The 288,358-nt window shown below is 37.0% G+C and overlaps 2 long non-coding RNA genes across 3 annotated transcripts; both read left to right on the plus strand.

Moving 5' to 3' along the window:
* Positions 1–73,873: 73,873 nt before the first annotated feature.
* On the plus strand, positions 73,874–210,880 carry LOC123570058 (uncharacterized). 2 transcript variants are annotated; one of them, XR_010582872.2, is made up of 4 exons: positions 73,874–73,941; positions 143,326–143,383; positions 148,851–148,966; positions 210,492–210,880. It is a non-coding gene; the product is annotated as an uncharacterized lncRNA (long non-coding RNA). The 2 variants fall into 2 exon arrangements; XR_012427386.1 differs by lacking the exon at positions 210,492–210,880 and adding an exon at positions 149,422–150,363.
* A 43,343-nt stretch (positions 210,881–254,223) lies between these two features.
* On the plus strand, positions 254,224–261,781 carry LOC141409074 (uncharacterized). The gene is made up of 2 exons (XR_012427387.1): positions 254,224–254,377; positions 258,236–261,781. It is a non-coding gene; the product is annotated as an uncharacterized lncRNA (long non-coding RNA).
* Positions 261,782–288,358: the final 26,577 nt, after the last annotated feature.

Below are 288,358 nucleotides of genomic sequence, written 5' to 3' on the forward strand. Positions count from 1 at the left end.
AGAAATAAACAGTTCATAATCATAAAACTGTACACCATTTGGAATAGCCCAGGATATGAATCTTCCCTTCGTCCAGTGTCTCCACTCTGTCTACCCTCCTGTCCATGAGTCACTTCATAGTAGTCTTGGTTTTCAGATCAACTGTCATGCTATTGCAGCACCTGTGTTCAAGTCACCCTTATTTTACTTAATAATGGTCCAAAAACACTAGTGTACTCTGCCTACTTTATAAATTAAACTTTTTGTAGGTACATATGTATAGGCAAAATCATAGCATATGCAGGGTTCAGTACTAACCACAGCTTCAGGCATTCACCAGAGGTCTTGAAATGTATCCCCCACAGATAACCTGGAGGATTAAAAAATGTGTCAGAGCTGAAATACCAGCTTAGTCTTACAGAGATGTTGCTTTAGGTAAAGTGTAAGAAGGAACAGACGTAAAAAGGTTAGTGTCACACATTCTTCTCTGCAGGACTTCTCCCCTTTCCAGAAAGCATTTAGTAAGAACAGGAGTCTGTGGAGTGTGGAGGGGAGTGAGGGGTCTGCAAGTATTGTACATTAGTCTGTTGAAAAGCAGGTTGGAGAAAATATTAAGGCACATGGCTTCAAATAGCAAAAGGACTGTCTCGTATAATAATTAACTTTGGTTTTCTTCAAAAAGTAGAATGAGAATGCAAAGAAACAGAGAATGAGTTCAATATTTTCTCAGAATAACTTTCTAATGAACTCCTCAAGACAGAGCAGGTATTAGGGGAATGTTGAGTCTCCTGAGATTTGCAGTATTCAAATGACTTTCATGTATGATCTCTTCACACAGAAGCTCTAGTGTGATCCTTGCCTCAGGTAGGGAAACCCTTATTCCAGACTTTGCAATGTAACTCTGTGCAGAACCCCAACGGTGCCCATGCTTACTGGTCATTCTGAAGGCCGTTCTTCATGACAGGAAAGACCAAAGCCAAGTCAGTTATTGTGAAATTCATCACTGTCATACACATAAAAGAATAGGAGTTTTAAAGCTCCCCACAAGATCTTCCCTTTCAAATTTAATGAAATAGAACAAAACAAGTCCAGTTACCCATATCATTTATTTGTGTTTCTCCATTCACCAAGGGCAGCCATGATTCTGATGCTTATATATCTGTGTGTGTCTCTGTCTGCCTATCTATCTATCTATCTATCCATCCATCCATCCATTCATCCATCCACCCATCCATCTATCCATCTATCCAGCCTCCTGTGTGCTTTTACATTTTGTCTTTGTCTATCAAATTTTCCATAAACAATGTACAGTACCATTTTGTCTGGCTGAAAAATGTACGTAAATTTTCAACTTCTTTTACACAGCATTGTTTTTAGATCTATTTATTTTAATACAAATTGATCTAGATCATTCATATACTGCTTCATTATAAGAATAATGTTAGCTATTTTTTCTTTACCAGACTGATAAGCAAAGCACACTCTCCCATGTATTTTTCAGTTTTCCACAGTGTTGCAATAAACATATTTGTATGAATCTCCATCAGCACATGTTCAAACAAATGTTTTCTAAGGTAAGATGCCAGAAATTGGAATATACATATCATAAACTATAGACAGTTTTGACTTCCCTGCATTTCATCCAATCACTCTGCAAAATGGTGGTACTAAAGTACAGTGACATTTGCAATTTATAAAAAGTTTTTACCAAACATGGTTATCAGATTTATGTAATTTTGTTCATCTGGTAGGTATGCAATTTTAGAGCTTTTGATTTAAATCTCTCTTATTATTAATAAAGTTAGGTGGTGTGGTTTTTGTTTTTTGTTTGCCGGTAGATTTCTTCTCTGAATTGCCTATTTAAGTCCTTTACTTATTTTAAAACACCTTTCTTAAGGGATTGTGAATAATTTTATATGTTCTAGATAATTTATATTAGTTCATTGGGTAGTCATGCGGGAACAACCCATTATCAGTTTATTGTAAACAAAAAATCAATTCTAACCTTTGTAATATATTATTTTAAAGTTTTATTTAAAACATAATCTCAAATTGTTATAAAGAAGATATTCTCATAGATTTTCTTTTAAAACTGTCCATTTTAAAAAATATTTTTACATTTTAATCAATTTGAATGGGAGTAGAATTTTCAATAAGGAAAGTAAATTGTCACTATCCAATTACTAAATTGGCTGTCATTTTCCTGCTTACTTGCAATGCTTCCTATGTCACATAAAACATTCCCATATTGTGCTCTATGTGTTAATGCTTTGGCACTCTCTCATTTGGTCTACTGTCTATGACCTACCATACTGTGTTAATAACTATTGTTTTAAAATAAATTTTTCTTGGCTTGGTCCCAATTATTAATTTTTCCAAAATAGTCTTGACTGTTTTTAGTGGTAACACTTTTCAAATAAATTATGTGATCAGTTTGTCAGATTGCAATGGAAAAATTGTTGGGAGATTTAATAAAATTGCATGCTCCTTATGGATACATTTATGAGAGAATTTTCATAATTGCTATAGTAAAAGCTCCCACTGATAGAGTCGGTGTATATCTCTCCAGTGATTTTGATACTATTACATTTTCTCAATACTTTTTCAAAATTGTTTTTTTAAACTATATATCTTTTGTTAGATTTATTTCTAGGTTCTTTGTAGATGCAATTATAAATTGCCATATTTTTAGAAATTAACATATCTAATCATTACTTGAGTGTGGAAATATTACCAATTTTTCTTTATATTGATCATTTTGATTTCAATAATTATACTGAAATATTCTATTAGTTAAGTGGACTGCTTGTATATTCTCTTCCCTTGGATATTTTTTGCCAACAATTATAGGATCTGTGAATAATGAATATGTTATTTTGTCCTTAAATTACTTAGAATTTTAATTTTACTTAGAGCTTCCTTTTAGTTCTGTCCAGTTCTCTACTGAAATGAAGAGCAGCATTACATTCTTCAGTCATTTCTATGAACTCAAAAATTGTTTTCTAAAAATCGTCTTTGTATTTACTAGTTATTTATGGTCTACCAACAAGTTCCTCAGAGAATTATATTTAAAACCCTCAAATAGAATTTTATAGTTTTCCATTTTCCTTTTATTTCTGTCCATTTCTTTTCTGGTCTTTTTGCTTTTTTTCTTTTTCTTTTTTTTTTTTATAGATGTGGTCTCACTCTGCCACCCAGGATGGAATGCAGTGGCATGATCACGGCCTACTGTAGCCTCTGCCTCCCCAAGCTCAGGTGATCCTTCCATCTCAGCCTCCCAGGTAGCCGGGACTACAGGCATGCCTCATCAAACACAACTAATTTCTGTACTTTTTGTAGAGACAGGGTTTCTCCATGTTGCCCAGGTTGGTCTCGAACACCTAGGTTCAAGTGTTCTGCCTGCCTCAGTCTCCCAAAGTGCTAGGATTACAAGGTTGAACCACCCTGCCCAGCGTCTATTTCTTTTGAGACTTTGTTTTTTAAGATTGTAATGTGTCCCTTGTGACTTAAATATTTTAGGGTTGTACAATCATCTTCTTTAATACTATTTTATTTTATTTTTCTTTTCTTACAGAAAGTTTTGGGTGATATTTAAAAAGTTCCTCTAGATTTCTTCTGGCTAGTCTTTGCCAATAGGTATCTTTTCAATCATTGTACTTCCAAACTTTTTCTTGGTTCTTCATGTTTTACATTTCACTCATATAAATAGCATGAAGAACATTTTTCCTTGGGTTGTAGCCTGCAGGTCCCAGTTTTATTTTAGAAAATCCCAATTCTTAGTTCTCATTTAGCTCAGGCCTATGGCATTGTCCCTTCTTTATGTAAGTAGATTAAAATCCAAGGCCTGAGCTGTTATTGGCCCCCTTATCTTCACTGCTTTCTCTTTGCTTTGGGAAAGTGGATATTTCTCTTTCTTTTGTACAAACTCAGCCATGTATTAAATATTTTTGGTCATATTTTATTTCATTTTATATAACATGCTGTAGTGGGAGAATGTCAGCACTATTTTAGTCCACCATTTTGCTAGAAACAGACCACTCCAGACCCAGTTCTATTTTGAAATTACCCACAGCCTCCTAAATCATACTTTCCATCTATAATTAGACTTATTGCCTGGTGATCAGACATTTGCGTTAACAAAGAACAGTTAAAAGCCTGAGGCTTGGCCAGGCATGGTGGTTCACACCTGTAATCCCAGCACTTTGAGAGGCTGAGGCAGGTGACATCAGGGGTTCAAGACCAGCATGACCAATATGGTGAAATCTCATCTCTACTAAAAATACAAAAATTAGTTTGGTGTGTTTGCACACCCCTGTAATCCAGCTACTTGGGGGGCTGAGGCATGAGAATTGCTCGAACCTGAAAGGTGAAGGTTGCAGTGAGCTGAGATTGTGCCACTGTACTCCAGCCTGGGTGACAGAGTGAGACTATTTTATCTTATGGCAATTTTATATTTTAGGGTCCTTTTCTTGTACATACTCAACTTGATGCTAGTAAGTAAAGCAGATACACACTATATTTGCTATTTTATGGATGGCAAAATGGAAACTTAAAGAGTAGAATGAAAAGATTGAGAGCGAAAGTCACAGTCTCTCCATCTCTCAGTCACAGACCTCTTCACTACACAGCACTTCCGGCATGCCATGACTCATTGCATTTAAGATTGAGTCAGAAGCTTGTCTATCCTAACATTGGAAGCCATGGGGAAATGGTGAGTAAAACTGGGAAATAGAAAACATCACAGTCCAGTGGGATGTCCCACTAACTTGGAAGTCTATTTTTCATTTTTGCATTTACAATATACTCAAATAAAGCTTAAGGTTTATTGAACCAAATTAAGATGATTTCATATTCATCTATTTGGGAGATTGTCAAAAAGATGTAGTTATGGTAGAGAAGATAGAAATATGTTTAACCTTTTTTTGTGAAACCCATTAAACCTCAATACTCTATTCATACTTGTTATTAACAAGAATTAGAAAATTTGTACTGTGAAAAATAAAAATTATAATTTATCATTGGTAACATGCTTTTTAACTTATCTTATAATTTTTATTTGAATTGTTTAATGTTGCAGTATAAATATCCTTGTCTAACAAGGATTGCTTAGTGACTGATTAAGGCAATCAGTCACTAAATCATGTCTCGTATGTTACTTGAGTGTTCACTCTGTTCAGGTTCTTGGTCTAAATACTGAGGAATGTACAAAGAAGAATCGAGCCTGATGCCTACCTTCCAGGCTCTTAAAACCCAACAAGATTAGTGGGCGCCTATAGTCCCAGCTACTCGGGAGGCTGAGGCAGGAGAATGGCGTAAACCCGGGAGGCGGAGCTTACAGTGAGCCCAGATGGCACCACTGCACTCCAGCCTGGGCGACAGAGCGAGGCTCCGAAAAAAAAAAAAAAAAAAAATCCAACAAGATAACTTATTTTATGGATATAATTTATATAATCATATTATTATATAAGTCTCTAGTTAAAAATCTACTTTAGGACAGATAAAACTAAAGTCACAAAAGTTCAATGGAAAGAAATAGTAATGCTATCCATGTGGAAATAAGGTTTCTATGAGAGATTAAAGTTCTCTCACAGAAATTCTTATATGGTTCTTTTTCTTAAGTGATGAGAAAATTGGTGATGCCCCAATATTAAATGGGTTATCAAAGATACAGAGACCATTAATGATGACTTGGACAAATCTCAAGTCTTCTGAATTGTCATCCAATACATCTACTAAAATTCTTGTTAATGTATTAATAAAGGATAAAATATATGGTATTTAACAAATTTCTAAGGAAACATGTACACGTAATTTAAAATGATATAGTTTAGCTATTATATTTCTGAGTTTTAAACACAGGCAGAAGAATCACCCTAATACGTCTTTGACTTTAAAACTTGAATAGAATTCCCCATATATGTCATTGAAATCACACCCTAACTGAGTCACCTTAACAACCAGTAATCCGTCTCAATTGTAATGAGAAGATGATGAGGTCCATGCCTTCAATGGCAGAAATGTAACTGAGACTGTTTGTGTGGTACTGAAGCTGCAGCCACTGGCTTTAGAGATCAGCTTGATAGCATTTTCTTCTCAACTCCACATTCAGTTATGTCACATAAAATCAGCTATGGTGGGAGTATTTACACCGTGGAAATTAGCAAAAGCTACAAATCAGGGATAATTTTTGTTTGTATTAGATCTGTTTGCTAAAAATTTACTAGCACATAATTTGCCTTTCTATTCCTTCAATAGAAGATGGAATCGAATTAAGTCGTTCTTTAAGACCAGCAGGATTAGAGCTCGAAGACCTATTTCCTCACCCTCGTTCTACTGTGGATGGACCAAACCACTGGAATAATCAAAAGCAGCAAACAAACACCATCAGAGGTTTTCCCATACCCAGCCAGGGTGAAAATGTAATTAGTAAAAAATGCTAGGCGAGAGCATTGTGTGACCAGAACTATTCAATCAGAAAGTGCTGATTGAACATATATAAGCACAATCAAAGCCTTTATTTAAATAGGGGTTACAGTCCTAATAAAACACAAAGGGAAGTAGGGGCATAGGCCTCCTCGACAGGTAATGAAAGAAAAAATTAAACTCATCCAATTACATCTGGGGAAAAATCCATTACCTATAACAGAGAGAGGACTGCCCCAGGAAAATTCAGATGCAAAACTAATAATGAAGGCACACTGTCCTTTCAACAGATTCTAAATGAGCTCTAATTTTCTTATATCCACCATTCCCAAACTATATAAATTTCAACTAAGCAGAAAAAAGTGACATGCTAGCACAATTGTTATTCCAAACAGGCCCAGTGCTTGCTCACGTTAATTAGACCTAATCCCAAAAGGGAGCCAATCTTTCCTTATTTTCTTCTATGAGCTCACCTGATTTCCCTCAACTTTTCTTTTCTAATAGATTTTGCTGTAACCTTTCAGCAACTGTCATTTTAGATACTCTCCCAGGAATCACAGTATTTCTGGTTCCTTGGCCAAACAGAACTTGAGCTCGTGAGGCACAGAAGAAGAGAAAATTGGGGTGCTGATCTGAAGGCAGAGAGTCTGTAGGAGAAGTTCAACTTAGTCACCCTCCTTTAAATCCCTTGCTATCTAGTGTGCATATGCGTACATATATTTCTGTTGATATTTGGAAATCTAGAATGACAGAATTAAATACATTTGAAATCATCTTGTCCTGCCCTCTATTGTATGACTTTTGAAATGGTTTTCAGATAAAATGGTGAAAATTTTTTCAGGGAACTGAGGTGGTCTTACAAGTTGAAAAGTAGTTAACCCCTTAAAAGCCTACAACCTGTGAAGGAATTCTGCTGCTGTCAGTGGTATTCAGTTTTGTTGGGCACTAAACTCTGTGAGAACGTAAGATATCTCCTAAAACCACTTTTATCTCTAATGTGACCAGTGCAAGCTGGAAGTGTTCCTTAAATGTCGTAAAGAGAATTTGGCTTCAAGTCATAGAAACAAAGTCCTATTTGATATTAGAGTTGGAAATGAATTTGGGTATGCTTCCAATGAAAGGAATTTATCCAAGGTATATTGTTTATACATCAACTCAGTAAATACTTACAGAACAACAGGGTGGACCAGTGGATGCTTTTGGTTTTATGAGCTGTGTATGAGTACAAAAACCCTTCTCTCTCTCGCTCAAAACAAACAAAAAAGTCATTTTGAAAGAAAAGATAGGACTTAATTTATCCACACAAAACAAAGTAGAAATTAGAAAATGTGGGCTGGGTGCGGTGACTCACGCCTATAATCACAGCACTTTGGGAGACCAAGGCAGGCGGATCATGAGGTCAGGGGCTCAAGACCAGCCTGACCAATATGGTGAAACCCAGTGTCTACTAAAAATACAAAAATTAGCCAGGCATGGTGTCACGCACCTGTAGTCCCGCTACTCGGGAGTCTGAGGCAGGAGAATCACTTGAACCTGAGAGGCAGAGGTTGCAGTGAGCCAAGATCACACCACTGCACTCCAGCCTGGGTGACAGAGCAAGACTCCGTCTCAAAAATAAAATAAAATAAAATAAAATAAAATAAATTAGAGAACATGTTGTCCACTATTCCATACATGGTAGAGAAGCATTGACCTAGAGAAATTCAGAGAAGGAGCAGCTGCCCATGGGCTGAGAAGACCACAGGATTTTTCATAGAGTAGGTAAAATTTAATCAAAACTTTGAAAGCTCAGTAATATTTAGAAAACATTTTGGAAAATATATAGACAAAGCACTGTTAGATAATCCAATAAAAACCTGAAAGCATATATATAAGCTTCGTGTGCTTCTAGAAGAGTGAAAGAAATTAACAAACTTTTTTTTCTGACCATGCAGTCTGCACTGATCTCTTAACTAAAAGCTGATAGTACTTATTGCTCATCTGATGTATATTCTTATATTGTCATTCAAATCTTGAATCTTTATTCCAACATTTCATGCATATATATCATGTCTTCTCAAATAGCAGCAAACTCCTGAGGGCAAGAGAAGCATATAATATTCTTTATGTTCCCACAAATGCATTATGCATTCCCATATCCCCTAATGTATTAGATAAGTAGAAATAGCAATATAATCTGCATTGATTAAAGGATGAACACAAGGAGATGAAGAAAAGAAGGAAAGAGAAGATACGGAGAAGGGGTAGAAAGGAAGAAAGGAGCACAGTTGTCCAAGTGGATGACATGAAATTGGAATGTACAACCCAGACACGGGAAAGGTTGCTTTCTTCTCCATCCCCAAATGCCTTTGCCTGCCCTCATCAGCTTGACAATAATGCTACTATGAGTTTGACTGAACAACACCTATTTTCAAAACACAGCCTGAGAAATTGGACACAAATAAGTGTTCACTAACTGAAAAAGGTACCATTTAAGAATAAATCCGGCAAGAACTGCCACCTCTCTATCCCCACACATTTTTAGTGGAAACCCCTGTATTTGTTCTCTGTTTGGTGAATTTGAGGAATGTCTTTATCAAGGAAAACAGCGAAGCCCAAACCAGATGCCTCCCAGCTAGTTATTTTTACAAAAGCAGTTACATTTGGGCAAATGCCTTCATTTCGGTTCCATTAACAAAGATCCTCAAAAACACTACCACGCATACTTCATTTTCATGTCTTTTTCTTTTTCTTTCTCATAGTGTCTCTTTTCTGAGCGTGCAGTAATAACATGCTGTAAGTGTCACCTCTACAAAAGCATAACTTCAGTTTGGGCAAGTGTAACTATTCCCAGAGTAAGTCGCCAGACAGGCATTCGCTCAAATTAGCTTTAAAAAAGTTGTCACATCTGTGTATGTGGGATGTCTTTGGAGTGTAGAAAGAAACAAAACAGAGAAATTTATTCTTTCAAAAATCTGCCACTGCAAATTCCTGCCATCCATTCTCATGCTTTTTGTTTTTTGTTTTTGTTTTTTAAAAAAGGCAGTTTGTGCTTATATGGGGGTGGAAAGAGCAGTTAAAGGAAAAGAGAGGGAGAGGCTGACAGATAGAAAGAGAGAGACTGGTATTTTCCTAAGATTCATCAGAAAAAAATACCCTGCTATCTGACAAAACAGAATAACAGAGCACTCCTCCCCCGAAGCACAAAAGGCTTTGGAAGGCAGATGCAGTGCTCTCAGAAAAAGACATCCAGTCACCAATTGGGAAGGAAGAGAGGTAGAAGCAACAGTTGAGACACTCATACATATTCATGACACTTGCAACTAGAGCTTCCTGATTTTAACCTAGCAAAAGAACATTCAGGACACAGCTCTACCATTTTCAAGATCATTACAAAGGCGTAACAACCTACTGATAATTCACTTCTTATCGCACATGATCAAGAAATAGAAGGTAGTAGAAAACTGATCAACTGGACAGCTGCTTTGTCAAGGATAATGGGTGTTACCTTCCCACTGTCATCCTGGGTACTCATCAACAGATGTGTAAATAGTTGGTCCTGTGCTAGATACAGTGATGGAAAGCATGGTCCCTATGCTTGAAATGCATTTAGTGTAGTTGAAAAGGCCAAGCACACTTGAAACAACAACTGCATATAACAAAACAATCCATAGCACATACTAAATTATCAAATCCAGAAGGAGGAAATCATCATCATCTCCACCAAGGGTTTTTATCACATTCCCTGTTCTCCCATACCTATGTTGAAAAACAAAAACCAGGAAATAAAAAAGAATACTGCTCTCAGAAGATTTCTTGCAGTCTGATAGTCCTGTCTTGAATTATTCAGAATGCAGGATTATGCAAAACCTATAAGAAGAATTGCTCTTTCAATAATCATTAAATGAGCACTTTTATCTTTTACGTGCTCATATATATATGAGCAAATATATATATTTCTCCATACATATATGGAGAAAGAGAGGGTGATGTCCCCCCACCCCCCTTCTTTCTTTTCACACTGGGCTAGAATGGACGTGTCTGAGAGGAAACCTGGGAAGTTAGGGTGAAATTGATTCTTGCCAACCACCCCACCCCACCTCACCCGTACCTATAATAAAACAGCACATTATCTCTCGCAATGGTAGAAGAGAATAACGCAATGGATCTTGAAAGGACCTCCCTTGATGAATAATTGAATTTTATTACTCCACTTCAATATCATTTTCTTATAAATGCTATCCTCTAGCCCCCAGACTTTATCATACACCTTTATAATTCACTTTTATCACACTGCATTTCTTCTTCATTATCTAAACTCTAATTAAATAATCAATAAAGTAATTATTTGTTGAAAGACCATGTGCCCTACTAGAATATAAACTCATTGAAGGAACAGACTTCATCTCCTTCATTTCCCTATTATTAGCACCACAAAGTGTGTTTGAGAATTCTACTTCCTTGACAAATATTTATTAATTGAATAGAAAGGCTAAGAAGGTTGTTTATATAATTAGTTTACCAATTTTTCGTAAGCCAGTAATTCTTAGCCATCTCAGCCACATTACCTCTGTTTTGTAAGCCAGTTATTCTAAAATTCCCCTTACCATGTGTTGCCATTCAATTTTTTTATCATTAATTACATTACACGTTAAGAAAAAATATATTCAAACTCTCATTTGAGGTATTCTTAAATACCACAAATTCTAATCAAGGGTTTCGTAAGTTTTCAGTATGCACTTTTTCAAACAGGCTGTGATCAAATGCCTCAGTGATTCCACTTCTATAGTCACATTTGTTCTACCGAATAGCTTGGATATTTTTCTTGAAAGAAAATTTAGCTTTTCTAAATCTCATATTTACAAATATGGGAATGAAGATTCTGAGACCATAAGTATTTTCCCAGTAGCAAAGACTGATAATGTATAATTACCTACAATGTGTCAGGCTGATTAATAAGCAAGTTGAAACCAAAACGTAAGCTTATGAATGTTTACAAATTTCTTGAATTCTCAGGCCCATGGTATTTCTCCAATCGTGTTTTTGTTTGTTTGTTTGTTTGTTTTTAAAGGGCGAATAAGGCCAAAAAAATGAAGAAAATCTTTGAGATGTCTTCCCTGAGAGCTAACTTGTGTTCCTGTTGTTTTCTCTTCCCAGTTTGTCTGATAGTTTATAGAGTTTCTTCTACCCTTAACCACTCCCTGCTTAAAATTTACAATGTTCCAGGGAAGAAGGGCTGCTATGACCATTCTAAATCAGAAAAATGGGGTAACCACCTTCAAGTAACCTCTGCCTAATCACAGAGAAATACTAACTCCTTGTATTATCCTGAGAAGTCAATTCAATCAAAATATTCAAGCCATTTGAAAATGAAGAGACAATGAGAAAAGAGAATTTATTTTCATCTTGTAATTGTCTATGTTTATTTTTAAATTATTTTCAAATGTTCTTTGAAAGGTTTTATTTTAAAATTGATTTTAAAATGGTGAATTTGTAGTCACTTAGATAAATTTTGGATTACTGAGAAGTCTTTGATTTTTGACTGTCTTATTTGTTAACAAAATAAATGACCTATGTATATGCAGTACTGGTCTCTGAAATTCAGCATTACATTCAGAGCTTAATGAAGACAAATCATGAAAGACAACCCATTTGATGTATTCATACACCATACAAAACTATTTAACATGATTGTTTTTATGTTTGTTACACGGTCACAAATAATATTTCAACCATAACTCATGAACTAGCAATCTTTGATGAAGTCAACAAATATTTAATGAGTATGCATCATATATACTGTGCATACACACTCTTTGTGTAAACCACAAGGAAACTTACAGACAAATCTGACAATGACCATTTCATGTTTACTTTATTTTCCCTTTGTACCAACTACCTTATTTTTTACATTATTTTTTAAAATTTAATTTTTTAATTGACACATAGTAACTATACATATTTACAAGGTGCATAGTGATGTTTCAATACATTAATGTATAGAGTTCAGATCATGGTAATTACCATTTTCATCACCTCAAGCATGTATCATTTCTTTGTATGGGGAACATTCAGTATTGTTCTTCTAGCTATTTGAGACTATACAGTATATTACTGTTAACTATAGTCATCCTTACAGTGCTAGAGAACACAAGAACATATTCCTCTATCTAGCTGTAATTTTGTGTCCTTTAATGTATCTCTTTCTATTTCCTGTTTTCTCTTATCTTTCCCAATTTCTAGTGTCCTCTCTTTTACTTTTTATTTCTATGAGATCAATTTTCTTATTATTCTTGTTTCTTTGTTAGTTACCTCAAATCTTTGGAAGAATCAGGGAAATATAATTTATAGATACATAAAATGCAATTGAGATTTTCTTGAGCCAATCCCAGTTTAAAATATTCTGCCTCTCTTTTGTCTCAAAAGGTATCAAATTATCTATGACTGTCCATTTTAAAAAATAAAAAATTAAATGAAGCATATCAGTAAACATAATAATTAAAATTTTGATTCATTTCTAAACTCAAAGGCCATAAAAAGATGGGGCGTTATGGGCCAAAGATATGCCAAATTTTCTCATGAAAATGGGGCCTTGCCAAAGTGTTTTATGTACATTCCTTGCGTTCAGAAACCTATCTACTTGATTTTGGAGTCGGGATCCTTTTATGTGACCTTTGGGATGGTCCACCATGGGCAGGAGAGACCTTAAGTATTGCTGGTCCGGCCAGACAACAACAGATGAAATACTTGTCCATACACACGTGTATCTGTATTTCTTCTAATATACACAAGTCATTAGAAGTCTGACTCTTAAAAGTGTATATGCTTAGAGGAATTTTAATGTCATTAGATTCACAAATTGTGAAAAAGAAATCCATACTGAAACCACACGTTCTGGTTTGGGGTTTCTAAAATATGGTCATTTCCTCCATTTATAAAGGCAAAAATGCAGACATTTTTACACAGTATGTTCTGGGGAAAAATCAAGTTTTCTAGAAGACAGAAACTGTAACAGAAAGAGAGCTAGAGAACTATGTAGATGGGCGAAAATTCAGAGAAACACACATAGATGTTTACATTCTTCTCTGCACCAAACTGCCAAAAGAAATAAGGAGTCTTTTTGTTTTGTTTTTTTTTTTTTCTACTTAAAAGGGAATATGAGAGTTATGATATTTAGTGGGCAAAATATTCACATAATCCAAAAAACTCAGGTGAACCTCTACCTCGCTCTTCAGTTTCATTTATGTTGTGCTTATGAAGTTTTTATACTTTTCTTTGTCTTTGTCTTAGTGATAGGAAGTCTTGTTTTCTTATTGTTTGCTTTGTTTGGTTTTTGTTTATGTTTTTCCAGATGTGACATTACACAGAACTTGGTTTTACGTTTCACAAAATCTTGCCAAGTTCACAGAGATGGCAAGTGGACAGAGAGAACAATATAAGCAAAATGTCCAAATATTAATGAAAAACAAAGTCTGGTAAACTTCTGTAAGACAAAGGCTAAAAAGCTATTGCATAATTTTTTTTAACCAAATGTTTTTCTTTTCTTCCTGAAGCAGGTAGTTTTTACTAAGCAAGAAAAAAAGATGGGAGCAAAAACCAGTATTTGTGCTTGCCTGCGTTTTGAAGGAGGCCTGCAGTTTTCAATTTGTATAAATTTCCAAACTTCAGTATTAGATGCAGCAGAAGCTAAAGCATCAATATGTCCAATGTACCCAACATGAAACACATCAGAAATCCCTAAAACCAACACAGTGTCAATTTTGTTTAAATTATCGCCCTTCAGCATTTGAAGTATCAGCTGTATTTAGTAGCACAGGATAGGGTAAGCTTTTTATTTTCCTGTGACTCAATGCAACTTTTATTTTGTGCAGTGTTCTCACATATCAAGTAAATTGTGTTAGCCATAGGGGGAAATTTCTGAGAATCAAAGAGAAATGCATGTTTCATAATCATTACTGGAGAATGAGAAGAAGCATTATGATGTTGAAGAGCTCTGCCTTTCCTGAGAGTTCATAAAATCAGGACTCTAATTCTAGTTCTCTAATAAACTAGGCACTGGGTTGACCTTGACCAAATCTCTTCACTGCTTGGAGACATCAGGGTTGTTATTAAAAAAATTAAGTTGGGGGTGCATGACTTACTGCCTGGGAGTTCCATTATGTAAATGCCTTTTAACTAAGAGGAAAAAAAGGAAGAAAACACCTTTGAGAAAGTTATTGTTTTTTCTTTTTTTCCAGTCTCCTCATTCAAAAATGATTTCTAACAAACCTAACATTTTAGATTATAGTTTACATTATTTATGGTATTTTGCTGTGATTTTTCCCCACAATGTAAAATATACATGTTTTGGGAACTGTCGTTTTACCTTATTTCATCATTTATACTTAGATGCATTAACAAGTACAGCACATCTGATGCAACTAATTAAATAAAAGCAAACTCATATAAGGTTTCATTATTATTATAATCGATTTGTAACAGAGTAATACAACCATATCTATTATTTTGTTGACAAAGTAAGTTAAAATCTTCCTTATTTTTATTGTATGCTTTATGGATAATTTCTCACTTCTTGGAAAAAGAATCTCAGTTATTTTGGCTTTCTGCATGGAGAAAGATTTTAAATTAATGCATTTAGGACCTTCTTTGTTTCTGTTGTGGTTAAATGTTTAATTGAAAAAGAATAATTTATAATGCCTAATTGCCTTTTTTGAGATGAATTATACCAAATTAATACTAGAAACGGACTGGAAAGTCACTACAGTGTCCTTCCAGACTAGGTCGCTTGATTCAAACAGTGCCTAGCAGGATATTTGGGTGGGGAGAGGGGTATGCTAATGGGCTAGGCAAGGGAGTTAGGAGGAGAATAACAGCCTTTCTGTCAGTCACTAGAATGAGCATCGCCTGGAGCACAGCAGCTAATGAAGTCAGGTAAGCTTCTCCATCCAATGTGTATACATAGCAGAGATAAAAGGCAGCTGGGGCAATTACCTTTGCTGAAGTTCATGGCCACAGACTCGGCCCAACTTTCTAGCAGCCGTCATGAACATTCAAGTGCCAAGTCATCAGGAATCTCACGAAAACATGTTGGGCACCAAGGCAGATCCACGGAGGCAGTGAGAATAAAGACATTGACTATGAAATCTGAAATTCAGGCTCTGATCCCTGTATTGCCTCCCTGTGTAATTTTGATTTAGAGTTCAATCAAAACTTAAATTTAGAACATAGCTTGCTTATTTTTCAAATCAGGAAATGATAGATGCTCAATAAATATTTGATTGTTGATTCTTATTTCATGCGTCCAAACAAACAAGCAAAAAACACAATCTCTTTTTTGTTTTCATTCTCTGTACTATTACAAGCATCTCTAGGACTCAGTTGTCCATGAAAACTGGGCCAGAGGATAAATCTCAATAAGGGAGACCCTGATGTTTTTCAAAATAACAGTTCCCAAACTCTGGCCCATTATGTGTGATTCAAACTGCATCTGAGTTCTGGAAATAACCAGACCTCGATAAATCTTAAGATGAATGTTTCGTACAAGAGGCCCCTTCTACAAATGGGCATTGTTTGTTCCAACTATCTTAAAGGATGAAGAACAATCCTTTTCAGTTTTAAATTCCATTTATCCAGTCTAACAGTAAAAAAAAAAAAAAAAAAAAAAAGTTTACATATATATGTAAAGGAATTTTGCACTTGAATAGGTTTTAGTATTAACAAATATATGAAAGTAATAATTGTTACCCTTCAAAAGTTAATAAGTTTAACAAACAATATTCATTTAAAGAAACAAAGTATATGAAAGACTATGTACTCTATGTTTAGTGGAAAATTATTTTTAAAACTATCTAACATGAATGAGACACGATCTCTCCCTTTGGAAGTAAAATCTTACAGTAAAGGCTGGGCGCGGTGGCTCACGCCTATAATCCCAGCACTTTGGGAGGCCGAAGTGGGCGGATCACGAGGTCAATAGATGGAAACCATCCTGGCCAACATGGTAAAACTCCATCTCTACTAAAAATACAAATATCAGCTGGGTGTTGTGGCACGTGCCTGTAGTCCCAGCTACTCGGGAGGCTGAGGCAGGAGAATCACTTGAACCCAGGAGGCAGAGCTTGCAGTGAGCCGAGATTGAGCCACTGTACTCCAGCCTGGTGACAGAGCGAGACTCTGTCTCTAAATAAATAAATAAATAAATAACTTAGAGTAAAATGTGGAATGCAAGGCTTAGATCATATACAAAGGTTAATGAAATGCTAAGAAATAACAATGTTGGGTATAGATTATATAATAAGATAGTGTATTAGTAATTAATAAATTTGTAGTTCTGACAACAAGTACTACATGGGTCATACAAAGATGAGATCACTGTGGGCTGAATTAATCAGGACAGATTCCAAGGAGATAATTTAACCAGTCCTTGAAGGAGATGTAGAATTTTAATGAGTAGATAGATTTGTTACAGAAAGTCATCTATGATTGAGGGAACAATATTAGCACAAAGGAGTGAAATATAGACACACTCCATGGACAGTAAAGATTTGAGTTGAGTATTCATTTATTTTGAAGGTAAACAGGAGAACTTTGGGGAAAGAAAATAAAAATTATTACCAGACCCCTTTGATTTTCTACTCTTTGGCATTTGAACTCTATGCTATTTGTGCAAACCCTTTAGATTGCTTGCTTAGCATCCCTGACCCATTTTTCTATATCAACCAAATCCCTAGTACTGTTCTACCGTCCACCTAACCAATGAGATTCAGGGAAAGCTGAGCACAGTCCGATCCCTCTTGTCAGTGATGGGTTCAGGCATCCAGGCTCCTGCCAACCAGTGCGTAGTGTGCACAGGCATGGCATTTTCCTCACAGTTATCAGTGATCCTGAGAGAAGACAGTTAAGCAAAGTTAAATCAAACTGAGTGAGAGTTTCTATTCCAGAATTAAAGGACAGCATTTTTTTTTTTTTGTCAATTTGATGAAGAGAACATTTCCCTAGTCCTGGTTTTGTATTTTTTTCCACATATATATGCATATAATGAAAGTAAGTTTCAGCCAAAAACGTACACAAAGATGCAATGGCACTGATGGTATCAAAGAAAAGAGAAACATGGTCCCTACTGAATCTTCAGTCTTTCAGTTACATGAGCAGCTTACATATCACATTATTTTTAAACCATTTTAAGTTGGGTTTTTTGTTGTTGTTGTTGTTATTTGCAGCCTAATACATTCCAGTTATGAAGATTCAGATATTTTCAGGAATTTAACAGGAACTAAAAATACCAGCACTAATTAAAACAGGTTGCAACCAAAATCTTATCACTATAGTTTAATAAGAATAGTAGGGAAGTGGGCAATACTTTTCCCAAGGAATTTTGCTAAGAAATTGTGAAAAACAACAAATTGAAACAGCCAGGAAATAAGAACTGATAGATTCTCACAGTTCATTGCATCGTATCCTTACTCTATGATAACTAAATTCTGACCACAGACTTCCTGCTTGACACAATCAACACAGGATTTATTCCTTTTCCTACCTTTTGTGTGAAAACCTACTCTTTACTTTATGTCCTTCCTTACTGGATCTATAGTTGACCTGATTCTCAATATGGGGATCAGAATAGCTAGCCCACTGGGGCAAGTAAGACACATTCCTGAACTTGTCACAAGTTGGATAAGTCTATTCCACTGATCAGTCAGTTTTATAAAATATACAATAGATAAACACATCTTTGAGTTAAACTAAGCATTCAACTGGTGACAAGTGTCACCTGCTCATTCAAATGATGGAGTATATTCATTAGCTGTATAAAATCTCAGTGGCTTTCAAGATCAAAGGTCTATTTCCTGCTCAAGTTGCATAGTAGGAGCAGACCTCTTGCTGCAGGTTGTTAAGAGGTCCTATGTGACTCTGAGGGCTTCTTCTTTTCAGGATTAAGATGGAAAATGAAACCTCACAATGTCTTCCAAAACTTCTGCTCAGGTGTGGTATATGCCATGTCCACATATTATTTACCAAAGCTAGATATATACAGACAAGGCTAGCATTAAAATTGCAGTATGGCAAGCAGAAATGCGTACTGCTGTTGCTTGAAGGCAGCAGGAAAAGTTCGAAACAATTGCACCGTAAGCTACAGCTAGTCAGTTATCCTTTTTATTACCATTGAGAGCTCCTGATGTTTCAATCAACATGTTAAGATTGGGAGTAAAGCTATAGGAAAGACTTGACTTCTTTTCTCAAGAGACTCAAAATCTAGCATTAAGATTTGCCAAATATCTTTAAAAAAATGATTGATTTAATACGTGATTTAACTTTAGTTGCCAATGTTGTATGTATGCAGTAGTTGATTATTACTCAAAAGTATATTAGTAACATTAAAAATTAAAGTTAGACACTTTAATTGCTATTATGAAAAAGTAAAAGGGAAGAGTCAGTAAAACAATTTTAAAAAATCCCTCTAGGCTTTTTCCTAGTCAAGTTTACCTTGTTTTCAATTATTGATAACTACTAGCTCAACAAGTGATTGACAAGTACAGTAACCTTCAGCAAGGTATAACTAAAAAAACTAAAGTGTACATTTTTAATATGGCAACTAACCTCAAGTGTCCTTGAAAATGCACAATTTACTACAAAATTAATAATAAACTAAAATATATGCAGACTGTAAACATTTCCACCCATTAGCTGTGTTCAGCAGTATCAGTGAAGTGTAGAATTTCCACATAACCTACACACATTCTCCCATATCATCTCTGGACCATTTATAATAGCTCTTTATATAATCTCTAGATGACTTAAAACACCTAACACAATGTAAACGCTATGTAAATAATTTTACCATGTTTTAAAATTTGTTTTGTATTGTTGTTTTGTTATTTTTTGTTTTGGTTTGGTTTATTTTGAATATTTTTATTCATTTTTTATTGAATCCATTGATGAGGAATCTGTGGATATGGAGGGTTGACTGTATAGCCACTAAATGAGATTATGAGATTTTTCAATTGTCCTAGTTGATACCTTAATCCATCCTAACAAGGGTTAGTGTATTCGAATTAATGAATTGAAGACACAGTTTATTAATTACACAGTACACTGGCTGAGTGACTAAGTCACAGACTTAGTGGGACTTAGTCACCCAGTAAACTAAAAAGCAGGATATCTCTTGGACTATTTCTTTAATCCATTGTGCTAACTCTTGGTATGTAGATAGAAAAAGACTTTGTTCCCAGACAGCTTGGCTGTCCTTGCCCTTTCTGCCAAGCCTGCCTACTGCAAACTTACCATCTGAATCCCCAGTTCAGCCCAATCTCTAAACTAATTAGAACTCAGCCTGACTATACTTTGTAGGCTTTTCTTCCCCGTTAGTGAGGGGCTTGGAAGGCAGTCTGCTATTTCTACTTCTGGGTTCTGGAGAGGGTGGGGTAAGCTACCTCCCATGGATGTCCAGGTGATCATTTGTCTGCATATTCTGCCTTCTCAGGAGCTTCTACCCATGACTCTAATGTCCAGCAATCTACAGCTGTCAAAGCCTGGCCCTGCAGCCAAGGCAGCATCTCCTGGACCTTGAAATAATCTGTGTTATTTCTCTTAATTCCTCATCTTTGGGACTGGACCTTAACTTGACTTTGGTATACTTCCCTCACACAGGGATTAGAAGTCTTTTCGATGTTGAGAACTGCCCAGAAGTTCTGGGCCTGGGCTTTCCACTATTGTCAAATTCTGCTGTCCTTGGCTTTCGATACTAGTCCAGAAAGATACCGTTTTCTTCCTTCTCCCACCAAAACCTGAGCACTACTTTATCATTTAGGTTGGATGAATCCTCTCTTCATTGTAGTGCTCTTCCTTCCTGTCCTATTTTATCCCAATGACCATTTATTATTCCTTCTTTAAAACCAGACTTCCAAGAATGCCTCAGTCCAGGACTGTACAGACACTGACACTCTACTTTTATGCAAACAATTTTATATGTTAAATGTTAGAGAAGAAAGAAATCAGGAACACTAATTATAGTGAGAATTGAGATTTCTCAGGTATAGAGAAGGCATAAATTTAGTTTGGTAGATATTACCAAACAATGTTCTAAAATATTTGATCACTTGACACTCACAAGAGTGTTATAAAAGATTTCTGCTTGATTGACATTCTTGGCAACCCTTGATGTTGTCTGTCTTTTTAATTTTAGCGCTTTGACCAGTGTATTCTTCAATTAGAGTCCCCTGATATCTTATTTCAGATAGTTATTAGACTTTTGAATATTTTCATTGTGACATGCCGGTTAATATATTTTGTCAATTTTTGTTTGAGTTGGTAGTCTTTATTAAAATGGATTTGAAGATTTCCACATAAATTCTGAATATTTGTTTTTTATTGGATGTATTGGATGTATATATTGTGATGATCTCCTCCTAGTCTGTGACTTACAGAAGTTAGCCTTTTGCAATGTGACTAAAGCTACATTTTTTTTAAAAAAAGAGACCACACATCTTGTTGAATAATATAGCAAAAGCATTATACTAATGTTAACTGTCATGTTTAATTTTATGTGTCAACATATTTGTTTTATGTATTTGGCCAAGGAGCCAATGGTTCAAAGCTATCCTCTGTGGAATTATGACTGATTGCCTCTAAATCAGAATCTTACCCAGGTGAAACAATAACTGTATCATGTTTGGTAGAATTATGACCTTGTTAGTGTCTTTGTTTGGAGATTAAATATGGTATAAAGAGGAGGGCATTAATGCCAGGTTTACAAGGGCTGGACTTGTGATGTTTCATTTTATGTGTCAACTTAATTGGGTGGAGATTTCAAGTAGTTGGTAAAACATTATTTCTGGGTATGTCTCTGAGGGTGTCTCTGGAAAAGATTCACATTTGGATCAGGTGACTGAGTAAAGAACAACCTCATCAATGCTGTTGGGCCTCACCTCATCCATTGAGGGCCTGAACAGAACAAAAAGGTAGAGGAAGGGTAATTTTTATCTGTCTGCTTGAGCTGGCGCATTCATCTTCTGCCCTCGGACAACAGCATCCCAAGTTCTTGGGCTTTCAGAACTTAAATCGTTGGTCCTCAGATTCTGAGGCCCTGGGATTTGGGCTGAATTACACCAATAGATTTCCTGATTCCCCAGTTTGTGGACAGCAGATCATGGAAATTCTCAACCTCTATGACCATGTAAGTCAATTCCTATACTTAATTTCTTCTTGTTAATTTTCCTATATATTTTATTGGTTCTGGTTCTCTGGAGAACCCTCACCAATACAAGATAATTCTGGCAAATGAAAACATTTTATTTTATATTTGTTATGATTATGAGGCTAAATCGGGAAAGTTTTAATTATTTTCCTTCCTGTCTCATTCACCTTCATGCTTTACGGGGAGAAATTCTTCAGTAAATAAATCCCTGACAATCAAGAGTTAAAGTTAATGAATGAAAACAGAGAGGCCAACAGAGGGATTCAATAAACCCTGGTTCCCTTGGACAAGTAATAAATTGAGAAGAACTCTACAGTGAGGAGAAGTACCCTCAGAGGCTCTAGGTGCATGACCAGTGGGCCTTTGGAGGGTTTGGAAGGAGACTAAGGTCACCATTAAGTTAAATAGAGAAAGAGGTGGGCTCATTTAAATAAAGTAAGAGATGTCTCTGCTGATTTCCAATCTAAAGGAGTTGTGGAGAGTCATATAGTCACACTAACTAAAGTAAGGTAAAGAATTTTTCTTGCTGGTGACTTCCTTCCTTCCTTCCTTCCTTCCTTTCATTAAATAAGTTGTATATTTTTCTGCCACCTACTTCTCCAATACTTTAGGAGATTAAGGAAATAGTAATGCACTACACATGAAATAACATCTGAACTACTTACTTATATGTTTAAAAAGATATTTCATTCTGGGGAGTATTAAGGACATGTCCACTATGCAATGTGGTGAAAACATTTAAAAAGTGATTATTTGCTTCCTGGAAGCTGCGATTTGGTGAGCATATGTGCATGTCTATCATGCTTATGATGTTTTCTGATACACAGTTCCAACGTGCATCACGTTGTCTAATGCGATGTTTTTAGTATGTCCTCCTCTTTTTCTTCTCTAAAATAGAACACAAAAAAGAGGAGGACAGATTCAAGGCAGGCACAACAAATGCTCTTTGGGTATGTGATTTTAGGAAAGCAAGCACCAGACAAAGAAAAAGACTATGACCAGATTAAGAGGCTTTGTCAGAGCACATTAAGGAACACTGGAGTTGCTAAACTCTCACAAAGAAAACAAATAGGGCAGGCATGCTATAGACTTCAACATCAGACTGTTAAGTGTCTTTCAAGTTATAAACATTCCAGCCTGATCATAAAAGTGTTCCTGCAATCAGGTAAGCCATCTATGCTGGTGAAGCAGGGCCCAGCACTTTTACATGCAAACGCACTCACATAGGCCATTCAAGTGGGTAAGAGGGGAAAGGAAAGCAAACAACAAAACTTGTTTATCGGATTCAAGTTGAACCATCTGTTGTTAATGATTAGATCTTCAGCTTCCAATTTTCCTTTGAATGTTATTGCTCATTTCTAGCAGGGCACGGCACTGCTGCTTTCCCCTGTGTGTGGATTCTAAATAAAATACAACTTAGATTGAAAGCCTGTTGGAGGAAGAAATCATGGTTAATGATGTCTGGCAGGTTTTCCTTTTGCCCTGAAGGAAAATTCAAGGACCTAGGTCAAGAAAGAAGTCAATTCTTGGCTCATGATGGTTTGATAGGTGTACTCTTTGAGGCTCAATTTGTCCAACTGAAAATGGATATTGTCATTTCTGACTTCCCATAGGCTGACGCTAGATAAAAATTAACGACTTTTTTCCATCCACTTTTGTCGAAAAAGTCAACTTTGATGCAAAGTTTATAAAACTCATTTCAAATTTCTTCTGTGGCAATAAACAGGTTGTTGGAATGTTTCTTTCCTGGAGGGTTTTATGTCTTTGTAATTGTGGTTTGCAGGAGTATCTCAAATCACCGTTTTTCATAGCTCCTATTCACCATTTGGAATTGGTTGTATCGATTGCAGGTAATTATAATTGTATTTGTCATGCTGCATCAACTACATATGGGAGACATGTGAGATTAAACAATCTCAAATCTTGAAAATAATATCTGACAGAATATGTTTTGTGCATGTATGTGTGTGTATGATATTGTGAGCAAATTCAACTTAAACGCCCCCAAATAATGATGTAATTCTCTCTCTTTCTGGCCTTTTATATGTATTAAGTAAACTGACACACACTTTCTGGTCTGAAGAATATATGCACATTCATGCACACACGCATATATAATAGGGAGGGGGCGAATAGTTTGGCAAATTTAGAGCATTCTTTTCATATTCAATATACATAATACAATAGATATTATATAAATCTATACACACATAAACTCATTATATATAAACACACACTTATTTACACAGGCATACCTTCAGATATTCAAGGTTCTGTTCCAGACCACCACAATAAAATGAGTCAAACAAATTTTGTGGTTGCCCAATGCACAGAAAACATATGGTTTTTCCATATTAGTTTACTCAGTGTGCAATAGCATGATTTCTAAAAAGAAGTCCGTACCTTAATTTAAAAATATTTTATAGCTAAAAATGCTAACGAACTTCTCAACCTTCAGTGAGCTGTAATATCTTTGCTAGTGAAAGGTTTTGTCTTGATGTTGAGGGCTGCTGACTGATCAGGGTGGTGGTTGGCTGTGACAATTTCATAAAATGAGACACAATGAAGTTTGCCACATTGATAGATTCTTCTTTTCAGGAAAAATTTATCTGTAGCCTGTGGTGCAGCTTACCAGCATTTTACCCGCAGTAGAACATCTTTCAAAATTGAAGTCAGTCCTCTCAAAATTTGCCGCTGTTTTATCAACTAAGTTTGTGTAATATTACAAATCCTTGGTTCTTATTTTTTTCTGAGCAGTAGATCTCAACAGTGGGCTTAAAATATTTACTTAACCATACTGCAAAAAGACATGTTAGCATCCAGGCTTTGTTGCTGCATTTATAGAGCATAGGAAGAGTAGATTTAACATTATTCTTAAGGGCCCTAGGATTTTCACGCATTAAATTAACATTAACTTCAACTTATTACCACCTGCATTGTCCCCCTAATAAGAGAGTTAACTTGTCCTTTAAAGTTTCGAAGCTAGGCATTGACGTTTCCTCTCTAGCTATGAAAGTCTTAAACAGCATTTTTTCCCAATAGAAGGAAGTTTCATCTATATGGAAAAATCTGTTGTTTAATGTAACCACCTTAATCAATGATATTAGTGAGATCTTCTGAATAACTTTCCGTACTTGCTGCTTCACAGTGTACTTTTTATGGTGATGGCATCTTTACTTAAACCTCATGAACCAATCTCTACTAGCTTCCAACGTTTCTTCTGAAGATTCCTCATCTCTCTTACCCTTCATACAACTGAAGGGAGGTAGGGGTTTTTTCTGAGTTGGGTTTTGGTTTCAAGAAATGTTGTGGCTGGTTTGATCTTCTATCCAGACCAGAGAAACTTTCTGCATATCAGCAATAAGATTTTGTTGTTTTCTTACTATTCATATGTTTGCTGGAGTAAAACATTTAATTTTTTTCAAGAACTTCTTTGCAGGTATAACTTGCCTGTTTGGCCTAGCTTTTCTCCTGTCTTGGCTTTCAACAATGCTTCCTTACTAAACTTCATCATTTCTACCTTTTGACTGAAAGTTAGAGACATGTCACACTTTCTTTCAGTTGAACATTTAGAGGTCATTGCAAAGGCCTGGGGCCACCTGATTGTCTGACACACAACAATATTGAAATTAGGCTCATTGTTAGGACCTAATTATGTCTAATTTCAATATTGTTGTGTGTCAGACAACATGGTGACCCTAGGAGAGGGAGTGAAACAGAAAATGGCCCTTTGGTGGAGCAGTCAGAACGCACACAATATTTATTGATAAAGTTTGCTATCTTACGTGTGTGTGGTTTGTGACATCCCAAAATAATTATAACAGTATAATCCAAGGTCACTCATCACAGATCATAACAGATATGATAATAATGAAAAAGCTTGAAAGAGTGTAAGAATTGAACCTGTGACACAGAGACACAAAATGATCACATGTTGTTGGAAATGTAGCATCAATATCCTTGCTCAAGCCACAGTTGCCACAACCTTCGATTTATAAAAAACTCAATATCTCTGCCAAGTACAATAAAATGGGTGCAGTAACACAAGGTATGCTTGGACACATTAGACATTATACACTATATGTATACATTTATATGTAATTATATATATTATACATACATGTGTTTGTGTATATATGAGTTATGTATATGCACACTCACATACCCCTACATACATTCAATATGAAATGATGCTCTGAATTTGCCATACTATCTATTTGCATCCTGCCTATATACTCGTTTTTAGTATGCATTTATGTACCTGTGTGTGTATAAATAAATATATATGTATATATAAACAGTCACATCGAGTGAGATTTAGAACACCCAAGAGAACTGAGGGTTTTGAAACTATTGACAGATTTTCCCAATAACTAGCCAACAGTAAAATTACCCTGACCCATTTTGGAACTATTTCTCTTAATCAATTCAGCCAAACAAGTCATAATAAAGAGCACATAAATGTTGAATACAGAACTTAGAGGTGAAATATCAACTGTAACTTTTGACGTTAAATTTTCAGATTCCATAATTTTAATGATCCTATAATTCAAATATTTGTACTTTTGTGTCAGGCATATCTATGAAGTTTGCAAGGATAAAAGTAGTAAAATACCGAGACTGACTGTTAAAAATTTGCTGACTCATTGGGCAGACAATAAAAGTGAATCTAAAACAAAACATGAAATGCTAACAGAAAACAATCATGAAAATGTTATGACATGGCTACAGTTTCCAGCCTATTAGCAAAGTTGTGTAATAACTATTCAGCTACTTGGAATAGTGATCAGAGGGTATGTGGAAAATCAGAGAAGACTACATAAAGGCAGTGAGAAGGGAGCTAGCCCTTAAAGATCAGATGGAATGGGCCAGGGCAGAAAACGTGACTGTACTGTCTCTTAGTTATTGAAACCCACTCTGGTGCAATTTTGAGAAACAGACCATGTCATATACCCATGACTGGGATGCTGACTCAGGCTGGTGCCCATGCAATGCTCCAGTAAACTTCTGCTTCCACTCTCTTCGAATGCCATTTGACAATTTCTTCAATCCCTTAAATCTTTTGCCTCCTGTCTATTTTTCTTGGTCTAAATGAATGACATTATTTCCGATTGTTTCATGTTTTTTGTTCCTGTAGTTAAATTCAGACTTTATATAAACATAGTTTTCTTAGAGTGAAGCAAAAGAGCCGGGCGCGGTGGCTCAAGCCTGTAATCCCAGCACTTTGGGAGGCCGAGACGGGCGGATCATGAGGTCAGGAGATGGAGACCATCCTGGCTAACACGGTGAAACCCCGTCTCTACTAAAAAATACAAAAAACTAGCCGGGCAAGGTGGCGGGCGCCTGTAGTCTCAACTACTCGGGAGGCTGAGGCAGGAGAATGGCGTGAACCCGGGAGGCGGAGCTTGCAGTGAGCTGAGATCCGGCCACTGCACTCCAGCCTGGGAGGGAGGCAGAGCGAGACTCGTCTCAAAAAAAAAAAAAAAAAAAGAGTGAAGCAAAAGAAATAAGACATTATTTGTTTAGTTGGACATAAGCTACATAATATATTGTTATGTAGTAAAAATTCGAATAGGATTATGGAAATGGCCTAAAGAATTGTAAAGAAAATTCACGAACATCGTCCGAAGGGAACACTTAGTATAGCTTTTGTCAGGTGTTTATTCCTAGACCAATCATACACATCTATGGAAAAAGAAAAAGCTTTAGATAAAATGAATGTAGCAGAATTTATGCTAAAAAAGAACAATTCGCTGGGCCCGGTGGCTCACACTTGTAATTCCAGTACTTTGGGAGACCAAAGTGGGTGGATCACCTGAGGTCGGGAGTTTGAGACCAGCCTGACCAACCAATATGAAGAAACCCCATCTCTACTAAAAATACAATATTAGCAGAGCATGGTGGCACATGCCTGTAATCCCAGCTACTCATGAGGCTGAGGCAGGAGAATCACTCGAACTCGGGAGGCAGAAGTTGCAGTGAGCTGAGATCACGCCATTGGACTCTAGTCTGGGTAACAAGAACAAAACTCTGTCTCAAAATAAAAACAAACAGAAAACAACAACAATAACAATTCATGAATCAGGCAACACTCAAAATTGCAAAAGGTTCAGAGAGCTTCCTTCCAGCAAGTTTTCACAGGCTGAATGCAGAAGTAATTACCTGGTTGGCTATAGCTAGGCATTTGTCTTATTTGGGTCTGGTCTGGTCAGATCAAAAGCACCGAATTTTATAACCAATTGGCTGTTTGAATGTTTGTTACTGGTGGAAACTCTTTTGTTTTGTTTCGAAGCTCTTTTGTTTTATTTCTGTAAGTCAATTACAGGAAATGACTCCAAGTTAAGTTTCAGTTTGCTTAACTAAGAGCTCCTATTACAAACTGTCTCGTGTAATCGCCTCCTTATTTGCTTTAACAGAATGTTATATGTTACAAAAGGATCCACCAGGAGCCTTTATGTTATAATCACGTGCATTGGGGTTGATTGAAGAAGTCCAAGAAAAGAATGCCTAAGAAGACAAACCTTTTGTGAACTTCACTTCCAAGAGGTTAACAAAATGCAGACCCTTTTCCACTATATTAGCAGTCTGCCTACCTCACCCCTGCTGAATCCTAGCAAAATGAGGCAATGATTGAGAATATTGCCAAGCCAAAGTGTGAGCTGTGGAGGAAAACCTCCAGCCTCTGCCTAGAAATGAGGCACAATTCAAAATGTCCTTCTGTAACTCTAAACTGCAGCTAATTTCACTGTAGAGCAGTGGATTTCAGCGCATAGTCCCAGGACAGGCAGCATCAGTATCAGTTGCATCACCTGAAATACATCACCTGAAATTCTCAGACCCTAACCCCAACCTACTGAATCAGAATCTCTAGGGCTGGGACCTACAACCTGAGCTTTAACAATCTCCCTAGAAGATTCTGAGATGAGAAGTCTTCTTCCAAAGATCGAAGGTTTTTCTCAATTGAAGGGTTTGTGGTCTCAACGGGCTTCAAGTAATGAAGCCCTGGACCGCAGTGGTGAATGTTAGAGCTCATTAGAGAAACGCACAGACCCAAAGAGTGTGCTGTGGCAAGATTTATTAAAGCAAAAGTGAAAGTAAAGCAAAAGCGAAAGTAAAGCTTCCATGCGGCGGAAGGGGACCCGGAAGGGTTGCCGTTTCTGGCTTGGGTGTCTCAGGCTTATATCCCCTTATGACTCCTCCCCTTTTCCTTTTTCTGTCCTATAGGATTAGTTTATTTTCTATCTGCTTGTGGGTTGGTGGGTCTGCTTAGTTAAAAACATCAGGCTGCAGCTAGAGCTTAAACTCCCTATATGATTGGTTGAAGTTTCAATCCCTTAGTTTGCAGCTGTGACTCATTCTGGCTTAGGGGAAAGCCCCCTTTGATTGGTTGAAATTTCAATCCCTTAGCTTGCAGCTATGACTCATTTTGGCTTAAGGGAAAGTCCCCTTGGGGGAAGTCCCTATTGACCCAGAAAGTCCAGCCAACTTAGCCACTTAGTCCCTCAATTCTGATATATGTCAAAGGTTGATACTACTCTTCTAGACTCTAGAATCTAGAATATTGTTATTTTTTCAACATGGTCCTGAAATACAAGTCGACTAAAGAAATTTGAATATTACCAATTTTAAAAAAATGGATTAAATGGATGTTCTAAACTTGTCGAATGAGTGTGCCTCTTATACAGGGCATCTGCAAAAGTTTGTACTATTTGCTGATTTAAGAAAATTGTTCAAACAATTCTGAATTTCTTCACTTCTCTGCACACATTTGGCTTTACTGCATACCAGGAGCTCAGATTGTCTGGGATGGGAAGATGATAGATTGGAGACTTAGCCTCAAGAAACGTTTAGTTTGATGTTGAGAGGCAGATGCTGAAGAGAGGAAGCAAAAGACCTAGACAATAATAATTAAATTACAGCAAAATGCCAGCAATAATGGAAATGCCATTAAGGGAGGAGGTGAGGAAAATAAAGCAGCTAATCCTGTTGAGAAGCAGTTCACAGAGGCTTCTCAGAAGAGTTGGCACCTGGTCAGTAAAGAATAGTAAGTAGAAGTCGAGTCAACAACACTGGGGGTGGGGAGTGGGGGTACATTTCAGAAACAGGGTAAGCAGAGGAATAAAATTTTAAAACTGGCATTTGAGAGGTAGAGGAAGTAATGTTTCCAGCGAGGAGGCCGCAGAACTTCATGGGCTGAAATAACAAAGGCTTTGCCCACCACACTTAGAAGATTATGCTGAACATGGCAAAAATACTTCCTTCTTGGACAGGACACTCTGTTGTTCTTATTCCCCTCCTGGGCATATGTCCTAACGTAATTTATTCAACACTACCCTTATTGGAGGTTAGCTGTGCATTGAAAGGTGACAGGTTTTTGTTGGCCCTGAGGATCCTTAGCAATTAGCAGAAGCTGGGTAATCTCAATTCCCCTTGAGTGTCTCTTGATTTCACAGACCAGGAAAGGGCTGAACTCTATTTTCTGTATTTCCATAAATGCTTTCTGCTGAGCTCCCTTCCAGGTGGTATTGTGGATGGAGTCTGAAGGAGAAGACAAGTTCCAGATAAACCCGACCTCATATTTTTAGAGAAGAGATGGGTGAAAAGAGATGGGCACAGAGGTGACTATCCAGACAAGCCCTATGCACTAATAAAAAAAATTTTCAACTAGCTCAGTTTATTCTTTTCTTATTGTTTTTGTAGGGTAGGCATTTAAAATTTTATCTTTGACATCATCTCACATCTTAACCTTCAGGAAAGGTAACAGAGTTTTTCACAAATTTGATTCCTTTGAACTACCAAGACAGACAAAAAAGTAATGACATGAAACACACAGTGTCAATGAGAATTGATGGAATATAAATGGGTGAGGACAAGCATGAATACTACTCTCCCTATCACACGCATACACATACACATGTCACTCCCCTCGAAAACAGTACTTGAAAGAATATGCTAAACATAAAAATTAAGTGACTTGACTCATATTTCTCCATTGAAATACTCATTAATAGCAATTGCAAACAATTGATTTATTGGTTTGCATAAACAGTCATCTAATAATTCATATAAATGCATTTTAATTGTGAATTTCACAATTGTCCCCTTCTTAAGATATTGTGGGCATCCTAAGTGTATCAAAGTGTGTATATTGACAGTGCATTTGTCTGCCCTATCTCTACTTTCAGCTAAAGATTGGGAGAAAGAAGGGGGTAATGAAATCTGTAAGAGAATCTTGAAGAGTGGAAACCTTTCCACCTTTTCCCCAAACCTGGAGAGAAAATCTGGATGACTTTAAGCCAACCTGAAGCTAACTCCTTCTCCCTCCTTGTGCCCCCACATCCACCCTAGAAGGTCACTTCAGTTTCCTTGCTTTCTAAGACTTAATATCACGCTGGTGAGATTCAAAATGTTTATGCTCCGAGCGAGGGAACCTTTTTCATTGTTTGCCAATCTGTGTCAGATTTAATCTAGGTCTGTAAACACCAGTGCATTTTCGATTCTGATGCAATTTCCTTTAATTGACCCTACAGAGGAGGCTTTTTGTTGTTGTTTTCTTTCCTTCCTTTTTCTTCCTTTTGGTAATCTAAGAGTAAAAAATCCCTGAACCAATTGGTCAATCGATTAACAAATTAACTGCTAAATAATGGATTGGGCTCTGTCTACATGGTGACAGGGTGCCCAGAATAAAATATGTCTCTACAATACTTCTTTGAACACATGCCTAACAAAGCAACACTTGCTTTTCCTAACTAGTTTACACAAATGCCTAGAAACCAAATAGAAGAACATGGACCGATAATATTTTATCATTCACACAAGCTGAACAGAAATGGGCATTGCATTGAGAAATGAACAAAACTCGTTTTCTCTCGAATTAAATTTTAATGTAGCAGAACTTTACATGATCCTTTGAACATAAATAAATGCAGGAAGACAACAAAATATTTTCTACTCCTAATTATACTATTTATACTGAATATGGTGTAAAAGTACATAAGAAATAATGTTACTAAATAGACAAAAATAATAGAGTGAAAGAAACTGGAGGAAGGAGGAGAGAATGACAGAACCATATAATGAAGTTTGTGTTATGTAAGAATTATCCTCCACAATTTTTCAAGTCTTGGGTATTTACTTAACGGCCTTTAGTCTGGAATAATGATGATATGAATAGTCATCTGAAGCCAAGGCTGTAGCTTAGAAACCTAGTCAGAAAGGATGTAAGGAAAAAAGAGGGAGCTGTATATTAAAAGGAGGATATTTAGGAATGCTCTTTACTGATAATATTCACATGACTTCTGAAAAGAACATCACAGCAAAGAACAGGTTTCTTTCCCCAACCCACATTCTCCATTCATTTTGGGTTGTTCAGACTGATGGTTTTGAGGCATGTATGTGGATGGATTTAGATTGGAAGCAATTCTGAAATAACCAGTTCGAAGGATTTGCACAAACTAGATTTTAAGTTGTATTTATACAATGCAAAAATCAGTTGAATGTTGGGGACCCAGGTTGATAGGCAGTTGGTTGGCTTGGATAACCAGAAATAACCTAAGAAAATATTTCCTTCTTTATTAAGTGTGATCCATTTTTATTCAGGAAGTGTTATTGATTAACTATATGCACAGCCCTGTTTTGAATGTGTGTTATTGGGGGCCGTTTGGGAGTCATCCTGGAAAACCACTCATAGAGTCATATAAAATATATTGGAAGATAAGATAAATGGATACAAATAAATGAGAAAAAATACCAAGGGAACGATCAAGCATTTGATTTTGGTATTGGTTTGATTGTGGTATTGGTAGACTGGGTTAGGGTGGAATGTAAACCATTTTTAGACTAAAACAAATTTGGAATTAAATATTAATTATCAATAATTATTTTTCAAGAGAATAACTGGATTACTTGACAATATTTTATTTTTGTGTGCTTGAAGGGAGTGGAGTTTAGAAAGTTCAGAGTTTCCAGGCTGAGAATGGGAGGCTGATATCCAGAGAGGACAACCTGGCATTGAGGGTGTCTCTCCTGCTAAGAGTATTTGCAAGTTCTGAAAGGTGAGAGGTAGAACTGAACTTTGACAGACTTTCAGGACTAAAGGCACAGGAAAAGTAGTGCATGTGTGTGTGTGTGTGTGTGTGTGTGGTGTGCGTGGGGCGTGTGTGGGGCATGCGTGTGTGTGTAAGAGAGAAGCTAATAAAAGCAATAAATACACTGATAGGTTGATAAAAAAAAGAAAGAAAAAGAGAGAGAAGGTATCAATGTTCATAAATAAAACAGAGAATATAAATACAGATTCGACAAACATTTAAATTATCTGAAGATAGATATTGCAAACACATTTTTGCTGATTTTAAAATTTAGATAAAATGGACAAAATTATAGAAAAAAAAATACCATCCACCCACATGGACACAAGAAGTACTTTAAGTAAATAAGTTGAATCAATATGTAAAATGAAAAACTTGTATGGTTTAATGATTTAATTTTATCAAGTACTTAATGAAGAAATAATGTCTGGAAAAGGTTGACAAATTTGGTCAAATGACATTATAAAAAGATTAAAAAGGCAAGCCACTGCATGGAAGTTGATATAATTGATGAAAATCTTGATTTTAGAATGCATTTAAAAATCTAAGCCATTCCACAATGTGTATATATTTTCAAACATCATGTTGCATATGATAAATGCATATAATTGTATGTCAAATTTAAAAATTAAAAAATATAAATTAAAAAACCTAGAATATTTCCTCCAAATCAATGAAACCAATGTTAACAAGCCAAAAGAAAGGTTACCTAGGGATTTAAATTGGTATTTCACAAGAGAAAATACAGAAATGAGAAAACAAAATTCAACCACATTAAAACTGAACGGAGGGTTAAAATCAAAATAAGACATTATTATATTGTCACATAATATCGAAAACTAAGAAGAATGACAATATAAAATAGTAGCATAGAAAAATGCTGCATATGGAACTCTCCTGTGGTGCTAGTAGAAATGTAAATTAGTACAAATCCTTTGTCAAACTGTTTGGCATCATTTAGTAAAGTTGGAGATACATATTTCCTGAAACCTGGCAATTTCACTAGTATAAACCCAGCAGAAATCTGTGAACATTTGCACTAAGACAAGTGTATTAAAAAACGTTTGAAGCATCATTTTCATAGTAGTCGAAAAACAGGAAACAACCCAAACATTCTTTAATGGCAGAATGGACGAGCAAGTTGTGATATGTCACACACAATGGAAGAGCCAGCAGCACAGGAAGTAAATGGACTATGGCTACATCCAAAAACATGGATAAGTTTCACGAATACAGTACTGAGTCAAAGATGCCAGACACAAAATAGCACGTGTTGTAAGATATGATTCATGTAAATGTTAAAACATAAACATGTGAAACTTAACTATAGTGTTTAGTAATCTATGCTTATCTGATAAAACAATAAAGAAAAGTGACTATGGAAGATCAGAATAATTATTACTTTGGGAGAGCAAGGTACCGTGGTTTGGAGGGGTGTGAGGGCTTTTGGAGTATGAGTTCTATTTCTTGATTTGACTATGTCATGTTATATAGAGGTTTATACTGTGATAAATCTATCATACTTATAAACAATTCATGTTTCATCTGTGTGTATTATAACACACACTTATGATTTAAAATATATATATATATAATTTTAGGTTTTAAAGTTCTATATGGTAGAAGGCTTTGTAAACCTTAGATTTTTTTCCTATATAAAATGGAGATAAGAACTTCTATCCACAGTTTCTAAGAGATGTGAATGAGACAAATTACCTGACACAGAGCATACACTCACATACTACGAATATACTTTTTCATAGAGGTGGATAATTCTTCATATATGTGAAAATTAAATGGGACAGCAGATAAGTTAAGGTCGATGCTAAAAGATATGATCTAGGTTTCCTGTGTTCAATTTTAAAAGCTGATTAATTCAGTCAAGCACATGCGTGGAGGAACATCTATCAAGCATGTGGGAATCATTTCTGTGTTGGGTAGAATTGTATCTGAAATATATCTAGAAATGTATCACGGTACTTCATATGGAAAAGAATGTTGACATGGAACATTAAAAGTTATCTGTATGCCAATTCTAAGAGCAGCCCAAAAGGAGAAAGATTTGGTCCAAGATCTTGATTCTTTATTTAGCACGTGTGGCAGGAAAAAAAAAAAAAAAAAAAGGCAAAAGTTGTGGATGCATGCAATTATCTTTGTCATCTCCTTTTTATCTCATTGCCCACACACAATCGCTCAAAAATTCTGCTGGCATTAACTTTAAAATATAACCAGGATCAGGCTGGGTTCTGTGGCTTATGCCTGTAATCCCAGCACTTTGAGAGGCTGAGGCAGGTGGATCACTTGAGGTCGAGAGTTTGAGACCAGCCTGGTCAAGATGGTGAAACCCCATTTTGTATTTTGCAAAAATACAAAAATTAGCCAGGCATGGTGGCAGCCACCTGTAATCCCAGATACTCGGGAGGCTGAGGCAGGAGAGTCACTAGAATGCTGGAAGCAGAGGTTGCAGTGAGCCAAAATCATACAGTGAGCCAAGATCGTGTGGCTGCACTCCAGTCTGGGTGACAGAGGGAGGCTCTGTCTCAAAAAATAAATAAATAAATAAATGAATAATATCAATATCTCTATCTATATTAGATATAGATATCTAATATCTATATCTCCAGGATTTCATCATTCTCACTATCTCCACTCTTTCCCAATGCCAGTTTTTTATACTTTTTATTTTAAAGCTTTCCCTAATTGCTCTCTGAACACTTTCCTTTGGCCCCTGCAGTTTACTCTTCATACAACAAAGTGACTATTAAAAAATAAAATAAAAACAGCTCAGAAACAGTCAAGCTGGTAAATTCTCCTCCTAAAACTGCCTAGAGGCAATGCCAAGGTCCTTACATGGTCTACCAGAACCTTGGTAATCTACCACAGCCTTTTGCCCACACCCTGGGCTAGGCCTTCTTGCTCTTCCTCAAGACAAGCTTAATACACTCTTCCCTCCAGGCCTTCTCACTGCTTTCTCTGAGATTTTCTTCCTCCAGATGTCTATGTGACTCTTTCCCTCACTTTCTTAGGTCTCCTCCCAAATGTCATCTTATTAGAGATGATCACCCTGACCACCCTCATCTAATGTGGCTGCACAAGTCACCTATGTCTCACTGTACACCCTTTGAACCTACCCATTCTCACTGCCAGACATTCTGTAAATTTATTTACTCACCTGTTCATTGTCTGTCTCCACAACTGCAGGGATTTTTTTTTCTGTTTTGTCCTCTGCACTATTGTGCTGAAACCTAAAATAATACTGAAATGTGGTATGTGTCCCCTAAAATGGGTTAAATTGTTAACTCTAGAGTGGATTTCAAGAAATCCACCAAGCTCTGCACAAGTACACTATTAACCATTTATTTGAAAACCCACCTTACCCTCAATTCAAACTCATTCTTGCATCAGCTGAACAATTCTGAATTTATTTCAACTAAAGTGACCTCATTTCTTCTCTTTACTTGTATCCACCCAGCCTCCCCTAAGCACACACAAACACACATGACAAACCTGTCTACCTAACTATGATATAGATTCCTACTGAAAATTTGTAAATTCCTAGCAAAGGTCTTCAAATGTAAATGGCATTTCAAGCAAGTACTGCTCTCTTAAGGAGTGACCACTTAATGAATCGCCACTGACCAAAGTGGTCAATGAGGCCAGTCTCAGATATGTCATGTTATTTTAACGCACTTGCAAACGAGCACATCAATATTAACTGGCAGATTGCACACCTTTCTATTTGTGTAAAACTGATTTGGGGAAACTACACAAGTGGGAAATGTTAGGAGAGTTTCCACAGCCTGTCTTTCCACAAATCAAGCCATTTTGGGGTTATTACTTACATGATGTTAGAACATCTGATTTTCAACTTTTCTCTCCCTGATAAAAAGAACTTTTATGAATAAAGCTATACTGACATTTTGCTTCAGGAAATTTAGTTGATAAGCAACTCCCAGGCTTAATTCAGAATCATTTCAGTAAATAGAAGGTACGGTTCTAGGAGGAGATTGCTGAAGTCACACCAACCTAGGTGTTTCTTACCCACTGCCTTGTCTGGAATTAGAAGATGTTGTATTTCTTAATTGAAATGGGTACTGTGAAGAAATCTCAGCATGCCCATTCAGGACACATCATGAGAAACTCTGTTGACAGTTTCACAGCTTAGAACATGAAGCATCCCCTGACCTCACATTCTGGTTCTCATTCTTGAAGCACCCCTTACTTCGGCTGAAAATGGCTTGGTCCTTTCCAAACACAGGTGTTTTTGAATGTATGACAGCAGCAGGCTCCGAGGAGTTCCTCTTAAATGAGCCTGCTATGCTTTCCTTCTTGCCATCTCATTTCCTTCCTTTCTTTCCTCTTGTTTTCATCCTCCCCTTTTTAAGACATCATTTCTTCCCTTTATTCCTTGCTCCTACACCTTCTCTTCTGTTCTTTTCTTTTATGTTTTACACTATGGCAGTAAAGAAATTTATACTAAAATGTATATTCGAAATAATAATGTATAATTTTTAAAAATCGGCTTCAGTGATAAGGGGAAGACAAAATATGAATTAAAACTTGCCTATCTAGTTGCCATGACTTGAGTTTTAAATTTGCTTTTGAGATTTCTTGAAACTGAGGTAAATAGTTGAATAATCATTTATAATTGTTGAAATAAGTTGAAAATCACTTATAATCTGAACATCAAAGAAGCACATTTTTAAAAAGTATTGGTATGTATTTTTCAATTGTGTAATGTTTAATTATGTCTAGTAGATAGGTTAATAGCTAAACTGTACATATTATTTTATATTCTAGCACTGAATTCTAAAAATAATTTTGACATTGGCTTTGTGTAGCCATGTGATGAATAATATCAATGACAATATACTTTTTTTTGGAGAATCCAGGCATGTTAACCATCTTTTCCTTTAGGGCCTTGGCTCTCATCTGGGGCACTCGTAAGAATAACATGGGTCGATCTTTGTAAAAAGATTGCAGGGCTCAAATCTAGGCCCTACTGAAATCACAACCGTCAGCAGAGGATCATGCTTATGAAATTTCCATTATCTTTCTGGACATTTTTGAAAACCTACTTTCCAATGAGGTAGTTATAAAAATGCTATTTCTTTCTGCCTTCGAGTTTAAACATTTAAAAACTCCATTGCATTTATGTTAAGAAAAGATGACATCATATTTGCATCTCAAAACTTTGATCTCCATTTTTGTGAGCACCCCCATCCATAAGAAAACTTGGCCTGTATGGCCTCATTTTATGTCTATTGAGGCTTCTTGGGGCAGCAACAATGGTATGTACAGTGAGTGAGGCACGCATAATCCTTGACCTGACCTTCTGCAGTGAACCAGGTTTGCTTTGAGAAACAGTCTATTCTCACTCAGACTCCTCAATTCACAGTTGAGAAAACTTCAGCCCTAGATATGCCATGACATGTCCAAAGTCAAAAGACTTGATAAGAGCAAGGCCTGGACAAAACCCTAGGAGACTGGATTCTCAGCACCATTTCCTTGTCATTGCTCCACATGGTCCCCGTGGCCCCTGAGCACCCTTGTTGCACTCAGTTCCTTTCAGCAGGGAGCCCTCCTCTTTCTGGAGGTGAGGTATCAGTTGGCTTCTATCACAGCCTCCCTGTGTCTCCTTTATTCTCCTGCTCTTTGAACACCCTGAGAGAAAATATGTATTTGTTCTCCTCATTTTGCATTTGTTTCTCTACTTCTTTCAACTCTGCCAGTGTGATTCCTGCTGCTATCTGTGAGGGGCTTTCTTTTCCCCAACATTTGAAATATCTTTGTATAACTCAGAGAGCCATGCAAAATTTCTCTATTGAAATTCAAAACCCAACCAGGCTGACCTCATTTCAAAATAAGACCAAATCTCAAACCAGCCAGTTTTAATCGAACCATTCTTTTATATATTTTTATTTATTTGTATGAAAAAAATATGTTTTTCCTGTGGACATTTTGTATCTGCATGAGGGATTTGGGAGTGTTAATGAGAAAGGGGTACCATAATGGCATACATTTGCATAGCCATTCACAGCCTCAACCCTTCTGCAAACATCATCATTCCTTCTAAAAAGTCCGATAAGGATGTTGGGCAAATTGTATGACACCCCCAACCTCCCCCGCACACACAACCCACCCCCCCGCACCCATAGATACATGCATACTTGGTAACTGACTCTTTCAACAACTGTGAAATGAGTTGCCCAAGATCTCTAGGTTGTTAAGTAACATATATACTTATACATACACAAATTGACATAAACTCAGTCAGTCTTATTTATTATGAAATCGAGACACCCAGTATAACATTATGAAGCTTGGGCTATCTTTTTTAAAAATTTATTTTCTTTTTTTTTTTTGAAATGGAGTCTCGCTGTGTCGCCCAGGCTGGAGTGCAGTGGCTGGATCTCAGCTCACTGCAAGCTCTGCCTCCCAGGTTCACGCCATTCTCCTGCCTCAGCCTCCAGAGTAGCTAGGACTACAGGCGCCCGCCACCTCGCCCGGCTAGTTTTTTGTATTTTTTAGTAGAGATGGGGTTTCACCATGTTAGCCAGGATGGTCTCGATCTCTTGACCTCGTGATCCACCCGTCTCGGCCTCCCAAAGTGCTGGGATTACAGGCTTGAGCCACTGCGCCCGGCAAAAAAATTATTTTCTTTTAATAAACATGTTGTACATATTGGTGGGATACAATTTGATCTTCCAATATATATCTATGTTGTAACTACTCCAATCCAACCAAAATAGTTAATGCATCCATCATCTTATGCATTTATTATTTTTTGTTGTGAGAACTTTCAAAAGCCCCTCTTCTAGCTCTTTTGTAGTATGCAATATTTTACTGTTAACTAAAATAGTATATTACATAGTCATCCTACTATGCAATAGAACACCAACATTTATTTCTTCTTATTGTGATCTTTCACTGTTATCCCCTTTCCCCTCCCCTCAGCAGTCTGTAGTAACTATTGTTCTACTTTCTGCTTCTATGATGTTAACTTTTTTCCCTTAGATTCCACATATGAGTGGGATTATGCAGTGTCTGTCTGTCTGTGTCTGGTTATTTCACTTAGCATGTCCTCCTGGTTCGTCTTTACATGTTGTTGTAAATGACAGGATTTCATTCTTTTTATGACTGAACAGTATTCCATTTTGTATATATGCCACCTTATCTTTATCCATTTATCTATTGTTTAACACTTAGGTCGATTTCATGTCTTGGCTATTGTAAATAATGATGCAATAAATACGTGAATGCAGAGATCTCTTTGACATACTGATTTCTTTTCCTTTGGATATATACCCCACAGTGGGACTGCTGTATCTTTTGGTAGTTATATTTTTAATTTTTTAGGAACCTCCATGATGTTTTCCATAATGGCTGTACTAGTTTACAATCCCACCAACAGTGAGTAAATGTTCCTCTTTCTCCACATCTTTGCCAACACTGGTTTTCTTTTGTCTTTTTGAAAATATTCATTCCAACCAATAGATTGAAATGGTATCTCGTTACGGTTTTGATTTGCATTTCACTGATGAGTAGTGATGTTGTACATTTGGGCTATCTTTTATTGGGCCAGCATCTATGGATCTCAGTTAATTTGGGGAATTCACTAAGTAGCACTTTGGTGTTAATTCCTCATAGGAGAGAAGTTAATGGCAGAATAACATAAGAAATAATAAATGTATTTTAAGATGCACATTCTTAACAGAATTCCAATGTTGTTTGTACTGACTCTTCTCTTAAATTAAGACAGGGAGCAAGTCCTCTTCCTCAGACTGGGAACATATTCTGACTTGTCAGCCAATAATCATACCTGGCGTGTTAATTGGGATTTCTATGGCAGTGGTGAGTTTAGAAAGGTGCTTCTGACCCACTTCTGATCTATGAGATCTTAGAGAAAAGCCAGTTAGGTGCTTTAGGCAAAGTTGTCATTGCTCCTAAAAATGTTACATGAAAGAGATGTTCCTTCTTCTTGTTGTTGATTCCAGATGTAAAACCTGGAATACAAAAAGCCATTTTACTATTTTCCTGAAGGAAGAATTAATATGCCACTGAAATTTCTGTCACTTGCAATCCAAACACCCTAGCTGATTTCTGTTAACTTTCCCTTTTCAGGGAGAATTTCAATCCAGATATCTTCTGCCATAACCAAGAGTCAGCACATCATAATCTAGCCACACTCAGACCCATGAACAGGATCATAAAGACACATTTTTAGAATTTAGAATTAAGAAAATCAGGAATTTAGAATTAAGAAAATCAAGAATTTAGAATTAAGAAAATCAGGATGCTCTGCTATGGGATTCATTTAAATATTATGTAAATTGGGACATAGAAGATCCAAGATAAACTGTCCCTGTTCAAACTAGAGTTATTTGAGAATTCAGGCTAGGAAAATCAAAGGTGATTGGCCAGAAGTGGGAGAGAGAGAAATGGCAAAGCTTGTGCACAGACAAAGAAACATGAGATAAAATACAGTACTTGGCACTTCTTAGGTACTCAATAAATATGTGTTGAGTTTTAATGTAGAACGTCAGTTTCTAGATACTTTCACATTTTTAAATTTATATTGCAAAAGTAAACTCTGCGATCATAAGACAGCTATTTCAAAAAATTAGATTTTTACATACCTTTCCTATCAAATATTTCTAAAATTAGTGTCTGGATTGGCAGCTTTCTTCTCGACCTTGCTCATAGAATCATAGCCAGTACAAGCTCCTCACACGAGGGCCAGAGCTGCATTTCTGTCTGCTGAGACTCTACTTCAGGGGACACACAAACAATTCTTGAAGGACAGTATCATTAGAAATTTTTTTATGTACACTGAAATAATATCATAAAGGATTTTATTCTCACAATACCAAAGACATTATAAATGAAGTGTATAGATAGAAAATGGGTATCAAAATATCTATATGATGACTAAAGACAGATGACCAGATAGTATCACATGTAGACAATATTTTTGTGATAAGATTAGACTTGTTAGAGAGGTAATAATCATACTCATTATGAAATGGGTTGAATATTAAAATGTAAAGTGTCAAAAGTGCATTTAGTTTTAAATGGATGCACATTCTTGGTTTAAAGACTCCTCTGTCTATGCAGAACCGTTCCCTCATTCCCTACATGGCCACCACCGACATATCTTTCTATTGCTTTTAAGCGTATCAAAAGAAAGGACAAATGGATTAAAAGTTCTAAAAACTGCCTAGCGATGTTCTTTTAAATTATGTAAACCTCATTTTATGTAATAGTGTCACTGAACAAATAATCAGTTGGCTGAGGAAGATTAGTGGCTGTAATTATTTATTCATTTTAAGGTTTGTTATTAAGCCTTCCTTTTGCTATTTGTGGCCATTATATGATGAAAGATCAATACAAAGAAGATGAGAAAGTACGGAGATGATGGTTAATTATCAGAAAGGAAAAAGGTAGGCAGATGCCTGGCTTCCTGCTGATAATCCCCTCTTCTTCTCACAAATGTTTCTCTGGTTAACATTTTCCTTGGCTTGAAACAACAGAAAGATAAGCAGCTGTCCTATTTCTCTACTATAGGTCAGCATCTTACACTGGAGTGGTTTTTATTAGGCGGTCTGTCTGTCCTATTGGCTGCTGAACTCCAATGCCCAGAATGTCACCTAGCACAAAATAGGCACTCAATACATATTTGCTGAATGAATAATAAATGAACAAGAAACACATTGAAATGCATCATATCCCATCTAGAAGACTCAAAATTCACATTAGCATTTTCAATGCCCTGAGAAGGCCTGCAGTAAAGGATCTTGCTTGGTTAGTTTCTCCTTGAGATCACCAAATAAATTTTTTTCTTGTTTATTTGTTACACTTCGGTGAAACACATTGAGAGATATTTTTGAGACTATTTTTCCAGTCATGATATAATATTATTATTTTGGTAGCCTAAAGATATGTTTTATAATCATATGTAAACATAATTTCCAATGAGAAAAATTACAGTACAAACTGGACTGATTAGGACATCACCAGTTGTCTTGCTTGTGAGTCTACAAAAATAGACCCTTTTCAAAGACTTCAAATGTTGCCTTCACTACGCATGTGGCTTTCTTCCTCTATTGACAGTAAAACCAGAGCTATGGTATAGCCTTTGTTCTGGGAAACGGCATACGTGGAGGAGAAGTCTTCAAAGATTAAAAATGTCTTCGGGGCCGGGCGAGGTGGCTGAAGCCTGTAATCCCAGCACTTTGGGAGGCCGAGACGGGCGGATCACGAGGTCAGGAGATCGAGACCATCCTGGCTAACATGGTGAAACCCCGTCTCTACTAAAAAAATACAAAAAACTAGCCGGGCGAGGTGGCGGGCGCCTGTAGTCCCAGCTACTCGGGAGGCTGAGGCGGGAGAATGGCGTGAACTCGGGAGGCGGAGCTTGCAGTGAGCTGAGATCCAGACACTACACTGCAGCCTGGGCGACACAGCGAGACTCCGTCTCAAAAAAAAAAAAAAAAAAGTCTTGGGACACACACAGATACACATGCATACAAAGAAGAAATTCATTTATCTTTTCCTATGATATCTGAATCACATTATTTTTATCAATCATAAGGTCAGAGATATTTCTGCTCATAGTTATTTGCTCATGTAGTTAGTTCTATTTTCAGTCCCACTACCCATTTATTGCCCTGTGTCCCTCATGGTAGCAGGCACCTTAGCCATCCTTGCTCTCTATAGTGACTTAGTGCTGATTATTTCTGGGCACATGGTTTATGACTACATTTTCTTTTATGTATTTTTGTTATATATTCCACAATTAACACACTGTTTTAAAATCATTTAAAAAACCCAAATGAATATTGTATATCTACTTTTATAATAATTTAAAGCTATAGATTTAGAGTTATCCACACATATTATATGGTCCCATTCCTAAAAGGAGGGTGCTACAAGGCTTTTCCTCAAGGCTTTGCATTCATCCCTCCTGAATAACCCCGCTGAAAAATCCCTAATATTGATCTAAAGAGAGGCCAGTACAATTGAAAATGGGCTGCTCCTTTATCAAACAAGCCAGATCTCCAGTCCTGGGCTAGCAGGAACAGAGAGGTTAAAGGAAGTTTTGAGGAACTTTAAAAGCCATATATTAGTTTTTAAAAGTCAATATATTTTAAAAATTAATATTAATTTTTAACATTATGAGGTCTTTGGGCAGCATCGAGGGCCTAGATAAGGTTGTCTGGTCACCGATTTATAGTGGTCTCAATCTGCCTTGATGTATAATTTTGATTTTACCCAGCAGCATTATTAGCTGCAGGGTTAAGAAGCAAAGATGTGTCATACATCATGAAGTAGGTTCAAAGGTATACGCCTTATGAAACAATACAAAAAGTCGTCATTTTAATGATTTACTCTTCAACAATGGAATTTATAAAGGCCTGTTTAGTTAGACAACAAAACAAGCCAATCACACTATCACTGTGTTTTTGGCTAGCCACTGAAATTTTTAGGGCCTCAGTTTCCTCCTCTATTACATGGAAACAACAGTACCCACTTCATACACTTTTTGTGAACATTAAATATTGTAACTTATGTAAATTTCTTAAAGGTGCATTGGTCATATACCAAGCATTCATTAGTATCACCTTTCAAAATTTTCTGCTTACATACAAATCACTGGCCATGTTATTCTCAGTGGTATAATGAAGATCATCATACTAATTAAACACTAAGAGATGAGAATGCCAGTCTAAATAATGAATCAAAACCAAGTGTATGTTCATTTGCAGCACTATTCACAATAGCAAAGACATGGAATCAACCCAAATGCCCATCAGTGATAGACTATACAATGAAAATGTGGCACATATACACTGTGGAATACTACACAGTCATAAAAAAGAACACGATCATGTCCTTTGCAGGGACATGGATAGAACTGGAAGCCATTATCTCCAGCAAACTAACACAGGAACAGAAAAACCAAATGCCACGTGTTCTCACTTATAAGTGGGAGCTGAACAATGAGAACACATGGACACAGGGAGCGGAACAACACACACCAGGGCCTATTGGGGAAGTGGGAAAGGGAGAGCATCAGGAAAAATAGCTAATGCATATGGAGTTTAACACCCAGGCAATGGGTTGATAGGTGCAGCAAACCACCATACACATGTTTACCTACGTAACAAGACTGCACATCCTGCATATGTATCCCGGAACTTAAAATACAATAAAAATTTTAATAAAATATTCAAAATATTCATTTCATTATAATGAAAATAAAAAATACAAATATATGCTTTACTGAATTGTGACATTTGCCTCCTTGCTGTACTCTGTTCAGGCTCTCAAGTTTCTGCTTCGTTTATCACTGTAAATGAATAGTCATATCACTTTGATGATCCCTTACTTTGCCTAATAAGCCCAACTGCCTAATAAATTCCAGATTGTTCAGATTATATAAGCATGGTTGTTTTTTGTGTTCCGTAATGTGTATTTTGATCTTAAAAACTGAACTAACCTTTTATTTGGAGTTTTTCTCTTTTTTCAGTGTTTCATGTTTGTGATTGTTGTATGTTGTTTTTAGCCCTTTTGTTTTAGGAGGTGAGTATACACATAAAGGCCTGACCTCAAAGCAGGAACAAAGAGAGTGCCTATTTTCTGTGGTCCGTGTTGTATATTTTTGTTTTTATTAAAGAACTGAAATATATAGCAAACAGAAATTACTCTGGAAGAGATGCACAGTGAAGACTCTATAAACTCTTTTTGTTACGTGTGTGTGTGTGTGTATACATACATATGTATATTATATATATATATATATATATATGTATTTTTTTTGAGATGGAGTCACACTCTGTCACCCAGGCTAGAGTACAGTGGCACAATTTCAGCTCACTGCAGCCTCCGCCTCTGGGGTTCAAGCTATTCTCCTGCCTTAGCCTCCCGAGTAGCTGGGATTACAGGTGCATACGAGCACGCTTGGCTAATTTTTGTATATTTAATAAAGACAGGTTTTCATCATGTTGGCTAGACTGGTCTCAAGCTCCCGACCTCAAGTGATCCACCCATCTTGGCCTCCCAAAGTTCTGAGATTACAGGTGTGAGCCACTGCGCCTGGCCATATTACATGTATATTTTTATTAAATAGCCAGAAAGCAGGTTTACTTTTTCCCAATCACTGCCTTTACCCAGACATTGTCAAATCTCCCTTTTCCATCATGCCCATGATATTTCTGGTCAATCTAATCACCTGCCAAACATTTAAGTTCTAAAAAGCCCCCTCTCATTTAGTGTCAAATTTAAATCTCATATGGAACTTAATTCTCCTTTCCTCTCACTCTCCGTGAGGTAGATGAGCTTGAGACCTAATGATTAGGAGCATAGAGGAGTCTGAGTCTAGGACATGATACCCTCCACTTTTTCTTCCTTTTGATCTCTATTCCCCAATTGTGAAGAAGAGGGAGAAGAGAGGCTGAAAATGGCCAAAATATGGTACACTGATTGCCTCAGTGTAGCAGGCATGCAGATGTCCGTTATACTGTATGACTTGAGTGTGAGTTCTTTGCAGAATCTTACTGGAACTCTTCACTGCATAGTTTCTGCTGCCAGTGATCCTCTGTGTTGTGACCTCACCAGAACTTCTCTGCTATAGGCCCTGTAAGTCTGCCCAAGAGCCACTTGTTGCTGGAATCTCCTTGTCCATTGGCCAACTCTTTTGGGTTGGGTACTGGCAAGATGGCTCAAACATGACTACCTTTCATACTTCCTCTTCAGCCAAGAGATATTCATATACTCGTGCCAAGCCAAATGGCAGGACTATAAGCCCTTCATTGAGGCCCCTTCTCTCCCGTCTGTCCTCTCCAATTTTCCCTGCATAAATAGTCACAGAAACCCAGCCCACACATATGTCCAACAAATTAAAAAAGAAAGAGATACCCCTTCTTCCTGCTATGTCTTCCTCTAAGTGAATCCCTTTGAGCCCTTTAGCACCATACTTTCAGTGAGGTAGAGGCAGAGCCTCCCATTTTCCCTTGACTTAAGGTAGCGACAGAAGAATCCCTGCACTCTTTTTCTTACTCACATCCTAAATAACGCCCCCCAACCTCTCTTTTTCCTTCATATAGGCTGAGGGAGGACAGTAGAGAATATGTGATGGGAGAGTAGCTAACCCTGCTCTTCTGTTTCTAAATACGATCTGCAAGGGTTTCTAACCCCCTAATAGTTACATGATGACTCTTTTTCTGTCTGTTTTTGGCCACTTGACAATTCTTGGACTACAGAAAAAGTCCTATTCAATATCCAGGTAATCACTAATTAAATAAACAAGCAAACATAATAATTACTGTATACCGATAGACATACACATATAAATGTACCTATTATCTATGCACATATACATACATATGTGTATATTTACATTTTTACAGAGGAAGAGTTCTCTGTTGAACATTATACTATTGAATTCGCCTTATAACTTTCAAATGGGAAGCACTAATGAAATCAAAGCCATAGGTTAGTATTTAGCATTTATATAACACTTGTATGTGCAAAGTACTTTAGAATAATTCAATCCTTAATCCCCATAACAGCTCTGGGAGGGAGGCCCAGTTATCATCTCCTTCATAAATGAGGAAAGGGAGACCTGGAAAGGTTGCATGACACGCTCTGAGGCTGATTGGTGGCAGCCACCAATTAAAGCACAAGGGTCTTGACTTAGAGGAATGCTGTTCATCCTCTGGGCCCTAAAGAATGAGATTTCTTAATAAACCCGTGAGTCATGGAGAAGAGGCACAGGCTGACTGCGATTTTACTAGGCTGTTTCCACTGCATCTCATTGATGGCTTAAATCATCTTAGTGCCACCGAACTCTTTTCAGCAATAAAATAAAAAGTGTATTAAGTGCTAAATTCTGCCCATAACTGGTATTTCTCATTGACTGCAAGTTTATGGAAGTTGTCAGCTTCAGAGACCAGCTTATATGAAGGCACTCCAGCCTCTGTAGGTAGATGAATTGAACTAGTCAGACATGATGAAGATAAAATTAACAAATTTACCAGGTTTTCGGAGCTGAGGCTACATTTGCCAGTTTTCATACTCCAAGACCATCACCCTAAGAAACCCCACACTCCACGGCAGGGGTATTCATCTTCTCACCTTCAGACACTGTTACCTACATATCTCAGTTCTAGTCACAAACTTGAGATCACTATAGCAACCAATTACTATTTATGTTGCTAAGACAGCATGCAGAGAAAGGGGGAAGCAGGATGTGCTTACTCATTTTTATGTGATCTCAGTGGAGGAAGGATAAAATGCTGATTCCAGTTTCCAGATTCCCATTGACTTCTTCCATCCTAATTTATATTCACATTTGTCTTCTCCACAGGTAATCTACTTGATGGCAAGGCACTTACAGTATCTATAATAAATTCTACAATTGTTAATAGTGCCAAAAAGAAGTAAAAAACAGGAGAAATAATTACATTTTCTGGCATGCTGGCTAATTTCAGGATTATTCCATTCTCAAATATCCCTGAGCTTCAACATTTGAGCCTTCATCTAACATTTTCTAAAGCACCTCAGGCTCACTGGAAATACTCTCTTCCTCTTTATCAAAATATAAACAGTGCCATCAATTTTTTGCTATTTATAGTTTGGTTGCCTTTTGATTTCCTTGTTTTGATTGTAAGTGACTCAAGAAACAGAAAGAGATCTCATCATAAAGTATGGATCAGAGTTGGGACCAAATTCCAGCTGTAGTACTAACCAACACAGGAGCCTCTGCTAAGTTTCTACCTTCCTTGGCTCCTTTTCTTTAAGACAAGCACAAGAATCCACGCCTAGAGCCAGAGTGAACATCTTGGGACCAGTATAGGGTAAGTGCTCATTAAACTTTAGATCTTTTCAAGTAAAGTATCTTTATATGTTTGTTTGCATGTCTTTGTGTGTATGTGTGTTTATGATCTACATTAAATATTTACTCCTTTACAAAACCCTAACTCTTAGAAATCTTTCTATACTAAAAAGTGTGGGAAGTGATGTCCAAACCTTTTCTAATATGATTGTGCAGCAAACACATCCAAGCATATGACACAGAGGTTTCACAATTGCATGGCCATGTGGATATCGTGGTATCAGCAGTCACTAGCAGGAAAACTTCTCCTCAGGTTAATCCTTGAAACAATTTAGCATCCTTTGGAATTAATGAAATAGACTAAGAAACTATTACTCTGAAAAGCTAAGTGTCTATGTAGTTTGGATAAATTGAGTAAAGAATCAAAATTTTCCTTCCATTCAATTTGTTGTAGACTGTTTTAATGGCAAATAAATGGTAAAAGCTCTGTTTGTGGACCATATAGGAAATGGAGCAATCTTCTTGGTCTGGTCTATTTGACTTCCCTATTTGATTTAACAAATCTAGTAAGGGAATTAGTCAAATGAATTGACAAATTACTTAAACGAAGTTCAGTTCATATCTTAGCTACTTCAAGTAGATATTCCCAGTGGACCACTGCCTGTATAATTCACATCAGAACATTGTTTCTTCATGAGTCATAAGAATACATGACTCTACCCTGTATGTCACCTCCCCAATCTGACTGTAAACTCTAAAGTCAGCTCCGAGTTCCCCATCTCCTGTATTCACTCTCTGCTTCCCTTCACCCTACTGTCTATAATAGCATTATTATAGATACTGATAAGGTGGAATATTTATTAAATAATTGGTAATGCCAAAACAATGCAATAACAAAAACAATAAAATAAAAGTAAGTTTACTCGGGCTAAGTTGATGGCGATAAACAACCTGTATTATCTTGCTAAGTAATTTCTTTGTCTGTTTTTCTTCCTTATGTAGAAATATAGGCTGGGCACTGTGGCTCACACCCGTAATCCCAGCACTTTGGGAGGCTGAGGTGGGTGGATCATTAGGTCAGGAGATTAAGACCATCCCTGGCCAACATGGTGAAACCCTGTCTCTATTAAAATACAAAAAATTTGCCAGGTGTGGTGGCACACACCTGTAGTCCCAGCCACTCTGGAGGCTGAGGCAGAGGAATTGCTTGAACCCAGGAGGCAGAGGTTACAGTGAGCTGAGATCGTACCACTGCATTCCAGCCTGGTGACAGAGCAAGACTCTGTCTCAAAAATATAAAATAAAATAAAATAAAATAGAAATATATTCTCAATATTTTGCCATTCAATATATAAACATGGTGATGTAATTTTTTTTTCTCCCTGGACAGGCAATTTCAAAGGTGGAATGATGGATAAAGCATTAAATATTTATTTCTGCCAACTACTTTATATAAGAAGTTGTTAAAAGGCTTTACAACTATTATTCTTAACAACATCTTGGACAGCTATAGACAAAAAGTAAAGATTTTTAAATGTGAGATTTTTCTTAGTTTTTTTTTTTTTTTTAATAGTAAGTAATCATCTATTTTAAATTGTGCCTTTCTCTTCTAAAGACCAACTATTTTGATTCTAGAACAATTTGCTCCCTCCAAATCTCCAGTGAAGAAAAATATGATGGAATTATGCAATTATACTCATAGAAGAATGAAAGGCATTATCTGCCTATGAAAATCCTCCTAGACCTATTATAAAATCAAATCCAGGCAAATTAATTCAATACAACCAAAAGTAACAAATTTATTTTAACACCTACAGTGCACAATGCCATGTGTGAGATTTGGTGAAATATACAAATATGAAAAGTACACAGCCCCTTCCATTAAGAACCAATAAATCCTTTGGGAGACAGCATCTAAATAGGTGAACAATTTAAATAGCTTTAAGAGATGAAAGTACCTATAGAAAATATATTGAAAGATGGCTAAATAGGAGCAGCTCCAGTCTGAAGCTCCCAGTGAGACCAATGTAGAAGGTGGGTGATTTCTGCATTTCCAACTGAGGTGCCTGGTTCATCTCACTGGGACTGGTTAGACAGTGGGTGCAGCCCATGGAGGGTGGACCAAAGCAGGCTGCGGCATCGCCTCACCCGGAAAGCGAAAGGGGCCCCTAGCCAAGGGAAGCCGTGAGGGACCATGCCATGAGGGAAGGTGCTATCCAGCCCGGATACTACACTTTTCCCATGGACTTCACAACCCAAAGACCAGAAGATTCCCTTGGGTGCCTACACCACAAGGGCCCTGAATTTCAAGCACAAAACTGGGCATACATTTGGGCAGACATCAAAATAGCTGCAGGAGTTTTTTCATACTCCAGTGGTGCCTGGAATGCCAGCAAGCCAGAAACATTCACTCCCATGGAAAGGGGACTGAAGCCAGGAAGCCAAGAGGTCTTGCTCAGCTGATCCCAACCCTACAGAGCCCAGCAAGCTAAGATCCACTGGTTTGAAATTCTCACTGCCAGCGCAGTAGTCTGAAATTGACCTGGGACACTAGAGCTCAGTGCGGGGTGAGGCATCTGCCATTACTGAGGTTTGAGTAGGCAGTTTTCCCCTCACAGTGTAAACAAAGCCTGGGAAGTTTGAACTGGGCAGAGTCCACCCAAGTACCACAAAGCCGCTGTAGCCAAATTGCCTCTCTAGATTCCTCCTCTCTGGGCAGGGCATCTCTGAAAGAAAGGCAGGAGCCCCAGTCAGGGGCTTATAGATAAAACTCCCATCTCCCTGGAACAGAGCACCTGTGGGCACAGCTTCAGCAGACTTAAAAGTTTGTGCCTGCCGGCTCTGAAGAGAGCAGTGGATCTCCCAGCACAGTGTTTGAGCTCTGCTAAGGGACAGACTGCCTCCTCAAGTGGGTCCCTGACCCCCATGCCTCCTGATATGGAACTCCTCCCAGCAGGGGTCAACAGGCACCTCATACAGGAGAACTCGGGCTGGAATCTGGTGGGTGCCCCTCTGGGACAAAGCTTCCAGAGGAAGGAGCAGGCAGCAATCTTTGCTGTTCTGAAGCCTCTGCTGGTGATACCCAGTCAAACAGGGTCTGGAGAGAATCCCCAGCAAACTCCAGCAGATCTGCAGAAGAGGGGCCTGACTGTTAGAAGGAAAACTAACAAACAGAAAGCAATAGCATCAACATCAACAAAAAGGATTACCACGCAAAAACTTCATCTGAAGGTCACCAACAGCAAAGACCAAAGGTAGATAAATCCACAAAGATGAGGTTAAACCAGCACAAAAAGGCTGAAAATTCCAAAAACCAGAGTGCCTCGTCTCCAAAGGATCACAACTCCTTGCCAGCAAAGGAAGAAAACTGGACGGAGAATGAGTTTGATGAATTGACAGAAATAGGCTTCAGAAGGTGGGTAATAACAAATCCTCTGAGCTAAAGGAGCATGTTCTAACCCAATTCAAGGTAACTAAGAACCTTGATAAAAGGTTAGAGGATTTGCTAACTAGAATAATCAGTTTTTAGAAGAATATAAATGGCCTGATGGAGCTGAAAAACACAGCATAAGAACTTCGTGAAGCATACACACATATCAACACCCAAATCAATCAAGCAGAAGAAAGGATATCAGAGATTAAAGATCAACTTAATAAAATAAAGTGTGAAGACAAGACTAGAAAAAAAAAGAATGAAAAGGAATAAACAAAACCTCCAAGAAATATGGGCCTATGTGAAAAGACCAAACCTATGTTTGACTGGTGTACCTGAAAGTGATGGGGAGAATGGAACCAAGTTGGAAAACACTTTTCAGAATATGATCCAGGAGAACTTACCCAACCTAGCAAGACAGACCAACATTCAAATTCAGGAAATACAGAAAGCACCACAAAGATACTCTTTGAGAAGAGCAACCCCAAGACACATAATCATCAGATTCACCAAGGTTGAAATGAAGGAAAAAATGTTAAGGGCAGCCAGAGAGAAAGGTCAGGTTACCCACAAAGGGAACCCTGTCAGACTAATTAATAGCAGATCTCTCTGCAGAAACTCTAGAAGCCAGAAAAGAGTGAGGTTTAAAGAAAAGAGTTTTCAACCAACAATTTCATATCCAGCCAAACTAAGCTTCATAAGTGAAGGAGAAATAAAATCCTTTACAGACAAGCAAATGCTGAGAGATTTTGTCACTACCAGACCTGCCTTACAAGAGCTCCTGAAAGAAGCACTAAATATGGAAAGGGAAAACCAGTACCAGCCACTACAAAAACAAACCAAGTTGTAAAGACCATTGACACTATGAAGAAACTGTATCAACTAACAGACAAAATAACAAGTTAGCATCATAATGACAAGATCAAATTCACACATAACATTATTAACCTTAAAGGTAAACCAGCTAAATGCCCCAATTAAAAGGCACAGACTGGGAAATTGGATAAAGCATCAACATCCATTGATGTGCTGTATTCAGGAGACCCATCTCACGTGCAAAGACACACACAGGCTCAAAATAAAGAAATAGAGCAATATTTATAAAGCAAATGGAAAGAAAAAAAAAAGCAGGTGTTGCAATCCTAGTCTCTGATAAAACAGACTTTAAACCAACAAAACTAAGAAGACAAAGAAGAGTATTACATAGTGGTAAAGGGATCAATGCAACAAGAAGAGCTAACTATCTTAAATACATATGCACCCAATATAGGAGCACCCAAATTCGTAAAGCAAGTTCTTAGACACATACAAAGAGACTTAGACTCCCACACAATAATAGTGGGAGATTTTAATGCCCCACTGTCAATATTAGACAAATCAACAAGAGAGAAAATTAACAAGGATATTCAGTACTTGAACTCAGCTCTGGACCAAGTGGCACTAATAGACATCTACAGAACTCTCCACCCCAAATCAACAGAGTATACATTCTTCTCAGCACCACATAGCACTTATTCTAAAATCAACCATATAATTGAAAGTAAAACATTCTTTAGCAAATGCAAGAGAACGGAAATCATAACAGTCTCTCAGACCACAGTGCAATCAAATTGGAACTCAGGATTAAGAAACTTACTCAAAACTGCACAACTACATGGAAACTGAACAACCTGCTCCTGAATGACTAATGGGTAAATAATGAAATTAAGGCAGAAATAAGAAAGTTATTTGAAACCAATGAGAAAAAAGACACAATGTATGAGAATCTCTGGGACAGAGCTAAAGCAGTGTTTAGAGGGAAATTTATAGCACTAAATCCTCACAGAAGAAAGGAGGAAAGACCTAAAATTGACACCCTAACATCACAATTAAAAGAGCTAGAGAAGCAAGAGCAAACAAATTCAAAAGATACCAGAAGACAAGAAATAACTAAGATCATAGCAGAACTGAAGGAGATAGAGACACAAAAAATCCTTAAAAAAATCAATGAATCCAGGAGCGGGTTTTTTGAAAAAATTAACAAAATAGATAGACTCCCAGCCAGATTAACAAAGAAGAAAAGAGAGAAGAATCAAATAGATACAATAAAAAATGATAAAGGGGAGATCACCACTGATCCCACAGAAATACAAACCACCATCAGGGAATAATATAAACAACTTTATGCAAATAAACTAGAAAATCTAGATGAAATAGATAAATTCCTGGACACATACACCCTCTCAAGACTAAACCAAGAAGAAGTCAAATCCCTGAATAGACCAATAACAAGTTCTGAATTTGCAGCAGTAATTAAGAGCCTACCAATCAAAAAACAAAAAAACAAACAAAACAAAACAAAAAAACGCCCAGGACGAAATAGATTCACAGCTGAATTTTACCAGAGGTAAAAATAGGAGCTGGTACCATTCTTTCTGAAACTATTCCAAACAATATAAAAAGAGGGAATCATCCCTAACTCATTTTATGAGGCTAGCACCATCCTGACACCAGAATCTGGCAGAGACACAACAAAAAAAGAAAATTTCAGGCCAATATCCTTGATGAACATCAGTGGGAAAATCTTGAATAAAATACTGACAAACTGAATCCAGCAGCACATCAAAAAGCTTATCCACTACAATCAAGTCAGCTTCATCTCTGGGATGCAAAGATGGTTCAAAATACACAAATCAATAAACGTAATCCATCACATAAACAGAACCAGTGATGAAAACATGATTATCTCAATAGATGCAGAGAAAGCCTTTGATAAAATTCAACACCCCCTCATGCTAAAAACACTGAATCAACTAGATACTGATGGAACATATCTCAAAGTAATAACAGCTATTTATGACAAACCCACAGCCAATATCATACTGAATGGGCAAAAGCTGGAAGCATTCCTTTTGAAAACCGGCACAAGACAAAGATGCCCTCTCTCACCACTTCTATTCCACTTAGTATTGGAAGTTCTGGCCAGGGCAATCAGTCAAGAGAATGAAATAAAGGACATTCAAATAGGAATAGAGGAAATCAGATTAACTCTGTTTGCAGATGACATGATTGTATATTTAGAAAACCCCATCGTCTCAGTCCAAAAACTCCTTAACCTGATAAGCAACTTCAGCAAAGTCTCAGCATATAAAATCAATGTGCAAAAATCACAAGGCTACCAGTAACCAAAACAGCATGATACTGGTACAAAAATAGATATATAAACCAAAGGAACAGAACAGAGGCCTCAGAAGTACCACCACAGATATACAACCATCTGATCTTTGACAAACCTGACAAAAATCAAGCAATGAGGAAAGGATTCCCTATTTAATAAATGGTGTGAAAACTGGCTAGCCATGTACAGAAAACTGAAACTGGACCCCTTCCTTACACCTTATACAAAAATTAACTCAAGATGGATTAAAGACTTAAACATAAGACCTAAAACCATAAAAACCCTAGAAGAAAACCTAGGCAATGCCATTCAGGATATAGGCATGGGCAAAGACTTCATGACTAAAACACCAAAAGCAATGGCAACAAAAGCCAAAATTGACAAATGGGATCTAATTCAACTAAAGAACTTCTGCACAGCAAGAGAAACGATCATCAGAGTGAACAGGCAACCTACAGAATGGGAGAAAATTTTTGCAATGCATCTGACAAAGGGCTAATATCCAGAATCTACAAGGAACTTAAATTTACAAGAAAAAAGAAACAAACAACTCCATCAAAAAGTGGGCAAAGGCTATGAACAGACACTTCTCAAAAGAAGACATTTATGCAGCCAAGAAATAGATGAACAAAAACTCATCATTACTGGTTATTAGAGAAATGCAAATCAAAACCACAATGAGATACCATCTCACGCCAGTTAGAATGGCGACCATTAAAAAGTCAGGAAACAATAGATGCTGGAGAGGATATAGAGAAATAGGAATGCTTTTACAGTGTGGGTGGGAGTGTAAATTAGTTCAACCATTGTGAAAGACAGTGTGGGGATTCCTCAAGGATCTAGCAGTAGAAATACCATTTGACCCAGAAATCCCATTACTGGGTATATACCCAAAGGATTATAAATCATTCTACTATAAAGACACATGCAAACATATGTTTATTGTAGCACTATTCACAATAGCAAATACTTGGGACCAACCCAAATGCCCATCAATGTTAGACTTGATAAAGAAAATGTGGCACATATTCACCATGGAATACTATGCAGCCGTAAAAAAGAATGAGTTCATGTCCTTTGCAGGGTCATGGTGAAGCTGGAAACCATCATTCTCGGCAAACTAACACAGGAACAGAAAACCAAACACCGCAAATTCTCACTCATAACTGGGAGCTGAATAGTGAGAACACATGGGCACAGGGAGGGGAACATCACACACCAGGGCCTGTTGTGGGGTGGGGGACAAGGGGAGGGATAGCATTAGTAGAAATACCTAATGTAGGTGATGGGTTTATGGGTGCAGCAAACTTCCATGGCACATGTATACCTATGTAACAAACCTGCACATTCTGCACACGTATCCCAGTATAATAAAAAAAATATAAAAGGAAATAATATTGAAAAGCGCAATGTGACTCTAAGGCCTGAAACAAGACAGTATGGACATTAAACAGATACAAGCTCAGACACGGGAAAAATCGTTTCAGATGGGGAGCGCTCAATTCAGTCATCCTTTACAAGCGTTTCTTAAAATTGCACCATGTACTCCCTCAGGGAGAACTCTGTGGAAGAGAGAGGATTAGAGCTTTGCTTTGTGGAACATGTACTGTACATACCAGTAGCTTGGAATTTATCACAGAATGCCATGTACTATTGCTCACGTTCTTAGAATTGTATCTAACACAACAGTGTCAATAACAATAGCTACAGTTTACAAAATCCAGACATTATGCAAAAGGTTCTATGTACATCATCTCATTTCGTTCTTACAATGACAGCTTGTGGTTAATATTTCTAAATCCTATTTATTAAATTTTGGCTTACTAAGAAAATGTAATGACCTCAACATAGCTTGATGGTAGTAGACCCATGAGTTCAGAAGCCTATGTGTATTGCCTCAAAGCCTATACTCTTAACCACTTAGCTTTAGAGCTTCCAGAACTAGATTATGCATCGTGTGATGGCAGAGTCAATGCATCTGGCATCTCAATAATCTTCCTAGTGATTGAGTTTGAATCTGACAGTTGACACATATTGTGTAGCACTGTTATTAGTTTATGCAGAAATAACTGAGACTTTGGGAGCTTTAAGAAACTATAATTCAAACATATCTAAATTAGATGAGTGGCTTCTTAATGTAAAGATGCCCTTTTATGAGTGACATATGGAAGACTTTGGCTCTATCTTAATCTGGCTATCAGCCCTTGGAAAAATATTTTACATATTCTATCCTGCAAGCTTTCATCTACAAAATGAAGATAATAATAATACCTACCTAATGATGTTGTTGTGAGGATTAAAAGATAAAATCTATGTCCAGTCCTTGGAACTCTGCCTAATGGGTAATAAGTGATCAAAAATATTAACTATTATAACTATTCTCTGGCCTTCGGAGACATTTATATACTTTCTGTAATGGAGAAATTTAAAGGTTGATCATTAGCTATTCCTCAATAACTTTTCCATGCAGAAGAAATGATCTGAAATGCAAGTCAAGGTTTGCAGAAAAATCGAGAAGTGAAAAAGCCAGACACAGAAAACAAAACAAAATTTTAAAAACAGTGCTGAACAGCATCTCAGAGTCCCTGCCTGGGGTCAACTACTACCCTTAATGAATCTGATATAAAGTTGGGAGATGAAAATGAATCCTTTCATTGCTGAACTTCCCAAGAGCATTTGAGAATGGAGTTCTTTTTAAAGTTTTTTTTTGTGTGTTTTAGAAAGGCTGTGTGTGTGTGCATACTATGTATTTTTGTGTGTGCGTACATGTGTGTTTAGCACTTGTTTTTGCTCTAGAATCTTAAAACATGGCTAGTATCTTTTCTTTAAAATTTGTTCTAAATTGTTTTTGAATCATTCTATGTTACTTAAGATGCAAAGGGAGGAAGTTGAAGTTGGCTTTTGTTTCAGTGGCCTTGTCATTCAGTCTCAAGACAGACATATTTTTGACATGGAAATCTTCAAATGAAAAATCAAGATGTATTCAGCATTCCATATCTTACCGAGACATTTTTAACCCATTCCAAAAGTGCATTTCACTACAAGGACTACAAAACTTCCTCAAACGAGTTTTTTTATACTCAATAATGAACCAAAATAACAGATTGAGAAAATGTATTGCTTTTTCAAGCCATAGAAATGCAGATTCATTTGTTTCTCAATATTAATCAATTAATCAACCAATCCTATATCAAAATGTTATATTGATGGCTTATTGAATTCATAACCTTGAACTTTGTTTTTTGAAAAAGGGCAGAGAGAAAAGAGGCTAAGAGTTGTTGATCACGAGAAAACTTGCTTATGAATAACTGTGCTCTATGGGCTGTCTATTCCCTAGAAGAGGGTTAAGATAAGACCAAGATAACATAAATCCGTTTTCTCTGGGTCTACCTCAATGTACAATCAGAAGAACTTCAAATCTCCTCTCTCACACTGCACTCTGTTATGTTTGAGAATCCCTGACAAGCAAAAAATGTGTTCTGAGGTGCCCAGTCTTCTGGGTTAGTACTTTGCTGTGGTTCATCCCGCTGTGTCCCCTTCAAGCTCTGGCTATGACCCTCTGGCCATAGCCTTCTGCCTTCTCAGTTTCCTTCTTTAATTACTTCTGAACACATCTTCACAATACTTCTGACCCTTTTAAGGATTTTCTCTCTACCAACACTAACACTAACAATCTCCTTCTTGTCATTACTTTTCTCTTGATCTGGTTTTTACAGTTTATACTCCTTGGTCTATCATTCCACCTCTTATCTGCCCAAAAAATCATATCAAAGACATTGATTCCTATTTTCAACATCTTCCTTAATTCCTAGCTTTCCCTCATGCCTGACATCCCACAGATCAGCTAGTCTTATCAGCTGTAACTTTAAAATATATCCGAATTATAATTATTTCCCCAAACTATCATTGTAGCATTTATATCCCGTCACCATTTTTCTATGTTTCGAACCATAGTAAAAGTCCCCAAATGAGCATCTCTCAATCTGATGACTGCAATAATTTTTAATAGATAGTTATACAATCTATTTTATCCACATGAAACATATACTACTTTTAAAAGACATAAATCTCATTATGCCATGCTTGTCTTTAGAGCTTTTAGTAATGCCCTGATTTTCTGAGGATACAGTTCATTGTTTTTCCCCTGCCTGCTCTTCCATCCTTATTTTTGTCATGTTAACATCACCCAATTTGGCTATGCTTAACTTCTTTGAGTTGTCTAGAGATGTTATGTTATCTCTTCATCTTGTACCGGTGAACATTCTCTCCTCTACCTAGAGTAGACTCCTTGTAGTCTGTCTCCTACCATCCTTAGGTTGCAACTTAAACTAAGTTATTCTAGAAAAGTGCCCCTGTGCCCACTGCCCACAACCAAGGCTGCATATGGTGTACCTCCTATGTGCTCACACAGTGCCCTGTACATTCCTTATCATTATACTCTACTATTATCAAATATTTGCTTGGTCTATTTTCCTCAACACTAAAATAATAAGGCAAGTGTCACTAACAACATCTGGCAAGTGACTGGCCTATGGAGGATGCCCAATTAATATCAGAAGAATGAATGAACATTGAAAAGTGAAGGCGTGTGCCTCTAAGGCTTCCAATGCCCTATCAGTGAAAATGATGCTCCTGTTGAGGACAATGATGCCACGACTGTCACCTGAGAACACTAATGCCCAGGGCTGAAAGTGTAGCACCTGCCGAGCACATGACACCACTGCTACCATTGTGGAGTCTGTGGACACAGACTGAGAATCTTCTCAGTTGTCTGGCACATGCAAAACCCTTCTCAAAATAAATTAAACAGATCTCTTTAGTTGTATCCCCCTCTTAGCTCATTCCTTTCTACTTCAGACATAATTCAATGAGACCTGGAAAAGAGAATAGCTGAGTGGCAGATGTTAAATAATTAATTGAAGATTATTTCCTATCTTGTTATCCTTTAACCTTTCTTGAACACCCCTTTTGTCTTCCTAAAATTAGTCCTTATGAGAATGATACCAATTGTCACATGGAAATAAATTCCCACCTTTTTAAACCAGCCATGCCCCTCTCCAATCCAATAAAGAAGTCTAAGGTTGGACACAGATCAAACTTAAGTTTCCTAGTATATATATTACAAATCTTGTGAGTCATATATTATAGTCTCCATCTTACTGATAGGGATAATAAAAGCTCTGAACATATTTCCACACCTTAGAATCATTCCTGCATTTTATACTACCTTCCTTCTGAGGCAAAACAGAGGCGTTTTAAGATATGAACTAATAGTTTATAGTAGGAGGGATCCATTAAGAAAGGTTCACGGATACATGGATACTACTTTTAGATCTGCTCCTAATTAGCTTTATGGCATTCAGCAAATCGAAGGTCTCAGTGAGCCTATTTCCCTCATTTGTAAAATAATCTGGTTCTATTATACAATTATTAAATCCTCTTTTTATATAAAACTTAATGAAATAGTGATCTCTTTCCTCTAAGATACAAAAATCTAGAGTGGTAAGGCTTAACAAAGAAACAACAATACATGATATAATTAAGAGTTCTTAAAGTTAAAACTACAAAGAGACCTGGGATAAGGGGAGTGATTAGAAAAGTAAATATTAGAGTTACAGCACATGAGTCTTGAGTCTGCCTTGAATAAAAGATAAACTATAAAGTCACAGAACTTATAATGATTTAGTAAGTGTCTAAAACACACCTACATATTAGCTTTTGGAGTCTAATTTTGCCAGTCACCCACCCCCAAAATAAAAGAGAGAGAGAGAGATGAACATAAATAACATCGATGTAGCTTGCAATCTATTAAAATCAAGGATTTTGCTTAAAGATTTAACATAAAGACAGTCTTTAAATTGGCAAACCTTCACCTATCAGGAAACTCAGCTATGCAGAATGACTTATGTCTGTGGACTCTGGATAGTTATGGCTTCACTGTAATAATGATAACCACAGTGCTGGCAAAGAAAAAGACAGATGCATCCAACTTCTAGGCCTTCCCATCTCTCCTCCTGATTACTCTTGCTTATTCTGAGCATCGACAAAATGGGGTGGCTGTTATCATAGATCTTTGCATAGCATTGATTCAACTGTGTGTTGAAACAAGCCTGCTTCTGTGTAATTCATTTATATCACTAGCTCATACCTGCCTCTTTCCCCTTCCTTCGATCTTACATATCTCCAAGATGAGCATTTATCTTACTTTGCTCTCCTGTTCCTCTTCTGTTGTCAGTCTAGCAGGTGTTCTTTTCAGATTACTTTCATTCTTCATTATTCATTTTGGGCCCCTTTCTACTTTTGTGGCCATTTTTATCCTTCTCTTCGTATATACCTCAGGCTTCAAAGCCATCCATTTGTCAAAAACGCTTGGTACTATTTGTTTGTGGTTATTTCCCCCTCAAACTAGGGCTTAGAAAATCCACCTGGTAAGCTCTTTCTTGTTTTCATAGGAAGAAAGACTCTCTATGCCTAGGAGAAGTTAGAAATCAGGACTGTCGTTTGTGTTCACACCTGCTCCAGGCTTGATCCGATCATTCTTCTTAGGTGGCCCATTTGGTTCTGAACGACATCACCAAATTTTTTCAACTGCAAGTCTACATGAATGCATTTCTATACACTGAAAATTTAAAATAATGTGTAAGCAAAACCTCATTTGATCCAGCAATGACTCCTTCATTTTGCTGGTGGGAGGTGGCGGGGGAGGGGAGAGGAAGGAGAAAACATAGTTTAGCAATAAATTCAATTGAAGTGTTTTTAAAACTGCATGGTCCCCAATTTTTCTGTTCCCCAAATTCAGAAGTTTCACTCACTTTAGGCTTGCATCTGGCAAGTTGTTAGTGTTGAGAATCACACAAAAGTAGTTAAGTGTGCAAATACACTTCTTTATGCATTTTAAATTGCTGCTCTTGGATAGACAGTCATGAGAGAGTCACCCTTATCCTTTCAAAGTGATTTAAAGCCCAGCAGCTGGCTCTGGCTTGGAGACAATCTAGTACAATGTGCTGTTGTAGCATCTTCAGGGCAGGAAGACGTGCCCCACCAGCATCAGCAGGTGGCCAGTGACACTACCCAGGCACAAGCGACACAAACGCTTCAGAATAAATAAAGGGCTCTTAATTAAACTTCAGTTCAAAACATGCCTTCCACATTTTAGGGACTCATTATATAGCACACTGCCAGAAGATGCAGAAAGCCCTATTTATTTTTTAAAGGAAAACTGATAGAGATCTTAGAGAAAATAATCAATTCAACTTTTCATGTCTTTCTATCCTTTGCACCTTACCTGTATTTGTATTTATGTTGTATCTTTTTCTGAACTATGACTATCAGAAGTTTGTGTTCCTTTGGCTCATTTGGATTCACTTTATCATTATGAAATTGTGAAAATTTAAAGGTTAGTCTTGTTAGAATCGAGAATAAGTTCTGTGACTTTCGTTTCTATGTGTATATACGTACATACACACATACATGTGTATATTTGTATATATTTCTAAATAGATAACAATTTCTTTTTACAAGCTGTAGAATTTAGAGGAATCAAAACCTTATAATACAAAATGTAGAATTACAAAAGGAAGACCTAAAAGAGTGGCAGTGTGCACCCAGCACGAATAGTGTGTATGCCACAGCATTTCCAAAGCCTGTCTGTCCTTAACATCATTTTCTAACTGAGCAGTTTGTTTTTCTTTTTCGTGAAATACGGTTGCAGTGTCCCGAGCTTATAGACTTTTTTACTTTCAGATCTGAATATATGCAGCAGCATGAACTAACTGACAACAAAATTCTTTCCATTTTAAAGTAAATATTTCCAATTTATTTTCTTCTGTAGTTGTAAGTAAACATTCTGAGGAGGAAAAAATAGTATATATTGTCTGATTCAGAAATAACTTTTCATCATTCAGGGATTTCTGCTGGGCATGTGTTATGTTATCTACACCTCTGAACACACTTCACCTCTTCATGTGTTTATTAGCAATTGGTTCTGTTGATTTTGTAAAATACATTTTCAAAAGACATTACTCTGTTTTATCCAATATTTCTATAGTTTCAACGTCACTATTCTATACTATGTTTTTACTTTGTCTTAGTTAAAGCAGCAGTTGCAATATCTACAACTCTTTGCAAAGGTGTCTAACTTAACATCATGAATAAGTAAACGTAAACTTTTTGGTAACGGCACAGACGTGTATCTATTGCTCTCTGTGAGAGTTTTTTCATACTTCTTGAAGAGTTCGTCAACAAAACAAAATGTTTTATCACTATCACTATTCAGCAGAACATCAGATAGTTTTGTAAAACTACATCAGATATTTGAATAAAAGTTCATTGCAAGCCGGGCGCGGTGGCTCACGCCTGTAATCCCAGAACTTTGGGAGGCTGAGGCGGGCGGATCACAAGGTCAGGAGATGGAGACCACGGTGAAACCCCGTCTCTACTAAAAATACAAAAAATCAGCCGGGCGTGGTGGAGGGCGCCTGTAGTCCCAGATACTCAGGAGGCTGAGGCAGGAGAATGGCGTGAACCCGGGAGGCGGAGCTTGCAGTCAGCCGAGATCGCGCCCCTGCACTCCAGCCTGGGGGACAGAGCGAGACTCCGTCTCAAAAAAAAAAAAAAGTTCATTGCAGTGTTATGGGATGTTCATTCTCTCCTTAGTAAGTAATATTTCTGTAAAAACCTTGTGAGGTGTTTGTCTCACTTTATACTTTCTTTTCTCTGCCCATTTCTTTATCCATCTTTCAAGACTACAGGGCACAGCACCTCACTGATTTTCTCTGCCCAGATTCCTTTGCCCATTCGTATTTTGTCTCTGAAAGTGCATTACCTACAGTATGTCAGATGGGAAGATGTTGAGAGCCCCGTAGAGTTATAGAAACTTCTGACCAGTTTCTATTTTAAGTCATTGATAATGATGTTCCGGAACCTATAGTGCTCAAAAGTTGGATGATATTTTTTCTTTTCATCTTTGAGTAGCATATTTTCTACAAGCAAAAACAATGAGCAACTATACCCACAGCCGATTAGATAATATACAACGGTTACAGGATGTTGATTTGATGGATCTTGGCACTGCTACAAAAGCAGTGTTAGAAATTGATATTTGGGTTTAAAAACAGGAGAGTTAGCTTTTCGAATTTTCTTCACACTTTTCACATTCCTAAATTATCTTAATAGCATTTTTTAAATTATAAATACAATATTCACTCAACAAAGCATCTAAACAATAGAGGAAAAGTAATCATCCAACATCCTGCTGAATCCCCGTGCACATTCTCATGCACCTTCTGTGGCCTCTGAGACATGTTTATGCACTTGCATTTTTCTATATAGAAATCGTATAGTGCATCATTGAGAAAATTTTCTTTTTCAATGTTCAGAATTGTTAGAAGATCATGAAAGTCTTTTGCTAACACATACAGAACTCTCTTCCTTCTGTTAAGTGGCCCTAGACTACTCATCCCCACTGAGGATGTGTTACACTGCAGCTTATCCTTCCGATACTGATGGATGCATAGGTTGCCTCCATTTCTGCATTGTTTCAAAATACGTGGAGTTGAACACTCTTAACCATTTTTGTAGATATTTATAAAGAATAGACAAATGAAAGTGGAATTATTTGCCTGAATCTTACTTGTATTTAAGGTTTTAATAGATACTGCAAATTGCTTTCAACAATGGATTGACAATTTACTAACTTGCCAATAATGTAGGAAACCTTGATTTGACAAAGTTAAATATTATTGCCCTTTTAATTTGTGCAAATGTAAAGAATTTAAAATGTTATATTATTATTGTCTTTAATTAGTGAGCATCTTAGCCGCATACTGAATGTGCATTTTTATTTTTTATTTGACATGCCTCTTCATATTATTGTTATTCTTGTAGTTTATTTTTCTTTTCATAACTGATTTGCATTTTTACAATCAACAGAATCAATAACTCTTTGAATATTAGGGATATTCATCATTTGCCTATTAAAATTGTTGCCTGCATTTTCTCCAAATCTGTATTCATTGACAAAATTTGTTTTTAGTGTACGTTGCCAATATGAAGTTTCTGCTTGCATTTATCAATCTTTTCCTTCTTTGCTTCTGCAGGAAACTTTAAAAGTTAAAAACATAACTTTCAATTTCCAGAATACAAAAATTGTTTGCTTTATTTCACAATAACTTCAAGTCTACATGAGTGCATTTCTACATACTGAAAATTAAAAATAATTTGTAAATGAAACCTGATCTGATCCAGCAATGACTCCTTCATTTTGCTGGTGGGAGGTGGTGGGGGAAAGGAGGGAAACGTAATTTAGTGACTGGCTTGAATATAACTATCAGGCATCTACATTAACACATTTAGTGCTGGCTTCCCCTGAGAATTAACTGTAAACAACATTGAGTCCCTACAGGCAACTGATTTTGCCACAAAATCTTGGATTACCAGGAATCCAATTACACTTTAAAAGGCTATGTGAAAAAAAATGTGAATGTAGCTAAATTGTTTTATAGCCTCAATTTAGATAAATGTAAATGTGGGAGGGGGTCCAGACTTATAGATGCAGTGACTTTACAATCAAGAAGTGAGTTTTTTGACATGAATTTGTGAATCTTAAAACAGGACCATGAGGAGGTAGGACCTACTTACTCTTCAATTTCTACAAATTGTTTAGGCTTGCTTTTCTTGTTTTTAAAGCCTCAACTATTAAATAAGTAGGTCAATACCCCCATTCTTTTTAATCTATGAAGGAATAAGTTGTTTCTTCTGCCAGAGCCATTCCAATCCCAATTTCTTAATGCTTAGTCAGAAGGAAAATAACATATGAAAAGTCAAAAACAGAACATTCACTAGCAAAGAAAGCACTGAAACTCTGATTCCTGTTTTTATACATACATATACACTGTTTGTATAAAAGGATGAAGGATGAAGAGTATAAAGGATGAAGTATAAAAGGATAAAGGGATAGATAGATAGGTAGATAGATAGATAGATAGCTCCCTAAAGGTCAAAGTATACTAGATTTTATGTATTTTGCTTTGGAGAACTGTATGCTACTGAAATACTCTAAGCAAGCTTTTTTGGGAAGCTACTATTTTTGTTGTGATAAATCCACAGAACTTAAACAAGTATGATGAGTTGATTTTATAAGATTATTACAACTTTAAAACAATCACTTTTAGAGAGTAAAGACTATATAGTAAATTTGTAATATTTTATACACCACAAAATTCAAGGAAATGAAAAACAAAATTTAAAAAGTACAAAAAAACAAAAACATATAACTTTTTATTTATTTACTTATGGGGGTTCAGAATGCCTTGGACGTGGAAAGTCCATGTCCTCAGAAACAGTTAAAAAAAAGTACACAGTTTTGTTTGTTTTTGTGTTTTCCCCTCAACACACACATGTTTAGTACAAACTCAAGAAATGTTTGCTAACTAAATAATGCACATAATCCCTCTACTGTAATACTCATATTTTAGCTATTTTACCCTACATTTATTTCTTTGCAGGTAAGATCTCAATTCTTCTTTGAATGATAAAATGTAAAAACCAAAAAGGGGCAACCATAAGCTCTTCCTTTGAACTTTTCAGGTGTTGAAGGCAGGTAAACTGCAAGCTTACAGATATATATTATTTGGAACTCAGGTAGTTGCCTTCACTTTAGGGGAAAAGAGATCAACTTAGAACCTTCTAGATTGAAACTTTGCCCTTTTGTGGCTGCCTTTCCTTTTAGGAAACAAGTTAAAAGGTACTACTGGCCAGGTTAATTGACTTACAAGTTTGTCTTTTTAATAAGTGTCATAAAGTATGTCAGGCTGCTGAAACTTGCTTTCAGTGCATTTTTTAAAAAACTGTTGTCAACCAGATTAAAGTTTATTGTTCACATGTACATTTGGTTTTCAGGTTGTAATGAAAGACACTGAATTGATTTGCCATGCGTAAGAGAAAGGGGTTGTGTCCTTTGCTCTCTCTCAATGTGCCTTTCCCTTTGAGGTCTCCTCCAAACTGTGCAGTTAGCAGAGAGTGTCCGGTGCTGGACTTGTCCATGTGCAGAACATTGCTCACATGCTTTTCTGTGTCTCCATGGAGAGACTTTCTGAAGGACGAAGAGTATTATCTGAGAAGTGTTATCTTATAGTGTCTTATTAATTTGAAAATAAAGTATTTTGAATATAATGACTTATAAATGAATCTCTTTTTCCCTCAAGGACTTAGATTGTTTTAGAAAGAAACATTTTCTTGTGTTTTTAATTGGCAGATATTCATGTTCATGTAAAGCCAACCTGACCCTCTTTACCCATAAAGCCTCAACCTGACCTTCATAGCTCTGTATTCCCCTGAATGACTGCTTCTCAAAAACACCAAGAGCAGGTTTTGGTAAACAGACTCAAACTATTTGATCTAGCAAGCATTCTATTACCTTTGAAATTTCAGGAACGTGGGAAAGATGAAGACGTTTCCAAGCAGTCACCGATGGTACAATTTGCTGTTTGCCAGACCAGTTCCTTGTATGGTTATTCTCGAATTTTCAATCTTCAAACATTATTACTATGATTCTACACACGAATTTTAAGCTGAAGCTTTAGCCTTCCCCTCAAGGCTCAATTTGGCATAAAATATATCTATAAAACATCAACCACTGAACTAGCTGAGGAGCAGGCAGAGGATGGGATAGCTTATTTTCTCAGTCTGAGGAAAGCCTCTGTTCCAATAATCCCTGTACTTTCTCACCCAACTTTGTTGAAGTGAATAATGCTATAACCAAACAAAAAGGATTAGTATCAGAGCTAGAAATACCTGATTTCTGTCCCATGTCATAAGTGCCATCACTTGAGGTTCATTTCTTTGGGTTAAATTATCATTAATCCATATATATTTGTCATTTTAGTGTTGTCTCTCCACATTAGAATGTAAACACCATGAAAATAATGGGCTTTGCACACTTATGTGTCTCCATTGCCTGGCACAATTTAAATTTCAATAAATATTGGTGGGAAAATGAAGTTTTATCTTTCTGTATGTTAATTATCCCTGAAAAACACTTCTTTGTCCCCAATACTCTAATGAGAAGGAGGTCGTCCCACAACCTTCTCTGTGGATGAGATGAGGGCTGTTGCCACAGGATGGAGCGGGACACTCGGAAGCGTTTATGAGTCACACAGAAGTGACAGATTGCAAAAATTAACATTGCCAACTTCTCAATGTTAATGCAGAAAACTAGCTTCTCAGTGGTATCTAGTTCACAACGAAGGTAGGGGTTGAAAAGCAGAAAGCCAAATCAAAATGCTGTGAAGTAACAGGGAAAGAGTAGCCATGAACAGAAACAGGAGAGAGAGGGGAGACAAATGGAATCAGGAGGAGAACATACAGGGCTTGCCAGTGTTCACAGAAGCCATAGTGCCTCCAAATGATTGCTTTGTAGAGTAGCCAGATGACAGCATATGGAATATCAAGTGAATTTAAGAAAGCTTAAAACTTTTGGAACTAACACCTTAGAAGCAATGGAAATGCCGTATGCTTTAAACTGACCTCTGCTCTCCAAAGCTCTGTGACTCCAGGTTTTCTTTTTGCTCTGGAGCTGATACTGGGTGAGTTCGGCATGGAGGATGCAGGGGCTGTGTGTGTAAGGGGAGTTAGGGTGAGCACACCGGGTAAAGTGAGTCTCTTTGTGCTGGTTATCTTCTGGAACTGTGCTGATGGAGGGCCTCACCCTGCCCTTTGGCCATTGCTGAGGCCACACGTTGTACATTTGGCCTATCTATACAGCACTGCTCCTGTCTAAAACCAACTGTCCTTCTAGGGCTGGCAGAATATTTGGGGAGCCCTAAGTTAGTGCAAGGCTCAACTCAGCACCAAGCCAGTCTGACCTTTTTGATGCCCTTGGTTCTGGTTAATGGGATTTCTCTTGGTCCTAGGCTAAGGGCTCCTCAGGTTTAGCCCAAGTCTAGTCACTAGTTTCATGGATTCTCACCCCAACCTGTTTTCAACATTTTTTTCTAAGAGTCAAATGCAGCTTCCCAACATCCTTGAAACTCACCAGCCGTATCCTACCACTGTCAGTTTCTCAGTGAAAAGCCATGATAGTCCCAAACCCAAAGGATTATTAGGAGCTTCTCTGATGACATCAGGTTTTCTTGATTTCTCTGACCTTATTTTCTATTTCTCAAAGCACCAGATACCATAGTATAAAATGCATGCAATGGCTTGCAGTTACTATGATCCTCCCTTCATGTACTGTCTCACTTGTCCCCCCATAGCCTTGAGAAGTGGGCTAGGCAGGGCTGTTGTCCCTATTCATGAATTATAGACTAATGGCCACAGGTGACTTGGTCTGCTTCCGTACACTTGGCCCTGATTCTGAGAGGCACCCATGTTCTGCCCTCCTCAGTCCCTTCTGATTTAGGAAGAGTTTGCAGTATGGAATGAGATGGGATTACCTAGGGAAAAAGTCATGGAAGAGGTGACTTTTGAATCAATACATTATTCTAAGTGGGATAGTAGCAGAGACTAAAGAAAGGAAGCAATCAGTGGATTACAAGGTCTGAGAACAAGTGCCAGGGAGGGGCAATTTTGGAGGGGTTTGGGATTCTTGGAGAAGTGGTAAGAGATAAGGGTGGATATATTTAACTTAATAAGCACATGTCTTGGCACATGCTTATTGTGTGCATGTGTGTGCACTTGTGCACATACGCGTGAGGTAGGGATGCCCATGAGAAATGGCGGTGGGAAAGGTTCCAGGGCAACATTTCCTTCACAAACTCTCCAGTTAGTAACAGGGAGGGCAGGGTTAGCACAGAAACAGCTCTAGACTTGGAACCTAAAGACCTTGTTACTTTTCAGAGCAGCCACTTGGGAGCTACACAGCACTTGGCAATACCACCTTCCTGAGGCTCACCTTTGTGCCACATGAAATGAATGTGGTAAAATAGCTATTTCAGCAGCATATGCAATTACAGGGTGCTCAACATAAAAATGAGATAATATGTTCGAAAGCACATCGTAAGCTAGAAAGAGCTCTATAAAAATAATATTTTATTCTCATTTTGAGAAGTATTTTAAAAAGCCATGGTAGAAAAGCTAACACATAGGCATTTGCCTGAGCACACTCACATACATGTGAGTGCTTCCCTTGACTGGACACTGTTAAAGTCCCTCATCTCTTTCCCCGAGCTTGGATGGTTGTCCAGCAATTCCCTTTACCACCCCAAGGCCTTCTGCCCTCTCTCCCCACACCATGCAGGCCCCATGAGGCCCTTGCAATAATGCCTTTTAGGATACCCACACCCTTCTTGCCTTCTTCCTAACCTTGCCCCTAACCTTCATGGAAAACAAAGAGCCCTGCATGTTGTTGTTCTCAGAACACAATCAACATAGCCAATTGGAATCTGCATGAATAATTTAACCTCCCGGCAGGGACTGGACAGAATCAGAAGATGCAGCGGCTTCCCAAAATTAATAAAGGCTTTTATAGAGCCATAAAAAGCCATAATTCAATCATTTTAAAAAGGGCAGTGAACACAACGCTTATTAAAGGCTGGGTGCCGCTGAGGAGTATTCAGGGAGGCGAAGAATGCTCACTCAGCAGCAATGGCCCCAACACACGCCCACCCCCTCCTCTTGACAGGCAGATAACCTGACCCAAGCATTTAATAAGCAATATTTACTGATGATTCTTCCCTGACTGGCTTAGTCATGGGAGAGTACTAATAAGGAGGATGATTGAAACAATGGAGGATTTTTTTTTCTCTCTGAACAGTAAGCCATTGCGCTTGGAGTGGAAGAATCATCTATTTCCAAATAGTAGTTAACGTTTTTTCTTTTGTCTAGTCGAGCACATTGGGGGTGAATTTTTGCAGGCCTCCCTACCTGAGCTATATTCTTCTTTAAGTAACTTAAACACGACAATTATAGTACTTGCTTTCTCTAGACTCTGGTTGCTCACTTGTAAAAGCAGGGGACAGCATCAGGTGTTAGTTTCTAGATGAAATATTCCTTTCAAGACACCATGCTTCCATAGTCACTGTCCACAGTGGCTCAGCATGCCCAGTCTGGTTGTTGAGATAGCTCCTTTATGACTGCAAGTTCCGCAGGATCAGCCTAAGCCAGCCACACTGTGCTGAGAACTCAAGACCAAGTTTGCACAGTTTGTATACTGCATAAAGGTGATCACAAGAGAGAAAATGGGAGCTGACAATGGACTGCTTAAGTTCAGAGAAAAGAGCATCTTTTAGCAGCTCTTTAACTTGGAGGAAAAGGGATTTTCTTCTTATAAATCACACAATGGTACAATGAATGCTGGTCATGGCCATGGTCTGGTCAATCACCTACTCTTATTCCCTAGGGCTCAGAGTTCTCACGTGTTCAGTAATTTCTCTGCCCAGACCATGGTGGCAAGGCTGCCTTTTGGAAGGGGCAGGGAGCAGGGGTAGGAAGAGGGCAGGTTAGAACATTGTCCTTTTATCAAAGGGAATGAAGTCTCAGACCCCAAGGATCTCAGCAGGTTTGCTCCAAGCATGTCTGACTTTACAATTTACTGGGACACATGTCCCAGGGCTGCCACAATGAATGAATTTTTAGCAAACAAAACATAAATAAATAACTAGATGTGCAGCCAAGATGGGCTCTCAATGACTTATCTGACCCACATAGCTCACTGTGTAGTTTGCTCTCCCAGCTACCTCCTCAAAACATAAGGGAGTATGTCTTCGGGCACCACAGGTACTAAGTGATCTGTCCATTGCCTAACGTCAAATGACAAAGTACTGGTCCTCATATATCACAGCCTTTCTGGCAAGGATTAGGTCACGCTGGGCCAAAGTTTTGCTAATGAGATCATGCATAAACAATAAGGGTTGGCTGACATCTTGTCAACTCTTTCACTGTCACTAGAGGGGCTGAGGTACAACAGCGAGAAACAGAGGCCTGTTAGCTACCCAGAATCTAAGCCAATGGGTAACACTTCACGGAGCTGCTGCTCCTCAAACAGCCCCAACTCTTACTAGCAGAGAAGATAGGTCCATGCATTCATTAAAGGATTCATCCCTTCTTTTGCCCATTCCAGATACAGTTACTGATGTGTCAGGTCTTATTGGTACTGCTCTTACAGCAGGAGACCACACAGAAAAAGTCGCATGCATTTGGAGTTCTTCCTGGAGCATCCACATTATAATGGAGGTGATGAAAAGAAGAGCAAGAAGGAGCAAAGAAGAAAGAAAAAAGAAAGAGAAGAGCCTTTGGATCTTTCTGCATTATACTGTCCTCTGTTAAGACTCTACCTATTGTCTCTCTGCAGGTAGAGTCTTAACATAGTACAGTATAAAGCAGACAGACCCAAAAGTTCCCTATGAGAGGTCAGAAAAGACTATGGCTATTTCCCTTTTCAACCAGCCACATGCTCTGTTTAGGGCTGTCAATTGTCCTAGTCAAAATTTTTGTGAGTCTGAAAGGAGAGATGAAGTTCAGTTTGCTCAGATTTAATGGTTAAGTTTACTTGTCATTGGTTCCCATGTTGCATGTAATTGACAATTATACCATTCTTACTATAAAATCTAAATCTTACTTTCATCAACTTACAGTCATGCATTCTTATCAAATATAAATCTCAGACTTTTTTATTGGGTCACAGAGTTATTATATTTATGGATACATATATTATGCATGCATATGGATATATATTATGCATGTGTATGCATATATAAAATATATTTTTTAAATGGAAGTGTTCTCATTCAGTCATTGGAGGTACAAAATAAAGTCACATCTCTTAGTAAGTTTTACATAATAACATCAAACTCCTATTTGTCTATTAGAAAAATGCCTATTTTCCTTTCCAAATGGACTTCATTTGCATTCTTTTTTTGTTTTTGTTTTTGTTTTTGTTTTTGTTTTTGAGAGGGAGTCTTGCTCTGTTGCGCCCAGGCTGGAGTGCAGTGACGCCATCTCGTCTCACTGCAAGCTCCGCCTCCCGGGTTCACACCATTCTCCTGCCTCAGCCTCGTAAGTAGTTGGGACTACAGGCGCCCGCCACCATGCCTGGCTAATTTTTTTTTTTTTTTTTTTTTTTAGTAGAGATGGGGTTTCATGGTGTTAGCCAGGATGGTCTCGATCTGCTGACATCGTGATCCGCCCACCTCAGCCTCCCAAAGTGCCGGGATTACAGGCTGAGCCACCACACCGGGCCCTAAGAATACTTCCTATGGCAAATACACATGCAATATTTTGCATATATCATAAGGGTACCAAACAATAAATTTTCACAAGCTTAATGCGCTCACATACCTACTTCAAGGTACAAAATCAGAATGTTAGCAGCACCCCAGAAGATCATCTCTTGTTTCCATCTGCTCACTACTACGGCCACCCCCAACGATAATAATCGCCATCCTGACTTCTGATGACATAATTCAATTTTGCCGTTTTTTGGTTTATGTCGTATACATCAGTATATACATAAATGAAATGATACAATATAGACTCATATTTCTAGAATCCTTTACTCAAAAATATGTTCATTGCAGGGGCCTTTGAAAACAATATGCTGAGAATAGATAGGGCTCAAGGTCAGTATCTCCAATTGAACTTTTAATGAACTCCCGTAGGCGCCAAGAAGGCGGGCAGATAAGGAAGAGCATGGAAACAAAGAACTGAGTAGAAGGTTATATCTGGGAAAAGAAAGTTTGTTTTGCATTGCATTCTTTCTGCTGACGTGGGGTTTATGGAGTATAAATAAAGTGAGGCGGAGGCTCTGAGCGCGGCCGCCATGTTCTCTGTGTGTCTTTGTCTTTTGTGTGTTCTTTCATTCTCCACCACCCCCGGCACGGACCCCAACAAGTGGCGCAGCGAGCAGGGTCAGCACGGGTGAGTAGGGGAGAACAAGAAGGGGAACCCCCTAGGGGCGGGTAAGGCCCGGATATTGTTAAGGGGAACCTTCTTAAGCTTTCATTATGGGAATTCCATCTCTCTGGCCTCAGAATATTTATGGCTGTTTCAAGGACTGTTGCTGTCTATGGGAGTAAAAGTGAAAGAAAAAGACTTTGAAGCGATTGTTTGCCCATGTTGAACAACATTGTTACTGGTGTCAGTATCAGACTAAAGTGCAGCTGAATCGGAAAAAATGGTTACAGGTAGTAAAAGCTCTGCTTAGAGCGCTCCAGTTAGGGGATATTATGCCTCTAAGATTGTGGACCTTGTGTAACTCTATCACTCAGACATTAGAGTTACTTGAGACTGATTCGGAGTGTGGTAAGGTAGCCACAGGAGGAAAGGTATCTGAGGATTTGGAAAAATAAAATAAAATAAAATAAAATAAATCTGAAATGGAGCCCATTTGTGCCAGGGTAGCAAAAGGGGGAGAAGAGAAAAAGCCAGCTCTTCCTTCTTCTAAGGGAAATTCTGACATGCAGTGTATTATGGAAATGCTTCAACAAATATTACAGATACATTCTTCTAATTCACCTTTGTGAGCTTTCCCTGTTTCTTTTCCTTCTGCCCTGTTAAAAGAGGATTTTCCAGTGCCTCCAACCCCCCGGCTTCCTTATCTTTACCTTTGTTTGGCAAAGTTTTCTCAGTGCCTTGCCCGCCATTGGGGGAGGGAGAAAAGAGAAAAAAAAAAAAATTTAAGGAGCTGGATCTGTTTCCAATTATTTGTGCTTCTTTTGCTCCTAATGCTCAGTTTTCAAATGGTGACAATAATGTCCAATTCAATGCCTTACAAATTAAATTTTTAAAAGAAATGAAAGCTGCCATTTCTAACTATGAACCCCTATCCTTGGTCTTCTTGATATTTTTCATCAAAAAATTTGATAATTCCTATAGACTGGAAGACTTTGGGGAAGGCTTTTCTTGATCGTTCTCAGTAGTTACAATTACACAGCTGGTAAATAAACAAGGTGCATGTACAGGCTAAAAAAAATGTTATGTGTGATCCCCCAGGAGCCACTGAGGAACAACTCACAGGCACGGGCCAATATGCTACTTTTAATACTCAGGCTGGTCTAGATAATGTTGCCCTTACTCAAATCAAGACTTTGTTTTTAAGGGCCTAAAATAAGGTAAAAATAACAATTAAAAATTGTGGGTGCTGACCTTACTTCAAAAATTTTGTTACAAACGTTGTCTTTTAAAAATGCTTATACTGACTGTCAAAAATTGTTAAAATCGTTAAAGGCCAATGGGGCCAATTTAGATAAATATATTAAAACTTGTGTTAGTGTTAGAGGGGCTATTTATAATACTCAATTATTTGCTGGAGCTTTGTCTAAAGCCTTAAAAGGAAATAACAAACAAGGTGTTTGCTTTTAGTGTGGTAAACCTAAACATTTCAAAAAAAAAAGTCATAAAAATTAAACACTTTTATCTCTCAAGGCAGAAAGCTGGCTTCAGAGGTATACAAATGTTGTGGTAAAGGTCGACATTGGACAAATAAATGTCATTTCAAAACTAATAAAAGTGAAAATTTACTGTCTCCTCTCCTGAAAAATGAGAGCCGGGGCCCACAGGCTTGGGGTCCCAACAATTTATGTCACCAGGTCTAAAAATGTAGTTAGTTTATCAGTCTTTACAAATAAAAAATATAAAAAAAAAAAATACACAAACTAACTAGGTTTCTTGTAATAAATCACTAAACTAGTCAAAGGACCAAAAAATACAAGATCAGCGTAACTCTAAAGGATGTAAAATTATGGTTCTACACTTGTTACATTAAAGAGCTAAAATAAATAGACGTAATATTAACAATAATAACAGTAATAATAGCCATAGTATACTAAGTACTTACTATGTGTCCACTACTGTAAAAAAATCTTCACTTATATTTAGTTCTTCCAACATCCCTTTAAAACTGACAAATTTTATAATTATTACCATTTTGTAGACAAAAAAACAAAGTTAAGACAGTTTTATAAATGTATCCAAAGTCATATAGCTATTATATTTTAAAAATAAAAATATAACTTTCTGTCCCCAGAGCTTACATGCTTAACCCTTTCCTCTAGACTACTCTATAAAGTACAAAATTGGTAGTCACCCTCCTTAAAATAATCGGAGGAAAAAAAAATCAATAACTAAGTAAAAGTTGTATCTCAACACCAAATCCAATCCCAATTTCAAGTATCCATTTAGCCTTAGATTATTGACTAAATCTACATACAATACCCAGTAAACAATGGCCTACAACATCAAAAAATAAATTCAAGTCCTCCTTAAGGATCCCACACCTTACCCCAGTTTCTTAACCTTATGCGACAACTAAACAGAGCGCCGCTACTGACTTAACTATTACTCAGCCTTATACTTTGTCTCCTAATAGAGAAGTATATAAATTAGCTATTAAAGTGTGTGACCCTTTGCCAAAAGGACATGATGTTACTAATAAAATTCTTATTATGGTTCAAGTCTCACAATTTATATGCCTAGAGACAGGGAAACGTATTCTCAATAGGGAGGGTTTGGTAACACAAAAAAAACTGTTTTTTGAAAAACTTTAGTTTCTAATCAAAAGCCCTTATATTCATTACACATTAATAAAATAGTTTTTAAGGGGTTAATTGATACGGGGGTAAATATGTCTATTATTTGTTTAAATTAGTGGCCTATACAATAAAAAAAACAAGTTTCAGTTATACTCACTGACTTAAGTACTACTGTAATTTATCAAGACGTAGAACCTTTAACCGGTGTCGGTCCTAAAGGTCAACAAGGTCAAGTGATTTTTTTTATTTTTATATTGTTCCTATCAATATTAATTTTTGGGAACAAGATCTTTCACAACAATTTACTACTTTTTTAAACATTCCTCATATTTCCTCAACTGCCAAAAATATGATATTCAAAATGGACTACAATCCTTTAAACTCATAGCCACCACTCCTATTTAGGTAAAACAGTAACCATTATTTAAAAAAATACTTAAAACTCTAAAAGAGTAAGTCAAAAAACAAATGGCCAAAAGAAATATAAAGCCACATATTTCTACATGAAATTCCCGTCTTTGTCTTGTCTTAAAACTATAAATGTTTACATTAAACCTTGGAAAAGTTTACAGCCTGGTCTTCCTAATCCTGCCCTTATCCCACAAAGTTAAAAATTAATGGTCATAAATCTCAAAAATTGTTTTTTCTCTATTCAGTTACAACCTCAAGATTGTAAAAAGTTTGCCTTTATTATTCCTAAATATAATAATAAACAACCCATTCAAAAATATCAACAAAAACTTCTTCCTCAGAGTATACTTAATAGCCCTACTATATGCCAAAAATTCGTACATAGGACTTTAAATCCTGTAAAAAATCAGTTTCCAACTGTGTTAATTTATCATTGTATGGATCTTCTCTGTCCCTGTTTTTAATAATTCTCAGCTACTTTCTCGATATCAATAAAAAGTTTTACCTCAAGGTATGTTAAACAGCCCTACCTTATCTCAAAAACTTGTCCTTTTACATCATTACAAACTCAGCTTTCTTTCTATTCACTTAATATTGCCCCCAAAAAAATTCAACTAAATTTTCCTATTCAATATTTAGGTTATACCTTAAAAACACAAAATATTCGACCCCAAAAAATTCAAAGTCAACGTAATCATTTCAAAATATTAAATGACTTTCAAACAATACGTTCTGTTTTAAAAATATAACATCTTTTTTCTATTCTAAAAAGAGACAGTCACTTGGACAACTCACGCCATTTAACTCCTTTGGCTTTACAGGAACTCCAACTTGTAAAAAAACAACTTTAAAAGGCCCCTTCCTAATGTTCCCCTTTCCTTTTGTTTATTTCATACTTTACATTCTCCTACAGAAATAATTCATCAGACCAATCGGCCACTAAAGTAGATCTTTTTGTCCAATAAAACATCTAAATACTTGACTACTTATATCGATCGTTTAACTAAACTAATCATCAAAAGACGACATCACTGTCGACAACTTTGGGGAGGAAATCCTTCCTTAATTATCTCTCAATTCACTCATAGTCAGATCACTTATCTTCTTACAACTTCTGATTCTTGACAAAAAAGTTCATCAATCTTGAGTTACAGTTTATCCTTATCCCTCGGTACAATAGAAAAAACTGTTTGCTATTCTCATAGTCTTACTTAATTTCCCTACTACTGGTTGTAACATTGTTAGTGATTCTCGTTTATGTTACTTCTTATATTTCTCAGGCCACTTTACCTCTTTGTACTACTACTTCTCTTCAAAAATTCTTTTCTTTGTTATCCTTTACTTTAAGCCAACATCGAGCTCCTTTATTCATCACTCATCTTCGTTCTCATTCTCAACTTTCTAAACCATTAGTTCATGGTAATACTCAAATTAATTTGCTTTTAATCGGCCACCTACATACTACAAAACAAAAATATACTCTACATCACACTAATAGTTCTGACCTTCAACAATGGTTTCATTTAACTCATAAACAAGCTCGTTCTCTTATTCGAGCTTGTCCTTCCTGTGCTCCTTTAAGCATTCCATCCTTCCATCCTGGGGTTAATCCACGAGATGTCCCTTCTTTTGGACGATTAAAATGTTCATCATACCATTGATACCTTTTCTCATTTCTGTTATTACTCATCTCTTAGTTTGTTTCGCCATCATGGGCATTCCTCTTATACTTAAAACTAATAATGCCCCTACTTATGTCTCTCATAAATTACAAGTTTTCTTACAACAATACAATATTCAACATATCACCGGTATCCTGGACAACAGTCAAGGTCAAGCCATCATTAAGCACACAAATTTAACCTTAAAAACTCAACTGCTAAAACAAAAAAAAAGGGGGGAAATGAGCCCCCCAAAAAACCAGATTTTTTTGAAGGTTAACCTTTCTACCTTAATTTTTTTGATTTTGAAGGTACTTTTTACCTTAATTATTTTTTAAATCAATGGAGACAATTGCAAGACTCTGCTGTCGTAACCCATCTTTCCTCACCTCCCTCGGTGATAGTCCCCGCTGACAATTTAAAGATTTGGTATCCTAATGAAGAAGGTAAGTATGTTCTAGGGCAAGTTCTAAAACAGGGACGGGGCTATGCTCTTGTCCTTACAGGGAGCGGACCTGAGTGGTTTCCTACAAGATAATTGAAACCCTGTTGAAAAAAAAACTGGATTCAGCATGCATTTCTTCTTTTGTTGGATGTGCCTCGGTGGGGGACTTATTTCCCTTAGTGAGGCTTTGTATAAATATTGCACTTATATTCCCTTTCCACCCTTGTATCAGGGAGTCGCCTGGGGAGAGGCGGAAATTAAGGTTTTCACCAATGACACTACTTGGATGCTGTCCCCCTATATAGACAAGGACAATATAAAATGGGAAACGGAAATTATAAACAACACATACCAATTTGGAGTGGAAGAACTTCCAATATGCATGGGAAATAGTTCTCATTGTCTCCGAAAATCGCATGAAGCCTGGGTTGTTCACTATAATCATAGTCATGTGGCTACTAATACTGTTATTATAATCATTCTGTATATAGTAATGAAACTATTCCTAGTTCTTTACCTTTTTGTCCTATTCCAGAGGTTTCTCCTAATATTGAGGTGCTAGAGTGGCAACAATGTCGGAAAAATAAACCCCGGATTTATTAGAATACAATGGGATGCAAATAACTGATTAAAGTGTACACGGTAATTTTCAAACAAAATTTAGTCACATACCTTTAAAATGACACCGGGTAAATAAAAGTATTGCTGCTAACAATAATAAAACCTTGGTATGGCAGGAAGGAGGCCTAAGTACAAAGTCATCTTTGGAAGTTGTTAGCTGCAGGCAATGCCATTAGCATTTTTGTGGGGAATATGCTCCTTAATCTTTCTAACCCGAATAACTCCTTTCATATTCAGTTATATCGAAATACCTCCTGATATATTATTGCTTGTGTCTGTAAGCCCTACCTATTATTAACAGGAAATTTGACATGGAATAATAATATGGGGATTGTTAATTGTACAAATACGTGTACATTTTTGTCTTGCCTCAATCATTCCTGGTGGCACAACTTTACTGAGGATATTTATATCCTCAGGGTTCGTAAAAAAATTTGGCTACCTGTTAACCTTACGCAACCATGGGGGGCATGACCTCTTGAGACTTATATTTAAACTTCTCTCCAGCAAACCCTCCATGCCCTTGGACTTATAATTGCCTCGGTGATGAGCCTTGTCGCCATCATCTCCACTACGGCCATAACAGGGCTCGCTCTTCATCAAAACATACAAAATGCTGAATTTGTACAGCAATGACACAATCTCACCGGTTATGGCTTCAACAACAAAACATTGGTTCTCAACTTACTAAAAGATTGGACAACATGAAACAAGCCTTGACATGGCTTGGAGATCAGCTCACTGTCCTCAGTACTCGGATAACATTACAATGTGATTGGAACTCCACTCAATTTTGTGTAACGCCTGTGCTTTTTAACATCTCTCAAAATTGGACCGTAATCCAAAAATTATTAATAGGCCATAAAAATATTAGTTTGAACATCCAAAAACTCACTCAAAACATTTCCAAAACATTTCGACAACAATTACATGTGTTGTCTGGAACTGTAACCCTTCAGGAGCTGGGTCAGCGCCTTGTTGCCTTTAACCCATGGACCCAGATAAAGACATGGATTTCTACAATCTCTGAAAGTATATTACTTTGGGCACTTAAATTGGGTCTACTTCTTTTGGTAATTCGATGCTCCCTCCGTCGCCTCCAAAAACAAAAAAAAACCACAAAAACAAATATGGACTACCTTTTTAGGATTGAGGCAAAACAAAAAAAAAAGGGGGGGGAAAGGAAGGGGCCTTTGAAAACAGTATGCTGAGAATAGATAGGGCTCAAGGACAGTATCTCCAATTGAACTTTTAATGAACTCCCGTAGGCACCAAGAAGGCGGGCAGATAAGGAAGAGCATAGAAACAAAGAACTGAGTAGAAGGTTACATCTGGGAAAAGAAAGTTTGTTTTGCATTGCGTTCTTTCTGCTGACGTGGGGTTTATGGAGTATAAATAAAGTGAGGCGGAGGCTCTGAGCGCGGCCGCCATGTTCTCTGTGTGTCTTTGTCTTTTGTGTGTTCTTTCATTCTCCACCACCCCCGACACAGACCCCAACAGTTCATTTTTTAGTGTTCCATTGTGTGGATATTTTCACTCTGCTGCTGATGGGCATTTAAATATACAGCTTGAAGGTGTTATAAGTACTGTTGTTGTGAAGATCCTAGGACATTTCTGTCTGTGAACCTGTAAGTGTAAAGCATCTAAGTTGGACTTCCCTGGATTCAATCTCCATTTTCCCTTTGTAATCTGAGGTCAGTTACTTAGCCTCTTGGTTTCCTTTCCTAATATGTAAAAACAAACAAACAAAAACAAAAAACAGGAATAACACCTTATCATAATGTTGTCAGTGAGTGAATGGGGAGGTGGGCCCAATCAACTCAGTGAATGTGCATTTTTCTAGGGGTATAACAGTCAGCAAAATGGACACAGTTACTGCCATTGTGGAGCTCTATTCTAATTGCACAATTGGGTGGGAGAAGTTAGAAGGAAAAAAAGCAAAACATATGTAAGCAATGTATATTAGGTAAGTGCTATGGAGATCTATGAACCAGGAAATGGGGATCTGGAGTGATGGGTGATATTAATTTAGGTTGTCAGGGATGCTCTCACTCAGGAGTGGGGCATTTGAGCAAATACTAAAGGTAGGAAGACATCTTGTAGATAGATAACTGAAGGAAGAGTGTTCTTGGCAGAGAGCCTAAGACATTTAGTGTGTTTAGTGTGTTTGAAGGGTAGAAAGAAGGCCAGGGTAGGATACAGAAGATCAGAAAGATAAGGATTGCAAAGTGGCGAAGGTGGAGATTGAGTAAGGTCTTGTGGGTCACTAGAAGAGTCTTCCTCTGAAGATGAGAAACTACTGGATAATTTGTTCAAAGAAAACTATGTTTTCACAACATCAGTAGAAGCTGTGATGAGGATATACTACATGAGGCATGACAAATGAAGAAAACATGAATAATAAGGGTAAAGAAGGTGTAAAGCAGGTATGAACATGTATATTTTACTGTGTGTGAATATGTTGTATGTGTACATGTGTGAGATAGCTGATCCTATGAACATGAACCATAATAATTAATATTGAGAAAGCTTTTCAGAGGAGGTAGGGCTTTGAGTGTGTATTTTGAATTACAGTTTCAACAGAGGGATGGATAGAGCAGGATAATTGATTTCCTGATAAACACGAAGACGTAATGTTATTTCCTTTCTTTCCCATTTGAACTAGAATACGCTATGGTCAAGTGATTTACTCATCCCATGCCTCCATGCTGTGAATCCTCCAGAAGTGGCTAAATTTTCACCACACCAGAAAAGATTTAGTTGATAATCATAATCTACCAGTGAAACCACAGGAAATATCACCATCTTCGTCATTATCTTTTTTCATCAATGAATAATTTTCAATTATGTAAAAGCACCAAGGAATGTGGTAGTTGGGGGAATTCTTTGGATTTTAAAAAAATATATTTTCACTCCATTATTTCAGCAAGGGCTAGCTATTCTTCTTGTAAGACCAGTCCACTCAGTTGACACATTGTTTTAAATTTCCCAATACTTGAGATTACACCTACTTATTTTGGCATTTCACTATTCCCTGTCTTTGCATGTCTGGCTCTGAATCCTAGGATTCTATTAGAGTGACTATAGTTAGCATGCATTCCTCACATCTTCCAATTAAATGCAATATTTCCTGGTTTTTCATAGTAGTAGGTTTTCAGGACTACTGTTGATAACGTTCTTGCTTCAATTTATGGCATATTTTACACTCTTAAAACTAGACTTTAAAAAAGTGCATTAACTTTTTGAGATGCTATTTCCCCACATATACCCTGAGGAGCATTTCTTATCTGAATATATAATGATCAGTCGACCCTAGACGTTTGCCGATTTCTTTCCTACATGTCATACTTGGCTCCAGCCCCAGACAAGGTCCAGAATAACTTCTGCCTGCTTTGGTTGCTAAGAACAAAATGTAAAGAGAGCTATTCTCTCACAACATGTGTGTACTGTGCCTCAGTAATTCCAGATTTGGTGTTCTGTCCTTATAAAGCAATTTACATTTCTTTTTAAATTAATGTTCTCTCCTTTGATTAGTCCATCATAGCTGGGGGAAAATTAAAAAGCTTTTTCATCTCATCTATATCTTGGGCACATAGACGTATGCCAGTAGTCTGAGATCACTTATCATTTCCCCCATCTGTCATGTATTTTAATCTAAGACATCTTTGTGGAGGGGGTAAAACTGCATACATTTGCTTCTTCAGACATCATGCCCTTTCTCGTGCATTTGATTTAATCAATCAGTGTCCATGTGTGGACTGTATAGAACTTCCATGTAGTTTCACAGTCTGTCAGTCACTTGTCATAAGCAAACTGGTCATCAACCTCAAAAGGCCTGGACACCGAGTGGTCTCTTTGACAGTGTCTGGGTTTCCTTCATGGCCTTTACTCCACAGAAATCTTAAAACATCCACACTGATCCCACCAGGACTGTCCTATCACCTCAAGTGGATACTACTTCTCTAAAGCAGGCTAATCATGAGTGTAGTTCAATACAATGAGGAACAGTGAATTGATATACATACATACATACATACATATACACATACATAAAATAAGGTCTTTCTTTCCACAGTCAGAGGCAAAACCTGAATAACAAATAGGCCCCAGTCAATGTGTGGATGGCAATTAAACCACTTCTTAAAAAGCATAGTAATAATTTCATACAATTAATACACAGTGAATTAAAAAATAGTTCGTAACAATTTCACTTTTTAGTTTTAGTGATATTACCAGGGTATGTAATTTGTTTTTTAAGTCAGTTGGCCAAGATTTGATGAGATTTATATTATTCTAGAATGGTTATGTTGCACCTAGAGTAGAATTCAGTTTGAAAAACCACATATTGAGAAAGACATGGAAAATCTAGAGTGAAACTTCAGAAGAAAGACTCTGAAAACTGCGCTACAAGAGTGATTAGGAGATGGAAGTGATTAGATCCAGAAAGAAAAATCCTGGAAGGTTCTCTGAAATCTGTAGTGCTGTTATTTGGAGAAGGGTGGATGTTGATTTTACCTTACGCCCCAAAAAGAATTCACTCGTTCATTTATACGAGATTTATGATCATCTAGGGCAGTAATCTGGGGACTTGGATTAAGTGAGAGGAACCTTAGTGAGAGAAGATTGGCTTGGAATAGATGATGTAAGGCCTTCTAAGTCAATGTAGGCACTTTTAGCCTGAATGACATGAGATGCCCACTGCAGGGTTTTGAGCAGAGGAGTAATGTTATCTGGGATACTTCCTTTGGCTCATTCTTGATGTTGGGTTAAGAAAGACTGTGCAGAGACAAACTTAGCAATGGGAAGAATAGGCAGGGAGCTTTGGCAGTAAATCAGAAGGTTGGTAGTAACTTGCACCATGTAGTCACAGTGACCATAACGATGTGGTATGTAACACCAAGAAGAGTAAGAATGGCTATGCATAGTTAAGGTCTTCAGGTCAGAAGTTTTAGAACAAGAAAACAAGTTTGGAAGAAAACTCAGAGATCTCTTCTTACACTATCACCAAACAACATTTTGGAAAAAATCAGAATGATATGCCGTGTTCTGTTGTAAATGTATGAGTAACAGTAAAATATGGGCACTTTTCTCAAGGAGATAATATATTTTTGGAAAGAAAAAGACACAAATAATTTTAATGTGATGTGATGCTGGAATGAAAAAAGGTGCCACATAGATCCAAATGAGCAAATACTACTATTTATTTACTGTAGAAACTTGGATATATTTTTTTCAGAGCATCGTTTTCTCATTTGTAAAATGGAGATAAGATTTTGTATTTTATATGCCTGCTGTGAGAACTAATGATTCAATGGTTATGCAGTATCTACCACTTTCTCTCTGCTGTGACATCTCAGAACTACCTTTGTTCCCCTCCCTTCCCTGCCCTTTTATCACCTCTCATATCCAGCCAGAGGAGGCCCATCAGCCTCCACCCCTCACCCACCCATTCCTACCTTCTGTATTTTGGGCTGTGCAACCCCCCTACAGAGAGGTTCTCTTTCTACCTCCTTGTTCCATATGAAACCTGGCTAACATCTGATAGTGCAACTGCTTTGGAACAATTTTATAATAGACATTGCTCCTTGTCTCAGTCCCCCAAACAGAGGTGTTTCAATAAGCCCCTTATTTACTCTGAAGTGAGGCTGAGAAATGACAAAATCATCGTTATTTCTTAAGAACGTACTTTGGGTGTTCTCCCATCCTTAATGTTCTTTGCTGCTGGCCAGTAGCACCCAGAAGACACTTCAGCACATGATGCTTTGTCCCTAGGCAGAGTGGACCCAGATGTCCTCAACTATAGTTCCCTTGCTTTCGTACCAGGGGATTTTGTACTCAGCAGGTGGTCACTATGAATTTATTGAATAAACAGGTCTTAATGTTCTTTACCTACAGTCTTTGAGTTCATCCTTGACTATCTCAGAATTGGTGTTAGGATCTCTTCTAGACACTTTCGCTGCATTATTTGATTTCACTGGCTTTAAGGGGCATCTTTTCCAGTCTATTTCTACTTCACATGTCTTAAAGTGAAAGTGCTGCAACTTAAACATCTTGAATTTAAAATTCCCCAAAGGCATGTAACATTTGTTCTCAAGTTTAAAGAAAAATGAAGCGAAATCAAACTAAAATAAGTGTTTCTCATCACCTCATGCATCTCGATTACAAGACCTACTCATTATATATTAGATTCCAATGTATGGTGGTTTCACTCTGGGGTTCCACCAAAAGGAATCTGTAGGGGACAACTGTACAGAACACAGAACTGACAGTGCCCTGTTTTTAAATCTATTTTCTTAGGAATGAGTTACTCCTGGCTATAAGAAAGATGATCTCCATGGACTGTCAGAACTCACGAAACAGCAAAAGGAGCCAAGCGCAGTAGCTCACACCTGTAATCTCAGCACTTTGGGAGGTTGGGGCGGGCAGATCACTTGAGGTCAGGAGTTTGAACCTGGCCAACATGGCGAAACCTTGTCTCTACCAAAAAATACAAAAATTAGCCAGGCGTGGTGGTGGGCACCTGCAGTCCCAGCTGTTTGGGAGGCTGACGCAGGAGAATCACTTGAACCTAGGAGGCAGAGGTTGCAGTGAGCTGACATGGCACCACTGCGCTCCATCCTGGGTAACAGAGTGAGACCCTGTCTCTGAAAATTCAAACAAACAAAAAAACCAAAAGGATACCATAAACAAGAATGATTTTCAATGCCAAGACGAAACTTTTCTGATGCCATCACCCTTTGCAGTGAAGCCTTCCTTAACCGTTCTCTCAAAACTCCAGCATTTCATTGCCCTCTCTCTGAACTTCAGTGTTCTTGGTACCACTTTATTAATAGTTGTGATCCGTTCACTCTCACAGTAGGATCTGGGTACAACTGGAGACAATGTCTACTACTAAACTTCCAGATTCTCATCTGCTGCAACCACATTCTGCATCGTTTCTAAATCCTGAGTTTCCCCTTAGCCTTTCAGCCCATTTCCACTTTCCTATACCCTAACAGCAGTCTCTTTTTGAGTAAGTTAGCTAGAGTTTTATATATATATACATATATATATATATATTTTTTTTTTCTCTGTTTGATTGCAACTGAAGAACCCTCCCTGATACAGAGCAATAAGTACGGCTTTTTAATTACGACCTCCACAGGCCTTGGGCCTAGGGGGCATTGTGTAAATGTATATTTAATGAGTGAATGAATAAAAGTGATTTTAGTATAGCAGGAAAGATGAGACAACATAAATGAGCATTCAGACTGAGCTGAAAATGGACCTGCTTTGTCCCTGTTTCCTTTGAAAACACTTTCTCCCTGTCAGTTTTTTCCTGCCCTGGTTTCTGGTTTTCAGTTGTAATGTGCTTTAAAGATAATACTGCCATGTTTCTTTGAACTGAAACTATCCAGCAATTTATGACCAAATTTAAGTTTGGCATAACAGGCTTAATGTTCAGCTTTCCATCTGTATTCTGTGCTTGGCAAAAACCCAAGGAAACTTGGGATTTTATGCTCCTGAATTTTATAAACCAGTAAACACAAAGGTATTGGAATTGTATATCTTAGCATGAAACATTTTATCTCGTGCATAAGAAATATCAAATTGGACTGTAGTGTAGGCAGCTCAGGGATTTGTGCTACTTCCTCCCTTTAGAAATATTCTTTAAGAACCGATGTCTGTAGGAAGTGATGAGAAAACAAAAACAACGGTTTACTTTGTTCAGTGTTCCCAGCTTGTCTAGCTATTTTCACATGGATTCTATCATGTTGTCTTTCCATTGGCCCTAAAATAGTTGGAATTTATGTTATTATTCCATTTTATAGAGAAGTATGACAGAGCCCTGAAGAACTGAAGTGATCCCAGAGGTCCATAGCTGGTTAATGCAAGCCATGACCAGAATTTAGATTTTCTTTGTTCTAACCACCAAATGTAAAGTTAATTTATTTTGTGATTAATTCATACACTTTACCAACAGAGTTTTATTTTGTAGTTTATTTTTTCACTTACCATGTGCCAGATATGGTATAGGCTCTGGGGACAGCGCTGTGAACACAATAGATAGAATCCCTGCTCTTAATCTTAATGTGGAAGCAGGTGGGCATGGGACTGAATAATTTCTAACACCTGAGAACTTCGTTTAATCTATTGAAAACCTCAACCAAGTCTATCCTGAATATGGATAACACTGGCCTTAATGGTATAACTGATCTGACCATGATAATGAAAAAGTTGCTGGAGGTCAATCCCTCATGTTATGCATTAAAAAATCATAATTAAATATCTTCATTCTCTGAGTACATGCTCTCTAACACATATGCTTCTGAAAACATGTTTGCTCCATGAAGCTTTATTTCTGTGACATTGTCAATAATATCATTGTTCTCCGTCGCCACTCCTATAAAGTTCAAGTTTATATCCGGGCATATGATCTTTCTGTAGTCTGAGAGTCAGCCTTACCCTTGCTTCACCTCTGAGACCTGATTATAAGAGCCCAATGTGGGGTTAAGAGGCAACCTCAGGTGGAGAAATATTGAATCAGTAGCAAGATATAATAAATAAGCAAATCTCTTTTAGAAGCTTTATTCCTGGCCATCTAATAATGTCTCCACATTTCTTCATGTTATTATTCTCTCTGCTGCAAGGGGGAAGAGGTTGCCACTGCAGCAGTGCTGTTCTGCCTTCCCACCTGTTTACATTTACTATATGGCTGCCTAGGGAACCCTGCAGAAAATAATGCTTGTGTGAGCCATTTAGTTGACTACATGTCAAAAAGTAATTTGAATCAAAGAGTCACTAACTTAATTGATGGTGATGGCTCCATCCAAAAACAACCAAAGAAATTGATGTTGTGCAAATTGCACATATATTGCTCTTGAATTTGTGAGCATATTCTTGTTTGCCTTGACAGGATTCAAATTATCTTTCGGACAGCTCGACACATTACTTAAGATGTGCCTGTATGTGAATTTTAGCTGCTAAAGGGGGCAATAACAACCTTTCTGTGAAATTAATTCTCATGACTTCAACTTCATCTTGCCATTTCTTTTACTCATTCCCTGCACATGCCCCCTTCTATTCCATTACAATTTGTATTTTAACCTCTAAGTCACTCCAGTCACCATGGAATACAGAACTATTGTCTTTGCAGATTCTATAGAGACCTGAGGTCTTAAGAAGCAAAGGATGATGCATTATAGTCAATAGAACAAGTTTTAGTTCTTCAGATAATTATCTTTCAATGCCACTGGGCCCTATTTTTGAAGTGTCATTGAGTCCCGCTTCAGGGATGGAGATCTTGAGCATGCAAAATAAGATAATTTCCCAATCAGCCTACACATCTCTGAGAAACAGAAGTTATATCATTGCCTAAGGAGGCCAGCCCTGCAGCCACTCCTCCAGAATATAAGACAGAGGAGTGGGTCAGAGTAAAGAATACACTCAGATTATGGTATCGTAATTGTCTACATGAGGCTGTAAGACTCTTAAGAATCTCTCTCATCAGTGGTGCTGTCCGAGGCATTTTCAATGAGTGCCAACTCCAGCAGACAGTAAAGGGAAGAGAGTACTGGCTGAATAGGGAAGAAAGCTTCCAGGTATTCTTCGGACATAGAGGAGCTTTCAGACATGACCCACTGACTCTTTATCATCAGACAAGCTGTAGTTAGAGAAGATTAGTGGTTGTCCAGTATAGAAGGTGGACTTATTGAAAGGTCAGGAAGAAAGGAAATTGGATGTCATCCCCTTTGTTTGGCCTATTTGTCTGCTCCTGGCGATCACCCCATGGAGCTCCAGATATCCATGAAACATAGCTTGAACATCAAAGGACTACATGGTATTCAGGGGTCTTAGTAAATTTTACACTCCAAAAATATACTTGTAGCCAGTTTAATATGTACAGTAACAAAAGTCAGTTTCATAAAAATTTATCTTTATTTCTTTAAAACTGACATTAACTTTGCTCTGGAGCCTCATCCATGCAGATGATGGAAATTTTGATTTGCCAGCTTAAGCTAACTTTACTTCTACATTTTCTTTCTGCCAGGAGATAATCTAAATTGCCAGGGAGTAGGAGAGATGTTTTAAAGGTGAGGCATCCACCTTTGATCACTGCTGTGCTGGTTGGATACTGCAGCGAACTCCCATGCACATACAATAGTCTTTCATTTTGGTAATACCTGATAATTGCTTGTAGGTCAAGCTTGGGCAGTTGACTTATCCACATAACTTGTTCCTTGTTGCTCATATTCTGAAGCCTGGCTTCCTCCCTCAGCCTCTTCTAAGAAGCTGCCCCATCACACACCATACCAGACACTTAGTCCTTTGCTCCCTATAGCTCTCATCATGACTCACAGAGACTTCTCAGGTATTCCCCATGCTCTGTGATGCCAAAAGGAACTCAACTTTGGAAACCAGAGCCCCCTCTCCTCTCCCTTCCTCTCTCTCTCTCCCTCCAGATCTGCCTGCTGCTGCTCCAGTCTGTCTCAGCCTTCTCATTTTTAATACAAGGGTCTTCCAGAGGCTTTCTCCATGCAAGTCTAAGAAAGAAGGAGAGGGTTCATTGCTATGAGTGTTCATTGACCCTGTGGTCCAGTAACCTCTTGCTCTCCCCTCCTAGTTCATTCTTGGCCTCACCAACTTCACTCCATCCCAGGAAAAAGTCTTAACTCTCTTCTACTCTTCTGTTTCCCACAACCCTACCATTCTGGGATTTTGGAGCATAAACCCTAAGATATACTCAAGATTTACTGTGTAAACATTTCATGTAGCATACTGTAGCTCAAAATTTTAGTTCTGGAATGCACAATTTTGCCTCCAAATTAATTTTCTACCACAGACTTTGCAGCATAGAATTTAAACTCATTTTTAAATCTTAAAGGTGGACAATATTATTTGATAACCCGAATCACAAACACTGCTTAGTCTTTGCCCATAAACATGCAACATAGTTTTCATAGTTGAGAATAGGAAATTGACTGTTTATTTCTGATTTATTTGTCTATATCCCAGAACTACTTCTTTTCTGGTGAGGACCCCACCATACATCAGGGTTTCAGAGATGCAGATAGTGAGTTCGACTGGCTTCGCCCACCCTAAACTTCACATCAATTCTATGGTCTCCTGCATTATCACCCCTTCAATAATTGCACTTACAGGCTTGGGTCTCTCCATCTTAGCCTGTGATTTGCTTAGGCCACCTGTCTACGATAGATACTGCCATTGTTTATTATGATCATATGAACAGCCTTCTAGAAAATTCCTCCCACAAATCTGCCCCACTTCATCTCTCAGCAGGACCCCCTATCTTCTACATTGTATCCAGAATGGATCTCTGCAAAGCTCTCTAACTACATGCACCTTATCCATGTAGAATTGAGTCATGATAAAATTCTTTTACTGAAAAAGAAAAAGGAACTTTAACATTTCAGCATTATTTGATTCCTTTGGTCATTTAAACAAGGGCTTATCAAGTTTTAATGGCCATATGAACTATGTGGTATCTTGTTAAAACGCAGATTTCTACTCAGTGAGTCTGGGGTGAGGCCAAAGATTCAAACAATTTCCCAAATAATATCAATTATACTCCATGGACCAAAGGTTCTATAAACTACACATTATTTATTTCAATTTTCTTTGAATATGCCTCACTTATTATTCTATTATCATTTTCTAACAAGTCCCTCTAATTACCCAGCTATTATACTTTTGAGGTAATCCAAAATAAATGGTATTTTTCTTTTATATAAAAATTGCTTAGACATGTATATTTTAATAAAGTTTCTATTTGTTCCTATCCAATTGTGCCTGCATTGTGATTATAAATAATTGTCCATTTAATTGCATAATACAACACACTTCATACAATGTGTTAAAGAAAATGTTTGAAAGCCCTCTTTTCAGCAAAGCCATTTTCTTATGCATATAGTGACATTTAAATGTATGAAAGCAATCCGATGAAAAAAAGCACCTTTATTCTAGGTGAAAAGTCACATCAGTGTGAGCATTTGAGTCAACTCTGCGTCATTTACTTTTGTCCCATACACAGGCTGCACTTGTTTGCACCAGTCAGTCCAACCCTGACTGTTCTCTGGTCTAAGATAAGAAAGTCAGAGGCCCTGTCAGCCTCATCTCCACAAGGGGCTGGGATGGCTGCTGCTGCTTGCTGACTCCCCATCTGCCTGCTCCGACCTTAGGTGTGTGTGACCTCCTCAGTCATTGCCTCTGTACTTGGATATTCCTGTCTTTCTGCCCCACTCTCTGGAAACTGCATTCCTTATCCTATCTGCCCACTCCCTTTCAGCCCCTCACCCTTTGCTGCACCTATTCAGAGTAGAAGTGGGTAGGTTAGGGTTGGAGAGAGATGGTTAGAAGCAAAGGAATTTAAAGAGAAATGACCAAATATCCAGTAAGCGCCAAATCCTATGCTTTGTGTGACTCTACAGGAAGCTGCCTCATGACTACACAAAACAAACCGAGTCCCTTTGCCTGTGAAAATTCATTTTTCATTTCAAAGGAAATTATGATGGAAAAATGAAACCCATTGTGCCTTTTCTCTTTCAAGTGACATCTCCCAAGCATGATTTGCTGTTTTGCTGGCAGTGAAAAATGCCAAGCACAGATCTAGTCTGTGCACTTTTAAGGCGTAAGACCTTTTACTGGGCTGGAACGACACCACCACAAAGCAAAACCCATCTTTTCTGCCACTGGCAGCAGGCAAGGGCTGCAAAACAGGAAAGGTTTGCATAAGAAAGCGCCCAAATGTGAATCCATTTTTATAACCATGCTTGACCCCAAACTTCTTATGAGCTTCTGAAATATTGAGATAACTCTTTGCTTGCTTGCTTGCTTGCTTGCTTGCTCTACCTTCTTTTACAGAATGAAGGTAGCCTAGAAAAAGAGAATTAGCTGATGTCACAATGAAAGCGACACTCTGTTTAGGGCAGGAAAGTAGTGGTGCAGGATGGAAGGGTCAGGTGTCTGGTCACAGAAGGTCTGGTCACACTGTTACAGGAACTTAGGGGAACTCTTAGGGGTCGCTGGCTCATTACTTGTGAAATTAAGGTAACTCAAAGGCTCCTTCCCGTATGGAAATCCTTTCTTTCTAGCAATGAGGTCTGGAATTGTTTTTAACTGGCAAAGACCACAACAAAATCATATATTAACAAATAAATGCAGAAATAGATATTTCTCAGAAATTTCCCTCTAATTATGATCAAATCAAACAGGAATACTTGTTTAGCATTGGTTACCTGGAAATGAGGAAAATTTTTATTTCTTGGTTTCCTGAAGGTCTTGCTAAATTGCTGCCTTAGTAGAAAGGATTCATGTATAATAGAGCCCCTAATTCATAAATAGATTTTTAAAATGTTTGAGGGATTATAAATTACAAAACTTAAAACCACTTTTTATTTCATCACTGCAATATACAGAAAGACTATAAATTCTTGAAGGAAAAAAAAAGATCAAAAGACACAGATTTCTTAATACATCCTTAGTATGTTAGTAGGCAGTTTTTGTTTTTTAACTGCCAGTAATTCTAAGCCAAGGCTAATGGACTCTTGGGGTGGGGGTGGTGTGGGGAATATCAGAACTACGCCTGTTAGGTGCTGAGAGATAGAATCTTTTAAAATACATCCCTCTGAAAGCTCTGAAATATATACCCTGCACCCCAGGGTAATGATACTGAGAATGATAAGCAACATTTCCTAGGAGAGTCATTTAAGCATGCATGAGGAGTGGAAGCAGAAAAAAAGTATAAGAGCGGGGAAGACCTCAGTGTACATTTATTAAAAAACAGGGTAGATCCATCTGCCTCATGCACAAGTATTCTCAGAGGTTGCAAATAAGAGAAAGAACATTAGAGAGAACTGTCAAAGATATTTATTTTTCAAATTTTCCTTGTCAGGGTTCCACAGAATATTCTTTTTAATATCACAGATTACATTGGGTCACATGCAAGACGTTGTCAAGCTATGAAGTGAGTCCAACTCTTATCTCATTTAACCGAGGGCTTAAAGAGTTTGAAGAACCCTCGATGGTCCTGAGTTGGCAAGCAGTGGAGCAAGTCCTCGGCCTCTGGTGGCCTGGAGAAGCCCGTGGATTTCGACACCCCCGAGACCCACAGAGCTTCTTTAGTCTGCAAATGGGCAGGTATATGCACATCGGATTAAAACTCTGGTGTATTTGCTCCTATAATATGTGAAGTGCCCTTTGGGTGGAATGAAACAGAGACAGAGAGGAAATAACATAGAGAAAAGGTAGAAAGCAAAAAGGGGGAAAAGAGCAGAATCTAAAATTAAAATCTAAACTATCAGGAAAGGCACAGAAGCTTAAGCACAGGCTTGCTCAACAAATCTCACATATTAAGTCCCTGAGGAACCTGTTGGAATGTGAAAGAAGTCGTTTTTGTTAAATCAGGGGAAGATCTATGTTAAAAATTCAGTGGCCCCTAAACTCCTACTTTTGGGAGGGAGAGGCAAAGGGAAGTACATTTAATTTATAGACACATTTACACAAATTTAGTCACATTGGCCCCTCTTTGGGTTGATAATGGAAGATGTATCTTTGAAGGTTCTGTCCTTAATCAGTTTACATTGATCTCTGGGAGGACAAAGTCGCAAGAGCTGATTGCATCACTTTATAAACAACTTGTGGGCTAGACTGAACATGGGGATGAATCTGGAAGGCTTTGTCTTGTGTTGTTAAATTTTCTATCAAAATTGATAGGTCCCTCTTATGTTGCTAAAATAAATCCATAAAACATGCAAAACAGACCAGCTAGAAAACATATTTCCTTGGGAAATTCAATCTTGGGGACATACCCAAGCCCTTGTAGGTTAAAAATAATGTTCAAGTCCTCTAATCCCAGTCCCTCGGAACCCTGGGAATCATATCCAACACTAGAGGTTCCTCTAAAGCAGAGATGAGTTTTGCAGAGGGTTGTTTACTGGAGATGAGTCAAGATCACCTGGGCACCTTAATGATTCTGGGGCAGGGGACAGAAAGACGAGGCTTTATATTTTCTTAGAAGGAAGACCAGTATAAAGCCATTCTTTTCAGGATCCAACTGTGCTCAGGGTACAGTGTTCAATCCTGGACACAATATTTTGAAAGATAATCTGAGGGATTAAGGGCCCTTCAAAATTGAGTTATAGAAACTGTGAAAGGACGAGGAACTTCTTTAACCCAAGGATGGGGAGAAGCGGAAGCAAAGTAGTTAAAACCAATATAAGCTGAATTCCGCCACGCACCCTCCCTGCAACCTTCCTAGGCATAGGCCTGAACCTTATTTAGGTCATTTTTTAAAACTTCTGTGTGGTAAACATTATGGAACATCCTGATATTTAAAGCTCTGACCTAGCTGCTCCCTTTAGAAACTGGCTATTTTTGGATTAGGAAGACACAAACATGCAAGTTAATTCCATTTACAACATACCAAGCAAAGAACATCTATAAAATAAATAATTGGGGCCTGGTAGCCTCTAAGGTTTCATCTGATGGTAAAAGCTATCAACAAAATATTGATAGTTTTCCCAAACAACCTTGATAAGAACTAGGGGGAGGAGGGATACAATCTGTGGCTTATACTGAAATTTAACTAGACGGGAGTAAACTATAAAATAATTCATAAACTCTTCTGCCAACATCATAATATATTAGCTTAGGCACTGTGATGCCTGTGATGATTTTCTGAGTTTTCATGATTCTCCATCTGTGCCAGACTATACTAGAAATTTATCGGAACATGACCTACGTCAAGCATGGAGTCAGTTGTGAGACGTCAATGCCTATTCAACATATCCAAACTCCATGCCAGACTTCTGGCAAAGTGACTCTCAGGCTGTTTCCTTCCAGATGTCTCAGAATATAGCTATGTTTGTTTATGCAAATTAAAGATGCCTCCTCCTTTGGCAAAGATATCTTTTAACCCATATATTCTATTTGTGTGTATTGGAAACATACATATTTCTTTTTCAATGAGACCAGGCATACTTTTTTTTTCAAAATAAAATGTAAAAAGATACAAGATAAGTTGTAAATGGATAGCTCTTTTATAATTTGCTTTACATTGACAGAATGGTATATATTTAAGGTTTACAATTTGGTGTTTAGTTCTGCTTATACATTGTGAAGTGATAACCACAATCTGATTAACATATCTATCATCACACATAATTACCGTGTGTGTATGTCTGTGGGTGAATGGGGCAGAACTTGCCTCTTAGCAAATTTCAAGTATACAGTACAGTATTTTAAAATTTTGTCCCTATGCTATACATTCCAACTGCAGAACTTATTCTTCTTCCATAACTGAAACTATGTATCCTGTGATGAACATCCCCCCTCTTCCTCCCACCAGTTAGCCCCTGACAACCATCATTTTACTCTCTGCTTCTATGAGTTTGACTATTTTAGTTCTTTTTATAAGCAAAATCATGCAGTATTTGTCTTTCTGCACCCAGGTTACTTCACTTAGAATAATGTCCTGCAGGTTTATCCATGTTGTTGCAAAAGACAGGATTTCCTTTTTTAAACTTGAATAATATTCCATCATATGTTTATGCCACATTTAAAAATCCATCCATCTGTTGATGTGCTGACTTTGGCAGCATATATCATTCTTTTATAAGTTATCAATTGACTGATGTTGAATATGTAGAAATCTCATAAGTCTAAATGATAATTTGAAAGCCAGAACATGATTTAGCAATTAGTTGGGCCTCTGTGCAATGTATACTCAGAATTGGCAAATAGAAGTTATAGTTGTTCTGATGATGCTATTACTTGAGACCAAGAAGTGCCTATATTCTATTACATCAATCACAATTTCTCCTATTGATTTCCTGAGGCAGCAGCTAAATATATGAAAGTCAGTAGGAGAAAGAGAATCAAAATACCATCCCAAGTACTGATATTTTAGGAAAAAGCCTAATTTGGAATGCAAGGTTTAAAATTTAAAACTAAGGTGGATCTTTCCCTCCCTGCCTTCCTCCCTCTCTCCCTCCCTTTCTTCTTTCCTTTCTAAACAGAGTCGCACTCTGTTACCCATGCTGGAGTGCAAGGTGGATCTTTTCTATCTCATTCCATTTGTCATAATTCTAAGATTAGGCTAACAAACTTGAGACTAACACACCACTCAAGCATACAATCCAAGAAGACTCCCATTAGTTCTACCAACTGCTAATTGTGTAAACTTTGTTTCCCACTTTTATAGTTAGAGAACTCCCATTTCTGTGTTCAGATCATGGCCACCATCGTAAAACCATATTTTGCACCCACTCCTTTCCATATATATGTAACCAAATGTACTAAGGGGATATAAGTAGGCATGCCTTGTATACTTTCTGAAACTTCACCAAGGAGACAACTGAACATGCCCATTGCTCCCTATTCCCTCTCTTCTGCCTCCATGATGCTAAATAAAATGAACGTATGATTGCAGGAGTTCAAACTACTATCTTAGACCAAGAGGCCACACCTAGGGATGTCAAACAACAAACTGGAAGAGCTCAAATTCCTGAGGACAATGTGGAGCAGAGTTACCATACATGCTATGGACTGCATATTTCTTGAATTTGGTATAAGAAAAAAATAAACATATATATTTTTATAACGTACTCTTAGAGACTTCATTACTCACTTGTATCATTGACCTATTCCTAACTGACATATTCACCCAAAACCATCGAATCAAAGCAATAACAGAAAGAGTCAGAAACCCAAGGAGTGCCCTAACTCAGAGGACCAATTTTTCCTTTTGATGTGGAAGAACAGAGGAGAAAGAATTAAGTCTTTGCCTGTTAAATCAGTGTGACCCTCTCTTACAGTAATTATGGCTTAATCTTACTAGAAACTCCCTCTCTGCTGAAATATTGGTCATCCCAAGGGTCTGCAGAGCAGAGCCTGGTAGAGTAAGAGCTTGCTGAAATGTCTTTCCCCTGTAGCACATGCCTACAATTTGAGTTTGGTTCAGGCAGCTACTCTCCCATTTCTCTTAAGATCCCCTGTCTGTATATGGTGAATGGGACTTACATCTGCTTTGCTGTCTGTAGATAACTCCAGAAAAAGTGACAGATGGTAATTTCTATATGTAATCTTTAATGTTAAGGCATATGGGATAAAGATTCTGATGAAGGATCAGTGATGGTCTTCATGACATATGCTGATAAAATTTGCCTTTGGAGCATGGGGACTCCTGCAATGAGTTAAGCCATGGTTAATATATCCTAAAATTTGACTTCTGATTTCCACCCATACTTGTAAAAGAAGGTCTCCAGGTCTTTTCTGATACAATCCTATAGGTAGGCTAGGGGTTCCCTCTTAGGATGCTTTCAGGACATTTTTAATTTATGAACATTTTCCATGAAGTTGAATGTAATTGTTGTTGCTCTAAATTTGCTTGGCCTATTTCTTTCTCCTTCCCTAGCTTGCTTCCTTCCTTTCTTCCTTCCTTTCTTCCTTCCATTTTTTATTCCTTTTTAATTTGTATTTTTCATGTATTTCTTTCTATATTCCTCTCTTCAATTACTTCCTTCTTTTATCTTTCTTCCTTTATTGCATTTGGTCTTCCTTTTATTTTTTATCTCTCCCTTATTTTTCTTCACTCCTTCCTTCCTTTCTGCCTTTCATTTCCCCTTTTCTCTCCTTCTCTTCTGTTTTCCCCTATTTCTTTTCTTCCTTCATTCTCTTCTTTCCTGCCTTATTTTTCCTGTTTACTTCTTTCATCACTTCCTCTCTCCATCCCTCCCTCCCACTTTCCACTCTTCCTTCCTTCTTTTTCATTTCCTTTCATTTGTCTTTCATTCTAATATTTCTTTTTTCATTCTTCCTTCTCTTTATTCCTTTTTAAATCCTACTTCCAGTACTTTTGTTTCCTCTTTTTTCCTTCATATGCTTTCTTGTTTTTATTCCCTTTTTTTCTTTTTTACTTTTTTGCCTTTAAGCCATTTTCTTCTTTTTCTCTCTCCCCCTACATTCTTTTCCACTTTTCTTCTTGTCTCTTTTGGTTTATTCCATAAAGCATTTACTAAGCATGTGTTGGCACTATTCGGGTGATAAATGTCATATAAAACACAATTGCTTCTTTAAGAAGACTAACATATAAACACTTAATCCAGTGCAATAATGTGTACACTAAAGTATGTATAAAATGTTACAGTACAAAAATAAGGAAAAACTTATGACTAACTGGAATGGAGCTAAGTGACACCATAAGTCTGATGCATATGACTTCAAGTATTAGTTTTCAACATCAGCGTCTGTCAGATGGCAAATGAAATGGAATCACAAAAGCAAGCAGTTATGCTAAAGCAAGGTGTATTTGGGGAACTCTGAAAATTTTAGTATGAAAGGAATGCAAATAGTAAAATAAAAAAGGCAAACTGAGATCAGGTGTGAAAGGCCTTGTATACTATGATAAGAAACTTAAACTTTATTCTGTTGGGATTTAACAGAATAGGAGTGATTTTAAAAAGTGCATATTTTTACAATGTTGCTTTGGAAGCCATGCAGAGGTTAAAGTTAACAGACTAGGACAAAGGTACCATTAGGAGATCACGGCAATAACCAAGATTAGAGATGTCCTCAGATAAAGATCAGCGAACTTTTTTTTCTGTAAAGGGCCAGACAATATTTTGTCTGCCTTTATTTAATCCTACTTTTGTAGCCCCAATCATATATGACTGTATACAAGAATGACTGTATACAGTCATTTACACATATATACATAATATAAAATACATACATTTATGCATATACAACTAAATTTTAGTAAAATTGTATTTATGATCATGGAAATTAAAATATGAAATCATTTCCATGTTTTATGAAATATTATTCTTTCAATATTTTTCTATCATTTAAAATGTAAAAAATGGTTTTAGATAATAGGTTGTATAAAAACAGTTGGCAGGTCTATTTGTCCTGGAAGCTGAAATTTGTTAACTCCTGGTCTAAAAGGTTTCCACTCAACTATCCGGTGAAGGAATAAAGAGTGTGAGAGAGTTTCTAGGTTGATTTTGGAAGGCAGACTTGGCAGGATTTAGTGACTATCTGGATGAAGTTTATGAGAAAGGTGTCTAAAATGCTTTCAAATTCCACCTTCAGTAACTAGTAGTTGGTAGAGGTTAAGCATCCTAAGTCCAAAAATCTGGAATCCAAAATGCTCCCAAATTCAAAACTTTTTGAGTGCTGACATGATGTTCAAAAGAAATGCTCATTGAAGCATTTTGGATTTCGAATGTTTTGATTTGGGATAATCAATCGGTAAGTGCATATAATACAAATACTATACAATTTTTAAAAACTTTGAAATCTTAAACGTTTCTGGTCCCAAACATTTCTGGTGAGGGATAATCAATGTTCAATCGTAAATAAGGTACTGGTAAAGGCGATGAATGTGAACTTATACAACATGAAGGGAACAAACTGAGAATTAGCTGTGTGTATCTTTATTTTAACAGTCTTAGTTATTTATATTTATTTTATTGGCTTAAAATAAGCTGCACATATTTAGAATGCACAGTCCAGTTGGTATCGATGTGTGCATACACCCATGACACCATCACTACGATCAAGATAATGAAAATATCCAAACATCAAAAAGTTTCACCTTGCCTGTTTCTTAATCCTCCCTCCTATCACCCACTACTCCCACTCCTATCCAATTACACAGGCAATCCCTGATACATTTTGTACCTTTTGGAATTTTATATAAATAAATTCATCAAATATGTATGTTTGTCTACTTTTTTTGGCTCCCTATAATTATTTTGACATCCATTCTTGTTATTGTGTCTATAAATAGTTGATCAATTTTTGCTAGTGAGTAGTATTCTATTGAATGGGCATGGCACAGATTGTTTACTTATTCACCTGCTGATGGGCATTTCAATTTTTTCCAGTTGTGGGTATTGAAAGAATATGGCTGATGGCTGAGCGTGATGACTCACAACTCTAGTCCCAGTGCTTTAGGAGGTCCAAGCAGGAGGATTGCTTGAGACAAGAAGTTTGAGGCTAGCCTGGGCAGCAGAGCAAGACCTTGTTTCTACAAAAATTAAAGCAATTACCTGAGAGTGGTGGCATGGACTTGTAGTTCTAGCTACCTGTGAGAGGCTGAGGTGGGAGAATTACTTAAGTCTAGGAGTTCCAGGCTGCAGTGAGCTAGGACTATGCCACTGTACTCCAGGCTGGGCCACAGACCAAGAACCTGTCTGTAAAAATGTGTGTGTGTGTGTGTGTGTGCATGTGTGTGTAGAGAAGTAATTGTGCGGACTTATGCTTTCTTTTCTTTTAGGAACAGAAAAGTTTTATGCCATTTAACATCCCTACCAGCAGTGTATGAAAATTCCAGTACTAATATGACAATATTTGGCACTGTATTTGTTGTTGACTTTTAGTTTTTGTCTTTTAATATTAGGCATTCTAGTGGGTGTTCAATGATATCTAATTGTGGTTGTAATTCATATTCCCCTAGCTATGACAATTTTGAGTTTTCTGTGCCTCTTCCAAATAGAAGGATCCAGTAGTTAACTGGGAATTGAGGTTAACTTCAAAGGAAAAGTTGCATCTGGAGATAGAGATTTTCTGTCCATTAACAGACTATCACATTTAATTCTGGATTTTGAAAACTTGGTGAAAATGGCTAACATTCAATATTCAAGCTTGTTTGATATTTATGAATTTTTGATATTGTAAAATGATTTTTCTCCTTTAGAAAATGTCACTACTAGCTAGTCTCATGCCTGTAATCCCAGCACTTTGGGAGGCGGAGGCTGGTGGATAACCTGAGGTCAGGAGTTCAAGACCAGCTTGGACAACATGGTGAAACCCCATCTCTATTAAAATACAAAAATTAGCCAGTCATGGGGGTGCGTGCCTGTAATCCCAGCTACCTGATAGGCTGAGGCAGGAAGAGTCTCTTGAAACTGGGAGGCAAAGATTGCAGTGAGCCAAGATTGCATCATTGCACTCTGGCCTGGGCAACAAAGCAAGACTCTGTCAAAAAAAAAAAAAAAAAAAAAAAAAAAAAAAAAAAAGAAAGAAACAAGAAAATGTCACTAAATGTCACTAATAATTTAGTAATCATTTTTGCTCATTTCATTTCATTATTTCCCTTTTATTCTTTGGGGCAGAGGCTACGATCATTGATTTAAGAGATGTCAATTGTATTCTGAGACTTGGAATATTTAATACTAAATAGTAAGAGTCAGTAGGAAAGCTATTGTTTTGCTTAATTATATTTAGATTTTAGTACAAAAATTATTGACCTATCCTTAGAAGATAAGCACTGAGAAGTTATTAGGTTGTATTAAACATATTTGCTTCATATGAACACAACATTTAATGTTCTGGAACACAAGAATAGCCAAAAGTAAGTATAGTAGTTTTTCTTTGGTCTTAATGTACAAATGGCTAGAAAATAACAAACGTTACTTTTCTAGAAATAGTGTCTCATTGTCAGTTGTCCTTATCATAAGTATGTGGAAAAGTGAAAAAAGTTAAATGAGTGAAAGGTAAATAAAATTATATTATTAATGGGTCTCTGTTAGTAGAGAGGGTTGAAAACTACCATAGAATCTTGAGATAGTTTTGTTGGTTAGATGTAGTCATTCAGTCCTATATTCCCAGAATTTTGTACACATTCTTTACTTTACTTTGTTCTCTTAATTCACAGTTGAACACATAGTTGCTAGCATTAACCCAGCAAGTAATTGATTGGGCCTAAAACAACATTTTAAAATCCTTAATGGTTTTCATTCCCGTTTGAATTTATTAAGTTTGGGATTTATTATTACAGTGTAAAGGCATGATAATATGCAATATCTTTCAAGACCCGAGTACCAGAGATGTCAAGTACTAATGTAAAATTTCAGAACAAAATACAAACTTTTGGAAATGTAGACCAGAGCCAGCTTAATGGCTTGTAAACTTCTCACACCTGTCAAGGTTTTAACTATGTCTTAGATGAGAGACTGAATGAAGTTCACTTTTACATTCTTAAAATTTTAAAAGAATTTCATATTTATAGAAAATTTGCAAGTATAGTACAAAAACTTATTTTGTATTTTTAATTTAAGAAGAATAATTTTACACATTCATGAGGTGCATAGGGATATTTCCATACATATAAAATGTGATGGGCAGATCGGGGTAATTAGTATATCCATCATCACACACACTTATCACTTATTTGTGTTGGGAGCATTCAATATTCTCATTCCAGCTTTTTGCAACTATACAATATATTATTAACTTGTTAAAGGATACAAAATTACAGCTAGTTGGACAAATAAGTTCTAGAGTTCTATACCAGAGGTCCCCAAGCTTTTAGGCACCAGGGGTCAGTTTCAAGGAAGACAATTTTTCCACCGACTGCGGGGTGGGAGTGGGATGGTTTGGGGATTATTCAACCTCATTACATTTATTGTGCACTTTATTACTATTATTACTACATTGTAATATATTATGAAATAATTATACAACTTGTGATAATGTAGAATCAGTAGGAGCCCTGAGCTTGTTTTCTCAGCAACAAGTTGGTCCCATCTGTGGGCAATGGGAGACAGTGACAAACCATCAGGCATTACATTCTCATAAGGAGAGTGCAACCTAGATCCATCGCATGCATGGTTCACAGTAGGGTTTGCTCTCCTGTGAGAATCTAATATTGCTCATGACCTGCCATGAGGCAGAGCTCAGGCGGCAATGCAAGCGATGAGGAGAACCTGTCAATATGGATGAGGCTTCACTCACTTGCTGGTCGCTCACCTCCTGCTGTGCAGTTGAGTTCCACATTGGCCATGGACCCATAGTAGGCTGTGGCCCAGGGTTTAGGGATATCTAAACCCTAAACCCTGGCCCAGGGTTTTATATCACTGTAGGATGACTAAAATGTTATAATTAACAAAGAATGATTTACCTTAACTATTTCCAAATGAGTTGCCACACTGATGCTCCATGATCCCTGAATATGGAAGCCCTTATTTCCTAAAACAAGGAAATTCTGTTCCACGGAAAAGCACAGCAATTAGAATCAGAATATTAGCATCACTACAATGCTACTCTCTCATATTCAGACTTCATTCAGCTTTTACCACTTGTCCTAGTAATATCCTTTATAGCAAGAGAATCCAGTTCAGAATCACATATTGTATTTATTTTTCATGTCTCTTTAGTCTACTTGTGTTCGAAATAATTCCTTACTCTTGCTAAGACTTTTGTGATCTGAACACTTTTGAAGTCTATGGAACAGTTATTTTGTAAAATGTCCTCTATTAGGGTATATCTGGGGCTCTCATTATTAGATTCAGGTTGTGCATCATTGGCAGAAATATAACAGGAGTCGTGCTGTGTTTTCCCTGCATCCAATCAGGTAGCAACATACTTTCTATTTCTATCATTAATTGTGGTGTTCACATTGTCCAGTTGAAGTGCTTTCCCAGTTTCTCCACTATGAAGATATTATTTTCCCTTTGCAATTTAGTGGTATTTTTAGGAGAACTTATTTGAAGCTATATTAATAGCCAATTTCACAGAAAACATTTTATTATTTATATCATGTAAACTCATGGATACCTATTTTATTTAAGAGGTTGTGACCCCTTACTATCACTTACTTGGAGGTTCAAATTATTCCAGATGTCCCAGTGGAAGTTCACTCAAGTTGGCTTCTCCATCTTTTTGACGTGCCTCAATCATTCTTTGATCACATCTTTACTCTCTGGCAGACATACCAGGTTTCTTCTGTACTTCGCCTGCCTTAGACTTGAAATCAGTCATTTCTACAAAAAGCCCTCTTTCCTTTACTTGAAGAATAGTAGTTAGATGCCAAGATATTGGTATCAGGTGTTCTCAACATCATTGCACTATCACTTTTATCAGGCCCTCTGAATGGACAGAGCTGGGGAATTCACAGAAACACACATTTACACACAGGGACACAGATATATGTATGTTTATATATGCATATATCTCTACACCTACATACAGGCCTATATAAAACCATTATATATAAAACCATTATGTATATACATATAAAATTATATATACGAATATATCTTTATATAAATAGGCGTATTGATGGTGGATAGATCTCTATCAATTTGTACTATTACTCTCAAGTCTAATAATTAGGATCTGTACCAGTTTCCTCCATTTCTATAATTTTAATTACTTCCTCAACAATAAAAAACTTGGTTCCCATTAACCTTCTTATATTTATTTATGTTGTATTCTATGTTGTATTTATTTGACCACATTTTCCATCACCATCTCCCCATTCACCATTTAAAAGCGCTCCTCATTCACTCAGATTCCAACATGGTGTGCTATGCTAGGTGCTGCATAGATGTCCCCCTCATACTGTGTGAACTCTGACCCTCCATGCCAGCTGCCACCCCCAAGTGGGCACCCTTCTCATGCTGCTCTGGATTCAATTCCACACAGCAGGCGTTTCTCCTGTTTGAATGCCATTCTCACTCTATTTGGGACCCCAAACCTTGTGCTGGGACGCCTTCATAGATGAGTAACCTTCCGGCCTTATCTGAGCTGCAATGCCTCATATTCAGCTTTCCTGCCATGAGCATGCCCTCGTCACTCCATTAAGGCTCTGAAACCCCGTATTAGCCCCTCTTGCCAGTGAATGGTCACTTTGGTAGTCCCAATTAATGGTTTAAGACTGAATTACTCAGAAAGGAAATGCACAGGAAGAGATAAGAGAAAGTGGATGAAGAAGAAAAAACTGAATGAAGAAAGAAAATTTCTGGAGAGAGAAGTGCCAAGTCCCCAATCCTAGCCTGCAAACATAAGAATAAAGAATACAATGTTAAGAACATATGGAATAGCAGAGTGAGGGGAATGTTCCATCAGGGATGGCAGACTGAAATGGAGTCCAGAGACCATGCAAGGTGAGCACAGCCACCCAGAGAGAGCCCCGCGTAGAGGAATGTAAGGGTTGAGATGAGCTGGCGATGAGACATGGAAGGGTTTGGGATGGGCCTGCAATCTCCAGGGTTATGGGGAGAAGCATTGAATGACATGTCCCATGGCTCGTATGGGGCCACATGACTGAGAGAACTGGTTTGCAGGTTCTGTGATAATCCTATCAAATGGAATTATGAAGAGGGGCAATGAAAACTTCCTTATAGAGAATCTAAATATATCGGGTTTCTAGATGTTTGAGAAAAGATAATTGACCACAAGGAAAAGAGGTACAACCAATTGTGTCAGGGGCAGCTCAGAAGATAGGTTCTCTAATAATGGGAAAAGCAAGAGGAAAAAGAGAGAGAAAATATTCTACAGGAAAATGCATCAGTTTAATCACCTTCCAGGCACAGGAAATGTAAAGCCAGCTTATACCAGGACAATCAAGTAGCAATGTTGCTATGTATCTTGTATCTGTTCCTTCCTTGTCTCCAACCCTCCAGAACAGAGGAGTGAGAAATACTTTGCAGAGAATTATGAGAAGATGAACAAGAATGGAAGAAAAGTCAAACACTGTCTCTTCGGATGACAGGCTCGTCCCCGGCAGTAGCCCGAGCTAGAGGACGATGTTCACTAACCTGCTGATTTCTGGATGAGGCTGGACCTTTCTAAATTGGACGTGAGGCTGTATTTGCATTGGAAAGTGACAGTAGGACTCTGTATTACTCAAGAGTTACCAGAAACATGTTCATGGGACTTGTAGGAGTCTTCATCCAAGGACAAAATAAGAACTATCCCTAGAGAGAGAGAGAGAAAAGGAATGGTGAATTTGTAACTTCTTTGAAAGCATCTTGCTATTTAGTGAAGCTGGTCACACTCACATCAGCTCTAAATTCAGGGGGTCAGAATTCAAATTCTGTCTCACTGCTTACAGCTCTCTGACCCTAAGCAAATCATTCACCTTCCCAGGCAGCAGTTCCCTCATTTGGATGAAATTTAAAGTAAGTATAAAAATAAGTAATCCATGTAAGGAGTTTACTACAGTGCCTGTCAGCAAGTTAGCACTCAATAATATTAGTACTCATGTTCATTACTGTATGTTACCATTGGCAACTAATTTTACAAAAATGTAACAAACATAATAACATGCAATTTCACAACATTGTTCTATAAACAAAATTAACAGCTTTTAAAATAGATAATGTACCACTGGTACATTATTTATTTGTGACTTGATGTAAGACTCTAAACAAATAGTATACAGTTACTGCAGAGCCTCATTAACCAAAGGACAAGTATGTGTTGGTTGTAAAAAAGAGCTTGCTATACAGAAGTGAAAAGAAGCTTTTAGGCATATCTTTACAATTACATTTTACTCCCCTATATTGAAGTATTACATATTATGAATAACTTTGAACATGTTAACAAAAAACAATTACTTTAATATTTCTCTGTGGTTCAAAACGTGTGGACTGAGGATGAAGATTCTTCAAATTCAAGGTCACACTAAGTTTTGAAATTAATCTCTACCAAGGTAGAAAACAGGTAATGCATTCTACTCTGAAAGAAGGATATTTTTCATAAAATTAGGATAATTGTATGAAATTCTTCCCTGTGTTATTTCTCCTCAACACTATTTCTATTTGGTATTTTCAAAAAGAAATTTTTAAAAATGAAGATTATTGACATTATTTATTGCAAGGGTGTACAGTTTGAGGTTTTGGTTTTTAATAATTTTGAATGTGCTGTGCTTCTCTGACCTAGAGAAATTACTTGACTGGGTAAATAAATGGATATGTAGATACAGATGAACTTGGATTTGAAGTCTTCTCTGACACTCACCAGCTCCTTGACCTTAAAAACTCACTTAAATTTCACAGCTTTGTCTTTGAACCAATTCTAATCTGGGCAGAATAAATTTATGGAGTTTTACTACAACATTTTGAAAGTCATCATTCCATCCTTCTTCATGATTATTGGGCTTAACCTTGAATTCCAGTTCTACTTTTTCCTTATGCTCATCTTTATTTTTCAATTCCATTATTTTAGAGTTATCTCCATTCATTCATACATCTATTCACTCATCCATTCATCTAACCATCCACCTCATTTTTCAAACATTGAGTGACATTGTGTGCTAGACACTGCTAATTCCAGGGATGTTGAAAACGGAGACACAGCTGGTGAGAAAGATCACATAAAAGTTGTTTGCAAGATGTTATCAGGCCACAGAAAAGAGGCACTGAGTCAGTTTGGATGAAGCTCTGAGAAGCTTCTTGGACAATGAATGGAGATGGGCAGGGCAGTAGTGGGAGATGAGCAAAGATGTGTCAGGGAGAGTTAATAGTGTAAGAAAGGACAAAGATAAAGTCTTCAACCCAAGTGGCAAATAGTTCACTACAACTTGGACCCTGGCTTGTGTCCAGACATCTCACCTGAAATGTTGGTCTTTTTAGGTCTTGGGGTCTTCCTTGTCTAACAGAGCTTCCTGGTGATAGACACGTAAGGGAAATCTATCAGATTGCCCACCATGTTGCCCCCCTGGCCTCTTTGGAGGTGCCCTGGTGCTCTACCAGACCTTGCAGATGGGGTACATATAGCACATCCTGTTCTGGAAGCATCTCCTTATTGTCAGAGGCACAAATTATCTCAGGTATTGATATTTTCTTGTTTACTTCATAAGGCCAGAATTTATTATCTGGCATGATCCAAAGTCTGGCTGTAGTATTTGTTAGCATATTTTATAAAACTCAAAACTATGCTTCAGATATCAAGTTCTGGAGATTGCTAGTGTTACTTTATTGGCCATAATAATTTACATGGACTGGGTAATATCTTTTGCAGAGACCCATGGAACAAGAGAGAAGACTGGAGGAAAATGTAATTGCTATTCATGTAAATGCCAAGTGAAGTTAAAAGGGAAGTAGAAATATCCGATTAGAAGCAGGGAGAAATAAGCTAAAACGTGCACATCCTCGAGTTTTTATCCCTCTGGTCAAACTTACATCAACTGTCTCTAGTATAATAATCTCCTCTTTGTAAACTCCTTGAGGCCCAAATGATACTTGGCTCATCATTACCATATCCTTAGAACCTAACACTAAAATAAAAATATCCATGGATCATTCTGACATCTAACATTCATCCTAGCATAACATAGGCTAAAATATATCCTTTCATGGCAACCTTGTGATGTACATTGCAGTTTATAATGTCTTTCCTTCTCTCTGTAGCAGTAACAATTTTATCTTCAGAAATTCTACCTGAACTTTGTTGCTTCTCAAATAACTTTCCTTAGTAACACTCCTCAGCTTTGACAATCTCTATCTTAGGTCTTCAGTACTTATTATAATAGCGGTAAATACGTACTATGTTTATATTATATTTTACAATATAAAATTAACAAACTGAAGTTTATAAACCATTCTCCTGTCAGATAACATATATCAATCCTATGTTTTTGTGTAGGAGGTTAATACCATGTGTGCTTCAAAACTGAGGAAACTGAGGCTTAGGGGAAACAGTAGTTTTCTTATGGGCTGCCAGCAAGTTCAAATTAGACTATGAATTAGACGTTTATTTCTAGAACATAAATCTCTGGACTCCTGGTCCAGTTCTCTGTAAAATGTGTCTCATATTTCTGTATTTGTACTAACAGGGTTAAAAAAAAAATGGAAGGAAATGCCTTTCCCCAATTCCTAGTATGTGCCATATAGCTTTACATATACTGTGCTGGGACATATTCTGGCATGCCAAATACATTGGCACCATAATAAAAATTATATAACTAATGTGAAGATCTAAATCTATAGTAGCCAACAGGGAAAATAAAACCCAGTGCTTTTAGACGTGTCTTTCCCCAACTTTTTTCTTATTTTCTGTTACAAAATACAGACAACAGCATACTTTCCTATCAGTGTGGAGACTGAGATGCTCTTACATAATTCAATCTAACCACAGGGTCTTCCAAGGGAAAAATAAATGCCTCAACTGAGGCTTCACTGGTCTACGTCGGATGCACAAGCATGAAGGATTTCTTTGCTGTCAAACTTTCAGTTGGGGGCAAAATCCCACTGCTGAGAGCCCTGTTACTCACTGCAACACTTCAGATATGATTTGGCACATGGAGTCTTAGGCATCTCTGAGCTGGTAACTCTCCTTCCATGTGCCTAAAGTTTATGCAAGCACAAGAGATGGGATTCTTGACTATCGGTTGGTAACAGATGTGGCGAGTCTGGAGAGCTGACCACTTGTCAGTGCGTCCAAAGATAAAATCACGGCCCTGTCACCAGTGGACCATGTGTTTGCAATTGTGTTTCTGGAAGAGGAAATATGTCTCACTGAACCATGAGGAAAACAAATGAGAGAGAAGAAAAAGATTTTTTGATATCCTTATTAAATTAATAAAATGATGTTGTGTTGCTATTTTTTTAAGTTGTAAAGCAGAGCTCACAAAGAAGGGGCTGACAAGCTCATTGTAGTCCCATAATTAAGAATTTGAAAGATACACGATAACAGACGATAGGTATGAAATGTGCCACATTATCAGTGTAACTATAAATACTACAGGAGTCCTAAGGGGAAGTGTCTCCAGGTGCCAAGGTCGGAAGTGGAATAGAAAGATCTAACGAAAAAGAGAGATAAGTTACAGATGAAATTTGAAGAATGTTTGGGATTTTAAACGATGATGGGATAAGCAAATTTGGGCACAATGGGCCAACTAGTAAAATTGAGTTAGAAGCAATATGCTTTTGGACTAAATGCTTACAGGCCACATAAAGCCTATTATAAAGTGAGTGGAATATGTTCTGCAGGAAACAAGGAGTCATCAAAGTTTGTGGAAAACAGTGTAAGTAAGAAGCGAGGCTTTGTGAAGGTCAACTTTAGAGTGGATAGTTTGAAAAAAGGAGAAGAAATTAAGTCAGAGATATTTCTAGGAAATTATCATATCATCCAGATACAAAACAATGAGTGCTTCGATGTAGCTTATGGTACTAGAGAGGGGTAGAGGAATGCAAATGTCAATAAGAAGGCAGTAGTTACAGATTCTATAGGGCATCACCTTTAACTGACAGCATCTGTGATTTGATGTAAACCTGCTACTGTCAAAATCATAAAGTGGGAAAAGTTTGTCTTCAGAGCTTTCCACTTTTCTTTCTGGTTCATTCACTCGATAAATGTTTGTTGAATGCCTATTTTATGTGCCAGTCCCACTGTCAAATTCTGTCTTCATCTTATTTTTGGTGCTGCAATGGTTCTCTCAAACAAGCTTTGGAAAATGTGCTGGTTTTCTTTCACCAGGTTCCTCACCAACACTGCCTCCTACCTGCTAGGTAATAACTTAACGCACAGGTTTTAATTTGATAAAGAATTACTATTCCCAGTTAAAGTCCTTCCAATTCTGTTTTGAATACATTCCATAAGGCCCATACAAAGAGCTGATAAGGATAGATTCATTCCTTGCATCCACTTGGCAAAGTAAGAGAGGAAGATGCTTCTCTTCTCTTTCTCTGTTTATTCACTGGCACGTGCTACAGGCAAAGGCTTCTGATCACCCCTCTACAAATGTTCCAGAAGAGCCATGCTACTGAAAAGTTGTAACAGCTTTCACTGCCTCCCCGCTTCTTGGTTTTGTGTAGCTCCTTTGTACAGCTCTGTAAACAATGCAAAGTGCCCCAGCACCGTATAGTCCAGGTTATCACATAGTCCACACTATTTGTGTGACTCAAAGATGAGAAGGTATAATGCATTGTCACTCCGTATGCTTTGAAGATTGTTCATGTTGATTCAAGTTTATTATGAAAATTCTAGGCAAGCAATAACTCAGAGAAAAGACATTTGCTTCCACAAAAGAAATACTCAGTTGAACTGATAGGAGAGATGCTCGATGCACACAATATTGGGGACAGACTCAGGAGTGGGAGAGATGACTGATAAGCCAAAGTCGCACTCCTGATGATGTCTACATGACATTCTGTGCCTCATGCTGCTGGAAGGACAGGAATACTCCAGCCACTCCATCACAGACAGCAGCTAACTAAGGGTGCCTCTCCACTTCAGCGTGTGCCTTAAGGTGTCCTCTGGTAAGCAGAGCTTGCTCCATTTCTCCAAGTAAAAGTCCTAAATAATCCTTTTGTTTTTGTAGGGTTTTCATGGGGCCAGAACCCCTCTAGTGTATCCTCTCTAAAATCCCCAGACTAGAGGAATGGATTTTTGAGTAGGGGCAGACCTCCAAGCAAACAAACCAGAGAGCATGACTTCAGATGACTCATTTTCCAGAATGCTTGAGGTCAAGCTAAAGCTCTGAAAGGGATGTTTACGGACAATTTGGGGAAAAGAATTCTTGGAATATTATAGCAGTAATAAATAATTCATAATGCAAAAGCCCAAATAAAATAGAAATTATTGTTTTTTTAAATCCAGCTTTTGCTTCAGTTTAGTTCTTTGAGCATATAGAATAGTGCTTGGAGAACAACCAAAGAAACCAAAAGCAGGAATGAGCAAGGGAGAGAGAGAGAGGAGGAGGACCAAGAAGTCTGTCTAACAAATAATTTACTGGAAGAAATTCTGTTCTTGCATTAGCACGCCTAGGTGCTCTCTTCTGTTCTGTGAAGTACCTTTATAGAAAAGGTACTGACTAGCTGATCTACCTATGCCTAACATATTTCAGTCTCAAATGAAGGTTGTATTTAAAAGACACTAAACAGCTGAACTAATCACGACTTGCTTCGTTTTGTTTTTTTTTTGTTTTTTGAGACGGAGTCTCGCTCTGTCGCCCAGGCTGGAGTGCAGTGGCGCCATCTCGGCTCACTGCAAGCTCCGCCTCCTGGGTTTACGCCATTCTCCTGCCTCAGCCTCCTGAGTAGCTGGGACTACAGGCGCCCGCCACCGCGCCCGGCTAATTTTTTGTATTTTTAGTAGAGACGTGGTTTCACCGTGGTCTCGATCTCCTGACCTTGTGATCCGCCCACCTCGGCCTCCCAAAGTGCTGGGATTACAGGCGTGAGCCACCGCGCCCGGCCGACTTGCTTCGTTTTGTGTGCACCGAACATGCCTGCATTTCTACTCTTCAACACATCATGGTCTTTCTGCCACAAAAATATGGCATAAGAATTTTCCTCTGCCCCAGGGATGCCAGATAAAATAGAGGACAACCCAATAAATTTGAATTTGAAATAAACAATGAATTTTTAAAGTAGAACTATGTCTCAAGCAATATTCAAATTAGATTGGCCATCCTGTATTTTCAATTACACTTTGTATTTTGAGATCATTTTAGAAACATATGAATGTGTTTGAAATAACACAGAGTTATCCCATGTGTCTTCTACTCAGTTTCCTCCAATGGCAATAATTTGCACAACTGTAGTACAATATCACAAGCAGGATATTGTCAATATATTAAAGAAAGAGAACATTCTCATCACCACAAGGATCGCTTTGGTTGTCCTCTTAAACCTATACCTATTTTTCTCCCATCTACTCACTTCTAATTCCTGGCAACAAATCATCTGTACTCCATTTTTATAATTTTGTCATTTCAAGAATGTTATATAAATGGAATCATATAGCATGTAACTTTTTGTAATTGGCTTTTTTTATACAGTATAATCCTCTGGATATTCATCCAGGTTGTTGTGTGTATGAATACTTCATTCCTTTCCATTTTGGAATGCTATTTTATAATCTGAATGTATCACGTTTGTTTAACCATTCATCCCTGAAGGACCCCTGGGTTGTGTCTTGTTTTGGAACATTACAAATAAAGCTGCTATAAACAATTTTGTATGGGTTTTTATAAATAGAAGTCTGAATTTCTCTGGGATAAATGTCCAGGAGTGCAATTGCAATTTCTGGATCTTATGGTAGTTGCTTGTCTATGTTTTCTTAAGAAACTGCCCAGTGGATTTTCAGAGTGGCAGTACCATTCTACTTTTCCAACAAGTTTGCATGAGTAAACAAGAATCTCTGTGTGCTCTCCAGCATTCAGCATTGTCACTACTATTTTTTTTTTTTACTTTTGCAATTCTGATAGGTGTGAAGTAATATATCACAGTGGTTTTAATTTGCATGACTCTAAAAACAAATGATGTCAAACTTCTTTTCATGAACTTCTTTGTTTTCACATCCTCTTTGATGAAATATCTCTTTGTATAATTTGCTTATTTTCTGATTAGATGGTTATTGACTGTGGAGTTTTGAGTTCTTTATATAGTCTAGATTGTAGCTTGTGTTAGTCCTTTTGCATTGCTATAAAGGAATACCTGAGACTGGGTAATTTACAATGAAAAGAAGTTAATTTTGGCTCACCATTCTGCAGCCTGTACAGGAAGTATGTTGCTGTCATCTGCTTCTGGTGAGACCCTCAGGTAGCTTACAATCATGACAGAAGGTGAAAGGGAAGCTAGTACATCACCTGGTGAGAGAGAGAAAGATGCCAGGTTCTTTTGAACAACCAACTCTTCTGTGAACTCACAGACTGAGAACTTACTCATTACCAAGGTGAGGGACCAAACCATTAATGAAGGATCTGCCCTCATGACCTGAACACCTCCTACCAGGCCCCATGTCCAACGTTAGGAATCATATTTCAACATGAGATTTGGAGGGGACAAATATTCGAACCATGGCATTCTGCCCCTGGCCACCCAAATCTCATGACTTTCTCATTTTGTAAAATAAAATCATGCCTTCCCAATAGTCTCCCAAAGGCTTAACTCATTCTAGCATCAGTTCAAAAGTCCCAAGACCCAAATCGGAAGTCTCATCTGGAGATGAGTTATTTCTCCCCATGAGCCTGTGAGATCAAAAACAAGTGATTTACTTCCCAGACATAATAGTAGTATAGGTATTGGGTAAACATTCCTATTCTGAAAGGGAGAAACTGGACAAAAGAAAGGGCAACAGGCCCAGCAGAAGACTGAAGCCCAGCAGGACAGATACTAAACCTTAAAGCTCCACAATAATCCTTCACTCCATGTCCCATATCCTGGGCTCACTGGTGCTAGTGGTGGGTATCCGACGCCTTGGGCAGCTTCCCCCGTGTGACATTTCCAGGATGAGGTTGCAAGCTGCTGGTGTCTCTATCATTCTATAGTTTGGAGAGAAGGGGCCTCCTTCCCACTGCTTCACTAGGCAGTACCCTGGTGGAGACTCTGTAGGTGGGTGGGGCTCCAACCCCACATTTCCCGCTCTTTACTTCACTAGTAGATTTTGGTTATAAGGGATCTCCTCCACACTAGGCTTCTGCCCAGGCACCCAGGTTTTCCAATACATCCTCTGAAATCTTTGTAGAAGCTGCCAAGTTTCCTTCACTCTTGCATTATGCATTCCTGCAGGCTTAACACTGCATGGTAACTATGAAAGCTTAAGGCTTGTGCTCTTCAAAGTGGCAGACAGTGCTGTGTTTGGAGCACTTTGAGCTATGGTTGGAGCTGGAACAGCCAGAATACTGGAAGCAGTGTCCTGAGGCTGTGCTGGGAAGCAGGCACCTGGGCCTGGTCCCCAAAACCATTCTTTCTTCCTAGTCCTCTGGCACTGTGATAAGAGGGGCTGCCTGAGAGATTTCTCAAATGTCTTCTAGGCCTTTTTCCCATTGTCGTGCCTTTTAGCACTTGGCTGTCTTTTAGTCATACAAAGCTCTTTAGCAAGTGCTTGCTTTTCAGTCTTCCTGTATTCCTCTCCTGAAATGCTTTTTTTCTTCTTTATCACATGACCAGGTTATGGCTTTACAAATTTTTTTGCTCTGCCTCCCTTTTAAATATAAGGTCCAACTTTAAGTATTTATTTTGCTCTCTCAACTGAGTGTAGGCTGTTAGAAGCCACCTTATCAACTCTTGAACACCTTGCTGCTAAGAAATATTTTCTGCCAGATTCCCTAAGTCATTACTCCTAAGTTCAGCCTTCTACAATGTCCTAGGACATAAACATAACATAGCCACATTCTTTGCTAGAACATAACAAGTGTGACCTTTACTCCAGTTATCTATAAATTCATCATTTCTATCTGAAACCTCATCAGCCTGTTGTTCACTGTCTATATTTCTACTAGCATTGCATCACAATTATTTAACCAGTTTCTAAGAAGCTTAAAACTTTCCCTCATCTTCCTGTCTTCTTCTGAACCCAGCAAACTCTTCCAACCTCTGCTAATTACTCAATTTTACACTTGCTTCCTTATCTTCAGGTATCTTTGTAGCAATGTCTGACTCCTTAATACCTTTTGTGTTAGTCCATTTGTATTGCTAGAGAGGAAGACTTGAGACTGGGTAATTTTTGATGAAAATAGATTTATTTTGGCTTATAGTTCTGCAGGATGTACAGAAAGTGTGGTGCTAGCACCTGCTTCTGATGAGGGCATCAGGAAGCTTACAATCATGATGGAAGCTGAAAGAGGAGCCAGCACATCACATGGTAAGAGAGAATAAAAGATATGCCAGGCTATTCTTTAAACAACCAGTTCTAATGTGAACTCACAGGGTAAGAACTCATTCATTACCATGGAAAGTACACCAAGCCATTCACGGTGTATTCACCCCTATGCCCCAAACACCTCCTACCAGATCCCACCTCTAACATTGGGAATCACATTTCAACATGAGGTTTGTAGGGCATAGATAGCCATACCATATCATAGCCCTTTTTCAGATATTTAGTTTGCAAACATTTTCTCTCATGCTATAGCTTTGCTTTTCATACTCTTAACAGAGCATATATATATATTTTTGATTTTAATGATATCCATTTGATCGATTTTTACTTTGATGGATCATGCTTTTGGTGTCAAATCTGAAAATACTCTTTCTTGCTCTGTATCCTGAAGATTTTCTTTTATTCTTTTCCTACAGCTTTTATGGCTCTACAATTTACATTTTGGTTTATGATTCAGTTTTAGTTAATTTTTGTTTAATGTGTGACACCCATGTCGAGGTTTACCTTTTTAGTTGTTGTTTTTCCTGTGTGTATACCCATATCTCTAGCTCTATTTGTTGAAAAGACTATTACTTCTTCCTTTAATTGCTTTGATATATATTTACATATATATGTGGGTCTATTTCTTGGTGCTCTATTTATTCCATTGATGTATGTAATTAGCCTTCCACCAACATTACACAGTATTAGTTACGGTAGCTATGTGATGTCTTGAAATTCAGTAGCCTGATTCTCCCAAATTTACTTTTACAAAGTTGTTATAGCTATTCTAGTTACTTTGCCTTTCCATATAAATTTTAGAACAATCTTGTCTATATCTGCAAAGAATCTTTCCAGTATTTTGATTAAAATTTTGTAAAAACTATGTATCAATTTAAGAAGAATTAAATTCTTTACTGTGTTTAGCCTTCCACTTTATGAATATAGACCCTCCATTTATTTAAATTTTCGATTCGTTTCATCAATATTGTATAGTTTTCAGGATACAAATCCTGTGCTCATTTTATTCTATTTATACTCATGTATTTCATTATTTTCAAAGGATCAAAAAAGGCATTGAATTTTTAATTTTGGTGTCCATATGTTTATTACCTGTATATGGAAGCATAATTGATTTTGCTGTTTATCTTGTATCCTGCAACATTGTTGAACTTATTTAATAATTCTAGGATGATTTTCTTTTCTTTTTATTTATATTTATTGTAGAACTCTTGATGTTTTCTACAGAAAATCACATCATCTGCAAATAGGGACAGTTTATTTCCTTATTTCCTGTCTTTTGTGCATTCATATGTGTTGTGTTTGCTTTATTTCACTGCCTAAAATGTATAGCACTATGGTTGAGTAAGAGTGGTGAGAGGTGATATCCTTGCTTTGTTCCTGATCTTAAGGGGGAAGCATGCAGTGAATACTTAAAGCATTCACCTTTAGTATAATGTTGACTTTCTGTGTTTTGTAAATGTTCTTTATTATGCTGTGCAAATTTTCTCCCATTCTTAACTTTTCTGTGATTTTTGGTCATGAATGTATGCCAAATTTTGGCAAATGATTTTAATGCATCAATTAATATGACCATGAATTTTTCCTCTTTAGCCTGTTAATGTGGTGAAATACATTTATTGATTTTTGAACATTGAACCAGCATTGTGTACATAGAATAAATCCCTCTTACTCATGATGGATAATTATTTGTATATATTGATGGATTCAATTTGCTGATATTTTGTTGAGAATTTTTATATGAGTGTTCATTAGAGATATATGTCTGTGATTTCCCTTCCCTATAATAGTTTTATTTGGTTTTTGTATTAGGGTACTAAAGGTCTTACAGAATAAGTTAAAATAGAGATAGTATCTGGCAGATACAGTACAAACCTGATACCATTTTATCCTTAAAAATGCAGTTAAATTATCTATCGAATAGTGATATCATGTATGGGTCACGGTATTTCTTTGGGAGTTTTCAAATTATGAAGTCAATTTCTTTAATAGATATGAGATTATTCAACTTATCTATTTCATATTGTGTATGTTGAAGTAGTTGTGTTTTTCAAAGAAGAGGCCTATTTAAGTTGTCAAATGTATGTGTGAAAAGATGTTTGTAGTTTTTCTTTATTAACTTTTTGAGGTAAGAAATGTCCATAATGATATCTAATTTCACTCATGATCATGGAAATTTGTGTATTTTTTTTTGTTGTTGTTCTTTGTCAGTCTTGCTGGAGGTCTGTCAATTTTACAGATGGCTTTTCAAAGAAGAAAGCCTGTGTTACATTGATTTTCTTTATCATATTCAATTTTATGCTTTCTTTTGTCATTACTATTCTTTATTTTGTTTGCTTTGTATTCAGTTTGTTCCTCTTCTGGATTTTTGGGATGATAACTTAAAATTTATTTGATAATTTTTGTCTTTCGTGTTGTATGCATTTAGTGATACAAATTATCTTATCTGGACTATGTTAATTGTTTCCCACAAATTTGGTTTTGGTATTTTTATTTTCAATGTGTTTTATGTTTTTTGTTTATCTTGAAACTTCTTTGATTGATGGATTATTTAGTTTTCATTTGTTTGGAAATCTTTCAGTTATCTTTCTCATTGATTTCTACTTTGTTGTCTGAGAACCACATTTCAATTCTTCTAAATTTGTTGAGATTTATTTTATGTCCCAGGAGAGGGTCTATCTGGGTATATATTCCATGTCCACTTGAAAAGAATATTCATGCCAGGCACAGTGGCTCATGCCTGTAATCCCAGCATTTTGGGAGTCCAAGGTGGGTGTATCACAAGGTCAGGAGATTGAGACTAGCCTGGCTAACACAGTGAAACCCCGTCTCTACAGCAAAATACAAAAAAAAAAAAATTAGCCGGGCATGGTTGCGGGCGCCTATAGTCTCAGTTACACCGGAGGCTGAGGCAGGAGAATCGCTTGAACCCAGGAGGAGGAGGCTGCAGTGAGCCAAGATCGTACCACTGCACTCCAGCCTGGGTGACAGAGTGAGTGAGACTCTGTTTCAAAATAATGATAATAATAATAAGAAGAAAAATAAAGAAAAGAATGTTCACTGTGCTGTTGCTGAGTGTTCTATAAATATTAAATACGTACTGTGGTTGATAGCATTGTTGAGTTGTTTTGCATCCTTGATAATTTTTGTCCAGTTGTTTTATCAATTGTTTAAAGGGATGCTGAAATTTCCATATGTAATTTTTGGTTGTTATATTTCTTCTTCCAGTTCTCTCCATTTTTGTTTCACATATTTGGAAGCTGTAGTTTGGTGAATAAAATTTAAAATTTTTATGTATGGCTGGTGGATTGAATTTTTTATTATTAAAGTTCATTTGTCTCTGAATTTTTTTTTTTAAATCTACTTTATCTGATATGAAAATATTCCTCTTCCTATTCTTTGAAGAAATGTTTCATGTTGCATCTTTGTCTACCCCTTTACTTGCAACCTGCTTGTGTAATCATACTGGAAGTGATTTCTGTGTAGACAGGATATAATTGGGCCATATTTTTGAACTTACTTTGCCAATCTCTACCTTTAATTGGCATATTTACTTCACTTTTATCTAATATAATTTTGATGTGTTAAGGCTTAGGTGTAATGTGACATTCCATTTTTTAATTATCTGTTTGTTCTCAGTTTTTTTCTTTCTTTTTCCTGACTTTTGTGTTATCTGAAGATATTTTTAAGAATTCTGTTTTATTTGTAGTGTTTTATAGTTTATCTCTTTGTGTTACACTTTTAGTGTTTGCTTTAGGTATTGCCTTATACAAACACAACCTATCATAGTCTGGTTCAATAAAGTATAAAATTTTTACCTCATTTTACATCCCTTTATGCTTCACTGTTTATCTTAGAATTGTCATAATATCTTCTCCACATGGCTTTAGAGCCCTGTCATACAGTGATATAATTTTTTCTTCAACTATCAGCTGTATTTTAGAAAACTCAAAAATAGAAAGCCTGCTGTACTTATCAATATTTTTCCTTCACATGGTCTTTTATCATCCCATGTGTTCTAAGCTTCCTTCCTGAATTATTTTCTTTTTCTTTACAGAACTTTTTTTATAAGTCTCTTCTTAGGTCATATCTAATGGCAATCAATTGCCATCATTGTCCTTAATCTTACACTGTCTTGAAACCTTCATTGCTGCAGAATATTTTGTGAGGTATAAGATTCTATTTTGATAGTTCTTTCTTGTTCCCATGGTCTCTGATAAGGCATTGCCATTTCAATTGTTTTTACTGTATAAGTAAAGTGTTGTTTTTATCTGAGTACTCTCAAAATTTGTATTAGTTTATAGTTTTCAAAAGTTTAATTTTGATGTGTCTTGGCATGGTTTCTTTGTTTCTCAGATAAGGTAATTTCTATTGTTTTATCTTTCAATTCACGATTTGTTTTTGTCTGTCTCTTCCATTCTGCTATTGAGTCAATTCACTTATATGTCAGTTATTATATTTAATTTTAAAATTTCTATTTTGTTCTCCTGTGAACCCTCTTTTTCTTTCATGAAACACCTGGGACATTCTTGTTTTTTATTTGGTCCATGCGTGTTTATAATTACTCATTGAAGCATCTTCTATCATAGCTACTTTAAAATCTTTGTTAGGTACATGTAGACTCTCTGTCTTCTCAATTTTTGCATTTATTATGACCTTTTTATTCAATTCATGAACCTCCTGTTTTTTTAGTATGGCATATAATTTTCAGATAAAACCTGGAAATGTTAATATTTTCTTATGAGACTCTGGATCTTATTTAAACATTTTATTTTAGTTGTCTTCCTGCAACAGTGTTGCATCAAGAGAAGAGCTGGGACCTTATTACTGTCAGAGGCAGATAGAAGGTACAAGGTTCTTATTCTCTTTGTTGTCATCCAAAACAGTTGGATGGTGGTGATAAGGTACGCACCTTGTTACTGATGGGTGGGGATGGGAATTTTTGCCATCTATGTGGTCTCCACTGATACCACAATAAAGGATGGCGTTGTTATTGTTGACAGATGGTGAAAGTCCTTCCTCTCCACCAGGCCTCATCTGACATTACATCTGTTGGGACATGGAGTGGTGCCTTGTTATTGCTGGGTGAAGGTGGAGGTCTAGGCTATTCACATTATTTCCATTGATACTATGGGACAATGAGGCAAGGAGTGGCCTCATTATTGGCTAACAGAAATTGAAGTACCATGTTTGTAACTGGCCCTCCCTGACATCACCTTGTCAGAAATATTGAGGCACATTATTACAGCCTCTTGAGATTGAAAACCAAATGAAAGTCCAGGTTCCTCATCCAGCCTTTGCTGGCTGGCAAGGGTAGGAATGAGAATACAAGGTTTTTTTCTGTGATGATTGCCTCCAGTAGAGCAGTTATTTTCTAAAGCTTTCCTGTCTTCTTAGCCACTTTATTGGTTCTGTGGCTACAGAGAGAGGGCTTTTACAGGGGCTTTTTTCATCTGTGCACCTTGGCATTTCCAGGTTGGCAGCTTCTTCAACTCCAAGTCTTGGATGTATGAGATAAAAAGAAAACTCTGGAACTCACCACCATGTTGTTCCTTGGGTCTGGATGTGCCCACCAAGTCTACCTTCTTTCCACCTTCCGGAATTTTTTTATACTTATTCTATATATAAAGATTAGTGTTTTGTGATAGTGATATTTTACAGGAAGAATAAGAAAAAGTATGTTTATTCCACTATTGCAAGAGAGAAGTGCTGGAGGGTAGGATACCCAGATTGAGCATGGAAGCTCTGTGGTCTTCCTCCCATAGCTTGACCTATGCCATCTCTTCATCTGGCTGTTTATCTGTATCTTTTGTAATGTCTTGTATAATAAACCAGTAATTGTAACTGTTTCCCTGAGTTCTATGAGCTGCTCTAGCAAATTAATGGAGTCCAACGTGGCGAAGGGTGTGAAAACCCTGACTTATAGCCAGTTGATGAGAAGCACAGGTGAAAACCTAGGGCTTGTAAGTGGCATCTGAAGAGGTGGGGGCAGTTTCGTATATCTCAACTCTTCACTAGGGATCTGATGTTATCTACAAGTGGATAGCATCAGAACTGAATTGAATTATAGAATACATAGTTGGGGATGGGCATGGTGACTCATGGCTATAATCCCAGCACTTTGGAAAACCAAGGTAAGTGGATCACCTGAGGTTAGCAGTTTGAAACCAGCCTGGCCAACTTGGTGAAACCCTGTCTTTACTAAAATATATGTAAAAATTAGCCGAGTGTGGTCGTACATGCCTGTAGTCCCAACTCCTCGAGAGGCTGAGGCAGGAGGATTGTTTAAACCCAGGAGATGGAGGTTGCATGAACCAAGATCACAACACTGCACTCCAGCCTGGGTGACAGAGTGAGACTCCATCTCGAAAAAACAAACAAATGAAAAACAACAACAACAAAAAAACCACACAGTTGGTTTCCACTGGAGAATTGCTTGGAGTATGTGAAAACCCCATACACATCTGGTGTTAGAAGTATTGTGTTTAGTGATGTCAGAGTAGAAAAAACAGCTTTGTTTTCCAATTTTTTATAATATCCCACTTCTGACACCAATTCTAATCTATAGGGGGAATAAGCATTTTGGGGTTTTTTGTTGTTGTTGTTTTTCCTATTCTCGCACACCACTTATCACAATACTTCTGACACTAAATATTTGGAGAAGCTTACACAAACATCAAACAACTCTTTATTGGGTGTGTCCTATAGTTCAATTCTATTATCACATCGTCTACCAGGAGACAGAATCAGATCCCACAAGTTAAGGGCTCCATCACCAAAGAGTGTCCCTAACTCCCATTTCAGATGCCAGTCACAAGGTTCAGCTTTTGATCTGTGCTTCTGAGCAACTGGCTATAAAGCGAGGTTTCCACTTCCCTCCCTATCTTTGGTTCAATTAGTTTGCTAGAGAATCTCACAGAACTCAAGGAAATACATTTACTGGTTTATTATAAACATATATTACAAAACATGAACAGTCGGAGGAAGAGATGCATAGTACAATGTGTGAGAGGGGGGAATAAAGCTTTCATGCTTTCTCTGGGCACACCACCCTCCAGGCACCTTCACATGTTCAATTTTACAGAAGCTCCCTGAATCCACTCCTTTGGGCTTTTATGAAGGTTTCATTACTTTGACATGATTGGTTCAATAATTGACTATTAGTTATAACCGAACCTTTAACACTACTGTTCTCCCCAGAGGTTGAGGGGTAGGACTGAAAGTTCCAACCACCCTCTAACCATGCTTTGGTCTCTCTGGTGGCCAGTCCCTATCCTGTAACTACTTAGGGGACCCCAGCCACTAGCTATCTCATTAACATACAAAAGACATTCCTACTACTTCAGAAAATGTAAGGGTTTTAGAAGCTGTGTGCCAGAAAATGGGAATTGTTACTACAGGTTACAACTAATTAAATTAATTAATTAATCACTTTTTTTTTAGACAGAGTCTCTCTGCCACCCTGGCTGGAGTGCAGTGTCACACTCTCGGCTCACTGAAAACTTCACCTCTTGGATTCAAGTGATTCTCGTGCCTCAGTCTCCTGAGTAGCTGGTATTACAGGTGCCTGCCACCACGCCCAGCTAATTTTTGCACTTTTAGTAGAAACGGCATTTCACCTTGTTAGCCAGGCTGGTCTCAAACTCCTCGCCTCAAACAATATGCCTGCCTTGGTCTCCCAAAGTGCTGGGATTATAGGGATGAGCCACCGTGCCTGGACAAATTTTTAAATTTAATTATTATTATTATTTTCTAGAGACAGGGTCATGCTCTACTGCTCAAGCTTTTCTTTAACTCCTGGATCCAAGCAGTCCTCCCACCTTGGCCTCTCAAAGTGCTGAGATTACAGGCATGTGCCCCCATGCCCAAACTTATACACACACATGCGCACATGCGTGCACACACACACACACATTAGAAATCAGAATATCACAATTTATTAAAGTGTTCACACCAGTACACCAGTGCATGACACCTAGATTGGTGAGATGTTGTAAGTTCAATGGGTAGAAAATCTGTTATTGAACTTGTTTTATCTTAGTTTTTTTTTTTTATTGGTAAAGTAAATAGAGAAATGATGATATCTCCAGGCAAATGGCAGAAGTATGTTGTTTTAAAGAAAGGGTAGGTAAAGGGGAAGCACGATTTGAGGTAGGAGAGAATAAAACAATCATAGCAACCACTTGCATTTACTAAAGGGCCACTAGTCAAGGCACTGCTTGACTGCAACTATCTGTAGACTCAGCACAGCTGCACCTCTTAAAACAAGGTCAGATAAATTAACCAAAGTTAATTTCTCTAAATGACTTTGTCATCAAACTTTATGTCTTTTCTCTTGTCATAAGTAAACTTTCAGAGTGACTCTGCTTGTATCTATCTCCATAGGCTAAAGGGAAAGACAGGCATAATTTAAATTTTTTTTTTTTTTTTTTTTTGTAAAGGGCACCAACAGTTCTCTTCAAAACTCAAAGAAGTTATGGGAGAGGGAGAGAGAGGAGTATATTATCTTTTCATAGCACAAATCAACACTTAAAATGATGCAATGTTATTTAATTGTTGAGATCAGCAATAATGATCATTTAATATAAATTTATTTTCCCTAGGAATTTTTCATTTTTATTTATGCTTTCATTAAACTTATTCAATTAGGTTTAAATAATTTATGTGTATTATGATCTCAAAACAGAATGAAGGTATTGAGTGTCAGTGTGGTAAGAGAGCTGAAAATGCAACAGTTGGTAGTAAAAACTGGTTTGGCATCTCATTTAAAAAAATGTTTTATAAACTAATAAAATAGATCCAATTGAGAAGAAGTTGACCAAGGATTATTAATACTTTTATTCTTGTTAGAGTACACTAACCGCTTTCTCTCTTCAACCATTCACCTCTGTTCCTGGTTAAACTTGAAGCCCTGGTCTATTTGAGGAATTTGAACTTCCCTCCACAGGACTCATCCCATCTCCTTCCTCAAACCAGCTCCTGGCATATTCCCCACAGTTGCAGCAGGATCAGGAGCTGCTAAGAATGGGATTGTTGGGGATATGATTTGTCAAACTCAAACTGTCCAAGAACCTGGTGGATTTGAAGTTTCAAAGAAAAACTAAACCCTTCAGGTTTGGAGTTTGGTTAATAATACAAAGGATTTCAATGGGATTTTTCTTCCAGGCAGTTCAAAGAATTTTATTTCTTAGTCTGTGTTTTTCCTGAAATCAGTGAAAGAGAAAAGAAGGAGCAGAAATTATCAGCCTAAATTTACAAGCCAAAAAATGTTATGCCATTTTCCCAAATGGCAGTGGTTAGAGGAATGACATGAACAGCACTTTATTCATGGCATTGGTGTGGCTCAGGGTCCATGTTAAGAGGATTCCAATTACTAAAATCTGGGGCGGAGAGTTTATAAATTTTAATGCCTAACTGATCATTAATAACATATTAACTGATCTCCTTCTTATATATAGACCACGTTAAGGAAGAGATACAGAAGATTAAGGTTCAATTACCTCACTAAAGGCCCATGTAACCTGTTTGTAGAGCTGAATATAATTTAAGGTTTTCAGCAGAATAAACTCAGAAATTTAGAGAAGGGATTTATAGTCATCAGATAAAATATTCAGAGAAAGCATTGCACAAGAGGAAAGGTTGAACTGAGCTTTGAAAGAAAAAGATAATTTAAGCAACATGAAAAAAAGGAAAATTGCATTTGAATGTCTGTTTGTTCTTTAGGTTTCAATGATCCCAGTAGGCTATAGAAATTCTGGATACAAGATACAAGCTATCCTTTTAGAACAGAATTAAACCAGTTGTTGAGAAGATAGATGTTTGGGCTTAGCTGGTTTTGGCAAATTTGTGGGATATTAGTTGATAATTGTCAATGGTTGAATCTGTGCATGGCAATATTTTGGAAATGAGATGCTAGCCAGGGGATGTTCTTTCTTTCAGAACATCGAGTGTTGTATCCAAGTTTCAGAAGACACTAGATGAGGGAGGAGAAACATTGGGGACAAGGAGGAAGGTAAAGACAATGAGATCTAACAGGAGGACTGGCTCCCAGACCAGAAAAAGGAAGTGGCTCAGATGGCAAACTTATAGTTCCCTTTCCAAATATTTTTACTTTAAACTGAGGCAATTACGCAGACCTGCTTTGTAGCATTCACAGCTGTCAGTCACCAATGCCCCATTTACCCATTCTAATAAATCTCCCCAAATATATCTGATTTTATGTTATCTAGGTGAATGGCCCCTCAGTATTTGTCCACATTGATCCATGTCTCCATGTTCCGTATATCTTTTAACACCGAGGCTAAGCCCGGCCTTTCCAGTAAATCCTCCCATAGCCAACCCAAACTCACATAGTTCTAGCCTATTATTTCTTTTCTATTGACAACTGGAACATGTATACTAAAACTCTTTTCCGTTTAGAAAAAACACTTCTAAAACAGCTCATCCTTCAATCTTCCCAAGCTCATAGCTGGTCTTTGATGCGTTCCCTCAAACTAAAGTTCTTCCCTTCTTCATCACTGAATTAAATTCCATTACCTTTTTTGCTTCCACATAATTTAAACACATAAGTAATGTAAGGTCTCTAATGCGTTCCCTGAAGATATATTTCTGCATCATAATGTTCTACTTAGATCATAAACTACTCAAGGTCAGTGCGAGTGCCTATTTAACTCTCTTCATGTTCTTCTTACAGCAGCGTGTACTAAGAGATCCTGAATAATTGTCCTCATGAAAAGTAGATGAAGGTGTTTTTCTCCTCAGCAATGGAAAGAAAATCAAGGTTAAATTTAAAACTTATTAGAAACATTCGAAGTTTCATGAGAAAACACTATATTGTACCCAGGTATTTGTATTTCTTTATATCTTGACTCAAGATTAGCTTCCTTTATAAAAACGTTTCAGTAAGTGCTAATAACTACTAAGTAGTCAGGTTTATGCCAAAACACTAAGGATGAAGTAAATTTTAATAAAAAATAGAAATGAAAATATAGATGAGATCTTTGCCTTGAGATTCCACAATATAAGAAAAAGTGAAATATACGGAAATATAGCACAAAAATAAAAAGAAATATAAGGAACACTGACTTCATATGTAGGGTCGCTGGGGGGCTGAGAACAGCAAAGTTGACACCTCATTATATAAATGAGATGTTTGCAGGGGCAAGGTCCACCAGAGCATGTATCTTCTCAGAGTAAGTGCACAGTTAGCCTTGCCATACTAGAATAAGGCAGTTCTCACATATTCTAGCAGTTGGCAATGTGTATTCTAGAAGCTAAGAGTTCAGTTCAATATTAACACTAATGTTAATCAACTGTGCAGTACCCCAACCCTAGCCAGGTCATTGCAGATGGGATTGTTGAGGTCCCCTGAAAGAATTTATTCAGTCACTTTGCTAACTTCTTCTCAAGCACAGATGATTCACAAGGTCAGATATTATATGTATCCACATTGTCTTAGGACATTCAAAGGCATGCCTAGACATAGCAACAACACACATGGTTTGAAAGGAAAAGTCTGAAACCAAATCAAACATGAGTAAACATTCTCATAGGAAGCTTGCAATTAGCCTGGGTTCACCTATTGTGCTTATTCTATGTTATCTTGTAGTATCTTCTAGGTCTTATTCACAAAACTAACTTTTCTGGGACTATAGAAGCAGAGAAGAGACCTTGTGCACACACATAAAAAATAAAATTTTGACTTTAGCCTTGGGCGTTTCTATGAGTATTGTAACATTTGAAGTAAATCTGATGATGTTGAATGCATTCAATGATTCTCTACTGAAATCAGAATATGGCATTCAAGACTGTGATTTCCTCTAAACCTCAATTGCTGTCACTGTCCTCTTTTTTCAGAAATTCTAGCCATAGGAGCTCCCTTTCACTTCTAGAAAATACCACATTCATTTCCAATCCAGGGCATTTGTCCCTGGTGATCATCTACCTAGATTATGTACTCCTCTGTCTGCCTGACTCCTATTCAGCCCGCAGAAAACTGCATGAAGGTCACTTTCTTACCTACACCTTTGATTTTGCTGAGCACCTAAATCTAATATAAAGTAGATTTGTCTTATTACTTTCTTTCAAAGTACAATATTCTTTACCTTTATAATACTCACCAAAATTGTGTTTCTTCAATTTTGTGTTTCTCCCCCTATTGATCTGTTTATAGCAATTTTTCACACTACACTGTAGGCCCTCAATTAATTCACACATAATGGCCACACTGGCCTGTTGACTAAACTGTCACACCAGAACTTCCTACTCCAGGCATCTGACTACCTGAAGTGATATGGAGAAGGAAGGTGGAGAGTGTAAAACCACTGACTTTTGAGGTCTAGCTCAGGCCTAAACTCTGGTTAGATGTAGAAACAGAAGACTTTTGTCTCTATCTCTATTCTTGGTCCGGTCCCTGAGACCCATATCTCACCTCTTACAGAGAAGAGAATACAGGCAGAAACAAAACTTAGATCACTGTATTGACAATGGGCTTTTTGAACTGAAGACCGGAGGCATAAAGACAAGAGGTTAGGGAGGGAGGCTTTCTCTGCAGACCCTTGATAGGGGAGCTGCAGTCCAAGGCAGTGGCTGCACCACAGCAGTGACCCAGTGGCTGACCCTACTGTGCTTAATGGAGCAGCCAGGGAGCAGCGTTATAATGGAAGCCACCAGCAGCTCTGGAAAGATCACAGGAATATGAACAAATGAGTTTCTAAGCACAAGGCCTCCCTTGGGGTTCCCAAAAATAACAGGACATTTTGAGGGGCATCATTGATGTATATCCCTTAGCTATGCTTATTAAAATTATTGAATCGATAGTCAAAGACTAGAAGAATTTGAGGATACTTAGGTTCACATTAATGAATGTGACCATTTCCTTAATCTATCATTATTTGATTCTAATACCTACTTTTGTTTCATTATAATGTTTACATTGTAATTTTTAAAAATCAGAATGCTTCTTACAATCTATGTCAAAACACACTTGCCAACTGCTCCTAGTGGAACAAGTTGAGATGTATTCAGCATGGCTTGGGAATTTACTAACTTAGCTGTGCTTAATGTTATCTGTCCTTCCATTGAATGACTGGCCAAGTCATTGACATTGGTGGTTATTTAAACTTGAATGCCTAAATGTCACAGTACTTTCAAAAGGCCCATGGTGGATGTAGTGTGTTGAAAAAAAAAAAAAAAAAAGTTGTAACAGAACAGAGCACAACCTCTTACCAGGCAAAGCAATTCAGGAGGCAGAAATTGCCAAATCTCTGGAATATATTATAACATTTTCATTAGGCCAGGTTGAGCTGGTATGCCTGATCAATACTTCATGAAAGAATATGCTTTAGGCTCCAAACAACCATGTGTTATAAGATTTTGGATAAGACTTCAGAGGTTTTCTCATTGCCATTGAGGGGTAATTCCCTTATTGAAAAATATGAATATTAGTTTAACCAGAAAGGAAATGCAAACAACTCACTGCTGTTTTATGTGCCTAAAAATGATGTCTGTTGTAAAGCTGCCACACCCAGTTCTCCCAGGTTATGGGGGGCTGCCTGTCCCTGTGATGTTACGTATAACTTTTAATTTCCCAAGACACTTTAGTTTCTGGATGAGAAGAGGTTTCTACTCATATGACATTGTCACATGAAGCTCATATGTTATTTTGTAGATAAATTTGTGTTACAGCTTTGTTAACAGAATAGAAAGAGTATGTTTGGTGAACACAAGTCTATTTAATTTCCATGTATCCTGTAAAAAGAGAAATTGGCAATATGAATGAAATACAATGTATGTGTGTGTACATGTGTGTTACTTATTATGTTATATGTGGTTGTCACAAATTCTGGGATTCAACCTTACTACTGAAGTCTTAGGAATACATGGCCATGAGCCAGGATGAGGATAAGATCAAGGTAAGGATGTAGTCTCAGATATGGAGGCTAAGACTGGACGATATCAACAGGGCTCTAACTCAGCAACAAAAGCCTTGAGGTTGAGGCTTAACAGAACTGTCAAGACAAGATTAGGAGCCTGCCTAGAGGCAGATCAAGAAAGGTGCTGACCCAGGACCTTAAGAAAAAATTCTTTTACATCTTAGATCAGAACAGAATCTGGAGTCCAAGAAAATGTGTGGACTAGGTTGGCAGATTTTTGTGGCTCTGATGAAATCTTTCAGCTGAAATGTCACAGAATTTCCCTGAGTACTACCTTCTATCTTCAAGGGTCCAGGGGTCCTCATCAATCAAAAATTGTATTTTCTTCATTTCAACCATGAAACCCTTTGTTCTTTGGAAAATGTTAGTACTATCTTCTCAACCAACTAATTCATTAATTCGTCGATTTATCTATTTATTTGGCATGCATATATGAATGGGCTATTTAGAACTGCCATGTAACTAAAATAAAATCCTTGGTCTCAAGAAACTTAGAGTTAAGTGAGAAAGACCAGCATGAAAATCATGTAAGTAGAGTATTCCTCCATAGGCAAGCTAAGTGAAAGATATTTTATTTCTTAACCATGTGTTTGTATGTTTTTTCCTAAATTTACTGTACTTTCTGCATTGGATTATTTCTTTAGAGTTAAGTGAGAGTCTGAAAACATTTTTTAAAAATCTATTTATTTGATTTAAGTGTAGTGTGCTGGAAGGAAATTGAAGGTGTGTGGCATAAGAGAAGAGGAAGACCTGAGGGAGTGAGGAGTCTGTTCCTCTCGCTAACACTGAAGCCTGTCTTACAATGAATATGCAAGGAAAACTTATGGAAAAATGTCTTCACAGATGTGGAAGCCAAGGGCATGGGCCTAGGAATGTTTTCCTACCATCTGTCACCTGGACCTAGAAGATAATTGCTGACTTCTGTGTGAGAAGCTGCTTCTAAATGCAGTGGGGCAGACATCTCTCTTAAATTACCGTGACTGGAAGACCATGACTTTCTGTTGTTTCTGTGGAACCCCTAAGGTCCTGCCTTAGATTAAGATTCCTATTCGGTGAATGTGTGCTGGAAATGTCATTATCCTTCTTGACAGACAGATGTCCTGGAAAGACTAATTGCATTCCCAGAAGACAAGGGGGAAAAAAAAAACACTTAAATTAAAAATAAAAGCCAGTGTTTCAATCAGGGATCCAACCTATGAAAAGCAAAGACCAAAGTAAGCATTGTATCTTATAAGCTTATAGAAAAGAGGGGATAGTTATAAATAAATTTACACTTTTCTCTATTCCATTTCACGTTCTTTACCAACTCTTTCTGTCATTCCAAAAGAGAGTCAGGAAGATATAGCTCTTAATCATTGTTGGATACTGTCTTTTTATGGTCCGTGTAAAATATTCCTTCTCCATGAAGTCTTCACTTACAATTTAAGTGCAGATTAAACTGTATGGATGGAAAAAATACTAATCCTAAAAGATAATTCCTCTCTTCCTCAGTTAGTGGAAAATGGTCATGTTCAATTTAAAGGAAGAAGATGTATGAGTGCAAAATATCCTTCAAAGGTTAGCAATCAGATACAACTTGAGTGAAAAGAGGGCCTTGCTGTGGGGAGCCATAGAAAAGTTGAAAAGTAGAAAGAATCCAGTCAATAGGATAGGAGGTAAAAGTAAATTTCAGGGTAGTAACTTCAGCTTGAGCAATGATCCAAAATGGAAGTATTCTAAGCATCCTTAAGAGACTACAAACAGACAGGCCCAGTCATGTATAGTAACATTTTGGAAAGAACAATCTGCAGTTCACTGGATGTCAATTCCTCATCTGAACCCTGCAACATTATGTTGTTTTACTGGAGCTAAAGGCAGAAGCTCAACTAAAAATGATTCCAAATACAAAAGGATAGCTATCAAGACAAATGTGAAGTTTCTCCTCCCTTACAATAACTGTAGGTCAACCAGAATGGCATGCAGCAAAGTTCAAATATATTCATGGCCGTATAATGGTAAAAATAGTGCTTGGCATCAGGCAAGACTCTTCTGGTTGTTAGTGACAGAAAAAACACAAACCCATTCAAGCAAGAAGGAAAATTAGCCATTTAAACCAAACAACACATACACACAATGGGAAGAGAGTCAGCTTCAATATCAGCTGAATACAGTTCACAAATTGTGTGTGTTTGTGTGTGTGTATGTATATATGTGTGTGTGACAGAGAGAGAGAGAGAGAGAGAGAGAGAGAGAGAGAGAGAGAGACCAAGACAGAGATGCAGAGACAGATATATAGAATTAAAGAAAGAGGAAGAGAAGAAATGATATAGATTTTAGGGCTCATCTTACCATATGCTAAATGTGTGTTAACTTCAATCTTTCAGGGCTCTGCACATGGCAGGGATAATGGTCACTGGCAACTCTGGGGTCACATCCTTACAGCTTGCTATTCAAGAGAAAAATATCTCCTTTATTTCCAGGTACTGGTTAAAAAAAAACAAATCCCCAGGAGATGTCTGCCTGACCTGACATATATCCTTTGCTGTCCCTGAGCCAATCTGTGTAGTCACAGAAATGGGCAGTTCTCATTGGCTTGCCTGGCTCCCATACTCATTTCTATGGCCACACAAGTATGTTGTTGTGATTGGAAGCCCTAGTGGAATCATTTGAGACAAGAGGTCTTCTCCAAATATGGTAAATTTAGTTCATCACTGGAGGAAAGAAGAAAGGGAATTGGGAAGACAGAAACAGATTTCCTCCGTTATCCCATACAAGACCAAGTTTCCACCTGCAATGGAATGTCTAGTTCCATAGAGTGCACTTGTAAGTGATGAGGCCAGGCTACTATATTGCCCTCACGTGTCAAGTCTTTATGTATATTGCTGACTATCTAGACTCCCTTTAACTCTATTCTTTGCTTGATTGCCTCCTTCTTACTAGTTTCATCTTGTGACCCTTTCTACATTTATCCTCCATGATTATGAGTCATAGCGTTCCTCTCAATCAGCCCAGTGTCTGAAAAGTAGACATAGATCTTCATATACTCATTACTGTTGGCCAATTAAATTGCCTTCCAAGAAGAGCAGTCAATGGTATTTTCCTTCTCACCCACTGACTGTCCCTAAAATTTAACATGTAAGTTGTAAAATAGTATTCCAGATTTAGTAAGTTCTGCGATCTGTAGTTGTACAGACATTGTGTGGCATAAAATTTACTTTTTGAGACAAGGTCTTGCTCTGTTGCCAAGGGTGGAGACCAGTGGTGCGATCTCGGCTCGTTGCAAGCTCCAACTCCTGGGCTCAAGCAATTCTCCCACCTCAGCCTCCACAGTAGCTGAGACTACAGGCATGCACCACCACACCTGGCTATTTGTGTGTGTGTGTGTATGTGTGTGTGTTTTGTATTTTTAATAGACATGGGGTTTCACCATGTTGCCCAGGCTGTTCTCAAACTTCTGCATTGAAGCAGTCTGCCTGCCTCAGCCTTGGGATTGCAGGTGCGAGTCACCACGCTAGGTCATAAAATGTATTGGGATTAAAGTGTTGGGATTACAGGTGTGAGCCACCGTGCCAGGCCATAAAATTTATTTTGAATATTTTCCTGTGTCAATAACATGTAGCTTTAAGTATCAAGACTAAGGAGTTCTTCTACCACCGAGAAACAACAGTCCAATTTATAAGTAAAAATTCATGCTTTGTTTATCTTTACCTCCCTAACAAAATAGACATGGCCAGTTATGTATACACACACATATACACATACACACACACACACACAGGCACACATACCTATATGTGTGTGTAAATACAAATTCAACCTGTTTAAAAAAATGTAAAAGTGTTTCTGATGCCATGTTTTACAAAATAGAGATGAGTTTTAGGAAGCCATCATAACACGGCCTTCCCCCCAGCAGAGGATATATCAAGTTTTCAGGTTCGGTTCTAGAGAAACTGTCCATGTAACAGGCCTCGGCCCACCCAGTTTGGGTTATAGATGTGAGATATGTTTAAATAGAAATGATTAGCTGTTTTCAGTCACATTAAATTAGTGACCCATTAGTCTGGGTGAGTCTCTAAGAACTGTTATTTTTTCTAAAGCTCCCAAGTTTAGAAACCATTGAGTCATAAGAAGGCAATTAGATCTTCCATATCTAATTAAATTGTCATTTCTGAATACTTAAAACACTTCTGGGCTGTGCCAGCTGCTGCAGTATGTACACAGTAGAGGAAATTGGTAAAAATTTCCAGTGGAGTCTCTTCATACTGATTCCTCTGGTCTCAGTATTCTTTTACCCCCATCAAAATATTTTTTTCCTGTAATGAAATCCAGGTAAAATGGCACCTTCTCTGACACTGTCCCCATATCTATAGGTTTGGGGTTGCCAGATTTAACAAATAAAGTATAGGATTTCCAGTTAAGTTTGAATTTCAGATAACAAGTGATTTTTTTGGAAATTTTCATTTACTCATTATTCTTTTATAATATGAGTATGTTCCAAATATTACATGGGGTATCCTCATAAAAAAATAGCTTATACGGGATGTCCAATCAAATTTCAAAAATTCAAATTTGATTGAACATCCTATATTTTACCTGGCAATGCTATTTTTGGTGTTATGTTACCTTGCTAAGGCTGCCAAAACAAAATACCACAGGCTGGTGTGTTAAAAGACAGAAATCTATATTCTCACAGTTTTGGAGGCTGAAAGTCTGAGATCAAGGTGGCAGCAGGGTCTGTTTCTCCTGAGGTCTCCCTCTTTCCTTAGCTTGAAGATGGCCACCTTCTTTTTATGTATTCGTGTGGTCTTTTCTGTGCAGTTGAGCATTCCTGGCATCTCTCCATGAGTCCTAATCTCTTTTTATAAGAAGACTAGTCATACTAAATTAAGGGCCCACCCTTATGACCACATTTAACTCAATTATCCCTTAAAAGGAACTCTCTCTAAACTATATCCATACTATCACATCCTAAAGTCCTGAAGGTTAGGACTTCAACATAAGAATTTTGGGGAAACACAATTTATTCTAAGTATATTCTCTCCTCTGAGCTGACAAGGTACTCAGGTTTATTGCCATTATTCCTTCAAAATCATGTTTTTGTACTGTTCTGGTGAACATATGGACCTGTCCCTTTCCAGAGGGAGCTTACATTCTAGATGTGGGAGTCGGTCAACAGAGAAGTGAGTACGTAGGTAGTGCTGATTTTCTTGTGCACACCTCTTGACCAGACTGAGGCTCTAGGTTATTATTCTGAGTTATTCTGTTTCTCTTCTGGTCTGCATATCTGCTGTGTCTCAACCAAAGCCTGGCCTATGTAGGAACCCATTAAGCATTAACTTTGCATATCTTTGGAAACAGGTGCCAAGAGTCCCAAATTTCCAAATTTGTTGAACATGTTCATCCATCTTTTGGGGACACTCTACTAAGTTCCTTTTGCATATGCATCTGCAGTTGTAAAATCATTTCAAATCCAAACTTTTACTTCTGCTTTGTGTCATTCTAAGTTACTTTCTTTTTGCACTTTTAACATCTCAAAACCCAGGCTCCAGGAGACGAGGGAAGAGTAATGCATAGCAAGTGTTTCTGCACCCAGATTGTCTGAAAAGACACTCGGTTGTGTGTTGTCAAAAAATTTATTTATGACTTTTTTTTGTTTGTTTTATTTTGTTTCTCATAAAACTGACTGAAGTAAATTAGGATTAGGAAAAAATATGTAAACATATTTTTGGCTAGAACAAAGACTTGACTCCCAGAAATAAAAATAGAATTCTACAAAGTGTTTGACATATGAAGTTTTCAGAGCCTGCCCATTAAGAGGCCTTAGGTCAGGGTCTTCAATAAAGGAGGATTTCTCTATGTATCACCTTTGTGTTTAGAGAAGTCCTCTTCACATTTACAATCAGTGGGCGGCTATTAAACTTATAAGGGATTTTGTCGCTGCTGTTACTGTTTTCTCTTTTCTTTAGCAGCTTTCAGTCAGTAGGAACTGCAAGTGAATTTAAAGTAAGAGATATGTCTCTTAAATGCTTGCAATTTCCTGGTTCCTCAGCCCCTAGCAAATGTCTCATTGTGTTTAACTAATATTTACAACATTTTGCAACACAGCTATTTTATATTATTTTCAAGGTTACATTCCCCTGCCTTGCTTTGGAAACTCCTCAAACATATAGATTGATTATCTAGATGTATACAAATGAGACCCTTCTTAGGTTCAAAGACACTCATAAATAAGAGAAATGTGGTATTTTCCTCTTCTACTAAAGTCCTCCAAATCTCATAAGCTTGAGATAGATCTGTGACCTTCCCATCATATAAAGGCCCATATTTAGAAGACAAAGGATGTTTGCTCATTCACCCAAAGCAGTATTATACAGTGAACTCCCAACCTTCCGCAGAAAGAGGATGGGGAAGCTACATAAGATTTGTGAACTGTGTGCTAAATTATTATAATATGTCCCCCATTGTGCTTCTACAACCACCTCACTGTGATGAGTACCTGAGTGTAACTAAGGTCATAGACTTCAGTCCCAGCAGCGAAATCACTGAGTGCAAAATTGAGCATACACAGGAGGGCATTCTGGAGAAAGCCTTGTGACTGGGGAGACTGGGCACTAGGGAATGGCAAGATGAGGTAGAGTCAGGCAACTCCGTTAATTGTTAACACGGCTTCCAGTCAATGGTTTGGTTTTTCAGGGAGACCCAGACTAATTTAGATAGATGACAATAATAGTCTGTGTCACTAGAAACCCTTAATCACAGTATGTTGAGATGAATCTGTAGATAAGATGTGGTGTCCAGGAAGTAGACTTATTTCTGGTATACACAGCAAGAAGCAAAGAAATATGAAGATTTCCTAAGGGTGCCCATCCAAATTTGTCATTGTGTGTAGGCGTTTACTGTAATGTCCTCTAAGCTTGAAAGAAGTATGAACAATAGGACACTTTCCTATTGTTCTTTGCCAAACATCATGCTAGACTATTGCAGGTGCACAGTCTTTTGTGTCCACCTACCAGGGCCTGAGGAACAAATAGATTTCCTCTTATTATAGTTAATCAACAACAACAACAAAACAAATATGGACACCTTCCTATGTGTTTGCAAAACCCTACAGAAACAAAGGAATGAAACAACAGTGAGAGCACAGAAGGAAGGCGATGGCTGTGAACTGAGTTCTGTTAAATTCCCTTGAGTGAAAATGAAGGACTGTGCCTATATTTCATCATTGTTTTTCTTTACCTTCTTCAGAAAGCAAAAAGACACACTTTTGCTAAGTTTCTCTCAAAATACAAAACTCCAGCAGACATTCGTTGTGTTTTCCACATGGAACACCAAAGAGAGATCTGCAGATGTTGCATAATCTCCTCATTAGCTGCAGAGATGCCCTTGAGAAGGGTCACATAGTCTCTGGTATATACCAGATAGGAAAAATAGACAATACTCACAATCCATCAACCTTTGATAAAAACAAAATACAAAATATACTGTATGTGGGAATCAGCCCTCACAGAGTGGCCTTTTCCTCTGGGCATTCATAGCATACATTTTTAACATTCAGGTGTTTTTTTTTTCTGACCTTATAATAAAACAAGCAAAATTAACTGATAGCATGTTAGTGTATTTAAAGATATTGTCTAGGACAATTTTAACACAATTCAGTGTGTGGTTGGGTTAGCTACTTTTCTCACTGGATTTTATTATTTATATTTGTTTTATGTAACACTGAAAGTTTTTTGCTTTAATAGCTCAGTTAATACAGAGAAAATGTTCTAGTGCGCACTAAAAGTTTTCCAAAATCAAAATATATTTAGAGAATGAGTATGACACAAGTTTGTAGGATACATGACACAATACATTCTTGCAAAGACACCCCATTTCACCTGAGATGTTTATTTACAATCATCTTCACATTTTCAATAGTGAGACCAAATTTCCTTCTATGTTGTTTCCTTTCTATTTAGTCCTCTCCAGTCTTGGAATTACAATATTAGTTGGAGAAAAAAAACCTGTGAACAGTAAACCGATCTTCATGATCCTTTGTTTTTCTAGCTATTTCCCTGGTAACTATTTTCTAAAATATAACAATGCTCTCCTGTCAAATTCATGCCCATATTTGTATATAACTTCTATTTAATCTTCAGAATACTGGATTCATTTGTCGATGCTCTAAGAACGTAGGGTCAGAGAATCATAGGTCTTTTGCAATGGAAGAGGTCTTGGAGATCAATTTAAAAATGAAGAGGTTATGTTGTATAGTTCCTTGCGTATATTTTTTCACAAGTTTTTGAAATTTCAAACCCTTTGGGACACTCAGAAACTCAGATTCTTTTGAAAAATATTAAATATAGCTATTTACAGAGAAATTTAGGAAGAAGAGGTTTCTTGACATACAGTTTTTTGAAGAAAACTTTAATTTTTGGAACATGTTTAGCTTTGCAGAAAAATTGAAAAGTACAGAAAGTTTCTATAAACCTGGCACACATTGTCACTTATTTTAACAGATTACGTTAATAAGACACATTTCTTACAATTAATCACTCAATATTGATGCATTATTATTTTAAAAGTTCATCAGTCTTTTCAATATTCCCTAGTATTTTTTTGTTTGTTTTTTGTTTTTGCTTTGAGACAGACTCTCGCTCTGTCACTCAGGCTGGAGTGCAGTGGTGCGATCTCAGCTCAGTGCAACCTCTGCCTCCTGGGTTCATGCCATTCTCCTGCCTCAGCCTCCCGAGTAGCTGGGACTGCAGGCACCTGCCACAACGTCCAGCTAATTTTTTGTATTTTTAGTAGAGACGGGTTTTTCACCCTGTTAGCGAGGATGGTCTCGATCTCCTGACCTCGTGATCCTCCTGCCTCAGCCTCCCAAAGTGCTGGGATTAGAGGTGTGAGCCACCACGCCTGGCCCACTATTCCCTAGTTTTTACCTAATCTTTCCCCCTCCAAGGATTCTATCCAGAATACATTACATTTAGTGGTTATGTCTCCTCATGCTCCTCCCAACTGTCAGTGTCTCTCAGAATTTCTTTTTTTTTTTTTCTGATGTCTTGCCAGTTTTGAGGCCAGGTATTTTGTAGAATATGCCTCAATCGGAGTTGTCTGATGTTTTTCCCATGATTAGACTGGGGTTATGGTTTTTGGGAAAAAGACCTCAGATCTTAAGTGCCATTTTCATCACAGTATATCAATAGTTCATATTATCAACACGACTTACTGTTGACATAGACTGTGATCACCTGGCTAAGGTACTGCTTGTCAGATTTCTCTATTGTGAAGTTACTATTTTTTTCCTGTTAACATACATTGTTTTGGAAGAAAATAACTGTACGCAGTCTACCCTTAAAGAGAAGAAAGTTATGCTCCTCCTCCTTAAAGGCAGAGTATCTATACATATCATTTGGAATTTTTCTGAAAGGCAGATATGTCTGTTCTCTCCTACTAATAATGTGTTTATATATATACAATTATTATTTGTTTGTATCTTCCTGGACTTGTGGATATTTATTATACTTTGAGTTATAATCCAGTACTTCTTTATTTTGTTGCTCAATGTTTTTGAATTCTGGCCATTGGGAACTCTTTCCTTATATTCCTGTGCATTGTCTTACTCTCAGTTACTACAAGATGTTCCATGCTCATAATATATGTTTACCGCCCCATTCCTTGGATCAGCCATTTCTCTAAGGAGCTCTAGTTCTTTTCATTGAAGAATGGTACTAGAAACCAAATCTGGGCACTAGGTATGCATGTTACTACCAGGTGGTGTTCATTGATGGAACAAGAAAATATATGTGTATAGAAACCTATGCATATGAGTATTTCTACACATATATCTACATGTAACGTCTATATTTTTAGTTAACAAAACATGAGTTCATAACTGGTATCTTAAACTCTAGTCCATTACCAAATGCTTTTTTGTGTCAACGGATATGATCATACGAGTTTTCTGCCTTAACCTGTTAACATGGTGAATTATATTAATATATTTTTAAATGGTGTTCATAACTACAATAAATCCAACTTGGCCATGGTGTATTTTTTAAAGTAAGTTGTTAGATTCAATTTGTTAATTGTTTTTGATGATTTTTGCATTTATGTTCACAATGGTCTCTAGTTTTCTTGTAATGTTTTCTATCTGTTTTGGTGTTAGGGTCATGCTGGCCACATAAAACAAGCATAACTTCCTCTTTTATTTTATGAAATAGATTGGTTGCAATTGGTATTGTTTCTCCCTTAAACATTTGGTGTAATTCATGAGTGAAATCAACTGAATATTGTGCTTATTTTGGAAAGCTATTGATGATTGGTTCAATTTTTAAAATAGATATGGGCATGCTAATTATTTATTTCTCCTTGTAGGAGTTTGCTTTCTAAGGAATTGGTCCATTTGATATATTTGTGGGTATAAGGTTGTTTCTAACATGAATTAGCATTCTGTTAATGTGTATGACATCAATAGTGATGATGGTTCTTTCATTTATTATATTTCTAACTTGTACCTTTTCTTTAATTTTTTACCCTAAAGGTTCATCAATCTTTTTATCAATTCTAAAACCAGCTTTTGATTCCTTCGATTTCCTATATTCTTTTTCTGATTTCAATTTCATTGCTTTTTTTGTTTTTATTTTTATTTTTTGTTTTATACCTATTTTTCCCCCTAGAGTCCTGTGGTAGAAGATTAGATTATTAAATATGAGTTTTTTCTAATATGTGCATTTAATGTTATAAATTTTCCTCTAGGAAGTGGTTTCTCTGCACCCCACAAATTTTAATAAATTGTATTTTCATTTTCTTCTAGTTCAAAATATTTTCTAATTTTCTAGAGACTTTGTTCTCTACATGTGCTCTCTAGAAGTGTGCTGCTTAATCTGCAAAGATTTGGGAATTTTTCACCTATATCTCCATTATTGATTTCTAGTTAACTTCCTTGTGGTCTGAAAACATATTTTGTATTATCTGTATTCTTTTCAATGTTAAGTACTTCATGGCCTAGAATGTGCTCTATGTTGGTAAAGGTTTTATGTGAGTTTGAGATGAATGTTCTGTTTTTGCATGTAGTATTCTGTACCTGTCCATTAGATCAAGTTGATTGAAAGTGCTACTTAGGTAAATTAGAGTGTTATTAATACTCTTCCTGCTTGATTTATCATTATTGAAAAATAGAAATCTCTAGATATACTAGTGGGTTTGTTGATTTCTCCTTCCAATGATACCACTTTTTGCTTCCCATATTTTAAAGCTCTTTGTTAGGTGCATACACATTAGAGATTGTTATATCTTCTCAGATATATGATCACTTTATCATTTTGTATTGCCCATCATTATCTGAATAATTTTCTTTGATCTGAAGTCTTCTATCTCTGAATAGAACAGGTATTATTTAATAGCTCCTGTATCTTTCATTAGTTTAGATGTTAATGTGTACCTTTATATTAAAATGGATTTCATCTAGATAACACATAGTTGTGTCTAGTTTTTGTATTCACTCTGACAGGTCTGTTTTTAATTCATAGATTTAGACAATTCGTGATAACACTTTTTATTGATATACTTGTTCTGATATCTACCATGTTTGTAAATGTTTCGTTTTGTTGCATTTTTTATTTGTTTGTTTCCTCTTTTTTCTGACTTTTAAAATTTTAATTGAGGATTTTATATCTCCACTTTACTTTTCTTCTTAGCATGTCAGTTGTGCATCTTTAAAGTTTATCTTTCGGGGCTGACATGGAGTTTACAATATGCAGTTACAATCAATCTAATTCAATTTTCAAATAATACTATACAGCTCAAGAGGAATGCCAGTACTTTAAAACAGAGTATTGCAATCTTTTATACAACTTTTGTTATATGCTTCACTTAGTTTTATACTATAACCACAGAATACATTGATATGATTATTACTTTTAGCAAAGTTTTTCTGCAAGGTTAATTAAGATGAAAAACAATAAAATATTTTATTGTACCTTCTTTTATTCCTCATCTAAAGCTTTTTCTTGTTTTATGTAATTTAAGTGTCTGACCTAGATCATCGTGCTTATGTCAGCAGATTTGGTGGTGGTTGTAACATTTCTTACAGGGTAGATCTACCAGCAATGAATTCCCATTTTGGGGGTTTGTTTCTTTGTTTGTTTTGTCTGAGAAAATGTTTATTTCTCCTTCACTTTTGAAGGGCGATTTCCTGGATTAAAAAATTCTAGGTTTATGTTTTTTTTCTTTTAACATTTTAAATGTTTTGCTCCAATCTCTTCTTGCTTGCATGATGTCTGACAAGAATCTTCTATGTATTCTTTCTCTTTTTCTTCTTTTCTCCTCTTTTCCTTCTTTTCTTTTCTCTTTAGGGAAGGTAAGTTTAACCATTAGACTTTTTCAAGAATTTTTTCTTTATTTTCACTTTTCTGAAGTTTGAGTATGACATGCCAGGGTGTAATTTTTTTTTTTTTTTTTGTATTTATCCGGCTTCATGTTTTATGAGCATCCTGAATCTGTGGTTTTCTTTCTGGCATTAATTCTGAAAATTGCCTAGTCACTATTGTTTTACATATTTATTCTGTTTTGTTTCTTCTTTCTTCTATTTTAATCACACTTAGACTACAGTTTTTGAAATTGTCTTACAATTTTTGCATGTTCTATTCTCTCTTTTACATTTTTTAAAAATTGTATTTCAGTTAAGGAATATTCTGTTGACATGCTTTCAAGGTCCTTGATCCTTTCCTCAGCCATGGCTAGCTATTAATGAGCACATTAAAGTCATTCTTCATGGCCGTTAGCGATTTTAATTTTCAGGATTTCCTTTTGTTTATTAGTCTTTTTATCTTTGTACTTACATTAGCCATCGCTTTTCCATGTTGTCTACTTTTTCAGTTACAGCCCTTAACCCACCCATTATAGTTATTTTAAATTCCTTTTGTAATAATTCTAATATATCTGTCCTGAGATCGGGTATAATTTTGATTTGTCTCTTCAGATGATGTTTCTTTTCTGCTTATATCATGACTGAAAATTTTTGTTGAAAGATAACTTGATATCTTGATATTAGGAACTGAGTTAAATAGGCCTTTAATGTCAAGTTTTATAGTAATCTGATTAGAAATTAAATTGTGTTTAATGTTAGCCATAGGTGGAGGTACCAAGATTTTCAAATTATTTAAATATTCTTATTTTTCCCCGTATTATCTTTAGATGTTCCTAAAATTCCATTTTAATTCAATCTGAGACTTGCAGTTATAGAACCTGTTGCACATGATATTTACCATGGAGCCTTATGTTATTATGGTGGTAGGGAATTGCAGAAAGGAGACATTCTACAATATTATGATTAAATCATTCTTTTAGTGGACCTCTGTCCCTTAGCTATGACCTCAGGAGTGTTTTTTCTTCCTTAGGTGAGACAGAAAGATTAACCAGCATTGGAGTTGGGAATTGTACTTCCACCTATGTGAGGTAAGACCCTGAGGAAGTTTTTTTAAAATTTATTTACTGAGAAGTATGCATTTTTTATAGAAAGCTGTGATGGTTACATTTTTAGGTCAACTTGGAGGGTGTTTTTGGATTAGATAAACATTTAAGTCCGTGAACTCAGAGTAGGCAGATTGTCCTTCATCATGTGAATGGTCCTCATTCAATCAGTTGAAGGTGCAAGTAGAACAAAGACCTCTGCCTCCCTGCTGGAGAGAATCCTCCAGCCGACTGCTTTTGGACTTCATTTGCACAGTCGGTCCTCTTGAACCTCTTGAGTCTCCACCTTTTTTGACCTTTAGACTGGAACTGCACCATCATTTCTTCCGGGCCTTGAGTCTCTCAGCCCAGCAAATGACAATATAGATTTGGACTCATCAGCCTTCATAATTGTGTGGGCCAATTCCTTATGGGAATTAATCTCCCTCTCTCTCTCTCTCTCTCTCTGTATCTCTGTAGAACCTTCTACATAGAAGCAAAACCAATGCGATATACATATTCTGACCTAATAGTAGATCATACTGGATGTTCAAAATGGTTACTTTCCTCTTCCTCTGCCACAGTCAAAAGGCAGTTTTTTCTCAGCTCTACACCACCATGATTACCTGGTAGGGTACTTGGGGTTTAAACTCACAGACATCTAAAACCCTCCTACATCTGTAGGCCCAGGAATTTTTCACTCTTATACTAGTGTACTCTCAGCCTCCTAGAATTACTCAAAATTACCTTCTAAGTGTTTCTACCAGTTTATGTCTCCAGTGGCTTCTATATCCAGGTAAGCTGATCTCAGCTATCTGCACATTTGATTATCTCTTCTGGTTTTGGTGAGCAGTTTGCCCTGTAACCTCAGTTGTCTAATGGGTCCAGGAAAAGTCATTGATTTTTGGTGTGTTCAGCTTTTTTTCCTGTTTTAAGGATGAAAATAACTTCCAAGCTCTTTACTTGTTGGAGCTGAAATGATACTTATAGTTTCAATGTTGCCCCTTAGCAACATATGACTGCAGGACAAAAAGTTTGCTTTACAAATAATGCTAACTAAAAAATGTTCTAAATTAACCATGCTTCTTAAAAAATAAATGAAAAATATGTAGACATTCAGCAAATTGGTTTAATCTTATTATTAATTTTTATTATCTTAGAATTTAATTTGGGCAGCAATTTTAGGTGAATATATTTCTATAAGCCTTAGCCAAAGTAAAGTAAAGGATAATCTTTATGTTTGAGAAGACTTGAATTATTAATATTAAAAATTCATTTAGAGTTCAATATATTTAATATAAAAATTCAGGGAAAAATAAAAGAATCTCAGAACACATAAAGAAGTGTGACTATAATTTAATAATATCCATGAGGTATCCTTTCCAGAGAGATAATTCTGACAAGTGCTTCTTTGAATAGAGAGGTTTCCTTTATTCATATCTTTAAAGCATCCTCTGTCCATAGGACACAAAACAAAATCACCTGAGAAGTAAAGAGTTTGTTTCACCCTTTGTCAATTTACATTTAGTCTCGAGTAGCTCTTCTAATTATTTATTTTACTTTCTTAAATTATTTTTTTTTCTCCTAGTATCATCAGTACTTAAAAGATCTGTCATATGGGTGCTGTTCTTTATTTTCTTCTAATACTTTAATAAGCCTTAATAATTGCTGCTGCTGCTTATTAATAATCTCAGTTATCCCATTAATGCATTGATGCAAAGAAGCTGCCTCTACCCTAATAGACATAAACGATCTGTGCTTTGTCTTCCATCAAGGTCAGAAGTTGCAGCCATTGATCATATCCTCCCCCTTAGCAATAGATAGATTGTGCATAGTATCTTCCAAAAGTCTGTGCAAATATAATCGTAACTCCATCTCTTCAGGCATATTTGATAGAGAATAACATTCTGTTTCCTTGACAATGGAGTTTGGCATACTGATTGTCTCAGTTGGTTTGGGCTGCTATAACAAAATACCCTAGCCTTTGTGGCTTAAACAACAAACATTTATTTCTTTCACTGCTGCAGGCTTGGAAATACAAAATCAAGGTGCTAGCAGATTCGGTGTCTGGTAAGGGCCCGCTTTCTGGTTCTCAGATAGCTACTGACCTAGCCCATTACATTTGTGCTGCTATAACAGAATTCTAGAGACTGGGCGACTTATAAGGAACAGAAATTTATTGGCTCACAGCTATAGAGGCTGAGAAGCCCAATATTAAGGTGCCAGCAGGCTCAGTGATTCTAATTCCAAGATGGCATGTTGAATGCTGGGTCCTCTGGATGGGAGGAATGCTTCATCTTTACACAGCAGAAGAAAAAAGAAGCAGAAAGGGGTAAAACTCACTCTTCTATAACAGCATTTTTTCCATCCATAAGGGTAGAGCCCTCATGGGCTAATTACTTCCCAAAGGATCTGCCTCTTAATACTGTTACAAGGGCCAATAAATCTGAACATCAATTTAAAGGAGATGAACTTTGAAACCATAGCAGCCACCATTTTGCTGTATCCTCACATGGCCAAGAGAGAGTTCATCTCTGTTATAGCTCTTGTTATCAGGCCACTAATTGCATTGCATCACGAGGGCTCCACCTTGGGGACCTAGTCAACTTCTAGAGGCTCCACATCCATCTACTATCACATTGGGGATTAGGTGTCAACATATGAATTTTAAAATCACACAAACATTCAGTCTATAGCAATAAAATATAAAAAAGGGTGAAATCATCCAAAATACTCTTCTATAAGTACCAAATTGTTTCAAATTGACTATAATTAAAGTTGAAACAATCAAACACAAGAGTAAAGAATAACCTGGGAAGGCCACACCATCCAATTTCCTTTCTTCACCACAGAGATAACTTCCTTATTTACTCATATCTGGGAGTATGTGAGACAGGTTTTGTTAATAGAGATTGAGTCCATTTCTATAGGTGTAAACAGGGGACAGCATTAAGTTAAGTATTTAAAATTGCATTATTATGCTCTAATTTCAAATAGCACAGTTAAAATTGATTATACAAACACCACCCTATGGGGCATTTGCCTCCTCTACTTAGCAAATAGTCCTCTAACTATTTAAACAAATAGTTTTTTATTGCTGTTTGAAGATTTTTGGTTGACCATTTTCTCATCTATCAGGGTGTGGAAAATCAGAACTTTTGGAAGCACACTGATGGCTTTCCATCTGCAAATTTTGTGATAGTGAACTTTCCAAAATGTGAGTAAATGATGAGAGCTCTTGTGTTGTGGGAAGTCAGGGACCCCGAACGGAGGGACTGACTGAAGCCATGGCAGAAGAACATAAATTGTGAAGATTTCATGGACATTTATTAGTTCCCCAAATTAATACTTTTATAATTTCTTACGCCTGTCTTTACTGCAATCTCTGAACATAAATTGTGAAGATTTCATGGACACTTATCACTTCCTCAATCAATACCCTTGTGATTTCCTATGCCTGTCTTTACTTTAATCTCTTAATCCCGTCATCTTCTTTTTAAACTGAGGATATATGTCGCCTCAGGACCCCGTGATGATTGTGTTAACTGCACAAATTGTTTGTAGAGAATGTGTGTTTGAACAAAATGAAATCTGGGCATCTTGAAAAAGGAACAGGATAATAGTGATATTCAGGGAACAAGGGAGGTAACCTTGAACTGACTGCCAGTGAGGGGGACGGAACGTCTTTCAAATGCAAATAGGAGAACTATCGCTGAATTCTTTTTCTCAGCAAGGAACATCCCTGAGAAAGAGAATGCGCCCTGAGGGTAGGTCTATAGATGGCCCTCTTAAGGTGACCGCCTTTTACGGTGGAAGCCGAAGGCATGAAACAAGTCCCGGTCTCCTGTAGTGCTCCCAGGCTTATTAGGACGAAAAAAGTCCCACCTAATACATTTTGGTCAGACAGGTTGTCTGCTCTCAAACCCTGTCTCCTGATAGGATGTTATCAATGACAATGCTTGCCCAAAACTTCATTAGCAATTTTAATTTTGCCCCATCATGTGGTCCTGTGATCTCGCCCTGCCTCCACTTGCTTAGTGATATTTTATTACGTTGTGAAGTATGTGATCTCTGTGACCCACACCCTATTCGTGCACTCCCTCTTCTTTTGAAAATCGCTAATAAAAACTTGCTGGTTTTATGGCTGGGGGAACATCACAGAACCTGCCGACATGTGATGTCTCCCCCGGACATCCAGCTTTAAATTTCTCTCTCTTGTGCTCTTTCCCTTTATTTCTCAAACCAGCCGAGAGGCATAGGAAATAGAAAAGAACACACGTTAACCATCAGGGGCGGGTTCCCCTGATACTCTTGGAGCCTGTATTTCTTTCATTATCAGTACCACCTTTTGCTTCTTTGACAGAGTAAAACATGTAAGCAGCTGCAAATGCTGTGTGTACAAGATATTACATGGATACAACATCAGTCATGTATATCATGCCTATTGTAGTTTTCCAGAAACAATGTAAGTTTGTCCTGGAACAATCACCCCATGTAGATGGACTGATTTGGGCACCTAATATTAATACGGTAAAATGGCAAGGAAACGACAAAGACAGATCAGTTCCCACTTTTTGAAAGACCCTTGGACATCTTAAAAGTCATGCAGGGGTGAAGGACCACAAAGAGGCAGGAAGAATAGAGCCTCACAGCCTAAATAGGCTTCTTATAATTTACTCCTATCTTTACTTTCATAATTACCCCATGAATTAGCTGCTACTACAATTATTCCTGCTTAAACGAAGAGAAGTGGAAGGCACAGGTATAAAATTCCTGAGTTTATACAATTCTTTAGTTTGCTATGAGGATTGATGTCAAAGCCTTTAGCTCAGTGTTCTTTCTGCCTAGAAATTAGAATAGAAATTTCTTCACTGGACTCAAGATAGTTGACTTTGGATATTGCAGTGGTCACTGCTAATTGTCCACTTATATTCATTCTCTTCACTTTCTACATTCTATCAGAGACCTGACGGAAGTCTGGAATTATTTCCTCTCCCAATATTACCCCTGTTGAATGAAGGGATATTGATCTCTTCCCACCCCTATGGGTAGGGCTCCTTTTCATCTAAGAGCAGCAGGTAATACTATCCTTCATACTATTTTTCAGTATAGAAATGTACGAATGAACCACTGACTCTCTGAAAAAGTTTTCTGGGTGACTCTTAGAAGGGATTTCCTTTTCCCTAAGAGAGATACTTTAGAAGTAAGATTCTCTCTCTTTTGCAGCTTGCACTTTTCTTAACAATGTTAAAAAGCAGGAAAGGAAACTAAGTGCATATACAAAATGGTGCATTGCTGAGACAGTTTACAAAGAAACAGTGTCAGAGTCCTATAGTAGGAGGCCTGAAGATGCTACATTTCTAGATTCTGTGTTGTGTAAAACATCCCTTATGAGTTCAGCCACTTTTAAACAGGTTTCTGTAACTTTTATCCAAAAACTTTCTGATATAATAATATAGCATTTTATTTTTAGGAATGTATATCCAACTATCCCAAACAGGAAGTGATGTTATGTTCCCCAGGATGGCCTTGAACTCCTGTTCTCAAGTGAGTCTCTCACTACAGGATCCAAAGTAGCTGGAATTACAGGTAAACTTTCAGAATTTTATCCAGCCTTTCAATCTGCAAAGCATGAACCACTATTTTCTTCTTATCAAATCATGTATCCTCTTTCTTGATGCTCAAAATCTTCGTCACTGGACAAATTTTCCTCACTAATCAATTCATCTCACTTTGAATATTGAAAAAACAGTGTATACTCATCTTCCAAATGACTTTATGTTCACAATTCCACATAGCTGCTACCAGTTATATGCTGAGTTGGCAGTGTCTTTAATCTGTGTTGGAGTTGCCTCTTCCATTATCTTTTAAGCTCCTGTAGAAAGACAGGCTTAAGTTTCCCTTTTTATTTTTCAAAGCACATAGCATTAGACTCAAAATTCAAAAGCTTTTTATCAATTTATCCTGATAGAAACTGATATAAAATATTCCCATAGTTACCTGGGTGAAGCAATTATGAAGTTCTTTGGCTTTCTGCTTCATAGATTCAATTCATTTCTTATCATGAAATCTGAATGGGGTTGACCCAAAAGAAGCATTGGACTAATATTCCCAAGATATGAGCTGAGTGGAATCCAAGGACTAACAGGTGTGGCTGTTTTTCACAAATCTCTGTGTCACTTTGACTTTATATTACTTGTGTTTTTTTCTCGTGGTGTAATTCTTATTTCTGTGCAGGCTAATATGGCCCCATTTTTGTGTCCTTGCATGTGATGTCCCTCCTGACAGATAGTTCACCTTTGCTGTCCAATTTGAGACCATCATCTCCTGACATAGTGCTGTCCTATGAAGGCTCACCTTGCTTCCTTTGGGATGACGTACTGTTAATCATCACCGACCTAATAACAGTGATGTTAATGCTGCAGCCATAATACTCTTGTCTCCCTCCCTAGGCCTTCTGGGCTGTTCAGACCGCTAATGTCTTGTTAAAACTTTTTTACTTATTAATTTTATCTGTGACACAGCCTGATTAGCTTCTGAATTACTTCGTGCCTATTTTTAGTCTGCCATGCTTCTATCCTTCACAGACAGTTTAATCCCAAAGTATTAATTCGTCTCTATATAATGCTGACTTGTCTTTCCACAGGTATCCTAAATCTTCCTGTTTTCACTCAAGGTCCATCCACCTTGCTTTAACTTGCATTTCTTGCCGATTACTTTCATTTTTTCTGTGGATGCAGAGAACTCCTTGTCTGGAGACCAAGAGAAAGCCTGGGGTCCATCACCAAACTATCATCAACACATGCAAGGAAGCATATAAGATTATTAAAAATCTGTGATCAACAGGGACTCTAGAAGAATATAGGCACACTCTTATGGGAGACACTGTTGAGATGCTCTTTCTGTAGTTTAGATGCCCATAAATTCTGTTGTTGAGGAAAACTAACAAATTCAATGGCAATAAATATAAGATGGTTTGGAATAAACATGCTCTGCAGTAAACTGTCTATAACCAACTGATAAAATGTGTGGTCCGAACATTCAGTGCTATGTGTAGACAGAAGGAAGACAGAGGAAAGTTGTAATTAGAGGGTTTGTAGAAAGCATTAACAGAGGATTTTGACCAGTGTTATGGTATGAATGATGTCTAATATGCCAGAAAGAAACAAGGAGGAATGTAATCAGGACAGGAAGAACATTATGAGGGAAAAACTTGAGAATGCACTTAAAATAAAATGAGTTGGTAAAGATAAGAAAGAAGAGTAACACTTGGAAAGGAGGCATAGAATAAAAGTTACATAGCCATTCTGGGTTGCACTGAATTTTAAGTTGAGGGGCTGGATATATTTATACTGGGACAGGGAGAGTTATAGGTTTAATTTAAAGTCAGTTAGATATAAGTGTTGGGCATCCAAACATTCAGCTGCTATTGTGAAGCCCCATGGGATCTTTTTCACACAAGACTTGACTGAGAAGTGCATTGATTTTTATATGTATATATTTATGTATGACCTATATATGTGCATGTGTGTGCACACACACACAGAGATAGCATGCACTCGCATGTGTATGTATATATGTGAACTGAATTTCGTGAGCTTCCCAGTCAATTCCATTGTGTACATCTTTCTTTTCTCCTTTAATTTGGGTCTTCTGGCTAACAGCCTAATTTTCCCACTTCTGACCCAACCTCCACATACTACCTCCTTCTGACTTTAGGTATAACTTTGTACTCCTAGTCTCATTTGTGTCACCTGATGACTTGATGCATTCATGTGCAAACCTGTACTCTTTATTCTGGCTCTAGTGGGCCTTTGGGATCTCTAGCCTCTCTTTCTATGAGCTGTTTCTGAGGACAGCTCTCCATCTGTTCTGAACTATGTACACAGACAAGATTTGATAGTCAAGGGACAATATTTTGTGAAAGTAAAAATTCACTTCTGTTACCAGGACCATAGAGTAAGCCCTTTAAGAACAAGGGTGATAATCTACTCAGTTTGGCATACCCACTCTGCAGTGACTGGCATGGAATGCAAATTCAACAGACTCTACATCCTACATACATGCAAATTTTATTGGTCAATTATACTTTGATAAAGCCAAAAAATAAAATGAAATTAAGAATAAATGATACCAGCTTTTGAGATTAAACAATTTTTATTAAACAGTTATCTATTAGATGAATATGGTCACAATCTTACCTCATTAAAGTATATTGTACACTTTAGATATGTGCAGAATATTAGTCTCAGTTATACCTCAATGAAAGGGGTCAGTGTATGTATTGATAAGCTGTATGACAAAGCTTTACAAAGAAGTGAAAGAAGATAAAATGATGAAAATGTGTATTGTGCTGAGGAAACACATAGTAAATGAGTGTTACTAAAAGCAGCAATATGGATTCATGCAGTTGACTTGGATGAGTCTGGGAAGTTTTTGCAGAAACACAGAACTAAGATTTAAGGGATAAATAAGAATTTTCCAAATGAACAGGTAGAGGGATGATGCTCCAATCCAGAAAGAGAGGCATGTGCAAAGTCACTGAGGTATGAACATGCCAGGTGTGCTTAGTATGGGTGGAGCTTAAAGAATGACATTGTCAGTTCCAACTAGCAAATGGTACTTGTAATGGTTAATACTGAGTGTCAACTTGATTGGATTGAAGGATACAAAGTATTGATCCTGGGTGTGTCTGTGAGGGTGTTGCCAAAAGAGATTAACATTTGAGTCAGTGGGCTGGGGAAGGCAGATCCACCCTTAATCTGGTGGGTACAATCTAATCAGATGCCAGTGAATATAAAGCAGACAGAAAAATGTGAAAAGGCAAGACTGGCCTACTCTCCCAGTCTCCATCTTTCTTCCGTGCTGTATGCTTCCTGCTCTTGAACATGGGACTGCAGGTTCTTCAGTTTTGAGACTCGGACTGGCTCTCCTTGCTCCTCAGCTTGCAGACAGCTTATTGTGGGACCTTGTGATCATGTAATTTAATACTTAATAAATACACATACACACACACACATATATATACATATATATAAAATTAGTTTTCTCCCTCTAAAGAACTCTGACTAATACAGTACTGTTGATGAGAGGATATTAGCCTGGGATGTCCAGGCTCATACAGAGCAGTGAAAGTGGAGTAATTGATGAGATCTACTTGGCTAAAATAAAGAGTTAAAAAGGAGTAGGAAATAAGATGGATTTAGCAGGAGGAACAAAGAAAGGACAAGCCATTCCACAGAGAGACAGGGGGTACGAATGAGCACTCCTCTCCCTTATTTAACTTGTGATACCTTTCATTCTTGCTGATAATGCATTTTCAGCAAGTAGATGGTGGAAACATTTGTCCTTCTGGAACAAAGTGGGTATGTAGAGTCAATCCTATACTTTACTCAAAACTAAGTGGATTGTGTTGGATTATTCTCAGAATCTGGGCTCTAGCCTGAACCAAGTGAGCTCTCTAGGCAAATCAAGTTTTCCATGCCATTGTTTTGTTTTGGTGGTATTGTTAATAATTATTGTAACTTAACTCAGAATCATTTCTGCATAAACCATTTTGATATTTATCAAAAAAGGTTATTCCTGTTCATCATGTTATGTGGAGAGTTAGGTTTTTGACATGGATTCTTATCTCTATTGGACAGAAAATGAGACTGAGGTTCAGATTAAAATGATTGACTACCATGACCAGGAAAATTAATCAGTGAGAACTAAGTGAAGCCTCACTCTATTTACAGTTTTTCCTGTGGCATGTTTAGTCTTTATGCTCAAAACACTGAAAAACCTCCAGAATCCTATGTTTCTTGCATTTCACTATGCCAAGATTTTGAATTAGCTATTTATTTTTTCTGAAACATACAGCTATCAGAGAAAGAAAGAGAGAGAAAGGCATATTTTAATAAATATGGTTGTTACAATTGCACATTTTCTGGGGAGTATGATAAGCTCTATAATTAGCATGGATGCACAGCCTACTTATGGGACATCTCAATGGATTCAATAGACTATCTCTTGAAACATTCTTGTCACACATGCTGGAAATAAGGAATATGAAGATTTGATTGGCTTTCTATTTAATGTTTTTATGCTGCTCCTGATAACTTTAAATTATCCTGTAAATTGCATTTGTCTGAAGTGCTGACTAATGACTCATGGCACAGTGGCCTAAGGAACCGGACACTTGGAGAAGTAAGTCTAGGAGAGTTTAACTTAGCTGTGGCCAAATGCGGTCATGGTTAAATTTAGCTCTGAGTTAAATCCTTCCTTTTTTTTCTATTCCACATTAGTAAAATAAGGGAATCTGTTCAACCACCAGCCATTTTGCATTTATCTTTGTCATTTGTTTTGTAATGTAACTTTTAAAAGCCTCTAGTGACCTTGGCCCATAATCTAAGGAGTTCCAAAGACAGGGATTGATTTAGTTTGTGACTCACTCTCCAAATCTTTCACAGTCCTATCTATATGTGCTCCCACCATCACCTGGTTACCGGTAGCTGAGTCAGCCATAAAGTTATCGATGCATCCAGGAAAGTTACCCGGTGCCTGGCTATTCATTGCTCATTGCCACCCAGCCCTACCCCATTTAGCCTAAATTAATCTTTGGGATTATACAATGAAAATAAATAAAAGTCTCATTGAAAAGCCCCACAACACTGTTTCTGAAGCCATAAAGGATTTAATTAAATTCTATAGTATATATGAAAAAATTTTCAACCTTACTAATTATCAGAGAAATGGAAACTAATACCATAATGAGATAGCACCACATACTAGTCAGAATGTCTATTATTAAAAAATCAAACATAACAGGTGTTGGGGAGGATGCAGAGAAAAGGGAACACTTATACACTGTTGGCAGGAATGTAAATTAGTACAACTTCAGTGGAAAACAATATGAAGATTTCTCAAAGAACTAAAAATAGATCTACCATTTTATGTAGCAATCCCACTACTGGGTATTTACCAAAAGGAATAGAAATCATTATATCAAAAAGATACCTGTATTTGTATTTTTGTGGCAGGACTATTCACAATAACAAACATATGGAATCAACTTAAGTGCCCATCAATGGGTGATTAGATAAAGAAAAACTGGAATATATCATGGGATACTAGTCAAGCCATAAAAAATAATAAAATTGTGTCTTTTGCAGTTACATGAAGAAAACTAGAGGCCATTATTGTAAGAAAGTCAAATACCATATATTCTCACTTAAAAATGGGAGCTAATAATGTATACACATGGACATAGGGAGTGGAATAATAGATATTGGAGATTCAGAAAAGTCGGAGAGTGGGAGGAGGGTGAGGGATGATAAATTATCTAAAGGGGAACCAACATGCACTATTCAGATGATGATTATGCTAAAAGTCCAGACTAAAAGACCACACAACATATCCATGTGACAAAACTGCACTTGTACCCCCTAAATGTATAAAAATTAAAATTGAAAAAGAAATTGCCAATATCTAAAAGTCATTGAGAGAGAAAACAACTTTGGGACACAAAACTATCTCACTGCCAAATTACTACTACAATTTACTGTTAATCGGCTTTTTATTTTACAATCATTTTACATTTACAAAAAAAAAAACATGAATATAGTACAGAGATATTTCTGTTGCCTATGCTTTTGAAGCCTTACTCAAAACAATCTTTGCCCAGTCCAATATCCTGAAGCATTTCCCCAGTGTTTTCTTTCTAGTTGTTTCATAGTTTCAGGTTTTGTATTTAAGTCTTTAAATTTTGATTTGATCAATATACTCTATACCAGGTGTTTTATTATTAACTCACTCATTTTTATTTAATGTCCTTTTTTTGTGTGTTTCAAGATCCAGTCCACAATATCAGGTTACATTTAGTTATCATGTCTCTTTAGGTTCCTGTTGGCTGTGGGAGTTTATCCGAGTTTCCTTGTTTTTGATTACCTTAACAAACAGTTTTGAGAAGTACTAGTCAGGAATATGGTAGACTATCTTTCAACTGGCATTTGTTTGATGTTTCTCACATTGTTACACTGGGTGATTGGAGATTTTGGAGCAAGATCACAGATCTAAAATCCTGTTTCATTATACAGCATCAAGAGTACATATCAACATGACACATCATTGTTGATGTTAACCTTATCACCTGGCAGATGTAGTGCTTATCAGTTTTCTCCTTCGTAAAATTACTCTTTTTTTCCTGTTAACATGCATTACTCTTTAGAAGAAAGTAACCATGCACATTCCATAGTTAAGAACCACAGGGTTATGTCCTACCTTTTTAAGAGTAGACTATGTGCATAAATAATTTGTAATCCTTCAAGACAGGAGATTTATCTTTTTCCTATTTGTTTATTTATTTATACTGGTATGGATTCATGGCGATCTTTTTTATACTTTGGATTATAATATAAGACTCATTTACGTTGTTGCTCAAATTCTTCCAGCTTTGGCCATTAGAAATTTCGATATATCTCTGCCATTGTAGGAGTTTTTCCTTCTCTTTATCTTATTTTCTGAGGCCACAAGATGGTCCAGGATCATATTATATATTTCCTATTTTTCTTCTAGCATTAACCATTTCTCCAATGAGCTCCTGATTTTACTGGAGAATGGTATTAAAAATCAGAATTTGGGTACTAGATGTGGTCATTTGTACTGTAGTGTCATTGCTTCTAAGCCCTCTCAGCTGACAGAGAAAAAAAATGAATATATATAGACAGACACATACATACATATATCTATATATAACCATATGTATCTATAGTAACCTAAGCATCAGTTCATATTGATGTCTACAATTCTAATCCATTACCAATGGAACATTGTAGCATCTTCCTCTTCTTGATCTGAAAAGTTCCACTCCAAGCTGAAGAAACTTGGCCTCCAACGTCGGGCATCTATTAATTTGATTATTCAATTCTGGGATACAGGCATAGTGGTTTTAGAATTTTCAAACTATATTATTGGGAAACACACACTTACCAACTCATTTTTTGTCTTTAGTTTTATAGACTCTACTGATTATCAGAGTTTCTTAGGTGTGCACCATTTCTTTTCACCATTGCTTCATATATTTGTAGTTAAGTTACATTGTTTTGTCACATTCTGCATTCTCCCTTGGTGTCCTCTCACATCCTAAATAATTTTGTTTAAACTTTGCAAATATAATGTTCACTCTTTGTGCTGAAAAGTTCTAAGGGTTTTGACAAATGCAGTGTTATGTGTTCAACATTGCAGTGTCATATAAAAGAGTTTCACTGTTTTAACGATTTTTTTGTGCTTTATTCAACCTCCCATATCTTTCTCCTTGTCAACCACCAATATTTTTGCTGTTGTTACAGTTTTGTTTTATTCAGAACATCAAAAATTGATGTCATATGTTACGTAATCTTTCCAAATTGGCTTCTTTCACTTAGTAATGTTTACAATTTATCTATATATTTTCACCATTTACTAGCTTATTTATTTTTATCACTGAAAGACATGCCATTGTGTGAGTGTACCATAGTTTGTTTATTCATCTATTAAGTGAAATCTTAGTACCTTACAATATTTTGGCAATTATGAAGAAAATCCCCATTCTTAGGTTTTTACATGGACACAAGTTTTTAAATCACTTCTGTACATACCGAAAAAGGTGATTGCTTAATAGTTGGGTAGGTCTGTGTTTAACTTTATAACAAACTGCTATATTGTCTTCCAAAGTGGCTGTACTATTTTATATTTCTATTGGCATTGAATGAGATTTTGCCATGCTTGATATTGTGACCAATTATTAGCATTGTCAGATTTTTGAATTTTAGCTGTTCTAATAGGTGTGTAGTGGTTTCTCATTGCCTTTAATTTGTAACTTGCTACTGTCAAACGATATTGAGAATCTCTTCATATCCTTATATGATATTTCTTTATCTTCTTTGATGAGATATTTGTTCATAAATTTTACCTATTTTAAAAATGGTTTGTTTTGTTATTATTAAGTTTTGGCTATTCTTTTATATTTTTAATACCAGTCCTTCAATAGATATGTGTTTTGCCAATATATTCTCCATGTCTGTTGCTTTTTAAAATTTTTACACATGAGAATTTGTTTTGTTTTCATTCAGTTATTAAAAGACATGTTGGCTCATTCCAATTTGTGGCAATTATGAATAAAGCTGCTACAAATATTTGTATGCGGATTTGTGTGGACATAGATTTGCTCATTGAAGGAAATAATTAAGAATACAATTGTTGGATCTAATGGTAAGCTTACATTTAGTTTTGTAAAAAAAAAAAAAACTGCTACATTGTCTTTCAAAATAACTGAACCACTTTATATTCCTACCAGCAATGCATGAGTTATTGTTGCTGCATATTCTTGCCAGCATTTGGTAGGTATTATTATTATTTTAAACTTTAATTTTAGGTTCTGGGGGTACATGTGCAGGTTTGTTATATAGGTATATTGTGTGTCATGGAGGTTTAGTTTACAGATTATTTCATCATCCAGACAATAAGCATAGTATCCTATAGATAGACCCTCCTCCCATTCTCCACCTTTAAGTAGGCCCTGGTGTCTGTTCCCACTTTTGTGTTCATGTGTGCTCAATGTTTACCTTCCTCCTATACGGGAGAACATGCACTATTTGTTTTTTTGTGCCTGTGTTAGTTTGCTTAGGAGCATGGCCTCCAGTGCCATCTGTGTTGCTGGAAAGGACATGATCTTGTTCTTTTTTATGGTTGCATACTACTTCATAGTGTATATGTACTAAATTTTTTAATCCAATCACCGCTGAGGGGCATTTAGGTTGATTCCATGTATTTGCTATTGTGAATAGTTCTGTGATGAACATACACATGCATATGTCTTTATGATAGAATGATTTTAATTCCTTTGGTATATCCAACGATCGGATTTCTGAGTAAATGGTAATTCTGCTTCAAGTCATTTAAGAAATCACCAAACTGCTTTCCACAGTGGCTGAACTAATTTACACTCCCACCAGCAGTGTGTGTTTCCTTTTCACTGCAACCTTGCCAGCCTCTGTTGTTACTTCCTTTCAATAACAGCTATTCGTACTGGTGTGAGATGCGGTCCCATTGTGGTTTTGACATGCATTTCTCTAATATTTAGGGATGCTGAGCATTTTTTCATATGTTTGTTGGCCACACATGTGTGCCTTTTTTTAAAAGCGTCTGTTCATGTACTTTGCCCACTTTTTAATGGGGATGTTTGCTTTGTGCTTGTTAGTTTAAGTTCCTTATAGATGCTGAATATTAGGCTTTTGTCAGATGCATAGCTTGCAAATATTTTTTTCCATTTTGTAGGTTCTCTGTGTACTCTGTTGATAGTTTATATGTAAAAGCTCTTTAGTTTAATTAGGTTGAATTTTTCAATTTTTGTTTTTGTAGCAATTGCTTTTGGCATCTTTGTCATGAAATCTTTTCCAGGGTCTTTGTCAAGAATGGTATATCCTAGGTTATCTGCCAGGGATTTTATAGTTTTTGGTTTTGCATTTAAGCCTTTCATCCATCTTGAGATAATTTTATATGGTGTAAGGAAGGGGTCCAGTTTCAGTCTTCTGCATATCCCCAGCCAGTTATCCTGGCACCATTTATTGAATAGGGAGTTCTTTCCTCTTTAGTTGTTTTTGTCAACTTTGTCAACGATCATATGATCATAGATGTGTAGCTGTATTTCCGGGCTCTTTCTTGTGTTTAATTGGTCTATGGTATGGTTTGGCTGTGTCCCCACTCATATGTCATCTTGAATTGTAATTCCCACAACTCCCACATGTTGTGGGAGGAACCCCGTGTGGGAGGCAATTGAATTATGGGAGTGGGTCTTTCTTGCACTGATCTCATGATAGTGAATGAGACTTACAAGATCTGATGGTTTTAAAAATAGAAGTTTCCCTGCACAATCTCTCTCTCTTTGCCTGCTGTCATCCATGTAGTACGTGACATACTCCTCCTTGCCTTCTGCCATGATTGTGAGGCCTTCCCAGGCATATGGAACTGGAAGTTCCTTAAATTTCTTTCTTTTGTAAATTGTCCAGTCTCGGGTATGTCTTTATCAGCAGTGGGAAAAGGGGCTAACACAGGCTATGCGTTTGTTTTTGTACCAGTACTGTACTGTTTTGGTTACTGTAACTTATAGTATAGGTTGAAATCAAATAGTATGATGCCTACAGCTTTGTTCTTTTTCACTAGGATTGCTTTGGGCTATTTGTGCTCTTTTTTGGTTCCATATGAATTTTATAACAATTTTTTTCTGATTCTGTGAAGAATGACATTGCTAGACTGATAGGAATAGCTTTGACTTTGTAAATTACTTTGGGCAGCATGATTATTTTAATGATATTTGTTCTTCTAATCCATCGAATGTTTTCCCATTTATTTGTGTCATCTCTGATTTATTTCAGCAGTGTTTTGTAATTCTCACTGCAGAGATCTTTCACCTCTCTGGTTAGCTGTATTCCTAGATATTTTATGCTTTTTCTGGCTATTGTGAAAGGGATTGCTTTCTTGATGTGGTTCTCAGTTTGGACATTGTTGGTGTATAGAAATGCTGCTGACTTATGTAGCATTCATCAAGGATATCATAGTAGTCCGTTTTCATACTGCTATAAAGAAATACCCAAAACTGGGCAATTTATAAAGAAAAAGAAGCAGCCAGGCGCAGTGGCTCAAGCCTGTAATCCCAGCACTTTGGGAGGCCGAGACGGGCAGATCACGAGGTCAGGAGATTGAGACCATCCTGGCTAACACGGTGAAACCCCGTCTCTACTAAAAAAATACAAAAAACTAGCGGGGCGAGGTGGTGGGCGCCTGTAGTCCCAGCTACTGGGGAGGCTGAGGTAGGAGAATGGAATAAACCCGGGAGGCGGAGCTTGCAGTGAGCTGAGATCCGGCCACTGCACTCCAGCCTGGGCAACAGAGCGAGACTGTCTCAAAAAAAAAAAAAAAAAAAAAAAAAAAGAGAAAAAGAAGCTTAATGGACTCCCAGTTCCACATGACTGAAGAAGCCTCACAATCATGGCAGAAGGTGAAGGAGGAGCAAAGTCACTTCTTACATGGCGGCGTGCAAGAGAGCATGTGCAGGGGAACTGCTCTTTATGAAACCATCAGATCTCATGGGACTTATTCACTATCACAAGAACAGCACGGGAAAGATCAGCACCTATGATTCAATTACCTCCTACTGGGTCCCTCTCACTACATGTGAGGATTATGGGAACTACAAGGTGAGATTTGGGTGGGAAACAGTCAAACCATATCAGATATTGGCCTAAAGTTTTCTTTTTCTGTTGTGTCTGTACTGGGTTTTGGTATCAAAATGATCCTGGCTTCATAGAATAAGTTAGGGAGGAGTCCCTCAATGTTTTGGAATAGTTTCAGTAAGAACAATATCAGCTTTTCTTTATACATCTAATAAAATGTGGCTGTAACTATATCTGGTTGTGGGCTTTTTCTGCTTGTTAGGTGTTTTATTATAGATTCAGTTTTGGAATTTATTATTGATCTGTTCAGAGATTCATTGTCTTCCTAGTTCAGTCTTGGCAGGTTGTGTGTTTTCAGGATTATCTATTTCTTCCAGATTTTCTAGTTTGTGTGCATAGAGGTATTTGTGGTAGTCTCTGAGATTTTTTTTTTTTTTCCCTGTGTGGTTGATAGTGATGTCCCTTTTGTCGTTTCTGATTGTATTTATATGGATTACCTTTCTTTTTTATTAGTCTAGCTAGCAGGCTATCAGTCTTATCTATTTATTCAAAAAACAAACGCCTGGATTCATTGATTTTTTTATGGTTCTCATTTTTCTTCAGTTCAGCTCTGATTTTGGTGTCTTGTGTTCTGCTAATTTTGGGGTTGGTTTGGTCTTTTTTTCTGGTTCCTTAGGTATGATGTTAGGTTGTGAATTTGAGATCTTTCTAGCTTTTTGCTGTAGGTGTTTAGTGATATAAACTTTCCTCTTAACACAGCTTTAGCTGTATCCCAGTGATTCTGCTGTGTTGTATTTTTGTTCTTATTAGTTTTGAAGAATTGCTTGATTTCTGCCGTAATTTCAGTTTTTACCCAAAAGTCAGTCAGAAGCAGGTTCTTTAACTTCCATGTAATTGTATGATTTTGAGTGACTTTTTTAGTATTAGTATTGATTTATATATTTATTGTGCTGTGGTACAAGAGTGTGTTTGGGATGATTTTGTGTTTGTTCAATTTGCTGAGAATTGTTTTATGGCCAATAGTGTGGTCTATCTTAGAGTATGTTCCATGTACAGATCAGAATAATGTATATACTGCTGTTTTTTGGTGGAAAGATCTGTAGATGTTTGTCAGATCCACTGTGTCAAGCGTCAAGTTTGGGTCCCAAATATTTTTGATAGTTTTCTGCCTCGATGATCTGTCTGATACTGTTAGTGGGTGTGGAGGTCTTGAACTATTATTGTGTGGTTATCTATGTCTTTTCATAGGTCTTTAAGAGCTTATTTTAAGAATGTGGGTGCTCCTGTGTTGGGTGTGTATTATATATTTAGAATAATTAGGTCTTCCTGTGGAAATGAACCCTTTACCATTACGTAATGCCCTGTTTTGTCTTTTTTTTATTATTGTTGGTTTAAGGTCTATTTTATCTGAAGTTAGAATAACAACCCTTGTTTTTTTTTCTGTTTTCCATTTGCTTGGTAGATTTTTCTCCATCTCTTTACTTGGAATCTATGGGTGTCACTGCATGTGAGATGGGTCTCTTAAAAACATCATATAGTCTTGCATCCTTATTCAGTTTGCCACCCTGTGCCTGTTAATTGGGGAATTTAGCAGATTTACATTCAAGGTTAATATTGATATATGCAAATATGATCCTGTCATTGTGTTGTTGGCCGATTATTATTCAGACTCGATTGTGTACATGTTTTATAGTGTCAATGGTTTATGTCCATAAGTTTTTGTGGTGGCCATTAACAGACTTTCCATATTTAGCACTCCTTTAAGGATCTCTTATAAGGTCTGTCTGGTGGTAATGAATTCCCTTAGCATTTGCTTCTCTGAATAGGTCTTATTTCTTCTTTCTCTTATGAAGCTTAGTTTGGTTGGATATTCAATTCTTGGTTGGACTTTCTCTTCATTAAGAAGGCTGAATATGGTGGGGTACAGTGGCTTATGCCTGTAATCTCAGCACTTTGGGAGGCTGAGGCAGGCTGATCACGAGTTCAGGAGTTCAAGACCAGCCTGACCAACACGGTAAAACTCCATCCCTACTAAAAACACAACAGTTAGCCAGGCATGGTGGTGTGTGCCTGTAATCCCAGCTACTTAGGAGGCTGAGGCAGAATAATCACTTGAACCTGGGAGGTGGAGGTTGCAGTAAGCCGATATCACACCACTGTACTCCAGCCTGGAGACAGAATGAGACTCCATCTCAAAAAAAAACAAAAACAAAAACAAAAACGGATTCTAAATATAGGCCCTCATTTCCACTGTTAACCAGATGGGGTGCCCTTCGTAGGTTACCAGCCCCTTCTCTCTAGCTGCCTTAAACATGTTATCTTTCAATTCAACCTTGGAGAATCTGAAGATCAGATGGTCTTGGGGATGGTTGTCCTCTATAGTGTCTTGGAAGCGTTCTTTGCCTTCTTGAATTTGAATATTGGCCTTTCTAGTGAGGTTGAGTACATTTTCCCAGATAATATTGTGAAATATGTTTTCCAAGTTGCTTGCTTTCTTTTCCTCTGTTTTAGGGATAACAAATAGTTATACATTAAGTTATAAGTTAATGTCTCTTAACATAATCCCATACTTAGAAAATTTGGTCATTCTTACTTATACTTTTTAAAATTATTTTTGCCTGATTGAATTATTTTGGAGAACTGGTCTTCTAGCTCTGAGATTCTTTCCTCATCTTGGCCAATTCTTCTCATAATATTTCCAATTATATTATGAAATTTTTGAAGTTAGTTTTTCAGGTATATCAGATCAGTTTGGTTCTTTCTAAAATGACCATTTTGTCTTTCAGCTCCTGTATTGTTTTATTGTATTCTTTATATTCCTTAGATGGGTTTCGACTTTCTCCTGAATCTTGATAATCTTTGTTCCTATTAATATTCTGAATTCTATATCTGTCATTTCAGCCATTTCAACCATTGCTGAGGAACTAGTGTGGTCATTTGGAGGTAAGGAGACACTCCAGCTTTTTGAGTTGTCAGAGTTCTTGCACTGGTTCTATCTCAACTGTGTGGGCTATATTCCTTTAGCCTTTGAAGTGGTCCTGTGGATAAGGTTTTTGCTTTCATCTTCTCTGATGTCCTTGAAGGTTTGATTATTGTATATGGTGGGTCAAGTTGATTGACTTTGTTTCTGGAAGATTTCAGAGGCTCAAAGCTCAGCTCAGCAATCCTATTCTTTACGCTCTAACTCTGGGGAGCTGATTTTTTCTCTGGCCTCTGAAGTTTAGAAAATCTGCTACACTGGAGATGACAAGGTATTCCTGGTCCACTGACCACAACACTCAGCAAGGTGGTGGCAGTGCATCTATGCTTGCTTGCACATGCCAGAAGCCATGGCAGCCAAGCAGGGTGCACACATGTCAGCTGGGGTGGTATACCAGCAGGAAAGGGACTGTGGCATTCCTTTGTGAACTCATTTCTGGTCACAGTAGGAGTGAGGTATTTATTGGTGGGGGAGGTGCTAGGATCCATGTGTGCATTTGCACCAGTGACAGCCATGGCCTGAGGAGGCCAGGTTGCCAGTGTCTATGCAAAAGTTCATGCTGGCTATGGCAGCATAACCAAGTGCCTGTGTGTCAGTGGTTTGGGCACAGCAGGGTATGCTCACATTGGCAGTGGCATGGTAAGGTTCATGCACACATGCTCATGTAGGATAAGAGAGTTGAGATCTGGCCAGGCGTGGTGGCTCATGCCTGTAATTCCAGCACTTTGGGAGGCTGAGACGGGCAGATCATGAGGTCAGGAGATTGAGACCATCCTGGCTTACACAGTGAAACCCTGTCTCTACTAAAAATACAAAAAAATTAGCTGGACGTGGTGGTGGGCACCTGTAGTCCCAGCTACTTGGGAGGTTGAGGCAGGAGAATGAATGGCATGAACCTGGGAGGTGGAGCTTGCAGTGAGCCGAGATCATGCCACTGCACTCCAGTCTGGGCAACAGAGGAAGATTCCATCTCAAAAAAACAAAGAGAGAGTTGAGGTCCACCCACATGAGTGCACTGGCAAAGCAGTGAGGCTTGGCCATGAGTGACTGCATACCAGGAAAGCAGCAGGGGAACACCGTAACTGCGTAAGGGTAAGGTTAAGCTGGTGTGTGTTGGTGAAGACCTGCCTGCTGGAGCTCTCCTATGGTTGGGAATAATCTTCCACTAAAGACACTTTGATGAGGGTACCCAGGAAGCACCCTGGTTAGGTATCTGAGGCTGTCCTGTAAACAGGCATGGCCAGGCTAGGGCACAGGAAGAAGTCATTAAACAGGGAGGCAATCAGATCAAACTAGCCTCATCTAGTAGGCAAAACTGGCTTGATCTGTCCAAGTCTGACTGTCACCCTGAGGCTAAAGTTTAGAGGAGCATAGTGAGCTTTGGGTGATGGACATTGCCGACCATGATTAACTGTAAATGTTCTTACACCAAACTCTCCTGGACCCACATAGGCTGGAGTCCTGCCCCTACTGCCTCTCTGAGGATCCTTCCCTGACAGTTCAAGTGTCCATGGGGAGTATGGAGGCTCCTGTTGCCAGGATTCTAGAGGTCTGTGGTGAAAAGGGGCACTCCTCACTTGTTCAACTCACCCCTTCCCCACTAGTCACCCAGGGCCTGGAATGAGTCCCAGGGCTCTGTAGCTCCATGCAGAATTCCAAACTTTCTCCTTCAGCTCAGTGTCTGTGTCCTCCCTCCAACCACTCTCATTGCCTTCCCTCTAAAGATCTGCCCAGAATGTATCAGTATTTCTGATGTCTTGGTCTCTTGGTGGGAGATGTTTCTCCTAGCTGTGTTTAGTCAGCCATGTTGGCTCCCCTTTTCCTGTGTCTTATTTTTTATTTTCTTAATAGTGTGTTACACAGAGCAGAAGTTTTTAAGATTTTTCTTTCATTGGTGTTGTATCCAAAAACACATGACCCAACCTAAGGTCACCTAGATTTTCTTTTATTATTTCTTATAGAAGCATTATCATTCTGCATTTTATGTTTAGGTCTATGGTCCATTTTGAGTCAATTTTTATGAAGGATATAAGCATGTGTCCAGTTTCAATTATTTTGTGGGAGGCAGGAGTGAGGGGATATGGATGTCAAATATTAGCAATGCTATTATTTGAGAAAACTATCCTTTCTGCATTGAATTACATTTATTTCTTTTGCAAAGACTATTTGCCTATATTTGTGTAAATTTATTCTATTAAATATTCTATCCCATTGATTTACATGTTAATTCTTTTGTTAGGAACATGCTGGTTTGATTACTATAGTTTTATTTGAGTCTTGAAATTGAGTACTGTGAGTCATTCAGGTTTGTTGTTCTTCAGCATAGCATTACTTATTTTAGATATTTGGCCTTTTCATATAAACTTTAGGAAAAGTTTATTAATATCTAAGAAATTGCTTGCCAAAATTTGATTCTGATTGCATTGCATTTGTGGATCACATAGAGAATACTTGTCATATTAGCAATATTTGTATTTCTAATCCATGCACATGAAATATCTCTCCACTTTTTAGATCTTTAATTTCTTTCACCAGAGTTGTGTTACTTTTCTTATATAAATTCTGTACATATTTTGTGACATTTTACCAAAACATTTATTTTTATGTTATTGCTAATTTAATTATTTAGAAAATATTTTAAATTTTAATTGTATTTTTTGGTATATAGAAAAGCAATTGGCCTTGTATATTAGGCTTGTATCCAAAATATTGCAATAGTCACCACAATACTTCACTAGTTGCATGTTTTTTGTTTTTTAAACATACTGATACTTTGGAATTTTATATAAAACAAAGCATTTCTTCCTTCTCAATCTGTGTTTTTTTCTTTTTACTACTTTTTTAATTGCAAGTTAGGACTCTGAGTACAATGTTGAATAGCATTGATGAGAGAGGACATCCTTACCTTATTACACATCTTAGGAGGAAGTAATGGTTTCTCATCATTAAGTATTATGTTTTAGGTATCTTTGCAGTTTATCCAGTTGAGTAAGTTTTCACCCATTTCTATTTTGCTAGAATTTTTTGTTATTAATGGATGTTGTATTTTGTTAGATGTTTTCTCTGAGTATATTCATAGGATTTTCTTATTTCTCTGCTTTAGCATATTGATGTGGTAGATTACAGCAGTAGACTTATAAATGTTGAAATAGACTTGTGTACCTGGAAAAAATTCCCCATTTGTAGTGTTTAACTCTTCTTACACATTATTCAATGTGATTTGTTATAATACTACTTTGCTGAGTATATTAGCATCCATGTTCATGGTAAATAGTAGTCTATAGTTTTCTTATCTGTTAATATTTATCTAATTTAGGTATTAGACTAATACTGGATTCATAAAATAATCTAGAAAGTGTTCCCTCTGATTTTTTTAAAAGAGATTGTGAGACATTGCTGTCATTCCACTCTTAAACATTTGTAGAATTCTCCAGCAAAACCATCTGGCCCTGGTGCTCTCTTTTTGAAAACTGTTATTGACTCAGTTTCTTTAACAACTATAGGCTTGTTCACACTATCTCTTTCTCTTTGTGTGAGTTTTGATCGTCTTCCTCTTTGCAAGAATTGGTCCATTTCATCTAGGTTACCACATTTTTGGGCATAGCATTTTTCATAGTATTCCTTACTTCATTATTCTTTTAATATCTATGAGATCAATAGTAATGTCTTCACTTTCTTTCTGATATTGTTAAATTAAGTATTCTCCCTTAACAGACTAGGCATTGAAAGAACATACCTCAAATACAAAGAGTCATTTTATACAAACCCACAGTCAACATCATGCTGAAAGGGCAAGATCTGAAGCATTCCTCTTGTGAACTGGAACAAGACAAGGATACCCGCACTCATTCTTCCTATTTAACATAGTATTGAAAGTCCAAACCAGAACACTCAGGCAAGAGAAAGAAATAAACAGCATCCAAATATGAAAAGAAGAAGTCAAACTATCTCTCTTTATTTATGATATGATTCTATACCCAGAAAACCCTAAATACTCTACCAAAATGTTCCTGGAACTGATAAATGACTTCAGTTAAGTTTCAGGATACAAAATAAATGTAAAAATATTAGTAGCATTTCTACACACCAATAATGCTTAAACTGACAGCCAAATCAAGAATGCAGTCCCATCTACAATAGTCATAAACAGAATAAAATAACCAAGAATACATCTAGTCAAGGAGAGGAAAGATCTTTACAAGGAAACTACAAAACACTGCTGAAAGAAATCATAGATGACAAAAACAAATGGAAAATAATTCTATTCCTATGGATTAGAATAATCAATATAGTTAAAATGGCCATACTACCCAAAGCAATCTAGAGATTCAATGCTATTTCCATCAAACTACCAATGTCATTTCTCACAGAAATAGAAAAATCTATTCTAAATTTCATATGAAACCAAAAAGAGCTTGAATAGCTAAAGCAATCATAAACAAAAAGAACAAAGCTGAAGGCATCACATTACCTGAATTTCAACTATACTATAAGGCTACCGTAACCAAAACAGCGTGACATTGGCATGAAAAGAGACACATAGATCAATGGAACAGAATAGAGAACCCAGAAAAAAAGTCACACACCTATAGCTATCTGATCTTCGACAAAGTCAACAAAAATTAGCAATGGAGAAAGAACTCCCTATTTAATAAATAGTGCTGTGATATTTACCTACCTAGCCATATACAGAAAAATACTATATCCCTACCTTTACAATAATGAAAATTTAACTCAAGATGTATTAAAGATTTAAAGTAACATCTAAAAATATAAGAATGAAAGAAATCTAGGAAACTCTATTCTGGACATCTGCCTTGGGAAAGAATTTATGACTATGTCCTCAAAAGCAATTGCAACAAAAAACAAAAATTGACAAATTGGACCTAATTAAACTAAACATCTTCTGCACAGCAAAAGAAACCATAAACAGAGTAAATAGACAACCTAAATAATGGGAGAAAATATCCACAAACTCTGCACCCAATGAAATACAAATATCCAGAATCTGTAAAGAACTTAAACAGTAATAATAATATAATAATTTAATAAAATAATTACATAATAATAATAATTTCATTAAAATGTGGGCAAAAAAAACATGAACAGATGCTTCTCAAAACAAGAAATACAAATGGTCAACAAACTTGAAAAAAAGCTCAACATCACTAATCATCAGAGAAATGCAAATCAAAACCACAAGGTATCATCTCACACCAGTCAGTATAACTATCATTACAAAGTTAAGAAACAACAGATGATAGCAAGTCTGCAGAGAAAAGGGAGCAATTATACACTGTTGGTGGAAATGTAAATTAGTTCAGCCACTGTGAAAATCAGTTTGTAGACTTCTCAAAGAACTTAAAAAAGAATCACCATTTGACCTAGCAATTCAACTATTATCCAGAAGAAAACAAATCATTCTACCCAAAGAAACACACATTAGCATGTTCACTGTAGCACTATTCACAATAGCAAAGACATGTAATCTATCTAGGTGTCCATAAATTACAGATTGGATAAAGAAAATGTGATGCATAGACACCATGAAATATCTGCAGTGATAAAAATAAACAAAATCCTGTCTTCACAGTAACATGAGATGCAGCTGGAGGCCACTATCCAAAGCAAATTATTGGAACAGAATAGTTCTGTTCTCACTTATAAGTGGTAACAGATGCATGTTCTCACTTATAAGTGGGCGCTAAATATTTGGTAACTATACACATAAAGATGGCAACAATAGACACTGGGGACTATGAGAGGGTGAAATGAGGGAAGAGGACAAAGGTTGAAAAACTAACTACTGAGTACTCTGCTCAATAGTTGAGTGATAATATCACTTGTGCTTCAAATCTCAGCATCACTCAATGTACCCATCTAACATACCTCTACAAGCACCCTTTGAATTGAAAATAAAACTTGAAATTATTTTTAAAAACTCATTTTTTTTCTTAGTTAACGAGAATACACATTTATCACTTTTAGTGATTTTTTCACTGAATCAGTTTTGATATTGTGGCTTTTATCTTTAAATGCCATTGATTTATCTTCTTTTTATCATCTTTGTTATTGTTCTGCCTGCTTTATGCTTAAATCACTTTTTGTTTCCTAGTTTCCAATGGAGGAATCTTATATTGCAGACTAGAACATTCTTATTTTCCAATATGTGCATTCAAAGTCATAAATTTCTTTCTAAGTACCATTTTTACTGAATCACACAGATTTTTGATAAATTGCAATTTTATTTTTACTTAATTAAAAATATTTTAAAATTTGTTGTTGAAACCTATTTACCCATGTATTGTTTAGAAGTGTCTTATTTAATCTCCAAATTAATGAGAACTTTTCAGCTATCTTTCTGTTATTGATTCCCATTTAAACTCTGTTATATATGACAACATACCTCTTCTCATTTCTATTATTTCAAATTTATTAGGATGTGTTTTATGAGTGAATGTTCCATGAGAGTTTGACAATTTTTATACAGTTCCTAGATGGAGTATTTGATAAATGTCAATTAGACAAAGTCAGTTGAAAATGCTGTCCAAGTCAAATATATCCTGATAGTCTGTCTTTTTTATCTATCAAATACTAAAAGAGGGATACTGAAGTTGACAGCTTTAATGGTGCATTTAAAAAAATTTCTTGCCATGCTCTCAGTTTTTGGCTTATATATCTTCACAATCTGTTATTAGATGCATGCATGAAAAAGATTGTTGTATATTCTTAGAGAGCATTCCTTTATCATATAATGCCTGTTCATTTCTCATAAATTTTCTTTATTTGAAGCCTGCTTTGTCTGAAATTAATGTATCTAATATAGAAGTATATTGATTAGTTTTAGCAAAGTATACATTTCTGTATTTACTTTAATGTAGCTATGGCTTTGTATTTAACTTTGGTGAGGGATGACATAAAGTTGGCTGCTGATTTTATATTAATTTCTGAGAATCTATTTTTATTGTTTAGACCATTCCCATTGAAAGTGATTATTTATATAGTTGGATTGGCATTTATGATAACTGTAACTGTTTTTTTTTTTCTTGTACTTGTTCCTTTTCTTGTCCCTTTTTCTTCCTTCTATGGTTTTAATTGAACATTTAGTATGGTTTCATTTTATTACCTCTATTAACTTATCAATTATATATATTTTAAAAATTATTTTAGTTATTGCCCTAGAATTTGATACTCACAAACACATACACACACAAATATATAATATATATATGTTTATGTATGTGTGTGTGTGTGTATATATATATATATATGTATATAAAGAGAGAGAGAGACAGAGAGAGAAAGGGAGAGAAAGTCAGTCTTATTCTGTCACCCAGGCTAGAATGTAATGGTGCAATCATGACTCGCTATAACCTAGAACTCCTGGGCCCAAGCAATCCTCCCTCCTCAGGCTCCTGTGTAGCTGGTACTATAGATGCACACCACTATGTTCAATATTATTATTATTATTATTTTTTTTTAGTGACAGGGTCTCACTATGTTGTCCAGGCTAGTCTGGAACACCTGACCTCAAGCAATCCTCCTGCATCAGCCTCCCAACTTGTTGGGATTACAGGCATGAGCTACCACACCTGCAAGTTTTAACAAATCTATGTCTACTTAAAATAACACTGTACTGCTTTACGCTGAGTGTAGGTAACAGAACAGAGTATTCCCAAATCTTCACTCTCAGTTTCTTATGAAAGTTCTGTCATTCATTTCACTTATCCATGTGCTATAAACCACCTATGTGCTTTACTGTTATTACTTTAAACACACATTTATCTTTTGAATCAATAAAGAATAAGAAAAATAAGATGTCTTAGTTTATCTTCTTTGACTTCTTCTCTGATGCTGTTCTCTTTTATGCAGATTCAGAATTCTGATCTATATCATTTTCCTTCTTGTAAAATATATTTTATTTAATATCTCTTGTAAAGCAGGTCTGCTAGAGATGAGTCCTCTTCTGTGAGCTGAGATTTGTGGGCTGAAACTAATGATATATCTCCTGATTTAAGAAAGTAAAGTAAATTCAACATTCTCCTTAACAGATAAAGAAAACCCACAATCTCAAAATATTTAGAATAAAACAGTGTGATCCACAAATCACCTGGCATTCAAAAGACCAGGGAAATATCAACTTTCAAGGAAATAGAAAATCAAGAGATGCCAACCATGACACAGATGTTGGAGTAATCAAGGACTTTTAGTAAACCACTCTAATATGTTCCAATAAGTAAGAATGGACATTTTTATAATAAATGGAAAATTAGAAATTCTCTGCAAAGAAATAAATAATTAATGAAAAATCAAACTGAAAATTTAGAACTAAAACATAAAGCAAAAGCAAAAAGTTAGGATACATATTGAATGGACTCAACAGGCTCATGGAGATGGAAGATTAAACACCAATAAACTTAATGATTGATCAATTAAAAAACCATTTGCAACAAGAGAAAAAAATATTGATGATAAACACATTTGTTCAGCAACTTATGGAACAATACTAAGATCTAATATTTTTATCATCAAAAGCCCTAAAGGATAACAATGATAGAAAGCAGGAGTGGTTATGTTGATATCAAACAAAGTAAATTATATAATAAGGAAAACTACCAACAGTGAACTGGGACATTATGTAGGGCAAAAGGGTGAATTCATCAAGAAGACATAATAGTCCTAAATGTTTATGTGTCTAATAATAGAAATTCAAAATACATTAAGAAAAAACATACGGAATTGAAAGGAGAAATAGACTAATCCAAAATTATAATTGGAGTTTTCAACCGTCTTTTCTCACTAATGATAGAACAAGTATATTAAATGAAAAAAAAGGTAAAAAATAATAAGCTGAATATCACAAGAAAAAAATGGATCTAATAGATATTGATCACTCCACTATCAACGTCAGACTACATCTTTATTTTGAGTATATATGAAATATTCACCAAGATAAACCTATTTTGGGGCATAAAAAACTTTAACACATTTAAAATAATTAAAATTATACAAAGTATATTCTACGACCAATATGGATTCAAACTAGAAATCAATAATAGAAAACCAACTAGACAATCTAAAAATAATTTTTGAAAATTAATCAATACATTTCCAAACAGTCCATGAGTCAAAGAGAACATCTGAAAAGTATTTGGAAAATGTTTTGAACTGAATAGGAAATATAACCTATCTTAGTTTTACTTTTTACCTAAAATAGTTTTCAGAACTTTTACAATATTAAATTTACATGTTATAAAAGAAAAAAGCAGAAAAGTTTTAAAAATCTAATATTCTACCTTACTAATTTGAAAAACAAGAGAAAAATAAAATCAATAGAAACAGAATTTTAAAAATTACAAAGATCAGAAGTAAATGTAATTGAAAACAGAATAATAATAGAGAAAATGTATGACACCAGAAGCTCCTTTAAAAAAAAATCAATAAAATATCATTCTACAAAGCTTGGAAAAAGAGAGAAGAGAAATTACCAATATCATCAATAAAATAGAGCATGTAACTACATAATCAGAGATACTTAAGAAATAATAGGGCACACTATGAAAAACTTGATGTCTATAAATTTGATCATTTAGACAAAGTAGCCCAATATCTCAAAACACACAAACTATAAGCAACTAAGGAAAAATAGATAACCTATACTTTCAAAAATCAAAACACAAAATTAATTAATTTCATACATTTAAAGCTTTCCAAAAAAGAAAATCTCTAGGGCCAGATTATTTCTCTGGTGAACTTTACTAAAAATGTAAAAGAAGATGTAGTAAAAATTCCATACAATTTCCTCCAGAAAACAGATTATATAATATTTTCCAAATTATTTATGATGCTAGCATTACCTTAATAACAAAACCAGGCAAAGACATAGCAAGAAATGAAAACTGTAGATAAATATGTCTCATGAATATACATACACAAATTCTTTTCAAAATATAAGTATACCCAGTAATAAAAATACAGAGTTTATTTTAAAAATGAAAGAAAAAAATTAGTAGATAAAATCCACCACATTAAAGAACTAAAGAGGAGCAATTACACGATCACCTTAACTAAAGGATTTCTTAAAATTTAACATTGAATCATGCTTAAAATTCTTAGCCAATTAAAAATGGAAGGGGAGTTCATTAAGTTGAAAAAGGTTAAAATTGTTATCTACTAAAATTAATAGATAACAAAAACTTAATGACAAAAGGCTGAATATTTTTCTGTAAGATTCAGGTCAAGGTAAGTATGTTGATTCTAATCATTGTTATTCAAATTCCTGTGGGAAGTTTCATCCAGTGCAATAAGACAAGGAAAAAGAAAGGCAAAAGTTATACACATTGGAAAAGGAAAACATAAATATATCCTTTTTCACAGATGACATGATGTCTTTGTAGAAAAAGTTAAAGAATTTACTCATGTACATATATACACACATGTACACACAAGAATACCTAGATTGTGGAAGGCTATCAAAACATTATGCTAAGTTAAACAAACCAAAGGAATGCATACTGTGTGCTTCCATTGCCATGACATTATAGAAAAGAAAAAACAACAGAATGATGTTTCCAAGAATTAGGATTGGGGGAACTGTGTACCTACAAAGTGGTAACAGAAAGGAATTTTGAGGTATTATGGCACCCGGTATCTAGATTTTGACAATGGTATTCATTATATGACTCTATACATGAGCCACAACTCATAATAATGTGAACTAAAATTTTACTGTATCTAATGAATAATTTTTAAATGAAGAGGTGATGAATGAAAATAATTGATGTGAGAGTCGTTAATACTGAGCATAGAGAAATAAGATTAAATAGACACATAATAGAAATCACTGATTTAAAAAAAAGTAAGGAAACAAAATAAAAACTAAAAGTGGTAATTTAAGAAAACATTGCACAAACTTATGTGTATATATTGATATATATATTTTTGAAATTATATATTGAGAAAACAACATGGTATAATAAAATTTCTGGGAAAATAAACCTCAACTTAGTACAAAAATCACCAAAACCTATTCTAGTAAAATTACTAAATTTTAAGAAAAAGTTAATATAAAAAATATTTGGATACCTAGAAAACGAAAGCATGTAATTCATAAGGAAAATAAAATTAGAATACTATTAGTATTTTTTTACAATTTTATGTAATTAAAAAATGAATGGCATATTAAGTCATGATAAAAGAAAATGTGAGTCAACGATACTGTATTCAATAAAACTCTCAAGTAAAAAAGGTACTAAATGTTATCAGCATTAAGAAACAAGGAGAATATTGTTCCAGTGGGCATGTTTTAAGGAAATCTCCAGAAGAATGAGCTTTAGACAACGAAAATACCTACAGAGATATTGATATAAGATTTGGTTGTGAGCAAAAAATATATAGTTATCTGTAGAACTAAGAGTAATTATGGGCTAAGGGGGAGAATATAATTCTAAAGACCATATATTCTGAAAATATAGAAAAAAATGTAGAGAGAATTAAAAGTGTATACACAAAACCAGTTTTAATGGATTTTGTAATAATATTGGTGGTAGTATTATTATTTTTGAATCTGTGTTCCTAATATGTCATAAATCAAATGAATAATTCCAGCATTGTTTAATTCTATCATCTCTGTTTTTGAAAATCAGGATGTTTTTCAAGGATGGATTCTTCTAGTGTGGAATAATAGAGACATAAATATAATTTAAAATTTTAAAATAATTCTGTAGTCTGAAATGTAAACACATGAGGTAGTTTATGTGATATTTTATATATATACTATATATACATATCATTTACATATATGATGGTATATTTATATCAATCCATTAGTAATGAGCATCCTTAGTGTCCAGATTATGGCCTTTAAATACCATTTCTTACTGTAAGAAAGCAGGGATTATTGGAGAAACAGCTAATTCTCAGCCTGGAGTTGGAAATATACAAGATAAGCCTTTTATACTTTGTAATAGTAAATAGCAAGGATGATATCAAAAACTATTGGGATCATGTCAAATGGACCCAGGTACCACCTAAAAAGGCTCTCATCAGCCAAACATGGGAATATGCATACTTCAATAATTACAATACTCACAGTGGAATGAAACCCATAAAACATATTTAAATTCATGATTTCATAATAACATTTTTGTAAACTGATCACCTCCAAAGGGTGATAGGGAACTAATTCATTATCTTAGAAAATGGTAAGAAAGGGAAATAAGAATGTATCCTCTCTTTTCTATAATAACTTGTAGCACTGAATAACCCATGAATAGATGAGGGAATTTGTCTGCTGATAAAAGCATCAAAACTTATAAATAGAAACAGAAATGAAAAAATTAGCATATGCCCATTTTGCAACTCCCATTTAATAAATAGATACAGGGTTTAATCGTTAATGGTTGCTAAGTTCATAAAAAGAGAAACAATCAGATGTCATGTGCCTCACATTGGCTTGCCAAGCACTACCTATAGTTTTGCCAACAAAGTCTAATCTTAATCTGATCCTTCATCTGGACCCAGCTGCCAATTTGATGTAACTATAAAGGACTTGTTGAAGGGAATAAAAGGGAAATTCATAGAATAAAGGAAACTTTAAAAACTATTAAAATTAGCAATATGAGAAAGATACAGTATATTGTCTGTCAAGCACATTTCAGTTGTAAATCTATAAAAATGCAAGGAAAAGATAGACCATAAATATCAGAACAATAGTTATGCTTGAAGGAGAAAGACCACCGTAATTGGGAACAGACACATGACAGGTATTTCAGAGGTGGCTGGAAAGGTTATAATTCTTGACCAGAACAATTTGCTTTATAACAACTTACTCAGCTATGTTTTGAGTGTTTTAAAAATATTTTTTATTTTACTTTAAAATAAAAATGTTTAAAAAATGATTCCAAGGTACTTACCCTCAAAAGACAAAGTAAAATTCTGGTTATATGCATTTTAAAAAGTTAGTATTCATTTGAAACTGAATATTTTGAATGTAGAGTCAAAGGACATTTTATTAACAAGTAAATTTGTGAGCACTTGCTTTGGGCCAGGCACTGTGCTATAAATTCTCTTTGTGCATCATGTTCATTTCCTATTCTCAGCATATTAGACTGTACTTTACACATGCTGATGCAGAACTGGGTGCAGGCAGACAGGATTACCTACCCCTAATTACACAATGATTTAATTGACAGAGTCAAGACCTACCCAGGTTGTTGGATTCCAAACCCTATGGTATAATTCATTTCACTATACAAACTCCTTTTTTGAGTCTGAGAGGGCCTTGACTTACAGAGGATACAGATTTAGTTCATGAATACCAGAATACTCCCTTCAACACACTTCAATAGAATAAGTTTTTGGTACTATGCCAAAACATAATACCAAAGTGTTGCCTCTCATTTTTATTTATTGAAACTACCACTGCCCATTTTTCTAGAAACCCCAAAACCTTTAGCACACAGAAACACAACAAATGTTGAATTATGGAGCATAGTCAATATTCCTGGAATATTTTATTCAGAAAATTAATTATTTTCAAGTTGATATTTCCGGAAATTATTATATTTGTGTTTGGTTTGACATAACTGTAGATTTTTCACCTGCTCTCTCGTGAAGTCTGGGCCAGAGGAAAAAAGCCCAAACATTTTATCAAAGTGACAAGACAATGATCCACCATGTATCTTGGCTGCAAAAATATGTTATTAGATTCAATTTATCATGAAAAATTGCTAGATTGTGAGAAGGCTGAAATGGCAGCATGGCGAGAGTACAGCTCTTCAGTACTAATTATCTTAAGAGTTGACCTTCCAGGTCACCCCAAACCCTGTATTAATTCAGGAGGAGAGTGTAGATGGCCAGCTCAGAGACATCAGAAAATTCAGACGTCAAAATAGAAAAGGGTTCAGCTTAACTCCTGCAAGACTACATGAACAGACCCACATTACAAAGATATTTAAAGCCTCAACAATCTTATTCCAAGCTGTCTTGCAATCTTGCTTATCATCTCTCTCTGTACCAATTTCCCTGCCTTACAATGATACTACTATTCCTACCAAAAGTTTTCCTTTTTTCTATCTCTTGTTGCTGTTTCAGACCTTAAGAAAGCCCTCTTTTTCCCAGCCACTTGCTGGGTAAATAATCATTCCTCCTGGTCAGCCTCATCTTGTGGTCTTTCTCCTTAAGGGATCCAAAGGTCTTTCTCTAAACAACTGAACCAGATTGTTCTCCCCCATAATGCTGTAGCACTTATTGTCCATGCCACATGTTTAACACTTAATGTATACATTTTGAATGTGGCAGTTGAATTTATCCCTCTTATCTCTCTAATTTACCAATTAAAAGTTGAATTTATCTCTCTCCCTAGGGTAGCAATTTTTATGTAGAATTAAGCATAAGTGAAATAGTTGGCTGATTCTTTCATTGATTGTATTCCAAATGCCATTTTGTCTTCCTTTCTTTGCTATCTACAGGCCGCTTTTCTTCCAACTTTAATCACAGGATGTGCCTGGAGGGCAGCACAGGTAAATTAGGCGGCACAGGTAAATTGCGTTCATGCATTGAATCGTATTCCCTCACAATTCAAATGTTGAAGCCCTAACACCCAGTACTCCAGAATGTGACTGTATTTGGACATAAAACCTTTAAGGAGATCAATAAGTTAACCAGGATAGTAGGCCCTAATCCAATCTGACTAGTGTCCTTATAAAAAGAGAAAATTTGGCACAAAAAAGGACACCAGTGATGTGTGCAACACGTGGACACAAGGAGAAGGTGGCCAATTCAAGCCAAGGAAAGAAACCTCATATCAAACAAGTGCTGCTGACACCTTGATGTTGGACTTCCAGCCTCCAGAACTGTGAAAAAATAAATTTCTGTTAAGTCACTCAGCCTACAGTATTATATTATGGTAATCCTAGCAAACTAAGACTTTGGAAATTTTTTAAAAACTGTTCTAAGCTAAAGTGGGAATCTTTGGCTTTGGTAATTAAGGTGACACAGAGGGTATCCAAGGGAAAACCACTTTCATCTCTTTGTTTTATTTTAAGCCATGGAAATCAAGGGACAAATAAAAAGTTTGCAAAGAGACAGAGAGCAAAGAATGAAGCAGGTGTTAGGAGAAGCAGAAATGGGTATCATAGAGTAGGGAGAAAGAAGCTCCTTGGTTCCAAACCTTAGTGAATAGATCAAACTTCCTTACCCTGTATTCAATAAGAGAGTGCTTGACTTAGGAACTCTCCTTTCTGTGGGAGCTAATTTGAATATTTTCTTTGTACTTACAATGAATAGCCTGGGCTAAGATATCCACTGAGACAGAGGTGGCAAAGAAGTTAACACTGATGTGTGTATGATACTTCAGTACTTGTTTAATTTGCAATCTAGTATATGATTTAACCCTAAATACTAATTTTCAGTTGAAAGTATATTGCTTTATTGATCCTTGGATTATCTACAAGGAACAGAAATCCCTATTTACAGTGGCTAAATTATGAAGATTTGTTTATCTCACATTATAGAAAGTCAAGAGGGATATGGCTGCTGGAATGTCTTGGCAGCTCATTGTCAGGGTGGATTTGCCTGGGCATTTCTCTTATATTCACTACCGCTTGTTGCAACATGACTGCCCTCAGTGTCCAACATCATGTTGATGTTCAATGGAAAAAGAGGGTCAAGTGAAAGAAGAAAGGCCATGCCAGCTCCATCTGTCCCTTTTTATGCCTGATGGGCCAGACCTGGCTCACAAATGCACTGCTATCTTCAAGAGGGGATAGGGAAACCATCCAGCATCTGTAGTTGGAAGGAAAAAGAGAGATTGGTATGGAATAGACTTTAGGTAGTTCAATCAATAGAATTTTATTAATATAAATTTTAGTACACTGTGAACTTCTAAGCAATCTGTAAATATTTAAGTGTGTGTTTGTATTTGCAGCTTTTGGAAATATGAATTACCAAATTTGCTATTTTCAAAAGCTGGTGACACACACACACACACACACCACACTTACATTTGCTAAATTTCAATTACCAAAAATTTGCAACACTGAATGAGAGATGACAAGGGGCTGAAGAGCTGGCATGAATCATCATTTCTTCCCTTGCTTTTCCCACTCTATGGTCTCTCCTGCTGTTGGAATCACCATTTATCTTCAGAAGATTTTTTTTCCTGAAATTCCAGTTTGAGTTTTTCTCTTAGGATCACTGTTGACCCTCATTGTCAGATTTAGGTACCAGTTAGTGTACTATGTAACTATACAATGTGTGATTCACTCTCACTCTCTGAAAAGCAGAAAAATCAGCACACCTTAAATCACTCCCCCCTCCAGGCATACAAAGAGAATCTCTATTTCAGATTGTGTTAGCATGAGTCTTGTATTTGACGTTGTTTTTTCTTTTTTTGTTCAAAAATCAATATGTTTAAATCCTATATCATAGTATTATTTGTGATAATATCTGTCATAGATTACCAGTATAGCTTTTCATTATTATCCTTTAATGCCAAGTGCTTGTGTGGGAAAGTGGCTGTCCTATATCTGATAGCACCAAAGCTTCTTGGTGCTGGGAGTTACCACAGCAAGCCCTACCTTGTTCGCAGCTGCCTGTAGTTTCCATACTCTCTTTCAGTTCTCATTCTTTGCATCTTCTGTCTTCAATTGGAGGAACAATCTTCCCTTTCTGCTTTATATGGACTGCTCAGTATTTACCTCCATGCCCTTGAAGGCCTTCCTCATTCCCAGTGGTGTGATGAAGTCAACCCATTCTCACTCATGAGAACCCATGAAAAATTTTTAGGGATTTTGTGACCCTATTGTTATCATTAAGCACAGCCATAATTAACTTAAAATTAAGTAAACTCTCTTGTAAACCACGATCAAAATACTAAAAATTCATTACTTCCTATTTTAACATGCTTTACTGTTGTCTGTGCTCTTGGGATTGACATCTACTGTGTTTGCATGTTGTAAATACGTCACCTGTGTGTGGGCTAATGTGCGTCTCTTCCCAGCTCATTATGCAGAGATATCATGGTGAAAGAATGAAACTAGCCAAGGTGAAAGATATTGGCAAATCCTAAAAGTCAGAGTTTGATTGTTTTGTTGATGGAGAAAATATTAAAATGCAGAATAAACTTAAAAGTGTGTCATGTCTCTCAGTAGAACAAAAAACCGAAAAACATATTCTTCCAGTATTATTCTGTTATTCAATTTTCTCACATCATTGATGAATGAGTAAAGTTCAGATGTATATCTTTCTTGTTCCACTTTCATTCTACTCATTATCATAAATGAAGATACCAAACAACGTCCATATCTTAACTACACTAGTTTATTAATTGCAGTGATAGGTTTGATAAGGATCCAAGAGTCAGCAATAATCAACAGGAGTCTGAGCATCAATGGGCTATAAGAAATTTATGTTAAAGAATATTGTATAGTTTATTATTTTGTTAAATTTTTGTTATACGTCTTTTACATTAATAAGATTTATAGTAAATGTATGCTTGTATATAAATACATACCTTTTTTTTTACACAGATAGTTGCTTGGGAAACATTTACAAGCATATCACTGATCATTCCCACCATTTCAGGTCGGGGATTTCTTTTCTGGGTGTTTGTTTTACCCAATACAAGGTTACCATACCCTACTTTGATGAGTAATTAATTATTTGTGACTTCCACCAGGTTTTGAACCCCTAGAAGAGAGAAATTGTGCCTCCTATCTTTATATTATTATTATTATTATACTTTAAGTTCTAGGGTACATGTGCACAACGTGCAGGTTTGTTACATATGTATACTTATGCCATGTTGGTGTGCTGCACCCATCAACTCATCAGCACCCATCAACTCGTCATTCACATCAGGTATAACTCCCAATGCCATCTCTCCCATCTCCCCACTCCCCATAATAGGCCCGGGTGTGCAATGTTCCCCTTCCAGAGTCCAAGTGATCTCATTGTTCAGTTCCCACCTATGAGTGAGAACATGCAGTGTTTGGTTTTCTGTTCTTGCGACAGTTTGCTGAGAATGATGGTTTCCAGCTGCATCCATGTCCCTACAAAGGACAAGAACTCATCCTTTTTTATGACTACATAATATTCCATGGTGTATATGTGCCACATTTTCTTGTATCTTTATATTCTTACACCTAATGTAAGGACTTAAATAAATACCATGAATAAATGGATCCCTGTTTCTAGCGTATGGGTGCAGAAATTAATTATCAGGAAATTAGGTCATTGCCTACTATTACACAGCCAGTTGCAGAGCTAGCATTTGAATGAGGGTGTGAGGTAAAGTTGCTCATTTTTGAGTAGTAAAACAAAGGTCTGCAGGATCAAAATTCCATTTTTCTGTAACAGTTTGACACGGAGGCAAGGGCACTGTTTCTAACTACTAGAATTTATACTGATAGCTAGCAAATTGAGAGAGCAGAAATGAGGAATTTGATTGAGTTGGGGCTTGGAAAATGATACCCAAAATACAGCACTTTGACATACTGAACTAAAGGGGCAGCCTCAAGGTCTCTGTGATCTTTCTTCACTTGTGTCTTTCAAAACTTTTTCTCTCCCAACACACAGAATGAGGCTGTTCACCGAAGTTCCATTATCTACTTAGAAACTGGACCACCCAAAAGAAACACAATTGTCTTTCATCTCTTCCCAGAAATTCCCTTAACCAGAGAAGATTAAAACCCATATCACAGAGGAACAGACTAAAAATTAAATATCACATCTAGAGCCCAGATGGACTTTGTCTCCAACTATTGTTTGTTCTCATGTCCCATGATAATTATTCAATTCCCAAAGAGAATTATGTACTAATCATTGTCTAAACATTGGGACTATTCATTCCCCCTAAAAAATTATTTACTTCTATGTCCACCCTCATCTACCCATCCCCAGATTATATACGCATCTGTGCCCCATGGGGTTACTGAGCAATTATTCTGCGATTCCCCATGCTATGCATGTCATAATAAAGTTCTATGTCTTTTTCTTCTATTAGTCTACCTTTTGTCAGTTTCTTTTCAGCAAACCTTCAAAGGATAAAGTGGGAAGCTTTCCCTCTGCCCCTACAACTATACTTGAATACCTTGCTAAAGCCTCTGTAATCACAGGAGACAAACACGTAAGATCGGCGTCAAGCAGCTGAGAAGAGGAAAAAGCATACTTGCTTAGAAATAACAAACTGTGTGGTTCACAGCATGTTGGGAAATGAGTATCACCCAGTGATCCTGAAGACACAGGGACAGTAACTTGAATTTGTGGCTGTTTCTTGGAATAGAGTCTGAATCAAAGGGAAGGGTGGATCTGATGATATTGAGATTGATATTTTTGTTTTTGTTTTCCCTCTCTTTATCCCCTTTCCTCCATATCGCTACCTAAGAAGAGAATAAGCAGTAGCCCTAACCTGTCACCAGAACCCATTTTGTCGAATAACAGATTCCTAGAAGAAACTCCAGGTAACAAAGGCGGATAAGCTGCACATTTTTCTTCTTTGATAATAAAATAATTGTTTTTGTTCCCTTAAGGACTATCTACTTACAGTGGAATTTAACATAAGTTTAATTTTCTTGTCTAATCTTCCCCCTCACTTGACTAGCTTACATTTTCTGCCCCATTAAAAATCCCTTGTAATTCAAATGGCAGCAGCCTGCTTGAAAAGGCTGATTGTATTGACAACTCTGAAGGAGGGAAAGTTTGAGTTTTTTCAAAAACATCCTCTCACCCCTTAGTATCTGCTACCTCCTGCCCTCATACACAGTCATATAAATTTCAGTTTGTATCTCAAGTGGGTGCTGTCTTCCTGGATCTTAATTCCTGAGGAGTTGGTTTATTACATGTGCATCACCCTATCAGCTGAACTCTCTGTTGCCCTCCCTTAATTCATTACTGTTTGTAAAGAGCTCAGAAGACGAATGGTGCTATAGAAGTGCTAAGCATCATGCCTTCATTGCCTTATTTCAGTTCTTATTGGAATAAAGTATCATCATAATTACCAGCTTGTTGCATTTGTATCTCAGGAGGGGGAGACATATAGCAGTAATACCTTTAGTAGTTCCATTTCTAAATTTCTGGAGAAGCCACTGAATCTTGTAGTGAATTCCTGGGATCATTCTCCAGCTTCATACAGTGACTAGCTGTATGAAAACAAACTTCATGAACATAAATCGTATATAATAGGAGAATTTTCAATAGTAGATTAAAATGTTTCTGGAATTTTTATTCAAGTACTTTAGGTTTCTGGCTTTTGTTAAATGATTATATGAATCAGGACAATCATTTAATTACACTAAGTCACTGTATTTTCACCTACAAAATGGGTGAAACATTTTGTTCATTTAGTCAATAGGGTCATTATGAGAAGAATCAGGTTTGGTAATATACTTAAAAACACTTGGTAGCCTCAAAAAGACTGTTTTAATATTTATTATTTTATTTTTTGTAAAATAAAGGAGGAGATTAAATTTCTAGAACAAGAACATGTAATGGCGACCTTAAGAAATGTAAAATGTGCTACTCAGAATTTATTTTTCTGGAGGTGAAATGATAAAAGTGACTCTGGCCCATAATTATTGACTCAAAAAGCAGAAGTCCCCTCTGGTTTACATTAGGTAGAAAGAAATTATAATGGGCCATTGGGACAAATAAAGAAGATGGTAAAGAAAGGAGGAAATAAAAGATTACTCAGAGGCCAAAGTTAAGGGAAATGGAGAAGAAAAATGGCACAGACATGAATAGAGAATGTCGGAGAAGTGCCAAACTGAGAGGAAAGAGGATACATGCAGCATTGACTTCTTAAGGCCAGTAATGATCATAGTTATTGTCCTTTCTCTCATCAGTAAGTTTTATATTTGGTTGGCTCTGGCTGAAAGGAAGGCAGAATTGCACCGTGGTTGAAAGTGTGGGCTTTGAACTTAGACTTCCTCTGTTCAAATCCTGGTACTTATCAGATATGAAAGAGTTATGTTCTCTCAGCACCTCATTCTCCTGCTTTCTGGATTCTGTTGGTGCTAATAAGAAGTCACCTACTATTTTTTCTTATCTTTTGAAGATTCATTCTCACCCTTCCTCTCATGCTTAGATCTTCTCTTTGTCTTTGTGTTTTCTAGTTTTATTAGACAATATGTAGGAGAGGGTGTCTTGGGATTTCTTGTAATATATTGTGTTTGAGGTTCTTTGGATTCTTGAATTCAAGGTTTGTTCATCATAACTCCTAAGACTCCTTCCTTTAGTTTTCAGCTCATAAATGCATTAATGAAGTAGATACATAGATAGATAGGTGGGTACATGGATGAAAAGATAGGGAGAGGATAGATAGATGATAGACAGATTCAAGAGGTTTCACTGTTTTCTACTAGCTCTCTTATTATTGTAAACTTGGAAACCGTCTTGTTCTATATCCAAGCTGAATATCACCACTACCCTTCCATATCACAACCAGGAATTTCAAATACACAGAGAACCCAGATGGCTGTGGTGATCATATCTTCGTGACTCTGTTTATATTCTCACCTTTCCCCCACTCTCTGGCAAATACTAATTCAGAAGACTTTGAAAAAATTAAAAGTAATTTCCCCTCAAGAAAAAAAAAATGAATTTATCCAACCATTCAAAAGATGAGGGTAAGTTTTACCTCCTAGGAACAGGAAAAGCTGAGGTTCAACTCTGTTGAGCAAACTGTTACCAACAATTGGTGTGATTTTTCACAAGCAATTTATCTCCCTTAAAATGTCTAATTTTCTACCTCTAATATGAAGGAATAGAACTAAAAATCTTAAGGCTTCACCCTACTTTTAAAAATTGTATAAATCTTGATTATTAAGACAATGCCTTTAGAAAAAAATATTGCACATTCAAACCACTTAGGAGATACAGCTGCTGACAAGCTCATGTGAAGAAACAAGTTTAGTGGAAGGTTTCAGAGTACCTACTATGAATGGGCCCTATGGATGCTCATCCAGTCACTACCGGTCTTACTTTAGGATCCCAGGGCATATGTTTCAGGCTCTGCCCCTGTCTTTGTTGCATCCAGGCATTTCTAAACCTAGTAGGAAAAAAGTTATGGCACAAAAGGTATTGAAACCATGTTGTACCAAATGTTAAGGTAAAAGGCCTCACCCCACCTATTAACACATTTGATGTTATTCCAGATATAATTATAGATTCAAAATTTTACTTAGAGATATGTAATCTGTAACTAGATTTTGCCTATCTCATCAGTATGCACCCATAAATGTCAATAATCAATAATTTCAAATGATTTACACTGACGGCTAAATCCCTTTCAGAAGTTATTATGAGGAGCTAAAAGATTGATAGTTCATACGTATGTAGTGGTCAGACTCCACACAGATCCCTAATAAGTTTACAACCCCAGATACTCAAGTCTTCTTTTAATGAAGACATAAACCTCACAGAAATGTTCATGCCTCCTGGTAGCCCTGTTTTCCGTTCTGCCATTTTGCTTCTATCAGCCTCGTTTCCCAGACTGATTATTAAATATATCAAATTATGTTACTGTACTGTGGCCCCTCCAATGATTCGCCATTTGGGATTTTGTTGTAGTTTGTGATGAAGCATGCTCACAAAATACCATTTGATGACTACTGCCCCACCTACAGCAAATGAGAAGCAGGCAAGACACATTTGGGAATTTCTTCCTTAACTATAGGTAATTGTAGTGCCACTTAGACCCTGTTAGTTCAATGCACGCCCAGGAAACTCAGTGGGATTTCGTCAGTTTTTAGGTTTCAGAAACAAACCCAAAACGGAGGTAATGGTCAGTCCTTTAATCATTTACTGCAATTGTATAAGCAACAGGTTAAAACCAGAGAAAGTTTTGACTCCCCTTATTTTATTCTCTGTCACGGAACAAAATGCCTTTTGAGAGTCAGGTAGACCAGCACAGATATGAGAGGAACAGCCACAGGGGTGGAGAAGAACTAAGGGAAGGCAGCAGAGGAGAAGCAAATGCCAAGTAAAGTAAGAACTAAACAATGATTCTATGATTGGCAACAAGTGTATTGCAGGTTATTTTAGGAAGGGCAGATTTAAGCAGGTTTGGTAAATAGTTGAAGAAGTTCTCAGAATTACATAGGAGAACCAGCTGCTGAGATGAAATTAGAGACTTATAGCCATGGGCAGTAGGGTACAGTAGAAAAGAAAAAGGTGTCAGACTTAGAACAATATTATAAGACCTGCTTCTAGAGCAGCTTATGCTGTTAAATCACAGAGTGACCTTAAGCAAGTCATTAACACTCACTAAGGTCTTTGAGTCCTCGTCAGCCACAGTGGGGGTCTTTGTCTCTCCTGCCAATGAGATGCAAGGTTGTTATTTAGAGGACTTCATGCATGGAAGTCAGTGATGCATGCTGAGAGGATGCCGGGGCACTAGGAGGAGCGCAAAGGTAAAGCTGTAAAGGATGTAAGAGAATAGGACTTATATAAGAGAAGGTTGTGTAAGCATATGCTAAGAAGAAATAATGGAGAAAGAAAAAAAATTAAAGTAAAATTTAAAAAAAGGAAATGAAAAGACTAACACCAAAAACGAAAGTGCCCAATGAAACTATAAAGTCAACAGCAGTAGGAGTAAAATGCTGGCAAGTGGAGATACATTATGTGCAGAAGGGGTTCCTGTGTGTGTGTGTATACATATACACACAGACACACACATACATATACACACATACTATATATTATAAATGCATATTTATACATAATACTTAAGCATTCTATGCATTATACAGTATAATAGATATATTCTATATCACATGTTAGATGTAATATGTACTATAATATACTATAATTACATATTATATGTAATGCATAGGAGAATTAAATGAGATACACATAGTCATTCACACACATATCAATTGATTCATTAAAGTTGATAAGAAAATGCAATTGTCTATCACTAATACTACTTATCACATGTGATCTGGAGCCACTCCCTTAAAAACAAAGTCTCCATTTTCTAATTTTAAAAATGCATTTAGCTATTATGAGTACTAAGATATGCACACACACAAGCACACAAATACATGCACACCAAATAGAGTACCTGGCTTACCAACATTGTTTAATAAATAGCCTTAACTGCCATTTATAATTATCACTGTTACATAGTAAAAATATTTGGAGAAATTAATGGAAATTCAAAGTAATTAGGATAAGAGAGAAGAGTGGAAGGGATGTAAGAAGAATTAAGAGATGACAGTATAGAAAAGCAAGAAAAGAGCTTAATGAGTATTCCTGCAGAAGAGGAAAAGAAGACAGTATGTGCATATTGGGAAGTGGGAGGTATCATTTCATGGGAAGATTTGTGGGAACCAGTGACACCAGAGATAAGAGCAGAGGCCTAGGGAGAGATCACACTGTGAGAACCCTGATTATTAATTCTATTGGATATATCAAGGGACATATTTGAGGTAATTCAAAATCTAGGATGCAAGAAATTTGATATGAGCATTAGATGAGATGATAAATTGAATTTATTATAGAGAAGATATCAAAAGTAAAAAGGACCAATACTATTCAGAGAACTTTGTGATGATTCTACTGAATAGGCCAAGGCTAAAGACCCTGTTCACTAATATGAGGATGAAACAGTGCCTATGGGCAACTTTTGTTTAAGAACTAAAATGAGTTACAGCTGTGCAGAGGACATCTAAAGATCAGCTACTGATGAAACTCAGGAAATCATTTAAGTAAAAGGTACAATCAAGTAAAAGATTTTAGATCTAGAGAATAAGTACCAATTGTATAAGGAACTCTGATAGCTTCTGGGGACAAAAAGGACACATCTATCCAGACTACACCAGAAAATAAAATAAGAAAAAGGGGACCAAGGACAAAAGACAGACTCTGCAACTTTGATGGGAAAAAAAAAGTCCATGGAGTTGTAGCATCTGCTCAAATTAATACAGAAAAAATGCTCAGGGTGTTGTTAACATATTCACAACAGTGTCCCTTCCTTTAATAGGCATCTTTGAGACTGTCTCATTTTGGGTTCTGTGATAATCTCTAAGGATAAAACCCCATTCCAAATAATAACAAACGAGTATATAAATAAGATAATCCTTACATTTACGAACCTCACAGTGTACTAATACTGTACCACTAAAAACAGCTTCTGGGGTATTAAAGTATAGGAGGGAGGATAATGAGGATGAAGTGCAGGTTGTGAAATGAAAGAGGGAAAAAAGAGAGAGACAAACAAATGTAAGAACCCAAAGAGTCTGGCAATGGAGAGAGCACTCTCCTTTCTTTCCAAAGAGGTACTTGCTCTGAAGGCTAAGGATGAGGAACTAAGAAAACCCATCTATAGAAATCAATAGACAGTGTTGCAGTCTTGCCAATGCACCATAATGTTTCAGTCTTGTTGTCTGAGGTAGTACATGGAGTTCTTTGTCTCAGGACTAAGAAAATTAAAGAGCATGGACACCGGGTGAGGTAGGACTGAAAGTTTAATAAGAGAAGGAAGAAGCTCTCTGCAGTGAAGAGGGGGCCCAAGAAGGCTGCCCACTATGAGGTTGGGTCTGGGGTCTTTTATACTGGAAGAGGAGGAATGTGCTGACTGGTCTGCAGGCTGTCTTGAAGAAAGCACTACTCAGTTTGATCTGGGACCTTGGGTGGGGACCAATCAGGGGCTGAAGCGAAAGCTTGGGCCAAGACCTTGGCCTGTGACCATTAAGGGTCTTAAGTGAAAGGTTAGGCCAGACCCTTGACCTGGGACTAATCAGGGGCTGAAGTGAAAGCTTTGCCCAGGACCTTGGCCCAGGACCTATCAGGGGCTGAAGTGATGATTCAGAGAGGCTCGGCTTATAGTTTAAAGTATGCCCAAAAAAGAAAAGGAAGGGACCCACCAGAGCCCATTATGTACGTGCCCACAAAGGGAGAAGAGATTATCTCCTGGAAGCCCTCTGGTGACACAAAGGATAATGGCATTTCTATGTTGGGCCTTGTTTCTTTATCTGAGTGGGCTGGAGGTTTCTGTAAGTTTCCTTATCTGAGTGGGCTGGAGGTTCTTCTATCTATTTAGCTACCAGTGTGTTTCAGGCACAACCCCTGTGTAAGTCTATTCACTCAGATGTGAGGATGAGGCACTGACCCGTGTGTCAGGGGCTCTCTGGGAACGTTTTTCTTTCTGTCTACCTAAGGCAAGCTAGCAAACTCCTCTCAATAGCAGGTATAAACAAAATGAAAGCAACTGGACTAAAGTATATGGAACCGGGTAACAGAAGGAAAAGAGTAGAGGAATGGGTGAATCGTAAATCTCCTACACAATGGGAAGAGGTAGGAATACAGAATGTAAGATGTCTCATTTATACAGTTTACACAATCAACATTGGGGAATATGATTTTAAAAATAATTACACATCAGTGAATCAGGACAATTGATACCAGCACCAGACATAAGAACAACTGTGCTTAGTAGCTTTTACTTAGAATATTAGGTGAGAGTGTCTCATACAGCTCAGACACCATTCGTCATCTTATGTCCCACAAAGTCTGGAGCAGGTGTCACTTTATGATAAAATGTACATAATGGAGCCCGTCTGTCAAGACTCAAGCTCTACCTGACTAGCTGCGTGATCATGGGCAAGTTTTTTAACCCTTTTCTTCTTTACTTACCTCAGATGTAAAATGTGGAAAATAGTTGCAAAAAAAAGCACTTCGGATAATGTTCACAATTAGATTACCTGTGTAAAGAATATAAAATGCTTCTGACTTAGTAAATACTCCAAAAATATCAGCCATTCTTATTAGCATCATAAGTACCATAATAAATAGTTGGTTCAGAGGTGTAATAATGCCACCAAGGACTTAGTTCTTCATAACAATTTATCCTGCTAGTCTGGAGCTTAGCAAAATCTCCCTGTGGTCAAGGAAGCAGTAGTTCTAAAATTCATTTCTTCAAAAGATAATGGCCAAAAACCAGGATAAGAGTGGTAGTGTCTGATTACTTTCCAAATATAAATCAGGGGATACTCCTCCCCACCTTGTTATTAGAGAAAATTGTATCTCCCAGAAACTTCTTAGATGACTCGCTCAGATGCTTCTCTTTGCCTAGATATGACTTATCAATCATTCTTAGTTATTAAGGAGGTCCGGACAGCAAAAATTTGGCATTTTCAGCACCATTTTGGAAGAGGGACTTTTTCATTAAGAAGTAAAGAAGATGTAAATGATTTTTAAATTGATAAGCATCAATGTCTACAATATTTTGAAATATAAAGCAAAAGTCTTTTATCATAACTATTATTGATTTTTAAGAATTTGATAAGATTCTTAAATAAGTTCATGTTGAATTTGAAAGAAACCTACAAATGTGATGAGTAAAAACAGAGGTTGTACTGAGTGAAGAGGATATTTCAAGCTACAGAAATATACGGAGAGTACAGATCAAACAAAGGTGAGGGGAAAAACAAGGAAAAATGAGGGAAATTTGTGTAGATAGGGTGAAGGTTAAAAAAAAGAAAAGATAAAAAAAGGTGAAGTCATTATCTATGAAGAGCTTAGAGAACCCAATCATAGTGCAACAGAGCAATGTTGGATTGGAGATAGGAACTTATTAGGTTAAAATATTGATAAAATTATTTATTTATGGTTGGAAGAAAAACCTATGCAGTAAAATATAAAATTATAGATTCATACTAGAAAATCTATTTGAGAAATTTAAAAAATCATCAAAAATCAAATATGTTGTTGATGAAGCAAAAGTGTTGTTAATTTTATGGCATTGTAAAAATCTCAGAAGGAACATAAAGAATGATTTTGAATGGATTTCTTGCAGTTGTATGTGGAAAAAAAGTGAAATTCCCAGGACATTAAAATAAAATAGATTAACAATTATATTTTATGGCAGTAAAGATTAGAGACTGGACAACAAATACTAATAAAAATTCTAGAAACTCTGAAAAGGCTAAATGTTGGATCAAAAAGAGGTAGAATATTTCTGATTATTGGTCCCAATATAAGTCAGGTGACATAAAACAAGAGGAAAATGGGATAGGCATTTATTTACAAGCAGCCAGCTTTTATTTGGTAGATAATTTTCTCATTAATATTTCATAAATATAAAGTGTGTCAGAGGAGCTGGTGTGAAATGTTCCAAATCTGTGTGTGTATGCTGGTCTGAAAATTTCATAGGACCTTTTATTGTATATCTGTAGACCCTCTCAAAAAAAAAAATACATTTGATAAAAGTACAGTGAACATATTTTGGAAGGAGCCATGTGGCAAAAGCTAGAATGAGATATAGTTTATGTACAGTGCATTAGAACAGAGATAGGAGTAAAGCTGTTCCTCAACCTCAGCAGAATTGAGATTTTGGAACAGATAATTCTTTGTTGTAGGGAGCATTCTGTGTACTATGGTGTGCGTAGTAGCATTCCTGTTCCTTACACATTGGATATCACCACTTCCTGGCTGTGGCAAACAAAAATGTCTCCAGATATTTTCAAATGTCATTTGGGGAGCAAAATTACTCCCAGATGAGAATCACTGGGATAGAGGAAAAAGGCTACCATATAATAAAGATAAAGTGAAGAAGAAAGTAAAGAGGAGAGGGGGAAAAAATCCCAAATACTGTAACAGCAAAATGAATAGAAAAGAAGGAATGATGAATACAGAGAAGAGGAATAAGAAGAAAGAAGAAAATAAGGAAAATGAAGAAGGAATATGGTAATCTCAGAGAAAAAGGACTTGAGAGAAAATATGGTGTATGTAATAAATGAGAACTTCTTGAAAATATTTTTAAAGTAAAGTTGTAAAGAAAAGTTGAGAAATAACACAAAGAATAAAAGATAAAAATGAAATTTATATTAGGATATTAAATAATATCATTGTGTGCGGTAGGCATGGAGTATGTTTTCTTTTTTTATCGTGTATTATGCCTCCATTAGGTTTTAGGTCAGATTATAAAGGGGAAATTTACTACATATGGTCCTGTGAAATATTGGGATAAATTTAGAAAACATCTTAGGGATCACCTATAGGAGAAAAAGGATAAAGAATAATATTTAGGTTTATTTAATATTTAATACTTGGGATTTTACCTTGAATATGAAAGAGAAAAATAACTAAGATTCTCCTTATCCCTGATAAAGTATAACTATCCCCCATAAGAAAAAGTAGTGGAAGACTTAAAGGTTTTTAAAGGGTTGAGGGAAATAGAAGAAACTGAACAAAGCACAGATACCACATGTAATGTATAATCACTGCTGGATCCAGCCACAGTCTGGAAAGACTGTAGCCATCCATTAGAAGACAAGTATTTGGTTTCCAAAGGTAGCTTAATTTAAAAACTATGCCTAAATTCAAGTAGCAAAAATTATTTTAAAAACAGAAAGTGGTCAAGTCCTCATTACAAGAAAAGAGGAAGATGAACTATCTTTGGGGCAGACTATCTGTGAACCACTGATGCACCTATGTGAGTAAGAATCTGGAAGGAGCCAGAATGGTGAACTATTACTGCAAAAGCATAGGTGAGATAGGTGAGGAGAAGCAGTAACTTTGAGAGTATTGTGCTATAAAAAAAATTGATATGCAATGACTGTGGAGGTTTTGCTGGTTTCCTTCAATGAAAGAAGAGCTGTAAATATGAATAATAGGTAAATATCCTGTGTAACAAAAATAAACTTATGAGAATCAAATGAGAAAAAGGATATAGAAGTGTGCTAAGTTGAAGGTATGATTCGAAAAGGAGATATGTTGTCATCTGGAACTCTAAACTCTCTCTTGTGAACTCTTAAAACATTATTTTTCACACCTGCAAGACATACATGACACATACAGGTGTCTCGTGAGGCAGGAAAAGACAGGATGAACAGGCCTCGAGATTTCCAGTGACCCTCCGTCTACAAGGCCACATAAAAAGGTACAAAAGAAATGAAATGCCTGAGAATGTCTCATCATCCATAAATTTCTGCACACATATATAGAGGTATAATTATTAATGATAACACTAACAAGTAGTGTTAATCTCATAATCCTCCACAAACCAGATGAAATGACTTTTGGAGGTCACAGATTGGTTTCTTATCACTGTTGTCTTGTATTTCTGAAGACAGTTCTCCAAACTAACACTAATATAGACAGAATTTTCCAAGGCACCTAGATTATAACCTCCCAGTAAACAGAAATATCATATCATTTACCTTATCATCACTATTGCAGACTACCGCTATACTAAGCATGCCTTGGGTATTCAAATATTAAATTTAATATTAATTTAATATATAATATTAGTATTAAAATATTAGACTGAAATGAGTGCAATTAAGCGGATCAGAAGAAATACACATAATGAAAATTGAAACAATGTGTTGATCCACAAGAATTATAGTTTTGCAGCGGCAATGGATTAAAAATAATTGTGCATGAACTTAATATTCTCAGCAATGTAGAGAAAGTGAACCACAGGTAAACACTATGGTAAACACTATAGTGAAACAGTACTACTAAACTCCTTTCCCTGTCATTCAATGACTCTTACACTGTGGTTACATGTTCTCCTCTCAATATAATCTTTCATTTCACAACTTGAGTATTCTCTCTCAATCAAAGTTGACTCTCCCCTCATACTTTGCACTAGTTTTATCTGGCATTAGCTCTTGCTTGCAATGCCTTTCTGAGTACATGTATACAAATCTACTTGTCTTTCCAGGGAGGTCACTGACACCACTATCTACATCCAGGTTTTGTAACCTCCTCTAACTCTCAGATGTCTATAGCATGTTTAGTCACATACATATTCATTAAATACTGTATTATTCTCTTCCCCGTGTTTCAATGTAGCCTTCCCTACTTGATTAGAAGGTACTTGAGGATAATGTCCTCTTTATTACAGCACAAGACTACTATTTAATAAAATTGTATTAATTAATTGATTGCTAGGTCCAAATTTTAAAAGGTGTAATCAATTATAACACCTTATTCTTCAGATAAAATCTACCTTTAACTAGAAAATTTAATCTTAAGAAGTGTACAAGTAGAGATTTTGACTCATGTATTTTGGTGATGAATATTCTGGGATGATTCTAGTTTTTTAACATAAGAAAAAATGAAAGAAAGCATAGGCAAACCGTGTTTTGGATCTTTCCTCTTTTTATCACATAGAAAGAGTTGGCTGGCAGCGCTCAGAATCCTAGAGTCTGAGTATATTGTAAATACAGTCTAAAGGGCACCCAAAGGATTCTCATATTAAAATGGAGAGTGTATTTTTTTTTTTTTTTTTTTTTTAAGAACCATGCTCCCATAGCCTTCTATTGGAGTCTTCCACAGGGGTTGATAAAAGATTGTCATTAGTCCTAGAACCAGAGAATTTGAAATAGGGAGCAAAAAACCACAGGGCTAGTACAGTTGGATTTGGATCTACAGGTGTTGGTGAAAATCTCAGGTATCTTCATGGTTGATATAAAATGAGCTCTATCTGTCTATGTCTATGTCTATGTCTCTATCTATCTATCTATCTAATCTACATATCTATTGAATTGTGGAAGTAATATGTTGAAATAATTGAGTAAAGACACTTCAAATTTGAAATTTCAAATGCAATTGCAGTCCTGTCAAGAACTTAGCATATGAGTGGACTGAACCACAACATAATATTAGTGGAAAAATTATAGAAGGAAGTCTCAGTTTATTTCTGTTTACCTGTCTTGTATCCCAGTTTATCAACTCATTAACAATTCTCCTAACATTTGTGTTGGGGCTACTGTAAAATCCAACACTAACATTCTTTTTGTCACTTCTTTCTGGACAAAGCTAAGAAATTTGCCTGTAGACCAGGAATATAGCATCTGTCATATTGTTCCCTTTTTCTGACCCCAGATTCTATATATTGTGGCCCCAAACTCCATGGAAAGAGCTTTCCAACTCACTGCTCCCTGCTTGCAAGCAATGGTGCATACTGTTCATGATCAAATGGAAGTTTTATTTGTTGCACAATAGTGCAATAGTGCAATAGGTTGTTTTGAAATATGATTTGGGTAGAGTTGAGCATTCTTAGCTGTCTTCAACACACTGGGTAATCACACCATTGCTCAGTAGGCTAAATTATTTTAAACCTTTCAAAAAAATCACTTCTCTGCTATCTGCAGGTTTTCCAGGAACAATCTCCATGAAAACGACTCCTAATTTAAAGGAAACTAAGGCATTCCTCACCACTGACAAGGAAAATGGCTCTTTTTGGCCAAATCATAGAAATGAGCTTTCTTAAGTACATCGCACCTTTAAAAGCTGACATTATTGCCGCAAAGCCTGAATGGTATCTTGTCAGCATGGAATAACCAGACTGGGCCAAGTTGTCATTTTTGACAGGTCAGTGTAATGAGCAAAAGAACGCTGAGTTTGTCTAAAAGTTTTCACTTGCATCAGCAGGGTAGAGCTGTTCGAGGCGATAACAGCCCTACGTATATGACTCATTAAATGTGTCACATTATCAAACGTTGTGTCCCACACTATCACAGCCACCACATTTATGCTTTGTTTCCTCCCCCAAGTACCCCCCAGAAGTCTTTATATTTCTAATTTAAAAAGAGTACACATTGCAGAGATATCAGACCCTGGATATTAGCTGTGTGTGATTAGATGAATGCCAAACGTTCAGTTCCTTTCAAAACACATCACAGAGATAAATACTAACCTAACTCAATGTAGATTTCTCTCTGGACATTTCTCCCCTATTTTCTGGAATTTCTCTGGTAACATTTTTGCCATTAAGAAAAGAGGGGCAGAGAACTAATAAAAGGAACAAATAGGAATTGGGTAAAATTGACATCTGATGGCCCTTCTGAATTACTGGTGACAGTTGATATACAGGGTGCCTATTTACCCATGCCAAGGAACCTACACAAAGAGTTACCTTTTGGATAGGAAGCACAAATGCAGAGATGTGAGATCACCTGAGTTCAGACTTGTCAATAGATAGCAAAGCTTGAGGGTTCAGCTTCTTCCAGTGTACCAGCTAGCTGCGATGCCCTCTCTTAATCAGATGCATCAAACAACAGAAAACATTTTTCCCCACTTCAGAAAAACTCACTTAATGTTCATGACTAATTAAATTCTTACTCTAGTCATGATTAATGTAACAAATAATTACAGCTTAGATCTAATATAGATACAACTAATTGTTCTGCCCACAGTGCATCATGACTAACAATTAAACACAGCTTTTAAAGCATAAGGAAGAACTGAAGAGTGACCTTCACCTGGCTTTATAGCGTCTGTTCTCCTCATTTCTTGTTTCATGGAAAAAGGTTTTTATTTGTTTGTTTGTTCACATTTCTCTTTTATTTGATTTTAGGTAAGCCCTACTTCTTTACACTTCTTGCCACTGGTTCAACTTGTTGGCTGCTGGCGTTAGCAAGTGGATCACTATTAGAAAGTAGTAGAGGGAGGTTATATCAACTGAATTTTCCCCAAGGCTCAAAGTGCAAAAGTGCCCTCCACATTGTCAAAGTGAAACATAACAGGGAACTGTCAAAGCTCAGACAGCAAAGTAGCAAATCTGGGCCATGTGTCTGTCTGCTTTGGTACCAGTAAGTCCCATCCCAAGAGAATTTTTTGTTCTTTTATTCTGCAGCCCTAAAGTGGAAGGGACTGCAGCCGAGTTGCTGGAGAGACATTGGGGTGATCTCTGAATATACAGTCCACCACTGCAAGCATTCACAGAACCTTTTGGGGATTCTCACGCTGTGGATTTAAAAAAAAGTTCCTGGTTTTATTAAATATCCGATAGTATTAGAATTGATAACTTCCCCACATACTTTGGCAAATAGGGGGTGCATTGAATGCTTTACTGAAGATCTGCTTACACAATTAGTGTATAAATATATATATCTATCAACTACTTTGGCTTTCCTTGACAATTACAAAATTCCTTTTTTTTCTTTTTTTTTTTTTTGAGACGGAGTCTCGCTCTGTAGCCCAGGCTGGAGTGCAGTGGCCGGATCACAGCTCACTGCAAGCTCCGCCTCCCGGGTTCACGCCATTCTCCGGCCTCAGCCTCCCGAGTAGCTGGGACTACAGGCGCTGCCACCTCGCCCGGCTATTTTTTGTATTTCTTAGTAGAGACGGGGTTTCACCGTGTTAGCCAGGATGGTCTCGATCTCCTGACCTCGTGATCCGCCCATCTCGGCCTCCCAAAGTGCTGGGATTACAGGCTTGAGCCACCGCGCCCGGCCAAAATTCCTTTTTTTTCAAGGCATGTTTAAGCATAAGTTATCTATATGAACTAACACTGCATTCATTAAAATGCCCAGGGAAGGAAACCTCAGATACAACTGTGCTTCAAATAATATTTTTTAATAGGCTATTACTAATATTTTTAAAATATACAAGGCCAGTTTCCTGACTTGGTAGAATCTAGTAGACAAATAGACTACTATTTTCCTGTTTAAGAAACTAAAGACATTTTGGATAGATTGGGGAGCCAGAAATAGAAAATTCTATTTGTACCATTTACATAATTAATCTGATACAATTCTTCTAAATATATTCACAGCTATGTAATAATTTATATTGTTTGAATATCTACCATGTAACCAGTTTTTGTTTAGTGATGGTGATTCAATAATTTCTACCTTTTTTATCTTCACTGGATAAAGTATATGTAATTCTAGACAGCATTCAGTTAAACTAAACTCCAACTCAGGCGATGCAGGGCAAAGTTACTCACATAGCGCAAAGCTAACACTGCAGACATCTGCCCTCCGCCACACTTTCAGTGCTTTGTTTTTCACAGTAAACTTTGCAATGACACATTTTTCCTTTAACCAATAATTTTTGGCTAAGTTCCTCTATACATTTTAGATAAATTCTGTCCCCAATAAGAACTAGTTTTGAAGAAAACTGGTTGGATGCTAAAATTTAAGTGGTGATAATAATACTGCTAGTCAGATACAGATGTGTTGTGTTGATCTGAAAGTTCTTGGTTCATTCTTTTCAATGAATTCCACCTTTTCACTCCATGTATGAGTTCCTATTTCAATTACTTTCCAAGTCTTTCATTTCTTTTAGAACTGGTCTTACTCTAACCAATCTTACTACCCTTAAGCTTCAATAATTCATGTCAATAAGACTTGAAGGATGTGTTGTGTGGACAAAATGAATGAGGGGCTTCAAACTCAGAGACCGATATGTCTTGCCATCGTTGTACCTGCAGGGGGCAGAGCAGAGTGCCAGTGATCTAGGAGTGGCTGAAATATGTTCGTAACCGATGAGTGGATGGATGAAAGAGTACTGCAGAAGGGAGTTTTGTGGTAGATATTTCCTGTGGCCCCTATGGTGCCCGTGAGTACCTTCCATGGTTAATTTTCTATGGCAACATTATTCTATGATAAGCACACAATTCCTCAGAAGCCCACAATTTTAGAAACTTTAGTACATAGATTGTCAAATTTAACAGGGTCATTGGATGGTCGCCACCGTTTTCAAATTTCCAAAGAGGATTGAATTTAAAAATAGACTCAGTATGTAATTTTTATAATTCAGCCTTTTCTGTATAAAATTTAAAAAATAATATAAATATTTACAGCCATTATTCAAACTTTTTAACCACCAAAGACACTCTCCTTATTTTATTTCCATATGAGCCTAAATATTTGAGACACCATCAGCAACTAATCAGAGCTTCTATCTAGTTTAAAAACACAAAGGTCATTCATTATTTGGACAGTAAAATGATATAATTTCAGCCTCAAGCAAATTGACTCAAATGTACTTATTCTTTCCAGCTTCATCATGAGTAAACATATGATTTTTGATAGACTTCTTGAAACATTGAAAATAACTCGTGAATAGGATCCTCACCCTATCCATTATGACCTTGCAAGAATTTGAAGGATTCAGGGGCTCTAGGTTAGGAACATAACTTGTAAAAGCATTACTTCACGTAAAGATGGTATTTTATGTCAAATCTTTACATATATATATATATATATATAGCTTACACACACACACACACACACACACACAGAAAATATTTCTTGGCTGCCCGAAGTGTGAGATTTTCTATGACCCCTTTATTTTTATTCGGTGTAAGCTCCTTTAAATTACTAAAGCCCGTAACAAAGACAAATTAAATTTACTCTGCTTTTAGACATTACTGAAGAAATTCTGTAATCTTCATTTCATTTGGAAGCAGATAAATAATATTTGTATCTTGACATATTTATCAGTTGTATGCTCATTTCAAGCTGGTTTTCTGGGAGACTTTAATTTATAGCTCCTATTATTTTGTTTTTCTTTTTAGATCTCAAAATGAATGTCATGCCCATGAAAACCACCAGACAGGAAACTAAAGTCTTGTGTTTATTCCAAGTCCCTAAATCACAATGGGACTGGAGGAATGTCATCCGTAGGAGCCTGGCTTTGTCAAAATATTTTAAGAAAATGGAAATCAGAGGTTTCAACAGCAGAACAGTTACTTTACAGTCACTTCATACCACAGGCTTTTGAAGACAGTAGAACCATGGCTACAACCTCAAAATGCTATTTAAAAAATATAATTCCTTTCTAACTTACAGAGTCTCTATTTCTTTCCTGAACTATTCTCCTTTGATCAGACCCACTGGTTTCACCCTTTGAATAAATTTTACAAGTTGCTGATCTGTTTCTTTGTTCAGAAAAAAACATTCTCTCCTTCCCTTCCATCCTTTCTGCATCTTTCTAGACTTTGAAGCTCAGTTCAGTTGTCCTCAGCTCTGCAACACTTTCCTCAACCACATCACACTCCTGACAGTGCCACTGTTTTATTAGAAGTTTCCACTCACAACTGCCAAGAGATCACATGAGGAATGTGTAAAGAATAATCATGTTTGGGCCCAACCCAGGCCAAATATCTTGGCTTGGAAAACTAGTTTCAATGAGTTTTAAATGTGTCACAGGTGAATACAAACAGAGTATCTCTTATTGAAGTTTATTGGGCCCGAAAGTGTTTCAATTTTTTTCTTTTTTTTGATTTTGAAATATTTGAATATGCCTAATGAAATATGTTAAGGACGCGGCACAAGTCCAAACACAAAATTCATTCTTGTTTCTAATACACCTTATACACATAGCCTGAATGCAATTTTATACAATATTTTAAAATAATTTTGTGCATGAAACAAAGTTTGTATACATTGAACCATCAGAAAGCAAAGATGTCGCTATCTTAGCCACTCGTGTGTACAATCTGTGATTGTATGGCATCACCTTGATTTCTGACTCTGAATTTATATGCCACCAGTAAGCCAGCATTTTCCTGTCCCTATTGATACATAAGTACTTAACAGTAAAATATATGACATGTCATTAGTACTGGGAAAAGATGATGTGTTCAGGGTAAATAAGCGGCATAGTAGCATCACCAGAATACCTGTATCAGCTGTTAAACAATAGCAACAACAAACAATGCCAGGTTTTCCAATCTCTACCTACAATATTGTACTTTGATTAAAAGTTTACTGTACATGGTCTTTTATGTTTTCAGGTGAAAAGGAACATCAGATTCAGGGACCAGGAAGTGGGTCTTCCAGTGATTAGGAAGAATTTTGCTGAATAGCTTTTTTAAATGTTTTCTCCAGAACCATCTGCCTCATTAACAGTATTTTTGGTTTGGAAGTCTCCCTTTGATTTTGTAAACTGACATAATTTCTTGTTCTGTTGTAAATGCATCCTTTCTAGCACTTCAATAAGCCCATCATACATTTTTACCATGTTGTCTATACGTACATTGTCTGTAGTGTTAGCAATGTTATCTTTATCATCACCGTTTTCATGATCACCTTGATTCAGAACCATTTTGTTTATTGCATCAACAGTCAATGAATGAACAACTGGAGCCTCATTATCAATCTAGAAAACTTCAATATCCACTTCCTTCTGACTGAGTGTCTCTGAAGATATATCTTGTGCATATGTAAGGAGGTCATATGTCATTTTTTTCTCAGTTGACATATGGAATCCTTCAAAGTCACTATCTTGTTTATTATCATCACTGAACATAATTGCACACCAGAGGTTGTGCCAGACATGTGCCAGTCACTGTGTTCTAAGTATTAGCAACAGCATATAGGGAATCTTGCTAAATTCCTTTTGAAAATCTTCCACACCCATACCTCTGTTCACTGCTGCTAACATGCTGTTCAAGAGAATGATTTTATATTTACTCTTCATTTATCTAAAGATACTCTAGTCACATGGATGAATTAAGAAAGTTACATTTGGGGAAAAGTACATGTCATAAACATTATTTTGATGAGAATTTCAGCTGGAGGATGAGCAAAACAGTTGTCAAGGAATAACAAAATCTTATAGTACTCATCCATTCTAGCTTCCCTGCAATGAGATAAGCCCTGGTACAAAATATGCATGAAACCAATCAGAAAGGATATCCCTGGTGATCTATGTCTTGTGATTAACAAAATAATAGAGTGGTAAGAAATTTACTCTTTGAAAACAGTATGGATGCAAACTTATTCTTATCACAGCAAGTTGACATTTATGTAAGCCTGCTGCATTAGCATATCCTAGCACTGTTCCTCTTTAGCATCTTTAGTTCCTGGGGGAACTGTCTCATCAGCTGTACTCTATGTCTTTCTGGAGCTATAATACCAAACAGTGAGACTACATCAGCATTACAACTTTGTTGTTGTGTCAAATTTTTATCAGCAAACCTTGGCAAACCTATCAATGAACTTTTCCACTGCTTCATAATCAGCAGATGCTTTGTCTCCACAAACCTTTATAAATTTAATGCTGTGTCTTTTCTTGAATATCTACAACCAGCCTGTTGAATATTCATGGTTCCCTTCAACTTTCAGTTCATGATAGATGATAGATCTTTGCTTGTTTCATGATCAGCATACAATTACGTGGCATGTGTTCACTGCGATGCCAATGGATCCACTCTTTAATACACAATCAAGATCTTCATTTTCACTTTTTGCAGTGTTTTTCTACTTTTTTTCTTTTTTTTTGTTATTTTTGAAATGGAGTTTTGCTGTTTTGCCCAGGCTAGAGTGCAATGGCATGATCTCAGCTCACCATAGCCTCCACCTCCCAGGTTCAAGCGATTCTCCTGCCTCAGCCTCCTAAGCATCTGGGATTACAGGCATGTGCCACCACGCCTGGGTAATTTTGTATTTTTAGTAGAGACAGGGTTTCTCCATGTTGGTCAGGCTGGTCTCAAACTCCTGACCCAGGTTATATCCCTGCCTCATCCTCCCAAAGTGCTGGGATTACAGGCATGAGCCACTGTGCCCAGCCTTTTCTATTTTTCATTAACTTCTGTTCTTCACTTTCAGCATAGAACTTCAACAGTTTATTCTTCTGCTTATTTAAGTCCCATATAGTGGTCATTCTGACACCATATTCTCCTGTAAGATATTTCACATTTACACTGCTCTCTGGTTTCTCCAAAAGCTTGACTTTCTAGGCTGTGGATAAATATAAATGCTTTCTCTTTTTCTTATCACTGTTAACCATAGGGGTATCTTCAGGCCTTTTTGACATTTCCAATGATATCTTCTTACCACAGAGCAGAGAACAAGCAAATGTATACAATAAGTAATATATGTAGGTGGGGCATTGCCCATGTGGGGCATTGTGGGGAACTTGCCATTGGTGCATACAGTCTATACACATGGCATTTATCCCCCTTTTTGGATATACTTTGTAGGGAAATAATGGGCATGCATGGAAAACATATGTTGCAGGTAAAGGAGGCTGGAAGAGTTTTTCTTCCCTTGAGGACACAATAAGCTGTGTGTTGTGCATCTGCATTTTGATTGATACTCATCATACGAGGTCAGGTGGGGAAATTTCCATCTATGGTGTCATTTTGACACAATTCATTTCTAATTCTAGAGTATTTTGGATTTTAGATTTTCAAATTAAGGATGCTCAAGTTGTACAATGTGTAGCTGAGATTGAATCACACTGATCCATACTAATTTTAGATGTGCCTATAAGTTGAGATAAGCAGATCTCAGCAATGATGTCCTACATAACCTAGGAAAAAGGAAAGTTCATCTGGGCAAAATGGTGTAAAGAATCTAGAGCTTTACTCCCTTTTCTCTTTTTCTCCCTATCCTTTTTTGTCCCTCTGTTTCCCTTTTTCTTCTCTAGCAGCACTGATGCACCAATAAGACCCTCTATTGCTACCCAAAAATACAATAGAAAAGTACTTAAAATTCAATATTCTATAAAATGTTTTCCAATTTTAAAATCTGGTGATTTATTTTTATATCTATAATGTAGTCACCAAATACTAAAAACTTAACAACAAATAAAAATACAAAATACTGCCTGACAGCTGTGCTGATCCCACTCTCCATCAAGACCAGATAATCTCCTGCTTAGTGCCTAAACAGTTATCATTCTGTCCACATTCCAAACTCATCAACAAAATTGTAGGATCTTCTGGGCAAATATAAGGTATGATTCCCCACATAAATCTTAAACACCAGTACATAATTTAAGTAGGCACTCAACTCTGATTGAAATGTTGATAAAAAATGCTATAGACAATTGTGATTAACTTACTAATTGTGCTATTCTTTGCTTATTGTCTGTTCCTCAATATGAACCAATGGTTCTAAACCTTGTGTACATATTGGAAACACCTAGAGGGTTATAAAAAATACTCTATTACCCAATTATTTAAATGCAGAATCTTGGGTCCTGCTCTAAAACAAATGAATCTGAGCTCACATTTTAAAATGGTTTCCAAATAATGCTATATTCTTCAAATATCAAGACTGGCTAGAATATAGAGTGACAGATAGCTCTCAAATTTAATAATGCATTAGAGTCATCTGGAGGTCTATTAAAACACCAAGTTGCTTGGCTCCTTCCTCCGAGTTTCTAATTCAGTGGGTATCAGAATGCTACCTGAAATGATGAGGATTTTCAGGATGAGACCTGATAATTTGAATTTCTGACAAATTCACAGGTGATGATAAATGACATAGCTTGAATATTTGTCCTTTTCCAAATGTCATGTTAAATTGTAATTCCCATTGATCGAGCTGGAGCCTTGTGGGAGGTGTTTGGATCATGGGGTAGATCCTTCATGAATCGTTTGGGTGATTCTCTTGGTAATAAGTGAGCTCTCACTCTGAGTTAACATGAGATCTGGTCATTTAAAAGTGTATGGCACCTCCTTCTCCAGTCTCACTCTCTTTTGCTCCTGCTTTCACTATGATATGTCTGTTTCCACTTTATCTTCCACCATGATTAAGTTTTTTGAGACCTCTCCAGAAGCCATGCAGATTTTGGCACCATGCTCCCTGTAAACCCTGCAGAACTATTAGCCAATTTCTTTTTAAATTGCCCAGTCTCAGGTATTTTTTATAGCAATGCTAGAATAGCCTAACACAGAAAACTGGTACCAAGGAGTAGGGCATTGCTATAAAGATAACCTGAAAACGTGGAAGCAACTTTAGAACTGGATAGCATAGAGATGTTGGAAGACTTTGGAGGGCTCAGAAAAAGAAAGGAAGATGAGGGAAAGTTTGCAACTTCCTAGAGACTTGTTAAATGGTTTGTGACCAAAATTCTTGTGGTAATATGAACAGTGAAGGCCAGGCTGATGAGGTCTCAGATGGATATGAAGAATTTTTTAGGAGCTGGAGCAAAGGTCCCTTTTGTTACAGCTTAGCAAAGAACTTGACTGCCTTATGTCTCTGCCCTAGGGATCTGTGGAACTTTAAACTTAAGAGTCATCATTTAGGGTATGTGGTGGAAGAAATTTCTAAGCAGGAAAGCATTCAAAAGGTGGCATGGCTGCTTCTAATAACCTATACTCATTCATGGGATCAAAGGAATGACTTAAAGTTGGAACTTATATTTGAAAGGGAAGCAGAGCATAAAAGTTTGGAAAATTCACAGTTTGGCCATGTGGCAAAGAATGAAGTTTTTTCAGGAGATGAATTCAAGCAGACTGTGGAGCAATCACTTGCTAGAGAGATTTGCATAACTAAAAAGGAGCCAAGTGCTGATAGCCAAGAAAATGAGAAAAAGCCTGCAAAAGCAATTAAGAGATCTAAGAGGCATCCCCTCTCATCACAGGCCTGGAGACCTAGGAAGAAATAATTGTTTTGAGGGCCAGGCCAAGGACCTCACTGTCCTGAACAGCCTCAGGACACTGCTCCCCATATCCTAGACATGTCAGATCCATCTGTGACTCCAAGGCCCCAGGTACAGCTCGAGTTGCCACTTTGGAGAATGCAAGCCATATACCTTGCTGGATTCCAAATAATATAAGCCTGCAGGTGTACAGAGTGCAAGAGTGATGAATTTTTAGCAATCTTGGTCTAGATTTCAGAGAATGTATGGAAAAGCCTGAGTGTCCAGGCAGAAGCCTCTTGAAGGGGCAGAGCCCTTACAGAGAACCTCCACTAGGGCAGTGTAGAAGGGAAAATAAGGGTTTGGAGTTGCCACATAGAATTGCCCCTGGGACACTGCCTGGTGGAACTTTGGGAAAAGGCCCACCATCTAATTGAGAATGATGGATCCCCCAGCAGCTTGCCCCCTGCTTCAGGAAAAGCTGCAGGCACTCAACTCCAGCCTGTGACAGTAGCTTCAGTGGCTGCACCCTGCAAAGCCACAGAGGTGAAGCTGTCCAAGGCCTTGGGAGCCCACCCCAGACAAGGTAATTTATTTTTTAAAAAATTCTCAGTTCCGGAGGCTGGGGAGTTCAATACAAAGATGCCAACATCTTGCATGAACCTTCTTGCTGTATCATCCTATGGTGGAAGGCAAGAAGGTAAGAGAGGGCAAGAGTGCAAAAAAGGGTCCAACTCACTTTTATAACAAACCCACTCTCATGATAATGATGATAATGACATTAATCTATTCATCTCTCATCACCTAATCACCTCTTTTAAATACATACATTTAGTATATATATATTTAGTATATTTGCATTTAGTATATATAGAGAAAGAATGAAACAGAGAGAGACACAATCATATTCTGTTGCCCAATCTAGAGGTCAGTGGCATTATCATAGCTCACTGTAACCTTGAACTCTTAGACTCAAGAGATCTTTCTGCCTCATTGGGTCTCACATCTCAACATTGTTGCAATCTCAAAATTGAAAATTTAGTTTCTAACACATGATATTTGAGGGATAAATTCGAATCATACCATAAGGTCTTATGGTGATTTTATCTTTACTGTTTGGAGAACATCCAGATTTCTTTCTACAGAAACTAAAGCTTCTTACATTTCTCTAAGCAATGTACGACAGCTTTAGTCTCTTCACATTCTCTCCAAATTTTGTTATTTTCATTAAAAATTCATTACTGTTATCTTAAAAGGCATGAAGTTACCTCATTGTGATTTGATTTGCATTTTTCAAATGACTAATTATGATGGCATCTTTTCATGTGCCTGTTAGTCCTTTGTACAGATAGTCCCCAACTTTCAATGGTTTGATTTCTGATTTTTTGACTTTACACTGGTACAAAAGTGATATGCATGTAGTAAAAACTGTGCTTCAAGTATCATACAACCATTCAATTTTCCCTTTCAGTACAGTATTCAATAAACCACCTTAGATATTTAAAACTTTATTATAAAATAGGCTTTGTGTTAAATGATTTTGTGCAACTATATGTTAATGTAAAAGTTTTAAGTACATTTAAGGTAGGCTAGGCTCAACTGTGATGTTTGGTATATTAAATGCATTTTGACTTATGATATTTTCAATTTACAATGTATTTATTGGCCATTATCCCATCATAAGTTGACAAAAATCTAAATATCTCTTTGTATAAAAACAGTTCTTTTCAATTTCAATACCTTTGCCCATTTTTAATTTGGTTGTATGTCTTTTTGCTGTTGAGTTGTACAAGGTCTTTATGTGTTCTGGATGTTAAACCGTTATCAGACATATGACTACAAATATTTACTCCCATTCTGTGAGGTGCCTTTTACTTTCTTGATAATGTCTTTTGATGTACAAACGTTTTACATTTTGGTTAAGTCCAACTTATCTATTTCATATTTTGGTATCATATTTAAGAATTTATTGCCAAATTTAAGGTAATGAAAATTTACCTCTATTTTTCTTCTAAGAGTTTCATGGTTTTAGCTCTTCTGTGTAGCTTGTTGCTCCATTTTTATATGATTTGAGCTCGTTGTCCAATTTCATTATTTTGCAGGTGTATATTCAATCATTCCAGTACCATTTGCTGAAGAGACTATTATTTACCTGATCGTATAATCTTGGTGCCCTTGTTAAAAATTATTTGGCTATAAATATCTGGGTTTCTTTCTGGTCTGCTAATTTTTTTTTTTTTTTTTTTTTTTTTTTTTGAGACGGAGTCTCGCTCTGTCGCCCAAGCTGGAGTGCAGTGGCCGGATCTCAGCTCACTGCAAGCTCCGCCTCCCAGGTTTACGCCATTCTCCTGCCTCAGCCTCCCGAGTAGCTGGGACTACAGGCGCCTGCCACCTCGCCCGGCTAGTTTTTTGTATTTTTTAGTAGAGACGGGGTTTCACCGTGTTAGCCAGGATGGTCTTGATCTCCTGACCTCGTGATCCGCCTGTCTCGGCCTCCCAAAGTGCTGGGATTACAGGCTTGAGCCACCGCGCCCGGCCTGGTCTGCTAATTTTATTTCACTGGTTAGGCCCATACGTTTGTCCTAAAGCCAGTACCACACTCTTTTGATTGCTGTAGTTTTGTAGTAAGTTTTGAAATTGGGAAGTATGACTCTTCCAACTTTACTCTTTGTTTTTAAATTTTTGTTTTGTCTATTCAGTACTACTTGAAATCTTATATGATTTGAGGATTGTATTTTTCAATTCTAAAAAAAAGAACATTGTAATTTTGATGGGGATTTCATTGAATCTGTAGATTGTTTTGGGTAGTTTTAACATTTTAATATGAAGTATTTGAATATATAAGTACAAAGTGTCTTTCTATTGATTTATATTTTCTTTAATTAATGCCTGCAGTTATTGTACTGTTCATTTTGTAATTTTTATTGTACAAGTATTTTACCTCCTCAGTTGAATTATTCTTAAGTATTTTATTATTTTGAGTGCTATTATAAATATAATTGTTTAGTTAAATTCCTTTTCAGATAGTTCATTGCTGCTGTATAGAAATATAACTGATTTTAGCATATTGATCTTAAATCTTGCAACTTTGCTGAATTTAGTTGGTCTAGTAGTTTATGTGTGTGTGTATGTGTGTGTTCTTTGTGATTTCCTATATATAGAATACTGGTATCTGGGAATAGAGAAAGTTTTACTTCTTCCTTTCCAATTTGGAAACATTTTATTTCTTTATGTTGTCTAATTTCTCTGATGAGAATGTTCAGTACAATTTTGAATAGCAGTGGTGAAATGGGAGTCATTATCTTGCCGACCTCAGTGAAAAATCTTTCCCTCTTTCACCATTGAAAATGATGCTAACTATGGGTTTTTCATAATGTACTGTGTTATACTGAGAAAGTTTCTTCACTTTCTACATTTTTAAATGGTTGAAAAACAGTCAAAATAATATTTTGTGACATATGAACCTTATATGAAATAAAAAGTTCAATGTTCATACTACGTTTTTATTAGAACCTAGCCATGCTCATTCTTTTTCACAATGTATAAGGCCCCTCAGAGTTAAGTAGTTGTGACAGAGATGATACGGCCCACAAAACCAAAAATACTTGTTAACTTTCCTGGAAAATGTTTGCCAGCTCCTCGTCCAGCCTTTCCAGACCATAAGCTCTATGAAGGCAGGTACTTCTTCTTTTATTTAAACACTGAATCTCTGATACATCATACTTTTTACTGTCTAGTAAATAATACACAATAAGGATTGTTTGAATTAATTGAATCATTCTAAAATCAATGAATCTGGGAAATCTTTAATTTTCTATTACCTACTAGTTCCTACTAGTCCCTATATGGAACTTAAATAAGCAGAAGAAAACAACAAATAATTTAAAAAAATAGACATTTTATTGAATCAGCACCAGAGTTTAAGGTATAAAGAGGACCGGCATTACATGTATAAATGAAATTATATTTGTGCATGTGTATCTGTGTTTAAAGAGATACACTCATATACACTGTGCTTGGTACACAAGTAAGAATTTGATTTTTAGTTGATTTTCCTTCTTGGAGTTAAAATAACGAAAAACTGTAGCATGCTCTATATCATATCGAGTGGTATTATGTATTTTGATTCTTATTTTTATGTAAAATTATCACAATCATGTCTGTTATAGGACTTTTGTGACTATTCCTTGAATAGCAAATATATAGCACCTAGCACAAAGCCTGGACAGAATAATATTGGAAAAGAAACAAAACTACGGATTCAGAATTTAAACATCACTTTGCCGATTTTACTAAATTTCTGAATGCAGGAATGAACAACTTTATATTGTAGATGGACATAACTTAAGATTCTGTCTCATGGATCATTTATCTCATGTCATTCAGGGTAGTGGGACATATTATAATTCTTTGAGGACAGGGGAATCATGTGATACTATAAAGAGACAATGTTCCAATACCAAAGAGGGAGAAAGTTTCTGGCCATCCAACTAAGGGTGACCTTGTAATAATGAGTTCGAAACCTCAGTCTTTTGTAAAGGGTAGTATTAGCATGCCTGAGTCACTCTATTTGTTCAGTACAACATGGAAATATTAGCTTGCCTCTATTTCTTTCAAAGATATGAAATCAGAATCAAATACCTGTGACCATTATTATTGTCAAAAATAACAAACATGTCAGACCCTATGTTAGAGATTGTGAAGTGATAGGAAAGACCGAGAAGGAAGAGAAAGACTGATGACTAGAGGCAGTTGACAGAGCATGATCGTTTGTGTGTGGTGGAGGGTGGTAGGGTACGCTTCCTCTCTCTGCCTCCACTTGGAGCTCAACATTCTTACACAGATAATGCTGGAAATCATGACTTTGTCTTTTCTCTTCCAGATGTCATGCCCCACAGATGTCTGGAAATGGGAATTTGCACCTCAACTTTTTATATTGAGAGACTTTTTAATCCTGCCTGGGCGTGATACCTGAATGTCTCCGGGTCCGTTCGGGACACATCTCTGCTTTATCAGTACAGTGTGGCCAATTACTTATGACAGTGGCCCCAAGCTGCTGAGCTGCGTTCTGAAGATCAATGCCAGGCACTGTTAGAACATTTACCAGTCCATAGCAAAATTAGAAAAGGTAAAAATAACATAAATTATGTTCTATGTAAAGCTAAATGCCTTTGATTTAAAGATAGCCCTGTAACATGAAATTATTTTCTCAGTATTAAAATGTCCCTTTTGTTCACATCACAGAGGCAAAATAAAAAGTTGTCAAGACTCTGTGAGCACATATCCTCTCTTCTTTGCTTGCCTTCTTCTCTTAACATTCTGCTGGTCTGTAAAATAATTATTCTGGGAAAAAACGATTTAGACATAAGCTACCTTTGGCTGAAGTGGTCATAGTAGTGATGGAACATAATTTAGATTTTTTTTAATGGACAGAGTAAAAATAGGTAGAGAGAGAAGGTGATGTGAGATTTCCATATGGAATGAACAAGGTCAGAAAAGGTACGAAGAAGGCCTACGTTGGTAAAAGAGTGTGTGAGAAGAAAAGACATTCCATTTGAACAGAATTGAAGTCACATGAAGGGTGGAAAATAAAGCTTCAGAGGCAAGTTTGAGTCCAATTGTGAAGGAAAATGACTGCAGAATTTTGCACAAGGAGTGATGTGTTTGACAGAGCTCTTAGAAGATTATTTATCTGGAACTAGTGTTCAAAACTGTTACAGTGAATGCAATGTCAGGGAGGCCAGTTTCAACTCTAAGACAGAAGTCCTAACAAGCATAAGTATTATAATGAGCATAAGAAATCACCTAAGGGAGTACACAAGATAAATTCACAGGCCACCCCAAAAACCACTGCCCCCAAATATCTAGAGATTGGCCATATATAATTTATACATAGGGTCCCCAGGAGACAAAAGTTGAAATTTACAACAAGTAATGCAGGCAGACCCCATCCTGGGGCTATACTTGTAAGAATGATTGCCCCACTAGTGTATAAAGAGCCTCTAGGATATGTGTGTGTGCAAGAGTGTGTGTGTGTGTGTGGAGAGAGAGCGAGAGACAGAGAAAGAGAAAGGAAGAGAAAGGAGAGACTTGGCTCTTAAATAAAAAGGAACAGTGAAACAGTGCACTTGGCAATACATGTCTAATGCAAAAATAATACACATTTTGTCTCCATTTGGACTGCACTTCCAGGTAGAGGTTGTGCTCAATGAGAATCAAGTTGAAAATGTTTCTCTGGTCCCATTTAAAAGGTTATACATAATGAGATTTCTGCCGTTGTGGGAAAGTTAAGAATTCTGGGTGACTTGCCAAATCTTTTGATCGCAAAGAGTGCTTTTAATACACATTGCAAAGCATTTGTCTTTGCAAGGTGCAAAATGCCAAAGCTCAGCTTCCTTTTTTAGTGTCTGATACTCTCCATAGCATCATTTATCTTAAATTTCCCAGCAGTGTTAACTCTTTAAGCTCTGTAGCAACAGAGCTATATGTAGATACACATGACTTCAGTCTAGGGTTACGTAGAGTTACCTCTGCAGTTTTACCCACACTTGGGATTCAGAGACTATGACAAGCAGCAGAACAATTTGTCTTTTCAATTAATCAGTACTGTTGTTGAGCACCATATATGTTCTCAGGCCCTTTCTAAGAAACATGGCACATGATCAGTGCTCTCAGAAGAGGAAGTAAAGCCTATGATATTCATAGAATTTCCTAGAAGGGTATATAAGAGACTGGTAATATTGGATGCCTCTGATGAGATAAAGGGGAGGAAGGGAAAGACTCCTTTTCACTATTTAACCTTTAATACCATATGAGTTTATACAATTTGCTTCATTTACCTATTTAAAAATAAAATACAAAATGACAACTTAAAAGTTGATTTGAAGGTAAACATTTATCGGTAGGAAACAACTAAAATGCAACTTCAGAGTGTGTGCCAGATGTTGTTTAGTGTGACATAGATTCTAGGCCCTAGAAAAGGGAAGGAAGAAGAATGAAGACTGGAAATAATTAAGGGTGATTTATCCAGGTCTCTTGCACTGCTTGTAGATTATGAATGAGGTCATGCACACAGGGACCACAGTATTCAAAAAGTCCTGTCATTTTGGGTAGTCCACAAAGGTGACTCAAATATACTCACTAGCATCCTTCTGAAATCTCTGCCCTTGCCCTTTAGGGATGTGTTCTGCCCCACAGTTGGGGCAGAGCCTGGGCAGTGCTTTTTCTGTCCATCTTGCTCCTGCCTGGGGTGCATCTCCACCCACAACACTGTAAGATGTTTAAGCTAAGCGAACACCTCTGCAATTCACTCATTGCTTATCCTGCAAGTGTCACAGCAAAGAATGGCCTTCTAGAACTCCAGCTCTGTGCTACACTTTGTCACCTGGAGTTTCTCAGATTTCACAAGCCCTATCATGAAAACAATTTGTTAACCACCTCTGTACTGTCAATTACAGCTGGTCTGTTCTCTGCATAAGGCTGGTCATGGAATGAATACCAGGCTGTTCTCATCACTGTTCACTCTTTCCTGACCATCTTTTCAGAAGCCCACATATAAATTACTGCCATGAATATGGTTTCATGCAAAAATATAACTGGATAGACCAGTTCACCATATATGCAAAACATACTTATATATAGACTATATATTTGACATCAGTGGGAGATCGTTATATGTTTTTATTTACAAATGAATCATGCAATGCTATATGCTTGTTAAATTTACATTCATTACATTTTATTCTGAAACTTTTATGATAGATGCAGTGCTGGAGAAACAGACCCCAATTCAATGGCACATCCCATGAAATTGATCAGATGGACTTAATTCTTTCCAATTTATAACGACATGAAAAGTAATCTCTTCAAAAATATTGAAAGGCAAGTTTCAAGAAAAGCATTTCACATATGCCAACTGTTAGCACAGCTTTTGTTTTGAATCCTCTTATTAAAAAAACCTTTTAATGGTGTACCGTGGCTCCCATAGTTTCCCACAGTTTCACAAACACTTGTTATATTTTGTCTTTTTGATAATAGCCATTCTAACAGGTGTGAGGAAATATTTCATTGTAGTTTTAATTTGCATTTCCCTGATGATTAGGGATGTTAAGCAATTGCATGTCTTCTTTTGGAAAATTTTTATTACAGTCCTTTTTACACTTTTCAATTAATTATTTTCATAGCAACTGAATTGTTTAAGTTCTTTATATATTTTAGATATTAACTCCTTTTCAGATGCATGGTTTGCAAATATGTTCTCCCAATCTGTGGGTTGTCTCTTCACTCTGGTGATTATTCCCTTTCCTATGCAGCAGCTTTTTAGTTTGCTATAATCCTCTTTGTCTATTTTTGCTTTTGTTGCCTGTACTTTGGGGTTCATACCCAAAAGCTCCACCCTAAATTTTCCTTTAGTACTTTTACAGTTTTCAGGTCTTATATTTAAGTCTTTAATCTATCATGAGTTTTTTTTTTTATATGGTGTGAGATAAGGGTGTAATTTCATTCTTATGCATGTGGATATCATGTTTTCCCAATACCATGTATTGCAAAGGCTTGAAGACTCATGGTGGGAATATAAATTAGTACAGCTATTATGGAAAACATCACAGTAGTCACTTCTTATGCATAAATGATAAGTTCCAAGATCCTCTGCAGATGCCTAAAATCACAAGTAGTACCAAATCCTATATACGCAGTCAGGCACCTCCATAGCTACATTTCTGTCAACAATAAACTGTATATACAATACCAATTTCATAAGATTATAGTGGAACTAAAAATTCCTACCATCTACTGATTTTGTAGCTGCTCTAACATTGAAGCACAATGTATTACTCACATGTTTGTGTTGGTGCTGGTGTAAACAAACCTACTGCACTGCCAGTCATATAAAAGTCTAGCACATATGATTATGTACAGCACATAATACTTGATAATGATAATAAATTACTATGCTGCTAGTTTATAGAGTTACTATACTATAATTTTTATCATTATTTTAGAGTGTACTCCTGTTTATTTTTTGAAAGCTAACTCTAAAACAGCCTCAGCTATGTCCTTCAGAAGGCCTTAAGAGGAAGGCATTATTGTCATAGGAGATGACAGCTCCATGTATGTTATTGCCCCTGAAGACCTTTCAGTGGAAAAAGATGTAGAGGTGGAAGACAGTGATATTGATGATCCTGACCCTGCAAGCAGAGCATAAAAGTTTTAAAAATGTGTAGCCTGACAACACCATAGAAAAGAAAAACCCATTTTCTAGGGAGAAATTCAAGCCAGCTGCAGAAATTTGCATAGATAAATAATAGTCACCAAGATAATAGGAAAAATGCTTCCAGGGCATGTCAGAGAACTTCACAGCAGCCCTTCTCATCACAGGCCTGGAGGGAAAAATGCTTTCATGAACTGCCCCCAGGGCCCCCTTGCTCTGTGCAGCTCTGGGACATGGTGCCCTGCAGCTCAGTTGCTTTAGCTCCAGCCATGGCTAAAAGGGGCCAAGGTACAGCTCAGGCCATTGCTTCAGAGGGTGAAAGCCCTAAGCCTTGGCAGCTTCCATGTGGTGTTGGTCTTGTGGGTGCACAGAAGACAAGAATTGAGGTTTGGGAACCTCCACCTACATTTCAGAGGATGTATGGAAACACCTGGATGTCCAGACAGAAGTTTGCTGCAATGGTGGAGCCCTCATGGAGAACTGCTAGGGCAGTGTGAAAGGGAAATTTGGGGTTGGAGCCCCCACACAGAATGGTAGATCCACCGTTCTGCTTGCACTGCGCACCTGAAAAAGCTGCAAGCACTCAACACCAACCCGTGAAAAGCAGCTGGGAGTGGGGCTGTAGCCCACAAAGTCACAAGGGCAGAGCTGCTCAAGGCCATGGAAGCCCACCTCTTGTATCAGTGTGACCTGGTTATGAGACATGGAGTCAAAAGAGATCATTTTGGAACTTTAAGGTTTAATTACTGCCCTGTTGGGTTTTGGACTTATATGGGGCCGGTGGCCCCTTTGCTTTGGCCAATTTCTCCCATTTGGAGTGGGTGTATTTGCCCAATGCCTATACCCACATTTTATCTAGGAAGTGACTCACTTGCTTTTGATTTGCAGGATCATAGGCAAAGGGACTTGCTTTGTCTCAGATGAGACCTTGGACTTGGATTTTTGGGTGAATGCTGGAATGAGTTGAGACTTTTGGGGACTGGTGGAAGGATATAATTGTGTTTTGAAATGTGAGGACATTTGGGAGAGGCCAGGGAAGGAATGATATTGCTTGGCTGTCTCCCCATCTAAATCTCATTTTGAATTATAGTTCCCATCATCCCTTTGTGTCATGGGAGGGATGGGGGGAGGTAATTGAATCATGGGGGTGATTACTGCCATGCTATTCTTGTGATAGTGAGTAAGTTCTCATGAGATCTGATGGTTTTATAAGCAGCCTCCCCCTTCACTCATTTATCATTCTCTCTTCTACCACCTTGTGAATAAGGATGTGTTTGCTTCCCCTTATCCCGTGATTGTAAGTTTCCTGAGGCATCCCCAGCCTTGCATAACTGTGAGTCAATTAAACCTTTTTCCTTTATAAATCACCCGGTCTCAGGTATGTCCTTATAGCAGTGTGAGAATGGACTAATACAGTGCCTAAAGCCAATAATGCTGCAATTCTCAAGTATATTTTAAGTGTTCTCATTTCAAATAAATAAGTCTATGAGGTAATACATATGTTAGTTATCTTGATTTAGCCACTCTACAATGGGTTTCTGTTTTAAAACATCACATTTTACATAACAAATTACACATTTTTTAATGTTAATCAACAATTGAAGAAGAAAGGAAGAATTAGGTTGGAGCAAAAGCAATTACAGATTTTGCCATTAAAAGTTAGTAATTGTGGTTTTTGCAAGGGAGAGAAAGAAAAGAAAGAAAGAAAAAAGGAAAGAAAGAAAGAAAGAAAGAGAGAGAAATAAGGAAAGAAAGAAAGAAAGAAAGAAAGAAAGAAAGAAAGAAAGAAAGAAAGAAAGAAAGAAAGAAAGAAAGAAAAAGAAAGAAAGGAAGGAAGGAAGGAAGGAAGGAAGGAAGGAAGGAAGGAAGGAAGGAAGGAAGGAGGGAAGGAAGGAGAAATAAGAAAGAAAACTCTTGAGTCAAACAAACATCTCATAGTAGTTTGATGGAAGAAACATTAATTAGTTTCTACCTTTGTAGAAACTCCTGGTAGATCTAAAGCCTAAATAGCTCTGTAAATTTTGTAGTAAATGCTCTTTGCTGAAGTGTGTACAAGGACTGAGTCAGGAAGTGTTGGGTATAAATGGGCAGAAGTTGCCATGAGAGATATAAGAGGAAGATTTACAGAAAGAATAAAAATTTACATTCTTAGCGGCTGTTCTGTTGATAGCTTGTAATAGTCTCCTAGGAGGTTTACCTTGCATGTCTGGTATCTTCAGAACAAATAGCCTTAGCTTGCACTGACCTTGATATTGTTATGAATATCAGGGCAAAACTTGGAAAAACATCTCTAATGTATTAGATGCCATCCTGCAAAATGCAGCTTCTGGAATAAAGGTCTTCTCTATCTGTCTGTTTACTGTGTACTGGAGACATGCCAGGCTATAGAAGCCAGCCAACATAAATATGTAGATCATTCTGCCTTTGAACAAGTTGATATCCAAGTTTGGAATTCTTTTCCATTAATATTTGCAATAACTTGTAAATTTTACAAGGATGAGATGCAGAAAGTTATTTAAATATTTGAGGTAATGTTATATATGGAATCAGTAAAGACAACTTCTTAGGGTAGACAAACTTCAAAAGATAATGACATCAAGTAATTATATTGGACCCAGCAAGGTATCCACTAATTTTCAACCTGATTTCTTTATTTGATTAGTAGATGACTTTGGAAAAAACAATTTATTGTGTCTCCTCTCCCAATTTATAAATTCAGAAAGTTGACCTAAATGACCAAATAGGTTCCTTTCAGCTTTAAAATTCCATGATTCAATGAATGCAAATGGACTAAGACACCTGAAACACTAAACAGGCAAAATTTAGAACGCATAATTCCTTTTAAAAGTGTCATTGAGGAATACATGTATAGCAGTTTGTGCTAAGAAATGCAGGGTGGGTACCTGTGCTACCTAAAGAGGGGAAGGACAATAACTAATTCACAGGGCAAAACAAATTCATAACTTTATAAATAACTCCTTTCTGGCGTTCGGAAAAATAATAAGCAAACAAGTTTATTTTGTCTGTACATACAAAGATGTGCATGCCATTGTGTGAGAATATAGTTTATCTGCTGGCTCACCTAGATTATGCCTGAGCTGTAGTTCTTTCATTCTATCTATGCAGGACAGATTCATGGACTGGTGGATGAGGTAGGATCTAAGGGACAAAAATAATTTACTCCTTACCCAAAACGATTCTCTCTGAATTCTTACATATGTGAATGCATTGAAGACTTTCACAATGCATTTCATCTGTCATTGCAATAACATATCAGCCTCATTTACAGGAATGTGATTATCACATCAGGTTGGCCAAGGATACTGAAGGGCTGAGATATAGGATAGGGGCATAGTGACAAGCGAGAAAGGAATTTAAAAAGTTTCTACTTCTGAGAATGCCCATTTAAAAGACCAAGTGAAAAACTCAGCAGTGGTGTTAAGAATATCAGGCATAGCAGGAGCATTGACAACACAAGGGATTGGTCTGATGTGGGACAGAGGGTATTGGAAAGAAAAAAAGGCAAGGCAAATGCTGTATGATGCAAACTTCATGAACTGAATGCACCCACTTCCCTTAGGGGAAATGTCCATATATCTTACCTTGAATTCTTTTTTTTTTTTTTTTTTTTAGACAGAGTCTTGCTCTGTTACCCAGGGTGGAGTGCGGTGGCACGATCTCATCTAACAGCTCACCACAACCTCCGCCTCCCCAGTTCAAGTGATTCTCCTGCCTCAGCCTCCTGAGGAGCTGGGACAACAGGTGTGAACCATCATGCTCAGCTAATTTTTGTATTTTTAGTAGAGATGGGGTTTCACCATGTTGGCCAGGATGGTCTCGATCTCTTAACCTCGTGATGTGCCCATCTCAGCCTCCCAAAGTGCTGGGATTACAGGCGTGAGCCACCACACTCGGCCCCCTTGAGTTCTTAGAGTCCTCATTTACTCATATTTTGCTCATTAAAATAGTTTGATTATCTTATTTCCACCAAGGAGATCGAAATGAAAGGATGATACTAGTAAAAGACACAATAGTAACTGTAAGAAGTGGCCCTTAGTATAGTTATTGAAAAAAAGAAGGCAAATTTGTTAGAACCAGACATGAAATCTTGGAAAGTCAGGTGGTCTGGACCACTTGTGGGGCTAAAGGGAGATGAGCCACATTAATAATGGGCCAGGTGTCTTTTTTGTTGTTGTTTAAGATATTCTGCTGTGAATAAATGTTAGGAACTCTTTTTCAAGGTTACTTTGCACTGCGCTTCCTTCTCCATTTTCCTTGCCCTCTGAGGCTGCTGTGGAGGTTCTAAAGCTTTCCCTCTACCTACTACGCCCTTGGGATTGGAGTAGAGTGAAGCCATCTGAAAGGAAGATATGCCTTACTGTCCCGTGCAGAGACATTTTACGACAGCTGACTCTACACAATTAATTTCTGCCTACTTGTGAGAACCCACATATATTATGAGAAGATAACAAACATTAACCAACTTTTAAAAAGGCAAACAAATGAGCAAATCTTTACAGCATCAAGAGAGTCAAATCAGTAGAAAGACCCATGGCATTGAATAGAAAAAATATTTGTTTTTCACTGAACTGACAGAAATTTATCTGCAGTTTTGGTTCTATGCAGTCAGGCAAGGAATATTTATTGAGCACCTATTGTACTCACATAACATTGCTTGGGAATGTGAGTTACTCTAATATCTTTTATGCTAAAATTTCTGCAAAAAGAACATAACCTGTTTAAATAAGCAGGGAAAATAAAGGGCATGTGAGAAATAAATTAACATGCATGACTGGAGTTTTAGGGAGAAAATAGCCAATTCCAGATGAGGCAAATAGGAAATGATTCCTGGATATATTGACTTTTGAACTTGGTCTTGAAAAATTGCTAGTTATGGGAATAAGGATACACGATATTTTTACATTATAACATACAACTTAGGTTGTTGGCATTTAGTATTACCCAAATCCACAGGTACATGAATTATGAAAGTATACATTTAAATCAGTAAATGTATTTCTATCTCCTGTCAACCTCAAAAAGCTACACTTAAGTTGATTAATCATTTACACAAAAATTGTATTTTATAATTGAGGAAATCTCATGTGTTCATAGGGTGGCATGGCAGGGACACTGTGGAGCAAAAATGGGAGTAACAAAAAATGTAAACATGTAAAAGGAGATTTGCTGCAGGGATGGGTAACATACCTGATTTTCTTGCTGTGTGACATAAGCCTAATCATCTAACCTTTCTGTGCTTTGGGTTAATTACCCATGAGATAGTGCTAGAAAGAAGGAAAAAACATGATTATAAAGAGTTTAGTTGATTTAATAAAATTCCATATACATGAGTAATAATTATTAGAAAGCATGTTTAACTAGATATTGATTAAGTTATAGAGTCATATTTGAAATTGCTTTATAGAAATTGTGTCTCTATTTACACTTGACTCCAATTTGCTTTGTAAACCTACACATTGTTGTAACTGTAAATAAAATAAAGAGATCTCACCAGGAAGATGAAGAATGGATTAGCTGGAAAGCCAAGGTAAAATGTGTCAAGGCTCAGCCAAATGACAATGTAAAGAATAACAAGTTCAACCTTCCTTGAAATACCGAGAGTTACACAATGAATGTGATGGCTCTTTCATTCTGGAGTCAGGAAGAATGGAGGGAGCAGGGCCACATTGTGGTAAAATATCTATGGATCTCACCTAATAGTGAGTCCATTCTGGGCTCTTTGACATAGGGGAAAGGAAAGTGCTAGCTGGGATTAATGGGAAATTCAGTTGTCTCTAGCCATGGATTACCATGGATGCACGTGTGAGTCACTAATAGGAAATGCCACAGTAAGTCAGAAAAGGTGTGAACCAAAGTGGGCCATCATCTGAGATCGCTTCTCATTGAGGAGGCAGCCTGATCCCTCACCTATTACGTTTGCTGCTCCTCTCTTAGCACTTTTAATCTGCCTCCCACCATTCTGAAGTTACCCGTGCAGCTCTCTCAAGTGAATCTGGCCATGCATTGAGATCAACTATGTAGAACCCGTGACAGCTTATCTCATGTTCACTGTTCTCTTTATTGCTTCAACCTAATCACACATATTTTCTGTACACTTAACTTGTAGTGTATTATCATGTGACATATTTATGTTGTTTTCTTGTATTGTTACTTAAATCACTAATACACCAGAAGCGTAAAATCATAGAGGAGGTGAAAGACTCCCCAGAGGAAACAGGATATATCATATTCACTTTTATAGTCTACTGGACACAAGGGAAAGGAACATTTCTTAAATATTTCTTCAAAGGTTGAGAGAAGGAATAAATAACTTACTCTTCATCATGTAGCAGTGTGGTCAACTGCTGTGTGTCCCCAACTTCTGTGAGGGACTACATGAAAAGAGTGAGGGTGGCTGTACCCCTCAGTCCTGGTTACAGCCTGTGTTTCTGGACCCTGAAGCAGCACTTCACATCATAGTGCTTTTAGTTACACCTTCCATAAAGAAGCTTCAAGTAGCTAAACAGTATCCATATTAATGCCTAATTAATCCTACCTCTGAGCTTACTGATTGGGTATTGCAATGCTCAAAATATGCCCAGAAACAGAGGTCTGCTTTGATATTCTTAACTTTGTGATTATTTCTACTTGATTTATCCTCATATTGACTATTTTAAAATAGCCCTTATTGTGCAGTTTTTACTCATATAAAATATTATATATGTGTATATATGTACACATGTTCATATACACATGTGTATATATATTATACATATGTACTGACAATGTTGTATTTCTCCTGAGTCCTGTGATAGATCCTGGAAAATAGGAAAGGTTAAGAAATAACACCACCCTTGGCCGGGCGCGGTGGCTCAAGCCTGTAATCCCAGCACTTTGGGAGGCCAAGATGGGCGGATCACGAGGTCAGGAGATCGAGACCATCCTGGCTAACATGGTGAAACCCCGTCTCTACTAAGAAATACAAAAAATAGCCGGGCGAGGTGGCAGCGCCTGTAGTCCCAGGTACTCGGGAGGCTGAGGCCGGAGAATGGCGTGAACCCGGGAGGCGGAGCTTGCAGTGAGCTGAGATCCGGCCACTGCACTCCAGCCTGGGCTACAGAGCGAGACTCCGTCTCAAAAAAAAAAAAAAAAAAAAAAAAGAAATAACACCACCCTTTTGTCTTCCAGAAAATAGCCCCCTGCAAAGAGTCACCCTTCTTCATATGATTTAGGTAAGACTGACGGACAATACACACACATACGCATACATCTGCATGTATCAAATATGCAAATGCACACACATATATATTATAAAATTCACATAATAAAAAAATAAAGGTTTAAAAAACAGCAAATTCCTCAAAAATAATCACCCAATATTAGGCAGACATTTTGTGTTACATATGAAGGTATGGAGGGAGAAATGCAGGAAAGGAAGGAGAAAGAGGAAGGTGAGGGAGAATGGATGAGATATAATGCTGGTTTTATTAATCTGGGTTTCTTTTATATGGATGTAATGTTTTAAATGGAAAGTATTCAATCTCTGTTTATATGAATATAACCAATGAAAACAAGTATGACTAAAATTGCAAGAATAACTGAATTTGTTAAAAAACTTAAAAACATATAATTTTTCCAACAATGTGACAATTAAGAAAAACAGATTTTTTAAATTCTGTGTTTCAATTTATGGCAGCATCAATTTACTCTACATCTGGAAAGGAAAGGGCACTAACATTCTCACTTGTCATTATACCTCCCCTCTCCCACTTTTACATATGAAGGTGATATTTTTATTCTGATTATTTCAAATGCATTGAGATTTAGAGTAATCACTTTTTTAAACTTTTAAATTTTTCCACAGGTTATTGGGGTACAGGTGGTATTTGGTTACATGAGTATGTTCTTTAGTGGTGATTTGTGAGATTTTGGTGCACCCATCACCCTAGCAGTATATGCTGCACCCTATTTGTGGTGTTTTATCCCTTGCTCCCTTCCCATCCTTCACCCCAATTCCCCAAAGTCCATTGTATCATTCTTACGCATTTGTTTCCTCATAGCTTAGCTCCCACATATCCGTAAGAACATATGATGTTTGGTTTTCCATTCCTGAGTTACTTCACTTAGAATAATAATCTCCAGTCTCATCCAGGTCACTGCAAATGACATTAATTCATTCCTTTATATGGACAAGTAGTATTCCATCGTACATATATATGCAACAGTTTCTTTATCCACTAGTTGGTTGATAGGGATTTGGGTTGGTTCTGTGATTTTGCAATTGTGAATTGTGCTGCTATAAACATTGGTGGGCAAGTATCTTTTTCATGTAATGACTTCTTTCCTTCTGGATAGAAACCAAGTAGTGGGATTGCTGGATCAAATGGTACTTCTACTTTTAGCTCTTTAAGGAACGTCCACACTGTTTTCCATAGTGGCTGTACTAGTTTACATTCCCACCAGCAGTGTAGAAGTGTTTCCTGATCACTGCATCCATGCCAACATCTACTGTTTTTTGATTCTTTGATTATGGTCATTCTTGCAGGAGTGAGGTGGTATCACATTGTGGTTTTCATTTGCATTTCCCTGGCCACTAGTGGTGTTGAGCATTTTTTCATATGTTTGTCAGTTATTTGTATTTCTTCTTTCGAGAATTGTCTATTCATGTCTTTAACCCATTTTTTTATGGGATTTTTTTTTTGTAATTTGTTTGAGTTCACTGTAGATTCTGGATATTAGTCCTTTGTCAGATGTATAGATTGTGAAGATCTTCTCCTACTCTGTGGGTTGTCTGTTTACTCTGCTGACTGTTCCTTTTACCATGCAAGAGCTCTTTAGTTTAATTAAGTCCCAACTATTTATCTTTGTTTTTATCGCATTTGCTTTTGGGTTCTTGGTCACAAAATCTTTGCCTAAGCCAATGTCTAGAAGGGTTTTTCCAATATTATCTTCTAGAATTTTTATAGTTTCTTGTCTTTGATTTAAGTTCTTAATCCAACTTGAGTTGATTTTTGTATAAGGTGAGAGATGAGGATCCAGTTTCATTACCCTGTATGTGGTTAGCCAATTATCCCAGCACCATTTGTTGAAAAGGGTGACATTTCCCCACTTTACATTTCTGTTTGCTTTGTCATAGATCAGTTAGCTGTAAGTACTTGGGTTTATTTCTGGGTTCTCTATTCTGCTCCATCGGTCTACATGCCCATTTTTATACAAGTACCACACTGTCTTGGGTACTATAGCCTAATAGTATAGTTTGAAGTCAGGTAATGTGATACCACCAGATTTGTTCTTTTTGCTTAATCTTGCTTTGGCTATGCCAGCTCTTTTTTGATTCCACAAGAATTATGGAATTGTTTTTACTAATTTTGTGAAGGATGATGGTGATTGTGTTGAATTTGTGGATTGCCTTTGGCAGTATGGTCATTTTCACGACTTTGATTCTATCCATCCAGGAGCATGGGATATATTTCCACTTGTTTGTGTCATCTATGATTCCTTTCAGCAGTGTTCTGAAGTTTTCCTTGTAGAGTTCTTTCATGTTCTTAGTTAGGTATATTCCTAAGTATTTAATTTTGTTTGCAGCTATTGTAAAAACAATTGAATTCTTGATTTGATTCTCTGCTTGGCCGCTGTTGGTGTATAGAAGAGCTGCTGATTTGTGTACATTAATCTTATATGCAGAAACTTTGCTAAATTCTTTTATCAGTTCTAAGAGCTTTCTGGAGGAGTCTTTAGGGTTTTGGAGGTAAACGATCATACCGTCAACAAACAGCGACCGTTTGACTTCTTCTTTACAGATTTGAGTGCCCTTTATTTCTTTCTCTTGTCTGATTGCTCTGGCTAGGACTTTCAGTACTATGTTGAAGAGGAGTGGTGAGAGCGGTCATCCTTGTCTTGTTGAGGTTCTCAGAGGGAATGCTTTCAACTTTTCCCCACTCAGTATTATGTTGGCTGTGGGTTTGTCATAGATGGTTTTATTACATTGAGGTATGTCCCTTGTATGCTGATTTTGCTGGGCGTTTTAGTCATAAAGGGATGCTGGATTTTATCGAATGCTTTTTCTGCACCTATTGAGATGATCGTGTAATTTTTGTTTTTAATTCTGTTTACGTGGCGTATCACATTTATTGACTTGTGTATGTTAAACCCACCCTGCATCCCTGGTATGAAAGTCACTGGATCATGGTGGATTGTCTTTCTGATATGTAGTTGGATTCAGTTAGCTATTATTTTGTTAAGAATTTAGATGTCAATGTTCATCAGGGATAACTGTCTGTAGTTTTCTTTTTTGGTTATGTCATTTCCTGGTTTTGGTATTGGAGTGATGTGGGCTTCATAGAATGAATTGGGTGCGTCCCTCTTTTTCTATCTTGTGGAATAGTGTCAAACAGATTGGTACCAATTCTTCTTTGAATGTCTGATAGAATTCTGCTGTTAATCCGTCTGGCCCTGGACTTTTTTTTGTTAGTAATTTTTAAATTAGCATTTCTATCTCACTGCTTGTTATTGGTCCATTCACTGTATCTAATTTTTCTTGATTTAAGCTAGGAGAGTTGTATTTTTCCAGGAATTCATCCATCTTTTCTAGGTTTTATAGTTTATTACTTTTTAAAACATTTTTAAAAAATTCATCTCTGCATTTTGAATTTGATTCATTCTTTAATTTGCTGGAATTTATATTTGGGATATTTTCTTGTTGTTGTTTTCAAGAAAGGCTTATGAGTATTAAACTTTCTGAGTGTCTTCATATTTGAAAACTGCCTGTTGTCCTCCTTGAGTAGATCTTGGCATGTACTATGATAGTATTATACAGTCATATAATATTACTATAATATTATGTGTGTGTTGTATTTATGTGGACTACTTTATTCCTTCCCATAATATTTGAGACCTGGATGCTTTCCCCTCTAAGCTAGGAGGAGTGAGCTAGCCAAAATCTTTAGAGAGTTTTATTTTGACTCTGGCCCCACTTCAGGCAGCTGGATCCTGTAATTCTAGCACCATGGCTCTATTCAACTCCTCATCTGCCCTTTAGATGTTATCATGTCTGACTGACTTTCCTTGTCCTAGGGGCAGATTCTTTTTACCAGGTTGTTGGGTGCTCACCATTTCTGTAGACTCTATGGGCTATTTGTTCCACCAGATGTGTGGAGCCAGAACATTCATATCCACCAGAGACATGGCTCTTTCTTTCATTCATGCCCCCATTTTGCCCAGTAGTTGTGTCTAAAACATGTCAGTCAAAAGAAGGAATATGTTAGCATATAGTCAGGTTGTTGTATATTTGAGAATAATCATGAGAATTCTCAATATTGTTACTCCTATTCTATTCCAGAATCTTATGTTTCTTTCTCTTGAGCTCAACTCAGGAACTGTATGGCATTTGACTGTGTCCCTTATTCTGGGGTAGCTGTGAGAGAATTTCTTTGGTGATTTTGCCTATATTTTGGGTCATTTTTTTAACATCACCTTCAAGAGTCTCCCCTGTTGTCTCTGAATCTCCAAGTTTGCCCTGCATATCCAACTGGAAAGTTCTTCATGCTTTCGTGTCAGCCTCCAGTGATGCACGTTTCTTGCAGGACCCATGGGAGCAATATTTTTTCACTGCCCCTGATACTAGCCCTCCCCTGCCAACAGGACTTCCTTTTTCTGGAGGCTGCCTTTCTCCTAGATTCCTCAACATTGCTAAAGCCCCAAGCATCCAAAAGTACTATTAGGGTATACCTAGTACTCACAGCCCCTCTGTATACTTACTGAACTTTGTCTCTGGAGAACTAAAGTTGTCCTGCCTACAGTCAGGATCTCATGAAATCCTTCTTCTTTTTTTTTTTTGAGACAGAGTCTCGCTCTGTCGCCCAGGCTGGAGTGCAGTGGCGCGATCTCGGCTCACTGCAAGCTCCGGGTATTTTTAGTAGAGATGGGGTTTCACCGTGCTAGCCAGGATGGTCTCGATCTCCTGACCTCATGATCCACCCGCCTCGGCCTCCCAAAGTGCTGGGATTACAGGCTTGAGCCACCGCGCCCGGCCTTGAAATCCTTCTTCAAATCAATGTCTTGAGCTTTCTTTGCAGCCTGCTTTCTCCTTAAACTCAGACCTGATCTATGTGGCTGGATTAGGGGAACAGCCATATTCTCCAACTCTCTATCATTCAATGTCATTATAAGCCTGATGGAGAATGAAGAGGACAGGGATCAGATGTCAGTGCACCAATTCCTTGGAAAGAAACCTACATCTCAGTTTAATAATGTTATGATAACTCTGTGAAAATAATTTATATGTTAGCGTATGTTTGTGTGTATGTGTTAAAATCAATACATGTGGCTAAGTCTTTGTGTAAGTCCATATATTTATTTGTGTATAATGAATTTCTTGAAATCATTAATAGGAATGCCAAATGTTTAGACTTTTTCTCCTAAGAAATCCTAAAGCATCACACTGACAGAAAAAGTGCCTGTATCATCACAGTCTTTCTGTGGTGTCTTTTTTATTGTTTTAATGTTAGCCAATTTAATGAATTAAAAATAAGCATAGTTGATTTAATATTTCTTTGCTTACTAGTAAGATTGGGTATTATTACATATGCTTATTGGAGAGTTGTATATCTGACCCTGTCCTTTATCAATTTATTTTGTTGGTGCGCTTTTTTTCTTATTTATTTATGTATAAGTATTTCTATCTATCAATCTTCTATCTTTATGTTTTGGTCATAGTATTCATTAGGAAAAGTGAGCATGCTTATTTGGGTAAGTTATTTTATGCAGACTAATCAATTTTATTTTATTTTATTTTATTTTTTTTGAGACGGCGTCTTGCTCTGCTGCCCAGGCAGGAGTGCAGTGGCATGATCTCAGCTCACTGCAACCGCCACCTCCCAGGTTCAAGCAATTCTCCTGCCTCAGCTTCCTGAGTAGCTGGGACTAGAGGCGTCCACCACCATGCCCAGCTAATTTTAATATTTTTAGTAGAGATGGGATTTCACCATGTTGCCCAGGCTTGTCTCGAACTCTTAATCTCAGGTGATCCACCCGCCTTGGCCTCCCAAAGTACTGGGATTACAGGCATAAGCCCCCGCACCCAGCCTATGTGAACTCATCTTTATAGGTCACCTTTACATCATTCTTATCCCTATGGCCTCTGTCATCATTTTTTGATATTGTTATGTTTTGCATTTTGTCTCAATCTCCGCTCTTAAACCTGTGACTTGTCACTTTGAAACCTTGCTTTGCCCTTTGCCTGATGCAATCCTGGACATCCACCCCAATTTCCATTCTCTGCTCAGAAGTCTTTGTATTTGTCTTAATATCTCTGTTGTAAATGATGGGTTTTGTTTTTCTCTGGGTTGATAACCTCTGGGAAGATAACCTCTCTATTCTATCTCCTCTTCCAGTTTGGTACTTTTATCCAATATCAAACCCCATCCCACAGCCCATTTCCTCTCTTTATTCTCTTATTTTCTAGACAGAATCTGACATGTAACATTTACATAAGCAAGTGAACAGTTTTAATGTATTTTGTGCCCTTCCTCTATGTATGAATATTACAACAATGAGACTGCACGCCAAGCAATTTCAGGAATTATAAAACTATGGATGTATGTGAGACAATGCTTGTAAACTTACAATACAGCAATTTTTTTCAGAAGTGAATTAAAAGTTGTCTAAGATAAATTGTCGGTTTCTCCTGCTATAGACATTCCTGACAATTTGCTCATGCTAGAAAGCCAAGAGTCATCCCTTTAAAAATACTACTCATAGGAGACATAGTGTCTTCTATTGTATGTAATTACAATGAATTATTTCATATAATAATATTTGAAAATGATAAAAAATGTTGTATGGCCCCTGTCCCTTGTGTACTGCCCTATCCACATCCATATTGCCTTATAATAAAATGGCAAATGGCTTGTTTGCTTTTTGGTTTGGGTAGGTATGGGCTGAGTTGACATACTCTTGAATTTCTATTTTAATCAAATGCTCTACATAAACTTGGCTTCTCTCAGCTGCCTGAGCCCATTACTAAGTTATATATTCCTTTTTCATTGCTCCATCACAGTGCTATAGATTTGAATGACACAAGTCATCTGTGATTGCGCTTGTGAAAGGTTCTATAGCAACTTAAGATATTGTTTTCAGATTGGACCACATTGTGCAACTCATATCCTAGTTCTGCCTTGATTCCCAAAAGGACTTCTTATGTAGATAATAATATATTTGAATAGAAAACATCCAATTCAAAATATTTGCAACACAGTAATTGAATGACTGCAGGTAGAAGATAATTTTCTTATTATTAATCCTGAACAGTTTAGCTCTACAGAATACCTGTACATTTCCAATATGCGCTCAGTTTCATGGAATTTTTTCTTCTCCCTGACATCTGGTTATTTAATCTTCTGCCAACATTGTGTCTGTAAAGCATATTTTTCCAGCTATGCCCACTCAGCTTTTAGACTATTGATGTTTTCATAGAGAACAGTGCATGTGTGTCAGATTATAGCTATTGATCTATGTTTGTTTGTTAATGCATACAGATGTTTAGACAGTGTTATGGCTTGTCTGATTGAGGATGTATAAATAAAAGGAGGAAAAAGAAAAAATACTTCTTTTTTATATAAATTTCATTGTTGAGTAGACTGTTTATTTGAATCAAAAATGCATTGGAATCAATGTTTCTTTAGATACGAGTTATCTTTTTCCATTTTTCAGTATCAAATGGGAGTAATAGGATGTAGAGCTATAATAGAGAGAGATTTCTATTTTTCAACAAAATAAATCTTTTTTAACCATATTGTGTCAAATTGTCTTAAAAATAAATTTTCTGTATACTCCAACATATTTCTCCCTATTAAATACTGTCAAAAAAGATTTATTTTTTTAAATTCCCACCTATTAAAGATTCTTTGCTAAAAGTTTTTAAACATAACACTTGGTTGAGTAATTTTGTTTCTAGTCATTTTCCAGTACTGATTGTCTCTACTTATTCTGTGCAATATTTACGATGAAGCTGCAATTTAAATAGCTTTAAAAGTATTAATATTGACCTTTACTTTCATCAAAACTGGCAAAAAGCAATGCAGAAACATAATGTTATCATCGTGCAATTTTAGTGTGTGGCAGTCTCAAGGCAGATATAAAGAGAAGTAAAGCATGAGTTACTTGAGAGAATGTAAACATGAAGGCCCATATTTAAGAAAACTAATGATCAAACATCCAAACATACAGTAAGTTGCAATTTGAACTCACCACTTCACAACTACAAGCTTTGGGCTGGGCATGGTGTCTTACACCTGTAATCCCAGCATTTTGAGAGGTTGAGTCAGGATGATTGCTTGAAGCTAGGAATTCAAGACCAGCGTGGGCAGCATAGTGAGACTCTGTCTCCACAAAAAAAAAAAAAAAAAAAAAAAAAAAAAAAAAAAAATTTAATTAGCAAGATGTGGTAGAGCATGACTAGTCCTAGCTATTAGAGTGGCTGAGGGGGGAGGATTACTTGAGCTCAGGAGTTTGAGGCTACAGTGAGCTCTAATCACTCCCCTACACTCCAGCTTGGGTGACACAGCTTTGGATATTTCACAGAGCTTCCATACCCATGACCTTAAGAAGCATGCTACTGTTGAGAAACATGTGCTTTTTCTGAGAAACACACCTCTTTGACTCAGGGAAGAGACTTACAAAAAGGAAACAAAGTGATTTGCTGAAGACCATATAGCTAATCATTACCACATCAGAACTAGGTCTGAGGTATACCAAACCCAGATTGCCTTGGAAAATGCCTGTTACTCAAACAAGCATCCAGTACGTTCTAGCACAATATAGGAAAAACTATAGTATACCAAAGGCCTGAGTTTGAATCTGGCTCTACCACTTACAAAAGGTTTGACCTTATGCATGTCACTTATTCTCTTCCTTCATGTCTGAATGAATCTTCAAATCTTTAGGCTGTTTTCAAGATTAAATAAGAAATTTTTAGGAGCTTAAATAGTATGCTAAAAACTGAGGATATATCAATGAATAAAACATAATGCCCACTTTCCAGAAGAGCACATTCTTTTGGAAGGGAAAGAAAAGTAAACTAACATTCAGTGAGAGTTTTGATCCATGAATAAAGATCAACACAGGTGTTAAAGGAGCACCTGGAAGAGCACCTGCCCACGTCAGGCCAGGTGGGGCTGAGGATGAGAAAAAGCTTCCTGAGAAGATGGTGCTTGCTTTGATTTAGAACAGATACACAGATGCCATTCAGGAAGGCAAGCAGACATTCCAGGAAGAGGGATCCGCAAGTGCAAAAGAAAGAGGCAGATAAACCATAATAATTTTCAGGAACTGCAAATGATCCCATATATAGTCTCTGGATAGATAAATGAGAATATTGAGATGAATCATAAACTCTTATAATTATAAACTTTAAAAAATTTATTTTGATGTGTTTGGATTTTATTCTAAAACAAGCATTACCAGTAAAATATTTTGAGTACAGGATTTTCTTTGAAAGATCAGTTTGATGACACCGTAAAGTATTTACAGTATTAAAACTATGTTCAGACCCAAAGAATGTATTGTAGGATAAATACACTTCCTTTGTTTATATTTTTAAATTGTTCTTGAAACCAATAATCTCTATTTTTAATAGTTATCATATATCCCTCCATTTGTTTTTACTTCTTCACTTTGAACAGGCATATGCTCCAGTTGCCCCTTAGGAAAGTGTGTATATGAAGGATACTTGAGACTCTTCGCATCTAAATCTTCATTCAACCTTCAGATTTATTGACTACTTGCCCAGAAGTAAATTCCAGTTGGAAATAGTTTTCCCTTAGATTTTGGAAGTATATCTGCTTGCCTTCCAGATTCTGGTGTTATCGATCTGAAATTTCATGCCTTCTGCTCTGCAATTCTTTGAATGAGACAAATCCTTTCCTCCTGTGGGATCTCCCTTCCATCCCTTCTCCCCCGCATCTCTATTATTCAGAAAATTCATTAAGATGAGTCTTGACTTGAATTTAATGTGTCTTTTCCATCTGGAAATCTATGTCCCTCAGTTCTGGGACATTTCATTTCATTATTACCTTGACAACTCCCCTCTCTACCATTCCTCATTTTCTATTTTCTCTCTTTCTGTGTCTTCCATTAAATATAGGAATTTCTGATTTGACCCTTTGATGATCTTACCTTTGCCTTTCTATTTTCTACATCTCAATAATTTTGTTCTAGTTTCTAAGAGATTTCCTTAATTTCAGTTCTAACTCTATCCATTTTTATTGTATAATAACTTCTGCATTTTTAAAAATTCTAAGTTATCCTGTTTATACCATTCTATTCTATTTTCATAAATGAGATATTGTCTCTCATCCGCCAAATATAACTTCCCAAGGCAAAGTCTATTCATCAACATATCCTGAGTGCTTGGAACAGTAGCTGTCATAGATGCTTTATGCTCTTGCTTAATGAATATTTGTTGAATGAATGAATAAATGATGCTCGCTGAATCATTCAATTATAGTTTCATTGAAGATTTCTTCAGATTCCTGTTTTGTCTCTATTTCTTTTGGTTTGTTATCTTGTGTGATTTTCTTTGTTGTCTTTCATCTAAAATACTTTACTTAAAGACAAAATAAAACAAATCAATGGTGAACCTTAGATATTATTCATACTTAAGAGTGAGATCCAAATATGTTGATGAGAAACTATGCATGTCATGGGCAGGGCTAGAGTGGCAGACTCTACCACAATATTATATGATGGGGACTTGGCTATCTCATTCTCTTTGTCTTTTCCAATATCTGCACATCTTTTCTCTAGGGCTGAGGGATTTCCTTGTAGAATAATACTTACAGTCTTCTGCCTAGGGCCAATAGTCCTCACTTTTAGAATTCCGGGAGTTTGTTAAGGGAAAATAGCTACAGAAGTGGGGAATACATATGTGGTTTATTTTGTTTTTTCAAATCTTTCATTTTTATCAAGGCATCTCCATCCCTCACCTTTGCCCGTCTCTCAGGCAAGTACATTGCTGTGCATCCTCTCTCAAGGGCAAGGTTTCGTTATTCTTCTGAGTGGAAGAGGAGTCTCTTGACAGCATGGACTTTGAGTTGGAAACTTTGTCTCAAACTGTTCATTTGATAAATGCCAAAAAAAAGTCCACTCTATTTTCAAACCCAATCTGAAACTCCCAAACTTGACAGTATCTGGTACTTCAATTTCTGACTTTTTTTTTTTTCCAGAGTGGATCATATTTCTGCGTTTTATACCATAAAAGTAATTATCTTCCCTAACTCTCCAGTCTGCTAAATCAGTTATTACTCGTATAACTGTTTATTCAAACGTTTTACTTGTCGTTTTAGTTTGATGTTTCCTCCTGTTAAATTTTCTTTGTTTTTGTGGGCTTATTTTTTTTTGGCCAAGTTGCCATTGTAATGGAGTTTCAAGAAAGAAGAGCTATAAATGTATATGCTTTTGTTCCAAAACATACAATTAAATTATTATGGACAGAAGGAGAGGTACAGAGAAAGAAAACTGGAAATACCACAATTTCTTAGAACAGTTCTTTTGTAAACAGCAAGCATACCTGTAAATTATTTTTTGTAGCAGAGTCATTAATATTGTAGGTATATTTCAAGTTTCTTTTTCAGTACTACTACTGCAGCTTTGGTGTGTTAAAAGAGTGATCACAATACCCAAAAAGAATTGTTTTCTCTTTGTAACCCTTTGCATGTTCTGTGTCCAGCTGAAACTTTCTGGTACTTCTTTTCTTGTTTTAACCTGGGAGACTCTCTCATATACCTTAAATATAGTAAAAATATAATTATATTACACATATGTGCCACTGATAGAATTGTTTTAGGTAGCATAGGTGGCTAAATTGAACGGCAGAAGTCTTCCCAAATAACTCGTCATTCTCTCTACTCCAATTCACTTTCCAATCTCACATTTCCTACTCACAGTTTTTCTACTCACATTTTTGTGCACTTTGGGAATTATTTAACTCTGCTTGTCACATATATTAGATTTATTTATGAAGGTTGAGTGATGGAAAGTGACTTAAAATCAGACAGACCTAGATTTGAACTTGAATTTGGCCTTCCCTGCTAGCCACATGACCTGAAACCAGTTATCTAATGTCTCTAAGCTGCAGTTCTGTAATCCTTAAAATGGGAATAATGTAGTACATCCTTCATTAGGCAGTCACGAAGCATAACACATTTGATAAACTGAAAGGGTACAGCTACAGCTTTTTTTATACATATTAATTTGCAAGTGATAAATAGATAAACCATCAAAAGTTAGAAAAGGTATCTACATTTTGATGAGCCTGTGTAAATACTATATTCAAATATTTCAAATTTGAGTAAGTAACTGAGCTGACTGAAAAATCTCTAAAAATAAGTACAAGATAATCAGAAGAAAACCAGAATGAAAAGGAAATCTGAATTTGTCAGGATTGGTCAGGAAGAGTCGTTTAACTAGGATACCTTCTGACCATAAAGTCTGTTGTTGTTTTGTTTTTTTTTTCCCTAGTTCAGGCTAAACATCTTATAATATGAATTTAGTTATGTTTCCTGATTATATCTGGCACCCTGAGTGATATAATAAAAAGTATCAACAATTTTGTCAATCTCTACCCAGTGCCCTTAACAAGCCATGTTCCCCTCAGAAACACAGGGACAATCACAAATACAGCTATTAAGGATTCACATCCTGTGATCTCTAGGTCTTGACCACTTGGAAGTATGCATTGCTCTGGGAATTCAGAGAAGCGAGGGAAATGCAGACTAGAAGATATGAGGCTGCAGATGGGAGGAGGCCTTGAGTAAAGACTGGAAGCATGTCCAAGGTTTGATGGTTTGAGGAGAGTGGGACACTTTAAAGAAGGAGAGTAGTTTAATTGAAGACCCAGACAGGGGCCTGTGGAGAGACATATAGGAGACTTGTGGTATCAGAGAAAACCACAGCCAAAGTTGGACAACTGGAGTTGGCCCCAAAACATCCAAAACATTTGATCATAAAATAAAAGTTCATAGAAGTGAAGTGACTTATTCAAGGTCACAGAGACAATTAGTAGCCAAGTCATTAATGCAGCCTTTAGTCCAGGCCTCTTTTTGATTCTGTGTGCTAAGGTTCCCACAGAGTTTGAGTCAGCATTCTGGGTATTAGGGCAAATACATAGAGGCACACACATTTGATCAATTTTTATAAGATCGTAAATTCGGAAACCCACACATAGTCAATGCTAGTAACTGTCACCTGGACCTGATGTAAAACCCAGGTCTGAAAATGCAGCCTGAAAATGAGCCTGCTTTAGTCTGGAGTTTTCCATTCACACAGCGAATATAGCCCCCATCTAACAGACACCCTGTACGATATGCACATGAGGTGCATATGGATAATTGCACACTGGTTACATGACTTCTCGCTCAGGCCGTGCTTCCCATGGCATTAAACTGGGCATCACTTAGGCCCACAGTATACCTCGTGAATGATTTTCTCCTTGCACTGGTCCATGTCCTGTTCCCTTTTGCTCATAATAAGGTAAAGCACCCCAGCACATTTTTGTCTCCTACTTATTCCTGTTTCTGTATTCCACTTCTTAGTTCTAATCTCCATTAAAATAAAGACTAGAAAGGAGAATATCCCCCCAAATAATGGGCAGAGTCTTGACATCAGGATTGGCACTCTATACTCAATTGGGCACAAGTCATGACTTGGCTATAACTGGCTGTGTGACCTTGAACAAGTCACTTTACTTCTCTGAACTATACCCAACTGGGCATAAGTCATCATCCACCTTCTTTTTGTTTTCCTGAAATGAGTCACTGTCTTCTCACCTTCCTTGTAAGCTCCTGTGTGCAGGAACTGTGCTTTCTGCTTTGTCCTCCAATCCACAAAAACACAAATTGCCCAGCCTAAAATTTGGGCATCTAGCATCTAACAACTGTTGATTGATGGGTGGATTGGTTGAAAGCAGAATGAGTATTACTGGCCAAGTAATTATGTTGATGGACGAAGAGAAAGGAAACAAAATTCATTAATGCAAGTATCATTGTAGCCTTCTCCACAGCAGTTTCCCCACTTTTGTGTATCTTGTGTATCCCCAAATCCCCTGGAATGTCTTGTGTGGTTATCCAAGGATATCTTCCCTATACTTTCTTCCCCTCATGTAAACTCTCACCTATCTTTCTTCCCCTGGTACCTCCTGTGCCTTCTTGGGGTTTGAATTCTTAAAAGAGAGCATGTAAACATTCTCCTGCAGCCTGCTGCCTGCCAGAGCCAAAGGCGTTGTCAGCGACAAGCCAGCAGCGGCAGCGTGGTGCTGGGCTGTGTTTTTGCAAGTACAAGACAGAAAATCCATGTAATTACCTCTGAAGCCTGAGAAGCTGTGCCGCCTGACAGAACAGCATGTGTAGGAAGCACTTTGTCAGGCCTCTGCTGACTAATTCCCCACTCCACCTGGGGTTGTGTGTGTGAGTGTTTGTGTAGGCGTGGGTGTGTGTGAACACGCTGGCGTCTGTAAGTCCCACCAGCAGCTCACCGATATTTAACTCCAAGACTCCAGCCCCTCTCTTATTTACTGGCAATCCCAGCACTGCTTTGTCTTAATTCAGAGGAAATATGGGCTTTGGAAGGCCCTCAAGATGGCCTTACAACGTGGCAGGAGGCAGCCTTCTCTTTCCCTGGCATTCAGTGCTGCTGCTCAGAAATAGAGCAAAATCTACTCCCTGCAACAAATTGGCCATAAAGAAGTCCAAAGCCCGGCATTCCTAAAGGTGAGAAAACCAAATCTTCCCGAAGTAGAGTCCCTGCTTCATCCTGAGAAGCTGTAGGACCCAGAACATCTCAACATGTGCTCTTGGATCTTGCAGCCTCATTCATTTAAAGGTGTTGCAAATTAGCTTGAATATCTAGGTCCACTTTCCAGGGGAAACCCAGATTGAGAGGGCAGTCCCATGGAGTCAGAGAAAGAGGAGGGATGCAGTTATTCTTTATCTTGCCTCACTACAGTTATGAACCTTGGACGATTCTTTACCTCTTGCTGACTGATAACCATGTATGATGAGGGAAAATTGAGTGACAGAACTGGTTTCAAAGCATATGGCTGCTAGTGACTATATTGGTGCTTTCCCCACGAAACTGCAACATCTTAAAGTAGAAGGTTTGGTCTTTTATTCTCCATCTCCGTATCACCAGCACATGTAACAGTGTTTGGCATACAGTAAGGACACAATAAATTTTTGTCGAATGAATGAAAGAATTAATAAACGAATGCATTAAGACAATTCAGCTTTGAGTTTCTTTTTTTTCACGTGTTAAAAAAAGTTCAATAACATTTACTTTCCAAGGTTATAGTGTAGTTGAATGGCATAAAACAGTCATGGGACTCTATAAATAGGCACTACCTATTTCCCTATCTTCACAAACAAACAGCTTAAGGAACATTTTTCCCCCAATTAATGGTTGGCACCCTGAATATGATTCACTCTATGACATGCCTGGAGTTTTGCCATGGACATGTTTGGCATCATGTGGAGAAAGAAATAACCATAAGGGGAAGCTCACACTATTATGTAGAAACTTGTTTCTCCCTGTAGCCTGACAGATAAGTTCCAAAATCTATAAGAATCCCAGTAGGAATCTAGGAAGCAGGCATACAGCTCAGTGGGCAGCCAATGTTAAGACTTGCTGCCAGGCCTTCTGGATCCCTTGGTTGCAAATCCCACTCTCCCCTCAAGCAGAGAGGCTGTGCTTTCAATCCATTCCTTTTCCAATTGCCTCGGACAGAATAATTTGATGAACAGATTTATAATAAAAGATAGGGAGCTGGAGATGAAACCCTTTACTTGAATATTTGCATTTTATGAGTGTACACCTACATGTAAAGAATGGGTCAGTATTAGTGACATTTAAGATATCAGTGGAAAATAAATCTCTGACTGCTTGAGAGGTCCTAAGGAATGGTCTTCCGTACTGTTGTACCCTTAGCCGCCCAACACTGTGCCCACTACACATGGGCTATCGATGAACAGTGGGTTTCAATTTTACTCATGGAGCTGGCTTTGCTCAGATATCAAGTTCTTTGAGTGGGAATATTCGTTGACTTCAAACTATAGCTTTGATACACTTTACTTTTTTGGAAACTTTGTGTTTGGAAAGTATGAGCAGTCATGTGTACACAACATCACTGTTGCTGGATGTAGAAGGTGGCTGTAATCAGCCAAACCAGGCCCCAAGAATTCCCCATAGAATGCCTGCTAATGTTTTGTCAGCTGAGTTTTATATGACTTAAGCAAAAAGACAGAGCCCCATGAGCAGCATGGCTGGAATTATGACAGCTAATAATGATAATAATGAATAATTCATAAATGATCAATCTGTGGTGTTTCCTACGTAGAGATTTCTCTAAAGGACTTGGGCTGAGAGACTTGAGCAGCGAAGCCCTTTCTAAGTGTGCAAGGGTTAAGGAAGAAATAGAGTAAGACTAACAAGAGTTCTTTCTTGACTGGCCCAGGATTTACTGCCAAAGGAAGGGGCTTTGCTTTTCTCTCCTGCCCCTGACCCTCAGGCTACCACCTTGATTAGTAAACCCAATCATTTCTGTCTTGTATATGCTATTGATTATGTTACCAACTACCCCTTTTGAAAATCTAACCTAAATAAGAACTTCCATTCCCCCACAGTAAATATTAAAGATTCTCCAATCTCTAATAATAATAAAAGTTCATTAGTAAGAAGACTGCTATGGTGTGACTGTGTCCTCCTAAAATTCACGTGTTAAAACTGAATCACCAAAGTGATAGTATTAAGAGGTGGGGCTTTTAGCACACTTATAAAAGAGGTGGAGACAACTGTTCACCCCTTCCACCGTGTGAGGATACAGCAAGGAAACAGAGCAGCCCTCGACAGACACCAAGTCTGTTGGTACCTTAATCTTGATTTTTCGGTTGCTGGAACTTTGAGACAAATTTCTATTGTTTATTTATTACCCTGTCTCAAGTAGTTTGTAATAGCAGCAAGGATGAACTAAGCACTAAAACTGCGTGGCCCCAAATTTTCAGGGTTTTGTTCTTATGTTAACTTGTGGAAACTATTTCTATTATACTTGGCCTAGTTCAAAGAACTGGTGAATAAATTGACTCCCCTTTTATCTCTTTCTAATAGATATCAGTTTCGTCTTGTTCCAGAAAATTATTTTTCTCTCTCTTGTTTTTGTGACGTTCTTTACATTTGTAAATTCTAAATAGGGTGTGAGATAGGAATTAAACCTACAACTGAAAATATTAATTATTTCTGTGTGAAGAGTAAGTGGTAGCTTGAGAATTCATGAGAAGAGAATGAAGTAAAAGAAAGCATAGGATGAGAGAAAGTGTTCATGAAATACCTGGGCAGAAACTGGAAAAATAAGGGTCCACATCAACAACAATGATCTGTCTGTATATTAAAAATAAAACACTACACTGAGGTCCACTAATACATTTTACTGGACAGCATAGCAGCATATTCACTTTTTCTATGCCCAAGGAATAAAAACTGACTTGATATGCAGGGCATTAAGAAATTAACAAAAGTAGTTACATAATCATACACATGACAATATGGTAGATGTTGGGGAAAATAGACAATTAATTGTGAAAGGAGTAGTAGTGAGAAAGTATTGTAAGTTTAAAGGCCTAAGAAAGTCTGAAGAAACTCAAACCAGATGCTATCTCTGTTTACAAATTCTAAATGCCTGGTTTCACACAAATGCATAAAAAATATGCCCCCACAATAAAACAAGTTCTGTGAAAGTTAAATAGCATAAGCTACTCAGAGTTGACTCCATGTAGGTAGTCAGTCTCCCCTAAATGAACAGGAGAGTGGATGGGAGAGATGACCAGTAACATCAGCTCACTGGACAAGTTTTTCTGAATGCCCTTGAACCTCAAATCAGACTGGGAACTTATGAAGACACAAAGAAAGTGAAGATGTGAGCATTTTCCTTTGTCTGTCACTTGCGGACTATGTGGCCTTGGTCAAATAATATCATTCTGATCTTATTTTCCCTTCTGTAAGGACAGAATAAGCTGGGCGTGGTGGCTCACACCTGTAATCCCAGCACTTTGGGAGGCTGAGACAGGTGGATCAGCTGAGGTCATGAGTTCAAGACCAGCCTGGCCAACATGGTGAAACCCTGTCTCTACTCAAAAAAAAAAAAACAAAAACAAAAACACACACACACAAGAGAAAACACAAAAATAGCCAAGCATGGTGGTGTGCACCTGTAATCCCAGTTACTTAGTAGGCTGGCAGGAGAATCACTTGAACGTGGGAGGCAGAGGTTGCAATGAGCCAAGATTGTGCCACTGCATCCCAGCCTGCCTGGGAGACACAGTAAGACTTCATCTCAATAAAAGAAAAAAAAAAAAAAAAGACAGAATAATAGTAACTATTCTAAATGCTATCAGTGTCATGAAGTGATTAGATGAGACAGCATATATCAAAGCACTTTTGGATACTTAATTACAATGCACAATTTTTAACAGCTTTCTTGATGTACAACTGACAAAATAAACTGTAAATTTTTAAAAGGTATAATTTCGTAATTTTTGACATATTTGCCCCTGAAACCATCATTCTAATCAAGGTAGTGAACACATTCATCATGTCCAAAGTTATGCTCCTTTGTAACACCTCTTCCCTGTCTTTCCCTCCATGCACCTCCCCAGGCAACCACTAACCTTCCTCATGTCACTGTAGATTAGTTAGCATTTTCCAGAGTTTTATATAAATGGAATCATGTAACATGTTCTCTTTTTTTGTTTGGCTTCTTCTACTCAGCATAATTATTTTGAGATTTTCCCATGTTGTGGGTTACTCATTTTTACTTTATTCATTTTCATTGCTGAGTAGTATTTTACATACTCCACAAATTGTTTATCCATTCACCATTGAAGAAGTTTGGGTTGTCTTGCAGTTTTTAGCTATTATAATAAAATGGTTATGAACACTTACGTACAAATAGTTATGTACAACTAATTGAATAAGATTTCTTTTCTCTTTGGTAAATATCTAGAAGTAAAATGGCTGGATCACATAACAGATTATGTTTAGCTTTTTAAAAAACCTGCCAAACTGTTTGCTGAAAAGATTGCACCATTTTACATCCTTACCACCAGCTTCCTTCAAATCCTTGCCGAAACAAAACGTGATTAGCCTTTTAAATTCTAGTCATCGTGTAGATGTGTGGTGGGGTTACCTCACTGGAGTTTTAATTCGCACTACTCTAAGAACTAACAATGTTCTGCATCTCGTGTGCTCATTTGTCATTCATTTTTTTAGTGAAGTATCTGTTTAAATATTTTGCCCATTTATACTGAGTTGCCTTTTTTCTTATTATTGAATTCTGGAATTCTGGATATAAGTGATTTTTCAGAAATAGGGTTTGTAAATATTTTCTGCTTTTCTATAGCCTTTTTTTTTTCTTAACAGTGTCTTTTGAAGAGTAGGTTCTAATTTTGATAAAGTCAAATTTGCCAGTTTTTTTTTCTTTTTAGTAAATAGTGCTTTGGTGTCCTATTTAATAAATTTTTGCCTATCCTTAGTCACAAAAAATGTTTCTATATTTTTTCACTAGAAGTCTAATAGCTATAGATTTTATATTTAATTGTTTGATTATTTAATTGTATGATCTATTTTGAGTTGATTTTTCCATACAATATAAAGTGTAGATTAAAGTTCATTTTGTATGTGCACATTCAGTTTTTCTAAAAACACTTGTTGAAAATACTTTTTCCATAGGAATGCCTTTGCACCTTTGTCAAAAAATTATTCTATGCATATATAGACAAGTCTGTTTGTGAACTCTATTCTCTTCCATTAACTTATTTATCTATTTTATGCCAATACTACACATGCTGTTTTGATTATTATAGTTTTGCAGTAATTCTGAAAATCCTGTGATGTCAGTTCATTGACCTGTTTCCCTTCTTCAGAGGTGTTTTAATTATTGTGTTACATTTCTGTATGAATTTTAGAATTTGCTTTTCATTTAGCAGTAACTAACATCTTAATAATAGTGAATATTCTGGCCTATGAAAAAGATATATTTCTTTATTTAACTAATTCTTTATCTCAACATTTTCTTTTAGTTTTAAGGATATATGTCTTTCATATTGTTTGCCCAATGAATCTCGGAAGATTTTACAGTTTTGAATTCTTGTGACTTTTTTAAAAGTTCTTATTGTTTATGGCTAGTACATATAAATATAATATATCTCTGTATTATAATCCTGCCTCCTGCGTTCTCTCTAACTTAACTTATTACTACCAGTAGCATTTTGGTAGATCTCATCAGATTTTCTACATAAATGATCAGTTAAACATCTTTCTTTCCCTTCTATCCTTACATTGAAATAATTTTTGTCAAAATTAGGTAATAGATTTGGTCAAATACTTTTTCCCTTTGATTCTGTTTAGCAGAGCATGTGATTTTTTTTCAATTTGTCAATATAATTAGTAGCATTAATTGCTTTTTCATTGGCAAATAAATCCCACATTCCTGGGATAAATGTCTCTTAATCATTATATACTATCCTATGTGTGTATTGCTGAATTCAAAATGTCAATATTTTGTTTAAATTTTTTGCATCTAGTCACATGAATATTGGTTTGTAGTTTTTTTATTAATAAGCCTTTATATATTTTTTATATCAAGGTAATATTGAAATTAATATCTACTGAAAGTGTGAGTGGAGTTGATATTATGTCATACTTAAATGTTTGTCCAATACATCTAAGTTGTTGAATTATTAGGCAAAATGTTGTTGTTAATATTTTATCAACACTTCTTAATATCTATAGAATCTGTAGTGATGCCACATGTCTCATTTCTGTTATTGGTAAATTGTACCTTTTCTCTTTTTTTCCTGATCAATCTGGCTAGAGTTTTACCAATTTAGTTGGTGTTTTCAAAGACCCAGCTCCTGGTATTATTTATTTTCTTTTGGTTACATTTAAAAAATATTTCACTGATTTGCACCTTACACTTTATTGTTTACACTCTTGTTTTTATTTTGGGTTTCATTTGTTCTTTATTATCTAGCTTCTTATGGTAGAAGCTGTGCTCATATATTTGAGAACTTTTATCTTTTCTGAAAAGATGTTTAGTGCTATAAATTCTGATCCTGCATGTATTTAATGATATCCCACTAATGTTTTAATTCATTCTCTTTTGTTTTTATTCAACCTCAAATATTGTCATAATTCAATTTAGATTTTATTTTGCCTCATGGATTCTTTAGAATTGTGTTATTTAGTTTTCAAATATTTTGTGATTTTTCAAAGCCCTGTTACTGATTTCAAATTTAATTCCATTGACGGAAAATACATTAGATATTTTAAAATATATCAAGGTGTATTTTATAGCCCAGAATATAGATATTTTAAAATATATCAAGATTTATTTTATAGCCCAGAATATAGTCTACATCAGCAGATGTTCTATAAGTAATTTAGAAGAATACATATTCTCCCAGTGGCAAGAGATGTGTTCTATCAATATCAATTATACTGAGGTGATTGATTTCTGTTCAAATTATCTGTATTTTATTAATTTTCTGCCTACTAGTTCTATCATTATTAAAAGAGGGACATTAACATCATATTCTGTAATTGTGGACTTATTAATTTCTTATTTTTTAAATCTGCTTTTGCTTTTTATGTTTTGACACACTGTTCTGAAGGCACATTTAGTATTGTTATATCCTCCTGATACATTGAACCCTGTATCAGAGATGACTTTCATTTTCTCTGATATTACACTTCGGCCTTGATATCTATTTTGTCCTATGTTAATGTATCCTTTCCAGCTTTCTTTTAATTGATATTAGCATGGAATTTCTTTTTCTATACATGTTCTGTCATTATATTTATATTATGTTTATATTATTCTCATCATGATATTTACATTATTATTTTTGTAGGCAGCATTCATTGAGATTTGCCTTTTAACCTGTTTAACAATCTATGCTTTTGAATTGGTGAATTTAGATTATTTACACTTAATGTGACCATTGGTATGGTTATTTTAAATCTGTCATCTTGTTATTTGTTCTTTTTTTGTTTGTTTCAGTTTTTTTTGATACTCCTTCTGCTTTTTCCCTGGCTTCTTTTGGCTTAATTGAGATTTTTTTTCTTATTTCATTTTCCCTCCTTTATAGGCTTATTACTAGTAACTTTCAATATTGTTGCCTTAGTTGTTGCTTTAGAGTTTACAATATGTACCTTTAGCTTATTATAGACTAACTTCAAGTGATAATATACCACTTCAGGGATAGTAAAATAATCTTAAGCATTAGACTTCCATTTCTCTTTTCTTGGCCTTTGTGCTATGGTTGTCAAACATTTTGTTTTTATATATATTATAAGCCCCAAACTACAATTTTTTTATTTAAGCAGTAAATTGTTTTTAAAGACATTTAAATAATAGAAAAAATTACATGTTTATCAATACAGGTATTATTTTGGGTGCTCGTTTTTTTGTATAGATTTATATTTTCATGTAGTATTTTCTATCTGCTTAAATCACTATCTTTAAAATGTCTTGTAGTGTGAATCTTCTGATGATGAATTGTTTAAACATTTATATATCTGAAAAAAGTCTTTATTTCACTTTTAATTTTTAAAAGACATTTTTCACATGGTATAGAATTCTAGGCAGTGTTTTTGTTTGTTTCCTGTTTTGATTATTTAATAACTTTACTCCACTGTCTGTTCCTTTGCGTTATTTTTAGATGAGATATTTGCTATTTGTTATCATCCTTATCTTCGTTGCTCTACATGTCTTCTTTGGCTAAAGGATTTATCTTCATTTCTGATTTTCAACAATTTGATTATGATGTGCTTTGTTATTTTTTTATTCATGTACCTTTTTACAAAGTAAAAGTTAATATGTATATTTAAGGTATACAACATGATTCTATATGCAAATAGTAAAAAACAACTATAATGAAGTGCATTAGCATATCCATCATCCCTCACATAGTTACCCATTTTTGTATCAAGAGCAGCTAAAATCTATTCATTTATCATGACTCCCACATATAGGATAATTTGATTACCTATGGTCTTCATATGATAGATCTCTAGACTTCTTCCTACATTATCTGCTACTTGGTATTCTCTGATCTACATCTTCGTGTTTCTTTTGCTGGAGATTTCTGTATTAATAACTTTTATCAGATCTGGACAATTTTTATCCATTTTTTTCTGTCCCTTCTCTCTCTCTCTCTCCTCTCCTTTGAGGATGCCAATTATATCTGTAATAGAATTTCTGCATGTTTAATCTCTTTATGATTAATTTCAGACATTTCCCATTACTGTGTCTTCCAGTTCACTGTTTCCTTTATATTTTATAAGATGTCATAAGATCCATCCAATAAACTTTTCATCTCAGATATCTAAGTTTTCATCTCTAGAAATTTGATTTGAACCATTTTGTAATATGTTCCGTGTCTTTCATCAGTTTTTGAAGATAATTATCTTATTGCCCTTTTCCAATGGTTTTTTTACATCTGCATTAGTCCCGAGTTGATTTTGGTTATTGATTGTTCTCATAATGTATCCTATTTGCACATCCCTTTGAATGCTTATCAATTTTTTTATTGGCTAGCAGATATTGTGAATTTTACTTTGTTAAGTACTGGACACTTTTGCATTTCTATAAATATATTAGAACTTTGTTTTTTGATGTTGTTATGTTACTTGAAAAGCTGACTCATCCTTTTAGGTCTTGCTTCTGTTTTTCTTAGGTGGGTATAGAGTAGTGCTTCATATAGAGCTAATTATTCTTATTACTGAGGCAAATCTTTCCTTAGTATTATTCCCAATGTCTTATGGATTATGAGTTTTTCCAGTAGAGCTGGAGAAAACAGATTATTCCTTGTCCTAGGTGAGTGCCAGCCTGTGTTAATTTTTTGGATAGTTATTTCCCTTGTCTTTCCATTTATTTGCTGATCAATATTATGCTGAGTACTTGAGAGTGATTATTTGCAGATAATCAGGGTTCTCTGTCTGCATACCTCTGTCCTTTTTCAGCGTTCTGTCTAATGAGCTCTAGCTCCCTCGGCCTCTCAAGATTCTCAGCTCTGTGTGTACAACTCAGGAATTTATCTGCTTTCTGCTTCATTTCCCTCTCCCTGATGTCATCCTCTAAAAACACTCTCTAGGCAGTAAATTTGGATAAGTATAGTCGTACCTCCTTTATTTTCAATCACTCAGGGATCATTATATTTCATTGCCTTACGTCCAGTGACTTGAAAACAAATTTTTGCACATACCTAGTCCATTTTTTACATTTGTTTGGTTATTTCATGTATTAGGTTAAGTCCAGCCCCTGTTACTCCATCTGCACAGAAGCAGATGTCCCTGAGGTAAAGTATTATTATTTAGAAAATTATTACGACTTAAAAATGTAAAGAATTTTTAAAGAACATGATAGTAACAAACGAGATGAATAGACATTAAAATAGACACATAAGTAGATATAAATTTATTATTTTCAAAATATGCTAATGCATCTAAAGCAACCAGCGGGGCAAGAAAAATGGAGATGAGTAAAGAAGGGTTTTCTGTTTTTTTTTTTTTTTTTGAGATGGAGTCTCGCTCTGTCACCCAGGCTGGAGTACAGAGGCACTATCTCGGCTCACTGCAAGCTCCACCTCCTGGGTTCACGCCATTCTCCTGCCTCAGCCTCCCGAGTAGCTGGGACTACAGGCGCCCGCCACCACACCTGGCTAAATTTTTTGTATTTTTAGTAGAGACCGGGTTTCACCGTGTTAACCAGGATGGTCTTGATCTCCTGACCTCATAATCCACCCGCCTTGGCCTCCCAAAGTGCTGGAATTAAAGGCGTGAGCCAGCGCGCCCAGCCGGGTTTTCTGTTTTAAATATTCCTCCATCCTAAGTCTCATTATGTTTGTTATTATCTTTTTTATTTAGTAGAACTCATCAAATAATTGTCCTTGACCAAAAAAAATCCACTATATGAAATGCTTTGAAAAGAATTGACTTTCTTAGTATAATATTAGCTGCCTTTAATAAACTACCTCTACTTGATTTTGCACATTTGAGCTGATCACAGAGTTCACTCATCCTAAGCACTTGCATTTTTTCCAATATATTTGTCTGTTTCAGGCTTCTTTGTGTCTACTTATAATACATCTTTATGTTAGACGTATTCTGTAGGATTTTTCTCCTACTTGCTTCCTTTTCTAATGAGATACTACTCATTGGACCACCCTGAAGTTTTTATGACTTATACTGTGACTCATTAACTCCCTGTAAGCCATAGCAGAATGCATCACTTCTTCTTTCATGATCTCTGTGTCCTACACCTACTACTTCCATGAAACTCAAACAATGCATTGCTTTTTTATCCTCCTTACTACACAGCAACTCTGGCAGATTTATTATTATAATCCACATATGTGTAGCACATTATCTGATGCATAAATATTCAACCACACTTTCTTAAATGAATGGCAGCACATATGCACAAATTAATAGTACCAAGTGTGTGAGGGTTTGTATGCACTATATTCTGTCAGACCCAAAGCCATGCTCCATCCTCTTTCTGACATGGGTTCCATTTCCGCCTGAAACTATGACCAAACACCCAGGCAACAATAGGGGGAAGGATCCTAACTTTAGAGACTTTTCCATGGTTTCTCTTTATTTATTATTTGTTTGTTTTTATAATATGTTGATTTGATCTTGGACTCAAAGTTTCAATGGTACCCTGAATCATGTCCTGCCCTTTGAGTTTTAATTTTCTCCTTCTGTGTTAGTACAGAATTCAAGGAAGCATTAATTGATTTTGACAAGTGGTAAAACTGAGTGGGTGCGTCAAGGAGAAAGATTATGCCCTGAGATGAAGGAATGAGGCAACATCACCTTCCAATGCTCCTGCACATTTTTGCCTAAGCGTTTTTTAAATCTCAGCCTGCCAGGCGGTTGTAAGTGGTCTCAATTAATCGAGATTTCTGAAGCTAAAAATCAATTTCTTTTTTTAAAATTCACATTAAGAATCAAGATTATTTTATTATTATACAGAATGAATTCATCAAATAGAAACCTATTCACTCACCCAGCACAAGGAAGACTCAAAGTAAGAACAAGGAAAAAATAATGGAGATATGATTTAACTATGGCAATGCCATCAGTCAGATGTTGGTAGTACCGGTTCACTCACGCTTTCCAATCAGACTGAGGTGCCCTTTCTTTCCTTATTGGGTAAATAAGTTCCACTCATCCCTCATGGGCCCTGTCTTCCAGGAAGCCTTCCTTGTTGTTCCCTGTTTTCTTCCAAATTAGCTTAGCATTTTCATTCTGAAACACTTAGTCTTGTGCTAACTTGCAAATCTTACATCATTGTATAGCATCCTGTCATATACTGTGCTGGCTCTTCTTGGGACAGAATCTTGTGTTTTTCTTCAAAAGTTTCCACAGTGACTGGCAAAAAATGAAGCATACAGGAAGTGTGTTGGTGAAGACTTGTTAATTACTGCTTTATAGCTTGGTTGATTAGACATGGGCATTTGTGAGCTTATTTTTTTTAGCATTTCTTCCTATACCCATGTTCTCCAGGGGCATGCGTACAGAAACTAGTGAAGAGCACTATGAAAACATATTTTTTCTAACTTTGAGGAATGGGTCAATAATGTCTTAGGAAGACTATGGAGTGTGTACCCTCACTCTCTTCCCACCAACTGATTCCATGTGTGACATACTGAGCCCCCGAGCATACAGTCAGTCAGTCTTTCAAAACAGCAAGCCATCAAGTTTGCTGTTTGTTAAACTCGTACAAGAGCTTTTATCTTAATGTCACCCATGAGGCAATCGACTATATTTTGAGAAAATATTACACTTAATGACCTCTGATGCCCTTTTAATGTTCTCAAATTTTATTGAGCAATATATAAGAGAAAGAAAAAAAGTCTATCAGAACTGCTGGAGAGTTCTATTCATAAGCAAGATATTTGTCCAGAATATTGAAGCAACAACAACAATAACAAATGTAGAAGACAACAGGTCCACTAATTGGGGAGAAGAAGTGAGTAAGCAATACATATCAGGAAATAATTATAGTCCAACATTGTGCTGTAAATGAAAATTATTGTCATTAATAACAGCAATCTAGTTCTAAGGAAGCTGATCATTGAAGACAAAGAAGTTTGTAGCTAACATTACCCCTTCCTCAGTCATTGTCATGAGGATTTAGGCATTTAGGGTTAGAAAAATCTATGCAAGCTATTCTCTTATGGGAAAATTTCTTTGGCTTATAGATTTTTTTTATTGTTGTTTCTGGATACTGAAGCAAATTGTTCTATGACTGTATCTGTGTTAAGCTTTTGCTAAGGTTTCAATGTGTCTTCTGAAGTTCTATGCTGGGAACTTGATTCTCAATGCAGCAGTGTTGGGTGGTGTAGCCTAAAGGGAGATGCTTGGGTCATGGGGACACTGCCTTAAATAGATAGACAATGCCATTTTTATTGTGGGACTGGGTTCTTTATAAAAGTGTGAATTTGGTCCCTTCTTGCCCTCTTCCTCTTACCTTCTTTTGTCTTTCTACCTTCAACCATGGATTGACACACCAGGAAGGCCCTTACCTTGGACTTCCCAGCTTTCAGAACTGTAAGCCAAATACATTTTTTATTATAATTTATCCAATCTGTTGTATTCTGTTGTAACATCACAAAATGAACTAAAACATCATATGTGCCATTGTAAAAGGACCATACTAGCAAAATTCTGTTCTGTGGTCAGCCTACTCTGAGGACTGGTTAACATTTCATGTACGAGTTGACTGTACAGGTTACAGACCTCTGTTCTTACATTGAGTTCCATACTGTTGGCTCTCCCAGGATTGACAGTTATATGCTGAGCCTTGTCCTATTTACATCACTGTCCCTAGCATTGCAAATTCTGTTATAACACGCTAACATGAGAAGCACAGTGGATGTCTGCAAAGAAATGTGAGGTATGGATACCATTTCAAGATTTCCACACATACCTGTTCACAGAAAGACTCATTATACCACGCTTTTCATATCTAAAAATGAGGAAACCATTTAGCCAGAAGATAAACTCTTAAAATATTTCTTTCATGTGGTTATGAAGGTTCTGTACCTATCTACCCACATTCTTGTGCTCCTTTGACTTTATGAGGTAATTTTAAAATGAGATGTGAACGACACCCTTTACACAGTGTTATCTAAGTGTCACCTCCTCCAGTTGGGGAAGAATGTTGCATATTCTCCCATTCTGTTAACTGCAAGCCTGTCTTGAAGTCATACTTGAACTTTTTTCATTAATATAGTTGCTGCCACATCTGGCTTCTGTAAGGCACACCGTGAGGTCTGATGTTGTCAACTCACAGGTCTGGGAGGGAAGACAGGTTACCAAATCACCCCTGATAGACATGCCAATAAACCAGGCTGCAGTTGGATAAGGAGCAATTAAGGGAAAGGTTCTGTCTTCTTTAGGCACCGTGTGCTATTGGATTCAGAAGCTGGTGGCTGGGGAACTGAATGTCTCGTTCATGTCTCAGTGAGTTGGATTTGGGAAAGAGTCTCTCACCTCCATCTCATCAGAAGCTGCTTTACTCCAACCCCCTTGGGGTCAGCAACCAGACTGGAAACAAATTAATGAGGAAACCTTCTCTGTGTCCAGGTGGTAGAGAAAAACTGAAGGATGGGACTGCCAATCTTAAACTTCAATTTTATTTTCCTTTTATCCACAAACCACTCGCACTTAACTTTCTTTATCTGTAAATCCTCTTTTGTTTCTCATTTTGTTTTCTTGTTTTCTGCTCTCCAGTTAGTGTTATATGAAGGCAGAAGAGGTAGTTGCCCATATGCTCTAATTTTATGGTACTAGACAACACCTCTTCCAAATACTGTCTTAAAAACTGGTGTCCAGTCCCTAAATCTGTTTCTCTCATTAGAAAGTCATTAAGAGGGTTGAATGAACCCCGAAAGAAGATATCACATACCAAAGATAGTTCTGGTTTTAAAAAAAACAATAAGTTAGAGAGGCTAATTTTGGTTAAATAGATTCAAGATCTGTCTACAGTTTCAGCTGAACACTGGATGGTGAGTGGTCTAAGACAGTCCTTTTATCACAGAATCAGTAGAGATATAGAAGTTTCTCTGAGATACCGCCTTGGTTACTGGAGGTCGGAATGTTGGATGACCTATTGAAGTTCCCAATTCATCTTTCCACTTCAAATGGGGCAGCCTTAAGCTTATCTGTCTTAAAACTTCAGCTTCATTTACATTTTCTCCTAATGAAATGATCCCACTACTAAATACTGTTTCAACTTTTTTCCCCTAGTGTTTCTGTAGTACTATGTTCTTATGAAGAGAATGTTTAATAATGTGATGAATATATTCTAGTTGCTACTAAAGCAAAGTCAATTTTGTAGGATCTCTGCTTGTAGCTTCAATTTTGTTATTGAGGTCAAAGGAGGTTAAATTTTTTCATAGCAGAACTATTCTATGCACCCAATGATTTCACCCCTTGACCAAATTCACACTATAAAACAATTTTTTTTTAACTTGGTCAGGCATTTTGGTAAGTAGAAGAGTAAGGTGAAATTTTATTATTTTCAAGAGGTATGTTTATATTCCTTGTGTAGGTTCAACCCTAAAAGAATATTATTTGATGGAGATAATAAAAAAATCTTGGAGAAAACAAAATACTTGAATGGTTTCTGCTAGAGCACATTGCTACAGCAATTCTACACATGAATGCCACCAGTTTCAGCTTCTAAATGTCCTAGCCACCCTGGAGAGTCCAACACTGGACGTGCTACCATGCATTTCACACCTGTTTAATGAATGCATGTTGGCTGAATGCATAAATGATGCTGCTGAGTCTCTGATTGTGGGTCCTGATGGGATACTCTGTGGATGCACAGAGGGTCAGCAAAATGACTGTTTTCTCATCTAGATCTCTGTTCCCAGTGAAGACCCCTTTCAGAAAGACTGGTTTCAAAAATAACCTTCTATAAACACTAATAATATTGCGGTAAAGCACAGCAGTACTAGTCACATGGATATCTATTATATTATTTTTTGAAACATGCATATCATTATGTAAACTCTTTTGTGAGAATGACATATCTCATACACACACACATACACATTGACATTCTGTACTTCTGAAAGAAATGAATTGGCAGATAATGGTCAGCCTAGGTCCAGTTTGTATTAAGTGGAGACTAGAACGCTTTATCTCACAGATAATGAGCAAGAACTTTCATGCATCAAACTTGGCATTTTGTTTGGACATCATGGGCAGTAATTGGTACAGGGTGAAAACAAGAACACTGGGGGTAATGACATGAATATTCTGCTACAAGCATTTTCTACTTATCTCTTTGCGAGACTCATGGAAGTTCCCACTGAAAGACAAATATTTGTTTCAAGTATACTTCTCCAGTTCTAGTTTCTTTATTCATACCTTTTATTGTTCTATTCCAGCAATTCTGAATTTTCTCTTCTCCTAGATCATAGCATTTTCCCTCTTGCTTCTCTGCCTTTGGATATGAAATTTCCTCTTTTGGGGATTCTTTTCCCAACCTATTTACCTAGCAAAATCCTGCTATTCCAGAAGCCAGTCCTAATGTCACTTCTGCAGAGCCTCCCCTGACTTCCCATGTAGCTTTAGATCTGCCCTTTCCAGCTTCCACTGCAGCATTCATCCCACGGACCATCACGCAGTCAAATGCCATATGCTACCTCTCCCTCTTCATGAGATTGCCAATTTCTCAAGGGTGAAGCTCAAGATCTTCTCATTTTGCTGCCATAGTGACTAGTCCCATATATCACCTTACTCAAAGTAGATGGCCAATATATGTTCACAGAAAAGAGGAACCAAGGAAAGGAAAAAAATTAAAAATATGAAAGCAGAAAAATGAAGAGAGAAAGAGAAAGGAAATTTTTCACAGAAGAATCCATTTAGCTGCTGTCATTATGGTATAAGTAAGTCATGCAAATAAATATTTCTACATATGTCAGAGAGTTGTGGAGCTATTTCAGATGTTCAGGAAATGAAGACAGAAGTCCAGAATATGAAGCATTGTCAGAGAGAAGGATCCTGAGTGACTAGGAACAACCTGATTGAGAGTGGGGGTGTGACAGGTTTATAAATGTCAAAAATGAGAGTGGAACATTGGAAAGCAAGGATGGAGTGGAAAGGACGACTCTTCCTGCACAGTGCTGTTCAGGGCCACCCCATGTTGTAGAGAATGCGGCATCATAGCCTCATATCACCTCGGCTCCCTCAAATCCTACATCTAATTTAACGTGGGATAAAAGTCATCTAATGTCAGTGGAAGCATGGAGAATAGGACAGAGGAGAGAGATGTCTATAATTGGTGAAGACTTTTTCCCAACCTGTTTACCTGGCAAAATCCTGCTATTCCAGGAGCCAGTCCAAATGTCGCTTCTGGAGAGCCTCCCCTGTTGTTTTGATACACACAAGTGCTAACCTGAAGAATTTTAAGAACAATATTTAAGTGTAACGTCAGGGCTGTTAGTGTAACTAAACTCATATCAGAGGAAAACGTTGCAGGCATGAAGGATGGAGTTTTGTCAAAGGCCCAGAGAGAAGGACCCACACCAAATCACATTAAAACGCCCTCATACAAGTAACCCTACCAGCCTCCTTATACCTAAAACTGCTGTGAGAAATGTACCTGTTTCTTTCTTATAACATTGAGAGAGTAAAAACGCTAACAACTAGAGGGAAAAAAGCATGGTGCCCAAGATTCACACTCATGTGTGAAAGACTGAATGTCGGTCACATACTTTTCCAGATCCAGAAGTTGGTTCAAAGCACTGTCCTCCAGGTGCAGGAAATGGTACATGACTGAGGAAGGAGAGCAACTAGAATCCAGAGGCTGAGAGCATCAAAGTCAAGTACGACTAACTCAGCAACGCTGCTGGTCATTCACTGTGTCTGTGCAGGGTTGGGGTGTGATGATAATTGTGGCATAGAAGCTGGAATGATCTCTGGGTCTAAAATTCTTCTTTGTACAGTTAAGGAAACTAAGGTTAAATAGGAACATGGGATTCTTTGCTCTAACCATACTTGGTTAATGACCCCTAGGGCTAGATATTTATCTTTTGACTCCTAGTCCATTGCCCTTTGCTTTAATCATGATTTCTTCCATAGTAGTATCCATAATCTGAAATTGAACCTTGGGTGATAAAAATACAAATTAGGAAGGTTCTAAATTTTATTATAGTTTTCATCATTTAAAACTTAAGAAAAAACAATGCAAAACAAAAATATATCCCATGAGGTTATATGAGATACAGATAATAAATTGCAATTTTAAAAAAATGTACAATTGACTTTTAATCTGTAGCCTACAGCAACGGAGAAAATGCAAGGGAAAAATGGACACAATAATCAACTGGAATTGAAAAAGCTTCCATTTGTCTTTTCAGTGTTCTGTTATTTCTGGGTCAAGTTGCATGATTTGGAAGTCTCCCTGCTTTCCTAGCATGCCTGCTGTTTATGTAAGTTAAGCCTTTAAACGCTTTATTTTCTTTTTCCTAGGAAGTATGGATAGGTAGACGCAGGAAGAAGGGTCTTAAAAGCATGACTTATTCCTTGAAGATCTGCAAAGAATATCAGATTATCTTCACTGAACACATAATACAGGCCTGGGAGACCTACCTTTGCAGGTGGTAGAACCAACGGAAAAACCTAATCAGAAATCAATTCTACAAGCAGGAGGAGATGTTTCTTTTTGTCTGACTCAATTATGTGGGAAGGAAGAGACAAAGTGTGGGAATGGGCTGGGGATAATATATCAGTAGAGATTAAGACATTAATACCCACAATGGGTCACATGATTTTTCTCTTTGTGCTCTCAAATGTAGAAAAATGAAACTTTGAATCAAGAAGATTTTTAGAAGCAGTCTAAACGAAGATCTTTCATTAACAGAAAAATCAGAAACCCAGTCAAGTGAACTACCAATTAAATAAACAGCACACAATCAGTTGATGCATAGAAATAGTGTTTGCCTCAGTGAACTGATCTGGACTCAAGCCCTTTAAAAGAGACAACCTGAGGCTGCTCTGGATCTGCTATAGAGCAAATAAAGTTTTATCTCCATGTTATTATTACTAGTTCCACTTCGAGCAGAAACAAAATCTGTTTATAAATGTCTCCAGCTACGTTGAAGGTTGGTAAAAGCTAAATTCTCAACTTCTTATATTAATCAAACAATTCTATTAACATATTGGTTGCTTTTGTAAAGATTATCATGATCCTGCAGTAACCAATGCTATATTTAAAATGTTTCCCAGCTCAGAAGAACCTAAGAGTTAGAGATATTTATTTCAGAGGGAAAAATTACTCACTATATCTAACAAGGATTCTAAGTATCTTCTTTGCCACTGGACAAAGGGAGAGAGATTTTGGAAGTAAAAAAATTCTGGGTTAGGTGACAAAAACTTGGCCATCCTTGGCCATAGAGAAAAGAGCAGCCATTGGCTCAAACTATTCAATGCTTTCTAGGTTCCAAATGGAATGGTAAATGGGGTATATTTGAAGCATTAGGAGTTCTTCCAATAGCAATGGCGCTCCCTTTCTTTACTTTGGTCTGCCATTGACTGGTGTACAATGACACATAAGATAGAACATCTTTCATGGTTTCTGCCAAACTAAATCAAATAAAAAGAAGGTCGTGAACATACTTTTTAAATGCTAAATTTTTGATCAAATATTAATTATTTCAGGTTTTAAAAGGAAGTGAAATCAATGTACCCATTAGAGGCCTGGATTTAACATTAAGGAAATCTGGAGGTGCAGTATCTCACAACTGCTAGCCACCATGGCCTTCAGAGGACAACCTGTAATTACATCACTCCACCAGGAGATTAATTAAAAATGAGGACTGTCATCGAGTGTCTAACACTATCAATTGTGTACAAATTACTGCAGTATTTATTGTATGTTAATTGTTTGTAGAACATGAATGCATAGCTTGTTAATATAAATAATGCACAATACGACCAGGTGCGGTGACTCACACCTATAATCCCAGCACTTTGGGAGTCTCCAATGCAGGTGGATCACTTGAGGTCAGGAGTTCGAAACCAGCCTGGCCAACATGGTAAAATCCTGTCTCTACTAAAAAACATACAAAGATTAGCTGGGCATAGTGGTGGATGCCTGTAATCCCACCTACTCAGGAGGCTGAGGCAGGAGAATCACTTGAACCTGGGAGGCAGAGGTTGTAGTGAGACAAGATCATGTCACTACGCTCCAGCCTGGGCAACAGAGTAAGACTCCGCCACAGAATAATAATAATAATAATAATAATGCACAATATGGAAGCATATCTTTAGTTCACATATACCCTTTATAATTACTTCTCTCTGAAAACTACATCTGACTCTGATCACATAATGAGAACACAACACAACACTCACAAGTGATAGTGAGCATTATGAAATACGCTCTATGAAAACAGAACAACAAAACCACCTGAAAGATCACTATGTTCTTGGCACTATAAAATTTGTCGTGGAGGAGAAGCATAAGAAAAAAATCATGATCTCTGCCCCCAGTCTATACTACAAAGCAGATTAAAATAAAATAAAATAATGCCAATACCAGTTCTACCATGAATCAGAGAAAAGAAAGTTGAGATAGTAAGAAGTTAATCTGGAGAGGAGACATAAAATATGGAGTATAAATTAATTCTTGAAATCTGGATATAGAGTTTCTGTGAGCTACAGGAAGAGTCAGAGAAAAGTGTTTTAGCAGAGGGAATATTTTGAGTAGAGCAAGAAAGAGAGGAGGAGGAGGAGCTAATGATATTGGAGGAGAGTGAGTTAAGAACTTCGCTGGAGCAGAGTGTAGATAAAATGGAGACAGTCCATAAAGAGTTTTTGCCTACCACAGGTCTTAAGTTCGGTTCTCCAGGAAACAGGCTCTGAGATGAAAACTTGTGTACAATTTAGGTAGTTCTCTTGAGAATACCTGTGACGGTATGAAGGAAGCTGAATAAGTGAAAGCTGGTTGATGGTCTCTCCTTTGTGTGTGTGTTTTTTTTTTAATTATTATTTTTATTCTCTTTTTTTTTTTCTTTTTTTTTTTTTTTTGACAGAGTCTCACTCCGTTGCCCAGACTGGAGTGAAGTGGCGCCATCTTGGCTCACTGTAACCTCCGCCTACCTGGTTCAAGCGACTCTTTTGCCTCAGCCCCATAAGTAGCTGGGAATACAGGCGCCTGCCATCACACCTGGCTAATATTTTTGTAATTTTAGTAGAGACAGGGTTTTACCATGTTGGTCAGGCTGGTCTTGAACTCCTGACCTTAGGTGGTCCACCTACCTCGGCCTCCCAAAGTGCTAGGATTACAGGCATGAGCCGCATGCCCGACCTCTCATTTGTTGTTAATCATTCAAATGTTAAACTATACTTACTGGCAGAGGGTATTTTATATTTGTTTTCAATAAAGTCTTCAAATGAATCAATAGTGGGCCACACACACATACACACAAATATCTAAATAAAAATAAATAAACTACAAAGTTTTACCAGGAGAAACAAGTTCTGTCCCCTTATAGGAGGCAGGAGAAAAATATTTTGTTCATTATAAAAATATCTCAAATTCCAGTTTTCTTTAAATATTCATGCAGAGATAAGAAAAAAGAAATAATGCATTTTCAAAATGCCCAACTTAAAAAAAAATTTAAAAACATCCTTCACTGCACCAAGTCATAACGAGGCATACCCAGCAAATGCTGCACAGTTAATGTTGCTCATGGACCCCCGTGGAGCGGAAGGATTTTACTAGAACTGTATGAAGTGCCTTGAAATTAATTTTCCTATAATAGAAACTACTTAAAAGAATTATCTTGCTGTGCAGCAAATCACTTCATGTGTCAGATTTATGCTTTCATCTGGAATTTTCTTAACGGAGGCAAAGGCAACAAAGAGATGGTTTGGATGAACTTAAAATCAGAGTCTACCCAAGCCCCGAGCTTTGTTCTTGGGTTTAAAAGACTTCAGAAATGTTGAGACCTGAAGAAATGCAAGACTGTTGTGGATAATTTCAGGCGAATGGAACTTCTAATATACACCATTTTCTTAAAATGAAGGTACTAAGGCTGTAGGAAGGAGACAGAGAGTTGGTCAATGGTGTACAATACACATACTTACACAAATGGACACACACATACACACAGCCATACACCTATCTGTAGAGGTGTACGTAGACGTGTCTCTTGTTTAGGGATTTTTCTCAATTAATTATACAGTTTAAGATCTGTATTAGTGTGGCTGGGCTAGGCTTTAGGACAATAACAAACCAACTCAAACTTAACACACTAAAAGCTCACTTCTCATTTGCTTCACAGGTAGATGCAATTTGGCGGGCCTTGCTGAATGGTCCCACTACGCCCAGATACTGACTCAGAGAACCAGCATGAGGTTCTACCATCTCAAAGACCCATGCTTCCAGTAGTACTGATGGAGGAAAGAGAAACCAGATAGAATGGGAAGATCAAGCAGCATGTTTTAAGACAATGGGAAATGATGTCTATTCCTTCTGCCATTTGCTAGAACTAGTCACAAGGTGCTAAAGTAAATACATGTGATACCATGAAATAGAATTTTGTATTTTTTCCAGGAAGAAGGAAAAGGATTGCCGAGTATCCAGTCAGTCCCTGCAACAGAATGAAATTCATTACTCCTCCACCTGACATCAATAACATTATCCACACCTTATACTGGATTCTACAGTCTGTTTCGCCCTATGGGAGATTCTAAAGATACAGCAGGGAGGATTAACTTTCCAGAAGAAGTTTACATTCTAGTGGTGCATAGAGAGAATATGCTGTAATGAAGGTAAGAGTCCATTCATCAAAAAATCTGAATAAACAATTCAGAGAAATATATGAGCAGGAACATGGAAGCATGGCTGTGACTGCGGTGAGGGAACAGTATGGTAAAAGATGATACGAGAGTGGAATAAAGGATGAGCAACAGAGGATGTAAAGACAGAGGCAGATTCCAAGCAAGCATATCAAAGCAACAATAACCACAGATTGTGAGGGTGTGGTATGTGCCTATGCCTAGCAAGAATAGACAACAGATATACTCAGATCCTACTAAATTGTCCTTTTACATTTTGTTTTGACAAATATTTTGGACCCCCTTCCTGACCTGAAGAATGGAACAGGAATTAGATCATCAACGGCAAATTTTGGAGAAGCCTCTAGACTAATGCTCTCAGTAGTCCCCTGAAAGATATCGTTGTCTCCTTTAGAGCCAAGATGAGCTCTAGGATGATTAACTTTGGCAATAAGTATTCATTGGGTACCTGCCATGAACCATGCCCTACATTTCCTTTTGGATCAAAGTCATAATACTCTTAGGGAATGTGAAAAGGATCTTAAAACAGTCTTAGGATTGAAATCCAAGGCTTGATTGCATTCAACCATAAAATATGGGAATCTAGAAAAGAGAAGAGTCAACAAAATATGGAGAAATGGAAAGGAAATCAATGTTGGGAGAAAAATGTAAAAAGTGAAAGACGCAAAGATTTAGGAAGAAATATCCTTGAAGTAAGAAGTAAACATGATTGAAAACCCAGTTTTTCAATCTTCCATGCCATAGTTTATGAGAATACTGCATAATAATACTGAGGGCTTGTAAGCAAACAGCCTTGGAACCCATGAAGTGCCAAGGGAGAATCATGGATTAGCAGAGATTGTTCCTTCTTGCTCCAACACATCACTAGAGACACCACTCACTCAAAATCACTGGCTGCAATCGTGAAGGAAATGAGGTGTGTATGTGTTTGTTATGAGGTCTGATTTCCAGGCCCTGACTAAGCATTGTTGCTGAGAAACAAATGGACAGCTTGTTACTTTGTGTGTCTTCAGTTAAGCCATTTTTTTTTCAGCACGCTTAAATCAAGTACCAGATAAGTCTCCCTGATCAAAGTGCAAAGGTGAACTGATGTGTCAGAAGAAGGGGTGCAATCTGCAGCACTTCTGTTTAACAGACCCAAGAGGAAAAATAAGCAACAGCGATGGCACCAGAAGAGGAAGATTCCTCAAAGCCAAGCTCAATGCATAATGATCATACTGTTCACTATTCATTATCATCCCTTCCACTCTTTCTTGGTTGAGATTGAGTACTAGTTGGAGTTTTGATCTCTAGATTTTAGCTTCCTATGTAATGAATCATTTTCAGGAAGGCTTTAAGGAAATATTCAGCAATTGAAATATCTGAAAAAAAAATACTTCTGTTCTCTTTGTTTTAATTATAGTGCTCACAATGTGGAAAATATTCACTATCAGGTTGTATAGTGAGATGGTGACCATTGTGCTCAAATTTGTCTGCAACACATCTTGCCATGGCTGGAAGAGACAACCCTCTTTTTTATTCAGTTTTGTTCCAGGCAGACCTTCTCTCTCTTTAGTTTGTATGAGTAGGATATTTTAGCTCATTCTGGAATCTAACTCTGGAAAATTCATCTCAATCCCTTGATCAACATACATCTTACTCATCCTGGTAGGCAATTTCTTCTTGACTCTGTAGAAAGATATGCTTTAAGGAGCTGAGTAACAAGACTTTAACTTCTGTGGGCCGAGATTCCTAACCAGAATCCCAGTTTAGTACCTCTGATCTGTAAACCATGTCTATGCAGTCTTCTATTTCTAAACTCTCCTTATTCTAGATTTGTATTTCTTATTTGAAATTACTTTTTTATCAAACCCGTTTTAATATGGGCCCCTCATTTTCAACCTAAAGAGATGAGTTTAGGGAATTGTCTATGATTTGTCAATGAGGTTTAAGAAAGCAGATACTATATTTGTGAGTTCTAATACCTAAAAGTAGGTGATATGTATACTTGACAGCAAACCAGTGCTGGTCATTATAAATTCTAGAGAAGAACAATTATAAAGTCTATCAGTTTCTAGTCAACCCTCTATTCTCCAAGTTTATTGTATTTCTAGTCAATGAAAACCTTCTGCCTGATTTGAGGAGTTAGCCTGTGAAAATATTTGCTGAACCTGGTTCCCTGGTGGGAAATACAATCCACTAGAATCAAATGTATTCATGAAACATAAACGCATTTTCATTATCTGTAGCTTATAATCAAAGCAAAGTTTCTTGCTTTGACAAACATCCTATTCACTTTGGAAATAAAAGTGAAGCACAATTTTTCCATTTATTAATTGTGCATCCCTTCTGCAAACATTAGCTACCAACTTGCAGTTGAATCTTAAGTCAATCTCTAGTCCTAAAAGGCACTGCTCAGTTTCCAAACTCTTAGGCTTCACATTCAGAGTGGGCTATAATCTTGGCAAGATGCATTTTTCCCATCAACATCCATAATGTTTCCCCGGGTAGGAATTTGTCAACGGAGGAATTTGTAAAGTCACCATCTTCACAGAGGCCCTAGAGAATGAATTTAGCTGATGTGTGTAAAGACCTCTGAAGGTGAAAAATGGGGCAGGATAATGCCAGAGGGACTTTCTTGGCAGCGTTGGGGAATCGTCCATGAATTAAACAGCAGCAGTTCTCATATGACCGAGAGAGAGGGCTGTTTTCTGAAAGAATTACCAGACATCATACGTGAAGATCAAGAAGCAGTTGTTTAGATGAGATACCTTTATAAAGGCCCATATCTACTCATTTCAAATTTTAAAATGTTTTAAAGCAAGAAGGAGATATAAAACCTTGAAACTTAACAAAAATAATTAAAAGACCCAAAGCAAGAGATTGCAAACCTTTGAAGATATTAATCCTCAATTCGAAAGGGAGAAAAGGATTACTCACAGTCTTACAACAAGATGTCCCATCTATAGAAAACTACTTCAGCCCTAGAAACCTTGCTCTGTTACATAAATTATTTTGTAAAATTAGAAAAAGAAAATTCTATCTAAACCTATCTCTGATGTTATTGTTTTTCTTTTGGCGTAGATGTCTTCTAAATATTAGACAATGGGTAAATAGGGAAACTTTTTATACTGTGAAATACATACATATATATATATATATGCATATATATATACAGATTTTTTTTCAATCAGTAAGCTTAGTAGTTTATAAATAGGAAAAGTATGAGATTCAATGGAAATATCCATATTTTGGCATCGTTTATTGGCACTAGGACATATTTTAATAGGAAATATTATGTCAACCTATCAGTAATTAATGAAGAAGTAAATAAATAAACATTGCCTCATTCTTTTCCTTTGAGCACTAATTTGGAACTTTTGGTGGCTTAACCTACCAAAACTCCTCCAGTCTCTGTCTTAATTAATTAATTAATTCTGCAGCAGGCAAATTCTTTTAAATACAACACTTCAATTCTAGTTGCAAAGCTCTCAGTTTCTTTTTATTTCCTAGAGGATAAACTCTTATGCATAAATTCTTAGCATGCTATTAACACTTTCTACAATCAAACAAATCCATCTTCCCTTTTACTCCCTTTGCAATTGCTACATAAATCTGGATTTGGTGCTCCAACAAGCCCTGCGTTACCTGACTTCCCTTCCTTGCTTCATACCTACTTCACCTGCCTGTACATATTCGTTCCCATTTTAAACAATCCTTCAAGGCCCATATGAAGAGTTCCTTTCTCTAAGCAGTACTCTCAGTTTACTGTGATGTAACCACAATCTCTTGGTCCTGTGAAACGATATGAGCCATTGTTTTTACAATAGAACATAGCTTGCCTTGTGACATCATGTACAGATATCTTCTATTGTTAACAATTTATTAAGTTTACGTTCATAGTTCGTTACTCCAAAATGCTGGTGAGTAACTCACAATTAAGAATAGCTTCTTTTTTTCCCACCTCTCTTTCCTCTTTGTTCATTTACAACTACAAAGGACTTTGTACATAATCAATACTCAAAAAATATCTATTAATTAAGAAGTCTTATGAACTCCAGTTCCCACTCTGGTCTTCATTTTGATCATTTACATGTGAATATTTAGGAGAATGACAGAGCCTTTGAGTGATTCCAATTTCATCATTTTTTGGCTGTTGTGTTTTTTGTTTATGTGATCCTTCCTTTTAAATCCAACTTTTGAAAGTGGTCATTTCCTGCCTAGTGTTGATCACAATGTAATTTTGAATAAAGCATTCTCTAGGGTCCTTTGAGCTCCCAAGTAAAAAGCATAATGTAATGCAAAATTTGTACTCTTATATACGTATTCCATTGCTTATCAAGTAAATTCCAAATGATTCACCTATTAGAGTTGCAAACATGATTCTTACTAGAATAGTTTTCTCATAAGACACATCCACAATTTAACAGATTTAATCATCTGACAGTTTCTCCAGATGTTCTAGATCCTTTTTGTTTTTGTTTCATTGGATTTTATTCAATTAAACCTTTCTGTCTTCTTTTTCTTCTTTGGTGTCCAGTCCTTTATCTGCCAATAGTAAAAGTTTTCAGGATCATGGTCCTATAGAACCTTATGTGAAGCTTATACATGTGTCATGTCAACGTTACACGGAATCCATGGAGCATCTTTCTTTTATTCACAATGGTAGGGAACCAGTGTAGTCACATTTAGTTTTCAGCTTATTCCACGCTATGCTAGTAAGCTAAGAACCCTGAGGCAAACTGGTCTTTGCAGTAGCTGAGTTCCTTCAGATCCTTAATTTTATAGATTGAAGACTTATAACTACTAGTTGTGAGTACCTCACTACATTGACCTAATAGTAAACAAGTGTAATACAGCACATAAATATTTGAAATCCAGTCTTAAATGAAAAAATATGTATTCTATAATGAATACTTAATTAGGACTGCAAACTGAATATAAGGAATGGAGCCCCTACTGCTTCTGAGACAAAGCAGAGTAAAATGAATTACCATCATGCAGGGAATGATATTAATAGTGTCCAGCTTTATAAATGAATCCAATTTTAAGCCACTTTAGTTGCTATCATACTGAGAAAGAGTGCAACATGTCTAACATATCATTTCCTTTCTGGAAAATGACAAGATTCAAACAGAAAACAATTTTAACTTGCTGATGTTTGTCTGCATTAAATATTTCTAATTATTGAGCACTCACAGTCAAACATCATTCAGAAACAAACGTCAGTGCTCTTTTCAGCATCAGCGTGTTGAGAAGAGCCATCTTTTTTATTCTCCCCTTTACAAAAGAAACAAAGTAGTTGAAGGATTGTTTGGGTGACTTTACAGCATCAGTAATTGTTGGTTTACTCCATTGAGTCTATCTCAGGGAAACAGTTGATGTTTTACTATATGTGGCAGCTTAGGTTTATGTGCTGTGTTTGTTATTCATATTATTTACAGGTGGGTGAATTCACCAGGAAGTAATATAGCAAAGAAAGATGCCAGATTAGCCCAGGAAATACCATTTCCGCCTGGTAGGAGCAGTGGCCATTCTGGTGATTATTGTAGTAATCGGGATGATAACTAAACTATATAAATTGAACCTAAAATAAATCTATTTTTCAGAACTTAGCTTTTGGGGGGTGGGGGGAATGGAGTTTTTCTTTTGTTGCCTAGACTGGAGTGCAATGGCACGATCTCTGCTCATCGCAACCTCTGCCTTAAAGGTTCAAGGGATTCTCCTGCCTCAGCCTCCCAAGTAGCTGGGCTTACAGGTGACCACCACCATGCCCAGCTAATTTTTGTATTTTTAGTAGAGACGGGTTTTCACCATGTTGGCCAGGATGGTCTTGAACTCCTGACCTCGTAATCCGCCCACCTTGGCCTCCCAAAGTGCTGGGATTACAGGTGTGAGCCACCGTTCCCAGCCCAGAACTTCTAATTATGACAAGCTGTTCACCTACTATTGAGATTCTCTATTGTATGCTCAGCCTGTGCTAGTCACTGGATTAAATAGAGTTGGCAATAATGGTATTCCAAATTTGGAATTTAAGTCTTGCTCGGCAGAAAAGATCAACATATATGAAAAGTATTGCTCAACTCCACATGATACAAAAATCCTAAATAAGGTGGTTAAGAACGCCATGTGAGGAAGGGAGAATGAGCCTCAGCTAAGAGGCATCTGTTCCACTGCTGAGACAGGAGGATAGCTCATTTTTTTTAGAAGTCCCTCATTGTGTTTAACCAGAGCAGGGGCTCAAGGGCTTTGCTCAGTTTGGAAACACTCCCCTTCTCTAAGTAGTCTTCCATGGTTGTTTCTAGGCAACAACCATACTCTCAAAGGCTTTATACGGGAAGGAAATAGTAAAGAGGAGACAGGGTCAAACTCCTTGGGATCTGTGCAGCAACCTGAACTTAGGGTAGTGCTCAAGGTCCTCTTTCTGAACTATGGCGGGGCTAGAGGAGAGATGTCCTATTGCCTTAACTACCAACTCTCATCCAATTGATAACCTCATTCATGGCTATGTCCTTCCAGGCTGAAATCAAGGCCCATACATGCTCTAGGATATAATAGTATATGAATATATTTCTTTATATAATACATGTAATATATATATTACATAGTTTTATATATGTGTGTGTGTGTGCATGTGTAACTAATATAAGTCAGATGAAACACAAATTTAGGTCAGCCAAATGTCCACCCAGGCTACCCATCAACAAACTCTGCCTCTGTAGATTATCTAGACCCACATTTTCCCTCAAGCTTTGACTATCAGGAAAAAGTAGATGTATCATTAGGTTAAGGGAACAGGAAGTCCTCAAGCACATTTAATTAAACCACCAAACTCCAAGGCACTAAGACAGTGGATAGATGGATGGATGAATGGATACATGGATAGACTGATGGATACATGGGCAGATGAATGGATGGATGGAGAAATAGGACAAATGGATTAATGTCTTCCTGGATTGTCTTTTCCTGAGCTTTGCTTTCTCTTCTCTAGCTACTGTGAAAATGTGAAACCTGAGATTTCTCTTGCTTGAGAAGCTCTTTAGTTATTAAAAGAACGACTCTTCAATTTTATGACTACCTTGAATATCTTAGGCAAAAAAAAAGAAACAGACGATAATGACAATTACCATTTATTGAAGACAATGTAAGTCCCAGGCTCTATGCTGATGGTTTCATTTGTATTTATTCATTTATTGTTCACAATAATTCCATGAAGTAGGTCATATTTTTCATGTAATACCTACTTTTTCAGTAAGAAAACTAAAAAAAAAAAATGTTCAGTCAGGTGCCTAAGTCATGTAGCTAGGAAGCATTTGATCAGAGTTTTGAAACCAGAAAACGATGACCTTTGAGAACTTGCTCTTAATTGCGGAGGAATTAGGCTCTTCATGATGCTAACAAGAGGCTGAAAACAATACCTATAGGAGGACCTTATATATCCTCACTTCTACTTCTTTTTCATTGTTTCACAAAGCATGCTCCCCCAAAACTTCACAAAATGCTGAATGATTTTGCCCCTCTCTGCAAATGAGCTCTGGAGGGAGTCAGCCAGCCTGGATAAGATTGTAATCGCACAGATACGTCTTGTTTGGGGAAAAAGCACAGTGTCAGGAGGGAAGAATGGATGCTCTCCATCCATGGGCGACACCCCTTCCACTTCATGATATACGGACACCAAAGACACCGTATATCATGGTGACATGCACTTAAACTTAAAGCTGGTCCAAGCGCTTCTGTGCTCCCCAGGGAAGCTGCCATAAGCTGTGATCTATGGAGAGGGCCCAGGGCTGCTCTCTGCTTGAGTTTGTTCTGTTTAGAGAAGTCCTCCAAATACAATTATTGACTTCACTACGAAGAGACATTTCTTGGAAAAAAAGTAAGTGATATGCCTCAGAAAAGGAAGGAATATGAAAAGGGAATCTGGTCTTTCTAGAAGTGGTTGCCTAAAATAAAGTGATATGTTGTAATAGAAATAAGTTAGACTGGGAATCAAAACACCCAGTTTCTGGTGGTTTTCTCACATCAACTTCAGTGACTCTGAACAAGTCATTTTACACTGTGGGTCTCTGTTCTTTCACATGTAAAGTAAAGCAGTAAAATTAAATGTGTTCTTTATTGTTTCTCAAAGTTGTCTAGAAAAGGAATTTCATTGTTACTGAAAATTAAAGTTCATTTTGTATCCTTTTTGGTATCTTTCCTGTCTAGTACAAGGCAGGCAGAGAGGTGTGTAATAAATATTTGTTGAATTAGGAGACAGGAAAGTTTGCTTACGGCTGCATGGGAAACAGGAGCCATAGGACCCGACCTTCAGTCTGAAATACACATTTGATAAATCTGCCTCAATTTTTCACTGGACTTACTAGAGTTATTTTTATGAAAAGCCAACAAACAAACACAATATCTTATATTGTGCTTAAACATAATGATAAAAATGAGATTCTTGCCGTTCCCTAGTGATGGCCTGGAACCATTGTTATTTCATCAGGGATTGATCATTATTGTTTGGGTAAAGATATTACTGCAAAAGGCAAAAACATTATTTTTCACAAGTCAGACCAATAAAAATGCTAGAGCTGTAACTATATATATATGCATAGCTAGTGTGAAAATGTGAAACCTGAGATATCTCTTGCTTGAGAAGCTCTTTAGTTATTAAAAGAACGACTCTTCAGTTTTATGATTACCTTGAATATCTTAGGCAAAAAAAAAACGATAATGACAATTACCATATATTGAAGACAATGTAAGTCCCAGTCTCTATGCTGAGGGTTTCATTTGTATTTATTCATTTATTGTTCACAATAATTCCATGAAGTAGGTAATATTTTTCATATAATACCCACTTTTGCAGTAAGAAAACTAAAATATATATATACAAAGTCCTGGATTTCACTGGAGAAGAATGTAATTAAAATAGCTGTTCATCTTACCAGTTCTATTTTATTTAAAAAAAATGACTGGAAGGCCAAGACGGGCGTATCACGAGGTCAGGAGATCGAGACCATCCTGGCTAACACGGTGAAACCCCGTCTCTACTAAAAAATACAAAAAAAAAAAAAAAACTAGCCAGGCAAGGTGGCAGGCGCCTGTAGTCCCAGCTACTCAGGAGGCTGAGGCAGGAGAATGGCGTCAATCCGGGAGGCGGAGCTTGCAGTGAGCTGAGATCTGGCCAATGCACTCTAGCCTGGGTGACAGAGCGAGACTCCGTCTCAAAAAAAAAAAAAAAAAAAAAAAAAAAAAGATGATGCAATTTAGAATGTAATTTTAAGTTTTAGTTTAAAAATGTAGTTCAATTCTACAAGGCAGGCACACTAATTTTTATAAAATTTAAAATTTTGCTCAATATATAAAAATGTTCTACATCATAACGTGTCTCATAACAAAGTAGGTTTTTTAAAAAACAAATAACCTTTTTGATGGTTTTATAGATGATAGAAATGCTTGTTCTTTGGTGTTGTAAAGAAATAGCACTTGAACATAAATTTAATTTCTACTGCTGTGTCCGGTTTCTGTTGGCTGGAACGGGACTTCACATTCTGTATTTGTCTTGATGGGCTAGCAACTTAGAACTTTTTAAAAGAGGCAAAGGCAGAGGAGAACAAACGAAGGAGGAAGTAACTTGTGGAATGCTGAGAAAAGTAAAAACACTTTCAAATAAGGAAGACGAACAGGCTATGAGTTACTGCTTGCTTGGACTAGTATAAGCATAACAGGGCAAATATTTAGGCTAAATTGTGGGGGCTAAGAACATAAAGTACGTTGATTTCATTATTATGGCCAGCAGATATTTAAGAATGTTAGCACAGGTCTTTGAGTAAATTTTGGTTCTAAGTTACTATTTATTCCTAATTAGACAGGGAGGCAAGTCTTTCAAGAGGACCTTCTACTTTAGTTTTTACACAGAGTTTTTGTTTACTGCTAAACTACCCTTATTTACGAATCCCCAAAACCATCTACAATGTTTTGTTTTGTTTGGAGATGGACTCTCAGTCTGTCACTAGGCCGGAGTGCAGTGGTGCAATCTTGGCTCACTGCAACCTCCACCTCCCAGGTTCAAGGGATTCTCCTGTCTCAGCCTCCCAAGTAGCTGGGACTACAGGCCCACGCCAGCACGCCTGGCTAATTTTGTATTTTTAGTAGAGACTGGGTTTCACCATGTTGGCCAGGATGGTTTCGATCTCTTGACCTCGTGACCCACCCCCCCAACCCCCGGCCTCCCAAAGTGCTGGGATTACAGGCGTGAGTCACCGCACGCGGCTTACATGGGTTTTAAAGCAGCTGGTGATTTGGTGTAACATCCCTGAATTCTGTACCTTACTCTTAAGAAGACTTGGTTATTAAGTGCATTTGTACTATTGAAGCATTGAAGGTCACATTTGGGATATTTCAGACCAGCTCCGTTCAATGAAACTATGATGTGAGACACATATAATTTAAAATTTTCAAGACACCACATTTTAAAAGTAAAAATAAACTGGTAAAATTACTTAACTCTCTCTCTATATATACTATTTTAATTCCAACATGTAATTTATATAAAAATATCAATAAAATATATGACATTATGTTTTCCACTTGAAGTCTTCAAAATACAGTGTGCTTTTCACATTGCACAGTACATTTCCGTTCAGACCTACCTCACTCTATGTCCTTAGCAGCCTCATGGAGTCTCATAAAGCCCAGTGTTGCTTCAAATAACAGCTTCTAATGCGAGAAATGCTAGAGTCTGATTTGTTCGTTTATTTGCTGTTTTTTAAAATTTGTTTTATTTGACCTATTTGTTTTACATATTGGGCCAATTCTGAGATTTTGTCAGTATAATATAAGTTTTGGTTATTTTTTCCTTAGTGCATATAATTCTGTAGCTGTCCCTTTTACAATCTTTATCATCCCATTTTTGACAAAGGATTTCCAACAATGGCAGACACAGAATTAGAAGAAAAGCAGAGAACAAAGGGTCTGCTACTATACTGAATGATTAATCTCTCTCACACACACACATACACACATGCACGCATGCTTGCATACACACACATACACAAACGTACTACTCTCCAATTCTCTGATGAGTGGCAGAGTAGTTTAAAATTGCCACAGAATCCAGGGATTTCTATCAGTTCAGGATACCACAAGGCTATGGTAACATCAGTGAATGTTTTATGAATATCTACTACATGAACGGCCTTGTGCAGACAGTAAGCAACCTCAAGAGGGGACTTACTAAAATGCTTTTAGAGGTCCATTGGGAGACAGAATTTTTTGCTGGATAATTGGTGAGAAAAGAGTCACATTCAGTGCCTATGAATCTAAAACTGGGCTGTACATTCATTGGTAATTCGGAAATTCCAGGCAGCTAAGAGGTCTGATCTAGTACTTTGTAACCATATGTACTTTCCGCTTTGTGTGACACTGCCAATGAAATGGTCTCCTGGATCCTGCTAACATCCCTTTTACATAGGCATACTGGGATCGAATGTATCTATTGGCAACTCAGAAAGCCAGAATACAAAGAAGTTTGGTAACTTACTCAAGGTCCCATCCAGGAGATGTGAGATCAGAACCATGGGGCTCTGGCTGCCATTCATTTACTTTGTGTAAACTCTACTTCTGTAATCATCTTTGAAATATTTGTCAGTGGGGAAAGAACTTAGAAGTTTATTAGGATTTAATTAGTTAATAATCTTAAGAAAACACAATGTTTCCTCTGCTATTTCTCCAGACCAGATACCCCCTCTTAAGTGAATCTTAACTGAGCACCACTCTCTTGTTGAAAGTGTCTTCTCCTTTGGGGGATCTTTCTGTTAACTCCTTCCCTGCTAGAGAGGCTGTGATAATACTTTACTGGACACTCACACATGAGTTAGTTAAAACTGCCCCACCGTCTCCTCCTCTGGGCTGAGTCTGCACTGAAAACAAGCTTCTCCCTACAGCAGTACACACGGTGTTTGTCATGTAGTGAAGTTCAATCCCAGCATGGTTTGACTGACACTGATTAGGAGTCTGGGGAGCTCAGACTTCCACTTTCCCATGACCTTCTGGTGCACTCGGCATGAACTTCCCTGTTCCCTACCAGTCAGTTCACTGTCCCAACATACTTGTGTTTGGCTTCTCCAAGGGCATTTCGTGGAACTCCTTGCTTCTCCTGCTTTCAATGCAGCAGATAAATGAACATCACACTCAATTTCAGCATCAGACCCATCCACACCTCTTCATTGCCCTCACCGTGAGATTCCTCTTCCAGCCCCCAATATTGTACTATGATAGGGCTGCTTATACAGATACTTGATGTGCTTGTCTAAAGGGGGATGCCTTAAACACACAGTGCCTATATTTCAACTCAGCATTTGGCCACACTTCTTAGATTATTTTGTATACATATGTACTAGCTTGTAGCTGGCTGAAGGATGAGATCAACACACCAGCATTAACCTGAAGAGAGGTCTGCTGTGGCCTGACACTAAGCTCTGCCCATGGCCTTGACCTGTTCATCATTTTCATCACTTTATCATTTGCAGATTGAATCATCATTTGAAATGTGTTTCAGAAATGTCATTGTCCCGGAGAGCCGGTATTGCTTGGAGTTGAATAGTAGCAGTTAGGTGCAGAAATGCAACCAGAAGTGCACATACTGAATCTGGACATGAACATTTCAGTGGTTTCCAATTGACTGGAAACTTGTTCCCACAAAGTATATCAGCTCAAACACGAAGAAGTAAACAGACTGCCCAGCAGGCAGATATACCTGGACATTCTTTAGATGGACAAGCCAAATCCTTTATGAGCATACCTTGGAGCTGGCTTCTCCACCAATTTTCTACATTTTAATTAGTGATGTTGTCTTCCATACAGCTCCCCAGTCAGATACCTGAGTGTCATCCTCATCTCTCTCTTTTCCCTACTTTCAGCTTGTCACCTGACCTTCTCAATGTCTCACAAATCTACCACAAACATCAGAAAATGACAGAATCAGGGCAACAAGTACAGTTCGAATAAGCTCTAAGTATGAACCAGATAACGCATCCACCTCCACTTACCTGGATTCAGAAATGCAGTATTATGGAATGTCATCACTGCAGGGACCATTCCTATTAAGCGACCTAGCCTTTCCAAACACCTTTGGGTTATGTAATAATACAAGTAAAAACAGAGACTTGAGGATCAACTAAAAATCTAACACGTATTTCTAGTGCCTCTGAGATTTGTAAAAATATTTGTAAACAGGAAATTATATGAGGGATTTTGAACAACCCTCAACCCAATTAAAGGTTAGAGGGAGCTCCTGCATCTCAGAGGTTTGCATTTGGGAGTTCGTATCACAGTAAGAACCACCAAGTAGAACTTTTCCTCTCTGGTTGTTATCCGCTTGTTGGGTTCCAATGTATGGCTTGGGGCTGAGGGGAAAGCACAGCAATACAGAGAGGCCTAGGGGCCATAACACAGTCGAGCTGTACAGACCTCACAACAACTCAGACAGCCAAAGCACTGGAAAAGAAAATGGCCTGAGGAGGTGATAGAGAATATCTGAGCCCTGGTGTCCAGAGAGAGTAGAAAGGGATTTGGATACATCCCAGATCTAAGTTTCCCGAGGCCTTTGTCTCTGTCGCCCAGTTTGTGGGGACTTGGATAGGCAGCAGTCATACTTCATGTGGCGTAATGAACAATGTAGACTGAGGGACAGTTGGCAAAGCCTTGGCAGAGTTTTTGATGCTTATTTGAAAACCTTTACTCCTAACTTGGATCTGCTCTTCTCACTCCTGTAAAACAGATGAGCTTGACACACATCCAGCTTCTCTCCACAAATGCAGTTAGTTCCACAGGGAGACCAGGGCCCACAATCATGGAAGGATCTACCACCGGAAGGCATTAGAGAGCCTCGTCTCCTGCAGTCAGAGATATGAAACAATGACAAACCCCATTTTACCTCTAGGAAGTTGCTGCTTAACAGAATTACAGCTGATTCCTGGATGTTCTGAAGAACAAGGCCCACAGCCCCACTGTAGTACTTCCTGCACTGAGGCTAAAAATAATTCACCAACTTCACTGGGGTTCAAAACAAGGGTCCCCTCCACCTGAATGCATGACGTCACACAGCAGCTTCCACGGAAGACCTTGGACAGGAGGTCCCAGACCAGGAAGGCCTCGCTGGAATCTGAATGTCCACTTCTCTGGCAGTCTGTGACCTTTTCTCCAAATGATGCTTTAAAGCACCTGAGCCAAAATGCATAGAATTACCAAAGAGACCTATTATTTTTGAAATGTATCCACAAACACCTTTTTCTCTCCACAAACATTTTAGGAGCTTCAGAACTACTGCGAGGGTCCATGGTAATAAAATAGTTTGAGGTAAAAAGAAAAATAAACTCTGTATACAGCTGAAATCAGGGCTCGTCTACTCCTGCAATAACCATACACAGCCCTGCCAGTATGCACAAGAGAAAGAATCCATGAAGCTGTCTCTGCATTCTAAAATCACCAAGAGTCGGAGTGGGAAGACACTCGCATCTGTAAATGAACAATAGAGTCCTCCTAGGGGTGAAATCCTAATCTGTAAGAGTTCAAGCTGACCACTGAGGGCCACATGGCTGACACATGAGAGGAAACAAGAGGAGAGGCAAATAGATATTTTAATGTAGGACCTCACTGCCTTTGTGACACAAATGGAAAAAAAGGGGAGTTTTGGAAGCCTTGGGAAAAATAGCTTCCACGGCTGACGCTGGGTATCAGGTAATTGCTTAGATCAAGTATTATGCTAGGAGGTCCAGTTCCCCACCCCATCCTGTCTATCCCTCTGTGGGTGGACACTAATAATGAATAATCCCTCGTGGGAGAGGCAGTAACCAACAGTTACACCTATCTTGAATTTTCTATAGGGAACCATCTCAAACTGTTGGTATGATCTATTACTTTGCTCATACTGCAACTTAGTCCTAAGTTTATATTTCTTGAGTCCTGTGGTCTTGCAATTGCTTTTAAGACCATAAAGTCCTCTAAAAAAAATCTGCTGACCCTCTGTGTTTTTATGTATTTAGTTAGTTGCATTTCATGTATGTCCTGATGTGGTATTAGAGCCACTCAAAATAGGAATCATAAAAACCTTCCTTTATATTAGGACAGGTAATTTCATTTTCCTAAAATGAAAGCCAGTCCCTTTACTGTAACCCCCAGCACACACATATTCCTGAATTCTGGCTTTGCTATGAATTGGAGTGCTCTAAGGGAGCTGCCATCTACAAAACCATAAACCCATAAACAAACTCTCTGAACACCGAGGATAAGCTTTTTGTTATTCTCCTTTTTTTCTGTAGGTTTGGCTATTGAATTGCAATGACCACTGTTTCTTTTAAATGCACTTTATGCTGCTTCCCATAACTGCTTATTTTTATCATCTCTTTTCACTGATAGAAGCTTCCAAAATCACTGCTTCGGCCCGTCCCTCGGTTGCCTCTCCCACAGTGAAGCACGGTGATTTCTCACAGTACCTGCTCAGGGAGTTGGAATAAGGAGCTATTACAGCTTCAATTGGAAACTGTGGAAAAATCAGAAGAAGTCATTCTCAGATAGTTAACTGCATTTGGTCCGAGATTAAACTGCATGAAATGGAGCATTTGGGTCATTGGATAGATGTGACAAATAGCAAAATATAATAAATAGACTCTAGACTTCCCATCCAAAACCTACTAAACAAAAGAAGTACTTTGCATGGCTGACACAGACACCCAGATAGGTTTTTATTTCTAAATATTGTGATTAATCTTTCAGTGTCCAGGCTTTGGAGAGGACCCAAAACATCACTGCCCAGTGAACTTCTGTAAACTCACATCTTCATTAAGGGTGATATCATTTATATATTGCAGATTCATTTACCCTTAAACCATCCAATTGTCCTTTTATGGGATGTGTTTAGGGCCCCTAAAGCTCTGAGCTATTTTAATGAGCCATCTCAGGCTTCTGTTTCTTTGTGAAAATAATAGAATGCAATTGCCTATAGGCTACTTTCTTAACTGCCAGCTAATGTGGTTGTGTTTTAGTTTCAGAGACCACACAGGTTGGGTCATGAGCCTACTCTTTGACTCATCTTTCTAAATTACTCCATACCTGGAAAAAAAATTGGGGCACCTCTTCCATAAACTCTACTAAGTAATAGAGAGTGAGACAGGAGCCTTGGTTACATGACCCAGTCTCAGTCATATTTCTGTGTTGGATTGGTCCCTTGATGAGAGAGTTTGAATACCCAATGGTCCCTCATACTCAGCTTCTATACTCCACTGAGGTCACTGACTTCCTCTGATGCAATACCACCTCCTCCTTTGTCTCTCCCTCTGGCAATCTGTTATGAACTATTCCTTTTGCTCCTTCAGGAAGTTTCTTGGGATGTCCACATAGTCCTGTCCACATCTCCTACTATCAACTGGTCAAGCCCATGGAAAATCTAAGCATTTCTGCCCCACACCAGCCCCCACCACATACATATGAAAAAAAAAAAGACATTTAAAATGTGAATCTTGGTGTCAAGTCCTGGCTTGCCTGACCATGAACTGTATACTGTTAAAGAATACCAGCTGGCATCTGGGACAAATCTGTGGGTCTTGCATATCAGCACAGGTCCAACAGAGATGGGGAAGAGAAGTCAGCCTCAGCCTGGTAGATTCGTATCCTCCATCCTTCCAACATGACCATATAGATGAAAAGAAACCTCATGATCCCCTTTATCCATAAAGAGGACAAGGAAGAGAGACACAAGGAGAAAATGCTATGAAAATTACCTTCATCATTTTTTTAGCCTCCAGATGTCTTTTTAAGCTCTTTTTCTGTATCTTCTGAGGCCGAAAGAGCTATATTCACTTAGCTGCATTCCAGCCTTATAGTGGATACTGAGGTCTAATATTGCTTATATTTTAATAGACAATAAATGCCATCTCTTTGACTGTGCTGTGAGTTGCCCGCAGAGTAGCCCTAACCCACTCTCTAGGCAATAAAGAATCTGATGTGGGACTCCACAACCCAAATAACAGAGGAAACAGAGAGGGAAGGAAAGTGCAGAGTGCTCCAGAAGAAATCCTGTGTTTAAGGAGTGGCGGAATAATGTGTGCAGGAGACTGCTGGAGATAAGTTGCACAATCCAAAAATTCTGATGGAACCAGTAAAGCTGTGTGGAAATAAAATAGTGCAGACTGTAAAATGTTTGGGATCCTCCCCCACCCTCCTTGTCCCGTTTCTGGCCCTGGAAATGCCCAGAGTCTTTTAGCCAGGCTCTACTGGCATGCCCTCTCTTCAGCCCTCGCATCTATAGTTGACCCATATTAATTGGCAAGAACAGAGTAAAAGTGCCACTATATTTGCCTACTATATTTTCTGTGACCTATTGGTTATACCAACATAGATATTTAAGTAAGTAAAATGTCAGGGTGGAGTTCTCTCTCCATCCCACACCATCTGTGACATTGGGAAGTCACTTAGCAGCAAGGATGAAATCCCTATTACCTTATCTGTGAAATAGGATGATAGTAATACCTACCTCATTGGGTTATTGTAAGGATTAAAGGAGATAACATGAATGCTTAGAAGAGTTTCTCACACATCTTAAGCCCTCAATAAATGTTAGCTGCCATCATTATTTTTATTAAACGATTATGGTTTAATATGTAACACTTCCCAAGGGAATTTTAAAGGATTTCAATTCTTGAACCCAAAGTATTGGGTTTCAGTGATGGAATTCCAAACACCTTTAAAAGCCTATGAGGCTACAAAGTCAGGGCTTTGTGTGTGTGTGTGTGTGTGATCATCAAATTATAATCTGTCTGTCCATGTTTAAGTTTACTGATGGATCCATGTCTGAGGTTAATTTATTTTTTTTAATTTCATCTCTAAACTAAAGAGTTTCCAGTTTTCAACATGATTTGAGAACGTGGGGACTTGGAAGGCATAGCTTTGAGCAGCATTGGCCTATAAATGAATGCACTGAGGCATGTTACGAAGGCAGGCTCTGCATCTCAGGAAGGGGCATTAATTCATTTTTATGCAAGAAAGTCCATTTCCCATTATTAATGAATATTTTTAATCCTGAAAATATCACTCAGACTTAGTCACACATCACTGAACCCATTTTGTTTAAAAATTAAAAAAAAAAAATCATTTTGACTGAGGTTAATCCTTGCTTTTAGATTTTCTTTTGAAACAAAGAAAGTATAGTGTTCTTAATAAAGGCAACTATCAATCTTTGAACTAAGTATCTTTAAAATGGTCATAAATAAATTCCAGTGTCCTATTTTTAGTTTACACATCAAACATCTATATTGATGTCTACCATGGTGTCATTTGTTTATACATTAATTTGTTTATAAATTCATTCATTCTCAGCACACATTTGGTATGGTAAGGGCTACCAAAAGAGGTAAACACTACAAAACAGCAAAGAAAAGCCTCATAGAGATACTTAAAACTGGGAATAATCGAAAATATTAATGAAAGAGAATCAGTATAAAAGTAATATCGAGATTGATTAAAGCCATTGTTGATGTAGAAAGGGATCCTTGGAACTACAAGGAGGAAGAAAAACATAATAGAGTATAAAAAACTAAGTATTTTTTGTATGCAAATATACCATATATGACAGCAAAACTCAAACAACAGATTAGGAAAGATACAGATGAGAAACAGTTTAATATTTTTAACACACATACAATTCCTATAAACCTGTAAGAAAACCTATAAGAAAAAGATCTACCTTAATGTTATTTTTAAAACATTTGTACCAAGGTGATAACATTGTTTTGTTATTTCTAGCCGTTGTTCAAAGTGTTTGCACCCTGTACTCTGTAATGACAGAATAAGCATGGGAGATGGAACATGAGGTAGGGAGAAGAAATCATGGTCCAGTTCAGATGCTCAAGAGCATGTAGCTATTGATCTGTTTTCAAAATGAGTGATTTTTTTAAAATAAAAACATTGCTCCTTTCATTAATCACCAATCAAAACTTTCATCTGTTAGGACCATTCATGATTTCTTTCACAATCATCAGAGTATTGTTTCACCCAGCAGCACAAATCAAGTTTCATATGAAAGAAAATAGGTACCTCCCTTCATGTTGTCAAACGCTCTCTCTCACAAGAGAACTTCCCTTTTCATAAAAGTGTATACTGTGCTGCTTCTACTTGCCCTAAATATGAACTAGAGATGTGTCTGTTTTACTAAGCTCACTTTTATTTATTTTTTATAATTTCAAGTTATATTTAAGATCCAGGGGAAATGTGTGCAGGTTTGTTACGTGAGTATATTGTGTGATGGTGAGGTTTGGAGTACGAATCCTTTGTGTGCTTACTCAGTGCATTAGTCAGGTACATCATGCTGTGAATTCACCTGATCACCAGCTAAACAAATACAAGGAGAAAATTAGTACACTACTGGCCTATAAGAAATATTAGAAATGAGGTATAGGAGAGGCAAAAGGAAATTGCACAACTTTGGCCCAGACTATGAGTCTTGCCCTTCCCCAAATCTGACTTCTCTTACCCCATTACCAAGTTCTAATAGCTGTCTGAGGAATGGTGACTTATGGCCAAGGAGAAACTAACTGTCAATGCTGTCGGATGTTTGGAAAACATAAAAATTCTCCTTGTATTTGTGTAGTCATCATTTTCCAATTTCCTGTGATCCAAGTTATTTACGAGCTTTTTAGTGTGGCCAGCACGGGGCTGAGTACAGCCCCTAGAAAAATGTGGTTATAGACCTTGATGCCTGCTGGTTAAAAATACACGGGGCTCTTATAAATACACAGACACTGCCTCTGGTCACTCACAGGGCTATTATCCAGACGCATCCCTGCCTTACCTTGAGGATGTTGTTCTCAGATTACAGACTTTACTGTCCTTTCTCTGACCGTGTAGAAAATAAAAGAAAAAGGCAGAAGGAAATGAAAAGAGAGCAACCATTAGTAGTTCATGACGGGCACAGGAAGAATAGAAGACCAGGGGATGAGAGATGGGGCCAGGGGGGACGAGGTCGGAGAGGAGTCAGGTTCAGTGGAGGAGAGTATGAAGCCATAGGTAGCTCTGGCCATACAATCAAAGAAAATGTAAGTGCATCTGGGGAGAGGAGGAGAGTAAGTCAATCATAGTAAATGTGAAATGTATGAAACACCTCCACTTCCCACTCTATGCTCTAAAGTATATTTGAAATACATTTTTTTTCTTTCCTACTTTATACTCATTTTCATCTTGAAGAAAATCAATTTTAAAGTAAAATAATAGAAAACCCAAATTTGATACAGGACTGTGGAGTCTAAAATTTTAACGTTTATAAGAAATGGCAGCACCAGGTCTTGTCTTATGCATGTGAAAGTCATGAAGCTCAGGGTTTTGGAACCCTGGCCTTTACCCAGCATAGCCAGGAGCTCTGAGCACAGTGCAGGCTTGGCTGGTTTATGATTCTCAGAGCAAGCATTGCCCAAGTGGAGCTGCTCTTCAAAAGTTCAATTTACAAAGGGATAAATACTTTGGTAAAGAGAAAACACAAAATTTCTTAATTAAATCTACTATATTCTGGATACAGTCCTAGACATTAAGGATGAACTACCATGAACACTCAGTAGACAGGAAACTTACCTTCATATGGCATAGATTCTATTGGGAAAAATGGTTGCTGAACTTTGGTGGTAAGTGCTATAAAGAAATCGCTGCAGGGTGGGCAGACAAGTATTGATGAGGGATGTTACTATATATACGGTAGTCAGGGAAGCCTCTTCCAGTTGGGTGACATTGGAGCAGAGATCTGAATAAAATAGGGACAAAAACTTGTGGTATTAAATGAGTCCTGCAAGCAAGACTCTTCTTCAGATTCAAGTTCAGAGATATGAATTAAGAAATGGAAATTAAGAGATGGGAAATGTACCAGTCAGCATTCGAGCAGGAAGGATATGCCACCCTTTAAAGGGTAGTCAAAGTCGAAGTGGTTTAATGAAGAGATAATTAGCAAAGGTGTAATGGGTTAAGGATAACCAGCAAAGTGTTGACCATCACAGGACTAACAACAGGGGAAGCCACATCACCCTTAGACCTGGAGATTTGTGTAGGGAGAGCAGTTATCAGTCTGATCAAGAGAGAGAATTAGAAATGGATAGAGAAAGAGAGCGAGAGACAGATAGACAGCAAAATAGAAGTTGTGGCCTTCAGAACAAGAATGTAACTGTCCTAGTCTGTGCTATAACAAAATGCCACAGACTGGGCAATTAATAAATAAAAGAAATGTATTTGTCACAGTTCTGGATGACGGGGAGTCCAAGGTTAAGGCATCAGCATTTGGTTTCTGGTTTCTGTTCCTCATAGATGATGCTGTCTAGGTGTCCTCACGTGGCAGAAGGGGCAAATATGGTATCCCTACATAGCAGAAGGTAGAAGAGCAAAAAAAGGGCCTAATTTCCTCCATCCCTTTCGTAAGGCATTCTTCCATTCATAATAGCAGATTTCTCATGACCTAATCACTTCCCCAAAGCCCACCTCTTATACCGCCACAATGGGGATTAAGTTTCAATACCTGAATTTGGGAGAACATTCAGACCATAGCCATAACTACTGCCAAGTGGTAGCCTTGCAGGAAAATAGTGGTAGTAAAACTTCAACCTCGCCTTTCTCCTATCCTCTGATCTTATGCTGGTGCCTCCCATAGGTCAAAGCCACATGGAAACCAGTAGGCAGAGAAGCTCTGGACACAGAGCAAAGGTGAAAGTTAGAGTGTAGGTAAGAAAGCCAAATGGAAAATATCCAGCATGAACAATGACTAAAGCCTGTAGCATTCAAAACAACCTTTGATACTTATAATGCTGATATTAAGGAACTGGAGGTATACAGATTCTGATGAAGAGGATATATGCGTGTCTTGGATCACTGGGAAGAAGGGAACCAGGGCTGAAAGGGAGCACTGAGAGGAAGTACAGAAAGAGTAGTAACAGAAACCCAAAGCACACATCATTTTCTCCGCTCACAATGGTTTCTAGAGCTGGCTGTCTGAGGTGAGGGGAAGGTGGATAGAGACCACGACACTATAAGCTGTGTTATTTCCAGCTGCCTCTGAAGCCTTGGATTTTATCTCTGATCTGCAGTGTGCTGTCATGTTCGTAATAATAGCAGCAGAGATAAGCACTTTTGAAATAGATCGCTGTGAAGATGAATATACTGGATGGCTTCATAGCACCTTTTCCAGTTGCAACTTTCATGTTAACTAATGCAACATTTCCTTTATTTAAAATGCACTGAGATATTCAAACTAAGAAAAAAATTCCTCTTACCTGGACTTCGATTAAAGTAATGGGTACATTTAATCTATTTCCCCTAGTTAGAGCAGTTCAATTTAAAAAGAAACTTGGTTACCCCAAATTAAATGACTGTCTCTAATTGAAGTATACAGGTACAGTTTAATTTAGCACTATAGCAGTGACCTCAAGCAGAACTCTTAATAGTTTATCCTACTGATTTATGAAAAATTCTTGTCATCTAAGTGGTAGTATCACTGGACCTACTTAGGAAGCACATGTGTTTTCGCAAATGAAGAGTGAATCATATAACCCAGGCAGGCCCCAGACTTTCATTTTGCCAGATGAAAAAGTAACCCAATCCTAAATCCGTATCAAGTATGTACTGTGTATCAGGAGAAGAAACTAGAGCTCAAGGATTTTAACCCTAATTGGCTCTATTAGTGACAACCGGGGAGAGGAACTTGGAGAATCTTTGTCCTAGACTTGGATTTTTTGCATTGCCCTGAACTCCCTTCAGATTTCACAGTACACTTCCGTTCCTGAATAGATTAGTGGGCAAGAGACATTGCCCCACAGGGGTCAGCTAGGTGATATAAATGTGTCTCTCAAAAAATAAACAGCAAAAATGGTGTGGCCTGTGATAAACTGAAGAAGATAAGCTTCTCATTAAAATATGTACATCCAATTTAAAAAATAAAACAAAAAGCACATTGTTGCTGAAGCATATCTGTGGGCTGATTCAGCCTGAGACCTGCCAGGAGGTCCACCTTGAAAATTAGGCTTCTTAGAAAATAATTCTTTCTCCACAATTGTGCATAATCCTAACTGAAACCTTTCTCTACTTCCCTTCCTACAGTATTTTCTTTCTTGTTTAAATGACTTCATGTTTCTCACCACTAAAATTCTTTGTTGATATTAGCAACTTTTAAGCATAAGTCATTTTCAAAATGGCTGCCCACACACTGACAGAAAGAGAAAGGTAGGATTGATTTTAAGTATTTACATGGGATTCCAAAGTGTTTCTGATATTTACAATAAATTGAAATACCCATAAGAGTAGAGCCCAGGAGAAAACGTATTACTTTCTGTACTTCCTGAAGCAAAAAATATATTAAACATCCCATAGTGCTGTCAAGTGCCAAATATTCAGGTCTATGTCAGAGGTGTCCAATGTTTTCGCTTCCCCAGGATACATTGGAAGAAGAATTATCTTAGGCCACACACAAAATACACTAATGATAGCTGATGAGCTAAAGCAAAAAATTGCAAAAAGGTCTCATAATGTTTTTAAGAAAGTTTATAAATTTGTATTGGGCCACATTCAAAGTCATTCTAAGCCACATGCAGCCCGCGGACCATGGGTTGGACATGCTTGTTCTATGTGTTCCACAGGAAGGAGTAGCAACTTCTGGAAGAAAACAAAGCCAAACCTTGTAACCATGCTGAGAAATGATTCAGCGTGATTTCATATTTCTCCACTGAGCCTGTCTGTGCTAGAGTTTTATATTTGAGAAATGTGGCTAAAATATGTTACAATTAGAAGTTATTGAGATAATAAAATCTGCAAATAGCTATAACTACAGCCTTACCTCTCTTGAAAGTTGTAGCCATTTTCTATGTCTAATAGAATGATCCACTGTAACATGGATAGAATCAAATATTCCATAGACATTGACTGTCACAAAAATAAATTGAATAAATGAGCAGTTGAAGTTTATAGATTATGTCTAAGGGACTTGTCTTTAAGTCATACACATAAATACACACACAGAACTATTCCTCAATAACTCTGGAAATATTTAATCCTTAATTTATGCCAACTGAAAATTTAGGCAGGGAATGAAGATCTAATAATGTATAAAATTCCATCCTTGAGCACTTTTAGGCAGTTTTTCAGTGCAAATGCTTTGGATGTCTCATATCAACATCTGCATTTTCATATTTCCATGCATACAAAGTATGTGTTGAGTAACATGATATTTACAATAAATTTGAATACCCAGAAGAGAGTGCACATACTGCCTGCTATGAACATGGGAGAAATGGTTCTCTCTCTGTTTTATCTTCAAAATGTTCATAAATTAGTTAGGGAAAGAAGACTTGAACATAATAAAATTACTAAATTTATGAGTTTAATTGTTGAGTTAATAGTATAAAAAATAAGTGCTATTGTTCCAGTATTGTCCCCCGGAGGGGGATAAGATTGTCCCATGGAAGAAATACTTAGTCTTGTTGTACACTAGGTATTTCATCATTTATTTAAGAAGCATATGTTGAATTCCCATGCTCCAGGCAGTGGGTTTTTTGCTTTGTGGTGACAGTACAAAAAAACCGACAGTTTCCGTCTTTAGGAATAAAGGAAGTTATATACTCATCTTGAAATATGGGTATCACGTGGTTAAGTGGAAAGGGGATGGGGAGTACACTCCAGAATTATGGAAGCAGGTCACACATGTGGGAATGAATGAGTTGGACTTGGAGAAGAGCCTGGCTGAAGAATTTATTATTAAGATGGGTAAGAGATATGTTTATCGACAGTCACAGCCATATTACAGAAGATCTCCTTAAATTTGATATTTTTCCCATTGAAAGCCACTGTTTATCAGAACTTGTTTGAAGTCTATGTCTTACTCCTTTGCCTTTACCTCAGTAATCTAAGGCAAAATAATGGTGATACTGTTGATAATGACTATTGATAGATACATATAGTACCTTTTTCATTTCTTTATCTCATCTTGTCATCTAAATAAGCCTGGGGAAAATGGATAGCACTGTTATTACTTTCTTTGAATTAGGGGGGAAAAGACAAACAGAAAACAAAAAGAAGTTCACCTTTGGTGACTTAGACATGGGACCGTGCACAGATAGCCAGACTCCTAGCCTAAGACTCGGAGCAAAAAACAAAAATTGTAAGTGTGTTAAAAACACATATATTGTAAGTATCAATGATTTAAAAAAACCAAATTTCAAAGTTTAAACTAAAAGTCTTCATTTTATATATTTTTAATCATCTCTACTGTATAAGTAACTGCTGTACTCTGGAAAGTCAGAGTCTATCCAAGCAGCAGCCTTATTTTACCCCAGAAGCAGGCATAGTGCACTGTTTATTCTGAAAACCTATACTTTAATCCCATAATCTCCCTTCATTACTTGGTTAGCATGTCTCCGTGGGTTGACACAATATGTGTGAGTACTGGGAGAGAAGGTTACCAACTAGAAAAATCCCTTGATCATTATCCGAGTTCGATATGGCCTAGAACCTAATCGATCACTTTTTAAAACAATCCAACTAATATAGTGAGAGATGGGGATTGGAGGAAGAGTCCATTTAATGACAAATAACTAGCCCTGTCTCAACTCTGCTACTGGATTGAAGTAGGGATTTATTGAAATATGTATGTGAAATTATAAATAATTTTCAATGAAGAAAGAATGATAGGATGAACTGGAAATCCATACTCCTAGCCCTCTCCAAGGAAATGGGAGGATTCTGATTTCCAAATAATATAATCAAAAGTGGCATCACTACTCCTAGAGGGAAAAGAAAGCTGGTTAAAGATGCTAAGAGCCAAATTCTCTATACGATGAAGGTTTTTTTTTAATCTTTCTTTTCTTGCTTTATTGGGAGGGTCAATATCAAAATCATGCTAATAGGGGAATATATTTTAATCAAATATTATGTATTCTGAGAAAACCCAGTGTTTGTATCTTGAGTAAATGAAAATCAACCATTGATTTTTCTAATATAGAAACTGATTTTAAGTTATAACACCTCCCCTACTTTTATGAGTAGAAATCTCAAGGCTGTAGAACCTAATTTCACCACCTTGCAAATCTCTCCATTATTGTTTGAGACAATTTTATGAAGTTTGTCCAACAATAAAATCCCAAGTTTATAAAATCCCAGAAAAATATCTAGGGACAAGTGTTTTCCTCTTTTATGGGAAGAAGTAGAATTTTCTCTGGGGGAGAGGGTGTGGACTTGAAAGAAAGGCCTGTGTGCAAAAGAAAAAGGGAGGGAGAGAAAAGGAAAGAGGGAAGGATGAAAAGTGGAAAGGGAAGAGGGAGAGAGAGAAAAGAAAACTCATCAGTAGGAAGCCTGAGAAAGACTTGATTCTCTGAGTCCACCATCAGTCCTGCCCCAAGCTGCTAAAGAGTTTCCTAGAAGATAAAAGAGGAGTACCTTTCTACTTCTAGTCACACATCCAAAGATACTGTATACTACTTTTATTAACAACATTAAATGTGAAGTTGTAATCTGTGAGCAGCAATGAGAGATCTAGTTGCAAACTGAGTCATGGTTTGTCGGTAATTATATTGTAGGATCATATTTGTGTTTCATATTCAATAGATTTAAAATTTTGATACATCCAACAAATAGCAGACTATCAGCAATAGACTATTGCCAACTATTTTCACTGGAGACCAAAATGAAAAACAGAATTCTGAATCATATAATTTCAATAAATGATGAGTCTGATGGAATTAATGCATAGAATGATACATTTATTTATTTTATTCTCAGTGAAAATATATATAATTTATCCACTGAACATCAGAAGATTCTTACTAAAGAGAGTCAGTATATACACTGAAGCACTGCACAATTAGATCCTCCAAAGAGGATAGGAATCATAGCTAACAAATACTGTGTGTGCTAGGTACTGGTCTAAGATCATTCCATGAATTTATTCACTTAAGTGGGGTGGAGGTGGGGGGCTCAGTTATTACTTCCATTTTACACATGAGTAAATGAGGTGTGGAGAGATTAGTCCACTTGACAAATGTGATATAGGTAGTAAGTGGGTGATGCTACATTTACTGTAGATCCTCTGGCAACCTAAGCATCCTAGATGCACAATGATCTTTCTGCTAATTGAGACCCAGAGCTTCCAGTGAGGCATCCGAGAAAGATGAGATCTGGAACTCCACATCTTGACAAATTCTCCAGCTGGTTCTAGCAGAGCCAACACAATGATATGGGTATTAATGTCCACTGAACCTGGACCCATCCACCATAGCTATACCATAGAACAGGAAGTGTTGTTCTTATGTTTGTCTTCACGCATCATCTAGCATGGATATGCCTGCAGTTAATATTTTTAGTTTATTAAATGGATAAATCAGTAAAACCACTGATTGGATCAGATATTTAGGCAGCTGGACTTGGCCTAAAGCTAATCTCTGAGGTGCTCACAGGACCAGGGTCTGGAAACTCCTTAATCAGTCATATAATTTTCTGTGGAATATTGTAGAGGAAGACAACTTTCCACACTTTTTTTTTCCTTTCACTTTTCCTAATTTCATCCTAAGTGTTTTGCAATGATCTTATTGTCACCGTATCACTTAGCCCAAGAAAGCCACACAGACTTCACGATTGTTTTGTTTTGTTTTGTTTTTCTTTAGAATGTAGTAAGCTTATTGACTTGTAGACTAGCTGGATTTCCATAGGTAATCTTTTGCAAGACTTGTATTAGCATGTCATCCACATAGGGATCCATTTAGAATCATCATGAATAGATTTGCTAGAGCTTATGTTTTTTCAGTCTTTGGAATTATATCCTCGGAAAACAGAAAACACATTCTCTCCTGCTGTATGAAATATGCAGGAGACTACTTTGGGTTACAATGCTCTTTTGCATTTGCACAGATGCTGAAAAGCAAATTCTCAGCTGGTCGGTCTCACTCAGAAGGTGTGCTTCACTAATAACTGTGTATGGGGGAGCATTGCCAACTCAAAATATAACAAGTTAAACAGCATGTTTTATTAGCATTATTCTTAATGCTAATGTAATGTCTATCCACGAAGGCTGCATTGTTAGATTGTTAGTACAGTAGATTGTAATGACAAAAGGAATTAGATGGGTTTTCTATGTTAAATCAATCATTAAGCAGTGCTATAATTATTTGCTGTGGGGAACGCTCTTTTTTCTATTGTAAAATTGACACAGTCTATGAAAGTAATTGCTGTGTTTTCATCCTAGGGCCCTTTAAGATTAGAGTCTGGGAGGAAGATGTGGCACTTCTAATCCTTCTGACATTTCAGAGGGACTATCCTGGCAGGAATAATATCACATCACCGTGTAATTAATCAGTGCATTTTCCTGTGGTCTGTGAAACCCATGTATCCCTCTGTATTTGAGAGACAGAAAGGTGGCATGTTCGAACCTTCTGTAGCTTTAATTATAATGTGATGTTGGGTCCAATTATATTCTTGGCCAATTTGACCTTTTCAGGTTGCATATTCAGACCATTTCACTTATTTGGGGGTTTGAAGATTTTAGGCATCAATGTATGCGGGTTTGAAATCATTGGATACCTGTTTCCTTCATTTCCCTGTGAATAAGAAAGTCTTAAAGAATCTAAGCTGGTAATGATGACATTACATTAGAAAAGAGAAACCTTTATTAGAGAAAATGGCATGCCTTCATCTCACAGATAAGGCCAACATAGCAGGAACCTTTGTTAAAGTGCAATTGCTCTCTTCTCTCTTCTCTCCTTTCCTCTCCTCTCCTCTCTTCTCTCTCTCTCTCTCTCTCTCTCTCATGTGTGTGTGTCTGTCTGTCCCTGTCTCTCTGTCTCTCATTCTATAATAAATGTAAACAACTTATGTACCTATGTGTGGGAACGTGATAAAATAATCTATATTTACTCTATGGGTAATTTGCCTTTGAGATAGGTGCACCAAACTATGTGTGTTTTTGATGTTGCATGGAATTATCATTAATATTTATATCAACAAAAATGAAAGAGAGACTTATTTGCAGGGTAATGGAGCAGATACTGTGAGAGATGCACAAGAAAAGGATACAATTTCTTTTATCCCAGTCCCCCAAGAAAAACACACAGCAACTAGTAGCTAGAAAAGAAAATATGATAGGATCATAGAAGTTAAACAAATGTGAATTCAGAGAAGAATAAAATATCATGCACATAGGATATTCGAAGATGGATTCCTGGAAGAAGTGAGATCTTTATTTGGACCTTATTTTGTAGAAAATGAGGAACTCGTGTAAGTTTTTAAGTAGTCTTACTATGTGAGAAGTAGTGATTTAGTGAAATTAACGTGGAGTCATTGTTTGAGTAGGAGAGGAAACACAGGAAATAAAAGGGAGCCCGCTGGTAGATTACCTGCTATGAACGGTTTCCATCTTATTAGTGTAGGGCTATATGGTGTCCCTTGGATCATGGGAATAGTTAAGTTTGGAATAATGAAATTAATATATATTGAGATCTAAGGGCAAGCACTTCAAGGAGATGCAGGAAGCATTCTGAGTGTCCATCATTAGAAAACTTTCCAGAACATTAAAGTTCACGTGGTGAATGAATGGTATATGTAAGCATTGAGTGTGTGTATATGTGTGTGTGTGTTTGTAAATC

This window comes from Macaca fascicularis, chromosome 18, assembly GCF_037993035.2.
Source record: "Macaca fascicularis isolate 582-1 chromosome 18, T2T-MFA8v1.1".
Taxonomy (NCBI): Eukaryota; Metazoa; Chordata; class Mammalia; order Primates; family Cercopithecidae; genus Macaca; species Macaca fascicularis.